We start from the raw sequence: 288,358 nt of genomic DNA, 5'->3' as shown, positions 1-288,358 counted from the left end.
TTAGTCGACTCCTCGATGCTCGCTATGCTGCCTCTTAACCGTTGCCGCTGTTGTTGTTGCTGCTACTAATGCTGTTACTGCTGCTGCTACTGCAGTTGCTGCTTCTGCTGCTGCTGCTGCTGCTAGCACACACCCACGCAAGTTCGCAATGTCAATTCGCACGAACGAGAAACTCACGAGAAAACTCGGGAAGGTTGGAGGTTAGATCGGCCGGCGACCAGACTGAGTGGCACAGTCATACTGCCGGTCGGACCCTCCCCTCCCGGTCATTGCCCCTACGCTCTCTCTCTCTCTCGCGAACCGAGCGCGGCTACTCTCGTTTAGCCGCTCATTACCTCGCGCGAGTCTTACGATTTTCGGTAATCGTTGCATAATACCATATTTCAATAATTAGAATGATTCTAAAAAAAGTCTGAACTTCATACTAGAAATCTCAATCTGATTTATTGTAATAAAACCTTATCTATTTCTGTGTATAAACTAAGGATTATCGCGAATTATTTTACTTATAATTGTAAATTTTCAAATGACTTTGTTAATTTATCTATTTTATTTGCTAAAGCCCTTTTTGAAATCGTATTCCAATTAATTAGTTTGTTATTAATTTTTACTTGCTTCCTAAGATTTTTAACTTGTTTCTTTAGGGCAGTATTTGTTTTGATTAAGTCTACACAAATATTTCCCAAACTAGCTATTTGTTCAATTCTATGCTTATTCTCTAATTCAAGTTTCGCGACACGTGCGCTAAGACTACGACCGTTATTGTTTATTCTTGTGATATCGGAACTATGATTATTAACCCTATTAATTACGGATATTTGACTGTCCTTTAAATGTGTAATGTCTTCGATTAATTCATCTACCGTGTCGACTATTTCGTTAGAAAAAGTATTAAAACTTACGAACGGTGGCATTACAACTAAAAGAAAGACCAAAAATCTTATCTATCTAACAACAAAATTTTATTGAAACTTATTCGTTAATCTTTCCCTATTTCTGAGTAAAATAAATGTATACTTTTAGTCAATAATTTTTAAATTCAAATTCAATAAGCACAATTTTATAATTTTTCAAAACTTACTTTGAGCAGTAGTTTTAAATATATCTTTCATTAATCGATTCTTTTTCTATATTAAACTCAAGACGGATTTTATTCTATCTATATTGATTGTTTTATTCGTTTAATCAATTTTCTAAAAATTCCTCAAAATTAATTTTTATTACTAATATATTCCTTTCTGGTTAGCGTCTCAGACAATTTTTGTAATTAAAATACTTTTTCAAATTTTTCTCTTCAAGACCAAAAGACTTTTTTTTTTTTCTGACAATTTTCCTATTCTAATTTATAATTTTATTTTCATAAAAAATGATTCTTCTCTAAAAACTTTTTTTCAAATTTCAAATACTTTTCAAACCCTTTTCTTAAACAACTTAATTTTCTTTATTTTTCTCTAACTCTTCTATTAATTTACTCATTCAAATTTCAATAATTTTCTAAATTATTTCACTATTCTTTATTACAAAATAAATTCCCATTAATTTTCCCAAAATTTTCCTAAGTTCAATCCAAATAAACTCCAATTAATTTTCACTTTCAATTTAAGCTATCTCCTTGTTTAACACAAAACTTATTTTCTATTTTCTCAATTAAATCAGTGATTTTCTGACTAATAAATTTGTATTCTTATTCAAAAAAATTTTATTTCTTTACTTTATTTTATTCTTCACAGATTTCAAATTCAACAAAATACTTTAAGTAGCATCTATGCTTAATTTTCTTTTACTCTAACTGATCACTGATATAATTTAAGAAAGGAAAACCCTAACAGTTTTCTTTGCAACAATTTAATCCATCCGGGGCCTCCAAAATTTTTATGTGACGTCGGGGTCACTCTCAGGTACGCTTGGAGTAAGCGTAAACTCAGGGTTGCTCTGATTTGGCTATCGTGTAACACATAAGCCGGGACGAGCAATATTGTTGCGTTGAGAAAATTGTTTGTTAGCGCGGAATGTAATAACCAAATGTTATTACGAACACACCAGACTCACGCTTAATGTGTTCTTAAGGGACTTTAATGGAAATTCACCAGACTCACGCTTAATGAATTTCCAAAAGAAAGGCGGATTACTTAAAGAAAGAAAAGGATAGCCAGATATAAGATTTTACTTACTTTTATTTTATCAAATCACTTATTATTAAAGTTGCGTTCTCTCTGCTCTTTGGCCTCTTTCTCTCTCTATATACTCTGAATATACTTGGGTGACTTCTTAATTGAATTTTGGCTCACTTTTCTTCTTTGATGCTTCCTCCGGGACTCACTCACTGGTAAACACTTCTTGTTAGGGACTTCCTGGTGCTCACTCCACTTCCAATTAACTCTTCCAGTCTTGTACAGAGCTTTTTATAAGCCGTGGGTGGTTGGGTGGAAATCCCTTTCCTCAGACCCATGAAGCGATAACGGCCAAATTTTGTATTGGTGGGAAATTTTCTAATCATATCCAGAATTTCTTTAATGGTCTGTGGGCGTGAATTTTTAGAGAGAGAAAGGGCGGTCCCTTTTTAACTTGGGCCCTTTTCTCCAGAGATGGCTCTCGGAGTGCCACTTTTAAGAGCAAGAGTAACGCTATAGTTTATAATTACTTATTGTAACAGGCTGCCGTTTAACCTATAATATCCCTTGAACGTACCTGTATGATGGCCAAACGACGCCTAGTTATCTATGTGCTCGAAGCACATCAACCTACCTTGCCCGGGAGTGCGCCTGCGCAGCGTCTCCTCGCCAATCCGAGTTGGGTTTCCCAACTAGCCACTTAGCGGCGCTGTCGCCCCTGCTTAGTAGCGCTCCTACGGCTGCTGCTTGAAACTAGGTTGACGATTCGCCTCTACCGATCTCTGCGTGATCCTTGCTACGCTACCGGCTTATTTGAATCGAACGTCAACAAACGCGAACTCCGGACAAAGGAATGACAAAGCAATGACTCGATTTAGAAATAACGATTGATCGCTTTATTCGAATTAACCAAGTACACGGGGGATTTGCCGAGAGTCTTACGCATGCAAACGCGAATGACAATACACGCTAGATGGGAGAGAGAGAGAAAACCGCGATCGCCGCGAACTAACCGCTCGCGCGCAACAAACAATTTCTTCGCGCACGCTGCGCGGGATCGCACGCTGACAACAATAAAAAGGGAAGGTGCACCTACCGCGAGAACGATGAGGATACGGTGGCCAACCGTATCCGATGCACGCGTCGCTAATTTGCTGCTCCGCCACTCGCTGCACTCCGCTGTTATTGCTGTTGTTGTTGTTGCTGCTACGGTTGTTGCTGTTGCTGCTGCTGCTGTTGCTGCTGCTGCTGTTGCTGCTGTTGCTGCTGTTGCTGCTGCTCTCGCCGCATTCGGCACACCGCACTCAAGTTCTCGACGCTAATCTCGCACCACCAAAAGAAACGCGATGACGGCACGAGAGAACAGGTTAGCTCGATGCAGATGGACTGAGTGACACAGTTATACTACTTGTTGAACTCTCCCCTCCCGGTCATTGCCCTTACGCGCCCTCTCTCTCTCGCGAACCGATCGCGGCTCTTCTCGTTCAGCCGCTTATTAACCTCGTGCGAGTCGAACGATTTTCGGTAATCGTTGCATTATACATAATTGTACTAAACTTAATTAATTATAACGATACATAGTGATTATTATAAACATTCAGAAAAATCCAAACCTTTTACGATTTATTATACAATACATTACTGTTCTATTTATTGGTTATTCGGTGACAAAAAGATGCGCATTATAATAGCTTACAAAATTGATGAAAATCTATTTAATATTACGGATATTTTCTTAAAAATCGGTGGGAAAAAAAGATAGATTGCATTTTTATGGTCCCCTTCCATTATCAGCGTGATAACACTTCACGATGTATACGCGATGATCGTAGGCACCTGTCAACACATGCGTGTGGGACAAAGCAGGATAGAGCGTTGGTTGTAAGCTTGAGTACGCAGGCTCGGGCCACTATCAAAGTTTATATTTCGAATGCGTTTTCATCGTGGGAAATTAGGAAGGTTCCCAATCCGTTCGTCATATTTAATAATTAAATTAATAGAGGAAAAAAAAAACTAAGTTATGGCTGGCCGTCACATCTACAACAAAAATGAGTACCAGTTTACACAAACATTTCAAACTTTCGAAACATGATCTGTAAAAATTATAAATTCCAAAATGTACCTCTCAAAATGGCGGTGAAGTAGAAATTTCTTTTTTTACTTCAGAAGCGTTTTTCTCGAAAACCAAAGACTTTTACGAAAAATTTCTAGGAACAAAAAGTCTTAAAAATGGCCAAGAAATACTCTCAAATATTTTCAGATTTTTTTGAGACAATTTTCGAAAATCTCGAAAATCAAAATTTTAGAAAATCCGAAAAATCCAATTTTCCGAAAAATGTCTCTAAAAATTCTGAAAAAATTTTATAGTGTTCCTTGACTGATTTTAAGACTTTTTTGTTCTTTTTTTTTTTCGTTCAAGTTTTTTGTTTTTGAGAACAAAAATATTGAAATCTTCAACGAATTAATTTCGGATTTTCCAAAAAGTCGAAAATTGTCTCAAAAAAATCTGAACAAATTTGAGAGTATTTCTTGGTTAATTTAAAGACTTTTCTGTTCCTAGAAATTTTTCGCGAAAGACTTTAGTTTTTACCCATTTAGGTTTGGATATCTAGAAGACCTGACGTGATGGACAAATTCTTACTACAAATTCGAATTCTACACAAAAAATTACTTCGGAAATGACTTTTCGTTGGTCAACAACAAAACCATGCAAATTTGTATAATCAGTACATACATAAATACATGTATAAATGCATACGTTATGATTAATTGTGCATACAATACGAGGTGTGATCAAAAAGTAAGGTGAATTTTTATTTTTCTCAAAAAATATTTATTTATTCATCAATTTTTATTTTATCTCCTTCAAAGTAATCCCCCTCGGATATAATGCACTTGTGCCAACGTTTTTTCCAATCCTCAAAGCATTTCAAAAAATCATTTTTTGTGATCTTGTTTAGTTCATCCTTCGATGCCGTCTTTATCTCCTCAATTGTGGCAAAACGTCGTCCTTTCATGGGCCTCTTCAGTTTTGGGAACAAGAAGAAGTCACAGGGGGCCAGATCTGTGGAAAACGGTGCCTGTGGTATCGTTACTGTGTTGGTTTTAGCCAAAAATTCGCGCACAAGCAACGATGTGTGAGCAGGGGCGTTATCATGGTGCAAAAGCCAATTTTTATTTTTCCACAAATTCGGACGTTTCTGGCGGATTGCTTCGCGCAAATTGCGCATAACTTGCAGGTAATATTCCTTATTTACTGTTCTACCCTGTGGCAAGAACTCATGATGCACCATGCCCCTGCAGTCAAAGAAAACTGTAAGCAAAACCTTTACATTTGATCGAACTTGGCGTGCTTTTTTTGGTCTTGGTGATCCAGAATGCCACCACTGGGACGATTGAGTCTTAGTCTCGACGTCATAACCGTATACCCATGTTTCGTCACCTGTTATAACCCTGTTGAGTAAATCTGGATCATCGTTGACGTCATTCAGTAGCTCTTGGGCGATGCTCATGCGACGTTTCTTTTGGTCGAAATTGAGCAATTTCGGAACAAACTTCGCTGACACACGTCTCATGTCTAAAACACTCGTCAAAATTGATTGGCACGAACCAAATGAGATGCCAATATCATCAGCAATTTCTCTAATGGTAATTCGACGATTTCCCAATACTATTTTCTTCACTTCTTCAACATTCTCATCAGTTGTTGATATGCTGGGGCGTCCAGAACGAGGTTCGTCGTCGGTGTCTTCTCGGCCTTCTTGGAAGAGTTTATACCACTTGTAAACATTTTTTTGGCTTAAAGTAGACTCACCGTATGCCACTTTCAGCATTTCAAGTGTTTTGGAACATTTGATTCCATTTTTCACACAAAATTTAATGCAAACTCTTTGATCCATGTTTTTAGACAGCAGCAAATCGTGGAGCACGCAATACACTTCTAACCTTGATGCCTCTCACAAACAAACCAAACATACTACAAAGCTGAAATTTGGAACGTATGTTCTAGACGAGTGTACCGACATAACCAAATAAAAAAGTCGAAGATCGAATGGACGTAGCCCGCTAAATTTCAAAATTCACCTTACTTTTTTATCACACCTCGTACACACACACACACATATTCAGATACGCAGTATCAAATTTATTGGATTTATTGAATTTACTGGACTTATGGGACTTATTGAACTATAATAAATTGAAACTATTACGTTGAATACATACGCAGTACTAGAATAAAATACATTGGACCTATATGTTATATACCACCAAAATATTTACTAAAAGGAGTGAGTACTCACATGATTTCTCTTTGTGATAGATATTACTAGGAGAAATTATGCGTTTCTTTCTTTGTCTTTAACTATTATATTGCATATAGCTATAAGCATGAGTTATATCCATGTGTTTGTGTGCACGAACTTGGTGATTATTAGTTAATGCGGACTACGTACTTTTAAGATTATTAAATCGATAAACTTCCTATTTCTATATATTAATGTCGAGTAATAAAACGACAGTTCAGATATATCTAAGTTTATATCCCCTACCAACAAAATATTCTACAATAAAAGCGCGAGCGGGCCGGGGTGTCGTAAAACTTGGCAACCACTCGAGTCCTAGACCGCTCGGCTGTTAAAAAGAGCCTATATTTTACGGAGTCAATTCGCTTTACGCGAATGAGCACCTAACAAAATGTTAAAACCTAATAAAATGTTAAAATATTAAATTTCAATGTTAAACAAAATAATACGTTCTATTAATTCTAAGTAAATATTAAATCTTAATTCAATACAATTGTACAAAATATAAGTAAATAACTTAGTTTAGAAAATGTAAATAAATCACATAGTATAGAGAAATATAAATAAATAAATTTAATATTCAATAAAATGGCTCCTTTTATTTCTAGATTTTTTTATGCAAGCGTTAATGTCCTCGGTTATACAATTATTTTTCTTGTTTATCATCGGTTTTGCATTACTTATATTTTTTTTTAACTTTCTGGCAATAATAGCTTAAACATTCTAAAAATATAACAAATATACGAGGTGTGATCAAAAAGTAAGGTGAATTTTGAAATTTAGCGGGCTACGTCCGTTCGATCTTCGACTTTTTTATTTGGTTATGTCGGTACACTCGTCTAGAACATACGTTCCCAATTTGAGCTTTGTAGTATGTTTGGTTTGTTTGTGAGAGGCATCAAGGTTAGAAGTGTTTTGCGTGCTCCACGATTTGCTGCTGTCTAAAAACATGGATCAAAGAGTTTGCATTAAATTTTGTGTGAAAAATGGAATCAAATGTTCCAAAACACTTGAAATGCTGAAAGTGGCATACGGTGAGTCTACTTTAAGCCAAAAAAATGTTTACAAGTGATATAAACTCTTCCAAGAAGGCCGAGAAGACACCGACGACGAACCTCGTTCTGGACGCCCCAGCACATCAACAACTGATGAGAATGTTGAAGAAGTGAAGAAAATAGTGTTGGGAAATCGTCGAATTACTATTAGAGAAATTGCTGATGATATTGGCATCTCATTTGGTTCGTGCCAATCAATTTTGACGAGTGTTTTAGACATGAGACGTGTGTCAGCGAAGTTTGTTCCGAAATTGCTCAATTTCGACCAAAAGAAACGTCGCATGAGCATCGCCCAAGAGCTACTGAATGACGTCAACGATGATCCAGATTTATTCAACAGGGTTATAACAGGTGATGAAACATGGGTATACGGTTATGACTTCGAGACTAAGACTCAATCGTCCCAGTGGAGGCATTCTGGATCACCAAGACCAAAAAAAGCACGCCAAGTTTGATCAAATGTAAAGGTTTTGCTTACAGTTTTCTTTGACTGCAGGGGCGTGGTGCATCATGAGTTCTTGCCACAGGGTAGAACAGTAAATAAGGAATATTACCTGCAAGTTATGCGCAATTTACGCGAAGCAATCCGCCAGAAACGTCCGAATTTGTGGAAAAATAAAAATTGGTTTTTGCACCATGATAACGCCCCTGCTCACACATCGTTGCTTGTGCGCGTATTTTTGGCTAAAACCAACACAGTTACGATGCCACAGGCACCCCAGATCTGGCCCCCTGTGACTTCTTCTTGTTCCCAAAACTAAAGAGGCCCATGAAAGGTCGGCGTTTTGCCACGATTGAGGAGATAAAGACGGCATCGAAGGATGAACTAAACAAGATCACAAAAAATGATTTTTTGAAATGCTTTGAGGATTGGAAAAAGCGTTGGCACAAGTGCATTATATACGAGGGGGATTACTCTGAAGGAGATAAAATAAAAATTGATGAATAAATAAATATTTTTTGAGAAAAATAAAAATTCACCTTACTTTTTGATCACACCTCGTATATAATAAGATATGTGTATGAAAAAGTTATATGTATATATATATTATATATATATATATACATATGTGTGTGTGTGTGTGTGTGTGTGTGTGTGTGTGTGTGTGTGTGTGTGTGTGTGTGTGTGTGTGTGTGTGTGTGTGTGTGTGTGTGTGTGTGTGTGTGTGTGTGTGTGTGTGTGTGTGTGTGTGTGTGTGTGTGTGTGTGTGTGAACATATAAGTAAATAAGTAACTGTTAGGAATAAAATTAGTGTGGGAGAAAATAAATGCAGCCTGACTATTTGGGCGCTCACTTCTGACAAACTACTCTGGTCCTCGCTTTTACTCCGTACACTTTGTTTCCTGCTCCCTCTTCTTCAAACTTTCTCATCTTTCGGGTTTATTATATTTCTTCTTCATTGCGATTGTCTTCATCGATGTCTGTTCCGTTATTCTCGGACCAGTCTCCGGAGGTATATAAGTAGAATTTCATTACTGCTGCAAGGTACATGACTTCGGAGAGGTAGTCGATGGTTACCTCCCCTTGATTTGTCGTAGTTGTTGATAACGGTATAGTTTCCGTTGAATGGATGTTTCCTGCAGTTTTAAAAATACGAATGACCATGATTTTCTGTTGAGGATCATCGAATCTCATGCGTAAAGCAGTAGGGCGGTCCTATTCCACTAACTTCTTTTATCCTAGGTGAAATATGGTCAAGTTAATAGAAATTCCAAGAGAGAAACAACTTCATAAGAGCAAGATTAGATAGAAAAGAGAGTGAGAAAGTAAAGGAAAATTCAGTAAATCTGATAGCAGAGTATTTTAACTACAAGCAAAGCTTTCGGGCTGGATTAACTAAGTAATTAACCTAAGTATCAATTATGTAGTAAAGAGGAAAGAATGAAAAAAAAAATCAAATATATTTATTTTAACTAATGAAAATGTGAGTTAAAAAATCAACCTAAATAATTTCTTTTCTATACTAGAATTCTAAATTATACGGTGGACTCCAGATATCTTCTATCTTCAGGATCGATTCCGGGTAGAAGAACATCATTTTTCGTGATGTCGACCCGTCGTGGTTTTTGCACAGTCGGCCATGGATTTAGGGTCGAATCCAATAGTTTATTTCTCTTCAGTTTAACGAGGTCCGTCGATTTATTTGAGTCTGTTCCCGTACCATACGGTTCATTTTGCCAAATCTTATATTGTTTACTCTCTTTACTTCCAACTTAGAGTACCATCTCTTAATCTTTTCTTCCCTAATTTTCTTTTGATGTTGCCACATGCAGGTAATACCGAGGTTCTCGTAAATTGATTCATCTATTCATTCACCACATGGCCAGTGGTGCCGTATTGTTTTGCCGTATTTTCTGTATTTTAGCATATCTAGCGTCATATATAGAGTCATATTCCTTTCACGCTTTTGCCGCATCGGCAGCTTTATAATATTGAACGTATTTAATAGAAAAAGCTCTTTTATTGACTCGTACCACTTTGTGATATAAAGTAAAGGTTCAAATTGTACGAAATGTTGAAAAAAGGATACATTTTCATAGTCCTCTCCTATCGTCCAAGGTACGTAGTCAACAAAAGAGTCTGATTTTCTCAGTAGGTCTCGTGGCGTATATTCTAGGTGTCCTCGGTTTTTCGATACGGAATCGGTCTTTAGTTGTGTTTTGTTTCCAATGTTTTATTCTCTTTGCTTCGATTGCATATTCAATTCAAGCAAATTTATATAAAATAACTCTTTTCTGCTATTAGTGAGGTTTTGCAATAAGTGAAATTCTCCTATTGGTCCTATATTTTCTAAGGGTGTTACGATTTACTCAGCGATTTAAGGTATTAAGTATCAAATTTTGATACACGTCGGGTCTACGATCGAGTGATCGGATGCTTCACTCATGATGTTACTAAGTACTGAAACAAACGGTTAATACATCATTAGTTATTTTCATACGGACTCCGCCGTTTGAGTTTGTAAGCCCGTGGAATTCTTTGGTCCTATCAATAGGTTAAGTTTAGTCGCGAAAGATTTTGATTTATTCAAATTTCGATCAAGTAAAGCCTCAGTTTGAATTTGCTTGGAAAATTGTTCTCCGGTCATCCGGGTAAGTATTCGTTTACTCGTGATTAATCGAAGACTATGGAAAATTGATCTGTTTCTAAGATTCGATTAATTGTCCTGGTACAGCTCTGATGTGTGCATATGCGACGATTCATACGGCGCAGCATGAGATTAGGTACATTAATAACACAGGCCTGCAAAATAGAGAGTCGTCACTGTTCTTTTACAACTTACGGTCATTTCCGAAGTAATTTTTGGCGTAGAATTCGAATCCGTCGTCAGAATTTCTCCATCACGTCAGGTTTTTGAGTAATCGTCCCCTAAAGGTCGAAAAAACACGTTTTTTGGCCATATTCAAGGCTTGATTACATCGTGAGTTTATATTCTTTTCAAAAACGGTTGACGGCATCTTAAAGAAGCACTCTTACCCTTCAAAACCCATTTTTCAAATTTAAGATATCATTTTTTTTCATCAAGATATCATCAATGGAAATTTGCCATTTTTGAGGTCTCACCATGAGCTTAAAAATTCGGCCAATTGTCCTGGAATCATTATCCAAAAAATACTAAGAAATATATCATATTCTTCCAGGATAATTGGCCGAATTTTTAAGCTCATGGTGAGACCTCCAAAATGGCAAATTTCCATTGATGATATCTTGATGAAAAAAAATGATATCTTAAATTTGAAAAATGGGTTTTGAAGGGTAAGAGTGCTTCTTTAAGATGCCGTCAACCGTTTTTGAAAAGAATATAAACTCACGATGTAATCAAGCCTTGAATATGGCCAAAAAAACGTGTTTTTTCGACCTTTAGGGGACGATTACTCAAAAACCTGACGTGATGGAGAAATTCTGATGACGGATTCGAATTCTACGCCAAAAATTACTTCGGAAATGACCCTCAGTTGCAAAAGAACAAAACCTTGCAGGCCTGTGTAATTTATTAATTATTAAATAAATTAATATTACTTATAAAATACGTCAATTATTTTCACTAATAGCATTAAATAAGTTTTACGTACGTGTAATGCAGCACTTATAAATTATATCGATTTTTATTATTACTATATTAATACTCAGTCCTCCATAAATTATTTCTGCATGGTATGCCATAATTTTTTTTTTTGTCTTGTCATCTCTGCTTTTTCTGTAATGTCATTCAGTGCCTTCTTTTGACTGGACTAAGTTTCAGTTTGCGAAGTCCACTTTTCTAATTTTATATCCGTTTCAGACAAATATGTTAAGGTCGGGTAAAGATTTGTCAGATTGAGGTCAAGTTTCCTTTGTATAGGTAATTGTGTATTATCTTTATTTGCTTCTGTAAGCAAGATTACATTTTTGGTATATCTGATGATACCCGGGTCAATTCTCAGAATTCCCATATCTTGAATTTGAATCATTTGATCAAACGATTCGAATCGTATCTTGCCGATGAGCTGAAAATATCCAAATAATTGCTGAATCTCCACGGGTTATTCATCCCATTTATCATCGTACAGCTCTTATGAGTCATGATGGATCTTGTACCAAGTTTTTATTAAAGCCACGTAAGAGAGTCGCCCATCTATTAGAATTCGGCTCAATGTGCCTTTCCCTCAATTTATTTCTAGTCTCTATGCGAAGCACTTCTTTATACGCTTTCTCTAGGGTCTTGGGTTGCTTGATATCTACTAGATTCTCGATGAAAGTTTTTATGGTTAAGTTCTGCATTGGAGTCATCATTGCGTCAGTGAAGATATCACCAAGCTCTCCATCCAAAGCATACTGCGCACAATTTAACAAAATGTTTTTCCTGCCATGGAAATCTCCAACCGAATCTCCTTTCTTCATGCGTAAACTATGAATTTTTAGTTTTCATTAAGTCGTTAACAGTCTTAATGGATTTGCCGTAAATATAGTTTCGTGCTAGTCCCCGTAGCTTAGCAGTGTTTGGGCAAACAAAATTTTATTCCTTTCCGTCCGATATTAGCGTCTTTTCATTACGGATATCTTGGATAAAATCCTACAAAGGCACATTCTTTCCATTGAATTTTGTAATTCCTTGCACTATATTCTGAAGGGTAAAGCTGGGTGACGTGCTAGTCAGCAGCTGTAAGGTGGCCGCTTCGGTTGCCATCTTATTTATAGTCTGTGTACACTCGTCTGGTTAATTCAGAGATAGTCGAGGAAAAAAAATAGATCCTATTACGTCTCGCTAAATTCCCTCCTAGTCTACAAACAATTTATAATCCCAGGGTCTTTCGCAGCTTGTTATGCTCAGAAAGTGAAAGCGAAGGGACGCGCAACAATGTAAGGGTTTGTAGCTGGTAAACATTCGTTTTTGAGCTATGGTAGCTTTCTATTTTTATGGTTCTATAGGCTTTGAAAATATTGTTCGGTAACCTTCACACTAAATGAAGTGAAATAATAATAAAAAAATACTAAACAGAATTACAAATAGAAAATTAGAAACATTAATTGTCTAATAATCAAACGAAGAAGGAGGGAGAAAAAAGTATTCCTATTTCCACGCGAAAGAACGCCTCTAAGAGCGCAAATTAAATTTCAAATGCGTGTATGGTATCTGGAATAAAATTCGACTTTTATTAGATCTTATTTAGTTTTGAATGGCCTAAAGTCACATTGCCGGTTCTACTTTCAGCCAAGTAAGCAGAAAATGTGGTAACGTAAGGAAATAAAAGTCGGTCCGATAAGTAAGGGGTTCGATTACGTCTGTGAGCCCGTCACCGAAAAATAAAACTCTGTTAAGTTTCTATGCGTTCGACAGTACGAGTGAGAAAAAACAATTTTTTTCCTTCATCGGAACTATAAACCGCTTACAGATAAGCGTCTCGATCAGCAGTGTCGCATGAAATACATGAAACAGTTGTGAGAGGGAACAGCTATCGTACGTCTGAAGTAAGCTCTGCTAATTTTTAACGGGTTCAATCACGATAAAGAAAGCCGGCGCTGACTTGCACAGGCCGACGTTCGCTCTGGTTGGGTGAGGATTAAATGAATAAACTCGTCGATGATAAATTAATACACTTGGCGATCCCATTTATTGACGCCTTTTATATACGTACGCTACAAAGTTTACTTCGCCGTGGCAAGCGCGCTTGCTGATCCCTTTCCGCGACCAGAGTTCGCGGGATCACACGAGCGAAATCGCTCAGCATGCGCAATAAAGTTCACTTAGAATCCACGGATCTTTAACTAAGCGAAAGCTGGCGCGAGAGAGACAAGATTAGGTTTTGACCCACCGGGCCCCGACGGTCCGTCGGTGGAGAGACGACGCCGGCGGAAACGTAGTCCGGCTGGAAACGGCGCCCTGGTGATGATAGGCAGATCGCTGCTCGAGGTTAGTAGATAAACTATAAAAGCCACAGATCAGGGGTGCCTCAGATCAGGGGGGGCCTCAGATCAGTGATCTGAAGTGAACGAACTATGAGATCAACACTCTTAGATAAAACGTCCCCCTCTCCTTCTGAGATCAATGAGATCAGCACTCTTAGATCAGGCTCCCCCACCGCCACCCCCTCCTCCTTCAGTGATCTGAAGCGTATGAGCTATCAGATCTGCACTGTTAGATCATGCGCAAGAGTCCACCCCCCCCCCCTCGCCCGACCAATGTGAAATGCACTTTAAATATTAAAATAAATTTATGTATTAATTGAGTTTAATTAATTTGACGCAATTGATTTACGTGTAATGCACAGATTTAGCTCAGTGAAAAAAATGAGCTGACACCACGGGGAATCGATCTCGCGTCTTATGGATCGATAGACCGTAGCCTCTAGCTAGTGGATTTCACATAAATGGTAAAAGCAATCGTTTCCGCGGTCTACGAGAGCGCTTCTTGTCTTCAACACTGCCGCTACTTTTAAATTTATTTACATTGTAGTCTACGGTTCGACGAGGAATATTGAGAATTCTAGCAATCTGACGATTGCTTTTACCATTTATGTGAAATCCAATAACTTGATAACGTTTACTAAAATCTCTCGGTGCCATACTTCAATAATATGTTATTATGGTAAACAATTTTTTAGAAGATTAGAACAACATTAAAAAAAAATTTTTTTCACTAATCATTAGTTATGTCAGTTTTGGTAGATTAGATTAATTTTTCTACTTAGATTTTTCGTTGATCGAGATTTGCATACAATTAAAATTTGTCTACAATTAATAGAATAGCTTCGAGTATAAATGATCTGTTTTATTATTCCAAAGTGAAATATTGAAAAAATTAGACTACTTGATATTACGACTGAAAAAAAAATGTTTTCATATGATTATGAAATTTCGTTCACGTATTCTACTTACAAAATAGAGCATTTTCTTCCAAGAAAATTTTTTTCTACAATTCGAATTTTCCGAGATACAGAGCAATGAATATAGATGCTGTTTTTGAATGAAATGCTCATACAATCGCTGAATTTAGACGAAAATTATTTTTGAATGAGTGTTTTGGATAGTGCAGAAAAAGAGCTAAAAAATGCTATGTTTAGAATTTTTCTACGATTTTTTTTCTCGAAATGGCAAGCGGTTAAAGAAAAAGCAAAAATTTCGTAATTTTTGTTTTGATATTCGCCGTCCTATCTGCAAGGGAAATATCTAAGCATGATTTTAATATACACCATTGAAAAGTGCTCGAAAAACCCTTTCAAATGAGCCCCCGCAGAGCTCTGTAGGTATATTTCCAGCCGAGATATGGAGTTTCAAAGTTATAGTCGTTTTGTGCTCAGGTGGGCAAAGATTATTGGGCGGGAGTGTATATATTGTAACAGGCTATTGCTGTTGGGCTGCGCTGCGAATGCTGCTGCAGGGTTGTTGTTGCAGCCGTTGATGCTGTGCAGAACACGTACTCAACTCACAACAATCTGCGCAGAATATCTTTTAATCGCTCCTATAAGTCCCTTGACACTGCTGTGCAACAAAGTAACTCGGCAAAAGACAACGATGCAGCTGGGGTGACGAACTCCGCTATACTGACTAGCCAGCCTTCCCCTTCCGGACGTTGCCCCTAACGCGCTCCCTCTCTCTCTCTCTCTCTCTAATCTTAGTCGATCACGGCTATTTCGTATAGCCACGCTTGACTGTACACGCGAGTAGTTACGATTTTCGGTAATCGTTGCAGCCCCCTCCTAGATCGGACCACCGGGCGAGCTATTCCCTCGACTCGCAACCTCAAGGACAGGAGAAGGATGGGGAGAAATCACCACGCGTCGCTTTCATAAAAAAACACTTTATTGACCCACCCGGGCCGCTACATATCCGGAGTCACCGGTCGGCGCCCCCCTGGCCCTTTGCTGCAGGGATAGCGCCAATGTGTCCTTTTGTTCGGGCACTTTGATGTGGTGGTGATTCCGGGGTGGCCGCAGATGAAATAACCCCTCCGCTGCGAATGGGAGAAACCTGGCGTCGAACCCGGTCCTTGGCTCCCCGCAGACGGAGGAGGCTGAGGGGTCGAGGTTCCCGGGGCGGCGGTGAATGTCACGCCGCCCACCGTGGCGGAGGTGCGTCCACCGTGCGTCCTCACCACCACGGTAGGTTCTGAAACCTTCGACTCGTCCACGTGGACCGTGAACACCTGGCAGACGTCGGGTGCCCCCGTGGTTCTCTTCGGCTGAACCTGCACCGGCGGCTTGGCAGGAGTCTTGGTCGCGGCGTTGCCTCCAGGCACTGTCGGCTGTACCGCTGCCGGCGGGTCCGCGACATTTAGGGACTCCTGCCCCCGGTCAATACGCACAGCAGGGCTTCTCCATAGGCCTTCTGCCACTGGACTATTGGAGTCCACTCCTCGAGGAACTCCCGGGCTCCCCGGTAGTCGAGGAACAGGTACAGGTGCGTATGCACCTGGCGCTGAAGGTCCCCGACGAACTGCCAGGCATTTTCCAGCTCCTGGATGCCCAATCTCACATGCCTCCAGGAGTTCTCGAGCCCCTGTTGCTCGGGAACGCGGGGGTGGTTGCATACCCATTGTAGCGGGCCACAGGCCTCCCTTGGCCTGGGGCACTGGGTCGACCTATCGGCCATCTCCGGCTTGCTCGACCCCGGGGTCTGCACCCCCTGGTCCACGGTGGATTGAGACCGACGACTCTCTTCAAACGGGCCATCGGTCTGGCTGGACGCTTCCCGGGTTGGCGCATTCCTAGGCGGCGCCCTCAACCCCTCTTGGAGGAAGTCGTCCACCCGCCGGCGCGGGCGATCCTCTCGGATGGCCACCCCTACCTGGGCCCGGACGAAACTCCTCACCTCGCTGATCAGCCGATCTGCATCCGCACCCAGCTTCAAATCCAGGAGCATTCGAGTGACCACCTCGAAAGTCTTCTCCCCGATCACCAGCTTTCTCTCCATCTGTAAAAGAGAAGAGTGCGATCAAGGGAGGTCTCAGGTTTGCCGTTAACCTAACCGGCATTATGTCACGCTTGACCCTACGCTTCACGAGGACGTCCCGGCCCTTCGCTCCTCACTCGCGCGTTTGGCTTATTTGCGAGAGGAATTGGCAGGACAGTCTTTCGCACGTGCTTGATGGTTTTACGGGGCCTGCCTCTTCCCTTTGGTTTCCTGCCATCCGGGTCACTGCTACCCCACGCCTGGGGCTCACTCACGGGGTTCTTGCGTGGTCTACCGCGGCCTCGCTTGGCCGGCGCCTCGGTCGGCATCTTTGAAGCCGCTACGGACTCGTCGCACGCGATCGCGGGGGCTGCTGTCGCGGCGCGCTCGCATAGAGGATCCCCGCTGGGACCCTCGACCTTCGCGGGCGGGTCACCTGTACCCTCCTCCTCATCCAGCGGTGTTGAGTCCCCGTGTTCCGGCTCCTCGTCGTCTTGGTCCGAGAATAGACCGAAATAGGGCTTGAGGTCCTTAGCGTGGATCAGCTTGGGCAATACCTCCTGCTGGTTACCGAGGAGGTAGGTATTGGTCCCACATACCTCCTCGATTATGTACGGGCCAGCATACTTCGGCGCCAACTTCGCCGACACGCCCTGAACTGCGGAAAACAGGATACGGTTCCGTTTCCACACCCAGTCCCCATCCCTAAAGTCGGCCTGACGTCTCCTCTTGTTGCAATAGACCGCCTGACGATCTGCCTCCTCCCTGGACTTGGAGCCAGCGCGTTTCCATAAGTTGGGTAACAGGCGCATATGCTCACCCCATTCGGTTAGCTCTTAAAAGCTTCTCGGACTAGCTGATCCTGGGCCCTTTTAAAGGTCGAGGGAGGAGTGGGTTGTCGTCCGAAAACGAGCATAGCCGGGCTATAGCCTGTTGCGCTATGAGTTGCCGAGTTCAACGCGAAGTTGAACTCTGGCAGGTGCTCGTCCCAGCTCTTATGGTCATGCTCCACGTATGACATGAACATGGTCTTGAGGGTTTTGTTCACTCTCTCCATAGGGTTGGCCTGTGGGTGGTATACTGGAGTTAGGGCGCGCCGGATGCCGTTCCTCAGCAAGTAGGCATCGACATCCTGATTCTTATATTCGGTTCCATTGTCCGAAAGGAATATCTCGGGCGCACCAAACCTGGTTACCAGCCTCTCGTGCAATTCATGCACAATGGTCCTTCCATTGGCCTTGCGTATGGGTACGCACTCAACCCACCGAGTGAACAGGTCTACGAAGACCAAGATATACTCAAACCCTCTCGAGCTCTTTGGGAATGGGTCAGTAATATCACTGGCCACCACCTGCCAGGGTCGCGAGACCTCTCGACGACCCATTAGCCCGCAAGGCGGCCTTTGCTCCGCCTTGCATTGTTGACAAACCGGGCAACTCCTAACGTACTCTCTGACCTGCTCATACATCTTAGGCCAGAAGTATAGGCGCCTAGCCCTGGAGAACGTCTGTTCTCTCCCCTGATGCCCCGCTGCCGGAGCATCACGGACCTCCTCGAGCACTTGGTGCCTTTTCTCGGCAGGAACTGCAAGCTTCCAGACTTCCTCGTTGTCGATGGATCCTTCGCTGTCTTCCGTCGGATTATAATGGTACAGCCTCTCTCCAACTACCTTCTTAGTAGGAAGAGAATGCGGATCCTGGCATACTTCTCGGTACTTCTGTAGATACCAGGCATCGGCAGTTTCCGGCTGATGGGTCATGGCACCCACTTCCACCACTCCCTCTTCATAGGCCCTAGACAAAGCGTCTGGCACCACGTTGAGGTCTCCCTTTCGATACTCTATATCAAAAACGTGTCCTTGCAGTGCTAGCGCCCAACGCGCTAGCCTGCCTGTAGGATTCCTCATACTGCGGAGCCACCTAAGGCAACTATGATCGGTAATGACTTTGAAGTGGTGCCCTTCGACGTAAGGTCGGAACTTCTCAATAGCCCATACCACAGCCAGACACTCTCGTTCGGAGACTGTGTGATTCCTTTCCGCACTATTTAAGGACCGACTAGCGTACTCAATGACACGCTCCTGTCCATCGATTTCTTGCGTCAGTACGGCGCCGATCCCGCTATCACTCGCGTCCGTTTGTAAAACAAACTGTCCGCTGGGATCCGGCGACTGCAGGATTGGTGCAGAGACCATAGCGTCTCGCAGCATTTCGAAAGCTTGCTCTTGCTCCTGCTGCCAAGCGAACGGAACGCTTTTCCTCGTCAGGCGGTTTATCGGCTCAGCGATTGTCGCGAAGTCGGGTATAAAGCGACGATACCACGACATCAGCCTCATGAATCGCTTCACCTGCTTGATAGTCCGTGGTGTTGGATATTCCATGAGCGGCTTGATCTTCTCCGGATCCCGCCTTACTCCCTTATGGTTCACAAGGACCCCTAGGTACTTGACTTCCGATTTACAGAAGTGGCTTTTGGTCTTGTTTATGGTGAGGCCCGCCCCCCGAATTCGTTGTAAAACCAACTCCAGATGTCGCTTATGCTCCTCAAAGGACGACGAAATAATGATCACGTCGTCGAGGTAAGCAAACGCGAAAGGATCTAAGTCCGGGCCGATCACTTTGTCCATCAACCTCTGAAAGGTCGCACCTGCATATGCCAATCCGAGGGGTATTCTCTTAAATTAAAAATGCCCCAGGCCGGGGACAGTAAACGCCGTGATGGGGCGCGACTCTTTTTTGAGAGGGATCTGGTGGTACGCGCTACTCAAATCTAGTGTAGAGATGAACTTGGCATCCCTGATTCTTCGCAGGATGTCGTTCATGAAGGGCAATGGATAGGCGTTAGGCTTGGTTATCGCATTCACCTTCTGGTAATTTAGGCAGAACCGATACTTGCCATCTGCCTTTTTTACCATCACCACTGGGCTTGACCACCCGCTGGTTGCTGGTTCAATGACGTCGTTGTCCAGCATGGCCTTGACCAGCGCGTGCATCTCGTCTCGCACCCTGTCGGAGACCGGGTAGTATTTTTGTTTACAGGATCGAGCGTCTCCGATATCTATCTCATGCTCGACCCCTACAGCACAGCCTAAACTCTCACCTGCGTCTGGAATCAATCCATCGACGAGGCTAGTCACTTATTGGCGCTGTTCTTCCGTGGCTTCTACCAGGCACACAGGTGCGAGGTACGACGTACCAGTGACACTTGCCACCTCCAACGGTACCGCCACTTTGGCTTTCGCCAAGTACAGCTAGTCCGTGTCAGGATTTAGGTTGGCGCTGAATTCTCTTACAAAATTCGCGCCCACATAGCAGTCATCAGACAGCAGTGGCGTTATGGCGACTCTAACACCCTTTGTGATTCCCCCTACAGTGAAGGAGAAGATCACATGACCCAGTATGGGGCATGGACGACCGTCAGCGAGCTTAGCTTCACCCGCACGCGTCACATCGAGGCCCAGCCCCATGTCCGATGCCAACCTTAGCCCGAGCTGACCCATTACTGTCGATGAGGCTCCGGTATCAGAGTGCCCTCAATTTGTAGGCATCTATGTCTACCTGAAGCCACCATCTGGTCTCATCCTCGGGCGCATAACTACGGGGAGTTTCCTCCGCCCCACTCTTCTCTGTGGTCCTGAGGCTTTCGCAGCTCCTCTTGCCTTGGGCAGCCGCTACTCGCGTCAACGTGCTCTCACCCGCTACTTCTTGGGTTCTAGGCGTATCTTCTGGAGCGTCGGGTGGTCTCCTGGAGCTTCTGGGGTCGTCGGTCTCTTCCTCGACCCATTCGTACCCATGCTCCACCACTTGAATCCGACCTCCATACCCTTCGAGGATACAGAACGCCCTGTTACCCAGGTTAGGCACCGTCACGGTCGTTGTCGCCTCGTACATCACCGCGCTGCTAGGTCTCATAGGACTCAATGGCCTTTCCGAGACCTGCCTGAACCCTGGGGTCGCCGACAAGCCATTGCCGCGTTTGAGCGACCCGCGGCGAGAGGTCACCTCTATTGGGAACGCGGAGGAGACCTCCGTTCTCCGTTTCCCTGCCCGTTTCCCTTGTTGCAATCCGGGCAGTACTTCCTAGTGAAGCCCAGCTTGCCACAGGACGAGCACTTGATAGGTTGGGAGAAATCTATACTTCTCCTCTGACCCTCTCGCCGCTGGCCAGGAGACCCAGGGGGGGGGGTTTAATCCTCCCCTTACCTTGCGATCGACCCCTTGGCCGCTTCGGAGAGTTGGCTTTCGTCTCCCTGAAGTACCGGTCCATGTCGCGTCGCAGGGTCGCTACCTGTGACGACAGATCTTCAATGCGGTCTATCGCCTGCATTGCAGAGATCGAAGACTGGTCTTCGGGTTTCCTGGCCGGGCTCTTCACTGGTGACTCGGTTTGCAGCTGCTCCGTACCCCGAGGTTTGTTAGACATTGCCGCTGTTCGGGATCCTCCCCTGGGCGGTGGTGCCTTCGTTGGCACAGCCATGTGCTCGGGGTATAATGTGAACGTGGGCTCTAGCCTGGTCCTCGGGCGCTCATCGTCCCGCATAGCGGTCTCGATTTCGGTTGCCCGGGCGTGAATCTCGTCCACATTGGAGAACGCATTTCTCCGCAGCTGCATTCGGATGGCGGGTAGAAGATTTGCATAAAGCAAATCTAGTTGCCGCTGCTCCGGCAATGGCGGGCGTAATTGGGCAAGCATAAAGAGGAGGTGGCAGGCGTATTCTCTTACCAACTCTCCCTTTTCTTTATACCGAGCTTGGGCCTCTTGCAGTAGTCTCTGTTGCTGCAATTCGCTTGACCCAAACCAACGGCGAGCGCCGGCTACAAAGTCGGCATAACTCCTCCACTTGAGCTTATTGAGCTCGTACCAGGTCCTCGCAACGCCTTCGAGGAGCTCTGATACGGAGCACAAGACTTCGCCGTCGGTAGCCCAGAGCCGGCTCGTAGATCCTCCAGCCTTGACAGGAAGGTGTCCACGCACTCCGAAGTAGTACCCAAATATCGCAGCTTCCATATTCGGACTATTCTATCCGCATCCCGAGTCGTGTAAAACCCCGACGCCGCGTTAGTATCGTACCAGATCGATCCGTTCGGGATCGCCTGTCCTTCACCAACGCTGGCGTCCCTTGGCCCTCTCCGCGGCGGCTGCTCCTCTCGAGGCTCCCCAGGGGTCGGTCCCATGGGCTCCGGGGTACTTCCCAGTAGCCTCGGGTCGTAGTGGCACGTGTACGTGGACTGAAAGTCCACGGTTCTCCTGGGCCGCTCCTGTACGACACTGTATTGATTTGTGGGGTCCGTGCTCCTTAATTGCTGGACCTATACTTGCAGGGCGGTCACCTGGTCACTTCACCGTGCGCATACTTGGTCGTGCCTCTCCAGCATATCAAGTATGCGGTTGATCCCGACACGGTTGCGCTCGATTTCTTCTTTCAACCACTCGGTCACGCATCGTTCTTCCTCGTCTTCTTGAGCAGCTCTTCGTCCTCAAAACGACGAGCTCTTCGTCTGACCGACAATCCGGTGGAAACCTTACCTCCACTACTAACCCTTTCCGGGTACCCGCTGGCTACGCCGGCCCCAGTGTCCGCGACGGGCTCTCGCTCCCCAATATCGCTCCGACTATCCTCATCGAGGTTGTCGAAGACCGCGAGCGTCCGCGTCAGGTTCGCCTCCACCGTCTCGTCGCTGTATAACAGCATCCTCGGCGTCAGCTGCCTCTAGCTCTTGGCGTCTGATGTCGAGCCATCTCTCTCGACTTCTTCTTCTATGTTGCGCCGCATCCCTGTCCAACGCAGCTCCTTGGAAGTCTTGGTCGATGTATTCGCCCAATAGCCAATATGCCAGCCGGACCGCTTGCATCAGCTTGGGACCATCTGTGCCCAACTCCAGCTGCGTCAGGTACCTGTCGAGCTGTGTGGAAGGCAGTTCCGATGCCCATCGGGTTATCGCATCGGCGGTATCTTCCATACCGCCTACATACGGGCGTAGGTGACGGTTGAGGTTACTTTATCTATTCGACCACCACAGTGTCCTATCGCCCAAGGTGTGAGCGGGGTGTTGCTACTTTTACTAGCAACTACCTTCATATGCCTTTAATTGCAAGGCAGCAATCTACGAGGCTTGTGGGTGTGTTCAGGTGACGTGTAAACGAAGGAAGTGAGAACTTCAACTCGCAATTACCTACCTATAGGTGGAGACTAACTGTTTGCTAGCTCCACCGGGTTAGTTAAACTAACCCCGCACACACCCGAATTGCGTGCTCTGCACTTATTGTCGCTCTGTGACTAACACCCCCCTGAATTCGTTCTAAAGTATGGATAAAAACCCAAAAAAAAAAACAAATTTGTCACCTTTTTTAGAGCGACACTAGATGTCTCTTCGACCTCTGGTGTTATTATGCTCTCGGCTTACAAAAGCAATCGCTATTAGGTCGGAGCGACGTCTTTTCCCCACTGCAGAGCACGCGCTGAACGAGCCACGTGTTCTTCACCCGCTCACACCTTAACACGCATGCGCGCAAACGTCTCTCTCTCCCGTGCGTCACTCACTCTTTACAAGCAAACCAAATCCCTTTGTGTGAGTCCTAAAAATGTTGGGCGCCATGTAACAGGCTACTGTTGTTGGGCTGCGCTGCGAATGCTGCTGCAGGGTTGTTGTTGCAGCCGTTGTTGCTGTGCACGAGGTGCAGGATACCCACTCAACTCACAACACTCTGCACAGGATATCTTTTAATCGCTCCTATAAGTCCCTTGACACTGCTGTACAACAAAGTAACTCGGCGAAAGACAACGATGCAGCTGGTGTGACGAACTCCGCTATACTAACTAGCCAGCCTTCCCCTCCCGGTCGTTGCCCCTAACGCGCTCCCGCTCTCTCTCTCTAACCTTAGCCGATCACGGCTATTTCGCATAGCCACGCTTGACTGTACACGCGAATCGTTACGATTTTCGGTAATCGTTGCAATATATATATATATGTGTGTGCGTGATTTAATATATATGTCGAGAGAGCACGTAAAAGACAACAGAGGTTATACACTAATTAAGAGGTTTCGAAGATGAAAGAGGGTTTTACTAAATAGCATTTGCTTGATTCCCTACCGGAACCGGAGAGACCACTGCTACAACACATTGATACTTATTGCCAACCCGAATGCCCGTGCTTGTATAAGAGATATACCGTCGCCGTGCCTGCCTGTCTTAGTGAGTGCATTTTTATGTATTATTAATTTATTTATTATTAATTAATTTATTATGGATTTATTATTATTAATTAATTTATTATGAATTTCTTATTATTAATTTATTATTATTTATTATTTTTAAGTATTATTAATTCATGAAATAGTAGAGTAGGGAGGGGGGGGGGGGGTAATCGCAAATATATACATTGTTTTTCTTAAATAAAATTGTTTTATTGATAAAAATAAATTGATAAAATTAAATTTTATTGATAAAAATTAAATTATATAATTTATATATATATTTATAATGATTCTTCGTTGTCGTCGTCGAACAGCATCGCCATTGTTTCATCCAGCTCTCATATAATTTTCCTTCTCTTAGGGGAAGCGAGTAGTGGCGATGTGTTGCTTCTTTTCGGAGGGCTGTCGTTGTCAAATAGCCGCCTCACTATACCTGCTGGAAAAAAATATTGAAATTAATTTCAATTAATAAATAAAATAAAATAATTATTATATACTTATCTTTGAATAATTCTTCCCGCTTTATGCCGTACCTCCTTCGACTACCGGCACACGTAGGCGATTCTATACACGGCACAGCTTTGTTCTGTATCGTGGTAATTGGCCTTGGGTTGACAAGGTCGATGCATGGTACTGGTGGAGTGACTAGGTTGATATGTACGATCCGCCTAGGTTTTGGTTGGTGCACCTCGCACACAATCTCGCAATCAGATCTGTAAAAAAGTAAAATATAAAGTATTATATATATTGTGACGGGGTATAAATTCCTTATATATCCTTTGTTTCGCCTAATGCGCAGTTGTACCGGAATGCGCACAACGAGATCGAAATAATCAATTTTTGTTAACTAACTGAGGAGTGGGGAAGGGCAGGTATCAGTCAAACAATTTATTAATAGCAAAAGACAAAAGTAAATTAATGTTTCAATAACACACAGACTGGTTTGTTTACTATGTAATCTACAACGTATTTGGCCCGTGCATTTACATTTATTCGATATGCGCGACAATCTCACGCGCCGCCATTTCTTTTACAGTGGCTCGTTCGAATTACTCGCTTGCATACTCGCTCGCTACCGATTTCTTTACGTTCGCAGACGTGAAGGGAGAATTAAAATATCACGCGCGGTCATTTAGCAAAAATCATAACGCGAAGCTGGCCAGCTTACCTTAATTGACTAGTCGCGCTATCAAGGGGAGCAATTCGTTGTCGCCTCTTAACACGTGGCTCAAGTTGCCGCTTTTCTCAATTAAAACACGAGGCTTCCTCTGTCGCCCTGCTGCTTCCGTCAGACCAGCCCGTGGATTTCATAGTTCGCCTACGATGGCGTGTTAGCTAGGTAACACGAGTTCTCAGGTCAAGACGCGATGGTCAACTGAGGCCAACATGGTGGCCAGCTGAAAAAAAAGGGCGCGCGTGGCAAGACATGCGCAGGGAAGTGCCTCCTTTCGTTCTCGGCGAAGCGCCCTCGCGCGTGACTTCCGCCAAACATCCCGCCTGCCTCGTTCCAGGAATGAACTTATGATGCATCGCGCTCTGGGTTGGGCGGGACGTCAACGTCGGAGATGGGAAGTCTGGCGGGCTTGACAGCGGGGCGAACGTACTCTCCGGAGGCGATCTTGACGGTGGCGGTAGGAACGGCGCCATCCAGGCCTGAAAGTGTGGCAAAGATCCTGCCAAGAGGCCATCGGCCATCTGGACGAAGCAATGAGTGGTCGGTGGTGACTACGAATTTGCCGACTTGTAGATTTGGCTGCGGCTTCTTCCACTTGGGCCTCTAGATGAGAGTGTTCAGGTACTCTCAGCTCCAGCTGACCCAGAAGTGGCCTCGCATGGACTGGACGAGCTCCCAGTGGCTGGCACGATCCAGCCTGCCACCGGCAGTGAGTGGCTACGGGTAGGAGGTCGTAGAGATCCCGGTGAGAAAATGGCTGGTCGTGAGCGTTTCGAGGTCGCACAGGTCACCGGATAGTGGTACGAGAGGCCGGCTATTCAGAGTAGCCTCCACAACAACGAAGAAAGTCGTGAATTCCTTGTAGATGAGCCGGCGGGGCGAAGTGACTTGTTATAGATGTCGCTTCATGGAGTTCACTCCTGCCTCCCATAGACCGCTGAAATATGGGGCGGACGGTCTCAATTTCGGCCTCCCGTAGTAGTCGGTTTAGCTCTAGTGCGGCACCGCGAAAGTTGGTGCCGTTGTCGTTCCACATCTCGGCCGGCTTGCTTCGCCGCCCAACGAACCGCGCCGAGTAAGCTGTTTGTGGTAAGGTCGCTGATGAGCTCGAGGTGGACCGCCTTGGTGCAGGTACGAACGAAGAGCGCGACGTAGCTCTTCACGGTAGGCGCTCCTCTTCCTTTGTTGCGATACAGATGGAAACGTCCGGCGTAGTCGACTCCGCATATGGAGAACGGTCGGACAGGCGTCATCCGGGCAGATAGGAGAGGGCGTGGGGCAGATGTACGTAATTGCTCATACGTGCTGCGAGGCGCACGTAGACGGCGCAACGGTGGAGGTACCGCCTTACGCGCACTTTAGCTCCCGTGATCCAGGCCCTCTGCAGTGCGCGAGCATAGGTCGCCCTAAAGCCGCCGTGAAGGCTCCGCTTGTGGGCCCACCTGATAACTATGTGTGCAAGGTGTGACCGTCCAGACAGCAAGATGGGGTGTCGCTCGTCGTAAGGCATAATGGAGCAGTCGAGTCGTCCACCGACTTTGATCACTCCTTCGTCGCCGATGAACGGTTCGAGCGATTTGACCTGGTTGTAGTCCTTGAGTTGATCTCCCTGGCTCAACAGAGCGAGCTCCGTGGCGAAGGCGTGACGTTGCACAAGCCTGGAGCAGGCGATGAAAGCCAGGCGAAGCTCGGTTGCAGTGATGGGGGCAGCAGCGGCGTGGCCTCACGTCTTCTCAGAAATCGGATAGCTCGCGCAGTGGCCCGCAACAGAGTGTTCAGGATGGAGAACCGATTGATGAAGGTTGCCTCCGGTTGGAGTGGCTCTCCTCGACCCAGGTCGCTGCACAGGCGACGGGCCGCATGGCGGGCTCCCCAGTCGACCGGCATCCCCACTTTCGGGAGGCCACTCACTCGCCGGCTACGCAAGCCAACCCGATCCGTGCCACCAGAGTGGGTTGGGTGTCGAGCTTAGCAGCGTCGGTGTATCGGGACGCAACGTCGGCGGGGTATCAGCTCGTTGGAACGTGGCGCAGCGAGACGCCGACAGTGAGCTCCTGAACGTGGGACACATAGTTATCGATGATGTCGTGGCCCACAGTTTCGTTCGAGCGGAGCCAATGGAGAGCGACTTGTGAATCGCTCTACAGGTGGCAGCTTGTCAGCGGGACTGAAAGCGCTTCGAAGGCAGCCCTCAGCAACTGCGCGGCGATCAGTGTGGCGCGGAGTTCTAGCCTTGGGATGGTCATCCGGGTTCGCCTCTCGGTGGTGGGAAGGAGGCTCTTGACTGACACCAACTTTGACTTCGCGCCGACGATAGTGGTGGTGATCTCTCCTTTGCCGTCGATGATTCTGGCGTAAACCACTGCCGCAAATGCTCATTGACTGGCGTCAGCGAAGGCATGCAATCGCAGTTCCTGGCCGGGAGAGCTGCCCAGCCAGCGATCAATAGAGAGTTCGGCAGCTTCTCGGATGCTAACTCGAAAGGCCAGCTATCGATTGAGCTAGCTGACGGGAAAGTCCTCATCCCAGTCGTCCTTCGCTCTCCAGAGATCCTGAATGATTATCTTGACCACTAACGTCAGTGGAGTCAGCCATCCTGCGGGATCGAAGATGCCGGTGAGCTCCGCGAGTGCCGTCCTTTTGGTTACACGAAAGGGCGAGTCGGCCGATCCAGGGCGAAACTTGAAGCGGTCCGTCACTGGATCCCACGCGATGACCAGTTCACACACTGGCCCGTCGGTGGAGAGCCGAACCCAATCTGGTCTTAGGCGGTCCTCGGCGGGGATGTTTTCGAGGAGGCTAGGCACGTTGTCTACCCACTTATGAAAATGAAAGCCGCCTGCCCTGAGCAGGCCGATGAGCTCGAAAGTACCTCGAGGTTTCGAGGTCAAGCCTGCCGCTGAGGAGGTCGTCCATATAGTGGTTCGTCTGAAGCAGCTTGCGCGCTAGCGGGAACCTATCTCCTTCGTCCTCGCAGAGTTGCTGCATGGTGCGCAGCGCGAGGTAAGGCGCGCAGGCCGTGTCGTAGGTCACTGTATTGAGGATGAAGTGCTGAGCGGGTAGGTCGGGCGAGGGAATCCAGACGATGCGCTGGAAATTGACATCCTTCTCGTCGATTGAGATTTGGCGGAACATCTGCTGGACGTCTGCGCAGAAGACGAAACGGTGTCTCCGCCAGCGGGTGATGATTATGCCATTGCAGCTTCAGGCCAGAGTGAAGCGCGTAGTTAAGGCTGAGGTCAGTAGAACTGGTACGGAAAGCGTTAAATACCAATCGGAGCTTGGGTCCACCGTTGCTCCCCTGTCAGATGCCGTGATGAGCAATGTAGAACGCCACCTCCGGGACGGCGCAGGCTTCCTCGGTGGTCAGTCGGTGATCTCATGTGGCCAAGCTGCTCGTATTCCTGCATGAAGTGGCAATACCTCTCGCGCGGGGTGGGGTCTGAGCGCATTCGTCGCTGCATGGAAGCGAGCGCCGACCGTGCTTGAAGCAGACCACCATCCAAGAGCACCTTACTTTCTGGCTTCAGAGGGAGTCGGATGATGTATCCATTGGGAGCACGGCTAGTCAATCCGAACGATCGGCCCCGACTGGCTTTGCGCTGATTACTGCCGCCGGGAGCGTAGCTTGTTGAGTCTCGCGAGGCTGTGCGGGTTGCTGCTCCTTATCTATCGGGCGTCTAGCTTTACCGGCGCCCTCGTGGATCACTGTATGGTGGGCGCTAGCGCAACTCTTTATACCTGCATTCTGCTCGTTTGCGTATCCGGCTCGGAGGACCAAATGGATAATGGGCAGAAATGAAAGACAATGGGTAGTGGAAGTCAATATTTTATTTCCTTGTTTGTCTTACGATACCTGTACACTTGATGCGTGACGAGACCCGAGCTCTCAGGTCGAGCTGCGGCCAGCTGAAAAAAAAGGAGCGCACGCGGCAAAGCCCGTGCGCGGCAGTGCTCCCTCTCGTTCTCGGTGAAGCGCCGTCGCGCGTGACTTCCGCCAAACATGGATAAAGTAAAATCATCAGAGCTTAGTGAAAAATAGCTATTGTTTTTTACAAGTCTGACTGTTGATTAACTAGAAGGGCTGAGAAAATTATTAGTTACCATGAGATTATCAAATGTGAGGGATATTACACAAGTTCTGGTCATATTTCTATTTACGAGTAAATTACGAAGTGGATCATCAAATAATTTAATTTTATCTATTTTTGGAATAGAAAACGATATTCAAGTTTCAGATTTTTGTGAATCAGTAATCAATTCTTTTGAAAAAGATGTCTTACCAAAACACTTTGGAATAAAGAATATGATAAGAGAAGAACTAAATACGTGACCATACTTCTGTTTATGTCAAGAAACTTTTCAATTTAACGAACGAGCTTGTTTTGATTTTCGATGGGACTTATTTGCCTCACCAAAAAAGTAAAAATAATGAATATCAACAAAGATATATTCAGGGCAAAAAAATGTCCTGTAGTTAAGCCATTTACGATTTGCACTACAGACGGCTTTGTTGTAGATGTTTCTGGTCCTTTTTTAGCCACTGAGAATGATGCAAGCATTATGAAGAAAGTGATGGAAGATCCAAATGGTATAAGAACCATTATGAGAAAAGGTGACATTTGCGTTGTAGATAGAGATTTCAGAGATGTGGTTACTTATTTAGAAAATCTTGGTTTTACTCGTAGAATTTTCATGCCCGCCTTGAAAGGGAAAAGGCCTAACTTAACAGCGATTGAATCTAATGAATCTCGTTATGTTACGAAAGTGAGATGGGTAATAGAGGACATTGACGGGATTCTCGAATAAAAAATATAAGCTTTTCAATCAACAACTAGATAATAAACTTATCAAAAGTAGGCTCATATTGTAGAATTGCATGTTTTCTAAACAACCGTTTTGGAAAACGATTGAATAGTGATGTAGATGATGATGCTTTGCAAGACATTATTATTGAAAGAATGTTAAATTCCTATAAAATTGAAAATACTTTGGCATTAGAAGCTGAAACAGCCAGATGGTCAAGACGGCCCACTACAACGACTAAGGTATCATCTGAAGATATAACTGACTTTCCTGAACTGAGTGAGAGAGATCTCAAAATATTTTTTTTGGGTACCTATCAATTAGATCAAGCCATTTGTTATCAAGCTGAGTTAATGGATGATAGTGAAAATATCAATTTAGAGTATATAAAGATGAAACCCAATATTATTAAAGTCTTAGTAAGGTCAAGGCATGTAAACAGTGAAACCTACAAGTGTTACGTTGAATACAAACCTGATTCGATTGTATATTGCGGTATTTTACGACAAGTGTGCGACTGTGCCAATGGCTTATAAACAGTCGGCTCTTATTCTCATATTGCCACAGTCGTAGATTGTCTCAGTCATGCCAGATACAGATCAAAAATATTTAGACCAGCAAAAATACTTACTGATGCATTTTGTACTATGGATATTGATCTAGTTATAAATGAAAATAGTGATGAAGACTAATTGAAAGTATTGTGATTGGCCGTTGAAATAATCAAGAATTTTGATTGATATAATATTGTCTTTTATATGTCATAATACATAATTAGTTCTCTCTTTACATGAAAAATAAATTATATTTATAACTTTTCTTATAAAAATTATATTCGTTTCTATTAGACACTATAGCTTACTTTTAGCTTTTGATTCATTGTAATAATAAAGGATTAATCAAAAATACGAAGTTTTCCTTCACCTTTCAATCTGTATGTGTGTGGTACATCTGTATGTGTAAGTACCGGTCGGAAAATGGTCGTTGTGATGCCGGTATTCAAAAGAACGGGAAAAAATACATAAAAAAGGAATATTTAGAAGTTAGCCAAGTATATTATTCATAATTAAAAAATTTATCAACAAATTTTTCTGACTTCATTTTCAATCCAAAAAATCAGGTTCTTTTCGTACAATACGAGGGTCGTTTAAAAAATCCGTGCAAAAATAAAAACTACTTGATTTTTTTTAATAAATTTTTTTTTTTAAACAGTCTCCTTTCAGACTTATACAATTTGTCCAACGCTGCTCTAGTTTGTTAATCCCTTCCAAAGAATAGGATTCGTCCAAGTCTGTAAAATAGGCATTCGTTTCTGCAATCACCTCCTCGTTTAAATAAAATCTTTTCCCCGCCAGCCATTTTTTCATATTAGGGAACAAATAGTAGTCCGACGGAGTCAAGTCTGGAGAATAGGGGGAATGTAAAACGAGATGGAACCCTATCTTCATCAGTTTTACGGCCACAATTGCTGAGGTGTGAGCTGGCGCATTATCGTGGTGGAAGAGGACTTTTTTGTGGGCCAATCTTGGACGTTTCTCTAGCAACTCGGTTTTCAAACGATCCAATAACGATGAATAATATTCGCCTGTAATGGTTTTATTCTTTTCCAGATAGTCGATGAAGATTATTCCTTGCGAATCCCAAAAGGCAGTCGCCATAACCTTCCCGGCCGAAGGAATTGTTTTCGCCTTTTTCGGAGCAGATTCCCCCTTGGTAACCCATTGTTTAGACTATTCTTTGGTCTCAGGAGTGTAGTGATGTATCCGTGTTTCATCTACAGTGATGAAACAACGCTTAAAGTCTTGCGGATTTTGCTGGAACAGCTGCAAACCATTCTTGCAACACTTCACACGATCTCGTTTTTCGTCAATCGTGAGCAATCGCGGCACCCATCTAGCGTATAGCTTTTTCATGTCCAAATGTTGGTGCAAAATATTATGTACCCGTTCGCTCGAGATGCCTACAGTACTAGCACTCTCACGCACCTTCACTCTTCTGTCAGCCATCCCCATATTATGGATTTTATCAATGATTTCTGAAGTGGTAACCTTAACAGGACGTTCAGAACGTTCAGCGTCTTTTGTGCTCATATGACCACTCCGAAAATTTTGAAACCACTTATAAACCATTCTAATCGAAGGTGCATAATCAGCATAATGTTTATCAAGCTTCTGCTTAATCTCCTGAGGCGTTTTACCTTTGAAAAAGTAATGTTTAATCAATACACGAAATTCTTTTTCGTCCATGTTTTTACAACCATTCGATTTCTTTGATTGTGTGTGCTCTTCCAAGATATGCCACTAACTAAAAATAACCTTGATACGCACTAGTAGCGCCATCTCTCTGACTTTGCACGGACTTTTCAAACGATCCTCGTAGTATACACCATCATGAATTTTTTCATATTTTTTCGAGCAAAGAGTGAAGCAAAAAAAATAATTTTCCAAAAAACACCGAACTTGAAGAAGTCTTCAAGTATGTCCTTTCAAACAACTGATAGGCAAAATATTTATTTCCTAGAACAAAATACACCACTTTAATTTGTACCATCTACTAAATCTAAAAAAAATAATTTGTACCCCTGTAGAATTTGAAATATACGACGTTTATCATAGAAACACAGTAAAATAGAAAAAATTAATAAAATCTACAATCCTGGCATAAAAATGGTGAATTTTCTTCAAAAAATTTAAGTAAATAGCTTTATGTCTATTTATACTATTCAAAATTATCAACTTTACGCTGATGTCTTCCGGACTATCAGACAGATCAAGGTAAACCCAAAAACAGAGAAGGTAGATGTTCGGATAATTAGAAAAACCAAGGACGGTGCTGTATTGATGCGGCTGAAAAAGTTGCAAGGACAGGACTTCCAAAGGACACTTCAGAAAGTATTAGGACAGACTGCGACAGTAAAAGACTTAACTTCCAGGGTGACGCTGGAGTTTACTGACTTGGTCTGCGTCACGACGGTACAGGACATCGCGAACGCGATAAATCGTGAAGTAAATACGGACTCGGAACGGAAAGTGCATCTCTTTGCGCCAAATGCATATGGGAATGCGCGAGCCGTTTGCGAGTTCGACACGACGGAAGCAACGAGACTGATAGGCAAAGACCGCATTAAAATAGGATGGATGAATTGTCGAGTTCGACTCCGCATTCATCCTCAAAAATGCTTCAACTGCCTCGGGTACGAACATACGCGGAGAGAATGTAAAGGGCCGGTCAGAAAGAACTGCTGCATGAAATGCGAACAGACGGGTCACGTGGGCAAGGAGTGTAAAAACACTACTGACTGCTTCCTCTGTAAGGGGATAGAAGGACAGAACCTGGCCCACGTGCTTGGATCAGGCGGATGCGCCGTATACAGAGCAGCACTGATGGAACTGAAGAGGTAACAGAAAAAATGACCCTGACGATACTATAATGCAATGTGAATAGGAGTTGCGTAGCACACATGTTCCTCCCTCAAATTGCGACAGAGACGAACGAAGACCTGCTTGTTATAAGCGAACAATACAGGAACAGACCTGAGTCATCGTGGTTCGATAGCAAATCGAACACAACGGCGGTGTCCGGGGCGGACTATGTTTGGGTGAGGGTGGGCACTGTCGTTATCGTCAGTGTATACCTGTCACCGAACTATTCTGTGTTGGAGTGTACCAACAGACTCGCAGATATCGAAGACGCCATGAGGGATATACCCGGAAAATCGATCGTGGCGGGCGATTTTACCATGCGGGCGATTGAGTGGGGTATGCCCACGACAAACAGACGCGGACGACTACTACTAGAGGTGGCCGCGAGGCTGGAACTAGTAGTGGTGAACTAGAGAAAGACGGCGACATTTAGACGACTAGGGTGTGTCAATCTATACCACACGTGACCTTGGCCACTGACAAACTACTGACGCGAATAAGAGGATGGAAAGTGATCGAGGAATATACCAGTGATCACCAATACATCATCTTTGGAGTAACAGACGAAAATACGACTAGACGAAGAGGTAACGTGTTACCCCCTCTATGATGGGACACGAAACATTTGGACAGATAAGAACTCGACAGACTATTGCAAAACGCAGAGCCTTTTACGGAAACCACTCGAAGTGGTACGGACCGTGATTCGGCGGAGAAGTTAGCTGAGGAGGCGGAAAAATACCTCTGTCACCTATGCGAAGCTATGATGCCGGAAAAACGATACGGACGCGACGGGCGACAGATGTACTTGTGGACGCAAAAAATTGCAGATATCAGACGCGAATGTCACCGGCGACGTAGACAGGAACAAAGACAAAGAAACAGATATGACGAAGAAGCCTCAGAGGCATACAAATTTGCCAGAAAAAGGCTGAGACAAACTATAACGGACAGCAAACGACAATACTGAACACGACTGACAGACGAGGTGGACTCGGACCCGTGGGGGATGGGTTACAAAATTGTGACCCGGAAACTAGGCGTCCGAGCTCCACCGGAGACAAAAGACGCTAGGACAATGGAAAAGATAGTTGAGGGTCTTTTTCCAACGCATCCTGACAGAATCGATGACACGAACACGGACGAAGAAATAGAATGTCTTTGCTTCACAAGGGATGAGCTCATACGAGCGACAACCTTGCTGAAGATAAACAAGGCTCCTGGACCAGACGGTATACCGGGTGAACTGCTACGGTATGTAGCGACTCGATGGTCCGACATACTCTTGCAGTTGAACAGTGGGTGCTTGACAGCGGGTGTTTTCAATAAACTCTGGAAGAACACGAGATTGGTACTGATTGGCAAAGGCAAGGGAGACCCCGATAAACCGAATTCGTATAGGCCCTTGAGCCTCCTCAGCACGACCGGCAAATTATACGAACTGCTACTGAGACGAAGACTGAACGCGGCTGTGCAAGCCGCTGGCGACCTATCGGACCGACAACACGACTTCCGGAAAGGACGCTCAACGATAGGAGCAATCACAGACGTGAGACAGGTAGTTGACAGAATGAACGAGATTTGCTACGGAGTCAGACCAATACGCTCCTAGTAACATTAGATGTAAAGAACGCATTTAACTCTGCTAGGTGGGTGGATATTCTGAGAGCACTGACCAGACACGGATACTTCCGAAAGTACCTGCACAGAATGGGTAAGGTAACTTCCCCAGATTGTGTGTACTGTAGGAGGTCTTGGGACGACGCGGAGCACACGTTTTTCGTGTGCGACCGTTGGGCCGAGCAAAGATTGAGACTGGAGACAGAATTAGGGCCGATTACGCCAGAAAATGTGACGAACGTAATGTTGACAACAGTCGACGCATGGTGTAAGATCGCGCTGTACGTTACGAATGTGTTACGAAACAAAAAGACCGATGGATGCCTGGAAAATTGAATGAATCAGAAAATTTCAGAGTCTATTTGGGAATGAATGAGTATTAAAGGGATGAATGTGTGCTTGGACACGCAATGACAGCCGCCCAGTCTGAAGTAATGTGATAAACAGTCCCACACTTGGCGGGCTTCCGTCAGTTGTCCGTAAATGGATTCAGACTCTCCTAAAAAAAAAAAAAGTCAATTAAAACGTAAAAATTTTAGTTGGACAGCTAGTAAATCTAGCGGAATTTTAAGGCGATCATTGAGTCATTCCCTAATAAAGAAAAAAGTGAAGTCATATTCTTAACTGACCTTAGTTCAAGCACTGATTTACCGAATCCTATTAGTATTTTAGTTCAGTCTAACGATGATAAAATGTCGTCAAAATTAGATAATTGTAATGATACCAAGGCAGGTGCATACGGCAAAATGAAAGTAATAGCAGGACATGTGTAGTATCGCTAAAAGATACTCTAAGCGTAGTACCTACGTTTAATAGAAAACCAAGCCAATGGACCCAATTTGTAGAAGGATGCAAAGAGGGTCTAAGCATAATACCTCCTGGTATTGAAGAAAATTTAACCAAATTATTAAGATCAAAATTAGAAGGAGAAACATGTGCTACAACGTAAAATATTTATGAAAGTGTAATATCGGTATCATACCTATATAGATTGTCGAGTTTGAATTGTACCAGGTGTGTAAATATGAAACCGGAATTTTTCAAGAGAAAAGAAACATTTATTGTGCGAAAATGGTACACAAATATTTTATTCGAAGTACTTTCCTTCGCTAGCTACACATTTTTCCCATCTCTCTGTCAATTTGTGGATTCCTCGCCAAAAAAATTGTTCGTTTTTTGAAGCAAACCAATCATCAAGCCATTTTCGTACATCTTCGTAAGAAGTAAACCGCTGCTCAGCTAGTACGTGTCCCATGGATGCGAACAAGTAAAAATCGGATGGAGCTAGGTCTGGGGAATAAGCCGCATGCGAAAGAATTTCCCAACGAAACGCCCCAATCGTTTCCTTGACTGCTTTCGCCGTGTGTGATGGTGCATTGTCATGAAGTAAAATCACTTTGTGTTGTCTTGATTTATATTCTGGACGTTTTTCAAGTACAGCTTGGTTTAAATTGATCATTTGTTGTCGGTAGCGTGCAATATTAACTGTTTCCCCTGGTTTTAGCAGCTCGAAGTAGATCACACCCTTCTGATCCCACCAAACACAGAGCATTGTCTTCCGTCCAAAGCGATTTGGCTTTGCAGTGGATATCGATGGTTCGCCTGGAGTTACCCATGATTTTTTACGCTTAGGATTCTCGAAATATATCCACTTTTCATCCCCAGTCACAATTCGATGGAGAAATGACTTTCTTTTGAACCTGTCAAGCAACATTTCGCAGGATGTTCTTCGGTTTTCCTGCTGTCTTTCGTTCAGTTGATGTGGGACCCATTTTCCTACCTTTTGAATCTTTCTCATAGCTTTCAAACGTATGGAGATCGCTTCCCGTGTGACATTTAGTTGATCTGCAAGTTGCTGTTGCGTTTGAGAGTCATCTTTGTCCAACAATGCTTGCAAATCGTTGTTTCAAATTTCTTCGGTGGTCTTCCACGTTCTTCATTTTTCACATCAAAATTGCCATTTTTAAACTTTTTAAACCACTCAAAGCACTGTGATTTACCAAGAGCATGCTCACCGTAAGCTTCTACAAGCATTCGATGTGACTCCGCAGCAGTTTTCTTTAAATGGAAACAGAAAACCAACGCTGTCCACAAATCGTAGCTTCGCGGCACAAGACTCGACATCTTGGACGCTACGATAACCATGCAGTTGTATGCAACTGGTGACTTCTGTAGCGGCAAAAGGTTTGCGAGATGTCAACACAAGTAAATGACGCCACTGACGAGTTGTGTCGATGGCTTAATTGACTAGTAACGCCATCTATTGAAAAATTCCGGTTTCATATTTACACACCTGGTATGTAAGATAGGAAAAGCAACGACATTTCTTTTATACGGTATAATAAAAATTTTTGCAGTTATTTTATTCACATCCCAATATTCACATGTCGAGTTTTGTGATTCCTTCTTGTAAATATTTATTCCTATTATACTCGACAAGCAAGGACGTTCATATAATGGTCCTACTAATTTTAACTTTTGACCAACAACGTACACGTCACTCATGCCCTTAATTATGTTCGAAACCTCAACTACATATTCATTATCTACGAAGACATAATTATTTTTTCCATCATCACAATTGAGTTTGGAAGAATCAAATTCTTTGATTTTGTATTGCAGGACGTTGTTTATGTCACTTAGTAAGGGTCCATTATTATGCAGTTGCCTTAAATCATTATTACCAGTTACGAGCGCAGAATTTTCTTGCAAAATTTCTATTTCAGAGCATCTGTTTATTAATTGTTCACTTATTTGGTTTCCACTTCTCAGTAGTCTTTTAATGTAAGCTATGAAATTTTCGAAACGAAAAGCTGAAAAGTTTTCAAACTCTCCGTACCTTCTCACACAGTCTGCTAAGTGTTCAATATTATGTATGTTATGCGACACGTACTTAGATCCATATAATTTTTGAAACCCCCTAACAAAAATTCTTCCGATCTTTTCTGCGTAATTGACCCACTTAAGAATAGCATATAATAAAGGATTATTATATATACTGATGACTACGTGCAGAGTCACAAAATTGTCATACACGTTATCATCGACATTGCCTTTTAAAGCGACAACCCCTGTATATAATTCAATCTATCTTAACTCAGTGACTTTAAATATTTGATGTTTTGTAAACTCCGCGGCTTGCGAGAAAACTCATAAGGAACAAATGATCCTATATTAATCAAAACATCTGATATAATGTTCATTTTAGCAATGGTTAATCTTCTTTTCGTAGAAGAAAACCGCCAAATCATAAAGAATTTTCTTGTACACTCAAGATAAACAAGATGTATGGGATCCAAGGGAACTTGAGAAACAAGTCCGAGTTTGGGTATATCTGTTAAAATCGTTTTTTTCAAGTGATACCCTTGTTGTATATAGTTATAAGCTTCAAACTGTTCATCAGTAAGGAACGTTGTAATTCCGCCTGGAAAACAAATACAAACGCGGTAAATGCCCTTTATCTCGCATTTAGTGCAACTAAAATAACCACTGTGACATTTAACATTTAATATGTAGGCTTTGGCTGGTGCGTCAAAAATCAATCCATCAATTAAAACATTATAATAGCAGTCGGCTATTCGAATACCATTGTTCACATAATATTTGGCTTCTTGAACAAAAAAAGTAAAAAATTCATCTACGTCTTAAGGCTTAGATTTCCCACAAAACACACCGATGATATATACGTTTTTGGTAACTGTGTCTGAAGACAAAATTGGCCACAAGCTCTTCACAGAATCATTGCCTACTGGCGCGCCATCGATGTTGATGAGTATATCTATATCATACTTTTTGATATTCAATAGGTTTCGTTTGTCAATAATCTTTTTCAAAACTGTTTTCAAGTCACAATGGTAATACTCTCCACCTTTAATTTGATGAATCTTGCCATGTTTTTAAACTTTGATAATAGTTCTTGGATCGAGTGGTAAGTTCAATAATGGGATATCATTACGAATTTTTGTTAACAATTTTTTTAGAGCTGCTTTCGGGATGAAACATTGCACACTCCAATAAGCTAATAAATATTTTAGTTGCGACGAAATTGGAGCAGCAATATTGTAGCAGACTCATCAATTTTCAAAATATTATCGATGTCAATACCTGATTCATCATCGGTATCACTAGTAACGGAATCTTCACAATCACTATATCTGTACTCCATTTCGTCATATTTCATTATAATATCGTTATTGACTTCATCGTATTCTAATGATTCTTCATTTTTTGTACTATTTTCTACCGGGTCTTCTTTATCGTTTAGTATGTGAAGCAGTACTGTGGTTATTCACTTGAAGTTTCTTTTGAATTATCATTTTGAACTAAAATCTTAACATTTGGCTCTTCTTCGATAACAACAATTGACGAAACAGTATCGAGATGTTCACTCTGCTTACTTGTTCTCTTACTAATTATCTCATCAATTAATAATCCACAGCGTTTAGCATCTTTTTCATTCTTTAATTGCACAAGGCATCTTTTATGTCTTGTCGAGTAACAACAGTTACTCGAACTTTGGATCTTGAACTTTTGGAACTCATCTGGAAAAATAAAATAATTTATATTAACTACAACCATTATTAAATAGATATTTGAAAAAGTGTGAGAATGACAGTATACTGAAAAACGGGTTTTTACGTCAATTTTTTACGTCAATCGACCAAACTAACAATGAGAATATTTAAAATATTCTAATTCTAGTAATAAACAATATTATGCTCAAACTTGTGCACATATTCGATTAATTTTTTAAATAAAATATTTTGTGCATTTTTGATAAAATCCATGATAGAATCTACATCTAAAGCACTGCAAGCGAGGAATTAATGAAAAATTTGTTTTTATTTCTTGTAGAGCTTCTTGGATGAGTATTCTGATAAAACTCGTTATTCTATCGTATTTTACGTAGAATATACAATTTCAGTCATTATCAAGTGTCGCGGTAGCGGCACGCTTGCGAATAGGTTATGAAGTAACTATGAAGCTGCAGGCGCACTGCCCCTGCTAAAAATGTGATATTGAAAATTATACAAGTTTATTGAATTTCAATAAAATCCAATCGATCTCAATAATATCAATGATTTTCACTAAACATGCCAATTTAACTCGAATCAGTTCCAATAAAACTCAATTGTAAGAACATTCAATGTGAAAATATATGATTGATTTCAATAATTTTTAATTATTTCGAATATAATTTTGAAAAATATCCATCCTATTAATTTTAATCCAATTTTATTCCATAAATTTCGATATTTTTCCACAACCTATACAACTGAATAACTTTTATTTGACTTGATTCAGATTTTGTTCGATAGTTTTTAATAGTTGACCTGGTGAATGAGGTTTCGAATATCGTTACGTTTCATAGTTTTTAATGTATTTCAATATTCTTTGATAGAATAAGTATTTGATAATTTAAACTTGAATATTTAAGAAATTTTAATATTTTTCTATAACATACACAATTGACTATCATTTGAATGAATTGACACAAGTTAAAATTTATCGAATAACATTTGATAAAAGCTGATTAGATAGATATTCTTAAAAATTATGTTCCATTGAAAATTATCGAATTCAATCCTATATTTTTACATTAAATTTTATTGTAATCGAAGTTTATTGAAAATGATTCAAGTTCAAATAATCGAATATTTATTCTATCAAGGAATTTTGTAATATATTAAAAATTTGAATAATTTAAATAATCTTGTTTCTTCATACATACACCGTCGAAGAGAGAGAGAGAGAGAGAGAGAGAGAGAGAGAGGGCGCGCGAGAGTTTGAAAATAGGCCGTTAAGCCGTAGCTGCTTTCGTGAAAGTACCGCCGAAGTTTTTTTGCACTGTGTTTCGCCGTTAAATTGGAAGTTTCCCTGGACTATTTGATACGTGCGTGAGTTACGAGGAAGCAGTAGCAGCGGCAGCAGCATTGCAGTAACAGCAAGTAGCAGCATATTTAAGAGCGAGGCAGCACAGCTGATTGACCGAAGAGCATCTTTCAATTTCGCTTCAACAATTACGGCTGCAACAATCACCGTAATTGCACCGCAGGGTAGGTGCACCTCCCTTTATTGTTGCACGACAAAATACTTTCGAAATTATTTTGTCAATTGCGATCTTAAATTTTTGTATTCGCGCCGAGCGTTAGTTTTCGCGGCAATTTTCGAATTCTCTCTCTCTCTCTCACCGAATTATAATTTAATCCTATCGCGTGCATTAGTTTTTCGGTCCATAAAAGACTGTAGTTTTTTTTATTGATTAAACGTTGTTAATTTTATTCACCGTTTACATCATTTCGTTTCCTAATAGCTTAATAGATCTATAAAGGCTTAAGTCTTAATCCGATTTCGTCTAGGGGATTAGGCGGATTAGGCATTAAGTCAGTCATACTGAAGATAGATCGAGTGTCACAAGTCAAGTCACTTAAGGTGAGTTCAACTCGGTTGGAAAGAAGACACTGAAACGAAATCATTAGACGTAAAGGTGAATACACGTATAACTATACGTGTTTAACGGAGCGGCGGTTAGCTCTGCATCTTGGGAGTTTGTGCTTAAATAAATTTCTCATTTTTGCTAGATAATCACCCCGTTACAGCACTTATCTTTGTAAATAATAGAACATTTTTGGCAGTTAAATGTATTTACTCATTGGTGGTGATTTAAACAAAAAATTATTTCACATTATCAAGCGATGGCATATGTGCTTTTATATATTAATATGCAGCATCAGATTAATCAACTTAAGTGTGATAATCTTTACCCTCATTACGATAATTGCATTGCATAAGATAGTTGATTAGGTTTAATACAAAATTTTCTGAATTCACTTTTAGTATGTGTTCATAAGTAGCCTAACAGATTTTTTCACGTCAACAACTGATGAAAACGTTTAAGCAGTGAAGAAAATTGTTCTGGAAAATCGTCGAATCACTATCAGAGAAGTTGCTGAGGATGTTGGTATATAGCTTGACTCGTGCCATGAAATTTTTTCTAACGTTTTGGGCATGAGACGTGTGTCAGCGAAGTTTGTTCCGAAATTGCTAAATTCTGACCAAAAGAACCGTCGCATGAGCATTGCTCAAGAACTGTTGACTGACGTCAACGACGACCCAGATTTACTCAAAAGGGTCATAACTGGTGACGAATCATGGGTATATGGTTATGATATCAAAACCAAAGTCCATTCGTCCCAATGGAAGAGCCTAGATGAGCCAAGACCGAAAAAAGCACGCCAAGTTCGATCAAATGTCAAAGTTTCGCTCACTGTTTTCTTCGATTACCATGGCGTGTTGCATCAGGAGTTTTTACCATATGAACGTACGGTCAATAAAATATTATCTTGAAGTTATGCGCCGTTTGCGAGAAGCAATACGAAGAAAACGCCCAGAATTGTGGAAAAACAATTCATGGCTTTTGCATCACGATAATGCCCCTGCTCACTCATCTTTGCTTGTGAGAGATTTTTTGGCCAAAAACAACACCACAATCATGCCCCAGCCACCATATTCACCGGATTTGGCCCCATGTGACTTTTTCTTGTTCTCAAAACTAAAGAGACCTATGAAAGGACGGAGATTTACAACGATTGAAGAGATAAAGACTGCATCGCTGGAAGAGCTCAAGGCTATACCGAAAAGTGCTTATGAGAAGTGCTTTGAGGATTGGAAAAACCGTTGGCATAAGTGTATTGTATCTGAGGGGGATTACTTTGAAGGGGACAACATAAATATTGATAAATAAATAAATATTTTTTCTTAAAAATACAAAGTCACCTTACTTTTTAAACACACCTCGTATGTACACTAAGCTAAACCATTCTCTGGATTCGGTTTCCACATCCGAAATCGACAATGACGACTCGTCGTTGATTCCAGTCAACAGCAAGCGTGCAAGAATAACTTTGGCCGAGAGTTTACCAACAAAGCGACTCAAACGTGATAAGTATGAGAGTCATTTCGCATCTACTCTGTAAGTAAACATTTTTATTTCATTATTTTTTTTGTTTCATGACGTTTTTTTATCCATCTTAGAATATGTGTGATTTTTTTTCAGATTTTGGATTGGACTTTGAGTTTGAAAATCTGAAATAATTACACATACTTTAGATCGGATAAGAAACTTTTTCATGTAAAAAAAAATGAAATAAAAATTTTGACTTGAAGAGTTGACGTAAAATGATATATAAATAGTGGCCATTAGACAAATTATTCAATACAAATAAAAATTATCTATTTTAGTCATTCTATATGATTTTGATTAAGTAAAGATAATTAATTTTTCAAAAAAAACTGATGAAGTGACTGTTGGATCTAATCATGCCGCGGACAGGAACGTTCATGAAAGTTATTCAGAAAAAGACGTCGTTATGGAATGTTTAGGCCATGACCCCCAAGGTAAATTGAGGAAAATCACTTTTTCCTGTGTTTGCTTGTAACATTGGCTTTTAAGAGAGTGAAGTAGCACATTGCAGGAATCTTATTATTCTCGTTCAATTTGGAATTTTTTGTAAATATCTCACCCAGTTCCCCTTCGGAATAAGTTACGGAAGGGGGCTGGATCACATATTTATTGTACAAAAAGTTTAAAACTGTATTAGAATAACGAAAACTATCAAAATGTCCGTAACCTTAATGTATTTCATATGGGTTATGTCGGGCTCCGTTATTCTCTTAACTTTTCCACTTGAAATAATGTAAAATGAAACAAACAGCGTTCAAAATATAAAATGATATATTTTTATTGAAACGAATTTTTGAGTTAAAACAATTAGTTTCTATTAAAATCTGTATTTATATCTGTTCTGTGGTAAGAATAATAAATTGTTTTTCAGATGCTGAAGGGTTTGGCGTAGTTTTAGAAAAGGAGCTTGATCGTATTGTTATCACACCCATTAAGTGGATCACCGTAGACATGAATTACTGTTACTATCCTCCTGAATGAACTCCCAACATCGTAACCGATTTCATTATCACAAGGCAGCCACCCAAATCCAATTGGAGTAAATTATCAATCATTGAATCTCATGGTTTGACTGGTGTTTATTAATTTGATTATATTACACAGAAATTCCACATGAATAAGAATCATAAGAAATTTGTTTTATTATTTTAGAGACATACGAGACAGCTCTTAAAAAAGTAGCAGCGCATGAAAGACTCAGAGAAAGAGAAAATAAATTTAAAGTAAAAATCACAGATTTTTCAGTTAACCATCGGAAAACTACTTTAACGAAAAAACCCGTATTTTCGTCTACCGAGACTGAAAACTTAACCGACCGCGAAATGATAAACCTCATGTATGGTACAACAACAAGAATAAAAACTAAAAGCAATACTATTTGGTAATAAGATTCTGATTCGTGTATAATAAATTTACATGTACTATTCCAGCTGAGACAATTTCATATCATTGGAGTCATCAAAACAACTCTTGGCTCCCCATTTCCATACTTTGTCAGCGACAATCTAAACATGTGTTATGCTGCTTTATTAAATCGACATCCATCTGTATCTAACCACAATTTTAAATCCATTTCAACAATGCAGACCGTACAAACTAAATTACATACGTTTCCCTTTCTACAATGACCGTTTGAGATATTAAAAAAGCCTTACCATGGATACATCAACTGGCCAAAGTCTCGAAGCAGTCTCGTCAATAATGTTAAAGCTAGTTTTCTATGAAGTTGCCTCGTATCTGACTAATAATTTTAGCATTCGTACGGGAAGTTTTTCTTCTTCCTTCTTCCATTATTGAAGGTCCATAACCCTTCCCCGCCATCTAAGACTCCCCTGAGAACTAATCGCTGCACTGTCACAAAAATATTAGAACTCCTGGCGTATGCCTAGCTTTCAACTTTGTCAAATTTAATAATATTTTGAACCCTTCTCAGATTGGTTTTCGTTGTAGACACAGTTCTAGAAAGGCCTTAGTACCACTGACCGGCGATATCACACACGTTATAGACGATAAGAAACTTACAATCTTTATTTTATTTGATTTTTCTGAAGAATTTAACCATAATCCATACGATATACTAATGCGTAAACTCAGCTTCCTGAACTCTTCTGACATTACTTTGCAATGAATTTTGTCTTACTTAGTGTATTGGGTGCAAGCAATTGTTGAGGATGGTGAGGTAATTTCTGAATAGCGCCATATATTCTTTGCTGTTCCCCAGGCACGGTACGTCTTAAGTATGTCCAAGGACGACTAAAATGTCTACAAAAATAGTCTCGTATGTTCTATTTGACATATTTTTAACAGTCAAACCCCGTTAAAATAAAAAACTTATCGGCGCCAATTAAATTAAATTAAATTAGGACAATAGACCAAAAAATAATTTTGAGCCGAGGTTAAAAAATCGATTATACAAAATTGTATGGAATATATTTAAATAATGTAATCGTAAAATTTTGTACCGCTTTTAGCTTTTAAACCAGAACTAACGATAAGGACGTGGTGATACCTATGATTCCTTCTATTTTGTGATTTGTAAGTCAATAACGTGTGACGGGGCCTTGGCTAGAATATCTGGCCCTGTCTGGCTCTCTCTCTCTCTCTCTCTCTCTCTCTCTCTCTCTCTCTCTCTCTCTCTCTCTCGTAGCTCGCTTCTTCACTGTTGTCCTGGCGAGCGTGGTGGAAATTACGAACCGATACCGATGCTCGCACCGCTTTATTTCAGGACAATTACCTGAGCCGAGCAACATCATTGGGAGCCAATTAGGAGCGAGAACAGCTGCGACAAAAAGAAGAGAGAGAGATTGACAAGTCGTGCGTAACGAGTAAGCGAGCGTGAGCGACCCACGGCGATCCGCTCGCGAAAGCGAAGCCGCCGGCTTTGCTCGAGCCGATGCGCGAATGGTTGGGGAGAGAGTTCGAACCGAGATCTTGAGGGAGAAAGATCGAATTGTGACGGTCGAGCGTACGTACGCTATAAACCCGAATATTTAAGCACAGACAAAGAAGCGAAACGACGCCGAGCAGATTACAGCCAGAAGAGAATTCCCAGCGACGTCTAAGGCATCGTGGACTTCACCTGGACCTGCCGCTAACCTGCTTGCAGCACCAGCAACATTTCCTGACACCAGTACCAGCAACATTTCCTGCCACTAGCCTTCACCAGGTCAGGGCGTCTCTCTCTCTTTCTCTCTCTCTATTCGCGAGTGCGCGACGCGTCGGCGAGGTGCTCGCGATCTTCCGGGAGCATAGCAAAAACGGCGAAATCGGCGAATAAAAGAGTTCCTCCTTTGTAGTCCTCTCAAATTATTGTAACGTGCCTCTTTGCATAATAAATAAATATTGTTAATGAATATAGGGAGTGATCAGTGTGTGCGCCCGTCATTCCCTTCCTCTCAATCCAAAGCCCAAAACGCCAATTTAGTGACGAAGCCCATCGTCACCGTTCAGAGAAGCGAAAGAGCCTCCCTTACCTTCCCCTTTTTAATAATTTGTGACACGGCGCTTGAGCACGGGCCCTTACATGGCTCGTGGGAATTATATTTCCCCAAAATGCGTTAAATTAGAGGAATAGTGTTACAAACGTATAGAAAAGGTTTGAAAAAATCCTGAAAAGGCGTAAAAAAATCTTAAAAAGTACAATAAAAAAATTCAGTGAGAAGTCCTCAAAAGAGTCATTGAATAAGTCCTCGGAAAAGTCAAAATAGTTGTTTAGTCGAAACCGACTAAATTTCAATTCATTTTCAAACGTATCGTTATTCCTTAATAACACTATCATGCCAATCAACACTATGAGCTAGCGCGCCACGTCATTTCAAAACAAACTCTTATCTAATCTTTGATCTCTCCTATGACTCTATCTCTATCTCTCTCTCTCTCTATTTCTCGCTCTCTGCTTTCTCTGCTTTTCTCACAAGAGGTCGCGTGTCGAAGAAGAAAAAGGTTTAGTTCAGATTCAGCATTGAACATTTTCGGACGTACTAATCGCTCGCGAGAGAATTAAAAATTACAAGCAGTAGTCATTCAATAGTATCGCATAAAGAGTTTCTGTTCGCGAGTCCTCCGTGTGCGCGGTCGCGACACGCATCCTTTCATCTTACAATTTTAATCCTTTTTTTCAATTCTATTTCTCTATCATCATTCCCCCCATTCCAATTATTTCTATTCTCGATTTCTGACGTGACGTGCACTCATAAAATTTACGCATTCAACCGCTGCTTCGCAGTCCATTCAAACAAAAAAATCAATCGCTCAACCGCTGCTTCGCAGCTTATACAATTCACAATCAATTGATCAACCGCTGCTTCGCAGCCTACTCGACTAGACGAATAACCAACGACTTACACACACACACATACACCACAATATCGCACATTATTATTTATAAATTTAATTTAGTTTCCGATCGAGGGAGTTTTGCCTGGCAACAGGCTTTCTTCCTTGGAGCCAAAATTATATATCATTTGGCTCCTAAGTGTTTCTTTTAATTTGACACCTTTCCCATATCACAATTTCTTATCAAGTCTAAAATACGAATGAGATATCAATTTCAAAAGAGGGAGAGAAGTAAATAGTTTTTTTTCTTCGCGTTGAAGTAAAGGAACAACGGCTAGAGCTTTACGTTTTAAGCATACAGAAATTGGTGCCTCCTGTGAGGTACGAAGATCAGCATAATACGACTAAGTGGATCGACCAAACTACAAAGATAAGTAACGATATATTAACTCTATAAGTGTAAAAAATTATATCAAAATTTATCGCGTAAAAAAAAGGGCGCGAGTTTTTTATTTCGATTTACATCGTAGTTTCCTTTGTTTCTGTAGTTCGAGAAATTTCAGATTTGTTAGTGTTAGGACTAGAGAAAGCATTGATAAGCATTGGTAGCTCAAGTAGACATATTCGACTCGGCATTTCACAAAGCACGTATTTTTTTTTGTCGTTGGTATTGAAACACGTGGTCATAAATACACATAAAGGCGGCAAGTTTTTTCTTTGTTAATATTCGTTCTTATTTTCTCGTGCGCATTACAACTACTAATCAGTCCAGTTCTCTGTAGAATCTTGCAAGTGAATTTGCATTAAACATGACTTCACATATCAAGGTTTACAATCAAAAATGAAATGCTTTGAATCGGCAAATCAAGGCTCTTTCTGACGCGATAGAGCAGGGTACCGTAGATCGTACAAACGCTGTCCTCCGTTTGCAGAGAGTGACCGATCTTTTTCATGCGCATGAAGAGTTACACGACGTGGTAGAAATGGAAGATCCCACAAACAAAGCACTAGAACGTATGACAGCTTTATTAAACGATTATTACGCGCTCGCGTCTCGAGTTGCATCGATACCCAATCCTAAAAGGGTCAGTACCCGACGCTTCAACGGGACGAGATATACCTACGGCATCTTCCACTTTTTTAGAAAAACAGCGTCAACTAAAGTTGCCAGTGGCTGATATTCCGAAATTCGATGGAAACTGTGATCAATGGATTACTTTCAAAAATTCATTCGAATCGATGGTAGCTACGCGCACGGATATTGACGATTTAGTTAAGTTTTTATACTTACGTGATGCATTACAAAAGGAAGCCGCGAGAAAGATAGCTATTTTTAGCGCTACGGCTGAGAATTATAAAAAGGCGTGGAAGTCGCTCATAGACGCTTATGATCGCAAGCGTATTCTTATCGCAAGGCATGTAGATGCTCTTCTTGATACACCGACCATAGGCATCGCAACCGCAACTAGTTTGTCGCGGCTCGTGGACGACACACGTCAGCGTTTATCCGTTTTGAAATCCATAAATTTCGAACCGGATGAAAAAATCGTGGTTCGAATCTTAGAGCGCGCCCTACCGATAGATATACGTGCAAAATAGGAGGAATCTCTTCAGCTCGACGAGTTTCCGACTCTGGACGAATTCTTCAAGTTTATCGATTTAACTATTTATCGTCTTTCAACAATGGAAACCGAAATTACGCGTATTAAAAGGGAAATAGAACAGAAGCGCGCAGGAGAATCAGACACGGGCAATACAAAAAGGCTCAAGAAGGACAGTGCGCGCCTTTTGATGACTGCTGCCATAACGAAGCCCTGTTTACGATGTGGAGATTCACATTATTTATACCGCTGCCCTGAATACAACAAGGATAGCATCGGTGATCGATGGGCATTTATAGAAGAGAAAAGGCTTTGTCGCAACTGCCTGGGCAAACATGAAGGCACATGTAATTCAGGCAAATGCAAAAAATGCAATCAAACCCATCACACATCTCTGCACCGTAACGAGCAGCCTGCGCCTACCACTTCGCAGGCATGACTAGACGTCAATATATTTCAAACACTTTCGCGGTCATCGAGATCTCAGCTTATGATGAGCGCATTGATTCATTGTAAAAACGCAAAGGGGAATGCCATTGAAGCACGTGTGTTATTAGATACCTGTGCAACCGCACATTTTGTCACTGATAAGTTTGCTCACAACTTGGGCCTTTCTATGAAATCTTGCAATGTCTTTGTAGGCGCGATTAATTCTTTAAGTACAATCGCAAAAAACAGGATGGACATTCAAATCCATTCGCGTTACAACGATTTTACAAAGTCATTAAATTTTCTCGTAATTCCAAAAATCGCAGATTTCATACCGGACGAACCGTTTGCTCGAGAAGGGCTGAATATTCCAGCAAACATCAAACTCGCAGACCCTAAATTTCATATACCACGCGGTGTGGATATGTTAATAGGCTCGGGCGCTACGTTATCCCTTTTTTCCGTGGGACAAATCAATCTGTCGCGCGGAGGGAACGATTTGATTTTACAGAAAACATTGTTAGGATGGGTCATCGCGGGAGGTGCGATTAACGACGAGCTCAGGTCTACGGCTTCTTGTAATGTAATAGGATTGAGCCATCAGTTGCAAAGGTTTTGGGAGATTGAGGAAGTCGGAATTCACGCGGCCAAAATCAATGTCGAAGCAAAATGCGAGAAATATTTTCAAGATACTACTACTCGCGAAGTAAATGGTAGGTATGTCGTTTGCCTACCCTTTAAGGAAAGCCGAACCGAATTAGGTAACTCGCGCTCTATCGCGTTGCGTCGTTTTTTCGCACTGCAACGTAGATTTCGGAGCGACGAGATATTCAAAGTTGAGTATAGCAAGGTGTTGAATGAGTATATTGAATTAGGACACATGTCGTTGGTGCAGAACGAAACTTCCGATGGCTACTATATGCCTCATCACGCTGTGATAAAACCGACGAGCAACACTACGAAGGTTTGAGTCGTTTTCGATGCATCGGCGAAAACAGATCGAGGAGTTTCTTTGAACAACCTACTACTCATCGGGCAACCTATCCAAGATAAGTTGTTTGTAATTCTCACCCGTTTCAGAACACACACTTTTGTGTTGACAGCCGATATCGAGAAAATGTACCGACAGGTGCTCGTAAAACCGGAAGATAGAAAATTTCAACGAATTTTTTGGTACCATCAACGACAGATTGCAGTCTACGAATTAAACACAGTAACGTTTGGGGTAGCCTCTGCACCTTATTTAGCTATCCGCTTCATTCATCAACTTGCGAACGACGAAGAGACCAAGTTTCCACGCGCCTCACAAATCTTGAAACGAGATTTATACGTCGACGACTTGCTTACGGGGGCCAATTCTTTGGACGAGATTCGCCAAATACGTGACGAAATTATAGAGTTATTACGCCGCGGAGGATTCAACATTAGACAGTGGGCTTCTAATCATCAACACGCGCTTGATTCTCTCGATGAAAAATTTTTCAAATTCGATGCATCAGAAGGAGAAACGATTTCAAAAACGCTTGGGGTCATTTGGAATGCAAAGACCGATGAATTTGTGTACACAGTTAAAGACATCGACACATCAAACAGAATCACAAAACGTGTCATTCTTTCCGAGATCGCAAAGATTTTCGATCTGCCCGGGTTCTTAGGACCGGTAATTTTGTACGCGAAAGGGATAATGCAGGATTGCTGGAAGGTGAAATGCGAATGGGACGAATCAGTTCCGCAGGAACTACATTCGCGTTGGTTAGAATTCGCTTCGCAGTTAGGATTGATTCGCGATTTTACTATTCAACGTAGACTCTTGATAGACGACCCGGTACAGATCGATCTTCATGGGTTCTGTGACGCGAGTCAGCGAGGATTCGGCGCGTGTATATATGTACGGTCGGTGAACAGGAACGGATGCGTAACAGTCAGACTTGCGTGTGCCAAGTCGCGTGTAGCTCCTCTTAAGATTAAAACTATTCCCCAACTTGAACTTTGTGGCGCGTTGATATTGGCCGAGCTGTTGCATGAAGTGCAACCGGCTTTTAATTTCTCAGCAGACAAAATTATTCTTTGGTCAGATTCAACTATTGTGCTTCACTGGTTGCAGAAACCGCCAAATATTCTCAAGGTTTTTGAAGGTAACAGAGTCATGAAAATTCAGTCGCTCAGCGCGGGGAGTGAATGGCGACATGTTCGAACCAACGATAACCCAGCCGACGCTCTTTCTCGTGGGCAATTGCCAGTCGATTTTCTTGGCAATAGATCGTGGTTAGAGGGCCCTATATGGCTGACGAACTCTGAGGCTATGTGGCCCGTCGATAAGATGGAACTACTGAAATCTTTGCCAGGGCTGAGAGCCGTTGTAAGTCTTGCTAGCGGTACGAGAAACGACATATTCAGTCGATTTTCCTCATATACGACGTTGTTGAAGGTCATCGCATTTTGTTTGCGTTTCAGACCAACTAATAAATACAAATGCCGAGCTATCGGAGTACAAGAAAAACGCGAAACTGAGCGCATCGTTCTAAAAATCATTCAAGGAGAGCAATTCTCAAGTGAAATTTCTCTTCTTTCTCAAGCTAAGCCTGCAAAAACTCAGCGAATTGCAGCATTCGACCCTTTTCTCGACGAACACGGACTCTTACGCGTGGGAGGCCGCTTAAAAAACGCAACCATCGCTTTCGATCAAAAACACCCCCTCTCATTACCTTCTCGTCACCATGTGACCGACTTAATAATTCGAGAAACACATCTGCGAAATTTTCATGCAGGTTGCCTTTCGACATTGTCAGCTATACGACAACGCTTTTGGATATTCGATGCTAGGAATCAAGTTCGTAAAATCGTACGTGATTGTGTGGAATGCGTACGACATCGACCTACTATGTTACACAGCAAGATGAGCGATTTACCTTCGAGTCGGGTTAACGAAAGTGCGGCATTTTCTCACGTAGGAGTAGATTTCTTTGGGCCGATTTTCATTAAGGAAAAGAAGTTTCGGAACCGGAATAAGGTAAAGGCGTACGGATGCGTGTTCGTGTGCATGTTTTCAAAGGTCGCACATGTCGAAATCGTAAGTGACCTAACCACCGAGGGATTTTTAGGAGCTTTTAAACGTTTTATATCGCGACGCGGTATTCCTTCACACGTCTTTTCAGACAACGGTACAAATTTTGTCGGAGCTAATAGTCAGCTAATCGAGATGTATGCGCTTTTGAATTCAGAGTCATTCCGCTCCGATATCGATACTTTCGCAGTAAATAAAAATATCAATTGGCACTTCAATCCACCGCTTTCACCGCATTTCGGAGGCTTGTGGGAAGCATGTGTCAAATCATTCAAACACCATTTTAAACGTGTTGTAGGAGATCAATTGCTAACGTTTGAACAAATGAATACTTTCGCAATAGAAATTGAGGCGATTTTAAACTCTCGTCCACTGTATTCTATCTCTACCGATCCTAATGATTTAACAGCTATCACTCCGGACCATTTGTTGATAGGAAGACCATTGAATTTTTTACCGGATGATGACTTATTATCTATTCCAGGCAATCGTCTATCTACATGGCGTTTCATAACTCGAGCACGCCAAGACTTTTGGAAGAGATGGCACCTTGAATATCTGAACGAGTTACAGAAACGCCAGCGTTGGCTTAATTCAAATCACAAGATCGAAATCAATTCGATTGTTCTTCTCATCGACAAAAATCAACCTTGTAGACATTGGCGTTTGGGTGTCGTTACCGAAGTCCATACAGGCAGCGATGGAATTGTGAGAGTGGTCACAGTAAAAACGACTCACGGTGTTTACAAACGGAACGTCACGCAGCTGTGCAGATTACCTGTTGCTACAAACAATTGCGATTAGTTGATTATATTGCTTGTATAATATTTATATGTAAAACACGATTCACATGACTTTGGACTGACTAAATACTGAACATTGCTCACCGATTTGCAACGCGGGGAGCATGTTTAGTCGAAACCGACTAAATTTCAATTCATTTTCAAACGTATCGTTATTCCTTAATAACACTATCATGCCAATCAACACTATGAGCTAGCGCGCCACGTCATTTCAAAACAAACTCTTATCTAATCTTTGATCTCTCCTATGACTCTATCTCTCTCTCTCTCTATTTCTCGCTCTCCGCTTTCTCTGCTTTTCTCACAAGAGGTCGCGTGTCGAAGAAGAAAAAGGTTTAGTTCAGATTCAGCATTGAACATTTTCGGACGTACTAATCGCTCGCGAGAGAATTAAAAATTACAAGCAGTAGTCATTCAATAGTATCGCATAAAGAGTTTCTGTTCGCGAGTCCTCCGTGTGCGCGGTCGCGACACGCATCCTTTCATCTTACAATTTTAATCCTTTTTTTCAATTCTATTTCTCTATCATCATTCCCCCCATTCCAATTATTTCTATTCTCGATTTCTGACGTGACGTGCACTCATAAAATTTACGCATTCAACCGCTGCTTCGCAGTCCATTCAAACAAAAAAATCAATCGCTCAACCGCTGCTTCGCAGCTTATACAATTCACAATCAATTGATCAACCGCTGCTTCGCAGCCTACTCGACTAGACGAACAACCAACGACTTACACACACACACATACACCACAATATCGCACATTATTATTTATAAATTTAATTTAGTTTCCGATCGAGGGAGTTTTGCCTGGCAACAGGCTTTCTTCCTTGGAGCCAAAATTATATATCATTTGGCTCCTAAGTGTTTCTTTTAATTTGACACCTTTCCCATATCACAATTTCTTATCAAGTCTAAAATACGAATGAGATATCAATTTCAAAAGAGGGAGAGAAGTAAAGAGTTTTTTTTCTTCGCGTTGAAGTAAAGGAACAACGGCTAGAGCTTTACGTTTTAAGCATACAATAGTTCTCAAGAAAGCTCTCAATATAGTCCTAAGACAAGCCCTCGAAGTAGTCCTAAAAGTCATCAAAATAGTCGTAAAAGAAGACTTGAAGAGAGAGAGAGAGAGAACTCTGTTGCTGCTGCTGTACTATTTTTTTACTGCTGTATTGTCCTCGTCACACAAGGATTATAATTAGCTTGTCTAGTTAAAAATCAATTAATAATTTTGAATCATATTAATCGTTGCATTTTATGAAATTATGCAATCTATTATATTTCGAGTTCAAACATTGCGTATCTACATTGTGTTGTCTCAGAATGAAATACTGTATGGTTGTCAGAAAAAATGACTAACGTAGGAAAGTGTCAAATTGTTTAATACTTTACAATTTGAATAAGACTTTTGTACTTTTAAAGATACATCATTCCGACGTCGAAATTGGTTTCAATACATTTTTTCAGCTCCAACCTAAAAGGTATTTATTAGTGAGCCAACGCAAAAGATTGTACAATATTTGCACCTGTATTAATCACCAAAATATAAAGTTAAGAATAGATGGAGCGTCATCAAATATAAAAGGTAATGCATATATTAAACTCCTAAAACAGTTAGCGTTTAAACCTTGAGGTGAGTAGATATGTTAAAACTGCGCTCTACCGGAAAAGTCTTAGTTATAGCAATAGCATAAGTGACAGTTAAAGGTGAAACTCGTTTAATAGAATTACAAAACGAGACGGACGAAATGGCCACAAAAGTAAGTGATGATTCGTCATCCAACAATAAAGATAAACCTGGAGAATGAAAAATCGCTTCTAATAAAAGAAGCCCAAGCAGTTGCAGTACTCCAGGCAATGAAACACAAATTATTCAAACTGTCAAACAAGCAAAATTAGACTTATAAATAGATTCGAAATACTACAAGTTGATAAACTAAATAATCATTGTGAAGATGAAAAATCAGGAAGTAACGAAGCAAACAAAACGATAAACAAATCCCCTCCGATCCTTGTTTATAACGTAGAAGATATCCAACCGTTAGAAAAATTATTAAACACAAATACCAAAAATAATTTTACACTAAAAGTAATAGGGCAAGATAAAATTAAAATTCAACCAACAGCATCGGAAAAGTATCTCCCGATAATAAATGCGCTGAAAGGAAAAAAGACACAATTCTACACCTACCAGCGTAAAGAAGAAAACGGTTTCAAAGTAATTCTAAGAAGCATGCATCCGTCAGTTGACACCGAAAAATTAAAAGCTGCCATAGAAAATCACGGACACAAAGTACTAACAAGGGAAGGCAGGGAGGTGTCCGTTACCGATTGTCTTCAAACTTTGCATTCGATTAGAGTATCGAAAAATATTGGACACATATTTTTTTGTAGTGGCCCATACGGTAATTTAGGTGGTAAAAACAGGGTTGCCAATTATAATTATCTACATACGCTTGAAGTGCATAAGTTGGCGAGACGCTAAATTCAAATTATCATATCTCGGTGAAAGAAAAAGATATCTGAACGCTTCAAAATTCATTTTGAAGGGAAAGACTCATACTTTAAGATATATTAATTAGTTTGACCGAAAAAAATTATCTTATGATCTTACATAACCTCAAATATGTGTAAAAGTCGTGTTTTTTGCACTTGAAAAGATTTATAGTGTTTCTTTTGTAATATTTTTCGTTCTTTCAAATAGGAAACTCAGTTTTTTGGGTCCAATTCAAAAAATTGGCCCAAATCTGGCTCAACTTGAAAATTTCAAATGGAAACTACTGTTGCTTATGGGAGATTCGAATTATGGGGAAAATTACACGCTCAAACGTGATATCAAATTTTACCGAAAAAATTTGTATTTTGAGTCCCAAAGTGGCAATAAAAAAACATTTCATTATATATTTTGTTTATTATAAATATTATTTATTTATTTTTTTTAATAATTACATTCATATACATATTAACATATATAAAATACAACTTTCTATTTATCCCGTACATATGTTTGATATTTTTGAGAATTATTTTATATAATTATAGTGTATAATTCTTACAATAATGATACTCTGGAAAAAAATGATTGAAGCATAACTTTTTTTTACACCAACTACAAATTATAATTGCAATGTTATCTTCGTAGGTACATACAGGTTTTTCTTTTATGGCAAAGCAAAATTCATCAGGATTATCAAATTTTGGAGGTCTATCAATATAACCACTTTTAAACCATGCATACTTAAAAGTATTACGATACCTCGAAGAAGATAACTGATTATGTACGAGGGATTGCATTTTTATGATAAAATTGCTGTCTGCAGCAGCGTTCGCCCGCGTAAGTCTCCTTCGTTGTAACAGTATTACGTGCGAGAATTCCGGGAAGCAAGCGTATGTAAACAGCGTCGGCAGCGTGCCATTCGTAATCGTATTTTCCGTGTCTCTCTCACGCGTACGTGTAATTAGGCTGTGCGTCGCGAATTTCTCGGTCAATGTGAAATGTGCGCTAATATGAAAATAAGTAGTGAATAAATTCGCTGGAAATATGCTAAGCAAGTCGGCAAATTCATTCGATAGTCCCGAATTTTCTCTACGTTCCTCTCCTTCGCAACGTTTTCTAAGAACCTTCGACCATCGCTTTTCTTTGTTGTTCCGTGCTTTCGCGCTAATTTTCAGGTTGCGCGTCCAGCACAGAGCTAGCCAAAAGAGGAAAACAGCGGTGACATATAGATTTTGCTAACGGACGATGATTTACTTTTGAAGAAATCAACAACCGTTACAGTATACAATACGATAAGGAACATAAGAAAATCAATAACAATTCATAATAATACATCTCCTAATAATAACAATATAATAATAATAATAATAACAGAAATCATAATAAACTGTTAACTGGTTGATAATAGTTTTTTCAGAAAAATTTTTAACTAAAATTAAATTTTTTTTTGAGCCAGAAAAACTGCGTAAAAATCATTTTTCACAAAAATTTGCATAATATTTATAATAAACAATAGAAAAAAATTAAGAAACAAAAACAAGCGAACAAACAAATTGTGAAATTCAAAAAGTCCCAAAAACCACAGGTTTTTATTTTTGGTGCCACTTTGGTACTCAAAATACAAATTTTTTCGGTAAAATTTGATATCACGTTTGAACGTGTACTTTCCCCCATAATTCGAATCTGCCATAAGCAACAGTAGTTTCCATTTGAAATTTTCAAGTTGAGCCAGATTTGGGCCAGTTTTTGGAATTGGACCCAAAAAACTGAGTTTCCCATTTGAAAGAACGAAAAACATTACAAAAGAAACACTGTAAATCTTTTCAAGTGCAAAAAACACGACTTTTACACATATTTGAGGTTATGTAAGATCATAAGATAATTTATTTCGGTCAAACTAATTAATATATCTTAAAGTATGAGTCTTTCCTTTCAAAATGAATTTTGAATCGTTCAGATATCTTTTTCTTTCACTGAGATATGATAATTTGAATTTAGCGTCTCGCCAACTTATGCACTTCAAGCGTATGTACGAGTAGATAATTATAATTGGCAACCCTGTTTTTACCACCTAAATTACCATATAGGCCGCTAAAAAAAATACGTAACTAATATTTTTTGATACTCTAATCGTATGCAAAGTTTAAAGAAAATCGGTGACAGACACCTCCCTGCCTTCCCTTGTAAGTATTCATAAGATAATGCATTGCATCACAAAAGCATCATTACCGCTTTTCATAGTTGAAATCGAACATGATTATAAAAGTCAGGACATCTACAAAATAACCAAATATCTTCACACAATAATCAAATTCGAACCATCAAACATAAAAAGAGAAATTCCTCAGTGTCAAAACTGCCAAGAGTACGGACATACGAAAAATTACTGTTTCAAAAGAGCAGTGTGTGTTAAATGTGCTGAATATCATCAAACCAAGGAGTGTCCAATCAAACAAAAAATTAAAGATGTAATATGTGCAAACTGTAAAGGAAATCATGCAGCTAAAGAAAATGCTACAAGAAAAAAATATCCAAACAGAAAATAATCTTAGAACACTGAGTCCAGTAGAAGCAACAGACTATTCACTATGGAAAGCCACAAAACGACTTAAAAGACCAACAACATATATACCGCCTATCAGAAAACGGGATGGTGAATGGGCGAGATCGAACGAGGAAAAAGTTGAAACCTGCGCAATCCACCTTAGCACTGTATTCCAGCCACACCAAAGAATAATTACCGAACGGGAAGAAAGAATTTTACTAGAAGTATTTGATGCACAAGATAGTACTCAGATCAAATTGATAAAAATGAAGGAAGTATTACTCATTATTAACAATATTAAAAACAGAAAAGCTCCCGGATTTGATAATAGTACCGGAAAAATGATTAAAATGCTACCCAAAATTGCGATAAGATACATAACGATTGTTTTTAATGCATACTTGCGTCTCTGCTATTTTCCTTCCCAGTGGAAAGTAGCTGAGATTGTATTAATACCTAAACCTGGAAAACAACCAGAACTGTTAACGTCTTATAGACCGATCAGCCTTCTATCTTCACTATCAAAAATTTTTCAGAAACTAATAATAGCTAGAATCACTCCAATAATAGCAAACAGGAAAATTATCCCCGAGTATCAATTCGGATTCAGGAATAGTCACTCCAAGATTGTGTGTGTGTGTGTGTGTGTGTGTGTGTGTGTGTGTGTGTGTGTGTGTGAGCAGGTTAACCGAATAGTGGCTGTGGCTAGGAAGGCGTTAGAGGACAGAAAGTATTGCACTGGAATATTTTTCGATGTTTCACAAGCATTCGACAGAGTGTGGCACGAAGGATTGTTATGCAAGCTCAAGAGATTTCTCCCTGTGCGCCACTACGAGCTACTTCAGTCATACCTACAAAATAGAACATTTCAAGTCAAAATAAAGTAAGTCAAAAAGCCATCTAATAAAGGCAGGAGTACCAGAAGGCAGTGTTCTTGGCCCAACGCTATATTTGTTATACACCTCAGACCAACCAATATAAAATAACATCGTGACAGCAACATATGCAGATGACACAGCAATTCTATCTGTACAACCAGAGGCAACAACAGCATCCAAAACAATTCAAAATTAGATAGATAATCACCTCCAAAATTGGCTTAACTCGTGGAGAATAATAGTTAACGAAAGTAAATCAGTTCACACAACATTCACCCTCCGTAAAAATACGTGTCCATCTATTACACTAAATGATAAATACATACCGCAAAAAGACCATGTCGAATACTTAGGCATTAATAGGTAATTAATACTGTAAACAACCACACTAAAGTTAACTGGAAAACATATATATGTTTCATCGAGTAACGTTTCTCTTAATAACATAGAAAGCAGTATCGATTCACTCAACTTAATTCTGACTGAATCTATTCACAAATTTTCTACTAATACAAATAACAATAAAACACAGCAAACCAATTCCAATGTAATAGTCCAAAAAATCCAAGAAAAGAGATTACTACTTAAAATGTACCAGAAAACCGGATTGATTCAAGATAAGACAAAAATAAATAAAGTATCCAAAGAACGGAAGAAAATGTTATATGAAGAAAAAAATGTAAAAATGCAGGAATATCTTAAAACTCCGAATCCGACAGAAGCAACAGATTATTCACTATAGAAAGCTACCAAATGAATCAGAAGATCAGTTATATTTATGCCACCTATCAGAAGGCCTTCAAGAAACTGGGCAAAATCCAACGAGGAAAAAGCTGAATCGTTCTCAGACCATCTTTGTACAGTATTCATACTTCACCAAAGATTAATCACCGAACAAGAAAAAGAATCTCTACTCGAAACTCCGGAGGGTTAACATAGTATAAGTACCAAATCAATTAAAATTAAGGAAGTTTTACAAATGATTAATAATATATATAATATATATAATATTTATTTGCTCAATGTATAGCCTTCACGGCCTTTTACATAATGTTCCACTTTTACATCTATACTTACAACTAACACTTAACACTACGTCTGCTACTTCTATAATAATATAATGTTATTGTTATAATCTCCAAATTCGCGCTCGCATACTTTCCCTCTCTCCTACCCTACCTTTCAAAAGCTCGCTTCTACTCTTACTCAGGATACCCCTCATCCCCCCTCGATTTAGCCAACTTCTCGAACATGTAAATATAGTTGCATATTGCTCTATTCGGGCTTCCCTTTAGCGCTCTAATTAGTTTATTCTCTTTCTCTTCTCTCCTGCCAGTAATTTTCTGATTTTCTAACTCCCTCACCCACCTTCCCCCTATTTCCTCTTTTGCCTTACTACATTCAATCATATGCTCTAGGTTTTCTTCCTTTTCTCCGCAGATTCTACACTTACTATCTTTATACCCTTTCGCCTGCCCTCTGCCCACATTCCCACACCTTATTCTCGCCCATTGCTCTTTTACCCCCTCTGGAACCTTCCTCTCTTCCCAATACGCCTCTTCTCCCACCGTCTCTTTTAATTTACTGTAAAGCCCGTTGTATTTTGACCCATCTATTTTACCCCACAAGCTTTGAAGTTCCTGCTCTGCTTTTCTCTCCAGTCCCCTCTCTATTTTACCTTTTACTTCTTCTGTCTCTCTTTTGTCTCATATCATTTTTAAAATTTCCCCATCCCCTACTCCTTCTAAACACCTCTGTACTCTCCTTTCCCACTTCGTCGGATTTTTGTTTAGTATGCCTCTCACTTCCTCTCTCAGACATATTTTTGGCCATCTTCCTTCCTCCATTTGTACTATCTCTTCCAAGTATCCCATTGCTCTCCTTGCTCTCTGTAATTCCATCGACGTTCTTCCTGCTTCCATGGCTCCAATATAATTTGGTGTGTTACTATTTAATCCCATAGCCATTTTTAAAAATTTTCTCTGAACCCTCTCAAGATTTTCCCATTTTTGTCACCCCCAGATCTCTACCCCATATAAACACCCCGCTTTTATTAAGCTGTCAAAAAGATAAAGCCTTTATTTTAGGTTTTCAATTTTTGCTCTTTTTACGATTCCCCATGTCGCGTTGATTGCTCTAGTTATTTTCCCTGTTATTTTGTTTATATGTGTTGAATTTCCGTTTTTCTGCGTAAACCAGTACCCCAGATATTTAAATTCTTTAACTATCTCCACTTTTTTGCCCTTGTAAGTAAATTCCCTCTCCCTACCTAATCTTCCTTCACTGCAAATCATCAACTTGGTTTTCTCTGTGTTAACCTCCATCCCTATCTCGTCACTGAAAATCTCCGTTTTCCTCAACATTTCCCTCAGTCCCTCCTCGTTATCTGCCAATATCACTATGTCGTCCGCGAACTTTAAACAGTAGAATTCCCCCCCCCCCCCACTACCGTTCCTCCTACTTTTTTCTCTTCCCAGATATTGTCTATATCGTCGATAAATAAACAAAATAGGCTAGGGCTCAGGGGGCATCCCTGCCTAACCCCTTGGGACGTCTCGAAGCGCTCTGATAGTCCCTCTTTAGCTATTATCTCATTCAAAGTATTTTTGTATATCTTTTTTAACATCTGCAGCATTTTTCCTCTTACCCCCTTCTTTTGTATTTTTTCTACCATTTTTGCTCTGTTTATTCTGTCGAACGCGGTTTTGAAATCTATAAAACCTAGATATAATTTCCCCCCCTTCTGCTTTAGCTTATTGCCTATAATCGCGTTCATTACAAAGATATGCTCTCTCGTCCCCCTTTTCCCTCTGAATCCTGATTGGCTTTCCCTATATATATTTTTACTCTCTGCCCACTCCCTAATTCTTCCTGCCATTATTTTTGTTAATATTTTGTAGCTCACGTCAAGAAGTGACACCCCTCTGTAGTTTTTAGTCTCTTCCTCGTTTCCACTTTTGAATATCGGATATATTCGCGCTATCTCCCAACCTTTTAAAATTTCGCCCCTGTTCCATAGCTCATTAAAAATTTCTATTATTGTTTCTGTCCAAATATCCGGTAGCCCCTTTATAAATTCGATCGTTAGTCCGTCCTGCCCCGCTGCTTTCCCGTTTTTCATTTGTTTTAAGGTTTCCCTAAATTCCATTTCCTTTATTCTTCTGTTTAAAATATTCTCTGTTTCCCCTTCTTCCACCTTTTCGTTCGCGTCTCCCCCCTCGTTCGCGTTTCTCTCCTCGTTCGCGTTTTCCTCCCTACTCGTACTATTATTTCTCTCTCTTGTTGCTCCAAGTAAATTTTTGAAGTGTTCCGCCCACTGTTCTTTTTTAATGGTTCCCCTCCTTCTGATCCTCCTCGGTCTTTCTTTATTCATTACCTTCCAAAATTCCCCCATGTCCCTGCATGCTGCCATAGTTTCGATTTTTTCCTCGTTTGTATTTCTTATCTTTCTTGCTATCATCTCTTTCAATTTGATCTTCTCGCTTCTCCACCCCTCTCTCTTCTCCTCTGTTCTTTCTTCTCTCCACTTATCCAAACATTTCCAAACTTTCTTTTTCTGTTCCCCTATTTCACTTTTTTTGTTTCTGCTCGCCCTCCCTCCCCCTCCGTTCCATTTCAATTTTAATTCCTCGGCTGTTGTTTTTATATTCTCTTCCAATAAGTTCCATTTTTCCTGTGCTGTTTTTCCCTTAAGCTCTTCCGCCCTCCATTTTTTCCCCATCAAATCCTCATATTCTTCTACTTTTTCTTTCCTCCATATGAATCTTTCTGTGACTTTTCCTGTCCTTCCCTCCCTTTCCCCCTCCCTTTGGTCTTCTTTCCCTATCTCGAAAATTACGGGCAGGTGATCTCATTCTATCCTTGTTACTATTTCCATCCTCGTTACTAGTTCTGTTAATCCTGTTCCCCCTTCCACCACCAAATCGAGGACCGATGAGCCCGCATCCCCAATAAAAGTATATCTTCCCCCTTTATCCCCCTCCGTGCATCCGTTTTTTATCTCCGCATTACAATATCTCAAGCTTTCTAGTAATTTTGTTCCCTCTCTGTTCATTTTTCTATCTTCCGAATTTCTCGTTTTACCCTTACTTATTTGCTCGTTCCCCACCCTTACATTAAAATCCCCTGCTATAATGAATTTTTTCTTGTCAAATAGACTCACCTCTATCAATTCTTTCGGCTTCTTAATCATTTTGTTAATTTTCGCATGATTATAAATCGTCATTACATCAATTTTTTCAATACCTAACGGAATATTTCTTATTACTACCCCGCATTCCCATTCCTTAAACTCCGCGTTTTTGCCTAGCCCTTCTTAATCCCCACCGAAACCCCCCCGCTGGCCCGGCCTCTCGTTTTTACCCTAACGGCTGCTTTCGTTTCCCATCTACACTTTTTGTTCAATTTTTTGATTAAATTTTGTTCTTTACTTCCTTCTACCCACGTTTCCTGTAACAAAATAATATCGAATTTACTCAGAAAGTCTCTGCACTTTAATATATTTTTGCTCCCTGCTATATTCCACGCTACGCGCTTACAACCTACCCCTCGTTGCTCGCTGGTCTCTTCGTCCGCCGTTGCTCCACTCGCTGGTCCCTCCTTCTCCTTGCCATCTTCCTGTACTGCCAAACTGCCGGTTTCATCTTCTGGAATTGTTGTTTCTATACTCGTTCTGTTCTCTGCCGTGGTACTGCTCCCTGTTTCCCTGCTGTGGCCTCCCTCTCCTCTCCAGTTGCTCCTCTCCCTCTCTCCTGATCGGAAAAAACATCCTTTCTGTTGTCTCCACTATATTTCCTCTTCTTTCGTCCCATATGCTCATCCTCCCGTTTATTATTATTTTTAAGTAACCCACTTGCACTTGGTTATGTTTCTTCCTTTTCTGCTCTGCTATCGTTTCAATCCATTCCTGTACTTCTATTTCTATAGGTGTTCTCTCTTCTTCTACTCTTATTCCTATTTTTTCAAAGTCTTCCGCTTGCTCCATAAATTCAATTTTATCTCTAAAGTGTTCGAAGGTCAGTAGTAATCCTCCCCTTAAGAGTTTCATCTTTTCTATATTGTACTGTTTCCTTGTAGTTCCTAATATTATTCCTTCTATTTCTTCTTTTAATCTTTTTCCCGAAGTCCTTACTCCTCTAATAAATACATTGTTTTTTCTGCTCCTTCTCTCCTTCATTTCACATTCGTACTCTCCTAATTTCATTGCGTCCGGTTTGTTTACTTTTGGCTCTTCTCCTCCTTCCGCGTTGCTCCTATCCCTAGTTCCTTGCTGATCGTCGTCTGGTCGCTGTGTCTCTTCCCTTTCTTGTTCCACGTTGCTCTCGTGTTCTGCGCTCTCGTTCTCCTTTTCTTCTTCCTCCCTCCTACATCTACCGTTTCTCTTCGGTTTGTTCATTTTCGCCTCTAACCTCTCTTCTTGCTCTCTCATCCTTTCTTCCATTCGTTTTTCCATCTCTGCCAATTTTCCGTCAAACTTCTCAACTACCCTTCTCACCGTTTCCTTTGCTTGTTCCACTGCTTGCTCATCTATCCTCCTCTGCTCTTCCATTTTCCTTATTCTTCTTTGTAGTTCCTTTAATTCTTCTCCTTCGCTGTTGCTGCCATCGTCTCTCGTGTTCGTGCTCTTGTTGTTGCTCTTTCTCCCTCCTTTCCCATCCTTGTTCTTCTCTATCTTTTCTCCGTTTTATTCCTTATCGACCTCGCCTGTTTAACCTTCCGGTTCCTTCGCCTCTTCCACGTCTTTCCCGTTATCCTCTTCTTGCTCGGTTTCCTCATCTTCATCGTCGCTGACCTCCCTTTTATCCTCTGTCCTCTGCACTATCTCACAATGCTTCTTTTTCTTTTTGTTGCTGACCCTTACGTCAGCCTTCCTCGGTGGTGAACGCGTGATTTTGTCGCTTTTCGCGAACCCAGCTTCGTTGCTCTCCTCTTCTTTCTGCAAGTACGCTCTTATATCAATTTTCTCGTTGCCTTTCTTCTCGTTTTCCTGTTTTTTGGGCCTGCCTCTGCCCCTTCTTAGCGTCCCCTGCTCTCCCGCACCCGCCTCCGCATCCATGTTTGCTGCTTCCATAACCTCACTTTTGCTGCTCCTCTTATTTTCACTCTTCTTCTTATCTTCTCTCTTTCTTCACTTTCTTTTAACTAGGTCGATAAATCCACTCTTTCTCGGTATACCACTTCACTTTTCAACTATTTTTGCTCAGTTTTGCCTTATTTTCGCTACTCAGATTGCCAGCTCACGTCTCACATGCCTCTTTCCCGCTCGAGCTCGAGACCGGAAGTCTCTGATTAATAATATTAAAAATATGATAGCCCCCGGATATGATAATATTACTGGCAAAATGATTAAAATGTTAGCCGTAATAGCAATGAAGTTCATAAAAATTATTTTTAATGCATGCTTACATCTACGCTATTTTCCTACACAACACACTCCGAACCAACAATTGCATCAGAAGCATTACAATAATACACAAATAATCATCTTCAAAGATGGTTAAATTCCTGGAGAATAACGGTAAGTGAAAGTAAATCAATACATATAACGTTTACACTTTGAAAAGGTACTTATCCACCTATTACACTAAATAACAAATACATCCCAAAAAGTAACCAACTAAAATACTTAGGTATTCACCTAGACCGAATACTTATATGGAAAGAAGACATCTTCGCTAAATTAAAATATTCTACGAAAAATATAATTCCAGACTTCAAAATCACCCGAATAAACTTGTCAACAAGCTACTCGAGATATCCATTACAAATACCAGATTGAAGAAACATAAGATACTGAATACATAAATAAATAAATAAATTGTAATTTTATAAGCACCTTGTAAAAAAAAGATAGAATACTTAATGGAGTATTCTATTAAACATCATGTATATTTTTTCGCTAAACTGTAATCAAATTACTTATTGCCTCAATATACGAGGCAGATTGTAAATAAACGTAGATATAATAATAAAAATAAATATTGTTAAATTTAATTGTTTGTTTAAAAAAAATCTTATAGACTTATATACTTTTGAATTATTTTGCGGAAAAAAAGTCTTTATATTAATTTATTTTTCTGACAACATAAAAAATAATTATGCATATCATATTTTTTTAAATTCATATGTGTCAAATTATATGAAAATTACATTTCTTAAATGTACCATTATCTTTTTTTTTTCATCAAATTTGTGGAATCACTCATGTACCAGGCAAATGTTTAAATAAAATGGATCGATATTAACTGAGCGTTACAGTTTTTTTTCGATCTATCTGATTATTCATCCTAACCTTATTATTGCGTTCGATTAGTGTGTATACTATTTAGCCGTCGGCATGGAAACAAGGAATGACTCTGGTGCTTGCTACATTCATTGATCGATGAAGGTAGTCCTTCGAACTACTTTCGGATTCGCTAGCTTGTGCCAATAAAAACTATAGGCGGCCCTGAAGGTCGCTGACAGAAAATTTAGTACTTACCATTCTATCTTTCAGGAAGAAAGACGGAGTCAGCAGTTGATAACTGCTCGCACTATCCTCTACAAACATGACGGTAGAAATATCCCCCTCCACTGTGAGCTTTAATGCTGTTCCAATTTCGTTTGATCCATACTGGGCTGTTTATATCGTTCACGATATTTTTTTCCGGATTCACGACATGCTCTCGTCTGTTAGTGCGACAGTCAAGGCTTGTATTTATTTTTCGCTTCCTCCTACCGGTGGCGCTTATTCTATGGAGGAATCACACTTGCGGCTCTCAGAGAGGAAAAGGGTAACAGAGGTATTTTTGGCCACTAACTTAAATGTGTTGTTACGTCTCGTGCATCAACTACGAATAGCTAATGAATGAGACGTTCTAATATGTTGACTAGTGGTTGGATATGTCTCACTTATAATAAATGTATGTGGAAATGTATGTCTGATAATTGTACTACCTTGATAATCGTAGCTTTTAATTGTTGATAAAATGTAGCAGGCTCTAACTGCTTGTTGAATTGTATGAGTGTAGCAGGCTCTAACTGCTTGTTGAATTGTATGAGTGTAGCAGGCTCGAACTGCTTGTTGAATTGAATAGGATAGGTTGTTGAATAATACTTGCACGATATTACTTTGTAACAGTCGCGAGTTTATTAAGTAAAATGATCACCAATTGTCGGACCGAGTGTGTACGGAGTTGAGTCTTACAGGTACTTATTGACTGACTGACGGACTACTGATCAACTGACTGAGTAATTTGTTCATTGCTTTTTATATCTTTTATAGCTCTTTTCAGGTCAGTATTGCGATATTGTGTGACATTTTTGTTTTCGCTTATTATAAATTCTTGCGTTTTGGTGACTTAGTTTCGGAGTGTGTTTCGACAGCTTTTAGCTGTCGTGTGAATAGTTTAGCAGTTTTGAATGTGCATATGTTACAAAAAGGATGCGTCGTAAGGCTTAATTTCGGAGAGTCATTTACCTCGCGTTTAGTTAGCTTTTGCTGACGTGCGAATAGTTTAGTAGCTTTGAATTTCGCGAATGTGCATTTTATAAAAAGGATGCGTCGTAAGACGTAACAGTATAATCACGCGGGGGAAGAGACTTTGACTTCTGTTGTAGTTACGGAAAATGTTCCACCTGGATTATTTCTTCTTCACTCAGCGCAATTCCTTTAGGGGATTAGGCCCGAGAATAAATTGCGCAATTGTGAACTGTAACATCTTGCTAGTCAAGAATATTCCACGTCGTTTATCACGATGGAAATGTTCCTCATCTGCTAATTAGAATCTATCGTTTCATACGTCTGTGGCTCATCTATATGAACGGGTGCCATCATGCATGGTACATGTTTATATAGAATTAGCAGGAGGCACATACAATCAACGGAAGTATTTAGAGTCTTCCAGGCGATGGAATACTGAGTTAGGTGCTAGGGATCATTGGTACAATGGTGTCATTTAACTTTTGTCAGCCTTTGTCTGTCAAATCATTGAACTTTACATGAAGCTTAGGTGCATGTCGTTACCATATATGAGAATTTTAATAATAATTTTTTATAATCATAATTGACTAGAATTAATGAGTTAATTAGGAAAAATAATAATTTAATACATGATTTTGAAGGACAAGGGTTTATTTGTTGTAAAACTATAAATAATTAAAACCACCATTTAATTGGATTTATTAAGAAGAATTATTTAATGTATGATTTTGAAGGTTAACGATTAATTTATTGCAATTTATTGGTTACTTATGTTTAATAATTTATAGAAGTTAGCTGAAGGTAGTAGCTATATAAAAAAAGTGGTCTGCAGTAATGTAATGGATATATTCTCTCGCGTACATTTTTCTAAATTGAACTATATATTTATCGTTAACAAAATCACTAAATTTTTTAATCCAATTTACCTTTTGTATTATGTAACCAATACAGCTTTGGTATTTTACGATTCACGTAAAATACTTTAATCATTTATGTAAAAAAGTTAATTTTAATCCACTACATTCTTTATCAATTTCTGCTACTTCGCAAATATTGCAAATTTGACCTTTGAACAGCACTTGGTAGGATGCATGGCAAAATGGGCATTTCACTCCAGTTTTTCCTTTATAAATAGGTTTGTAAGATGCTGCGCATAGTGTGAATGGATTATGTTCATCGTATTCCAATTGATTTTCATCGGTTGGATTATTATCACAAACCTGTAAATGAATAATGTCATATTAATAAATACTGAAATAGATAGATTTGAATGATTCAGTATGTCATCTGATATCTGATTAAAGTGGTTATACTTTTTAAATCTGATTAGTCATTGTAATAATTTATCCTAGAACATAAATATTAATTATTGTAGGTATTTTTCCAATTTTCTTCCAAATATATTTATCTACATTAATTTAGGTGACTAAATTTATTTCTATTATATTATGTGTAACAGTGGAGGGATTTTTAGTGCATAGAGAGGGCATAAGCGCACAAAGTCCCTCGTTGTAAAGATACCCGCCCCCCTGTTAAGTACTGTAACGAGGATAAATAATAAATGATAGTGGAAAGAAATTAGATGTATCAGGGCTTGCTCAGGCAGGATGGCTCGGCTTGTCTCCTACCTGGAACTTCAGTCCATCAGGTGTTGTCGGGGCGTCGTGGCTCCAATGCCAGGTCGAGGCGCTAGACCCGCATACCTAAACGCGAAACTAGAGGGATCGACAGGATAAGTGGATTAATGAATTAAAAACAAATCGCGCGAGAACAGTAGATGAGGTATTTATTCGCAATAACACGGGTGTTACAACAAACAAGAAAAGAAATATGTATACGTATGTACGGCAAAGCAAAGAGAGTGAGAGAGAAAGCAAGAAGCCAATAAGAGAGAGATAAGATGCGCGACGGTACTTACAAATCGCTGCCCCGGCAGGCGCCGTTGGCAGAAGGCCGTCACACGCACACAAATACTCACTCTCTTCCTTCATCCTTCTACTCTCCGAGCTCTCTTCTCCTGGATATCGTTGTCGATCTGGTTGCCGAAAGCTTGAGTATACTAAACAAAGGGGATGAGATCGCTAGCCGGCGCACGTCTGTTCACGTCAAAGCCTCAAGCTGAATCTCTCGCGCCGAGAAACCGAGCGCTTTTCTCGTGGTCCGCGCGTTCGATAATCGAACCCGTCTCTCTCTCTCTCTATTTCTGTATGACTCTCTTTCTCTCACCTACCTCACTTCAGCCCACTGAAACTTAGTGATACATACGAGGAGGGGGGGTCAACAAGTCTTTACAAAATCCAAGAGATGGCGCTCGTAACGCTTAAATTATGATGATTTTGGCAAGCAATACTACTAACTAGATATCGTACAAAGTTTCAGCTCGATTCACTAATTGTAAGTCATTTTTTTGTGAGCGTTGGTTGAACAAAAAGTTATTGGTTTATTTGAAAAATGGAAAAAAAAGAGTTTTGCGCGGTGATAAAACATTTTCATTTGAAAGGCCTTACACCAAAAGAAGTCACAGTTGAGTTGAACGCCGTTCATAGCAAGTCTGACCCTGTGTTTAAGACTGTTTATAACTGGGTAAATGAATTCAAACGCGACCGTACAACAACAAAAGATGAACCTCATTCAGGACGCCCCGTAGAAATGAGTACGCTCGAAATGGTCAACAAAATCCACTATGGTTTTGAGTGATAGAAGATTAAAATTGTGAGTATTAGTTGAGACCACAGGGGTATCAAAGGGTACAATCATTTCAATTTTGCATGAAAAATTAGGGATGAAAAAAATATCAGCAAGATGGGTGCCGCGTTTGCTTACTGATGAAAACAAACGAATCCCCGTAGTCACTTCTGAGGCTCTTTTGACACGCATACGTCGTAATTCGGAAGACTTTTGGCGTCGACTCGTAACTGTAGACGAAACATGGGTACACCACTACACTCCTGAAACCAAAGAACAGTCCAAACAATGGATTACCGCAAGAGAACCAGCCCCAAAGAAAGTAAAGACAGTAAAGTCAGCTGGCAAGATTATGGCCACGGTTTTCTGGGATGCGTATGGAATCATCTACATCGTCTATTTGGAAAAGGGCCAGACGATCACTGGACAATATTATGCGTCATTACTAGGTCAGCGAAAGAAAAAATCAGAGAAAAACGTCCTCACTTGAACAAAAACAATGCCTCTTTCTTCAAAACAATGCTCGAGTTCACACGTGTGCAGTTTCGATGGCAAAAATTAACGATTTAAAGTTCGAATTAATTGATCATCTACCATATTCGTCTGATTTGGCTCCCAGTAACTTTGTCTTCTTTCCTAACCTTAAAAAATGGCTTGCCGGACAACGATTCATTCGAATGAAGAAGTCATCGCCGAAATAAATGCCTATTTTTAGGATTTTCAGAAATCATATTTTTCTGATGGTTTAAAAAAACTGGAAGGCTATTTAATAAAATGTATCGACCTTCAAGGAGATTATGTTGAAAAATAAAAAAAAATTACATACGCAAAACTTTCTTTTCCTTCTTTTTGTAAAGACTTATTGACCCCCCTCCTATTAACACATATTTAATTTACAAAGGTATATTATAATATGAGAGAGAGAGAGACATAACGAACAGCAGTTGAGTACGTATATATATGCGTGTATTTGCCTTTACTACTGATACTTCTGTCCAATTTCACGTTGCTCCCTGGGGTCAACTCACCTTAAACCATCTGATCAATAATGCTTGTCTTTTATATTTGGTGTGGAGGTTAATTTTTAACTTCTTCCCGCACGCAACGATCATTCGCCTACAATGAATTTACATCTGCGCGCAATTATCATTACTCGCTTTGAGAGCTCGCGTGAGATCGACCGGCGATTTAACTTCTAACATGCAAGCATATTACGCGGAGCTGGCCAGCTTACCTAGCGAATTCTGCTCTCGTTTGTATGTTACTTAGGCTATCTATCCGATTGCCGGTGAAGTCAGCTGATCCTGGTTTTCGAGTTCTGTTGAAACGCTCTCTTAAAATGCCTTTTTCCGATACTGTCGGGAATATAGCTCACTGAACAGTCTTGCGATAATCTGTATGGGAATTCGGTATCCGAAAAAAGGCATGCGTGTTGCGGTGTAGTTTCTCGTCAAATTTTCACAGACGGGTCTCGATTTTATCACCACACGTGAATCTGTAAGAGTTCTCTCTTAGACTGACTCTTTCTATCTCACTCCGCGTATGCGGCGCGTACCCTCCCTGCATGTCCGGTAGGTGCAACCGGTCAGTGTCCCGCTGAATGGTTCGGCTTCCCAGAACGGCCGACAGCCTTTACCGACTATTGACCCTTTAGATTGGTTAACACCAAATACCCATCTTATAATTAAATTAAAATAATTTTTACACTAGTAATTAAGAAATTTGAAAAATGTGGTTTTTGATGCAATTAGTATGTAGCAAGTGTTTGCTATTATCTTATTATTCATTACATGATAAGTAATCTTATACGTACGAGTATAATATATTTTTTTCAGATTTCTACGCGGTGTCTACGTTATTGATTTTCTATGTTAATATGTATGATATTGATGTTTGTTGTTTACTAGATGAAAGAACGGAATAAACAACTTAAAATAGATTAGAATAAATTATTTGTAGCCATCTCGTTTATTTGAAAAATAAAAATTGTGTTCTATATTTGCAGAAAAAAATTATTTTATCTTGAAATAAACGACAAAACTGTTACAGGAAATATATTAATTACAAAATAGCAATTGACTTATAAGCAAAAATATTTTATAGCAGTAAAATTTTAACGATAACAAATATGAAGAAAAATATTTGATCTTCTAACCCTTGACCATTTTTGTATATTTTTCTTGTTCAGAACAATCCTAACGTCGGTTTGTGTTCACAACTGCTTGTTTTGTCATACGCATATTCTCACAGAAGATATATCCTTCGACATATCATATTGTCCTAACAATAAAATCTACTCTGTTACAATATATTTGGTAGCCATGACTTTATATGTAAAATTTAACTATAAACTTTCTTATATGTTAGATAGTTTTTAAATGTACTATCTCTAAGAAATTCATGCATCAAATCTATCCACAGTTTTACCATCGAACAATATACGTATACTATTGTTATTCATCTTTTATTCTCCATCGAATCTATTCGTTTGTATTTTTTTAGAGGCTTGCATCAAAATTGTGATAGTCTGATTTGCATTATACACATTATCCAGAATTTTTATATACCATTCACGTGATTTATTCTAAATTGATAATAATTTTATTTATACTATTTAATTGATATACAATTCTAGGTAAATATTTTCCTAGCAACGACTTATAAATGCCATACTATTTTTCAGGAAAAAACGACTACTAAAAAGTTATTTATAGTTGAAGATAGAGTTCATCAATTGTTCAGCAGTATGTACGAGATGTGATCAAAAAGTAAGGATATATTTGTCGTCGAAAATACACTTCTCGAATATTTCAGCCTCAACGACTCATTTTTCTAAAAGCTATTTTTCTCTCAAAGCTTAGTCGTCGGATTAATGTATGACAAATTTCGGTTTTAATAAAAGAAGTGTCAGTCTAAAGTTTCCTAGAGAACTAAATTAAAAAAAATCATAATTTTTGAAGCATGCCTTTAACCCACAAATAATGCACTCTGCAGACCATAATCCCAGACAGCTACAACCAATTTCCTTAACATACAAAACATGTTTCCCGACAAGCAAGAAACCTGGAACGTTATATTAATTTTTAATTAACCCAATACCCCTCGTAAAGGTACAGGGTTTACGGGCTCAGAAAATTCAGCTGGCTAGCGTTAAAACCTCGCAGGATTTGTGGATTAAGTCAAAAGAATTTAAGTAATTTAGAGCCATTGCCCCATAGGGTACACGGTTTGTCGGTTAAACTAATTGGGATGTAATAATCTGGCGATATTGTTATACATGATACAGGGTTTGAGGGCTGAGCAAAACCGAATATAATGAACTAGAGTTAAACTTCGTAGAGTACAGAAATGGTGGATTGATAAAATCAAAATATAGGGTCCCCAGTAATTATCTTACCGTTTACAGGGTTTGTAGGATATAAAAAACAAAATCTAGCGTTCGAGGATTATTGTTTCACAGGGATCAGGGATATTAAGAAAATTGGATTGTATTGGTCTAGCGTTATTACTTCGCAGGGTATAAAGATTAAAGATCAAACAAATTAAAATTTAGTAGTTTACAGTTATATGGTGCAAGAAACATCGATTTTAGGTTAAAAAAATTAAAATACAAGGTGTGTTCAAAAGGTAAGGTGAATTTTTAAATTGAGCGGGCTATGTAGATTCGATCATGGATATTTATTTTTTATTATGTTGGTATACATGTCCCTTACATATACTCACAATTTCAGCTAGTTTGTATGATTACTTCTCTTTTGCGAGACAGAAACGTTAGACGTATTTTTTGTGCTCGGCGATTTTCTGCTGTCGAAATCAATGGATCTAAGAGTTTGGGTAAAATTTTGTGTAAAAAATGGAATTAAGTGCTCCAAAACACGTGAAATGTGGCATACGGTGAGTCTACTTTGAGTTAAAGAAATGTTTACAAGTGGTATAAGCTCTTTCAAGATGGCCGAGAAGACACCGACGACGAACCTCGCTCTGGACGCCCCAGCACTTCAATAACACAGGCCGACAGAATTTGACAAAAATATTTTACCAAGAACCCGAGTATAGTTTTCCGAAGGTTTTTTGCGCGCTGAATCCGAATCCGAGGTCAGAATTACTCTGGTGGCTCCGGTTTTCGAGATATCCTAACCTTAAGGTGCAAAAAACGCGATTTTTGCCTATATTTGAGGTTATGTAGCAAAGAAAAGAAATTTTTTTTCAAAAAACTGTATACATCAAATTAAAGTATGAGTTTTCTTCTTTCAAATGCCGTTGAGTATGCTCGGATATCTTTTTTTTTCACGAAGTTACACAAATTTGAAAATTTCAAATTTTATGAATTTAAAAAGCACCACATCATTCAGCCCAAGCTATCTAACAAGTAACCATATTAAAGATCCACTCACCAATTTAAACCAAACTTGGAAATATGACAAAACACTAAAAAATATTGTGAGCATCGTGCTTCTATTTACAAAATGCTCTCTTACGGGTAGAAACCACCCCTGCCAACCCCTAAACAGGCTCACCCACATAACCCTGGGTAGAGCAAGTTTAATTAACTGCTTTTTGATAAAAAAACTCATTTTCTAATCACAGGTATGCGTACTAATATGATCTAGATAGGCCTCATCCCCAAATACCTCCTCAACCCTTTAAAACCAGCCCTCCCAACCCCTAAGCAGGCATACCCACATGACGCTGGGTAGAGCAAGTTAGCCAAGTGCTTTTTATTTCAAATTTGTGTAACTTCGTGAAAAAAAAAGATATCCGAGCATACTCAACGGCATTTGAAAGAAGAAAACTCATACTTTAATTTGATGTATACAGTTTTTTGAAAAAAAATTTCTTTTCTTTGCTACATAACCTCAAATATAGGCAAAAATCGCGTTTTTTGCACTTTAAGGTTAGGATATCTCGAAAACCGGAGCCACCAGAGTAATTCTGACCTCGGATTCGGATTCAGCGCGCAAAAAACCTTCGGAAAACTATACTCGGGTTCTTGGTAAAATTTTTTGTCGGCCTGTGTAATTGATGAAAGTGTTGAAGAAGTGAAACAAATGGTGTTGAAAAATCATCGAATCACTATTAGAGAAGTGGCTGAAAACGTATGCATCTCTGTTGACTCGTGCCATGCAATTTTTTCTGATGTTTTGGGCATGAAACGTGTAGCAGTAAAATTTGTTCTGAAACTGCTTAATTTTGAACAAAAGGACCGTCGAAGGAGCACCACTCAAGAGTTATTAAACGACGTTAATGATGATCCTGATATGCTTAAAAGAGTCATAACTGGTGATGAATCATGGGTTAATGGGTTATAACGTCGAAACTAAAGCCCAATTGTCCCATTGAAAGACTCCAGAAGACCAAAAAAAGCACGTCAAGTTCAATCAAATGTCAAGGTTTTGATCGCTGTTTTCTTTGATTATCGTGGCATAGTACATCAAGAGTTCTTACCACAAGGACCTACGGTCAATAAAGAGTAGTAATTTGAAGTTATGCGCCATTTGCGAGAAGCAATACGAGAAAAACTTCAGGAATTGTGGAAAAATAATTTATGAATTTTGAATCACGATAATGCACCTGCTCACTTATCGATGCTTGTAGTGAACTTTTTGGTCAAAAACAAAACCACAATCATACCTCACGGACCATATTTATCGGATATGGTCTTTTGCGACTTTTTCCTGTTCCCAGACTCAAGAAACCCGTGAAAAAACGGAAGTTTAGAACGATTGAGGAGATAAAGAAAAAATCGCTGGAAAAACTCAAGGCTATACCAGAAAGTACTTACCAGAAGTGCTTCGAGGATTGGAAAAAACGTTGGCACAAATGTATTATATCTGAGGGGGTTTTATTTTGAAGGGGACAACATAAATATTGATGAATAAATAAATATTTTTTTATGAAAGTAAAAATTCACCTTACTTCTTGACACACCTAGTATAAAGATATGATATTAATGTCTTTCAGGATACATCATTTGTGGATTCTAAAAATCAGAATACAGCATCCTTGGATTATTGTTCCGCAGAGCAGGGTTGGGTTTATGGGATAAGTAAAAATCGATCTAGGGTTACTGTATGACAGGGTAGGGAGTTTGTGAATTAAAAAAAATTGGGTAGAAACAATCTGAGCTTACTGCCTCGTGAGGTAGAGGATTTGTGAGTTAAGAAAATATAGCGAACTGGGGATGCTACCTCGTAGGTATCATCGTAGATACTGCCTTTGCAGGTTAAGGAAATCGGGATGTAGCGGTGTGAGATTACTCGCAAGGTGTATACGAGGGTCATTCAATAAGTCCATGAATTTAAATTAAAAAACACTATTTATTTAAATAAGTACAATTAAATTTACAACATAGTCCTCTTAACTCTTTACATTTATTATAGCGGTGCTGAAGGTATTTTATACGAGGTGTGATCAAAAAGTAAGGTGAATTTTTATTTTTCTCAAAAAATATTTATTTATTCATCAATTTTTATTTTATCTCCTTCAAAGTAATCCCCCTCGGATATAATGCACTTGTGCCAACGCTTTTTCCAATCCTCAAAGCATTTCAAAAAATCATTTTTTGTGATCTTGTTTAGTTCATCCTTCGATGCCGTCTTTATCTCCTCAATCGTGGCTAAACGCCGTCCTTTCATGGGCCTCTTCAGTTTTGGGAACAAGAAGAAGTCACAGGGGGCCAGATCTGGGGAATACGGTGCCTTTGGCATCGTTACTGTGTTGGTTTTAGCCAAAAATTCGCGCACAAGCAACGATGTGTGAGCAGGGGCGTTATCATGGTGCAAAAGCCAATTTTTATTTTTCCACAAATTCGGACGTTTCTGGCGGATTGCTTCGCGCAAATTGCGCATAACTTGCAGGTAATATTCCTTATTTACTGTTCTACCCTGTGGCAAGAACTCATGATGCACCATGCCCCTGCAGTCAAAGAAAACTGTAAGCAAAACCTTTACATTTGATCGAACTTGGCGTGCTTTTTTTGGTCTTGGTGATCCAGAATGCCTCCACTGGGACGATTGAGTCTTAGTCTCGAAGTCATAACCGTATACCCATGTTTCATCACCTGTTATAACCCTGTTGAGTAAATCTGGATCATCGTTGACGTCATTCAGTAGCTCTTGGGCGATGCTCATGCGACGTTTCTTTTGGTCGAAATTGAGCAATTTCGGAACAAACTTCGCTGACACACGTCTCATGTCTAAAACACTCGTCAAAATTGATTGGCACGAACCAAATGAGATGCCAATATCATCAGTAATTTCTCTAATGGTAATTCGACGATTTCCCAACACTATTTTCTTCACTTCTTCAACATTCTCATCAGTTGTTGATGTGCTGGGGCGTCCAGAACGAGGTTCGTCGTCGGTGTCTTCTCGGCCTTCTTGGAAGAGTTTATACCACTTGTAAACGTTCTTTTGGCTTAAAGTAGACTCACCGTATGCCACTTTCAGCATTTCAAGTGTTTTGGAACATTTGATTCCATTTTTCACACAAAATTTAATGCAAACTCTTTGATCCATGTTTTTAGACAGCAGCAAATCGTGGAGCACGCAAAACACTTCTAACCTTGATGCCTCTCACAAACAAACCAAACATACTACAAAGCTGAAATTTGGAACGTATGTTCTAGACGAGTGTACCGACATAACCAAATAAAAAAGTCGAAGATCGAACGGACGTAGCCCGCTAAATTTCAAAATTCACCTTACTTTTTGATCACACCTCGTATAGTATATTTTGTTGGAATTCTAAATTCTACATGGCACCTTTATCATCTGTTTGCCTTTCATATAGAAAAATATAACTCTTAACTTGTGCAAATTGTTTGTTTAACAAAACTTGTTATAACACTCTTTTTTGATTTCTGACCGAAATATTATTCTCCGTATTGAATGTTCATTTTTTTGCATGCTTGAATAACAAAGATGTGTTTCAAATATGAATGGATTTCGTTATTAATTCACAAAAGAATATTCGTTCTTACGAAACGTTTTTAGAGAATCAAGATATTTTTTTACTATTCTAGAGACATTTTCTTTTATTATAATATTCAATTGGTAACTTAATATTTGATTCAATATATCGATAAAGCTATCTACATGTTCCACAACCTTAATAAACTATATTTATTGTGACGTCGGGGTCACTCTCAGGTACGCTTGGAGTAAGCGTAAACTCAGGGTTGCTCTGATTTGGCTATCGTGTAACATATAAGCCGGGATGAGCAATATTGTGGCGTTGAGAAAACTGTTTGTTAGCGTGGAATGTAATAACCAAATGTTATTACGAACACACCAGACTCACGCTTAATGTGTTCTTGAGGGACTTTAATGGAAATTCACCAGACTCACGCTTAATGAATTTCCAAAAGAAAGGCGGATTACTTAAAGAAAGAAAAGGATAGCCAAATATAAGATTTTACTTACTTTTATTTTATCAAATCACTTATTATTAAAGTTGCGTTCTCTCTGCTCTTTGGCCTCTTTCTCTCTCTATATACTCTGAATATACTTGGGTGACTTCTTGATTGAATTTTGGCTGACTTTTCTTCTTTGATGCTTCCTCCGTGACTCACTCACTGGTAAACACTTCTTGTTAGGGACTTCCTGGTGCTCACTCCACTTCCAACTAACTCTCCCTTTCCAGCCTTGTACAGAGCTTTTTATAAGCCGTGGGTGGTTGGGTGGAAATCCCTTTCCTCAGGTCCATGAAGCGATAACGGCCAAATTTTGTATTGGTGGGAAATTTTCTAATCATATCCAGAATTTCTTTATTGGTCTGTGGGCGTGAATTTTCAGAGAGAGAAAGGGCGGTCCCTTTTTAACTTGGGCCCTTTTCTCCAGAGATGGCTCTCGGAGTGCCACTTTTAAGAGCAAGAGTAACGCTATAGTTTATAATTACTTATATATAATTATACTAAACTTAATTAATTATAACGATACATAGTGATTATTATAAACATTCAGAAAAATCCAAACCTTTTACGATTTATTATAAAATACATTACTGTTCTATTTATTGGTTATTCGGTGACAAAAAGATGCGCATTATAATAGCTTACAAAATTGATGAAAATCTATTCAATATTACAGATATTTTCTTAAAAATCGGTGGGAAAAAAAGATAGATTGCATTTTTATGGTCCCCTTCCATTATCAGCGTGATAACACTTCACGATGTATACGCGATGATCGTAGGCCCCTGTCAACACATGTGTGTGGGACAAAGCAGGATAGAGCGTTGATTGTAAGCTTGAGTACGCAGGCTCGGGCCACTATCAAAGTTTATATTTCGAATGCGTTTTCATCGTGGGAAATTAGGAAGGTTCCCACTTCGTTCGTCATATTTAATAATTAAATTAATAGAGGAAAAAAAAACTAAGTTACGGCTGGCCGTCACATTATCAACGATAAATTGGAGTCAAGGATATGAATTTTAATCTAAAACACAGTAGTCAATAAAATTACTGGAAGTTTATCTTTTAAAGAGTGAAATAATTTTTGTAATCAGTACTTCATAATTTATTTGAATGATACCTAATTATTGATTTGCATATCGTAATTCAAATATGATAGAAAAATTTATTTAAGCAAAAATTAGTTGTATTAATAAAAAATGAAATAATATATTGTTTCAGAAATAGTTTTTATGTATTCATTAGTTTTTCAATCAATTAACAGATCAACAAAATTTTACTTTTTTTAGAGCCTCAGTAAGACATATCATTTCTCGTAGATTTTTCGATGGTGAATCCAAATCTAGCCACAGAATTGCTCTAGCACGTCAGGTTTTTAAGATATCGTAACCTAAATGTCTAAAAAGCGATGTTTTAGCCTATATTTGAGATTATGTAGCATCGTCATATTGTTTGTTCACAAAAAACTACAAACGACATCTCAAAGTAGAAGTCTTGTCCTTTCAAATGCCTTTGAGTTTGTTGAAATAGCTCTTTTTTTCTTTGAGATACTTTATTTTCAAATGTTCCATTTCCATGAATTTTCTTCCTCTTAAAATCTATATTTGCATTTTTCACCCCTTTTTCGCCCCTTTCAAGATATACAGGGGATGACGAAAGTTGACTAGTTTTCGGCCGCAACAATTGTATTGTTGTAAAAGATACTTGAAAAATAAGTTGAAAATAAAAAGATAACATAAGTATCAAATTTCGACAACGAAATATTAAGAACCTTATAGATTTTAAGAGGCAGAGAATTCATGGAAATGGAACATTTTTAAATTAAGTATCTCAAAGTAAAAATGAGCTATTTGAGCAAACTCAATAGCATTTGAAAGAGCAAGACTTCTTTTTTAAGATGCTGTTTGTAGTTTTTTGTGAAAAAATATAGGCTAAAACGTCGATTTTTGGACTTTTAGGTTAGGATATCTCAAAAACCTGACGTGCTAGAGCAATTCTGTGGCTAGATTTGGATTCACCATCGAAAAATCTACAAGAAACGATATGTCTTATTCAGGTTCAAAATTTTGTTGAACTGTATTATTACAGATCATATAGATGCTGAATTGGATAAGGTTCTTTCTATTGGTCCAAAGTATGGTGAATATTGAAAAATTTATATAACAAAAAAATAGATTTTAGATTTATAGAATTCATGGTATCGTATTAAAATTTATAGACTCAAGTCTGCAAATTATCATGTTGAAAAACTAGTCATTTTCAATTTCAGCACTTAATGACATTATAACCTCAATCAGTTTATGATCTGCACTAGTCAATATTTGTTAAAAAGCGTGAAAGATAATATAATAAGATATATGAATAGGAAAATAGCATGCCATAACCTATTTTTAATGGATTTATCAAACCTTACAGGTTTTTAATAAAAAAACGATTGAATAAGTTGCACAATGTACTAAACAACCGCAGTATAAACTTTAAATTTCTTGTGGCCGACCCAAGTTCTTTTGAAGATGTTAAATATTTATTTCATGAAGGTAAAATGACATTCTAAAATTTTTATTAATTCAATTTACATCTATTTTTTTCATGTAATATTTTTGTTTTGTCTCGGTCGGGTATATCATGGCCAATCGTTTCCGACTCTCTAGCGGGATTAGTAGCGTGCGTTCAATAGCGCTTTCTCTCCCTTTCCTTTTATTTTTTTTTTCTCGCGATACTGTCCATGATATGGCGCGGTAACATTGTATAGTAACCTTGAGAAATAAATTCGACTTATTCGTGAGTAGATCGTATCTTAACAATCATCAACAGATTAAAAATAGCAAAGGCTCTCATCATAGCTTGCCTAGTTGCTCCGAAGCCAAATTACTCTTTTAATATCACAACAAAATTTCTTAACTGCACTTTATAAGAATTGGAGTGTAAACTCTTACAATTGGAGCGTTATACAAAATAAATCAATTTTTTTATTAAGCGAACATAGCTTACTTTCCGGTTAAAACCCATCCAATAACTTCATATTTACAGTAAAATATCGATTGATATAAAATTTAATCTGTGTGACGGTAAACGTCAAATTAGCGCTAATTTTCTAACCTAATTGCTGTCTGCGGGAGGCAGCACTTGCCGGGAGACGAAAAATGTAACGACGGAATTCGGCACACGAGCAGACGGAACGCGCGCAATTGAAAATGAACCAGTGAGGGACTAACCATCATCACGTTCGCCCGTGTTTACAACGCCAGCTATTGATACGTGAGCCGCCAAGATCGAAATCCGCATTTAAAGTGTCCAAACCAGAGCCGATTACCAGTGACAGCTGTCACCGAGTTGTCCGGAGTGCTGACCTGAGCCAGTGGAAGCGTTGCCATCGCCTGCAAAGCCGAACGTCAGCGTGTGAGGTGTTTCGCCATCGAGGGTGAAACCACGTGCGTGCGCGTTCGCTATCCGCGAGTAACGAAAGACAGACTTTTTCCGCAGTGAGCGTGTGAATTATACTTCTTGTCTCCGTACGTCTGCTAAATAAAGGTAAGCTGGCCAGCTTAATTTCGCGGTCGCGATACAATTGTTACTCGGCTAATCAATCGAAGCGAAGCGTGCATGTAATAGCTCTACGGACAAAGAGCAGCGAGCGTCCCGACACTGCATGTTGTTGTCGAGCGAGCGCCGATGTAAACATATACACGCGGGCCAATTCTAGTGTAGCATTTGAAAGATAATAAAAGTTTTCGTATATGATATTCACAGTAATTTCGAAGCGTTCTTTCCGTATTTGTAGTTAGTTGGTAGACTGACACCCGTTTTCCCTTGCTCTCCGACTCCCGTATTAAACATAGATAATTACGTGCGCTCTTCAATACGATTACGCGAATAGAAATTAATTAAACGGTAACTCACCCCGTTACATCTGATAATATTTATCAGATTACAATATTCAAAAATCGAAAACTTTTTTCAGAATCAGAAGACTACTTATAAAAATTTAATAAATAATATATGGATGAATTCTATATAACTTTTTTTATCTTATTTTATTTATTATATTTATCGTCTTAATTTATAATTTATGTTTTTGAGAAAATAATGAATGAAACGAACACTTGTTTAAATTCATTTTTATTGGAGAATTCCTTAAAAGAAAAAGAACACTAGTTTATTTTTTTATATTATTAACGTCCGAGAAATAGAGCTTTATAGTTGAACCAGGCCGTCTTTTTACTTCAGAATATTTTCAAAGAACTTCATACGACGGCACCACACAACGATTTATACAAAGAAAGAAATCATCTTTAATGTGATAAGTTAGTGTCTTTGAATTGGTGTCATAGTGTCGAATCTCAGGATACTACCGAAACTAGCGATTTTTTGCGGTTCGATGTCAAGCGTAAAGGCGAAAAATAGCAATTAGGTACAGAGATTAATTTCAAGAGTCGGTAAAATATAACATGCACAAGGAATGGGCTGGATAAAATATGACCAGAAAAGTTGACCAAACAAGTTAAACATGAGTTTTTTCTTTTTCTTACATATTTTACCGACATATAAGTAACTATGAGATTTTTATGACTTTGTCAAATTAATAAACTTTACGATTCACCGATGTCTTCATAATATTTCAGTATCTCAATATACTGTGATATTACTTTCTTAGTGTTAATACAGAAGATTTAAGAGTTTTTCTTCTACGCGAGTAAGCTATCGTGGTTATCATGACTCACAGTATACTACGAAAGTTCATTGTATTTATGGGTTCCTGTATTACGTTTTTGTATTTACGCTATGCGCGCTCATGAAGTGCTATAAGTAGAGCTTTCGAGGCTACATGTGCAATCCTTTTTTTAACTATAAATCAAGTAAATTAAGCTTTTATTCAGTATTTATTGTTAATTATAGCATTTTTCCAACAATTTATTGTTATTTTAATAAATTATTTACTTGGCTTAATGAACAATCCAAAACTTGAAAGGTTTAATCTTCTATTTATCTCAAAATTCTTCAGCTAATTTTGATAGAGTTCTTGTTTTTTATTCTAAATATATGCCAATTTTCAGCTTCTATTTATACCGCTAGGTGGCGCATGCTAATCTGTAAGAGGAAAATTCATGTTGAAGTAACATATATACCGAAGAAAAATCCACAAAACCTCTTTGAGTTGCATTTTTGAAACTTATGTTTTAAAAATGACTCGGCCGTGTTCTCATCAGGATAATAGAAAAAAAGTATGTGGCCCCTGTGGTCGAAAAATTATCTTTCGAAAAATTAAGCCAGACAAATTTTTAATAAGTCAATCTATTGAAAAACTTATAAAAAAGTTTATATCTAAAGAATTTGATTTAAATCATGAAAAATATCCTTTGTGCATATCCAGGTCTTGTTATTTGACACTGTTTGATTTTGAAAAAGAAATTTTCAATCGGCAATTACCAACTATGCCTCATTATGAGGAATTATTATTATTGAAACAAACTCGCTTGAATAACGATTGTAATTGTTATGTGTGCTTGAATGCCAAGTCCAAAGGGCACATTAAAGTTGAGAAAGGCAGAGGGAAATTTAGAGATATAAATAAAGAAATTGATATTTCTACTGGCTTTTATGAATTACACAAACTAGAGAAGCTTTCATTGAATAAAAGTAGTGATTCTGTTGAACTTATTAAATATTGCAGTAAGTGTTATCAAGAAATAAAAAGAGGTAAAACTCATACTTGCAATAATCTTAGAGATAATATAATAAGCTTCGTTGAGAAACTCCCAGAAAAAGTACAACAGCAAATTGCAACGTATGTTATTAAAAACTATCTAGAATCTCAACCTGATTTAAATGGCAGACGAGTCAATGTCGACTTGAACTTAGTACTGCTGGGCGAAGTACAAGGATCACAGTAAATAAGATTGATAAGACAGTGTTCTTCGATGAAGATAAATTAGATAATTTTCGAGTCCAACTAACAGCTTCACAAAGAGAAATGAAAAAAATTACAAATTTTATAAGGTGTAATGTGTGTAGAATGTCTATTCCAAAAAACTACAGAGAGCATATGTCAAAAAAGTCTAAAGAATTAAAAGATGTTTACAAATCAGGTGTACATGAATTTGATTGTGAAAGCGGAACAGACGCAGAAAAGCAATCACGCACTGTTGTCTATGTCAACGCAGAAGAACTTTTAGACAAAGTTATCGAAAGTAGAGGATTATTGGGCAATTTTTGTATCAAAGCTATGGCTGATGGTGGACAAAATTTTTTCAAAATTAATTTATGTATTATGCCTGCTAGTTATTCACCTAAAAATGAAGAAAGTTCCATGCAAGAAAATTGTTATGATGAAAGTGATCCAGAAGAAACGGGTTTTCGACGCAATTATAGCAAATTTACGTACGACGTACATGTGGCTATTGATAGAAAGAGGATGACACTATTTATATTATTTGACTTGTGTAAGACTTTGTTTTTTTTATCTATATGTACATACTTTATCTATATGGCATCACAACTTTCCAAATGCAAGGTCTCAATTGAGAAAATATATAATGAATGCTCTTGTTTTTATTGCAAAGTGTACTGCGACCAGTCTTTAATCAAAAATATTGAATTTTTAATGATGTATCATTTGCGAAAATTTGTTAAATGTATTGAATTTTACCTAAGGCAAAAAAAGGACAATCAATCCCTGCCATGACAAAAAATCGAGCGGTCTACTTATTTTTAATAACGTTTTTTATACATTTACCAAATTTCCACAAACATAAGATTTTAACACGTGATAATATTTAGACTAGTAGTTTTCACTGTATTTTTCATTGAGTAGAAGCCTCATTTGTTTAATAACACAGGTATTCAAACAATAGGTTATTTTCTGTATCATAAACGAGCCATAGTATTCCTAAAGAATTTTAATAAAAGTGGAAAAATCACTTTTTTTTGTCATATTTAAGGTTATGTTATATCGTAAATAATTTTTTATCTAATAGATACAATTTAATGATTTAAGTATATTTTTGTAGAATATTTGAAGACAAAGAAAAAGTACTTTTTTTTCTAGTGGAATAAAGTGGAAAAATAATATATGGGGAAAACGCAAATTTACGTGAAAATTTTGCAATAAAGCAACGTTCAATAAAGCAATGTTCAACCCCTTTTCATGAGTATTGAAAATTAATGTAATTATAATAATGTACAACATACTTAGGACCTATACTTAACAGTTTAACGTGCCGGAACAAAGAGTCATGTAAAAATTTCTATACCTTGGACTAAATAAAAACAAATATATGAAAGATTGAGAAATATTCTTTAAGCATAAAACAAATTTTCACATCTGAATTTCTAATGTATCACTACAAAGAGTTCTAGGATATTTTGATACAATTACATAAAATAATTAGAAACAAAAGCATATTCCGAAAAACTGACTGAAAATTAGTATTAAAAACAATGACATCTGTACATATGTTTGTATGTATATGTATGTTGTATTCTGATCATCACAATAAATTAAATACATTCAAGCGTTCTACGTTGTTCCGAATCTTTTAAAAAAGGATTATCAAATTGTGCTATAATTTTCACAGTTCTTAAATGATAGTACAGATTGTAAAAGTTGGTTAAATAAATTATTATTTAACGCCGTTAAGATATGAATTGGTCCTTTCTGCGAGACTAACCGCCACCTTAATCCACTGTTTTTATGTCCAGTTTTTATCAGCATTAATTTTAAGAGGTTGAAAATGAGTGCAAAACATAGCACGAGATATTTGAATATTATTACGAGTTTTTACTGCGAGTCAAGATTACTGGAGTAGTAACATAGGAAAATATAAAACATGATTAAAAATGGTAGATGAAGAGTTTAATATATCTTATAGCAACAAATCTAAAAAAAAGTATATCGGGCGAGAGATTTAATTGTAAATAATATCATAAACAAAAGAAGTGATCGTACTTTTTGATCATATAGAGAGAGAAAGAGAGAGAGAAACAGAGAGAGGGAGAGAAACATAGAGAGAGAGAGAGAGAGAGAGAAAGAAATTGTGATGATGCGTCAACCTTGAATTATTATTGAGCTCACACGAGATCCGTTCCCGACAAGAGGATGCGATCGAACAGCTGATGCCGCATAGCCCACTCGCGCACATCCGAGACCTCGCGATTTAACACTCCTCAGGGTCTACCAAGCTGATGCGCATGATCCTTACGCCCGCGTACAACCATTCGCGCACTCACGATCTGAACCGATACTCCCCCAGGAAGCTAGACGACAAGGAAGATTGTAGCTGAGATCAGCTGATCATAGCAACTGCTGTTAAGTTAGAGTAGACCTGGCTAGACCAAGGGAGGGACAACCGAACGCGTGAGAGCGAGCAAGACGATACGAGACCGATCGGACGCTAGCGAGGGGAAATCGGTAGGGCTAACGAGCGCATGTTAGAAAGAGATAGCCGATAACGACACGAAACTGACCGACGCACACGACTTGACTAGCCAATCGGTAATAGGATAGGGGTAGATCGCCGAATGAGTTAAGACGACGCTACTTAACCAACCAATCGGTAACAGGCTAGGGATGGTTTAGCAAATAGAATAAAACTGACGCTATCTGCTTAACAAATAGGGAAATTAGGCGCCAAGAACTGACCAGTCGTAAAATTGTGCTGGCCAACTTAGTAAAATAGACGGCGCTGACATCCGACCTAGCAACCAAACCGACCAATTAGGTAAAATCTTGCGACTTTAAGGGGAAGCAAGTTAGGAGAAGCGACGCAACGCCGCAGAATGCCGCGCCAGTAGCCGTTCAGTAGCTGAGTAGTAACCGTTTAGTAGCCGAGTAGTAGTCGTTCAGTAGCCGAGTAGTAGCCGTTCAGTAGCCGTGTAGTAGCCGTACAGTAGCTGCCCAAACCCGAGCCGCGCAGTAGCCGCCGAGTAGCCACTAGAGCAACCGCCAGTCTCTGGAGCCGCGCGGACATCCGGAACACGCGAGTGAGAGTGAGCGCCGACCAAAGAAGCAACAGTATAACACAGAAGCAGCAGCATAACACAGAAGCAGCAGCATAACACGGAAGCAACAGCATCAGAATATTCAGCCGCAGCAGCAGCAGCAGAAAATCAAACGGGAAACAGCAAGATAACGAAAATTGAGTACTTCTCTTTCACCCTCTGATTATGCGTGACCGTCTAGACCTCATGTGTTACCGGGAGTCCCGTCTGACCTTCGCGCGATCGACGAATTCCTCGTGTGCGACCCGTTAGATTGACACGAATTTCCTTTACGTGATCGTTAAGCCCCTGTATAAATATAAATATCGCCTGAGCTTCCTGATCGCCAAGTTCCTCGCAATAGCATTAGATTGCCATTGATGCTTTTACGCCGTCGTAAATGTTCGCGTATCAATAGGACCCTATATGATCGCCACGCAATCCCCGAAACTGCCCGCGTATTAGTCTAGGTCACCTAACCTCCGCTCGATTGTCACGAAAGCGGGTCGAAGTCATGTCACAGAGCGCCATCCGCGCCGTCAATAAATTTAGGCGAAACTGACCGTCGCGAACAGCTGATTACGAGTGGGCATGAAAAGAGACGCGAGATAATTGACTTTGGGCTGACCCGGGTAAAACAAGTTTGATTACTAATAAAGATGAATCCTAGCTTAAACCATTATTGTCATTGACTTCACCCCGTTTGATTTTACTATATCCCCCGTAGCTACCGCGATCGGGTGCGCGAAACTAGCAAACGCGTTGACACCTCGACGCCGCTTCAATCCACGTGACCGGTTGATCTGAACTCTCTACTGCTCTTGGATCGTTAACGTGGCGTCCTGAGATGCCGCTCCGATTACCCGCTGCTGAGACAAGAGCCTTTGCCCCGACATAATGACTAGCCGTCGAGCCACAGCCGTGGGTGGTTAATATTCCCCCCTCCCCCGTTTGATTCTCTTCGTACGTTCGATTTAGGACTTCGCACTCTCTTTTCTTTCTGACACCCTATAGGTAGCCAACGAAGCCAGCGTACGGGGAAGACAACGGGACCGCCCAAATCACAGCGACCAGAACGATTGATCATTGATAATAAATAAAAGCTGCGATTATCGGCTGACTGCGTCGCTGGCGGCAGTTGAAGCCGGAAAAATCGACTATTTAATTTTCCCCCGCCCTCTTCCCCGTCGCAAAATCTAACCGCGAGCTGACGAACGAACATCAAAACGCGATATAAACAAAAACGCTCATGAGTCAAAAGAATTATTTTATCGAGACATTGCTGCTGCAGATAGGGATATTTGAATGGGAGGAGCGTACATAAGTGGGCGACTGCAACAGGTGCAGGATCGAGTTGGAAGTAAAAGTGTTATCCGGAGAAAACAGTTTGGTCAGCAATCTCATTCCTTTCTATTTCGCCAAGCAATCTAACTCTCCACAACTTGCACTCCTGCGTGCGCGTCCTAGTTTCTCTCCTAGAACTTTGCGCATAGCACCAAAACTAACTAGCCGTAAAGAGCAAGAGTAATTCGTACGATTCTTACGCGAAATCAAATAAATACGCTTCTTGACCATTAATGTTTTACTGACTACTAGACTGAGTCTCCCTCTTCTACTTCGTGCATGCATACCTTTCATGTATACTTCCGAATATTAAGCCGATCTGTCTATCACATTCATGCTCCCTATTCTCTGTCATGGCTGCTTCTCAATATACTTACGCGCTTTAATTCGATTGTTATAAGACATTTAAATGCACATTCATAAAAAAGTTTATATTAATAGAGATACTAGTAAGACAAATTATATGGTAGTATATTTGTGAAATAATTATTAATGAATTATATTTCATATTGTTTTCAATGACTAACCTGTAAAATTTTCCTGATTTGTTGAGCTATTTCTGGTCTTGGTCCAAGTTCTAGTAGTCTTCGAGCAAATGATCGCGCTGTTTTATAGTATTTGAATTTAAAAAATGTGTTTACTGCTGTCCGTAAAGTTAAAACTTGATGAACTGGCTGTAAATTACAATGTGTAAAATAAGCGATCATTTCACAAATTCTTTGCTGATCTCGTAATGAAATTTTTGGAATATTTTTTCTTTCCGTTTCCATTTTAAGACCCAAGATATATTCTCGACAAATTTCAATAAGCTGCTGTGCTTCAGCAATACTTTGTTTTGAATCTAAATACAATAAAGGAATCATAAGTAATATTGATTGTAATTTTTCAACAGCTTCTACAAACTTTCCAGCCGTTGTCAACTGATAACTGACTTGTAATTTGTCTACAAGATCAGGTAGTTGCAATATACCGACTGGTAATTGCAGTTTTGAGTGTTTTTCTTTCCAGTTGCGTAATGGATAGTTATATATCGTAATGGTACTAGGAAATAAGGTTAAAGATGTTTTAGAACTTAAAAATATACTCAAAAACAGTTTTTTAAATTTCTTAAATTGAACTATGCCAATTTGTTCATTTAGTAGTTTAAAAGCTGTTTCAAATGATCCTGCCAAAATATGGTCAACAGAAAGTTGAGATTCAGCTGTCCAAATTTCGGCAATTGATATACCTTTTGAAGGTGGCGAAAAATAATTTTCATCTAATTGTAGAGCTTCAGTTGAGACTATTTCTATTGGAAGATCTATTTCTTCAACGTCCCAACCTACTGATAAATTTGAAACGTTAGTGAAATTTTTATCCACTCTAAAATTCGACGTTACAGACTCGTGTATTTCAGTTTCGTCTTCATCACTTCCCCAACCTTCAGAATTTGAATTGTTTTCATGTGGAGCCAATAATGAATTGACTTGATTTTGATTTTTGGAATTAAGAGATCCATCAAAAAATCCACGAGATACTGTTAGTAGAGGCCAATTACTTTCGACATAACATACGGGAAGGAGTGGCCGTAAGCAAAATGAAAATATTTGAGAGTTTTCCTTGCTTCCGCCATCATTGACGATATTCGGCAAATACTGTGTACACTCAACGTTATATATACGTTTTGTTATATGAGCTAACGCCTCTTGACTCGACTGCTGAAACACACACACACATATATATATATATATATAAACATATATAAAAATGATTTATTTGAATTAAATAAATTTATCAATACGCAGTAAATTACATAAAATATAATTTGGAAAATAGCAGTTTTATTTGAAATTGTACGCGTGTGCTTACACTAAATATGCAGTTATGAATAAAAGTTAAACTACATACACATATACACATATATGCATACTTTGTGACAGGGCTGATAGCGATGTTCGCTAGCCCTGTGCGCGGCACTCTCCTTGCACGGATGTAGCGGCCGAGCGTGGCTATGGTTGACATAGCATTCACGCGCTCGTGTCATTGCAGGACCTGGAGAAGGGAGAGCGCGGCCGGCGGAGAAGACGGCGTGAGAAGGAGCGAGAGCGCGAAGAGCGTGAGGGAGAGCGAGAGAGGAAGAGGAATAAGCGAGAACGCGGAAAGCATGGCTTGCGCCGCGAGAATTAGGAGAGCGGAGAGAAATATTGAGGGCAGTTGAGGAGAGACCGAATGAGAGAGAGAGTCTTTGTGTGGCGAATCTCCGGCTGCTGTTTGAGCAGCTCCACGATCACGATTAGACGATCGAGGAGCCGATCCCGGCCGCCAGCTGTCAACCAGCCGCCGCTAGTGGTCCAGCGCTTACCCCACTGCCAGCAGGACTGCGATTTCGCCGACGCTGTCTCTCCACCAGCGAGCCGCGGGAGGAGCTACCCGGTGGGTTCGATTCTGTTTGTTCCGCGATCTCTCTCTCACTAACCAGTTCTTGCCCGATACGACGCCGCGAACTGAAATGTCGCGTGTGATAGTTGAGCGAATCTGCTCCTATTTGCCGCCTACTGTCGCGTTTCGTGGATTGAGCGAGCGCGCTTACTATCGTGATTTTGTAAGAATCCGTAGATGTAATTTTCGATGGCGTAAATATTGTTAAGGGATCGCCTTTCTATATTTATTTCAATTTCTTCCATTCACCTTTCCCGTCATCGCTGTAGATTCGCGCTCGTGGAAGTCAGCGCCGGCTTCCTTCACCGGAATAGGACCCTTCAATAAATCGCAGGGGGCACAGTAGTGGCGCACTTGGCTGTGTCTTTGAGAATATTTCTCCCTCCCTTTGCAACTTAAGGAATCAGGTAAATAAGACTACGAACTACTAGTAAAGAAAATATTTCTAACAAGGGAACCACCGCAACTGGACCCACCGATTTTTATGATTTTTGGTTATGTTATAATATTTATATATGTGACACGGATTTTTTATATGGACTGACATCCACTTTTAAGAAGTGAAATCCACCCCTGAAAACCACTCCGAAAAATGGTTTTTTAAATATATCTCTGCATTTGATGCTAAAGTTATATCAGTAGAAGCACCTACTCATAAGAAATATTTTGGTATTGATTTTATTTAAAAATATTCATTAGATGCAGAGATATATTTAAAAATCATTTTTCGGGTTGGTTTTCAGGGGTGAATATCACTTCTTAAAAGTAGATGTCAGCCGATAAAAAAAATCCGTGTCGAATATTTTTTGGAATATTACAATATATCCAAAAAATCATTAAATGAGTGGAGTCAGGTTGCGGTGGTTCCCTTGTAAGTAAGAAAAAACTGAACTTTTGATTTTTTATATATGATATTTGAAACTAAGAAATAACATGAACTATCGAGATGGACAATAGACAATTAACTCATTAACCTATAAAGTTGCATCACTACATCAACAAATTTAACGTTCCGTCCATTTTAATGCAAAAATGAATCAAAGATGTCTTTGACCAAGTTAAGATTTTTAAAAATTTTTAAATGTGTACTTTAAAATTTTTTAAATTTATCTATATCATTTCATAGGTAGGGTAAGAGGTTCGGTTGTGAGTTCAGTTGTGGGTAGAGTTCAGTTGTGGATACCCATTCATTTCTGTTAACAGAAAGCAGATGAAGTTTTTCTAACAAATGTCATTTAAGTATTATGGCAACACTTTCTTTCATACCAAATATCGAAGCGAACAAACGTACCTGCTTTATGCTGTGAGCATATTAATTTTTCTGTTTGAAAAAAAGTCACAAAAATTTACTTAAACTTTTTCAATAGTATTACAAATCCAAGTGAATCAATGGCGGTAAGTGTAATGCATATTTATTCAGTAGGAATATACTCCTACTTTGTGATGCAATATGGATAGCAACTAATATGTTGACACTAAAAATTTTTTTTACCACTTCTTAAGATATTTAACAAGTTCGGTTATGAGCACCGAAATTAGTTCGGTTGTGAGCACCCGTTTTGTTTTTTTGAAAAATGGTTAAATCAAAAATATAAATATATAATATAAATTAAAAATATAATATAAATTAAAAATATGATATAAATTAAAAATATAATATAAATTAAAAATATAATATAAATTAAAAATATAATATAAATTAAAAATATCGTCGTTGATTGAACCTAACTACTTAGTTCACAATACCTAATGAAATATACGTATGTTGATAATTTTTTATGTTCCCATGCATTTCTTTTACATTAAAATATTAATGGAGTATTCATATACTTTTCGATTTTTTTAGGCATGTCAACCAAAGATAAATCGAAAAAATCGTCTGATATAGATTTTAATATACTGTTAGATGCCATTAAACGTTGTTCTGTGGATAAGCTGTCCATAAAATCGACTGCCGCAATGTATGCAATTTCCCGAACCATTCTTCAATGCTACGTGAAGAAATTGGAAGAATATTTCGAAAACATCGAAACCATCGAAGGTGATGCTTTATTGGATTTTCTTCGAGCATGTAACAAGCACGTGCCATCGAATCAGATCTTCTGGACAGACCAGGAGAACGACTGATCATCTTGACGGGCACACGGCGAGTTGGTAAGGTGGAAGCTGCTGAACGAGGCACCATGATTACCATGGCGTTGACAGTCAACGCTAATGAAAATGGTTTGCCGCCGTTTCTCTTTTATTCAAGGAAAAACATGCAAAGCTGCTAATTTGATAAAGCCTTTTCGGGTACGGATGCTTTGACAAACTGCTCTGGATGGATGGATCAGCCGGCATTCGTTCGCTACATGCGGTATTTCACTGCGTTTGTCAAGTCAACGCCAGCTTCTCCTATTTTACTGCTTCTAGATAAGCACTCTAGCCATTTGTCGGTAGAAGCGTAAGACTTGGCCGTCGAGAATGACGTGCACATTCTTTCGTTTCCACCGCATTACAGTCACTAGCTTCAGCCTTTGGATGTTTCTGTATTTGGACCGGTGAAGACTTTTTTCCAGTGTCAGTGTTCGGCTTGGTAAAAGAGCAATGCCAATAAGGGCTTGGAAATACGTCACCTAGCCAGATTGATCTGCAAAGCGCTTGATCTGGCGTTGACACCAAAGACAATCAAATCTGGTTTCCGCGAAAACAGGCATCATGCCATTTGATTCAGACATTTTCAGTGAAGCTGATTATGTTGAAGCCGTCGGACAAACTCCAGATCCATCTACTTCGATTTTGAATGACGTCGATCCATTGCACGGTGTGACGCTGAACAAGCCATTGAATCGCGGCCACAATTCAATAGAGAGTTCGATATTGACTTCTCTGGACGTTCTTTGTAGTCTAAAGAAGAAAGCAGCTGAGCGGAATGCTAAACAAGCGGCCAAGGAAGCGACAGTAGCTAAGCGCGTCAAACTAACTTCAGTCAAGGGCACCAATCCAACTTCATCTAAACCATCAGCTAAGCGCGCCAATCCACCTCTAGCCAAACCATCGGCTAAACGCACCAAGCCAAACGATTCTCCGCTATCTGACGATGAAATAGACTTCTGCCTGATTTGATTGAAGCTTTTGCCACGTAAATTGACGGATACCAACTCCATTAACTGTAGGGAATGCGATCGGTTCTTCCACCTGAAATGTGCAGGTATGCGTGTCAACTATTTCACATGCAAACATTGCGTTTCAGACAAAGACTAATGTCATAAATTTTTAAAATGTTATAAAATAGTTTGTTCTAAAATGTTAAATAGTTGTTCTAAATTATAAAATAGTTATTCTAAAATACTGTTCTAAAAAAGTTGTATTATAAAATAAATAAACTTTCATTTTCTCTATATTCTTGGTGATTTCTCTAGTTATTTCCCATCGTCAGCAGAATTTGCAAGGGTGCCTACAACCGAACCAATAAAAGATTTTAGCCAAAAATGACTACTTCACTCATTCATTCTATTTGACGGAATCAATTTTGTCTTTTCGTTGGTAGTTAGCTAAGGTCTCTTAGCTTTCCATAGATACCCATATGTTCAAAAAATATGCACTTGGTGAAAAGTTATGAGCTAAAAACAAAGTGATGTCCACAACCGAACCCTTTCCCCTACACATAACACACCAATGTGTGTATGCGTATGTGTGCATATATATACATACACGCATACAAACATTTGATTCGCCGACTAATAATCAGAGATAATGATTGGCTTATTCTCATCATTGAATATCTTAAGATTTATTTCAAGATATTTAATGGTGCTATAAAATTGTTAATTTTTCTTTCACTAAAAGTAGAGAATATACGTATTTCATATATGAAAACTTTTTTTTTGCCAAATGGACCAACTTCGCTAATTAGTATTACATATTCTTCAAAGCCGTTGGATTCATTGTGTTCACAATACTCAAAAACAAAATTTTAGGATAAATAAAAATTGTAAAAAGAGCTATATTTCATCCGTAATAACGCACCAGAAAAAAAAATTAAAATAGTTACGAAGAGAGGTCAATAAGTCTTTACAAAAAGAAGCAAAAAAAAGTTTTGCGTATGTAATGTTTCTTTATTTTTCAACATAATCTCCTTGAAGGTTGATACATTTTATTAAACGGCCTTCCAGTTTTTTTAAGCCATCAGAAAAATATGATTTCTGAATACCCTCAAACAGGCATTTGTTTCGGCGATGACTTCATCATTCGACGTGAATCGTTGTCCGGCAAGCCATTTTTTGAGGATAAATTAAATTAAATCATTAATTTTTGCCATCTAAACTGCACACGTGTGAACTCGAGCATTGTCTTGAAGAAAGAGGCATTTTTTTTGTTCAAGTGAGAACGTTTTTCTCTGATTTTTTCTTTCAGCTAACCTAATAATGACGCATAATATTGTCCAGTGATCATTTGGCCCTTTTCCAAGTAGTTGACGTAGATGATTCCATACGCATTCCAGAAAACCGTAGCCATAATCTTGCCAGCTGACTTTACTGTCTTTGCCTTCTTTGGGGCTGGTTCTCCTGCGGTAATACATTGTTTGGGCTGTTCTTTGGTTTCCGGAGTGTAGTGGTGTATCTATGTTTCGTTTATAGTTACGAGTTGACGCCAAAAGTCTTCCGGATTAGGACGTATGCGTGCCAAAAGAGCCTCAGAGGTTACCACGCGGGTTTGTTTGTTTTCAACAGTGAGCAAACGCGGCACTCATCTTGCTGATATTTTTTTCATCCCCAATTTTTCATGTAAAATTGAAATGACTGTACCCTTTGATACCCCTGTGCCCTCAACTGATTCTCGCAATTTCAATCTTCTATCACTCAACACCATATCCTCGATTTTGTTGACCATTTCGGGCGTACTCACTTCTACGGGGCGTCCTGAATGAGGTTCATCTTTTGTTGTTGTACGATCGCGTTTGCATTTAATTACCTAGTTTTAACCGGTGTTAAACACAAGGGCAGACTTGCCATGAAAGGCGTTCAACTCAACTGTGATTTCTTTTGTTGTAAGGCCTTTCAAATGAAAATGTTTTATTACCGCTCGAAACTCTGTTTTTTCCATTTTTCAAATAAATCAATAACTTTTTATTCAACTAATGCTCACAACACAAAAAAACGATTAAATGAATCGAGCTGAAACTTTGTACGATATCTAGTTAGTAGAATTGCTTGCCAAAAACATCATAATTTAAGCGTGACGAGCGCCATCTCTTGGATTTTGTGAAGACTTATTGACCCTCCCTCGTAGCTACAATCCAAGAAAAACAAGAGTAGATGGCTTATCGGGTTGACTAAGAAAACAAGCTATCGTTCAAAAAAAAGATGAAATTTGCATATTGCATATGCGTATATTGATAGCAAAGTTAGAAAAATAGTATTGTCGAAGATAGAATAGTCATCAGATAAGGTAAATAAACGAGCAGTATATCATATAGCCAAGGATATCCCAGACTACCAAGATAAGGACTTCATCACACAGTCGAGATAGGATGACAGAAAATAGTTAGAAAGAAAAAAAAAACAATCTCATCAGATGTCGAATTGAAGTGTAAAGGGACACAATCTTAGAAGATGTGGTAGTGGAGCGATTTGTTAGGTTGTGCAAGTTCGAATACTTGATGTGCCACTGGTACTAATAACACAGGCCGGCAAAAATTTTCCCAAAGTGGAGAACCTAAAACTAGAGCTAGTATATTCTAAGTATTTTGATGCACTTAATTTGGATGCGATCTCTAAATTTCGCTTATATCTCTTAAGTTTGGGATATATTTGTCGTCGAAAATACACTTCTCGAATATTTCAGCCTCAACGACTCATTTTTCTAAAAGCTATTTTCCTCTCAAAGCTTAGTCGTCGGATTAATGTATGACAAATTTCGGTTTTAATAAAAGAAGTGTCAGTCTAAAGTTTCCTAGAGAACTAAATTAAAAAAAATCATAATTTTTGAAGCATGCCTTTAACCCACAAATAATGCACTCTGCAGACCATAATCCCAGACAGCTACAACCAATTTCCTTAACATACAAAACATGTTTCCCGACAAGCAAGAAACCTGGAACGTTATATTAATTTTTAATTAACCCAATACCCCTCGTAAAGGTACAGGGTTTACGGGCTCAGAAAATTCAGCTGGCTAGCGTTATAACCTCGCAGGATTTGTGGATTAAGTCAAAAGAATTTAAGTAATTTAGAGCCATTGCCCCATAGGGTACACGGTTTGTCGGTTAAACTAATTGGGATGTAACAATCTGGCGATATTGTTATACATGATACAGGGTTTGAGGGCTGAGGCAAAACCGAATATAATGAACTAGAGTTAAACTTCGTAGAGTACAGAAATGGTGGATTGATAAAATCAAAATATAGGGTCCCCAGTAATTATCTTACCGTTTACAGGGTTTGTAGGATATAAAAAACAAAATCTAGCGTTCGAGGATTATTGTTTCACAGGGATCAGGGATATTAAGAAAATTGGATTGTATTGGTCTAGCGTTATTACTTCGCAGGGTATAAAGATTAAAGATCAAAAAAATTAAAATTTAGTAGTTTACAGTTATATGGTGCAAGAAACATCGATTTTAGGTTAAAAAAATTAAAATACAAGGTGTGTTCAAAAGGTAAGGTGAATTTTTAAATTGAGCGGGCTATGTAGATTCGATCATGGATATTTATTTTTTATTATGTTGGTATACATGTCCCTTACATATACTCACAATTTCAGCTAGTTTGTATGATTACTTCTCTTTTGCGAGACAGAAACGTTAGACGTATTTTTTGTGCTCGGCGATTTTCTGCTGTCGAAATCAATGGATCTAAGAGTTTGGGTAAAATTTTGTGTAAAAAATGGAATTAAGTGCTCCAAAACACTTGAAATGTGGCATACGGTGAGTCTACTTTGAGTTAAAGAAATGTTTACAAGTGGTATAAGCTCTTTCAAGATGGCCGAGAAGACACCGACGACGAACCTCGCTCTGGACGCCCCAGCACTTCAATAATTGATGAAAGTGTTGAAGAAGTGAAACATATGGTGTTGAAAAATCATCGAATCACTATAAGAGAAGTGGCTGAAAACGTATGCATCTCTGTTGACTCGTGCCATGCAATTTTTTCTGATGTTTTGGGCATGAAACGTGTAGCAGTAAAATTTGTTCTGAAACTGCTTAATTTTGAACAAAAGGACCGTCGAAGGAGCACCACTCAAGAGTTATTAAACGACGTTAATGATGATCCTGATATGCTTAAAAGAGTCATAACTGGTGATGAATCATGGGTTAATGGGTTATAACGTCGAAACTAAAGCCCAATTGTCCCATTGAAAGACTCCAGAAGACCAAAATAGCACGTCAAGTTCAATCAAATGTCAAGGTTTTGATCACTGTTTTCTTTGATTATCGTGGCATAGTACATCAAGAGTTCTTACCACAAGGACCTACGGTCAATAAAGAGTAGTAATTTGAAGTTATGCGCCATTTACGAAAAGCAATACGAGAAAAACTTCAGGAATTGTGGAAAAATAATTTATGAATTTTGAATCACGATAATGCACCTGCTCACTTATAGATGCTTGTAGTGAACTTTTTGGTCAAAAACAAAACCACAATCATACCTCACGGACTATATTTATCGGATATGGTCTTTTGCGACTTTTTCCTGTTCCCAGACTCAAGAAACCCGTGAAAAAACGGAAGTTTAGAACGATTGAGGAGATAAAGAAAAAATCGCTGGAAAAACTCAAGGCAATACCAGAAAGTACTTACCAGAAGTGCTTCGAGGATTGGAAAAAACGTTGGCACAAATGTATTATATCTGAGGGGGTTTTACTTTGAAGGGGACAACATAAATATTGATGAATAAATAAATATTTTTTTATGAAAGTAAAAATTCACCTTACTTCTTGACACACCTAGTATAAAGATATGATATTAATGTCTTTCAGGATACATCATTTGTGGATTCTAAAAATCAGAATACAGCATCCTTGGATTATTGTTCCGCAGAGCAGGGTTGGGTTTATGGGATAAGTAAAAATCGATCTAGGGTTACTGTATGACAGGGTAGGGAGTTTGTGAATTAAAAAAAATTGGGTAGAAACAATCTGAGCTTACTGCCTCGTGAGGTAGAGGATTTGTGAGTTAAGAAAATATAGCGAACTGGGGATGCTACCTCGTAGGTATCATCGTAGATACTGCCTTTGCAGGTTAAGGAAATCGGGATGTAGCGGTGTGAGGATACTCGCAAGGTGTATACGAGGGTCATTCAATAAGACCATGAATTTAAATTAAAAAACAATATTTATTTAAATAAGTACAATTAAATTTACAACATAGTCCTCTTAACTCTTTACATTTATTATAGCGGTGCTGAAGGTATTTTATACGAGGTGTGATCAAAAAGTAAGGTGAATTTTTATTTTTCTCAAAAAATATTTATTTATTCCTCAATTTTTATTTTATCTCCTTCAAAGTAATCCCTCTCGGATATAATGCACTTGTGCCAACGCTTTTTCCAATCCTCAAAGCATTTCAAAAAATCATTTTTTGTGATCTTGTTTAGTTCATCCTTCGATGCCGTCTTTATCTCCTCAATCGTGGCAAAACGCCGTCCTTTCATGGGCCTCTTCAGTTTTGAGAACAAGAAGAAGTCACAGGGGGCCAGATTGGGGAATACGGTGCCTGTGGCATCGTAACTGTGTTGGTTTTAGCCAAAAATTCGCGCACAAGTAACGATGTGTGAGAAGGAGCGTTATCATGGTGCAAAAGCCAATTTTTATTTTTCCACAAATTCGGACGTTTCTGGCGGATTGCTTCGCGCAAATTGCGCATAACTTGCAGGTAATATTCCTTATTTACTGTTCTACCCTGTGGCAAGAACTCATGATGCACCACGCCCCTGCAGTCAAAGAAAACTGTAAGCAAAACCTTTACATTTGATCGAACTTGGCGTGCTTTTTTTGGTCTTGGTGATCCAGAATGCCTCCACTGGGACGACTGAGTCTTAGTCTCGACGTCATAACCGTATACCCATGTTTCGTCACCTGTTATAACCCTGTTGAGTAAATCTGGATCATCGTTGACGTCATTCAGTAGCTCTTAGGCGATGCTCATGCGACGTTTCTTTTGGTCGAAATTGAGCAATTTCGGAACAAACTTCGCTGACACACGTCTCATGTCTAAAACATTCGTCAAAATTGATTGGCACGAACCAAATGAGATGCCAATATCATCAGCAATTTCTCTAATGGTAATTCGACGATTTCCCAACACTATTTTCTTCACTTCTTCAACATTCTCATCAGTTGTTGATGTGCTGGGGCGCCCAGAACGAGGTTCGTCGTCGGTGTCTTCTCGGCCTTCTTGGAAGAGTTTATACCACTTGTAAACATTTTTTTGGCTTAAAGTAGACTCACCGTATGCCACTTTCAGCATTTCAAGTGTTGTAGAACATTTGATTCCATTTTTCACACAAAATTTAATGCAAACTCTTTGATCCATGTTTTTAGACAGCAGCAAATTGTGGAGCACGCAAAACACTTCTAACCTTGATGCCTCTCACAAACAAACCAAACATACTACAAAGCTGAAATTTGGAACGTATGTTCTAAACGAGTGTACCGACATAACCAAATAAAAAAGTCGAAGATCGAACGGACGTAGCCCGCTAAATTTCAAAATTCACCTTACTTTTTGATCACACCTCGAATACCATAGACAGGCTAACCTACCTTTAATCTAAATTATATCATTCCCACAAATCCTTACAACCCTTAAAAACCACCCCTGCCAACCCTCAAACAGGCTAACCTACCTACGATAAATCTGGGTAGAGCGAGTTTAATCGACTGCTTTTCTATGAGGAACCTAAGATCTCAACCACTGATAGGCTTATCTGTTTTCTCCTTGACGTACTTTATCTCCAGATACCCTTACAACCCTCAGAAACCGCCCTACCAACCCCCAAGCAGGCTAACCTACCTAACGCTGGTTAGAACGAGTTTAATCAATTGCTTTTCTATGAGGAACGTAAAATCTCAACCAGATAGGCTTACCTGTTGTCTCCTTGATGTACTCTATCCTCAGAAAACCCTACAACCCTCAGAAACTACCTCTACCAACCCCTAAGCAAACTAACCCATGTAACCCTTGGTAGAGCGAGTTTAATCAACTGCTTTTCTGTAAAAAAATGAATATCTCATTGACATTGTCTCTGATATACCCCTTCTCACGTAGGGGTGGTTTATAAGGGCTGTAAGCGTTCATGGGGATGACGTAATTTAGGTTGAAGTTGGGTTAGCCTATCCATGGTATATATCTTAATTTTGTTGTAGAACAGTAATTGATTGAAGACGCTTGACACAAAATTCGACGTAGAAACGTTCAAAGCTATATGTTCTGAAAGGTACAATATTTATGAAATGAAGAACTTTGAGAATTAATATCTCAAAGAAAAAATAAGCAAACTGAGCAAACTCAACGGCATTTAAAAGGACTAGACTGCTTCTTTAATATGTCGTTTGTAGTTTTTTACGTGTAGATAATGTCGTGGTGCTATAAACCTCAAATATAGGTAAAAATCGATATTTTCACACTTTTAGATTAAGATATCTCAAAATCCTGACGTGCTGGAGCAATTATGAGGCCGGATTTGGTTTCAGCGCCAAAAATTCTTTGGGAAAACATATATGGTTTGCTTGTGCAAAAAATTAAGGTATTTTTGTACGACTGTGTTATCAGTCAAAAAATCTGAATGTTATTACAATGTTGGATTTACCTACTTCAAAATTACATCCATGTCACAGTACACACGAGTCATTAAAACTTAATGGTTGCATGAGTATAAAATTTATTTTCGATTCATAAGTGACCTAATGTAATGAAAATCTTTTATAATGTTTTTATCTGAATTTCAAAATTGTATTGAAATTTAAATTCAAATTGAATTTCTATAGTTCGAGATAGTCGAATGTTCATAAATCAATTTTATTTTGTAGAAATTTGAGCTCTTTCACTCTTTGTTTATTATACTGTAAGTGTACTACGTATTAGTGTTTATATTTTACATTTTCAATTAGCTTTTCAAGCTTGAAAATTGTGATGACTCCAAAACGTCCTAGAAGTGTAATATCTGGGTCAGAGTCTGAAAAATAGTATTCTTATGATATAATGATGACCATAATAATTTAATTTCTAATTCAGATGATTCAAGCAGTTTTAAATTACCTTTCTCAACGTTCGATAAAAAATTACCTTTCTCAACGTTAGTGTAATAGAAATTGGATTTAAAAAAAAAGAAGCAACGACATTTTGCACTTTTTTTATAAATATCACCATATTACATTTTTGGGTAGAAAATTTGCAATTCTAAGATCGGAAATGGAAAGTAGGCAAAAGAAGCCTTATAAAAAGTTTCTTTGATTTTAATATGTCCGCGGATTATGTCATAGATTTACGGTTGAAAACAGTTACGATTTCTTTATTTCGGATGTTAATGGCTTAAGCTTTGAATGTGATTCTTATCGCGTTTTAGTTGTTATAGTCGTCTTCATTGATAAAGATACGGTCGATCATTCCTCTTATGCTATCGAATTTATTCTCAGTGAGTATCTTTCAATGGAACCAGTGGAATACACACCACCTGCAGTAAACCATACTAAGGCTGGTTTAGAATCCATCATTGTAATATAATTAATACCGCTGTTCTTATTGTGCTTTACTGAAGAGGAAACCCTAAATCGCTTAAATTTTTCCTCATGTTATTTATAAAAGTCCTGACCCACCAAACTTTGACTTCTTTATTTTCATCATCAGGATGATGTAATTTTAATTTAGATTTGATCATGTTAAATTGTTTGATGGCCATACATGATACCACTAGATCCGATCTCAAAAACTCATTTTTTGATGAATAAACTCTTTGAGATAATCTCTTATCGAAGCAACTAAAAATTGTTATTTCAATAAATTTATTCAAGTCTTCCAAAGAAAGTTCATAGTCATTTGCTTAGATACAATCAATAATATGTTTTTTTACTTCAACTGAAAAAAAAAAAATACTCAAAAATTTCTGTCAAAGAACTATATAAAATTTGTTTGCGATCATACTTTCTCAGTTTTATTTCATTTCCTAAACTTTTATTGTACTGTATTATGCCTTCAACCCAGTAATAAATGTCATTTTTTTCTAACTTTGTTTGAGAATTAGCGTAGGATTCTACAACTGTTTTAAAAATTTTCAAAGAGCCAATCTCTATTGTTTCCTCTGAATCGCTCTCATTATCACCCTCAGATTCGCTATGCGACTTGTTATCAGATTCTCCAGAGTCTTCGTTATCTGGTATTATAGACATCGTAATGTCCTTCACATTCTGTTATCTTTTGTACTACTTTTCCTTTTGGACATTGTAATGTTCTTTAGCTATACTTTATAAATTGATCAAAAGAAAAACTAAAATATTGGACAATTTTTTTCAGTACGATAATATTAGTTATAGCGCATCTCTCTACAACCTAAATTACAGAAAAGGCCAAATAATACATACGACTTACTAAGGTTTACCTTAATTTAATAGCATTATTTATTCATTTTAAGAGAAGACTATTGGTATTTTTGAAACCATTATGTATTTTAGAAAAGAATGATTTCGAACATCGTAAATGAAAGTATGGAAAAAATTTGAGGATTTTTTTACTTGAAAAGAATGAACTAAACAGAAAAATTTTATTCTAGAAAATATGCTTAGAATTAGTTAAAAAAATTCATGAGAATTTTGTCATGAATTTCATGAGAACTTTTAGGCAAATTTTTTTTTCAAAATATGGTCTACGATGTCGAGGTATAATTTTATTCAATTTAAAAGAATTCTTTTTTTTTTACTAAAATCAAATTATTAGAATGAGAATCTTTGCTTGCCACTGAAAAAAACAAGGATGAGAGTCACAGTTACGATTTTTTTCCCATTCCTACATAAAATAAAAAAAAAAGTAACACTAGCCTAGGCCCATGGCCCTTTTTTCAGCTACTCTCTGATCCTGCTCTTTTTCGCTCTCATCCATTAAAACATTATGGTGATTGTGCACCTTCGATTAGAATGGTTTGTAAGTGGTTTCAAAATTTTCGGAGTGGCCATATAAGCACAAAAGACACTGAACCTTCTGGACGCCCTGTTGAGATTGCCACTTCAGAAATCATTGATAAAATCCATGATATGGTGATGGCTGACAGAAGAGTGAAGGTGCATGAAATTGCTAGTACTGTAGACATCTCGAGCGAACGGGTACATAATATTTTGCACCAACATTTGGACATGAAAAAGCTATACGCTAGATGGTAGCCGCGATTGCTCACGATTGACCAAAAACGGGATCGTATGAAGTGTTGCAAGAATGGTTTGCAGCTGTTCCAGCAAAATCCGCAAGACTTTAAGCATCGTTTCATCACTGTAGATGAAACATGGATTATCACTACACTCCTGACACCAAAGAACAGTCTAAACAATGGGTTACCAAGGGGAAATCTGCTCCGAAAAAGGCGAAGACAATTCCTTCGGCCGGGAAGGTTATGGCGACTGCCTTTTGGAATTCGCAAGGAATAATCTTCATCGACTATCTGAAAAAGGGTAAAGCCATTACAGGCGAATATTATTCATCGTTATTGGATCGTTTGACAACTGAGTTGCTAGAAAAACGTCCACGATTGGCCCACAAAAAAGTCCTCTTCCACCATGACAATGCGCCAGCTCACGCCTCAGCAGTTATGGCCATAAAACTGATGAAGATAGGGTTTCAACTCGTTACACATCCCCCCTATTCTCCAGACTTGGCTCCGTCGGACTACTATTTGTTCCCTAATATGAAAAAATGGCTGGTGGGGAAAAGATTTTATGCAAACGAGGAGGTGATTGTAGAAACGAATGCCTATTTTACAGACTTGGACAAATCCTATTATTTGGAAGAGGTTAACAAACTAGAGCAGAGTTGGATGAAGTGTATAAGCCTAAAAGGACACTACGTTGAAAAATAAAAGATTTAATAAAAAAAATCAAGTAGTTTTTATTTTTGCACGAACTTTTCAAACGACGCTCGTATTGTGTAGTTAAATATGGACTATTGTTACTTACTATCTTATTGTTTAATTTAAATTGTATATTTCTAAATATTCAGATGAGCTTGCAAATTTTTTTAAATAATTTATAATAATTAATAATAGAATTAGTATATTTTAGCGTTATCAAAATTTATTATTGATTCCCTAGCATTAAGTAATCCCCTTATAAAAAAGTGATAGAAGCCATGTTAAAGCATTTTATTCGTAATCTAATTGGTCGAGGCAGAAAAAAGCGCGAAAATTCATATAAATTTTAATTGAATTTGAAATACTAGTGTTATTTAGCGCGCTTTTTTTTTGATGTTTCACTATTATTTATTAGATTATTTGAACCTTTTACATGTCAACTTCAAGATTTCAATGGATATGAATAAGTCATGCTGCTTAAAATAGACTACATACGTCAATATTTATTGATGAATAAAAATAGAACATGCACCCATTTTTTCTCAAAAATCGATGAACTTTTCCTCATTTCAAGTTATATCGGACAAATTATTCAAAAGATTAATTCGACCTAAGATCAATAATGCTATTATACTATTATGCTATTATACAACACTAAACTTACATATTCAATAGTAGTGATTATGGCTCCAATCTTATATTAGTATGAGTAATACATTTAACATCGTGTACTTTTTGCTGCCACTATGAAAACACCCGTGAATATTCTTCTAATTTATCGGGTTTAATATTTTGATAATTAATTTTCTTTCTTCGCATACGTTTTAATTTAAAACATACAAAAGATAAATATGTAGTCTCTATTTTATTTTTATTCATTCTCTTTTTCTTTCTACCAAATTTTAACACATAGATATTGATTGTAGTATCGGAGATGGTTATAAAATTAACAATTTGTACAAATAATTTCAAAACATAACGTATTATGTTCTTAAACCAATTTACTAACATGTTTCCATTCTTACAGTTTATTATCCATGTTAATTATTCATAAATTGAATTTATCGGTAAAATAGAAATCTCACACTCTTTGATATATAATAATAATAATATTTCAAAGTATAGGAAAATTCAAAATTTCGCGTTCTATTTTTGTATCAACAAATCACAACGTTGGATGTCAGCGACTTATCTTTTTTTAAAGATAAGATAGTAATAAAATGTGTAAAAAGTATAAAAATAAAAAATAAAAATAAATATAAGGCAAGGATAAGGATAGGATAGAACCATCAGCTGCGCCTAACAATTTAATTTTGTTTCTGTTTTAACATATTGGTTCATGCTATCCAGCTTTCCATAGGATTTCTCCATATCAACAGATATGTTATTTTAATTTAACTGTTTTTTCCATTGTTCATCTCAAAACCATTTGGAGAGTTTGTTTACATTTATAAATTAAATTTCAAAATTTATTTAAAATAAATTAACGGTGCCGACTGCACCGAAATAAATTCGCAGAATTTCAGATAAAATATCAATTTACCATTCTTTTCAATATTGATCATATTTAATCGAAGCTAAACTTTACAATAAAGATATATTGAGTTAATTTATATGTCCAATAAATAAATGCAATTGAAGTGCATTAAGATAACTTTATCGTATTTTTTTAAGGTTAGGCCATTGAGAGAATGTGGAAGTCATTTACTGTTTAATGCCTACAAATTATTATACTTATTTGTATTGATAGATGTAAAGTACTTCGATTTATTATTATGATTTACTCATAATTGTGACACACGTGACGAAATTTAGTCAATCAGGTCATAAATAAAATTACTTCACTCAACATCACTTTTTCATGTAGGAAAATAAAAATATATAGGCTTAGATAAACTTTACGCGTTTTTACCTTCTTTTTTATTTCTTATTGTTATATCAATATTAACATATTTAACAAATTACTTTTTTCAAAGGTAGATTTTTCAATTTTTTTTAAAAACCCATATCACAGCGGAAAATGTGTATTAGTGATGAAAGACGTTTTCAAATTTATGATTTATTATATCAAAAACTGCAATAAATATAAGCTTATACTATTTTTTATTAAACTTTTATTATTTTTATACTATTTATTATTAAACTTTTATTCTACTTTTTCAATAAAGATTGCAACATTATAACTTTTATTTTACACATTCAAAAACCAAATTTTCGATTATTAATAGAAAATATTTAGAGCAATTTCAACCTATATTATTTGTATGAAACGATTTCTTCGTTGTTAGTTTCATATTCTGAGTGTATAAACAATATTACAGTCTACTTTTTTACTTTCCTATCTTCAAAATTATCCGTATGATAAATTATGATGATTTGAATTTTTATTAGTAAAATCTCAACTCAAAACCACACCTACATGCTTATTTTCCGCCACATAAGTATATCACGCAATTATATCTCAGCCATCAGATCACTATATGCTTCAACGTGGCATGCATCACTTTCTTATAAGGGATGAAACTGATAAACAATGAACTACATTATTATTATAAATGATGAATGAAAGATTATATTTTTTATATTTTATTTTTTTGCTAAAAACAAATTAAATTAAATTAAAACTAAACCCAATTTAAATTCTCGCGGTTTTTTTCATTTGGGCCAATCAGGTCACGAATAAAATGCTTCAATATGGCTTCCATCACTTTTTTATAAGGGGATGGTCTGTTATAGTAACTAACTTTAAATGATTGACACCATAATTGCATGAATTAATCTTAAAAAAAGTGTGGTAATATAATTTAAACGTTAATTTCGGACTAAAATTATAAAAATCCTCTTTATTTACTTTAAATTTTCAAATCGAAATTACGAACTCAAACAATTTTAATAAACAATGTATTCTGAATAGAATTATTTATTTGTTGACCGTACGATGTCTATTAAACTTTTGTATTTACAATATAATCTTAAAATAATGTTTAACAATTTTTGTGTGTATTAAAAATTATTAAATAAATTTTATACTTATGAATAATCTATTTTTAAACTTATTCCAAATTGAGTTGATTATTTGCTTATTTTATAATCAAAAATTAGTAATTTTAGTACAGTGCCGCTCACGCACTTTTACCCCCCCACGGGCAAAATCAGTCTAACTTCAAAGTTTTATATCTCTGGTAGAAATTAACGTACAGAGACGCGCGTGGGTGCGTTTGAAAGGTCTTTCGGAGAGCTTTCAAATGATATGACTCACGGTTGCCATCGATTGTTTTTTTAAATTTTGCAACAATTATGCAAAATTGAAAATTCTGAAATTTTTTTATTATTTTTGACAATTAGCCAATTTTGGAAAAAAAATCGTACGAAAATTTGAAGTACACCATTTTTTAGCTATTACCAAGCCCTATCTGAATCACTCATCAAAAATTTATTTTCGTCAAATATGACGCGCGCACGGGCATTTTTTCCTGGAAGTGACAGTTTTTTTCAACATTTTTTATCTCCGTCAAATTGTAACAATCGAAAAAAATTTATAGGAGAAAAAATGTTTGTTGTTTCACGTAGAATACTGCAATAATTTTTTTTTTGGTTTTTCGAAAAATTTTTTTTTTTCGGTTTAAATTATTTTTCAAGGTCGAAAAAAAAAAAAAATTTTTTTTTTATGTAATTTACGATACTTGTTATGTAGTATTATTGAATGGATGGAAAAAAATTTTTTTTTGTGGTTTCTCATCTTTTTAGCGTACCGACTGTGAGAAAAAAAAATTGAAAAAAACCGAAAAAAAAAATTTTTCGAAAAACAAAAAAAAAATTATTGCAGTATTCTACGTGAAAAAACAAACATTTTTTCTCCTATAAATTTTTTTCGATTGTTACAATTTGACGGAGATAAAAAATGTTGAAAAATACTGTCACTTCCAGGAAAAAATGCCCGTGCGCGCGTCATATTTGACGAAAATAAATTTTTGATGAGTGATTCAGATAGGGCGTGGTAATAGCTAAAAAATGGTGTACTTCAAATTTTCGTACTATTTTTTTTCCAAAATTGGCTAATTGTCAAAAATAATAAAAAATTTCAGAATTTTCAATTTTGCATAATTGTTGCAAAATTTAAAAAAACAATCGATGGCAACCGTGAGTCATATCATTTGAAAGCTCTCCGAAAGACCTTTCAAACGCACCCACGCGCGTCTCTGTACGTTAATTTCTACCAGAGATATAAAACTTTGAAGTTAGACTGATTTTGCCCGTGGGGGGGTAAAAGTGCGTGAGCGGCACTGTATATATTTCAATTTCTCGGTCATGTATCAAAGTTTTAGAATATACTTTTTTATTTTAATCAAATTTGTTTGCATGGTCGAAATTGGTTTATAAAGCCTCCGTGCTTATAGCTGATTAGTGTCGTGAGTTCAACGTCTTAATGCGCATGATTAAAAATGGCTTGATTTGCACTTCCTTTTGTTCTTTTTCTTTTCAAATTTCCGCCCATTCTTTCTCCACCTTTCGCCGAAGTGTGTGCACGGTTTTCAAAGGACACTTGAAAAACTTGGATTTTTAGTAAAAAGTAAGTAAATTTTTATGTATTTTAGAATATAATTGTTCCCGTGATAATCGTTCGTTACTTTTTCCGAAAAGCAACGAATGATGAAAAATAAAACCGTCCTTTGTTGAATCGAAATCTTTCAAATTTTTTAACCTTAATATGTCCACGTGGTGTATTACTTCAAAGATTGCAAAAAGTCTAATTTCAAATAAATTAACAGGCCAATTTTTTGCTTTTTATGATATATATAATCATTCGTTGCTTTTCAGAAAAAGTGAAAAAAGTTCAAATTTTTTAACCTTAAATATGTCCACGTAGTGTGACCAAATAAGGAGCAAATCTTTTGCTTTTTATTATATAATATAAAGAAAAAGATAGTTTTCTTTATTTTATCGTATGTGTAAATTAGTACAGCAATAATTACTATATAGTGATTGCTAAATTTGTATATACTTTTTTGTATTAATAATTAGTATAATGCATTGGTTCTCATTAAAAATATTAATTATATATGCGTCTGATTAGATTCATCTTCATGGCTGAAGACCTGATGTCACCCGATGATGTGTTTGATAGTCTCATAGACAGGGACAAAACAACGTAAGGATCATTATTTTTTTACCTAATATAGCTTTCAAATTATGACAATATAATGCTTTTTATTAATAATGAATCTTTGATTTTATTTGTTATAGAGAAACTGTAGGCTACGAGGATGAGTTGCATGCAACCAAAGAAGTTGTCAAAAACTTTAAAGTTAAGATTTTCAAGTTTGTTTTTACTAATGGAAATAGAAAAGTTTCATGTGTAATTTTGAATGAAGTCATCGCCAGACATGAAAATGATATTCAAATGAAAAGAGTAAGTAAATACAAAATTACTTGAATAAATTAGAATGATAAGTGACAAATTTATATATTATTCTTGCAGATCCTTCATATTACTGGTGGGATGTCCAAAAAATGTTACAGAAAAGATGAAATATTGGTACCTATGAAAATAACTATTATAGAGATTGCGAGAATCGATTACCTAGGCTTTCGTGTTGTCAGTGCTTCTGAAGTATCACCTCCTATAGAGCCAATAGTAGTTGACTTTGAGAGTACGAGGTCTGTCCGGAAAGTATCAGGCCTACCTTTATATTTTCGTGCTAGCGTTATTCTTTATCATCTGGTGGCTGGCATCCTTCAAAGTAATCCCCACTTGATTGAATAACATGGTACCATCGATGTTTCCACTTTTCAAAACAGTCCTCACTTTTAGTACACTCGTCGCATTGTTTTCAACCGTTGTTTTGTCATCAAATCGGTGTCCTTTGAGAGGTTTTTTTAGTTTTGGATATAGCCAAAAGTCACAAGGGGCTATGTCGCTACTGTATGGAGGTTGTCGAAGCAACGCGATATTGTGTTTGCTCAAAATCTGCTGCATAAGATTGGATGAATGCGCTGGCGCATTATCGTGATGGAGAAGCCAGTCACCACTTTCCCAAAAGTGCAGCCGTTTTCTTCTTACTGCATCACGCAAACGTTTCAAAATTTGAACGTAGTATTCTTTATTGATTGTCTGATCTGTTGGTGCATCTTCGTGATGTATAACACCTTCACAATCGAAAAAAACAATCAACATTGACTTAACCCATTTGCATCATCGCTCTACTTAGGCCGCCGCGCCTGAACATCAGAGCCGAACGACAGACGACTATCGCGTATCACCGCGCGTTGTTGGGTATATGGGTGTGAAACCGACGTTGAGAAAATTTTTATGAATTTTGTCAAAAATAGTGTCTAAAACAACTAATACGCAATAACTAATACATCAAACATTTTATTTTATTTTTTTTACACAAACTGAGAAACAAATATTTTTTTTATAAATGAAATAAAATTATTTATAATACAACGAAAATTTAATTAAATTACTTTTCGTGGTATTCTTTGAAATGATCAATACATAATGCTACCTTACAAATATGGCATTGAAAGATTGTCTCTTCGAATAGACTTAGATAAGCATGCTACGCATCGTTTTGACGTTTTATTACCCTTTGCCAAGGTTTGTCGTATCTGTATAGGAAAATGCCTGCCAGTATATCGCGATATAGAATCATTGATAGGTGCGTTATTTATTTTAATATTAGGAAAATATTTTTCAATAATTTCTTCAGCTAATAGCTGTTTATAAACATGAAATGACCGATCTTTTTTATGACTTTTAAAAATGATATAACTGTTTAGCAACATCATGTCGACAAAATAAAAAAATATTTTCTTATAGGCTTTTTTATTTGTTCGCATGGTGTGAAATTTACTTAGCATTTGGTCGCCTACATCAACTCCACTCATATACTGATTATAATCTTGTACTGCGGTTGGTTTTAAACTTTTTTGTCCGGTATATCGGTTTATTTTTCCAGTTTCAGCAAATTCTAAGCCATGCATAGTCGTCAGTAAAACGACATCTTTCTTATCCTTCCATTTTATTGCCGCCATCTCTCTTGTAGAAAACACAATAGCTTCTCCCCTTTGCAATTTTTGTGATTTGAATTCCTGAGGCATTTCTTTCCTATTAATTCTCGCGGTTCCACATACATTCGTTTTTATACTGTATAATTCTCGATATAAGATCGGTGAACTGTACCAATTATCTATAAATAAGCAGTATCCTTTGTTCAATAACTGACTTTCTTTCAATAAATTCATTACAACGTTTCTACTAGCAGATCCAGTAACGGTTTTATCTTTTCCTACATATATTTTAAAATTATGTATGTATCTCGATTGCGAATCACACAGTTTGTAAAATTTTATGCCAAATCTCGCTCGTTTCGTTCTAATAAATTGTATGTAATGCAAGCGACTTCTACATGACATTAATGACTCATCAATCGAAATGTTTTTATTTGGTACATACATGCGGATGAAAGTATTTTTTACTATTTCAGAAACTTCTCGAATTTTTACAAGTGGGTCCTTAGATTTAATAATACTAGAAAAATGTAAATTGTTGGCGATTGATGTAAATCGGGTACGGGTCATAATATTTTTAAAATATGGTGTTTCTAAGCTTTTATCGGTACTTCAATAGCTCTGAATCGTGGGCTTACAAACTAAACTCATTAGAATGTTTACAGCAATAAATATTTTTAGTTCATCGTCTACAAGAGGTATAAAATTTTCATCGGTTGCACCATATTTATTTGTTTCTGTAATTACTTTTGCAACTAATTCTTGGTTAAAGAATAATTCTAAGATTTCCCTTCTTGACCGATTTTGTTTATCTACGGTTGCACCAACAACACTAGAAAAACCGTGTATAATGGGCGTATGATTCTCGGCTTTCCACACGAAACCTTCATTAGTAAAATTGTCGCACTGTTCAACTTCATCACTTGAGCTGTCATCACTTGATGAAATCATACGGACACGTTTTCGAGTAGGTCCAATCTCAGTACTTGTATCCGAATCAAGACTTTTAAAATCCATTGGGGCAACTATATTTTAGTTTAAATAATAAAATTAGATGGGTTTTTAAACCTGGACTTGTTAAACTTAAATACTCACGAAAGATTCTCAGGAATCAACAGATTATCGCGAAAAAGGAAAACTTGTTTACAATAAACTGATGTACGTATAGAATAAACCTATAAAATGCTATCATAAGCGATTAATATGGTCTGCCACATCTAAAGAGTACTTAGCAACTGACAATAAGAAACAGTCGCGGGTTCGCGGATTATTCCGCGCTTGGTGATAGTAGACAGTCGCAGGTATGCGGAATATTCCGCGCTTGGTGATAGTAGACAGTCGCAGTTCGCGGAATATTCCGCGCTTGGTGATAAAAGACAGTCGCAGTTCGCGGAATATTCCGCGCATTGATGCAAATGGGTTAATGTTGCTCCGACTTTGACGTGCTTTTTTTGGTCTTGGCGATTCAGAATGCTTCTACCGTGAAGATTGTTGATTTGTTTCTGGATCATAACCATAAACCCATGATTCATCACCTGTAATAACTTTTCTAAACACATTGTTATCATTATCGACCATTTCCAGATTGTCCAGAGCGATTTCTAAGCGAATGTTCTTCTACTCTTCTGTGAGCAATTTTGGGATGAATTTCGCACACACGCGTTTTATTCCTAAATTTTCGGTTAAAATTTCTGAAATGATAGTTTTTGGTAACCCAAGGCCTTCTTCTAGTTCTCGCACAGTCATACGACGATCTTGTTCGATTGCAAGTCGCACCCGCTCAATATTATCTGCGGTTTTTGTCGTCAAAGGTCGGCCGGAACGAGAACCACTACTGACAGAAGTGCAACCATCCTTGAACCCTTTATACCACTCTTTTATTCGTGTTTTGCTCATACACTCGCTTCAGAAGGCCTTTTGCATTATTTCAATAGTTTCCGAACTCGTTTTTCCGAGTTGAAAGCAAAATTTGATGCAAATTCGTTGATCTTGTTTTTCAGTCATTTTTGACAATATCAAAATCCGACGAACGCGAAAAAGGCACTGTAAATAAAGACACGCTGCGCATTGACTATACGTCCAGCAGGTGTCAGTAAGTAACCAATAGATTCGTGAGGCTTTACTGTTGACGTTTCTGTCCGGTAGAGATCGCTCGAACACTATGGCGCGAAGATATAAACGTAGGCCCGATACTTTCCGGACACACCTCGTACATTGAACCATGACCGTGAACTTATATGTAAGTATTATATGTTCCTATTAACTTAAAAATTTTTGAAATTATATTTTTATTTTCAATATGTTGCAGCTATTCTGTAAAAAGCCTGTGCATTTTAAAGCAAACATTTAGGGTTATTCATAGTCGTTTTGGGAATATGAGTTTTGAAAGTGCTGCCATAACTAATGGTATCGTAAAACTCAACGTTGAAATTGCCAATTACAGCGACCTGGAATATAAAGTTGGTTCAAGAGTAATCGTAATTGGTGTGTTCCATTAATCAGGTATGTTTAAAATATTGAATCATTGATTAATCCAATGATTTTGGTAAATATTATTGAGTTTATAATTCAAGCTCCAAAATAAAATAAATATGTTGTGTTTTAGACGGCTTGGCCACAATTAAGTGCAAAAATGTGACTGATATTATTTTGGATGAGCCTAGCATAACTTTCAAATGCAAAGAAGTTCCCAAAGAGACAAGTGGTCGAAGAATAATTACGGTAACAGTTTTCATTTTTTTGTAAAAGTAAATGTTTTCAGTTCATCAATTGTAGTTTTGGAAAGAAGTTTTTTGTAATTGTCCATCGATATAAAATATTCGATTATACGTTTTCTGTTGTATTTTATAATGTCTACTGTCTTTTTTATTATCGATATAATATAAGTTCTAGCTAAAGGTATAATATTTCATACTTTAAAAATGTGATGTAATGACCTAATACATATTTTTTTAAAGTTTAAAAAAAAATAATATAATACTATTTTGCAAGTTAATTTATTGTGATACTATCAAGACATAATATGCTAATGTTAACATATTCAACAATCTTCAAGTCCTAAAAGACTGTGTTTCTATAAGAAATGGTAGACTGTAAACTGTTGAATACAAAATATTAACTTTAATAAGAATATTATTCACAGTTTTATTACTTACAATACAACTGTAGTCGATTCAATTAATTGATCCGTCCGCGATTCTGTAACTCGCGCGTTAGTACGAACAATTGAGAGAGAGAGGGGGCGCGCGAGCATTTAAATTAAGCAGTTACGCCTCAGCTGTTTACGCGACAATACCACCGAGATTATTTTGCACTGTGTTTCGCCGATTATACAATATTACGTGCGTGGGTGCAACAAAGATTGCAACAAGCAGCAGCACAGAAGCAGCAGATTGCGGCAGATTAAAGGAGAGCGAGGCAACGCAGCTGATAAACAGGAGGAGCAACGGCAGTTCATTTATCTCATCAACAATTACGGCTGATCACCGTAATTGCACCACAGGGTAGGTGCATCTCCCGTTATTATTACGTGACAAAATACATTCGGTATTTTGTCAACCGTGATAGCGATTTTTTTGTATTCGCGCCGAGCATTAGTTTCGCGGTAATTTTTGAATCTTCTCTCTCTCTCTCTCTCACCGAATAATAATTCATTGTATATCCTATTGACGTGCTTTATTCTTTCGCCCCATAAAAGACTGTAGTTTTTTTTCTAATTAAAGTTAGTTAATTTCATTCGCCGATTACGTCATTTAATTCCCCATTAGCTTAAGCGATTTGTAAAGGCTTAGGTTTTAATCCGATTACATCTAGGGGATTTAGTGGATTAGGCGTAAAGTCGCCCACACCTAAGATACATCGAGTGTCAAAAGTCACGTGACTTATGGTGAGTTCAACTCCGTTGGATAGAAGACACTTAAGCGAAATCATCTGACGTAAAGGCGAATACACGTACAACTATAGGTGTTTAACGGAGCGGCGGTTAGCTCTGCATCGTGGGAGTTTGTGCTGCAATAAATTTTCCATTTTTTCAAATAACCTCCCCCGTTACAACAAATATAACATTTAATTATTCTTAACTGTTGATTGTTGAATAAGATAAAAGATTAAATTTAATGACGTATATATGTAATAGATTGAATTAAACATGTGTTACTTACATTGTAATATTTATTATAAATATGCTGAGATGTAATTTTTAAAACATATGCTATGTATAATGTAAATATCAATACCAATTATCAGTAATGAGTATTAATATTAATTGGACTGAATAGATATATGTAGTCGACAGCTAATAATTATATGAAACGAGTACTAATAGTTTTAACAAACCATGATCAATAAGTACGCTTTACTGATATTTAGATTGATATTACGTTAAAAGATATTATTTTATGATGAGATAGTTTAATATTTTTCAACAAAAAAAACCCTTTCCCATAAATATTTTCAATAAAAAAATTTGAATAAATACATTTTTGTTTAATTTAGATTGAAAATCTATTGTGAATTTTAGTTGTTTAACATAACAAAACGTTTTTACGCATTTTTAATAATGTTATAGATTTACTAACATAATTAACACTATAGTATAACATCTACTTTAATAGTTTGTTATAGTAGTTTAATATAGCTCATACTCATATTATAAAAATATAGACATGCTGAACATACAACATACAAACACAGGTACATGCCTACTCAATCAATTTTGCGCATGCGTGTTGTGATCGAATCTATTACACATAGTGCACTGCATATGTGTAGACATATGCAGTATGCACATATTGCTCTAGCCACTTGCAAAGTGCATCTTTCAGGTAATCTTTACTTTGAGTATTGTGCATTACCAATACAGTTATATAAAAGAATACCATTTATTGGATTTAGTCTATAACTATTTACAAATAAAAGCGTTATGCAAACTTGAAAGTGTAAGTATATAAGTACATTTTATATTGTAACACGCTCGTTTAATTTTCCAGTTTTCGCGTCGAAATTAAGCCCAAATAACGTCGCGTCACAGATTATTTTAAGGGGATAGGTTCGGAAGGTATAATAGCTTAGTCGCGAAAAATTAATGAGGGCTTTAGTCACCCGCCAATATCAATAGTCGTGATTTATTCAACTACAAGAGGGAGACAGGTTATATAAAATCATTTCTTGAATGGTCAATTACACTTTTATTCGCATTTCATTATGTACACCCAGCGCGTTTGACTTGTGCATCAGGCAAAGTCCGGGTTAGTCTGTACCGTGCGAATTAACGCACAGGAGACAAAGCGTCGCCTTACGAGGGTGGTCTGATAAGTACTTCGCCTACAAAAGAAAAACGAAAATTTTGGAAAAGTGGCGTTTTATTTTTCGACACAGTCTCCTTTTAGTTCGATACACTTGACCCAGCGATGCTCCAACTTCTTTAACCCGTCTAAAAAATACGTTTCCTCGAGGTCTGAAAAGTAGGCTTCCGTGGCAGCGATTACCTCCTCATTCGACTCAAATTTCTGCCCGTCGAGTGACTTTTTCAAGTTCGAAAACAAAAAGAAGTCGCACGGGGCTAAATCTGGAGAATACGGTGGATGGGGCAGCAGTTCGTAGCATAATTCGACCAATTTTGCCATGGCGACGGCAGAGGTGTGAACCGGTGCGTTGTCATGGTGGAAGAGCACTTTTTTCTTCGCCAAATGGGGCCGTTTTTTCTACAATTCGACGTCTAATCGGCCCAATAATTTGGCATAGTACAGCCCTGTGACCGTTTTGCCCCTCTCTAGGGAGTCGATGTAGATCATACCTTGTGAATCCCACAAAACGGTGGCCAATACCTTTCCGGCCGATGGAGCAGTCTTCGCCTTCTTCGGAGCACTTTCGCCGGTTAAAGTCCACTGTTTCGACTGTTCCTTGGTCTCTGGTGTATACCAGTGGATCCATGTTTCGTCGACTGTCACGAAACGACACAGAAACTTCTTCGGATTGCGCTTAAACAGCGTCAGACATTGCTCTGAAGTAGTCTCACGGTTACGCTTGTTGTCCGGAGTGGGCAAACGCGGCACCCATCGCGCCGACAGCTTTCTCATTCCCAAAATTTCATGCAGGACATGACCACGCGGTCTTTTGAGATGCCTACGATCTTAGCTGTCTCGCGCACCTTCAATCGTCGATCTCCCAATACGAGATCGTGAATTTTTGTCATGTTATCCTTCGTGGTAGCCGTATTCGGAGCACCTAGACGTTACTCTTCATAAATCGACGTGTGATCACGTTAAAACTCGTTAAACCAATTTTTGACAGTCGCCATCGAAGGAGAAGAGTCACCATACACAGCATCCAAGCGCTTTTTGATTTCGCTGCGCGATTTCCCTTCCAAAAACAAGAATCGAATCACCGACCGATACTGCTCTTTTTCTATTTTTCAAAAATCAACGGACACACTTGCTTTCACACGCTCTCAAAAATAAACTACAACTCCGATCCGGCTAAAATCTTGACAGTATACATCGAGAAGGTTGTACTACGTGATAGAATATTTCTTTTGCGAGAGTAGCGCCATCGGGCGGTGAGGCTAAGTACTTATCGGACCACTCTCGTACAATATTGTCCCGCGAGTTCCCATGGATGCGATGCGAATTCTACGTACGCAACCACTCATCTGCGTCCGGCCGATACAATGCCCAGAGAGAGATAGAGAGAGAAATCGAAGCGTGCACCAAGAAAATAAACAAGGGTACCTGACCTTAGGAGGGAGCGCCATAGTGGAAACCTACGTCCATCAGCTCGACTGCTGTCCTCGAAGAAGGTGGACTGATTGGTCACGGCGCAGTTGGTCCTCTCCTCCAATGTCTGGTGTAGTTCTTATAAAAGCTAGTAATCACGCTTCACACACTTTCACTTTGTCGCGAGGCTATTCCAGCTAATAATCACGTAGCTGGTCAAAGCCGTACTGCCCTCGCGATCTCGCGCTTTCCGCGGCGTCTTCCGCGCCCTTCCCTACAGGTACCTAAACGGCTGAGCGCCGCCGGCTACGCACACATATGCGACTCATGCTGGCGACACTACATCTCCCTCTCTTCTTCTTTCGTTTTCCCGCTCTTCCGCTCCTTCCGTCCCTCTCGTGTCAAACATCCATGCCGATCAGGAACCAGACCTGAAACAGAGCCTAACTAAATCAAATAATTTCTTTCAAATTATTCGATATTATAACAATTTACTTTCATTCGCTTCTTTTAATGCTAATTTAGTCAATTTTCAATCACGTCGTTCTGGACCATACTGTTTTCATGGACAAATATATTATCAAGTTAATACAGTACTGTATCCTTGTGATAATGAAAATCCTGCATACGGACAACTCTTTTTTGTTGATCATGAAGAAGCTCTTAATATTAGAAATAGTCAAAATCCTCAGCTTGATCGAGAGACACTATCTATGTTAGATAAACTAATAAGAGAAAGTTATATTTTTGCACAATCTTATGCAATGATGAAGCAAGAAATAAATGATCAAAGATTGCGGATCATTGATGGCAATGAGCCTGAACTACAATTATTGTTTTCCTTAAAATCGGGCTTTGATAAGCGAAGATTTAACTTTCAACGAACTAATTAGGTGGCTGCTATTTTTTCAACAACAGCTGATGGTGAAATCCCAGATTCTTACGTTACTATTAGAAATAAAAATACAAAAGTGCTACAATGCGTTAGTACTATGGATCCAAACGTGGAACCATAGATTTATCCATTATTTTATCCTTAGGGCTTACGGGGATGGCATAGAAATTTAGAACGTAACGAAGTAACTTATAATAATGCAACTCGACGAATAACACGATGGCCTATACTAAATATAAAATGGCTATAAGGCCGAATGAATTTAATCCCCTTTAGCTAAGGTCGTCAATTATTACAACAATGGGTAGTAGATACTTATATTAAAGTTGAAAAAGATAGGATTCAAAAGTGCAAAAATCATCAAAAAGAAATAAAAGCAGATACATATCAAGGGTTACACGATTATTTACAAAATTTTGCTAATGATATTGATGGCCAAGTAGGAAAAACTATAATTTTACCATCGACCTTCTTAGGTTGGCCTCACCATATGCAACAATGTTATCAAGATGCGATGGCCTTAGTCGGCAAAACTGGCAAACCAGATATTTTTTTAACGATGACTTGCAACCCGAAGTGGAAAGAAATTCAAGAAAATCTTTTACCAGATCAACAGGCTTTGATAGACCTGACATTGTAGCTCGTGTATTTCATTTGAAAAAAAAGTCATTTACTTGATGTAGTCATAAAAAACAAGTTTTTTGGAGAAGTAGCATCATATGTTTATGTTATTGAATTTCAAAAACGTGGTTTGCCACATATGCACTTACTAATAACTTTAAAGCATGCTTACAAAATAACGAGACCTGAAACGGTAAACAAATTTATTTCAGCTGAACTTCCAAATAAAGAATATGATCCTATTTTATATGACATTGTTGTAAAAAACATGACTCATGGACCTTGCGGTGACTGGTGTATGGTAAATAACAAATTTTCAAAAAAATTTCCTAAAAACTATCAAAATGAAACAACTATGGGTGAAAATGGCTATCTTAATTATCAAAGAAAAAATGATGGTGTTACTCATGAACTATCGAATGGTCATGTCATTGATAATCGATGAGTTGTACCACATTGCCGCGAATTGTTAAAAAGGTTCAACTATCATATAAATATGGAAATTGTTTCAAGTATTAGAGCTGTCAAATATTTATATAAATATATTTACAAAGGACATGATGCAGCCACTGTAACTATTGGAAATGAGAATTATGTACGAGTATCTAAAACGGTTATCAACCACGATGAAGTAACTGATTTTATAGAAACTCGATATGTCGGACCCGTTAAAGCTTGCTATCGCATTTTTAGCAAACCATTACAATGTTATGTCGCGACTACCTAGCCGTGACGTGTAGTTTTAGAATAAGTATGATCATTTATTTATTAGAAATTATTATAGTGACAGGAACTTACCTGGGTTATTATTTCGAGTTAAATTGGCTACTTAGTTCTATGTCGATGAAGTATATATGAGGTCGGTCGGAAATTTTGCACTAACACTCTTCAAGTAATTATTTATTTATTCAAAGACAGAAATGATTTCTTAAAAAAAATAACAATAGGTAAATTGTACCTTATTCGGCCGTCGCGATTCGCGAATCAGCTCGTAAGAACTTTAACAAATTTTAATGCTATTGAGTAGTCGCGCGTCGCGAATCCGCTGCCGAAAAGTCGAGTCTCTGTTTTTATATTGACTCTTTAGCCCGTATTAATGTGTTGAGTAATTAAAAAATCAAAATGTCGGGCGCCCCAAATTTTCGGACTACTTATCTTTTCATTTCGCTCAGTTTGTATTTCGTAAAAATGCCGTTCGTCGTTTATACATTATTTCGTTTTCAATCGATTGCTGATGAAATCAAAATGAAGAAATATTTACGTCTCAGGACGTAACACCTCCGTGGCTAGATCGTTGTATATCGGTGTGATATCAACGCAAAACAAAACAGAATAAATAAATAAATGTACATTACTTTTGGTTATTCGGCAATCAATTGAATACGCTTTAATTTTGCCTTAATAATACTTTTAATGCTAGGCGAACAATAATACTCCGTATCGTGGTATAGTAGAGCTTAATTTCAGTATATATATAACGGATTTGTGTTTTTAACTAATGTGATTCTAATGTGAAAATTGGAATATGTTGCTTCTTTCTGGTGGAAATTTCTTTAGGAGTAGGGACGGGAGGTGTGGTGTTTGAGGTCTGATTCGTGAATGGGGTTATTGCTTGTGGGTTCTCATTTTTTTTTTGTCTATTACTATTTCATCCAATGCATATTTTTCATCTTTTGATGGAGTTTGGTTTCTCTGTTTGAGCAGTGGTTTGTTCAGTGCCACCAGTAATTGTGTTATTGAACTAAATATGGCTACTAGCAAATATGCTGGAATTCCATATATAGAGTGTAGAGTGTAGCCTCTGATTATTACATTGATTAAACTTTTACCGTATTGAAATATAATAGCGATCATTATGATGGCAGAACTTATAGAACCAAATTTAGTTAGTTTGGGGATGAACTTGTTCCATGTGCTTCCAGCGATGTTGGTTAGTGTTTGTTCTGTCAGTTTTAGGTTTGATATTAATCCTCCCTCTATACTTTTGTCGCCTCGCATACTTCTCGCGATTACGTTGAGGAGTGATGCTTTCTCCATGGGAAAGAGGATGTGATTTTGTAGTTTTTGTAGGTCTTCTTGGGAGTAGATCCCACTGGTCGCCAATGATTCTAGTTCCGTCGGTTTCCATGTTATTTTGGTGGTCGGTTTCAAGGTTAGAACTGCGTTGGTTGTTCTTCTCGGTGTTGGTGTCAAATTTATCCATTCGTTTCCTATTTTGTAGTATTGGGGAATGATTGTGTTACAGTTTATTTCTGTTCCTGTTTTCATTAAGATGTGTGTTTTTGGTGTGAGGTAAAATGTTTCGTTTCTTGAAATGACTGGAAGTTGCGAGAAACATTTGTCTGTATGAAGTAGTTGAACTTCTGTAGGCGTACATTGCATAATATGTACGGCTTCCCCTGCCAGGCGAACTATGTACCCGGGCTTCTCCATGATGTTGTACGCAAATTCATCTGGTGAGAGGGACGCCAGGGATAAGGAGTTATATAGGACTTTCCTTTCCAATTCACATTTTTGTTGCAATATATCTATATTGAGATTTTTTATTTCGACCCTCAAATGTTTCTCTACATACACAAATTTGCTATTGAAATACGTGAATAGATCATAGCTAAGTATCCCTTGCTTCGTTTGAATATCATTGTCGTACAAAATATTGAATTGTTCGCCTTATTTCTATTTTACATTGTATGATTTTCATTGATTTGAATTCCGTTTTTTGTAATAGTTCGATAGTGGTTTGTGTGCTATTTACTTGAATTTCTTGAAAGTTGCATTCCCCTGCATCCAAGAGTGAATATGTTGTAATGGTAGGGTTCGTTGAGCCGCAATTGAAGCCAATAAGTCCTTTGCTTGTTGAAAAGGAGGTGATTATGATTAAGATAGTCATTGATTTTTGCGCCATTGTGTTTCCTGGAAATAGAATAAAATTACTATGCTTGTTTTGCTACGCTTAATTTATTGGCATGAATTGTTTTTGGTTTTCCATTGTAATCGATTACAACACTGCCTTTTTCAGTTATTTTTAATACTTCAAAAGGTCCTAAATATTTATTTTTCTCTAATTTCCCCGATCTTGGTTCTTTCATGAACCATACTTTATCTCCAATTTTTAAATTTACTGGATTTGTAAATCGGTCATAATAATTTTTTGATTTTTGTTTTGAGGTTATTAGATTTTCTCTAGCCATGTGTTATATTATATTCATGTTTTTTATTAAATTCTCTAGGTATCCATTAAAAGTTGGCAATTGTTCGGATTTTTTTAATGGTACACTAGATGGTAGTTTAGCTGGAAAAGCAAAAACTAATTCATGTGGTGTGAAATTGTGACTAGTGTGTTCGCTGGTGTTGTAGTTGAATTGGGCCAACTCTAGGAGTTCGTCCCAATCACATTTTTTTGATGTAAATTGTTTGATGTATTCACAAAGCGGATGGTTAGCTCTTTCGACAGATCCATTAGATTGAGGTGAAAATGACGTTGTTTCAATTTTTTCGAAATGAAATCTTTTGGCAATTTGTTTTAATATTTTGCTTCTGAAGTTTTGTGCTCTGTCCGTTAGTACTATTTTTGGAGTTCCGAAAGTACAAATAAACCTTTTTATAAAAGCTTCGCTTACAGCTTCCGCTGTTTGGTCTTTTAATGCTACTAATGTGATAAATTTTGAAAGTTGGTCTTGAATTGAAAGTATGTACCGATTATCAATTTTTGTAATATCAAATGGCCCCATTATATCCATGGCAACTTCATCAAAAGTTTTGAAAGGTGTATCTGTTATAATCATTGGTTGTCGTGTAGGTTTACGTTTTAATTTGTTTCTTTGACATTCTATACACATGGAAATTCTTTTTTGTATGTCGTTCTTTAGGTTTTCTCAACAGTATTTATCTTTAATTCTATTGTAAGTTCGATTCACTCCCGAATGACCTCCTAATCTCGAAGAATGATATATTTCAAAAATTTTATTTCTCTGGTCTAACTCACATATATATTCAACATGATTCATACAAACAATAGTCTTGATGTTAGTTCCTATGAAAGTATCATTTATGATTTCTTCTATTTCTGACCATTGTATGTTTCTTATGTCAATGTTTTTTGAAATACCCAGCATAGAGATCTTATTTTGTAATAGAAGTCTTTTCAAATTTTTGAACAATTCGGCTAAATTTTGTTTTACTGTTTCTGTCGCTGCGGCAGTGTTCAGGCACAAGATAAATATTTTTCGTTTACCGTAGTTTAATGTTTCCAAATTATTACTGGATAAATTTTTGTTTATTTTCAAATTTTTCTCTGCAAGTATGTTACTCGTATTTTTGTCTAGCCCTTCATGTTTTTCAGAGATTAAATGGATAATGTTATCATTACGAAGTTGTATAGAACTTTTGCTATAAATGACATGACCTCTATTATAATCATTATTAACCCATTAAAGCCCACGCTAAGACTGGTTGAGATAGCGACAAACAAACTGTGCTATCTTTTGCATAAGTGAAAAATAAAATATACGTATTTTTTTTTATGTTATTTTCAATTGTTTATAACAAATTATTTAAACAAATTACAAAAAAATTCATAATTATCAAAATCTAAATGCGGGAATCGATTCTGGAGGTGAAATCAAGACGAAAACCTATATAACACTTTTTTGTCAGAATTCAATTTGTTAGTGTAACGTAGGAATAAACAATTGCATGTTGGGGAGAAAAAGTGACCATGTCAAGTCCCAAGCAAAATCTATCTGGAATAGCAAAAAATAAACTGTGCTATCCTTTGCATAAGTGAAAAATAAAATATATATATTTTTTCTTATGTCATTTGCAATTGTTTATAACAAATTATTTAAACAAATTACAAAAAAATTCATAATTTTCAAAATCTGAATGCGGAAATCGATTCGGGGGATAAAATTGAGATGAAAACCTATATAACACTTTTTTGTCAGAGTTCAATTTGATATCTTTATGTAGAAATAAACTATTGACAAATAAGTGTTTTCATTCTCACACATGGTATCTGGAATCATATCAGTATTTTTTACTGATAAATTTTGAGATCTTATACTGTAATTGGATAAGTTTATTTCATTTCGTAAATCCTTCCGTGTTAGAGATCACGTTTGAGTGGCGGGCTAACGGTTGAAAACATTTATACATTGGATCTATTCTTTGAAATAATAATTTCGGAAAACTTTTAGTTTTTATTTTGTTCTAAATTGGTAACGTTACTGATAATGCCGAGACGGAGAATTAGCGATCTACCAAATTTAGTTGAAGATTCTGATAGTGATGAAGGTCAACATATTGATATAGCATTCATTCCTAATGAATATGAAAGTTCAGATGGAGATTCGGACGGTGATCCAAATGAAGATACATTATCAAATGAATTACCATCAGGTTCTTACGAACATGTTAAAAGTACATACACAAGTACTCAGAAATTGTTGGAACCGAATCATAAGTACAGTTGGAAAAATGATGCTTTGAATGATATTTCTCCGCATGTCGAGAGCAACTTCAATATTTCACCTATTTCATCATTGCAATCCAAAAATGCTTTTGAGTTGTTTGAGGTTTTCTTTTCGAAATCAATGAAAAACCATATCATTGAAGCCACTTCTGAAAATCATTTTGATTTATGTATGGATGATCTAGAAAAATTTATTACAATCATAATGATTACTATCTTCAATTCTAGAAAAAGTATTCGTGATTACTGGTCAAAAAAGCGAATACTTCAGTGTCCAGTAATTGCGGAACTTATGTCTAGAAATAATTTCGTTGCCATAAAAAAGAACATACGATTCTATAAACTTCAAGAAACTGATCAAAATGATAAAGTCTGGAAGGTTAGAACTCTGTATGATATATTTCGTGAGAATTGTATGCAATTTGGTTTCTTTGACTATAATTTATCAATAGATGAGATAATGGTAAAATACTTTGGTAGGTTTGGTATCAAGCAATGTATAAGGAATAAACCCATTAGATTTGGAATAAAAGAATGGGCAGTCTGTTCTTCTGATGGGTATATATATGATCTTGATATTTACACTGGTAAATCAGGAATCGATGAACGAAATCCTTTAGTTGCCGTTGGTTTAGGGTCTAGAGTGGTGATAAAGTTACTTTCGAATTTATTAGAAAAAACACAGAGAGAAGAACTGAAAAAGTATCATATTTATTTTGACAACTTTTTCACAAACCCAGATCTTATGATTCATTTGAAAAAAAATGGTTTATCGGCGACAGGAACTGTTCGGCATAATCGTGTGAAAGTGAAAGTCGAAATGCCAAAAAAAGCTAAAAGAGGATACACTATTTCAATGCATGAAGTGAATTCAAAATTGAATTATATTACAGTTATGGACTCAAAGCCAGTATCGATTCTCTCTTCGAAATATGGAAATGAACCAAAAGTTGAAATGCAGAGATGGCAGGAATCATCGAAAAAATCTATTCTTTTTCCTCATTGTTTCTCTATGTATAATGAACACATGGGTGGCGTCGATCTACATGATCAACACTGTAATGCTTTGATGCCTACAATGCGAAGTAAGAAATGGACATGGTGCCTTGTATTACGGCTCATCCAAGCATCCTTAGCAAACGCTACAGTGATTTACAATAAGTTACATCCAGACGAAAGAAAAGGTTCCAAAGATATTGTTCAAGAAGTTTGTGAATATTATATTGACAAGTTATCTTCCAAACGTCCCCCCAAACGACAGAAACAGAGTGAAACTTCATCCCAAGAACACGTGATGAAACATGGGAGTCTTAGGAAATGTGGAATTTCAACATGTCGGACAAGAACGGAATGGTATTGTGAGAAATGTTCTATGCCTGTTTGCAAAAGTCATAAAGAAGGACATGGCAATGAACAATAATTCAATCCCACCGATTATATTTACAATAATTCATGCCAATATTGATGGATAAATACAATAATTAGCTTCATTTTATACGATTTTTTGAAACACTCTCAGGAGGCCGAATGTTTCTTCCTTCATTACAATAACTAATTGGCCTCTGACAGAAAAGTGTTATATAGGTTTTCGTCTAAACTTTACCCCCAGAATCGATTTCCGCATTCAGATTTTGAAAATTATAAATTTTTTTATAATTTGTTTAAATAGTTTGTTATAAACAATTGCAAATGACATAAGAAAAAATATATATATTTTATTTTTCACTTATGCAAAGGATAGCACAGTTTATTTTTTGCTATTCCAGATAGATTTTGCTTGGGACTTGACATGGTCACTTTTTCTCCCCAACATGCAATTGTTTATTCCTACGTTACACTAACAAATTGAATTCTGACAAAAAAGTGTTATATAGGTTTTCGTCTTGATTTCACCTCCAGAATCGATTCCCGCATTTAGATTTTGATAATTATGAATTTTTTTGTAATTTGTTTAAATAATTTGTTATAAACAATTGAAAATAACATAAAAAAAAATACGTATATTTTATTTTTCACTTATGCAAAAGATAGCACAGTTTGTTTCTCGCTATCTCAACCAGTCTTAGCATGGGCTTTAATGGGTTAATGCTACTATTTTTGATACATTTTTTATCTATATTGTTGGGTTTGTATGTATGTTTCCTTTTGCTCTTTTCCTGAATGCATGCGTGATTTATAATTTGTCCCTTTTTGTCAATATTTAATGATTTTGTTTGTACTACCTCTTCTAAGGTTCTTTTTCTTTGTGCTCGTGTCATAACACAAATTTTTGGTTCTACCGCAATCCGCGATATACAGTCAGCTGGACCGTTTTCTTTGCCTGGGCGATAAATTATGTCAAAATCGTAATCAACTAGTTTTAGTCGCCATTTTTGTACTCTACTATTATTATCAGCCGATTTTAATGAAAGTAGAGGTTTGTGGTCCGTTACTACCGTAAATTTATTTCCGAATAAGTATGTTCTAAATGTTTTAATAGCGAAAATTATTGCAAGAGCCTCTCTTTCATAAGTCATATAATTCTGTTCTGTTTTGTTCAAAACCCTTGAAGCGTATGCGATGGGTCTATCGTACCCTAATTCTCCCTGGGAAAGGACCGCGCCCAAACTATGATTCGATGCGTCTGTTCTAACGATGTAAGGTTTGTTAAATTGTGGATATTGTAGGATAGATGCTTCGCATAGTAGTTTTTTAAATTTATTTAAAGCTTCCTGTTGTTCATTGTTCCAGAAAAATTTTGTGTTTTTATGTAAGAGTATAGTTAATGGTTTTGTTACTTCTGCAAAATTTGGAATAAAACGTCTATAATAGTTGCATAGCCCTAAGAACTCTCTAACGTTTTTCGTAATTGTTGGTGTTGGAAAAGCTTCAACAGCTTGTACTTTTTTTTTATCTGGTTTAATCCCATGTTCACTGATAATATGTCCCAAAAAGGATACTTCTGTTTTGAGCCAATCGCATTTTTGAGGTTCAAGTTTTAGGTTAGCTTCTCTTAGTTTTTGAGCTATTTCAGAAAAACGTTTATTGACCTCATCCACTGTGTCTCCAAAGATGATTATAACGTCAATAAAAACAAAGCATGTATTGGCGATTAAGTCCCCCAAAATTGTATTAAGAATTCTTTGAAATGTTCTAGGCGAGTTTACTAATTCGAATGGTAAAACGAGAAATTCAAATCTTCCTAATGGATGTATGCTAAACGCTGTTTTGAAAATATCTTTCGGGTGCATTGCTACCTGATGGAAGCCGGATTTTAGATCGACAACATGATAAAATTTTGCTTTCCCGAGTTGATCAAATATTTCTGTTATGTTTGGAATTAGATATGGGTCAGGAACGGTTTTTTCATTCAATTTCCTGTAGTCAATTACTAATCGCCATCTAGCTTTCCCGTCTGCTAAGCTCTTTTTCTTCACTACCCATGTTGGTGCATTGAAAGCACTTTTCGATTTCCTTATTAAATTATTAGATATTAATGATTTTACTTCTTCAATAGCAATATCTCGTAATTTGTCTGGCAAGGGAAATTGTTTGACGTAAACCGGATTGTTGTCTGTTAAATTAATTTCATGTTGTTCTATATTACATGTACCTAATCTGTCGTCATCGACCCAAAATACATCTTCGTTTTCCTCAATAAGTTCTTTTATTATCTTATAGTTGTTTCCGATTAAATCTCTCAAATTTATTTTTTCTAATACTCTTTCCTTGTGGCTTAATTGATTTCCTTCAATTTTATTTTGTTCCTCTCCTAAAAAGTTTATGCTACCCGCGTATACAATTTCATTTTCATTGACATTGAAATCTATATTTTCCGTTAGTTCAATACTGCTTAGAAAGTCGAAAGATAAATATTGATATGTTTGATTTCTTCTGAAACAGTATTTTCCGAAGGGAATTCTATTCCTATATTTTTTTTTATAACCAATATAAATTGTTTATAATCATAATTGTCTGCATAATCATCCTTTGTGTTAGTCATTTCATCAGTACTCATTGCTACATTTATATCGGTAATCATGTGTTCTATTTTGGAAGGGTCTTTCTCTAATTCAGCTTCCAAGTTCGTTATTCCCTTGGAAGAAAATAGGTATTAGTAATGAGTTTTTACAACTTTCGATCTCGCGTTCTACTGTTAAATCCTTTACAGTCATTGTTTCGTTATTTATTTTATCCGTTGTTGTTGTGCAAGGAAATGTAACAGATTCGGGGTCTTCTAGTATATTTTCTCTTTCTAGTGGATGAAATTTGTTATTCCTCAAAGATTTTCGATTCTTCGTAGTGTTTTTCTTTTTCGTTTTTTGTTTTATTTTCCTTATTAATGCCATGTAAAATTTGACTTAAAAATCCCTTTTATTCTTTTGTTATCCTTGATTCCTCTTTCTTTTTGTTTTCGGTAAAAACGATTGAGTTCATTTGAGTCAACGGTATTGATACAAGTTTTATTTTCTTACTATTTATTTCCAAATAACCTTCATCTAATCTTAACTTATTTTCTTTCAGAACAGGTATGCCAAGAATGCCGTCATAAGGGTATGAAAATTCTCTTGGTACAATATGAAAATCAATTAACAACCCATTAATTGTTATTTTTATCAGACCTAATGTTTGATTGTTTTATCAGTAATACCGGATAATGAAATTTTTTCTGAGTCCAAAATAGCGTTTGATGGTATACAATCGCTTTTTATGATATTGATTTGAGCTCCGCTATCTATAAGTAAATTAAAATTAACACCCGAAAACGGATTCGGTACCTGTATGTATTGTAACAAATTTTTTAATTTTAGGAAATACATTTTAGTTTCAATAATATTTGTAAGTTCTATATTGTCATTATATTTATTATAAAGTTTCTTTTGTTTATCATTTTGGAGGCATACTTTATTATTTTTTTCCGTTTTGATTTGCGACTCATATTGTCCTATTAAATTTAATGCGTGAGTTTCATTTTGGTCATTAATGTCCATGTTTCGTGTTGTCGTTTTTTCGTCTCCTAATTCTGCAGTGAGTGACTTTTTATTTATTTCCTCCGTGCACTCATGTTCGGAAGAATCTATTCGTTTCCCTGATTATTACGTCTGAAACAAGTCGACTCTGTATGATCGGTACGTTTACAAATTGTACAAAATTTTTCTTGGTTATTTTCTAGTGATTTTATAATTGGACATGATTCGACTTTATGACCTGATTCCTTGCAATAAGTACAAATACTAGTAGTTTTCGCGTTTCTTTCTAAAGCTCTTAATTTCAAACAATTGTCAATTATATGATTATTCATGTGGCAATAATCATACTTAGTGTTATTATTTCTTTTCCCAAAATTATTGAATCGTGAAGGTCCGTTATCGTGATTAAAATTTCCATTTCTGCGTTTATCGTCACTAGAATTTGTATTTGAACTGATTTTATTATCGTTAATTCTATTGTTCTTACTATAGCTTACCAGGATTCTTGCCAATTCACAATTATTGGCTTCATGATCTTTTTCTTTACAGATTGTACACATTGCAAATCTACATTCTTTTGTTTCGTCCGCGTTTGGGCAATATTTTACTGAGTGACCGATTTCATTGCAACGCCTGCATGTCACATTCGGGCAATTGCGTATCGTATGGTCGCTGCTGTCGCAAGCAGCGCAAAAGTTCGTTGATTTAAAAGAGTTTGAATAGTTGTGCGGGGCGTGTCCGCTTTCCTTACATTTCCAACATACTTCAAATTCTATAATAAATGGGCATTGTGTAACCGTATGACCCATCACCTGACAATATTGACAATGATTTCCTTTGACTCTGTTAAATTTACAACTATAGAATGCCCTTGAGCATTACAGAATTTACATATCAATTCGATTTTTTTATTTACAATTTTACAATTGTTTGACAGGTGATCTTTGTTTTTACAATATACACAAGCTCCTTTGTAACAAAATAAGGCTTCATGGTTATAGTCCTGACAAATTTGACAATTATATATGTGAGTAACATTTGCTGAAGCAGTAACCGAGTCTACATTACTATGAAAAGGACTAGCGATATCACCCCTCAATAATCTTTGTTTTTTTAAGTTTGTTTCAATTTCAATAGCGTCTTGTAAAGCAGTACCCAAATTAATGTGATTTCCTAATTCTAAACGAATGTCTTGTTGTAAACCTTGTTTAAAAATTTTTAACGCGTCAGCATTTAATACTGTTTCGTACGTTTTGAAATCTTCGTCAGTTACGTCTGCTTCTAACTTTTTCATTTCTTTAATTTGCAAAACTATTTCCTGTAAACGGTTTGCATATGCTAAGACGGGTTCATTTGGTTTTTGGATGATTTCCGTAAATTTTCCATATAAACTATGAATGTTGTCAAAGGAGGGAAATAGCTGCCTTATCACTTTGATATAATCATTTATCTTATCTATTTTGATGTTTACTAATACTTTGTAAACTTCTCCGCCCAATTTAATTTTCAGAATTGATATTAAACTTGGTTCATCTAACTCAGAAACAATTGTTTTTACGTGTTTCAATTTTTCAATATATTCATTAGTTGTCATATTTTTTCCATCGAACTTTGGAACTAAATCTGCAACGTATTTAAGCGGTAAACGTAACGGTTGCGTCATTTTGTTTCTTGTTTCTACACCGTCGTTATTGACTTGTTCAAATTTATTTGTTTGAATGATTGGATTATAGAGTACTACTTGTCTGTCCATTCCGTTCGTACTTATTGTACGTTTCGCGTCTTTGCAAATAGTCTCTTCGTTACAAATACCACCAATATCTGTGTATTCATTATTATTAAATGAAAATTCGTAATTCTGATCAAGAGTAAAGTCCAAATCTAATAATGAGTTTGAGTGTTCAAAATTTTGTGTTAATCGTTTAAGTGGATTTTCTACAGAGTTGTTTACGTCCAACGTATTAAATACTTGAACTTCTTGTACCGTGTTTTCGTTAGGTGTTACTATATTATTTAATGTTTTTTTCGTATTTTCCCTGCTAATTCCTTTAGGAGGAGAGTGTACCAATTTCCTTGATCGTTTGAAAGGATCTATAACGGATGTGCTCGGTTGCACTATATCACATTCCAACTCTGGTTTATTTTTTACCTGAAGCCGCGTGAGTCGTTTTGCTTCAATAGGGCTAGAGAGGTTTTTGTTACTCATGAAAATGTGATTTCATCTAGGATGTTATTTTATATAAAACAAACACCCATTTAGTAGCGGAACCAATTGTTATGTCGCGACTACGTAGCCGTGACGTGTAGTTTTAAAATAAGTATGATTATTTATTTATTAGAAATTATTATAGTGACAGGAACTTACCTGGGTTATTATTTCGAGTTAAATTGGCTACTTAGTTCTATCTCGATGAAGTATATGTGAGGTCGGTCGGAAATGATGCACTAACACTCGATTCAAGTAATTATTTATTTATTCAAAGACAGAAATGATTTCTCAAAAAAAATAACAATAGGTAAATTGTACGTTATTCGGCCGTCGCGATTCGCGAATCAGCTCGTAAGAACTTTAACAAATTTTAATGCTATTGAGTAGTCGCGCGTCGCGAATCCGCTGCCGAAAAGTCGAGTCTCTGTTTTTATATTGACTCTTCAGCCCGTATTAATGTGTTGAGTAATCAAAAAATCAAAATGTCGGGCGCCCCAAATTTTCGGACTACTTATCTTTTAATTTCGCTGAGTTTGTATTTCGTAAAAATGCCGTTCGTCGTTTATACATTATTTCGTTTTCAATCGATTGTTGATGAAATCAAAATGAAGAAATATTTACGTCTCAGGACGTAACAACAAGATAAAAGTCATACTATAGAAAGATTACCAATTTATTTACCAAATCAACAGTACGTTATAATTTCCAATAATACAAACAACTCTATAGGAAATCTGAATCAAGTAAGTAGTAAATTAATTGATTTTTTTAAATTAAATATTGAAAATGGAAAAGCACGTCAGTTTTTATACAGTCATATTCCATCTAATTTTACTTATAAAAAAGAAAAAATTAATGGGGTCATGGTATCTAAACGGACAACACATAAAAAACATTTTAACTGCATCGGACGAATGTTTTCTGTTAGTCCTACACAAGTCGAGCTTTTCCACTTACGATTATTTTGTTACGTTCAAAAGGAGCTACAAGTTTTGATTCATTAAAGACAGTTAATGACATACTACAACCTACATTTACAGCAGCCTGCTTAGAACTAGGACTAATAGAAGATGATCAAGAATGGGATAAAGCAATGCAAGAAGCAACAATGTGGATGATGCCACGCAGACTTCGACAATTATTTGTTAGCATTTTAATAAACTGCCAACCGATACACCCTGAAGAATTATGGGATAAATTTAAAGATGCATTATCTGAGGATTTTTGACGCACAACTGATACTGTTGCAAGTCATTAAATGGCATACGCTGAAATAAATAAATTGTTAAATTATGATGGTAAAAGTTTGTCTGATTTCCCTTCTATGGATCAAACAGTAATTACTCACATATTATCTAACAAAAATGATGAAATATCACAAACGGTGTTTGCAGAAATCGGTAAAAAACAGTATGAATTATTAAATGAACAACAAAAAGAAATTGTTGACATTGTTTTGAATAGAGCTACAAGTGATACTAATAATGATTGTAATGATTGTAATCAGCAACAGAACAATCTTACAGTAAAAAATTATGTTTTTAAAGACCTGTATTTATAAAAAAAATTATTTTGGCTGTCATTTGACAAGTATAATTTTATATAATTATATATAATAATATATTTGTACAATATGACAATAGTCATAGGCGCGCGAAGCGCGCTACTTAAATCTAGTAATGTAAAATTACAATTAAGTATTTCGACTAACATTTATTTGTGATAATTAATTATAAATTATAGCATCACTTTTGCTCTCAAAAATTACTTTCTAAGAATCATCTCTGGAGAAAAGGGCCCGAGTTAGAAAGGACCGCCCTCTTTCTCTTTCTCTAGAAACTCAAGTCCTCTGACCAATTATATTTTCCAATTATATATTATAGTTCGGTTAAATTCTTCGATCGATGCAGAAAACCTTGCCTTTGTGATCTCATGGGCCTGAAGAAGGGGAATGAAATCTAACCCAATCACGTCCTGGTTATAAAAAGCTCTGCACAAAACCGCGGGGGCAGTTCAAAAGAAGTCAAGAAGTAAGAGTGAAAAGAGAAAGAAGAAAAGTCAGTTTATATAAAACCAGCCCAACTGAAACCAGCCAAGTAAAATCAGAATATATATCGAAAGGTAGAGAAAGAGAAAGCAAGAGTGACACTATAGTCTTTTCAGGTGATTGGAATAAAAGTAAGTTATAAGTCTTTTGTGTCTATCTTTTATCTTTTTTTAGTGTTCCGTTCTGAAAAATCTATTAAGCTTGACTCTGGTGGATTTTCATTGAGTTCCTATTAAGAGCACATTAAGCGTGAACTCCTGTGAAATGATAATAACATTTAGTTATTATTGTCACCAAAATTGGGAGCTTTCCGGCGCAACAATATTGCACGTCCCGGCTAATGTGTTACACGCAAGCTACATCAGAGCAATCCTGAGTCCACGCTTACTCCAAGCATACCTGAGAGTGACTCCGACATCACAAATCAAAATCCAAAAATGTTCGGAACAGTTCGGAAAAAATTCACCCGCATTCATTAAGTAATTTATAGTATTTTTTATAGTATTAACTTTTTTTGGTAAATTGATTCTTTATGAGTAAAAAAAAATTATAAACTTTCATAAAACACTATCATACAAATCCGCCATTTTGTAAAAATACTGGCAGAAAAAGCATTTTCCTCAACGATTTCTGAAAGCTCAAACATCGGGACCGCGATTCCTGTTGATAGAATATTAGTTTGAATACTCCAAGAGGAAAATAATTGAGAAAATTACAAAATTCCTTAAAAAATAAGTATTTTTTTTTATTTAAACGCAAATTTAATAAGGTTGTTGACAATTTAAGGTAAAACTGATACCGGATTCTGAAAGAGCACCCTCGAAAAATCTCTGGATAAGATTTTCGGAAGAAGTTACCGTCGTTGTCTGTAGGAATTGAACGCTTGAAATTGTGTGCACAAAAATGCGATTTTGCGCGTTAATGGATTAATTACAAATTAATCAATATCGTCTTCTAAACGCCTAGCTACATTTTTCATTTTTATTTTTTTAGCTACTTCAATTTTGAAGAAAGTCACCGTCGATAAAAATATACGTGACACCTCTGATTTCAAATTACTACAGTAAGACTCTAGGAAAATAATTTTCGGTATACTATGAGCCTTCAAGAACGAATAAAAAAAAAGGCAGAAACTACACCGAACACCGTAATGCATCTTTCAACATTCAAGACCGCGAGCGAGTGTATTACTCGTACTTTGCGCAACCTCGAAACTATACTCGTACATACGAGGATCATTTGACAAGTATCTATCCTACAAATTATAACGAGTTGAGCCTCGTTACGTCTCTCTCCCCCCCTTAAGCCAATTATAATCTATTAACAACTTATGTATTTTTCTTATGTAATTTTTCTATCTGGCCACAGCTGCTGATGCTGCACGAGGTAAGTGAGAGAGCACCGAGTAGAGAGAGATCCGCGTGTATGCGTGAGTGCGTGGACGCTCGAGTGTCGCACGCGTTAGCCTAATTGGCTGGGACGCGCTGCTGCCGAATAGCCAGCAAGAGAGAGGGGGACCTCTTCTGCGTGCGAGCGACAATTAGCTGCCCGCCTTCGCGACGAACACAAGCCCGGCTGTCACCGTGCGACGAATAGGTGCCCCGCGTTACGTAGCCAGTGTTTTCCGTCGACAAAGAACGAGAGTGCAGAGTGCGTGCAAGTGGGTGAGAAGCCAAGGCACCGAGAATTTACTGCAGACTGCGTGTGCGAGCGTGCGTACGTGCGGACAATCGTCGACCAGGCCGAGAGAGCTGCCTCGTGGCCGAACACCTGCGCGTGTCAGAAGCGAGTTCGAGGCTGCTGCGAAACCGACGTGTAAGTGCCTGCTCGATCATAAGTCTCTCTCTCGCTCGCTTCTTGCTTGTCTCTCTCACGGCGCATGCCTCCTGTATGCTTTGGCTATTACCTTCGTTTTAGTTGTCACGAGAGCAAGCAGTACGCTTGCTCCTCGTCTGCCCTCCTTCTCTCTCTCGCTCTTATCACTCGGCATGGCGACGTGCCGAGTGATAAGAGCAAGTGATAACCACTGGCCTTTATGTTTTTCCAGCCGCCGAAGATTGCCGAGCAAGATTGAGAGCGCCCGAAGAAGCAAGAGCGCAGCGACTATGAGGGAGAGTGAGAAAGAGAGAGAGAGAGAGAGAGAGAAAGTTAGCGAGCATGCTAGAGTGTGCGTCTATGCACGCACTATGCAGGTTTGGGCCGGCGTGTGACGCGCGACCAATTAGCGCTTTTGTCGCACGCCGCCTAATGAGTGGGCTTGGTGGGAGAGCCCGGCGAGAGCGCGAACGCTGACCATGCGTCAAGTCGCGTGAGGCAGTTCCCGGAAGAAAGTTGAGGAGAGAAGTTGGAAGTAGCAGCGCAATGAGAGAAGAAGAAACACACGTGCAGGAGTGACCAGACCAGGGCGAGCCGAGGCAACGTGTGGCGGCAACACCTGCAGCAGGGCATTCAGTGTCGCCCTCGCCGCCGTGCACGGCATGACTTCCAGGGGGTTCACCACGGGCTACGCCGAGGAAGACGTCCAGCCAGCGGCCAGGTCAACTCCCCGTTGCCGGCTCATCGCCAAGGACAAAGGTCAGGTTATCTCTCTCTCCCGGTATTTCTCTCTCTCATGGTGATGCGCGGCCGCATAGGAACGATAGGTAGCCAGGCGATCACTTGCCGGCTACGCTCATCGTAATGTGGTGGAGAGGTTTCGACGTATTCTTTCCTTTGTGAGGAGGCAAATGGCCAAGGCGATTTAGTCGCCGGGCCATTCGTCCTCCCGCGTTAGTTTAAGTTGTTCTGTATATGTGCGCATGATGTAAACTTTATTGTAACCGATTTTGTATTTGTTTGTCTGAATAGATTTAAGTTGTATGTTCCAAGTAAAGAAAATTATTTATTCGTTCGACCTATCCTCTCGTTCCCCGATTGTTAAAGAGCGAAAGTGCCTCTCTTACTCTCCCCTTAATAAATTAGTGACGTCAGTGCCGAATAAGGCGCTGCCCCCGTTACATAGTAAACACTCTTTCTGCTAACCACTGTGTCTTTCCTTTCGGCATTCCCCCTCTCCCGTGCTACACGTGCGCTGACTCGCATCGCCAGCTGCTACCTGACCTGCGACGCTCTCCGCGGGCCGAAGGCAAGGTAGTCTTCCGGTAGCATGACTGAGCCACTGGGCTGATTCCCGCATGACCCCAAAACGAGCTACCAACAAGCTGAGTAGCCACCTAGCACCACCCTCCACGGGGAAGTCCGAATCCCCGTTACAAAATGAAAACACCAAAATTTTGCAAAAAATAAAATTTATTTTTCAGTGTAGTAATCTTTTAGTTGAATACACTTGGTCCAGTGGTGTTCCAATTTTTTTAACCCCGTCGAAAAAAATGTTTTCTCTTGGTCTGCAAAATAGGCGTCTATGGTGGCGATTACTTCGTTGTTGGAGTGGAATCTCTTCCTAGCGAGTAAATTTTGTTAAGTTCAGAAGCCAAAAATAGTCGCACGGAGCAAAATCTAGAGAATCCGGGAGATGGAGCAGCAGTTTATAGTGTAATTCGACCGGCGGTTGCAATCACGACGCTCTCAGGAAGCTCGATTATGGTCCGCTTAGCAAAAACATAGATTATGCACATAGTGCACCATATGGCCAGCCTCGCGGCTGGCCAGGTCACTTTGTGCAAAAATCTTTTGTCAAAGCGGCGGATAGTAATTGTCTTCCTCAACAGAGAATGGAGACTTCTCAAATAAACAACTCGTTGTTTTGGGAGAGGATGTCGTAAACTTCTCTTTCCTGTACGGGCATATGCAAATGCAAATGCTGAAGTACAAAATGCGTCACCGATTGCCCTCAACCTGCAACTAATGCTAGTCGACCCGAAGTGAATGTAATGTGTATTTCAACGAAGACTTGCAATCACAAGCGCGGATGTGTCTACCTTCACGTGGTGGGGCTGAAAACGCTGTCTCTGTAAAGAAACATAAGATGCAAAACACACAACTCTTGCCCCCAGGGCAAAAGGCCAACCGGCCAAACAAAAATAAATAACACGGACCATGACAACACGTGTTGAGGTGCGGCCTGTAGACGCCCAAACATTTAACGCGTAGTCTACCACACCCCAAGAGCTCAACTCGAGCCCAGAAAAGCCAAAATCCGGGATTCACTTGAGGGGAAATCTCTCGGGACTGTGGTACCGCGCGCCCTCTTAGAGGACGGGAGACCGCTCCGGAAGCTAGTTACAGAGGACCAATGGTCCCGGCAATCCGAATTTAATTCGGGTAGATAATAAATTACTTCCTATCGACTGGCAATCGGTAGGTGCCAATACTGTGGGTAAAGAGTCGCGGCCGTGGCCATAGCAGCCACCCAAAGTTCTTTGCCTCGAGCTCCTGGAGTAAGGCCCGACACCATTGTGCGAGAGAACAGTCCATTAGGCCGAGTAACTCTCGATGACTAGAACGCACTACGGATGCCGAAACCCTTAGGAAAAATCTTTCCACAGAAGGGCAGCATCCTTCCTGCTAAGGAATTGTTCAAGCCCTAATAGCTAAAGTAATTTTACAATTGAAAGCGAAATTAGTGGCTGTCAGCTCTCTTTGAAAGCGAAAACCATGCACTAAATGTCCATCAAATCCAGTGCTGCTAAAGGTGAACACTGGCTAAGACGATAGAAAAGGTGAAAACCCGACATGCTCACTCAAGTGCTACTTTGGTTGCAATTCGTCAAACACCTAACCCTGACCAAGACGAGGTTTGATTAATATCAAACCTAGCGTGAAATTAAACACGCCGGTACATTCGTAAGTAGTATTAAGTTATATTATAATCAAATTAGTTTTAAGCAGTTAATTATAATATAAGCAGTAAGCTAAGCAGTAGTATTAAGAATAAGATTAAGAATAATATTAAGAAAAGTTACCAATCAAAAATCAGAATTTAAAAATTAAAAATAAGAAAGAATCATAGATTTAAAAATTATCAAATCAAATCAAATCAAATAAATAAAATCAAAATAATTAAATGATCTAACAAAAGTTAGAAAGCTAGGAAAATACCTAGCTCAATCAATTGTAAATATAATAGCCATGGAAAACCATGGGGAAACTCGACAAGGTAACAATCGAAGCTCAAGTCAACACGCACAAACATACTCACTGCTTGCACTCGAACGCCACTCGCTTAATTTGAGCGCGCACGTTAACGCTGAAACTAATAATCGAAAGCCACACTCCAGAATCGCCAGCAGCGATCCCAAAGGAGGAAATATATAACTACACATTGCATTGTACCTCGAAAGCGATATGGTCAACCATTATAGGTATAGAAAGGCGAGGAAACGTAAGCAGGAGGCGACCGTTGAGAAATCAGAGCACTGCTCTAATACTCCGGCGTCAACTCAGTTTCCTTCGCAACCAAAAAATTTAGACGAAAGCAAAGACGATTACCCACCAGTTAAGAGGTTTAACTTGAACGCACCACAAAACCCTGAACTGGGCCCGAAACTGAGGATCACACAATTGAACCTCAACAAAAGGTAAGTAGCCAACGATGAGCTCGGAGAAATCATGACAGACAGAAATCTTGATATACAAGTGGCACTGGTGCAAGAACCATATCACTGGAATAACGCGATTTCAGGTATGGGCAGTGTCGCAGCCATTCACGGAGCCAAAAAAGGCGAAATGATTCAAGCTGCGATACTCTATAACCCGCACAAGGTCACTGCTACCAAGATTTCTAATCTGTGTGACTCCCACTGTGTTTGTGCACAAGTAGTCGAAGCCTTTGGCGAAATTTATTTCATAAGCGTCTATTTCCAGTTCAGCCACAGCAGGAAGACCTATCTTGATAAACTAGCTGAGACTCTGAAGCAATTGAAAGGCAAAAGAGTCTTACTTGGAATGGATGCAAATGCCAAGTCAAAGATCTGGTCTAACACACAGGACAAGAATGGAATAGTCATTGAAGAATTCATAGACCAATTCTACAGGGTAAACACACAGGGGAGGGGACCTCAGGGACCGCGCGTCGTTCCAGCTACCACGAGAGACCTTTAGCATAACGGAACACAAAATTATGAAAATGCACAATGAAAACACTAATGTACCTCACGTGGTAACTCCTTCTCAGGAGGAATCCACCTCGGGTTCCGATCGGGTGAAAGCCCCGGAGGCCACGGGCAGCAACACGGATTTTGAGGGCCGTACTTTGTGCACGGGAATGGGGAGAACGACACGAAAAAATGACACGAACCTACTAAACTTACCGAGACGACAGAGGACTGACAGTGTATCAAGCGGCGGCAGCGGGGTGAGCTACGTCTCTGTCACTGACAGCAAAGAACCGACAACAGGACGAACACCGACAATAACAAACGATACACGAGATGTGACGGAACTGCTGCGGCTCATACAAGAGACGGCGACGAAGATGGCCAAGGCAGCAAACATACAAAAGAACATGAACATGACAGTGAAGACGGGAATTAAGACAATTCTCGAGATTGTGGACATCGCGCTGCACAAGCGATCGGACACAGTTTCGGAAAGACGTTCCTAAGACAACAACAATACAGACAGGACAGCGGCAAATAACGAAGAAACGCCACGGACGAAACGAAAACGTTTACCGGCCGGAACCACGCCGGAGCCCTCACAAAAGAGGCCACCGACGACGGAATCGACCAAGGACTGGCAGACGGTAACACGAAAACGATCAGACAAGACAAAAAAGAAAACGGACGTAATGAATCGGTCTGACAGAGGCGGACCGGCCCACCGGAAAAGGGGTCTGGCTGTCCTGATCAGGCCGGGCACGGACACGACGTACTCTGATATAGTATGGACAATACGGACGACGATCAACGCGAAGGAGAGCCACGTGCAGGTGACAATCCTGAGGAAGACGAAGAACGGCTTATGTCTTCTGAAGCTACAGGTAGACGGACAATCGTGAGATGTTTGGACGACAGATCCAAAATACGATCGGGGAAGCGGGCAGTGTCAGGGCCGTGACCTCCAAGGTCCAATTGGAGATCATAGACCTGGATTGCGTTGCGACTCCGAAAGACATGATGGACGCGCTCAGATGAGAGACGGGACGAGTCACGGACTTTCGAGTCCACATTTTCGGTCCAAACCGCGCTGAGCAGTATATGGCAGTCTGCGAATAAGAATCGCAAGAAGCCGATGTATTACTTCGGCGTGGTCGGATCGGAATTGGCTGGGTGCATTGCCGCGTTCGGAAATGACTGACGGTGACAAAATGTTACAGATGCCTGGGCTTCGGCCATGTGAAAGCTGAATGCACAGGTAAGGATAGGACGAAATGCTGCCGCAAGTGTGGCACATCCGGACACTACGCGACGGAATGCCAAAGCCGGTCTGCCCACTGTGCTCCGAGGCCGAGCACAGGGACGTCGCCCACCTCGCCGAAGGCGGTAGGTGCGCCGTGTTCCGGGTCGCGCTGGAGGAGTGCAGGGGACGGGCTAGAGGACGGGCTGAATAATTCAGGGAAACCTGAATCGAAGTAGGCTGCAGACATGCTGCTACTTTAGATAGCCGACGAATATGACGCGGACATCCTGATTCTGAGTGAACCATACAGGAGAAGGACGACCCAGACATACATTATAAACGAGACAGAGACCACTGCTATATGGGTATGGGGTGGCACCCAATCTAGAGTCTTCAATCGCCGTGTCGGGGACGACTACGTCTGGGTCACAGTTGGCGCTGTTACTTATCTCAGCGTCTACCTAACACCCAACTACACCGCGATAGAGTTCGAAAGAAAGGTGGCACTTCTAGAAGACGGGATCAGGGACCTGCCCGGGGATGTCACTGTTGCGGGGAATTGTAATGCGAGGGCGACCGAGTAGGGAAGGAACGAAACGAATCGACGCGGACGACTACTGATGGAAATGGCCGCAAGGCTCGATCTAGCAGTAGTAAATACGGGATATACGCCGACGTATAGACGGCCAGGTGTCGGTGACTCTATCTCCGACGTCACGATGACATCGGACAGAATTCTGCCACGGCTGAGGGGATGGCGGGTGATCTAAGACTACACAACCAGCGATCACCAGTACATCGCCTTTGAAGTGGTGGGACGGACGGGAACGAGACGAACGAGAACCCATCAATCCCCGAGGTGGAATCTACGGAAACTCGACGGACGAAAATTTTCGGAAGAGCTAATGGCAGCACCAGCTCCAGGGGAGAGAATTCCCGCGGAACTGATGGGCCGGCAAAGAGCGGAAAGACTGACAGACGAGACGGCCAAATTAATAAGCTTGTGCAGAGGCACAATGCCGAAACGTCGACAGATACAACAAAGACAACAACAATATTGGTGGACGAACGAAATAGCCGAGTTACGCAGGACATGCCTGACAAATCGGCGACGAATGACAAGGGCAGGGGGCGGACCCGGAAGGGAAAACCTCCAAGCCATATACAAAACAGCACGGAAAATGCTGACGAAAGCAATACGGGACAGCAAGACGCGATGCTGGAGGAAGCTCTGCGAGGAGGTGAACGAGGATCCCTGGGGAACCGCCTACAAGATTGTGACCGGGAAACTAGGGGCCTGAGTCTCACTGGAACTTAAAGATGCCGAAACAGCAGGACGGATTGTTGATGGATTGTTTCCGACGCACCCGATTAGGACAAACGTGATGGATGACGTGGAGGCACAAATGCCCCCCACCTTTGCCGCTGAGGAGCTCATCAGAGCAACGAATGCGATGAAGACGGGTAAGGCACCGGGACCGGACGGAGTACCACCCGAGATCCTCCGGCTTGTGGCTCGTCTACGGCCGGAGATACTCCTCGACCTGTACAACACGTGTTTGACGACAGGAACGTTCAGCGACCGGTGGAAGGTGGCAAGGCTCGTTCTTATCCAAAAAGGTAGGAACGATCCTGGCACACCTTCGGCTTACAGACCGTTGAGTTTACTTGACACGACTGGTAAACTCTTTGAACAACTATTGAGACCGAGCCTAATGGATGCGATACAGACCGGAGGAGGTTTATCAGATTTGTAGTTCGTTTTCAGGAGGGGTCGATCCACGATTGGAGCGATCCAAAAGGTGGTCGACTCTTTCCTGGCACTAGACAGACACTGCCACGTAAAGCGACCTATAGTGTTGCTGGCAACGCTCGACATTAGGAATGCTTTTAATGCGGCTAATTGGAAGGATATCTTGGAGGCGCTGAAAATCAATTTCGGGATCCAGCCATACCTGCTTCGAGTTGTGGTGGAATACCTAACAAACAGACGGATAACGTACGAGACGATAGAGGGACAAGTAACGAGACAGGTCACCGCTGGGGTGGCACAGGGGTCGATACTGGGACCTGACTTCTGGAATGGCTTATAGGCTAGCTTGCTTCGGCTTGGGATGCCGCTCGGAGTGACCCCCGTCGCCTACACTGATGACGTGGCGGCGGTGGTTACGGAGAGGTCCCCCGAGCTGGCGCAGCTGGCATTGAACCAGGCCATGAGACGAGTCGGACGATGGATGACAGACCACGGACTACAACTCGCAACGGAAAAAACGGAACTGATGTTTCTCACGAGAAGAAGCATACAGACGATACTGCACATGAGGGTGGGGACATGCGAAATAGAGACCAAGAGAGAAGACACGTACCTTGGGGTAACCTTCGATACGAAGATGACCTTCCGGCGTCATATACAGAAAACAACCCGGAAAGTGGCAGAGAGGATAGCATCCTTGAGTCGCCTAATCGCAAATACGACGGGACCGAGATCGGGAAAACGACGACTGTTAATGGCGACAGCTCACTCGATCCTTCTATACGGCGCGGAAATATGGGCAGACTCCCTGAAGACAAAAAAATACTGTAAGACGATGATGATGGTACAGAGACAGGGCGCTCTGCGAATCGCTTGCTCCTACCGAACAGTCTCTGTGCAGGCTGTTTTGGTGGTAGCTGGCGTAATACCCGTGGATCTTCTGGCCTTTGAACACAAAAGGATCTACGGGAGCAGCGCGGACATAGGACGAAAGAGCGCGGCAATCGCTGAGCGCGACAGGACAATTGACATTTGGCAAGGCCGATGGACAGAGGAATGAGGTGGTAACTGGACGAGACGATTGATATGGCACTTGAGGCTGTGGCTCGGAAGGAAATTTGGTGATGTAAATTTCTACGTCACCCAGCTCTTGACGGGCCACGGGTACTTCCGACGGTACCTGTACAATATGAACAGACTACGAACACCCGATTGTAAGTAATGTGGACACGAACGAGACGACGCGGAACACATGTTTTTCGCGTGCGGCCGCTGGACAAGACTCAGACGAGAACTAGAGACAACAGTTGGCAACATCACCCCCGATAACATTGTAGAGGTGATGCTGCATAAATCCGAATGGTAGCGTTTAGTCGCTACCTATACGGAAACCATACTAAGACGTAAGAACGCGGACGACTGTCTGAAGGACGACTGAGCAGACGGATTGATGCGACGTAACGACGCACGGTGAAACGATACGAACGAACGAACACAGACAGAACCCCCAGTCAGAAGTAATATCAACATAGTCCCTGGCTGGGGGAAGGACAACAAGAAGATGGCGGTTTAGTGGGTAGGCCTGTCTTTTTTTTGGGGAGTCCCACATACCTCCTTAGATATCAAGACTAAGGGGAATCCGCAAAAAGGATTCCGCAACTCCTTGTAAAAAAAAAACCCTAATACTAATAATAATAATAATAATGATAATAACCTAATACTAATAATAATAATAATAATAATGATAATAACCTAATACTAATAATAATAATAATAATGATAATAGCCTAATACTAATAATAATGATAATAACCCAATACTAATAATAATAATAATAATGATAATAACCCAAGATAAATAAAAGTTCGATTATCAAGGTCGTTTTTGATTTAATAATTATGTGTGTTCGTACCACATTTAGTAACGTGAACCAATCTAACCAATGTATGCAAAGAGGGAGTGTCCAGTCTATCTAGGCAAGGTGAGAATGCTGAGCCGATCAAGACAAGACGTTGGCCGCCCACCCAATGAAGGCAAGGTATTAAACACCCAGCCAATATTGCGTGATGGGAATGCCCAGCCAATGAAGGCGAGGTATTGATTACCCAGTTAACTAAGGCAAGGTGGGAATGCCCAATCAATGAAAGCGAGGTACTGATTACCCAGCCAATTAAGGCAAGGTGGAAATGCTCAGTGAATGAAGGCGAGGTATTGATTACGCAGCCAATTAAGGCAAAGTGGGAATGCCCAGCGAATGAAGACAAGAAGATGACTATAGATAGAGTTATGGTTAAGGTTGTAACACAAATATTTATCTCATAAAATGTTCAAAAATATCGCTGTTCAAATTTATGCAGTGTGGACTCCTACGTTCGAAGTTTTCAACTGTGGACAACAAAACGTGACGCGGAATAGCTCTACAAGCTTGTATGATACGTTGCATCATATCTTGCCGTGTTGTTGGTTGCTGTGCATAAACAACATTTTTCAAATAGCCCCATAAAAAGAAATCTGGACTTGTTAGATCTGATGATCTTGGACACCATTCAGTAATGTCACTACTAATGCCTATCGATAGGCATCAGGAAGACGATGGATCTTCGGTATCGTTGGTTCAAGAAGTGACGAACTATTAGTGAACCATGACATGGTGCACCGTTCTGTTGAAGCCATAATCGTCGTCTTGTTTTCAAGTTCACATCTTCCAGTAATTTTGGTAATTCATTCTGCAGGAAATTAAGATATGCTACGCCGCTGACATTCCCATCGAAAAAATAAGGTTCGATCAGATAAACATTTATTATACCGCACCAAACTACGAGGCTCCATCTATGCTGATTATTAACATGACGTATCCAAATAAGGGTTCTGGATAGACCAATAATGACTATTATGGCGGTTGAGTTACCCATTACTATGAAATGTAGCTTCGTCCGAAAACATGACGTATCTGAAAAATTCTGGATCTTCACGAATCCTTGCTTGTGCCCAATTACAGCATTCATGTATTTAGAAGTCTGCGGCGGAGATCATCTGGCATCAAAGCTAGAGTCAAAGTTATGTGATACGGATGAAATCTATGAAGCCGCAAAATTCTACCTGCTGTTGTTCTTGAAATTCCAATACGTCTCTGAATTTCACGCAAAGAGATATGATGATCCAAATTAACCATTGCCAAAACAACGAGAATTCGTGAATCATCGTTGTTCTGTCTCATAATGCGACGACGATTTCTGCGTATTCGTTGTCGACGTCTCTCTCTTCCTTCAATAATTTGGATTCTCACGTGGTTTGGGTACCAAAGCTTCCCTGGGTAATTTTGATGATAATATCTTGCTGCAGCACGATATCGGCCTTGCAATGCCACGAGAGATAATAGAATGTCAACAATTTCGTTTCTCGAATAATCTGGCATATTTGGCCCTTTTGAGTCACTTGACACTAAGAAATTTCCACGTGAACTATCCTGAGAAGGACTGTTTACGTGTCACCTCTTTCATAAACAATACTAAAGAAGTGTTATTTTACTATTTTGTTGAAACTCTTTAAGGCTTGTCCGGAATCACACCAGAAAAGAGAATAAAAATCATTTGTTTTCCTACAAAATCATTTTCGAAAAATTGATTCTACGGGAAAAAATATGAAAGAAACGTATGTAACGTTTTTTTGTCAGACTTCAAATGATTATCTTTCGATAATAACTTTAGATAAATAATTGTAAATGGCAAAAGTAAAAACACGGGTATTTTTTTTTCGATTTACCTACGATTGGCATAGTTAGTTTGGCGCTATCTGTCCCAGGTTTGGCAAGGGCCTTAATGGAGTAAGACAATGTGGGAGTGACCAGTTTAACTTTCTTTCGAAATCCGAAATAAAAAAATGAGGTGTTTTGAGTAGCCGACTTGGTAGCCAGCCAAGTTAGGCAAACTTGTTAATAATAACGGAAGCGTATTTTCCATTTTTTAGCCATTTTTCAAGGCTTTATTCAAGGATTCATTCAAGATTTATTGAAGATTACGTACAATTTTATTTTATTTAATTAACGAAAGCTTATTTTCCATTTTATAGCTTAGACACCGTGTAAACTTCCTAATTGTTTACATTCTATTATCTCTCGCGGCGTATTCGTGATCGACGTCTCTCTCTTCCTTCAATGATTCGGATTCTCACGTGGCTTGGGTACCGAAGCCTCCCTGGGTAATTTTGACGGTCAAGGTCGATATCGTGCTGCAGCAAGATATTACCGTCCAGTTATTGGGTTGGAGGGGCAAGCTATTACCAGCAAGTTATTAAGTTATTACAATTAATCTTACCTTTGCCCGATCATCCCACACACGGTTCACCGCATCCCACACATAATACCTTATTTGAACGTAGAATTTCTCGCTCTTTCCGATTCCGGGAATAAAATTATAGGTTCCTATTGAAAAATAACTTTGACCTTCAATTGACCTTGAAAATAAATCTCAAGGTCAAAACCGATTTTTGGGAAAGGAGTCCCTCATTGTCCCAAACAACTTTTATCTGAACAATTTTTTTGTAGAACGCCAATCGTAGAAAATTTCGGGGTGGTTCCTTTAAAATGGGACACCCCGTATAGGCGTGAGATCGCCGTCTTGTAGTCGATTGTTGACGATTAAAGGATTAGTGTTTTAATCCGGTGTTGTGTTTATTCGCCGCTGTATCACTCCTCATCCCGACTTCGAATCTGTGCATTTAACGTGGTTGTGCTCGACGCGTTATTCAGTCATGGGAACGTCTTTTACTTTCCGAATCCCCAAATAAATAATTTGTGCGAACGGCCGCGAGCTAGCCAGGCGGGAACGGCCACATTTTCTCCGTTATAAGGTAAAAAAAGAATTATTTATGATTTATATCGTGAATTCGTAATATAAATTCTTTAAACGCATTTATCTCGAAACCATGCTTTTTCAAACTATTACGACGTTTTTCTCAAAATCTATTTGATCGATTTGTACGAACCAAAATTCTTTAGATCCTACAGAAAAAATACTAAACAATTAACTTCTGGAAAATCATAAAATACATTCCCTTCCTTTGCTAAATTCGGGTAAATTACACAAAAAATGATGATGAAAAAAATGTGATTCTTTTACTTTTTTGGAAAAAGTTTTATAAAATAAGGAAAATACGTAAATTAAAATATTTTTAAGGTTTATTGTCTAGTTTTGAGTCTGAGAATTAGAACATCGTTTGAATTTTAACTTTATCTATAACAGGAAGCCCAGAAAGTATCGTACCAGTTAAACTGAGCCTTTTACAAGACGCTTTCTTCAGTTATGGTGTTGAACTAAAATGGCCAATAACATTTTTTTTATATACTTCAAGCTATTCTCTACAGTATACAAAAAAAATTATATATCTAAATAAAGTAGTTTTTTCACAAAAATAAAATTAAAAATGAGTAATTATTTCAATTTAGCACGAGAAGGTCCCCTTAAAAATCACCCATCCCCCTTCAATTCTCACTCTTCACATTCTTATCAAAATTGAAATGTTACGGTCGAGTTTCTTATAATCAACTGATGCAAATATCTATGCCAAATTCTCAAATTGGATGAACTATTTTAAGTATAAATATGCACCGCCACAGCAACTAGCAATAAAATGAAAACAATTTAGTGGACTAACGAAATACAATCACGAATGTGCAAAGCTCGAAAAGAAAGAAAAATCAATTTAATCATAAAAGGAAAATCAGAGAAGATTCAATCCGTTTTCATAAAATATAAATTCGTTTCCTAGTTTTCAAGGATGCAAAAAATTATAAATTTACTCTATGTCTAATACATAACGTCGATTGACCTTTTTCAGGGCCATCAAATATTTTGAACGTATCACGAACTAATAGTTGAGCATATACGAGGGTGGTCCGATAAGTACTTAGCCTCACCGCTCGATGGCGCCACTCTCGCAAAAGAAATATTCTATCACGTAGTACAACCTTCTCGATGGTTACTGTCACGATTTTAGCCGGATCGGAGTTGTAGTTTATTTTTGAGAGTGTGTGAAAGCAAGTGTGTCCGTTGATTTTTGAAAAATGGAAAAAGAGCAGTATCGGTCGGTGATTCGATTCTTGTTTTTGGAAGGGAAATTGCGCAACGAAATCAAAAAGCGCTTGGATGCTGTGTACGGTGACTCTTCTCCTTTGATGGCGACCGTCAAAAATTGGTTTAACGAGTTTCAACGTGGTCGCACGTCGATTTTTGAAGAGCAACGTCCAGGTGCTCCGAAAACGGCTACCACGGAGGATAGCGTGACAAAAATTCACGATCTCATCTTGGCAGATCGACGATTGAAGGTGCGCGAGATAGCTAATATCGTAGGCATCTCAAAAGACCGCGTGGGTCATGTCCTGCATGAAATTTTGGGCATGAGAAAGCTGTCGGCGCGATGAGTGCCGCATTTGCTCACTCTGGACAACAAGCGCAACCGTGAGACAATTTCAGAGCAATGTCTGAAGCTGTTTAAGCGCAATCCGAAGGAGTTTCTGCGTCGTTTCGTGACAGTTTACGAAACATGGATCCACTGGTATACACCAGAAACCAAGGAACAGTCGAAACAGTGGACTTTACCCGGCGAAAGTGCTTCGAAGAAGGCGAAGACTGCCCCAACCCATCGGTCGGAAAGGTGATGGCCACCGATTTTCTAGGATTCACAAGGTGTGATCTACATTGACTACCTGGAAAGGGGCAAAACGGTCACAGGTCTGTACTATGCCGAATTATTGGGCCGATTCGACGTCGAATTGCAGAAAAAACGGTCCCATTTGGCGAAGAAAAAAATGCTCTACCACCATGACAACGTACCGGCTCACACCTCCGCCGTCGCCATGGCCAAATTGGTCGAATTAGGCTACGAACTGCTGCCCCATCCACCGTATTCTCCAGATTTAGCCCCGTGAGACTTCTTTTTGTTTCCAAACTTGAAAAAGTCACTAGCCGGGCAGAAATTGGAGTCGAATGAGGCGGTAATCGCTGCCACGGAAGCCTACTTTTTAGACCTCTAGGAAACGTATTTTTCAGACGGGTTAAAGAAGTTGGAGCATCGCTGGGCCAAGTGTATCGAACTAAAAGGAGACTATGTTGAAAAATAAAACGCCACTTTTCCAAAATTTTCGTTTTTCTTTTGTAGGCTAAGTACTTATCGGACTACCCTCGTATATGTACGAACAATCAGAAACTCTTTTAATGTTCTTTCAAGGTTGTATCGAAACAGTATTGCGGGTAGCCAAACCACATGTCTCACGTTACTCGCATTCCTCGATAAAGCATAGGTAATTGTTTTATTTCTTGTTGTGACTCTCACTACTCTCCTTCAATTTAACTTCAAAAAATATATAAATTTTCTTTACTTTTTTGCGATGTTATAAAGACTGGATAGTACAGCTACAGCGTTAGTAAAATGCGACACTATAGAATGAAAAAGATGCATGCATTGGCGTCAAAAGTATCCACCGTTATGGACTAGTATAAATAATTTAAGGCCAAGTTTAGGTCAGCCAGCAATGAATTGGATTGCATAAACAATAAAATACGCAAACGTAAGAAAGTAATCAACAAATTATTAACAAAACTCGACAAGCTCAAGACTGTGCAGAGAGAGCTACAAAACTGATTTAATTCGGTTTTTCGTCGAGAAAGAGATGTTTAATGAAAAGATGCAGGATGTGATAATGCCAAAAGGTGTTCTGTGTGATAAGTGCAAGATGTCCCATGTTCGTACGAAAAGGACTGGATATTGTAGGCGATACATCATGTATCATGTAAGCTGTCGCTGCAAGTCTTGTTTCTATCGTGAAATATTTTACTCAATAAAGTATGCTCCGAGCTATCATCAAGTTTCCCTTACATTAAACTAATTTATTACAAGTTAAAAACATCAAATATAGAACCGAATTATAACGAGACGGAAAAATGAAAGTAGGTAAACATTAATCAGTAAGCCTAGCACGTTCGTAGATAACATGTATTTTTGTTATAGCAAGTTCATATTAATAAACTGACGAAAATATTTCCTAAAAATGATAAAAATCCGTGTACGCATGAAAATAATCGGTATAAAATACATTTATTGTCTTTGAAGAAATTAAAAATAATGTATGAAATATAAGGTGCTATTTTAGAAAGAACAAATAAGTTTATTCTGACTATACTCGTAATTCAGATGATGAGAGATTACCAGCAGTTATTTGTATAAGTTGTAAATTACCGTTACATCATGTAATTTCCTGTAATAGTGGGAGTTTTGCTGCGAACATCCGTATAAAGAGGAGACGAGGACGAACAGCCGCGCAAAGAAGAAAAGGAGAGCCGGCCAAAACGTGGTTAATCTTCTGTAGTAGTGGGGGCTGCACAAAGATGAGACGAAGAATCGGCAGAGTTATGTATCTAAGAGAATGATGTCGATTATAAATGCTTGCTGTACGATGAAATTTTCCAACCTACAAAAATGCAGATTCTCAGAGAAAGAGGCATCGAATGTCACATTCAAGCAAGTATAAAGCGCAAAGCCGGAAAGCATGAATATGTATGTAAGTTGCAAGAAATTACAGTTCACAGCACTTGTGAAAGTATGTACGCGAAGAATACGAATATAAAAATAGTGTTACAGTGGTGTAAGGAAACGTGAGGATACAACAGTAAGCGATACCATGAAAATCGAGTTTTTATTGTTCAAATGTCGTTAATAGATTTAGCCCAGGTATTCAAATATCGAAACAGGTGACTATTGATGATGTCTTAGTGCAACTGGACGTACACTGCCCGTCAATCACTTTTGCCATGCTTACCTCAAAATTAGGCAAACTTGAAAGTTTTGTATCTCGGTCGGAAATCATCGTATCACAAAAAACAGCAAGGTATTTTAAAGGTAATTGCAAAAGCTTCCATTTAAGACGTGCGGAGACTTAAAAATGAAAATATGTGTTTTTTACAGTAAAAAAACTGATAAGAAAATTTCATTTTTTTTAACCTCGACTTAAATCAATGCCAATTTAGAACCAGGCGGTGGAGGGCAAATCGACCGGAGGGGTTGGGAGGGTAATATCTTTCCCTTTAAAATTAGCCCCCCGCGGGGTTCTATCCGATGTTTTTTAACCGAGTTACGGCGTTTTTTGTAAAAAAATAACCTTTTTTTTCAATCCTCAATTACTTCGACTTGCGTACGTTTTGGAAAAAAATGCCAAGAAGAAAAGTTTCATTTTGTGCCCAAGAATACGAAAATAAAGTCAAAATAAAGAAATAGAGATAAAAATTTTTTTCGGTTTTTTAGCGCATTAAAAAAATAAAGGAATTTAACTTTTTTTTTACGCTTCGTTTTAAAATGTCTAGGGACGTAGTAAATCACAAAAAAACTAAAACTAAGCGTAAAAAAAAATTAAATTTCTTTATTTTTTTAATGCGCTAAAAAACCGAAAAAAAATTCTTTTCTCTATTTCTTTATTTTAACTTTATTCTCGTATTCTTGGGCACAAAATGAAACTTTTATCTCCTTGGCATTTTTTTCCAAAACGTACGCAAGTCGAAGTAATTGAGGATTGAAAAAAAAAAGGTTATATTTTTACAAAAAACGCCGTAACTCGGTTAAAAAACATCGGATAGAACCCCGCGGGGGCTAATTTTAAAGGAAAAGACATTACCCTCCGAACCCCTCCGGTCGATTTGCCCTCCACCGCCTGGTTCTAAATTGGCATTGATTTAAGTCGAGGTTAAAAAAATTGAAATTTTTTTAATCAGTTTTTTTACTGTAAAAAACACATACTTTCATTTTTAAGCCTCTGCGCGTCTTAAATGGAAGCTTTTGCAATTACCTTTAAAATGCCCTGCGGTTTTTTGTGATACGATGATTTCCGACCGAGATACAAAACTTTCAAGTTTGCCTAATTTTGAGGTAAGCATGGCAAAAGTGATTGACGGGCAGTGTATATAAAAAAAATGAAATGAACAAAATTATCGCTTTTCGCTTGAAACAATAAAAAAGTAATGATAATCAATCTTACCTAGACAAAATTATCAACTATCATGCAAAATGCTTAAGTAAATTTTATTTACACGGTACAAATTTATTCTGATTTATTACAAGTAGCTTACATTATTAATTACATCTTCGAAAATAGTGACCAATGTCAATTTTCATTAAAGGAAATTGTACAAACATTAAAAAAAAAAAAAAACATGGGCCTGTTGAAATATATCGACTAGACAGGATTTAATCGAAACGTTAACAACGAGATATTAATCCATGCTACAAAAAATGACAGACAAATATGTTTTAAACAAACGTTGGAACGATGATTTGTATAAAGTTGGTGTACTGTATGTCACAATAATCAACAAGAAGAAAGAATACGCTTAGCTGAATTAGCTGCACATATTATACTGCTAAATATTTGGGCAGCAAAGCTTACAACTGATAATTATAACTCGCCATAGGAATTTTCGAATAATGTTACCAAAGATATTCCGCCTGTATTAAACCTCTTTCATAGAAATATATTTTAACCTAATAAGGTCCATACTATACCATTCATAGCATAAGTGAAAAAAAGGTACCCGTATTTTTTTCTTTTGCCATTTGCAATTGTTTATAACAAATTACTTAAACAAATTACTTAAGAAGTTAATATTTTTAAATATTGATTACGGCAATCGATTCTACGGGAAAAAATATGAAAATAATGGTTATAACGTTTTTTAGTCTAAAATTTAACAAATTTAACACTAGGAGATTACTATAATATCTGTACATCCGAGACTTTGATAGCGATGGTTATGAATATACTACAACCTAATGGTTAGGTGGATGATTTGAAAAAATTCTTATTTTATTATAAAAGTGTGAAAATCGTGTTAGAGATCACGTTTCAGTGGCAGGCTAACGGTTCAATCAAAATTTATAGAATCGTTTTCTTTTAAGGAAATTTTAAAGTGTAGGTTTCGGGTGTATGAGGCTGCGGAGACTTTCATTTTAGAGCTTCTATCGAACTTACGCAGTACGTTCTATATTATCCATTAAATTTTTATCATTTTGTATTCTTGAAAAATGTCCAAGCCAACAATATCAAGGGCAGAATTGCTGATATAACAAATTTTGTTGAAGTTTGTTAAGTGACAACTTTTAAAATTCACTTAATCCTGATATATGTAATGTAAAACTTATATGTACTAGTATTATGTATAATCGCGCCGCGCGTATTAATTGTACACGTTAAGCACGCGTAGGCGGTTCGGCGGCCGCGTAGTATTGCGGTGACGGCGTAGTAACACTCTCGCGTGGGATGACTGTATCGCCCACGCCTGACAAAGGCAGTCTAGCGCCAGAGCTAATCACGAGCAGTCGTATTCCGTTCAGATTTACATACAGTTTTATTCAGTTGCTTTCATATAGTTTTGATCTCAGTTTTTTTTTGTCAATCAGTTTTTATTTATTGTTAAATTCATCAAATCAGTATATTCATATCCTTGCTATCAGCTATTAACGCATTATTATAAAATACACACACACACACACACACACACACACACACACACACACACACACACACACACACACACACACACACACACACACATATATATATATATATATATATATATATATACATATATACGTATACGGCGTACGTTCAGATCGATTACAGCATAATTACTTGTACAAGGATAACAGTTATTATAAGGACCAGCAAAAATAAAAGGATTATATTTCATTGGACGAATATTTTGACAATATATACAATTATAACTATATAACTTCGAGGACAAACCTACTAATAATAATAATAAATAAACTTCTAACAAGTAAGTAACTCAAGGTTCATTAGTGTAAACTTATTTTCTTCTTACCTATTTTTCTATAATAATAATAATATTTGGATTAATTACCATTTGGCAAATTTCCGCATATTCATTTTGTGTATAACTACATATATATACATATATATATATATATATATATATATATGTAGACGTGTATGCGTTCGTTAAATTTTTAATTATTTTGGTTTTGGTATTTTGCTTTCGCGACTCTTTCCATTTATTATCATAAATACCGGTCGCGCCAGTGTAACGCGATCTTCTCAATTACATAGCATTATAACCTACGCTGACTAAGTATTTAAAAATTAAGCACGTCCCCGGATAACATGATATGCATGTGTACGGGATAAATCGTACGTCTACGATATTTCGACAAGCTCGGTTTCAAAGCTGCTAAAATTCCCGAGTAAGCTTTAATTCGAACTTTATAAAGAACCCCTATATACATATATATATATTCCAGTTATTTGATTTTTTCCATAAATATACTTATACGTTAAAATATATTTAATAATTAACTAGCGAGCGTTAAGTGAGCGGGGCCTCATGTATGCAGCAATACACCACATCGAGTTATAGTGTCGCTCGTTTGCTAGAAAGACACTAACGACATGAGTGTCTATTAGAACACACAAAATAAAGTTGATGATGTTTAGATCGATTGTCTAGCTAATTCTCGATCTGTCAATATAGTATTTATTCCATGAGACTACGAAAGCTTTGATGGAAATTCTGATTGTTATCTGAATGAACATATATCATCTCGACCAATTCCTACTAGTTTTCATGAACATGTCAAAAGCTCAGTACCAGTACTTAAAAATTATTAGAATCTAAATGTTTTCGATTAGCAAGTAAAGACTCATGAATCATAACGCCACTGTCAAGAATGACTGTCATTTCAATATTGAACTGATTTCTTTTTTGTTCTATAAGAATTCTTTAGAGTTGTTTGAAATATATTTTTCCAATTCCATGAAAAATTATATCGTCAAAATTACATCAGAAAACAATTTTGATTGAAGTATTATTGCTATTTTATACCAACAATTTGAAGTCTGATCAGAAAACATTAGATACAGTTTTTTCATATTTTTTCCCTTAAAATCCATTTCCGCAATCAAATTTTTAAAATATTAACTTTTTAGGTAATTTTTAAATAATTTTTTATACACAAATGCACATGGCAAAAAAAAACATCGGTACCTTTTTTCACTTATGCTATGAATGGTATGGTTTGTTTAGGTCTGTCCTAGGCTATTTTAGCATGAGACTTAATGTTACAAAAAGAAATAAGAATAATCTAAAAAATGAATCTCTGAATAAGTGGGACAGTAAAATTATACAGCAGTTTACATTCTTATGTCTGCGGTTTAGTCTAGATCTTTTTATTCGCCTATTGGTTTACTATTATATGGTACTACTATTTGCTTAATTGACTGTATCTTCGTCAATATTGGGGGAAATACCTAGATTGGAAGGAAATTTTACAGCCTATTGTACCCAAAAGGTTCCCCTAAATTAGTAGATCCATCGGTTCAGCGGTTTTCCTGGACTGATTGATTGAAATTTTGAAAAATTATAGGAACAAGGCTTCTATTCCTTAAACTCAACCTAATTTTGTTACAAAATCAATAATTTCATTTTTTTTACTTTTTACGCAATTTTATATTTTTTAAAGATTAATTATCAAGAAAAAATCCAAATAAAAATTTTCAAAAATTATGAAAATTTCCAAAAAATTCTTTTTGCTAATTAAAATAAAATTTGAAAAGAAAATTTCTTTTTTACGATTGAAATGATTTCGCAAAATTTTTTTCTGAAAATATCGGAAAATTAAAAAAAATAAATCAATAAGCCATTTTTGACTCACCTCCGCTGAAGCTATGAACACATTTAAACATTTATTTTCCTTAAAAAAAATTTTATTGAATTTTAAAGTTGATACCCCAAAAGTGCCCGCGGTACTCGTGCGAAATTCTGAGCGATAATATTTTTACGTTTTCTGCAGAGCCACCACGTGTTAAAAAACAGTTTTTTAAAAAGCTTTTCGACTTATTCGGTAAAAAAACCAATAACCAGTTTTTTTCAAAACTAGCCTTTTTTCGTTAATTTCAAAAAAGAAATTACTGACAGCAACTTTTGAAATTCAATTTGTGTCATAATGCCCCTTAGGCGACATTTATCTCTCCCAGAAGTGGCTCGGCTAGTGACTCTTTCAGGAGGGGTACTGATATCGACAGGTTGATGAACGACTCGTTATAACTGCTTCGGTTATTTCTCGTGCGTACGACCGATTCCTGGAAACAGATATATATGAACAACGTGCTGGACAAGGCAATCAACGAGTAATGACTCGTCTAGACGAACGGGCAATTATTTGACATGCTATTCAAGACCCTTTTGCTCCAGCAAATGCAGCATCGCTCGGAACTTATCAAACCGTCAACAACAACGAAAGCAACAACCACAATGATAGCAACAACGGCAACGACGATAGCAGCGAAACATTTCTCGATCGACAGTAAGACATTGTATTCGCGAATCTGAACTCCGTATTAGAATTGCTGTTCGTGGACCATTGTTGATCATTGCACATCACAGAGCTCGTCTGCAGTACACTCGCGACCCTACAAACTAGCCAATGAAAAATTGGAACGTTTTTTTTTCTCTGACGAGTTTCAGTTTTGCCTGTATGGTAACGACCGAAGACCTCAAGCTTGGCGTTGTACAGGTTAATGTTATAAACAACGACTTATTCGTCCCGTAGCAGCTTACGGTGGAGGATCGGTGAAGGTTTGGGCTGCAGTTTCGAGGAATTCTCGAACTCCTTTAGTGATTGTTCGAGACACTCTCAATGCTACGCGTTATATAGACCGAATCTTGCGCCCTGGGGTGTTACTTTTAGCAGGAAACAGGAGAAGATTTATTTTTATGCAGGATGATGCTAGGCTTCATACCGCGAATATCAACTGTCAATTCTTTCAGAGAAACAACATTAGATTGTTGAGGCATCCAGCAATGAGTCCTGATCTGATTCCTATAGAGCATGTCTGGAACATATTGGGCCGTTGATTGCGTCAAAATTATCCGAACTTGAACAATTTAGCAGCATTAGAGAACGCTTTGATAAGAGTTTAGTGTCAGATCCCTCAACGGATGATTCGAAATTACATTTCGAATATGTGACAAACAAAGATTGCAAGTTGTGATTAGGAGTAACGGAGGGAACACTCAATACTGTCACACACACGCGCGCGCGCACGCGCTTACACACTTTAGAAAATGAGTTTGGAGTCATAAAATACTGTGGAGCTGACAAACCGTGGGGTCTCACTTCTTCTAAAAATTAGTCACACAACACTGACACACATACGTATCAGAAAAAGGGTTTGGAGTCGCTAAATAATGTAAAGCTGACGAGCCACAGGGTCTCATTTTTTCTGAAGAATCATAGAAAACACAAAAGAAACATAAATCCGATCTTATAACCTCCACGTATTATACTCTGAATAAGGCTAATGCCAGCGGTAAATCAATCATCAATCAAAATTTTTGTCAACAATTTTCTTAAAAACAAAAAAAAATGTTGTAGAATGTTTTTTGATAATTAATCTTTCAAAAATACGAAATTAAATGAAAATTTAAAAAAATGATATTGATTTTTGTAAAAAATTAGGTTGAGTACAAGGAACAAAAACCTTGTTCCCTTAATTTTTTCAAAATACGGAGATACGTTACAGTCGATTAAACAAAAAAAGGCAAAATGGCATTTTTTCTACTCTTTTTTCACGTTAATGTTACAGGTGGAAAATTTGAATTAGCAGGAAACAGGAGAAGATTTATTTTTATTATTAATGAATGTTAATAATCGTTAATGTTACAGGTGGAATGTTTGAAATTAACCATGACAGATTTTTGTAGGAAATTTTCTGCTGAAAAAAACATCCCCTGTCCGCTCGCTAGACGATCAGTAGTTCCAGAGATCGGTAGTTGAATTAAAAAGAATCCTTTTGCATTCAAAATTCTATATCTCGAAAACAAATCGTCGTATCCGAGTCCCATAAAAAGCAAATTGAAGCCGAATAAACAGGCTATGCGACTTATATCTAGCTCGGAAAAATTTTTCCATGCCCATAGAGCGAAAAAAGTGTAAAAAATTTTTTCTTCGCGTTTTTTCCAAGGATGATTACCGGTGCTCTGAAAAATTTTCAAAACAAGAAATTCAAAAACTAGAGTCTTGAAGCTCCAAAAGCTTTATTTTTTTATATTTCCTATACGACTATTTTTCACCGAAATACAGCCTATTTAAAATCATTTTTTTGTTCCTTTAATTTTTACAAGAAGTGTATATAGTTTCAACAACGATTATTATACTACCAAAGTCCTTTGCCGTTTATCTAAGCATCACCAAATAAATATACGATCATTATACAGCATTAATTAATGTCTTCATATTTTTCGCAGTTCAAATATCTCGAACACGTGCGCCGTTTCAAAAAATCCTTAAGCCCTTCAAATAGTTCTGCGTTTACGATACCTTCGATTCGATGGCAACAGATAACTTGCTGTTATATTCAATTTCGGAAAATATCGTGTGTACCAAAAGACTATTGGTATAGTACGTATGTAAATTTATTGCCTTATCAATTTTTTCAATGAATTATTTTTCAGTAAAATATAGATTGAATAAAAATTATAACTTTCTAAAAAAAGTACGTACCTTTAAAATTTTTATTAGCTCTTCTATATCACCAAGTAGAAGGCAACCCTGATATTGACCAGAAAAATCTCTTCTAATTTCGGCTATTTTTGTCATTTTTTTGAGTTTTTCCAAATTTCCTGTTATTAAATACAAGAAGGCTAACTTTTCAAAGTTTTTTATCCTTTGATAACACATTTCAACCACTTGATGGTTTCCTTGCAGTAACGCTGCTTGAGCTAGATTTTCCCAACATTTTTTGTCATCTAAAACTCTTGCTGCTTCCAGAGCTACTTCAGTATTGCCACATTCTAAAGCTAAACTAAATCTTGTTTTTTCATCTTTTACAAAATGCAAAGCAACTTCTGGATAACCTTTCTGCTGCAAATAGGCAATTATCGATTGGCCAACCAAATTCGCAGACCGTACCATAAGTAAAACTTCTTCATATTTACGATTAATTAAAGACAATTTAAATTTATATTCCGTTGAATCAATTCTTAAAATGCGAGGTTTACATTCTCGATCTAAACAATAAACTTGATCTCCTTTTACTCGTGTAATGTAAATAGGAAGGTCTAATGTCCGAATGATACCATGGTCTCCATTATTAACTGTATATTTAATATGGTTACTAGTTGTATAAATAAATACATTAGACTCATCCCATGAACCTGATTTAATTCGTGTATTTTCATGAATTGAACACAACTGTTCCAATAAGCGATTGCAAATTGTTACGGAATGTTTCGATAATAAAGCAACAGAATTCATATCGCTAGACCACACAACATATCTGCATTTAGAAATCTTAATTTCAGCTACAACTTTCTTTTGTTGAATATCAAATAATATAACTTGGTCTGTATCTCGTAAGAAAATCATACCTGTTCCAGCATAAAAAATTTCATCGCAGTTGGGGATTGCGATTTTTTTTAATACCTCGTTTTTTAAATTTTTTATCACCAACTGAAAAAAAAATTATAAGTGTATATATATTTTTACGTATCAAGAATAAACAAGGAAAGCAAAAGATTAATTCGAGAAGTTATTTAAATATAAAGTATTTTTCAAAATTTATTCACAAGGAAAATAAAATTAATTAAAGTAACAATTTTTTAAAAACAAAAGATCAACGCTTTTATAATAATTTTTTATAATTAATTGACTTATATTTTATTATTAGTTGACCTTCAACTGGGATATCTTATTTGAAGATAGCTAAAGCTCATTCCAAAGTACTAGGATGAGACATCCGATGTCAAATTTCAAGATTTAAAATTTTCGATTTTTACTAGAAATTAATTGCAATAATAAAAGGAGACGACTATCAGATCCGTAAAATGAGACAGATTAGATAATTTGCTATGGAGTCAATTAATCGGATAAGAATAATAAGAGTAAGCCTCTAAATACTCATTGAAGGACTGATATAATTTTGGCTGAATGTCGGATTTTCCGCGATGTATAACTGAAAATCTTGAAACAGTTCAAAACGCTAAAACAATAGAATTTAGCTAATGCTTTCATAAGACACGGTGGGTCTGAACGAAGTTAAATTAAGGTGATAACGGGTTGGGTTGGGTTCTGATTTCATTTCATATTTCGATAAAAATATAAATAACTAAGAGATTGTAGGAAAAATTGAATTTTAGGCCTTTTTGAAACAATTTGAGTCGCGATGTCGCCGTCAAGCGGTGCGGAAGTGCAACCGCCTGACGCATCATCGCTACATAAGCATTTCAAGTGTCATCCAAATACAAAAGTAGGAGCAGTTGTGTGTTTAGTATGTGGAAATTTCTATCATACGAGTGAAATAGTAGCAAAAATCAATGCAGGAAATGCAATCAAACTAATAAACAGCTCATTTTGCTTCATCCAAATTTTGCACTAACATCAAACTTGCCATATGGGGACTTAAGTGAACAAGCTAGAGCTTTCATAACACAATTCAAACTTGTAAGTAGAGAACAAATAAAACAGGAAATATTAAATGAGCTTGTGCATGAAAAGCAAATTTTAAATGAAAAAGATGATCATATGGATGTAACATAGATGAATGATTTGGATGAATTACAACAATTAAAAGCCGAAAATAACCTATTGAAAGAACTGTACAAAGAAACAAAAGAAAAAAATGAATTGCTCAATGAACTACTAATTAAAGAAAAACAAAATAAAAATGCAAATACTAACATTATGAGAAAAACATATGCTGAAACAATTGCACTACCAAAACCTAAACCCAAAAGAATACCAAGATTAATAATAAAGAATAAGAGTAATGATAACATAAACTTAGAAAATCAAGTAGCACATTACTTAATTAAAGACAAAAACATACAAACAAAAAGTGTACAAGATAAAAATACTGACACAATAATTATCAACTGCATGACCGAAGAAAATGTCACAGTGTTAGAAAAAACTTTACAAAAAAACTACCGGCACTTACTGTTCTAAAAGAAGAAATACGTAAACCGATAGTTAAAGTAGTAGGAATTTCTAAAGCTTTCACAACAAATGTAAAAGATATAGAAACTGATATTAATGCAAGAAATTTTAGTCAATACGAAGAAAAATGCAAAGTAAATCATGTATTTACAAATGAAAAAAATAAAACAGTAACTGCAATAATAGAAGTTCCATCTATTCTATATAAACATATAAAAAACAATAGTAACAAATTATTTATTGGATGTCAAAACTGCAGAGTCTTTGACGTCATCAACACATATCCGTGTTACAACTGCTCAGGTTTTGGCCACGGTGGCGGAAAGTGTGAAAAAGCAAAAAAAGAGCCAACGTGTTATAAATGTGCTGGCAAGCACTAAGCAAAAATGTGTAGTAGCAGCATACTCCAGTCCAAACTGCATTTTCCACAATGAAACATATAGTAAAAACTACAACGTAAACCATAGTGCAATCGATAGCGAAATGTGTGAAGTTTTAAAAATGAAAATAAAAAGGTATATTGAAATGACAGATTATCCAATTCAACCAACTCATCAAAGATATTTTGGTAGAATAAACTTTGAAACAAACATCCGCAAGATATATAACCGTCCGAGAATAAATAACAGTTTATCGTTATCATCATTATCTACTCCAAGTCCAACAGGTAATAAAACCAGCAAAACTAAATAGTTTTCTGCAATATTACAATATGGATAACAGCTTATATGATATTATATTTGAAAATGAACTGCAACGGTAGTCGATTCAATTAATCGAACCGTTCGCTATTCTGATTTTCGCGCGTTAGTTCTAAGTATTGAGAGAGAGAGGGGGCGCGCGATCTTTTGAATTAGCAGTTACGTCTCAGCTGTTACTTGTGTAGTACCGCCAAAATAGTTTAGCACAGTGTTTCACCGATTTGCCAATAAATAGTTTACTTGGATTTTGGATACGTGTGCAAGGGTGAGCGAGGAAGCAGCGACAGTAGCAGCATCACGGAAGCAGCAGCGTAAGCAACAGCTATTATACAGCAGATTTGCGATCGAGACAGCACAGCTGATTCTGATCTGAGGAGCACCTTTAATTTGCTTCAACAATTACGGCTGATCATCGTAATTGCACCGCAGGGTAGGTGCACCTTCCTTAATTATCGCGTGACAAAATACATTTGGTATTTTGTCCAACAGTGTTAGCGTTAATTTTATGTATTCGCGTCGAGCGTTAGATCGCGCCAATTTTCGTATCTTCTCTCTCTCTCTTTCTCACCGAAAGTTATTTAATTGTAAATCCTATTCGCGTGCGTCAGTCTTTCGGCCCGACAAAGACTGTAGAGATTTTTTTTTAATAAAATCTATTAAACTTATTCGCCGATTTCGTCATATAATTTTTCCTAATAGTTTAAACAATTGAAAAAGGCTTAGGTTTTAATCCGATTATAGCTAGGGGATTAAGTGGATTAGGAGCAAAGTCGATTACACTTAAAATTCATCGAGTATCACAAGGCACGTGACTTAAGGTGAGTTCAACTCTGCTTGATCGAAGACAACTAAGTTAAGTCAGCTGACGTTAAGGCGAATACACGTATTAACATACGTGTTAACGGAGCGGCGGTTTGCTCTGCATCGTGGGAGTTTGCTCTTAAATAAATTTCTAATTTTGCAGATTTATCCCCCCGTTACAGAACATAAAACAGATAATATTGATGATCTAAACAAATATATATGTAAAGAAAATAATATCATTCTTTGTATAAACATCAGAAGCCTAAAAAAAAATTACAATAAATTACTAGTATTTCTGAAGAACCTCGAAAAAAAACCACGTATAATAGTATGCACAGAAACATGGAATTTAGACAATCATGAAATGTTCAATATTCCAGACTATAAAATAAAGGAAGTAATTTATAATAATAAAGTAAATAATTTCATTTCTTTGTACTTTGAAGGATGCCACCCACCAGATGATAAAGAATAACGCTAGCACGAAAATATAAAGGTAGGCCCGATACTTTCCGGACAGACCTCGTATACCTAGATATTTTACGTTATTGTTGTACGAAATATATTTTTCATTGAGTTTAATCGATGGGCAAGTGTATTTTCAAAGTGATAACGTCGTGAGAATTGATATTCTTTCTTTAACTTTGGTTCTCCATAAGTTAAATACACTTTGAAGATGATTAATTATATAATTTTATAATATTTCGAACATTATAGTTTCCTTTAAATGTGATGTTAACATAGCTCTATCATCTGCGAATTTTGCTGTCATGATAGTAGGAGACTTCGGTAGGTCTGAGATGACTAGCAGGTAAAGTGTTGACCCTAATATAATACCATGCAGTACTTTTGCTTTTATTAAAAGGCGTTTCGATAATATTTTATTTATTTTAACTTAAAAAGTTCTCTTTTATAAGTAAGACTTCAGAAGCACTTTGTAGTAGCACTTTGGAAAAATTTTTTTAAGTTTGTGCAGAAGCCCAATACGCCAAACTTTGTTTTGCAATACTATTTTTCTTCAATAGATTTTCTTACAGCAGACACTATTCTATTTACTTGTTCAATCATGGAGTGGTTGCACCTGAAACTAAACTTATGGTCTAAGATAAGTCTTCTACTCAGTACTATTGGGTTGATTCTAACTAGGATTAATGATTCAGAAATTTTTGAAAGTTCTGGTAATAGACTAGTCGGTCTGTATAAGAACACCGGTTCAGATTATTTACCTAACTTAAGTATTAAAATGACCTCTGCTACTTTCCACTGAGTGGGAATATAGAAAAATCGTAAGCATGCAATAAAAATAATTGCTTTTTGCTATTGTAGGTAGTTTTTTCATTATTCTTGTAATATTATCAAATCTGGGGCCTTTTTTGTAATTAATATCATTAATTATTTGAAATAGTTTCTTTATTTTAAACGACGTCATTTGTCTACTGTCTTAGTCGTCAATAAAGATTTTTTTTCTTATTCTATGATTATTCATTTGTGAGATTTAAAATCTGTTATTAGGTAATTGGTGAACGTTATAGTTTTTTTCCGTCTGATATATCCCATTTACAGCAAGATTTTCTAATCTACTCTTCTGTCGGACTCAATGTTCTAAGACAACTCTGCATTCGTGTGTTATATTCTTCATGCAACATTTTATTCAAGCCTTTGCATACTTTGTTTAATTTAGTTTTATCTTTACTTAATCTAGTTATCTGGTATCGTTACTAAGTAATCTCTTTTCTTTAATTTTTTGGGGTAGTTTATTGAAAGTAATTTGCCATCTTTTCTTACTATCTATAATATCTGTGCATTTGTTAATGGACTCAGTTAGGAGTAAATCGAGTGTTTGAATACTGCTTTCTACATACATAGCTGATTTGAAAAGAACATTACGTGTTATGCGTTCTTTAATGAAAAGAAAATATCTCATCTAATTAACTTTTGTATAGTTATTTACCGTTTTGAATATTTAATCACGCAGTAATTTAGAGTAATTTATATTGGTAAATAGTCTGATATTAGAATAACGAATAATGATAGAATATAATATTGTTTGTTTCTACCTTTTACAATTGTAAAGCTAATTAGATCAGGTAGTTTGTTTATATTTATTGGTTAGTATGTTGGTTCTCAATTGGATATTGTAAAGCAGTTATTTTGCTGTAATATATATTCATATAGTACTTTGATTCGGAACGTTGGAGTTGTTGATCTTAATTCCTATAATGGATGCTACGTATCCCTTCAGTTTTTGTTGTAGTTATTGTTTATTTCAGAGGGCAGTAAACAGCTAATACTATTATCGGTCCGTTACTATCGTCTATTATAACATTATTTACTTAGAGTTAATTTCACTAATCTGTGTATGAATGTAGATATTATTTTTTATTTTATTATAATCGCGGTACCTTTATATGCTTTATCGAGTGGGTGCTTTGATTTGTAAAGTGTATCTCTGATATTAACATGATCTTAATGTATTGGTTGATTAAACTTTAGAGGGCTGGGATTTCAAGGGGCATATTGCCCTTAGAGAATTGATAGAAAAGATATCTAATATTAAGAATTGACGATAGGTGAAGTATCGAACCAGGCTTGCGCCACGATCGTGGCTTTCCGGCCGTTTAGAGGTTAAAAATGTTTTTACTGCAAGGTATTTTTGCAAAATTCCATTTGCTTTCCAAATAGCTATTCGCTGGATCATTTTATTTACTAGTACAGTTAATAGGTTTAACATAGTATCTATCCTTTGCCTTAGATGCTTGATCATATTTTTACGTTTATTTGTGTTTACGTTATTGGTGAGTTTATTTGATTCTGCCTGTACATTTATTTGTTATGATTTAAAATCTTTCTCGCTCTGATCATTTTGTTTTGCCGTTATTTGAGCGAATTATTTGTTTGATCTGACTCTGTTTGTATTTATAATTGAGTTAAGGTTGATTCTTGTTTTAAGTTAAAGTTTTTTTCTCTTAATCTAGAGAATAATTTTTGTCACAACTATTTTTGAACTAGGCATTCTTTGTAATTTGCTGTATGGTTCCCCCGCAAATAGCGCACTTTAATTTTTTCTATAATTAGATAGTTTTTGGTTGCGTATTATTTTGTGTACATTACAAAAATTAGACTTTTATTGCAATAACACAGGCCTGCAAGGTTTTGTTCTTTTACAACTTACGGTCATTTCCGAAGTAATTTTTGGCGTAGAATTAGAATCCGTCGTCAGAATTGCTTCATCACGTCAGGTTTTTGAGTAATCGTCCCCTAAAGGTCGAAAAAACACGTTTTTTGGCCATATTCAAGGCTTGATTATATCGTGAGTTTATATTCTTTTCAAAACCGGTTGACGGCATCTTAAAGAAGCACTTACCCTTCAAAACCCATTTTTCAAATTTAAGATATCATTTTTTTTCATCAAGATATCATCAATTGAAGTTTGCCATTTTTGAGGTTTCACCATGAGCTTAAAAGTTCGGCCAATTTTCCTGGAAGAATACGATATATTTCTTAGTTTTTTTTTATATTCTAGAATCATTATAAAAAAAGAACTAAGAAATATATCGTATTCTTCCAGGAAAATTGGCCGAACTTTTAAGCTCATGGTGAAACCTCAAAAATGGCAAACTTCAATTGATGATATCTTGATGAAAAAAAATGATATCTTAAATTTGAAAAATGGGTTTTGAAGGGTAAGTGCTTCTTTAAGATGCCATCAACCGTTTTTGAAAAGAATATAAACTCATAATGTAATCAAGCCTTGAATATGGCCAAAAAACGTGTTTTTTCGACCTTTAGGGGACGATTACTCAAAAACCTGACGTGATGGAGAAATTCTGATGACGGATTCTAATTCTACGCCAAAAATTACTTCGGAAATGACCGTAAGTTGTAAAAGAACAGTGACGACTCTCTATTTTGCAGGCCTGTGTAATTTATAGAATATCCGAATTCTTGACAGTTATAACAAAGAAGCGTGTCTCATTTAAAATGCAGTGGTTCAAATTTAATTCCAATATTCAATAATCTGTTTACTTTATATATTTGTTTTGGCTACTACAATTGTGTTCTATTTTTATGGAAAATTGTGTTTGCGCCATATGTGCTCTGCATGTTTTTTCCGTCTGCCCAATATGGAACACTGTTAGCACACGAGACACGTGTAGCGCACATTGTCTCCAGCTGCTCACTCAGTTGGGAAACACTCAGAAAAAACCGCGCCATTAAAAGAATAGGGAAGAGAAAACGCAGCGATAAGGTCTAAGACTAGTTGAGACCTTGACCTTAATGGGCCAGTGCTTCGTTGGAGCAGCTATGACATCTATCAAATTTGGAAGTGCTGAGTAGTCCTGGTAAGGAATTCGTTGCGAACGGTCGTCCGTCGAATTCAAGAGCTCCCCGTATAACTATTCTGTGCGCTATCGAATGATAGACCATTTCTGTGTACAGCCCGAAGATTGATTGTTTTGTACGCTATTGGACAGTGTGTGTATGTGTGTATCCACGCGCGTGTCTCCGTCAATTGTCGCTGTTAGCCGAGTACGACGTCGCTAGGGGCTGAGGGCCGAAGTGCTGTCTTCTCAAGCGGAGAATATGCTATATTCTCCAGGGTGACCTCCAATCCCGCGGCCTTCCGGCCTATTATTTAGGTGACGGTGTGGCAAAGGCTGTACCCGTTCCCGAGACGTTGGGGCTGCGTGCCTTTCCTCTGGAGGCACCCTCTCCAATAGTCGGAATGTGTTTGGCGGGAGAACGGTAAGATAAAGAATGGCCACTTGTTTCTGTATGACGGGTTATAAGTGTCGTACAACATTTATTCATCACGCGCTAATTTCAATTTCGTGTTTTTTGCTCTGTTTGTAGTTGGATTAATTGTAGTACCATTGTAAGTTCAAATGGCTTTTTACCCACTGGGGTTTTTTATGCCGGCTGAATAATTAAATACGCCTAATTTGTTAGAATAAAACTTTGTTGTCATTATTGCCTTTAGAGCGCACCGGTCTGCAATAGCCTTATCCCTCTCCTTCATTGTCTAATTTATTAAATTCTGTATTTGGAGATAACATATTTGAACATATAGCATAATGGTATTTTTGTCACACAATGCTGAATATTAGGTCTGCTTATTAATTTGTGTCCGTGTTCCTCTCTGGCAAATCTAAAATTATTAATGTCCACTTATGGGCGCATTCTTCTCAATACACTTTAAATCTCTTATCTTTTTTTTCACTAAAACGTATAAAATTAAGTGTTTTTTTCTTTTAGATGTTACGTCTCGTAGCGATTTGTTCTAAAGTTTTAAAATTGAAACATTATATGGGTAACTCTGAAATTCAAAGTCCTAAAGACACCAAATTTATGTATGCACTCGTAAGAATCAAAAACTTGCATAAATTCATGTCATGACAGAAACATAATGAAATAAGCACGCACTATTTTCCACATATTATCAGAACACAAAGATGATATGCTGCAATACAGACAACATATAAAGCCCAACATACTCTTCAGCAGATTAGGTCAATTTGAGAATCCTGTACTATTACCAGTTCGACAATTGATTGATACACTCGAATTGCTGAATAGCCATACTTTACTTATCTGTCAAATGATATTTTTCTATCTCTAAAATTGTTATCAATCTCATACACTCAGCATTATACTAGTAAATTGTATAGTCAACTCATCTGTTTGTAAAATAACTATATGGAATAAATTTTTCATAATCGTATTTGTACGTATTCACATGATATTCACTATCTCAGTTTTTCTCCTTCAAAATTTCACGAGATTATAATCAACTAAATGTACTATAATTTATTTACTATATTAACATAATTAAAAAAAAAGATATTAATCAAAATTAAGTGTCTTACTAAATTTCCTACTAAGTCTTGAATGTTAACTTAACACTAATGATTAAGACATATGATAGTGCAGTGACTATTGGTCGATATATTTCTACCCTTGTCAATTGTATTTTAAATTTATTTTACCCTACCACATTGTGTGCATTATTATCTTCAGCTACTACCTTTAATAAATTTTGTACCTCCAAAATTGCAAATCTCCAACCTCCCAAAATTGAAGTATCTCGTATTTGTTGGTAGATTGACTTTGTCAGTAATTTAATAACTAGACTTTCCATTTATTATTTGATATTCGGTTGTCTGAACTAATTTGTTGTCTTTTTCTATTTGTATCTACCTATTCTTCGGTGTTGTTTTTAGTAGGAGTAGATATTATATCCCTTGTTTAGATGGCCATTTTGGTCGTTACTTTGTTTTTGTTATGTTGATTAAAAGATAAATTTATATTAACTTGGTTAGTCAGTTCACTGGATTGGCTGATACCTTAGCTTTATGAGTAGAGCGCAATGAAAACACGTTCACTCTCAGTGATTAAACAATAACTGCCGAAATTTTAATAGGTTTAATATTCCAGATTTAATTTAATCAACATATTACTGAAATTTTAAAAGTATTGAAAACTAGTACATTTTTATTTTAGCATACCTCAAAAAAATAGATATTCAACAATATTAAGGAATGTAATTTGTTACTTCACGTACTACGTTCATACAGAACACTGCAGAGGTACACTAGCTACTTGTAAATTACGTAGTCAGAGTTGGCACGATATAGATCGAAATCAGGAATTTATTGATTAATTGAGAAATGTATATTCGTCATATGCAAAAGATATTATTAATTACACATGTATACATTTATCTTTTTCCTTATTCAATCAAGGTATCTATTATAAAATATATAAATTGCAAGGGTAGTCGATTCCATCAATCGATACGTTCGCGATTCGGTAGCACTCGTGATGCTAGAGCAAACGTCTAAGAGAGAAAGGGAGCGCGCGAGAGTTCAATTTTTCAGTTAAGCCTCAGCTGTTGTCAATAGAATCGCCAAATTTTCCTGTTGTTGCCGTTTTGCCGATCAAAAGTTGTTTTTCTGGTTTTTTGATACGTGCGGGAGTGATCGCCAGTAGACAATAAAAACAGCAGCAAACCTCAGCAGCAGTAAACAGCAGCATTAGGTGCAGCAGTCACCGATCTTCGTGACCAAGACAGCGCAACCAGTTCCACAAGAGCACCAGTAATTTTGCTGAAGGACAATTACGGCTGATCACTTACGATAGTATTTTGTCAATCGCGACCGTTTTTTTATTCGTGTCGAGCGTTAGTTTTCGCGGTAGAATTTTGAATTCTCTCTCTCTCTCTCTCCCCGTATTATTGTAAAATTTGTAAATCTTATTCGCGTGCGGAAGTCTTTCAGTCCAACGAAGTCTGTAGTTTTTTTGTGATAAACGATCTTGATTTTATTCGCCGCATTACGTTATTTCGCTTCCTTTTAGTTTAACGGATCCGTCATCATATATTTTTTCAAATCGATTCCATCTACGGAATAGTTGGAGTAAACATTAGGTCACTCACACCTAAGTAAGCAAGTGTCACAAGTCAATGTGACTTAAGGTGAGTTCAATTCTGAAAAAGGAGACAGTGGAACGAAAGTATCAAACGTAAAGGCGAATACACGTATACCTATACAGAGCGGCGGCTTTATCTGGTGAAACAACTGTCTCATGCTCGCTGAATGCATGATACTGTATACCATCGAACAGTTTTAATAAATCTTTCAAAAATTTATACTTTGGTTTATTAAGAGACTTTGAATAAACATAAACCATATCTAAGTCCATTAAGATGTGTGATTAGTGTTAGCAAATAGTTAGTTTTTCCACAGTTACTACGACGAAAACTGCACGTATATTGTGGAGCGAGAACTGAATTAAAAAAACGACTTGCTAGGGGTGATCCTGGAAAAAATACACTAGATGCTGCTTGTAAAGATCACAATATTGCTTATTCTCAGAATCGAGAAAACATTGACGCGACAAACGAAGCCGACAAAATTCTAACTAACAGGCTTGAGATAGAGTGCGAGCGGATGATAGTAGTTTTGGTCAGAAAGTTGCTACGTTTGCTGTAGCTAACATAATTAAAGTTAAAAGTAAATTTAGTCTGGGTGTTAAAATTTTAAAGCGTGAAGAGAAACGAGGTAAAGGATTAAAAAATCATCAACAACAACAACGACGACTACGACGATAAAAGACATCTGTAAAAAGTAAAAATCTATCAATTACACGAAAAAAATTATTAATGTTGCCTCGAGAAGTGTTGTGCGTAGTCTTTGTCATTCGTTCGGCTATAAAAGGCACCAAAGAAGATGTGAAGAAGCCTGGAGGTAGAAGAAAAATAAATATGCTTCGTATTCTACCGATTCCTAGTAAACTAGGTGGAGCTCTCCCTTTTTCAATTCCATTATTTGCCGCTTTGAACATCACTGGAACTCTAGCTGGAGGAGCTCCTTCAATAACAAAAGCCGTTAACATTACTAAGGTCGCTCAAAATTAATTGAAAGAAGTTCATAGACACAATAAAACTATGGAAACTATTGCTATTGGTAAAGGACTTCATTTGAAACCGCATTGTAAAGGTTATGGCCTTCATCTAAAACCATATTCAAGTGAAAAAGCTTTACAAAAAAAGTTCGAAGTAACCTAATCGAGCACTGAAAGATCACAATACGAGGGTCGTTTGAAAAGTCCGAGCAAAGTCAGAGAGATGGCGCTACTAGTGCGTATCAAGGTTATTTTCAGTTAGTGGCATATCTTGGAAGAGCACACACCAAGTTTCAGCCAGATCGGCCAATTATTTTGCGTTTTACATTCGTTTCAATCAAAGAAATCGAGTGGTTGTAAAAAAAATAGACGAAAAAGAATTTCGTGTATTGATTAAACATGACTTTTTCAAAGGCAAAACGCCATCTTTGTCTCAAATTTCTTTTGAACAAACTATACTAGTAGTCAATTAGTATAAAAAATACTCATTCAAAAAATGACTATCATTTGATATGAATCTGTCATGGAGAATACTCTGACATTGAGTCGGTGAACATCATCCATACTCGAAACGCATTAATTTCCGCAGATCGAACTGATACCAAACGAAAAATACGTTCTTGGTCTAGTTGAGCTATTAAGATTTAATTCAATACCAAACATTGACGTTGGTTATAACAAATTTTACTTTGAAGGTTAAGAAGCTGTCACGTCATTGACTGGTAGTTACGAAAGAGAAGATATTGAAAACTTTGTCAAAGAAGCATTGGCACCCAAACCTATATCGTTTAGCCTGAAACCAAATAATAACACTTTACGTAGTGTCATTCAAGGCAATCACAGAATACATTTTGAATCAGAGGATTCTATTGGATCAATTTTAAGCTTCACTAGACGCACGCTCGTTGAAAACCAAACACATAGTTCTGACTTACCCGTAACTATTCTCAAAGTCAACGCTTTACGTGTAGAGTGTAATATTACTACAGGCTCTTACATGAACGATCGCAAAGTACATACTACGAAGTCTGCCCGGAAAGTATCGGGCCTACGTTTATATCTTCGCGCCATAGTGTTCGAGCGACCTCTACCGGACAGAAACGTCAACAGTAAAGCCTTACGAATCTATTGGTTACTTACTGACATATGCCGGACGTATAGTTCATGCGTAGCGTGTCTTTGTTTACAGTGCCTTTTTCGCGTTCGTCGGATTTTGATATTGTCAAAAATGACTGAAAAACAAGATCAACGAATTTGCATCAAATTTTGCTTTCAACTCGGAAAAACGAGTTCGGAAACTATTGAAATGATGCAAAAGGCCTTCGGAAGCGAGTTTATGAGCAAAACACAAATAAAAGAGTGGTATAAACGGTTCAAGGATGGTCGCACTTCTGTCGATAGTGATTCTCATTCCGGCCGACCTTCGACGACAAAAACCGCAGATAATATTGAGCGGGTGCGACTTACAATCGAACAAGATTGTCGTATGACTGTGCGAGAACTAGAAGAAGACCTTGGGATACCAAAACCTATCATTTCAGAAATTTTAACCGAAAAATTAGGAATGAAACGCGAGTGTGCGAAATTCATCCCAATATTGCTCACAGTAGAGCAGAAGAACATTCGCTTAGAAAACGGTCTGGACAATCTGGAAATGGTCAATAATGATGATAATGTGCTTAGAAAAGTTATTACAGTTGATGAATCATGGGTTTATAGTTACGATCCTGAAACAAAACAACAATCTTCACAGTGGAAGCATTCTGAATCGCCAAGACCAAAAAAAGCACGTCAAAGTCGGAGCAATGTTAAGTCAATGTTGATTGGTTTCTTCGATTGTGAAGGTGTTGTACATCACGAATATGCACCAACAGGTCAAACAATCAATAAAGAATACTACGTTCAAATTTTTAAACGTTTGCATGATGCAGTAAGAAGAAAACGGCCGCACTTTTGGGAAAGTGGTGACTGGCTTCTCCATCACGATAATGCGCCAGCGCATTCATCCAATCTTGTGCAGCAGTTTTTGAGCAAACACAATATCGCATTGCTTCGACAACCTCCATACAGTCCCGACATAGCCCCTTGTGACTTTTGGCTGTTTCCAAAACTAAAAAAAACACTCAAAGGACATCGATTCGATGACAAAACAACGGTTGAAAACAATGCGACGAGTGTACTTAAGGCTATCCCTACAAGTGAGTTCCAGGACTGTTTTGAAAAGTGGAAACATCGATGGAACCGTGTTATTAAATCAAGTGGAGATTACTTCGATGGATGCTACCCACCAGACGATAAAGAATAACGCTAGCACAAAAATATAAAGGTAGGCCCGATACTTTCCGGACAGACCTCGTATATATGAATTTTTTCCAGCAGTGCCATCTCGATATAAGATTATAGAAGTACCCTCTCACATCATTTACCTTCCAGTTACTGTGAGGAGCATTGATCATTTTCAAAGTCGTATAGTTGATTAAGACAGAAATCTAGTTAACTTTCAAGGAGAAGTCATCACAGTGCGAGTACATATAAAAGCTATATATTAATGGGTATCATTTACAATATCAAGAGGTTGATTCTCTGTTGTTCGAGGTGTGACGACGGCTACGGCGTGCTGGAGGGAGAGCCGACGAGCTAGACAGTGAGAGAGAAAGACGCAAGATAGAGGGGAGAGAGAGAGAGAGAGAGAGAGAGAGAGAGACGGAAGATTGAAGAGAGAAGAGAGAGATACAGCCGTTGGCAGACCTGCGCGCGCATTCGATATTGAGAGAGAGGAAGAAAATTGGCAGTAGATAGAGAGCTGTTGGAAAGACCGCCGCGCGCGCAAAGCTTTTTCTTTTAGTTTGTTTGTTTAGCTGAGTTTTCCCGCGCCCTCACTGTGAAGAGTGAAAGGATACATGCCCGGTGCGCGGGAGTAAATATTGTTAGTGCAGCGACAGAAAAAAGTGAAATCGCGAGTGCAGCGAAGCCGGCACCGGTCCATGTAGGTTAACCGGCGAGGTGACGCGTTTTGTACAGTCATTTTGGTGGTGAGCGACACAATAGACACAGAGGCTACAACATTAATAAACAATCATCCCACTCCACAACGACAACAATAGATATAAAAACACACACACTTACACGCAATAACAAACATCAGGACAACAGATACACTCAAAATTTAACAACAATATTAACAACAACATCAACAACAACAATTAATAGTAATAATAAATAACAACGGATAACAAGAATAATAGCATTAACTTTAAAAATAGAATCGACAACAGAAACAAGGAAATAAAGAGGAAATTTAGGAGAGGAGAATTGAAGGACGGCAGAATGAGTATCAACAGCGCGGAGCAGGTCGGTGTCGTGATCTCTCTCTTTTTCTCTCTCTCTCTCTCTGTCCGAGATGCCGGGTGAAACGAGGTCAAACGATCGAGTTTGTTACGGACGAGAATTTTTTTTTTTAGATATGTATATTTCGCAATTATTGTCAAATAAGTAAACATCGGATCCGCTGCGCGTTGCGCGGTCCGTGTGATTTTGTTATATAGCGGCGTTGTTTGATTTTTGTTTAGATTAACTGGTTTAAAATAGAATGTAGACTATTAAAGTTGTTATTAAATGAAAGTTTATTGTTGTGATATCGTTACCTAAATCACTCCTGATCCCGCATTAGCTTTCTCGCGTACGTTTAGTCCGTTTGCTCGACGCATTATTCGGTCGTGGGAATGTCTTTTGTTTCCCGAATTGCTTTTAATTAAACAATTTTGTACAGAGAGTTGAGAGCTACCCGAACGGGAACGGCTGGATTTCTCCGTTACAGCTGTTTTAAGCATTTCATTAGGGAATCCTACTGCTTCAGAAAAATCAAAAATTACTTTAACTAAGGTAGAATGGTTGATGCCATATGTGATGGTTGCCGACAAAGAAAACATCAAATTACTCAATCAGATTGGACAGAATCGTGCAATAACAATGAGTTATCATATATGGGACATGTATGAGTATCTAAAATTACCTCGTACATCAAAGCATGTTTGGAGTGTTAAAACTTCCAATCAATTGGAAAAGACTTACTTTGTTATTTTAGCTTTTCAAACTAAACATAAAAGTTCAGCAAGCGTTAATTCAAATAATTTTGATCATTGTGACATAAGCAATATGAAGCTATTTCTCAATTCACAATGCTATCGATATGGAAATCTCAATTTGAACAATGATCAAAATCAGTATGCTGTTCTATACGATACGTATGCTGATTTTCAAAAGGCTTACTATAGTTAATAAAAGGAGCCGTTACTCAATAAAAAAGATTTCATTAATAAAATAGCGCTAATAGTTATAGACTGTTCCAAGCAAAATGAAACATTAAAAAGCGCACCAGTCGATGTTCGCCTAGAATTTGAAACTTGGACCGAGTTTCCTGAAGATACTGCTGCCTACTGCTTAATATTACACGATCGCCTTGTACAATATAATCCCATTAGTGATGATGTTAAAAAATTAGTTTAAAATTAACAAGATATTATGTAATTAATGTACACAATGCTTTGCATACGAGGTGTGTTCAAAAAGTAAGGTGACTTTTCAAATTTCACAGGCAACGTACTTTCGATTATCGATTTTTTTGTTTTGTTATGTTGGTACACTCTTCCCGAACATCTGTACCAAGTTTCAAGTGTATAACATTTTTTGTTTGGTTGTGAGAGGCGTAAAGGCTATAAGTGTTTTGCGTGCTCGGCGATTTCTTGCTATCGAAAAATATGGATCAAAGGATTTGCATCAAATTTTGTGTAAAAAATAAAATAAAGTGCTCCGAAACACTTGAAATGTTGACGGTGGCATACGGTGAAACTGTTCTGAGTAAAAAAAATGTTTACAAGTGGTACAAACTCTTCCAAGATGGCCGGGAAGATGCCAATGACGAACCTCGCTCTGGACGCCCAAGCACGTTAACAACTGATGAAAACGTTCAAGCAGTGAAGAAAATTGTTCTGGAAAATCGTCGAATCACTATCAGAGAAGTTGCTGAGGATGTTGGTATATCGCTTGGCTCGTGCCATGAAATTTTTTCTAACGTTTTGGGCATGAGACGTGTGTCAGGGAAGTTTGTTCCGAAATTGCTAAATTTTGACCAAAAGAACCGTCGCATGAGCATCGCTCAAGAACTGTTGAATAACGTCAACGACGACCCAGATTTACTCAAAAGGGTCATAACTGGTGACGAATCATGGGTATATGGTTATGATATCGAAACCAAAGTCCAATCGTCCCAATGGAAGAGCCCAGATGAGCCAAGACCGAAAAAAGCACTCCAAGTTCGATCAAATGTCAAAGATTTGCTCACTGTTTTCTTCGATTACCATGGCGTGGTGCATCAGGAGTTCTTACCATATGGACGTACGGTCAATAAACAGTATTATTTTGAAGATATGCGCCGTTTGCGAGAAGCAATACGAAGAAAACGCCCAGAATTGTGGAAAAATAATTCATGGCTTTTGCATCACGATAATGCCCCTGCTCACTCATCTTTGCTTGTGAGAGATTTTTTGGCCAAAAACAACACCACAATCATGCCTCAGCTACCATATTCACCGAATTTGGCCCCATGTGTCTTTTTCTTGTTCCCAAAACTAAAGAGATCTATGAAAGGACGGAGATTTGCAACGATTGAAGAGATAAAGACTGCATCGCTGGAAGATCTGAAGGCTATTCCGAAAAGTGCTTATGAGAAATTCTTTGAGGATTGGAAAAACCGTTGGCATAAGTGTATTGTATCTGAGGGGGGTTACTTTGAAGGGAACAACATAAATATTGATAAATAAATAAATATTTTTTCTTAAAAATACAAAATCACCTTACTTTTTGAACACACCTCGTATGCTTACTGAGCACCCTCCTATCGAAGGAAAGCGAGAAAGAGAGAGAGCAAGAGAGAGAGCGAGAGAGAGAGCAGCATCTACGTTATACGACGTACGCACCTAGCAAACTAGAGATACTACCCCCTCTCCGAGCCTAGCTAGCATATAACTTAATAAAGTTATTATTTTATTATTTACTATTGGGGGGGAGGATCACGACTAGGTCAAGAAACGACTACGGGAGGGGGGGGGTCGTCGGGACGTACTATCCACTCCCTAATCACCCACGATGCGTGCGCAGCGCACACGGGCATGCGCTAACCCCCATGTATTTTTCAAGCCACCTGGACCCCCCACAAAATGGTTTGAAACATACATTGCTTAACTACTACCTAGCTACAATACAAAGAATATGGCTTCAGCAAGATAAATTTTGTATTAATGGAAAGAAGGGAAATATCGAGAGATGGAAATTCACTTCACGTTTCGTCAGTAAATGTGCTGACGAAACGTCGCTGAATATAATTAAAATTAAGTGAATTTCCATCTCTCACTATTTCCTTTCTTTCCATTATTACAAAATTTATCATTTAAGAAAACTATAAAGGAATCAAGATAGTATGTTACGTGGTAACCTTGAACATCTATTTTATGAAAAGAAAATATCAACCGCAGTAATGAAGTTGAGAGTTAAGGGAACTCACGTTAAACGTTCGCGTCGTTGTTTCTGGGTAACGCTAAAAGTAAGAACTCGGTATTATCAAAAAGAGTTTCAAGCCAATAGAGCATCATTTTTTAACAATTTTAATAGAAATTAAAAATTTAACCCTACTTAAAGCGATTCAGCCTTTATGCGGTATCATCGCGTCGTACCCCATAAAAATTAAATTCATAATTCGTGACCACAAACATTTTTTAATTGATTGGTTGGGTTGAGCTTGAGACACCTATGACATTTCGTATACACACCATTTTTTAAGCATTTTACCTTGATTGAATCTTGTGGAGGTCACGAAAAGAATGTTTGAAGAACGGTTTTGGACATAAAATTTTCCGCTCTATCCGATTCAAACGTCAAAAATAGGGATTAAAAAAAAATGATCTTAATTTCAAAATGACCTTGAAAAATTACCTTGAAGTTAAAGGTGACCAAATGTTGACTGGCATCAGCATGAACAATTTTCATACAAACCATTTTATTGTATCTGGCTTATATTCGAAAATATTTGGCTGCATAGATTAAAATGAGACTGTATATACATCAGACGAAATATTTCAAACTTTTTACTGTCTTAACTAATTTTCTCAATTAATATGATTGATTTTTATTATCTATTTTAATTAAATATTTATCAGAAAGTATTGAAAGACTATTTATTTAGTAATAATATATATATATTTTTTTTTTAAGAATGGGTTTTGACTCGTGGAGGGATGTGGACGTGTCTTGGTTGTGAGTGAAAGTTTTGGTGAGAAAGTTAGAGAGGAAAAGTGTTTGAGGAGAGAGATAGAGGTGAAAAGAGGGTGGAAGCGGAAGAGAAATGGAATAGAGAGAGAGAGAGGTTTGAAGAAGAGCAGGAAAAAGAAGAGAGAGAAGAATAATGAAAAAAGAAAATTTGAGGTTAAGAGAGAAAAATAGGAAGCGGGAAAGGCAGGCAGAGAGAAGGGGCGTTAAAAAGTAAAGGCGGAGACAGAAAAGGTAAGACAGGGAATAAAGGTGGGATCGCGAGCAGAACTAGAGAGATGAATTAAGGCGTCCGAGTTAGAGATGGAAAGATTTGAGACAACAGAACAATTAAGAGAAAAATGGAAGGATGGATAAGAAAGGCCCAGAGGAGGAAAAGAAGAAAAGAGAAAAGGGAATGAGGGAGAGAGATAGCGGAGAAGGGCTGAGGAAGAATTCTAGAGGAGAAATGAGACAAGTAAAAAGATGCAAGAGGGATAGTGAGGGGAGTGAAGCGGGGGGGGGGGGGAAGAGAAAGATCCGACAACATGATAAGAGAAATAGAAAAAAATAGTGGGACAGCAAATATAATGGAAAAGATACTGGCAGGGATAAGGGAATTAAGAGAAGCAAGGGAGGAAGAACGGAAAGAAAGGACAGACGTTTAAAAAACTAATGGAAAAAATGGAAAGAATGGAGACAGAGGGGAAAAGAAGAGAGGAAAGATGGGAAAAAGAAGTAGGAAAAGTCCGGAGAGAACAAGAGAGGAAGAGAGAAGAAAGAGATGAAGGAAGAAAGAGAAAAAGCAGAAATTAGAAAAGAAACTGCAGGAAAAATGAGAAAAGAGGATGAATCAGTTGGAAGAAAAGTGCGTGAAACTAAAAGAAAGTATGGAAGGAGGAAACGAGGAGCAAAGAGGAAAAGAAATAAGCAATGAGGTTGAAATAGAGTATATGAGAGAAAAAATGGATTGAGAAACAGGATAAATAACTTAGAGGGGGGGGGGGGTAAGATGGGAAAGGAAGGGAGAGACAGAAGATTGGTTAAGGGAGGAGCTAGAAATGAAAGAGAAGAATAAGACAGCGGGCAGGGAGGATCGGGGAGAAAGAGGAAACAAGATGTGACAAATTAGATGCGCATCATGGAAACAAAAAGAAGGAATTATGAAGAGGAAAAAGAAGCTAGAACAGAAAAAGATCTACATTGATCAGGAGTGGACATGAAAGTAGAGGAAGATCAGAGAAGAAGTAAGAAGGAAAGCGAGAGAAATAAAAAGTAAGGATAAAGAGGTAAAGGTGTGGCATAACGGGGTGAAGTCAAAGGAAGAAGAATGATGGTGAAGCGAGAGGGAGGAAAAAACAATAGGAAAAAGAGCGGAAGGGTCTCGAAAACAATAGGGAAAAAAGAGAGATAGAGAGGGGGAGGGAAAGAAAGGGAAGAGAGGCATTAAAGATACTATTCTGGAACATGGCTGGGATTAGGAGCATGGAGGAAGACGAATGGAAATATGTTAGGGAATTCGATATAATAGGGCTAACGGAAACTTGGGTGAAGAGGAAAGGGGTAGAAACTGAGGTAGAGAAGTAATTGAAAGGGTATAACATAGATTGGTGAGATTCAAGAAGGGATGGAAGAAGGGGGAGAGAAATAAGGGGAGCAATAATGGCGGTATGAGAGAGGAAAGGGATGAGTAGGGTTGAATGGAAGAAAGAAAGAATAAGTGAGGTAATAGCAAGCGAAATAAAGATCGGAGGGAGGAAATATATGATAGCAACGGTGTTAAGCAACACGAGAATAAGCAACATGAGAAAAAGGGAAACTATGAATACCTAAGCGAAGAGATTAAGCAAATCAAAGGAAAAACAGTAATTATAGGAGGAGACTTCAATGCAAGAACAGGAAATGAAGGGAGAGAATGGGAGACAGAAGAAAACCTAGAAGAAATAAAAGCCAAGGATAAAGTGTTAAACGCAGAGGGAGAAGAAATGATAAAATGGTTAGGAGAAATGGGTTTAGTGTTAAGGAATGGGAGAAGAGAAGGAGATGAAGAGGGAGAAATAACATATATAGGTGCGAGAGGAATGTCAACGATAGATTATGTAGTACGTATCGAGGAAGTTGATGAGGCGATAAAAAGGGTTCAAATAAAAGAGATGGTAAAGTCGGACAACTTACCAGTAGAAGTGGACTTGGGACACAAAATAGCAGAAGAAAGACAAGAAAAGGAAAGAAAAGAAGAGGAAGAAAGAATGGTAGACGACTGGAGAGAAGAAGGCATAAGAGATTATCAGAGATGGATAGACGCAATAGAGGGAACAGAAAAATGGAAAGAGATAAAAAATAGAGTGAGGAATGCAGTCGTAAAAAATTAGATAAGAAAAAAAAAGGATCGGAAAAAAGCTGGTGGAGAGAAGAATGTAATATAAAAAGGGCTAGGGTGATGGCAGAGTTAAATAAGGTAAGAAAAGAGGAAGGAGGCAGAGGCAAATACCTAGAAGCAAAGAGAGAATACAGAGAGAAAATAAGAAAAGCGAAAAAAGCTGAAGGGAAAAGACTAGCAGAAGAAATAAGAAAAGATAAGACGAGAAGAAAATTCTGGGATAAAGTGAATTGCAATAGGAAGAAAAGAATTGGATTAGATGCAAATACAAGAAAAGAAGAATGGTTAAAGCACTTCAAGGGACAACTGGGAAAGGAAGAAAAGGAAGAAAGCAAAGGAGAAGAAACCGAAGACAGCGAAGGAGAGGAAGGTGAAGAAATCAAATTAAAAGAAGTAGAAGAGGTAATAACAAGAATAAAAAAGAAAAAGACGACACGAGAAGATGGTATAGCAAATGAAGCATGGATGGAAGGCACGGAAGGCTTGTTAAAAGATATTACAAAATGCTTAAATGGAATATGGAACGGATAAGGATACCCGGGAGAATGACGGAAGGGGAGAATAGTACCAATATATAAGAACGGGAGGAAAGAAGAAGTAGAAAACTATAGAGGAATAACGCTGATGGACACGGGATATAAAATATATGCGGAAATACTGAGGAAAAAGCTGGAAAGAGAACTAGAAATTAAAGAAACGCTAAGCGATATGCAGATGGGATTCAGGAAGAAAAGAGGAACAATGGACGCAACATATATATTAAAAACAATAATAGAGAAGAAAATAAGGAAAAAAGGAGGAAAACTGTTTGTATTCTTTGCCGACATGAAGGCCACTTTTGACAAGATAAAGAAGAAGAAAATATAGGAAACAATGAAAGAGAAAGGGATAAATAGAAAAATTAGGAAAAGAATAGAAGAAATATATAAGAAAACAGGGAGTAAGGTAAAAGTTGGAGGAGAAATAAATGGGGAGTTTGAGACTTACAAAGGCGTAACGCAAGGGTGCCCTTTGAGCACCACGCTATTTAATCTTGCCTTCGCCGACCTGTCAGTGAAGATTAAACAGGTGCAAGAAGGAAGGGTAGTGATAGGAAGGAAGAAAATATGGACATTAGCATATGCAGATGATATAGTGATGATGGCAAAGAGTGAAAGTGGAATGAAAGCAATGCTGAAAAAATTAAAAATATACCTGGAAGAAAGGGGATTAGAGTTCAATGTAGGAAAATCAAAGATGATGAAATGTAGGAGAGGAGGAGGAAGGAGGAAGGAAGAAGAATTCGAATGGAAAGGTGAGAAGATAGAGATGGTTAAAGAGTACAACTACTTGGGATATGTATTAAGCAGAAATAACGGAAAGAAAAAGCAGATAAAGAAGGTAGAAGGAAAAATGAATATCTGATTCGGAAGACTATGGGGGCTAGGAGAAAAGCTATTTAGAGAAAATTGGGAGCTAAGGATGAACCTGTTCGACGCACTGGCGAAAAGCGTAATTATGTATCAAGCAGAAATCTGGGGATAGAAGAGATATGAAGAAATAGAGAGATTACAACTAAAATGCTTAAACTGGGTATTTGGATTAGATAGAAACACGTCAAGTTATTTAATACGATGGGAAACAGGAAGACAAGAAATGAAAGAAACAGCATTAGAAAGAATAATGAGGTATAAAAACAAAATAAGACAAGAAAGACATGGGTCAATAAAAAAAAAAGCATGCAGAGAACTAAAGAAAAGAGAAAGAAATGAAAAAGATGAAAAGAGTAAGGAGGAGAGAGAGGAAAGGCTGGAAAAAAGTAAAATATACAGAGAGAGGGAAGAGGGAGATGAAATGAGGGAAGAGTTTTGGGAAGAAATAAGAGATGAGCTGAAGAAACAAGATGAAAAAGAACTAAAAGAAAAACTAGAAAAATCAAGATACATAAACGAGTGGAAAGAGCTGAAAGAAGAAATGAAAAGGTATAGGTTAAAGGAAATTCAAGGAGAGGAAAGAATAAAAGGCCTGCAAATAAGGGAAAGGTTTAGGTTCGGTAATGAAACGAGAGGAAGCAGGTATTGGGAAAAAGAAGAAAATAAGAGATGCAGAATGTGTATGAAAGAGGAAGAAAATTGGAAGCACATAGTCGAAAAATGTGAAGAAATTAGAAAGGAAGGGGAAGAATGGGAAAAAATAATAATAGGAAGCAAAGAAAAGATAGCGTGGATGATGGAGATAAAATGGAAAAGAAGAAGAAACGAAGAGAAGAAAAAGAAAAACAAGAAGATCAAATTTCAAGATCCTAAGGACAGAAGGAAACAGAAGACAGAGACGCAAGACTCGCAGACACATCTACATACGCAAACATACACACAAAATACACACACATACACAAAACACAAGTACTAGCAACTACACAAGCGAGAGGAAGCAGGTATTGGATGCAGGAGCAAAAATGGAAAAGAAGAAGAATCGAAGTAGAGAAAGAAAAAGGAAAACAAGAAGACATATTATAAGATAATAAAGAAAATAAGTGAGGTTTAGGAAATGAAAGGCAGAGGGAGCGATAGGAAATGGTCAAAAGGTGTCAAAGCCCTAATAAGGAGAAAGACAGATGAAATGATTAGCAAGAACGAGAGCAAAAGCAAAGGTGAAATGGCAAAAGAAAGTAACAAAGGAAGAAGTTGAAAAGAAAATAAGCAAGAAGGAGAAAAACAGAAGAGCGAAAAAGGCAGATCTCGGAGAGAGAGAGGAAGAGATGATTAATCAACAGAAAAATAGGAAGAAAAGCTGAACAGACTGGCGCAGACGACGGAGATGCAAGAGTTGCAGACACACCTACATACGAACACATATACACAAACCACATACACACACATATACACACACAAAACACATACATTATCAACTACACAAACTGGACAATACGTACAAATAATAATGTAAGAAATGAAAACCAAATGTAACATATAAGTTGTAATTAAATAAACTATAAGTTAATAAGTGTCCTGACTTAAAAAAATTTTGGTCACCATGAAACATTTTCATTGAGAAACTCTGGACTTATCTTTTGACCTTCGTATTAGCAAAACAACATACAAAAATAGGAGTTACGTTATTGCTATTAAAATATTCTATAGATTATCCAAAGACTTACAATTTACGTGATTTAAAAAAAATATAAAACTAAAACTATAAAATAGATGGCAAATAATGTCTAATAGTCTTTATGATGCATGATGTAATATAGCTTTGTTACTAATTATTATATTTTTAAGATTAAGTTTACAGTATTTGAGTATAATAAAGACGAAATGAGAAAAGATTTCCCAACTAATCAAGAAGAAATTCCTCTTCTGTAAGCTGGTGGTGAACTATTTCGTACTAATTAACCACTTGTACATTATAAGATAAATAAATAAATATTTATAGTAAATAAATTATAGTAAATAAATAAATATTTACTTACTGAGTATGTACTGACGTGCTTATCCAGAACGACAAAGCGGTTTCTAGCTACCCAAATAGCGGTTATCCCAGAGGCTCGTTTAGCATCAGGTTCTGTATTATCATTATCAGATGGTAAAATGTATAAGTCATAAGTGCTATTTTCAATATTTGATACCCTAGTGCATACTAGTATTGAATTTTCGGCTGGGTTGTATGACATACTATGAGCGGGAATTTTTCCGCTTCCTCTAATTTGTATAATAGAACTGTCTTTAGCTGAGCTAAAATCTAATTTGCGTAAAAACCGTTCTTTAATGTAATATAGTACATTTCCATATACTGTAAATGCAGGTCGTTCTCTCTCTAATTTAAAAATTATCATGCCAGAATCATGTCCAGCAGCAAATAAATTCAATGTTGGATGAGCTGCAAGTACCCAAAATCTTTCATGTTCTCGACGAAAAGTATGTAAACATGTTCGTTTTGTCATATCCCAAATGCGAATACTCTTGTCCTCTGAATCTGACAGTATTATATCTTGACGAGGATGAAATAATACACAAGACACATTATTATAATGACCGCGACATGTATCAACTTCCCACGCTTTAGAGTCATTCATTCGCCACATTTTAATCTGTCTATCGTCTGCACCAGAAACAATTAATGGTAATGTTGGATGAAAACTAGCCCAGTTTACGCCACGATCATGTCCTTCTAAAACATGTTTAACTAAAGCATCAGCTTGTCCGAACAAATCTGTTGCACCAGGATTCTTCAAATGTTCATCTAAACCCGCAGGTCCAGGTGCGACATTTTTTTTGCGTAATCCTGAAATATCCCATACTCTAACTGTTTGGTCAAGTGATGCCGACACTATGATATCTTCAAAGGGATGAAACTGAGCACACATTACATAGTGGTTGTGCCCTGTCAGAACACAAATACATGCTCGACTTTGCCAATTCCAAACTCGAATCGTTTGATCATCTGACGCGCTTAATATCCAAGGATATTCATGATGGAAAACAGTTGTTCTTATATAATCTAAATGTCCCAGGAGAGTAAATATGCATTTTCGTTGCTTATAATTCCAAATTTTTATTTTGTAATCATCTCCTCCCGAAACAAAAAGAGGTTGTTGATTGTGGAAACAAATTCCTCGCACTGGCCCATCATGTTCATCGAATTTATCGAGCAAGGTGCACATACGGTAGTCATATAACTGTATTATACCGTTATGTAAGCTAGAAAAAAATTTAGATAAAGGTAAATAAAATAATTAATTAAACTAAATATATATTAATGTACCACATTTCAATTTAACTCAGAATTAATTCAATATATAAATATATTATTTTCATTAGTATTCTTAATTTTGCATAGTGTAATAACAAAAGAATGTGAAAATTCTTGCCGTTATACAAACAAAAGTTTCGCTCTTATGTCTATAATTTAAATAGTACAAAGAAAGTATCTAAATACCTTTAGATATCATCAACGATTCTTAACTCTTTAACTAACAATGGATCATATATGTACATATGTGAATAACTTTTATAATTTGTATTGGATGTGAACTAAATTTGGTATATAACTATTTTTGAGGTTACTAAATTCTAATCTGACATGAGCATTGCAACATTTTTCTCTAAATCTGGTATCCGCCAATATCATATATAATTATGCATGTAGTTATAACTAATGTTTTTAAGGGTTTTTGAGTGTACGAGTACTGATCATATTTCTATCATTATATTCGACTACAAAATCAGCAAAAGGGAAGTAGAATTTGAAGCGAGGAAATTGTTTTTGTAATCATAAAATGGTTTTTTCTAATCATTCTTCTGCAAATGAAAATATATTTATTATGAAATACTGAAGCATGAGCAACAAATATAAATAGTATATTTTAAATATATTTTACAAGTAAAAAAAACAAAACAAATTTATATTTATAAAAAAAAATTTATTTTGACTCTTGCTTTTAACCCTTATTTTCAATTCCAAAAAAACTAATAGCTGTCTCTAAAAAGCGTAAAATTCAAGAAAAAGAAACACAATCAAAATTTCCCCCCTAATCCCTATTTTTAATCCTTTAGGTAGGTTGTTGGTTAAAAATAACTATGGAAATGAATTCAGCGGGTCCGAAAATCCTTAGGAATCATATTCACATACATCTAGAAGTATGAACTTTGGCTGCCAGTTTTAGCACTAAAAGTGAGAAAAGTTTTACCATTTAAGGGGTTAAAGTTGTTTCCGTTATAATAGAGATAATGCGTATGAAATTATATTATATTTGTTATTTAAGAAAGTTATAATACAAAAGATACCTATTATAGCTTTGCTTTTACAAGGAAACGTAGTTGTGAAATAGAGAAAATAATGAACTTGACTCTTGTTTGAGCAACCGGAGAGGTAAGAGTTATTTACCTACGTAATTAAGCGCGAGTATTTATTATCATATGTTCTACTATTTTTATTAATTACGAGTATATACGAGGTGTGTTCAAAAAGTAAGGTGACTTTGTATTTTTAAGAAAAAATATTTATTTATTTATCAATATTTATGTTGTTCCCTTCAAAGTAATCCCCCTCAGATACAATACACTTATGCCAACGGTTTTTCCAATCCTCAAAGAACTTCTCATAAGCACTTTTCGGAATAGCCTTCAGCTCTTCCAGCGATGCAGTCTTTATCTCTTCAATCGTTGCAAATCTCCGTCCTTTCATAGATCTCTTTAGTTTTGGGAACAAGAAAAAGACACATGGGGCCAAATCCGGTGAATATGGTAGCTGAGGCATGATTGTGGTGTTGTTTTTGGCCAAAAAATCTCTCACAAGCAAAGATGAGTGAGCAGGGGCATTATCGTGAGGCAAAAGCCATGAATTATTTTTCCACAATTCTGGGCGTTTTCTTCGTATTGCTTCTCGCAAACGGCGCATATCTTCAAGATAATACTGTTTATTGACCGTACGTCCATATGGTAAGAACTCCTGATGCACCACGCCATGGTAATCGAAGAAAACAGTGAGCAAATCTTTGACATTTGATCGAACTTGGCGTGCTTTTTTCGGTCTTGGCTCATCTGGGCTCTTCCATTGAGACGATTGTACTTTGGTTTCGATATCATAACCATATACCCATGATTCGTCACCAGTTATGACCCTTTTGAGTAAATCTGGGTCGTCGTTGACGTTATTCAACAGTTCTTGAGCGATGCTCATGCGACGGTTCTTTTGGTCAAAATTTAGCAATTTCGGAACAAACTTCGCTGACACACGTCTCATGCCCAAAACGTTAGAAAAAATTTCATGGCACGAGCCAAGCGATATACCAACATCCTCAGCAACTTCTCTGATAGTGATTCGACGATTTTTCAGAACAATTTTCTTCACTGCTTGAACGTTTTCATCAGTTGTTAACGTGCTTGGGCGTCCAGAGCGAGGTTCGTCATTGGCATCTTCCCGGCCATCTTGGAAGAGTTTGTACCACTTGTAAACATTTTTTTTACTCAGAACAGTTTCACCGTATGCCACCGTCAACATTTCAAGTGTTTCGGAGCACTTTATTTTATTTTTTACACAAAATTTGATGCAAATCCTTTGATCCATATTTTTCGATAGCAAGAAATCACCGAGCACGCAAAACACTTATAACCTTTACGCCTCTCACAACCAAACAAAAAATGCTATACACTTGAAACTTGGTACAGATGTTTGGGCAGAGTGTACCAACATAACAAAACAAAAAAATCGATAATCGAAAGTACGTTTCCCGTGAAATTTGAAAAGTCATCTTACTTTTTGAACACGCTTCGTATACACACACGTATTTTTTTCTGCTGTGTAGATAAAAAATAATCTGGATTTCAAGATTTGAAGGAGAAAATCTAAATAAAAGTGGTTTTCAAGACAGCGTTCTTAAGTAAATAAAATTATGATCTCTGAGTACAAAGATATTTATCAATTGATCGTCTCTGTACTGAGAGATCATTATAATAATCGTTATAATTATATTTTAGTAAGTATTGTAATGAGGGAGGTTATCTAACAAAATGGAAAATTTATTTAAGAACAAACTCCTATGATGCAGAGCTAACCGCCGCTCCGTTAAACACGTATAGTTGAACTTGTATTCACCTTTACGTCAGATGATTTCGTTTTGGTGTCTTCTTTCTAACTGAGTTGAACTCACCTTAAGTCACTTGACTTGTGACACTCGATGTATCTTAGGTGTGAGTGACTTTATGCCTAATCGGCTTAATCCCTTAGATGAAATCGGATTAAAACCTAAGCCTTTATAAATCGCTTAAGCTAATAGGAAATGAAATGACGTAATCGGTGAATAAAATTAACTAACTGTAATTAATAAAAACTACAGTCTTTTATGGGTCGAAAGACTAACGCACGCGATTAGGATTTACAATGAATTATTAATATTCGGTGAGAGAGAGAGAGAAGATTCGAAAATTACCGCGAAACTAACGTTCGGCGCGAATACAAAAAGATTCGATATGGCGTTTGACAAAATACCTTCGACTGTATTTTGTCACGCAATAATAAAGGGAGGTGCACCTACCCTGCGGTGCAATTACGGTGATTAGCCGTAATTATTAACGAAAGAAAATTAACCGCCGACACTCCTCCAATAAATCTGCTGCGCTGCCTCGCTCTCTTATCCGCTACAATTTGCTACTTCTGCACTGCTGCTGCTTGTTGCCGCGGTAATGCCGTTGCACTCACGCACGTAAAATCGTCTCAGAAAATTTTATAATCGGCAAAACACAATGCGAAATAATTTGGCGGTATTGTCGCGAAAACAGCTGAGACGTAACTGCCTATTTCAAACGCTCGCGACTCCTCTCTCTCTCTCTCTTAATCGTTAGAACTAATGCGCGAGTAACAGAATCGCGAACAGATCGATTAATTGAATCGACTACCGTTGCAGTATTAACATTTTTTTCAATTTCGATGTGAGAAATTTTCTACAAACAAATACAAACACTATCTAATTTATAAAAACCAGCGTTTCATTGATTACATATGTTAGTCTAATTTGAGTTCCTTTTTCCCAGACGGGTTGCATTCCCCACAGAACGCCCAAAAGTAAAAATGCCGATGAGACGTGATTCCAAACATGTAAAAAAATCAAAGTCTGTAAACATTTTTATTAATTTTTTTTTTAACTCTAAAAAACGGAAAAAAGTTAGTTAAAAAAAACTATAAAAAATCAACTTTCTGCGCAGAAAGTAACAAAATCGTTTACATAAAGAAATCGCATGAATACCGTAGGTCCAATAATGGGTGCAGATCAGACGTATACATTTTTTTAAGTTATTGAAATTTTTTTTAGGTAATAAAGTTAAGGTATACCAAGACCGATAAATAATAAACATAATGTAATATTGTTTTTTAAAAACAATATTTGGACAAACAAAAATTTTTTTAATCATTATTATCATTTATTGATCTTTAAGGAACAAAAACGTGTTCCTTTTATTCTTTTTAAACGATTCGATCTGGAAAATCGGCTTGATTGAACGCTTTGAAAATCGACAGGGCTTTTGAGTATGTATTGTGCTAAAAAATATCTACAAACATACAAACGTGAAAATCTCCTTATCTCCTAGCCTTTCAATAGATACACGCATGCCTCCAGCTCACTAAGTTTAATAATAACCTCTTATTTTATGATAAATTTTGTAATGATGGATCGAAGGGAAATAGTAATCGATGGAAAATCACTTGATTTTAATTATATTCAGCAACGTTTCGTCATCACATTTGTTGACCTCTTCAGGCTTTATTAATAAAAAAAACACAACAAATTATTAACAATAGAGTTTTCACAAGTAATTTTAAAAATATATAGTTACAAGTATATGAGTATACCTGATTTCTCCCGTAGTCAAATAATTATAGGCTAAAACGAAAAAATCGTAGCACAGTCAAAATTAAAGTGAGAAATCAAGTATTTCAACTCATATATACGAGGGTCGTTTGAAAAGTCCGTGCAAAAATAAAAGCTGCTTGATTTTTTTTAATGAATCTTTTTTATTTTTCAACATAGTCTCCTTTTAGGCTTAAACACTTCATCCAACGCTGCTCTAGTTTGTTAATCCCTTCCAAATAATAGGATTTTTCCAAGTCTGTAAAATAGGCATTCGTTTCTGCAATCACCTCCTCGTTTGAATAAAATCTTTTCCCCGCAAGCCATTTTTTCATATTAGGGAACAAATAGTAGTCCGACGGAGCCAAGTCTGAAGAATAGGGGGGATGTGAAACGAGTTAGAACCCTATCTCTATCAGTTTTGCGGCCACAACTGCTGAGGCGTGAGCTGGCGCATTATCGTGGTGGAAGAGGACTTTTTTGTGGGCCAATCGTGGACGTTTCTCTAGCAACTCGGTTTTCGAACGATCTAATAACGATGAATAATATTCGCCTGTAATGATTTTACCCTTTTCCAGATAGTCGATGAAGATTATTTCTTCCGAATCCCAAAAGACAGTCGCCATAACCTTCCCGGCCGAAGGAATTGTCTTCGCCTTTTTCGGAGCAGATTCCCCCTTGGTGACCCATTGTTTAGACTGTTCTTTGGTCTCAGGAGTGTAGTGATGTATCCATGTTTCATCTACAGTGATGAAACGACGCTTAAAGTCTTGCAGATTTTGCTGGAAGAGCTGCAAACCATTCTTGCAACACTTCACATGATCTCGTTTTTGGTTAATCGTGAGCAATCGCGGCACCCATCTAACGGATAGCTTTTTCATGTCCAAATGTTGATACAAAATATTATGTACCCGTTCGCTCGAGATGCCTACAGTACTAGCAATCTCACGCACCTTCACTCTTCTGTCAGCCATCACCATATCATGGATTTTATCAATGATTCCTGAAGTGGTAACCTCAACAGGGCGTCCAGAACGTTCAGCGTCTTTTGTGCTCATATGGCTCCTCCGAAAATTTTGAAACCACTTATAAACCATTCTAATCCAAGATGCACAATCACCATAATGTCTATCAAGCTTCTGTTTAATCTCCTGAGGCCTTTGGCCTTTGAAAAAGTAATGTTTAATCAATACACGAAATTCTTTTTCGTTCATTTTTTTACAACCACTCGATTTCTTAGATTGAAACGAATGTAAAATGCAAAGTAATTGGCCGATCTGGCTGAAACTTGGTGTATGCTCTTCCAAGATATGCCATTAACTGAAAATAACCTTGATACGCACTAGTAGAGTCATCTCTCTGACTTTGCACGGACTTTTCAAACGACCCTCGTATACTCTTCATCTATTGTCCCTTCCTCATCAATCTTAATAAAGGCTTATAGGTGCGACTAAGATATTGTATATCCTCTTTTCTATTTAACGTATTTTAATGTAAGCCAATGTGTAACACTTCGGATATTCATCGTTTCTTATAATTCTTTTCATAATCCAATATCTTAGCTTTTTTCCAGTCAAATTCGTGTGAGAACGTTTTTCTATGTGTAGCTACTACTGTATCTGAATCAATGTTTTTTTTATGTTCGTTTAATTTAATTTTTAATGAACGTTTACTTTCACCTATATAGATCGCTGAACATTGTATGCAGTTAAAACTGTAGACAATTCCAGTTTTGTCTAATAAATCAGATTTTTCTTTTCCTAAACGGATAAACTCCTGTAATGGTTTTTGTAATAACGGGATAGGCATAACGCTATGTTTTTCTAACACAGATGAACATTTTCTGAACATGTTGCAATTATTAGGAATAGCGACTCTAGGTAATTTTTGATTTTCTAATTTTTTCGAATTATTATTCCCTTTTTTGTATTTATTGATACGTTTTAGTATATTTTTTTGATAAATAAAGATGGATAATTATTCTTTGTCAGAATATTAGTAATAATTTTTAAATTGATGGAATGAAATTTTTTTTCAGCAAGTAAAAACACTCGGTCAACTAAATTTGAAACTATATTAACTTTTTGATAAATTGTATGTTCTGAGTTAAAATTCAAAATTCTGTCAGTTTGTGTTGTTTTCCTAAACCAGTCAAATTCTAATTTATTATTATTTCTGATTAAATTTAAGTCAAGAAATGGAATAAAATTATTCTTTTCAATTTAAAACGTAAATTGTAGTCTATTATGATAAGAATTGAACGTCTCGATAACTAAATCAATTTTATCATTCGGAACGCACATCAAAGTATCATCAAGGTATCTGTATTAGAAAACGGATTAATTTGATATTCATTCCGCAACACGCTCAAGCAATGTTTCTCTAAGTCTTCCATAACAATATCAGCAAGTAAAGGAGAGATAGGTAAGCCCATTGGGCTTCCAAATATTTGTTTATAATAAATTTTGTTGAACACAAAATATGTGTTATTATATAAAAATTGTATACCTTTCCGAATCTCTTCTATCGGAAACTCACAATTTATAATTTGTTCATAACGTTTGTCCAATCCTTCTAAGACTAAATCACACGATATGTATGTGAATAAGGAACTTAAATCCAATGATATTAAAACATGATCGTTTGGAATAAAAATATCTTTCAATTTCTGTTTTAACTGTCCACTGTTTAAAATGTGAGAGTTAGGTTTTATATAACTGTTTTAAGTGTACTATATAATAATTTTGCTAATTTGTGAGTAGGGCTATTAATTGACGAAATTATTGGACGTAGCGGCACGTTTTCTTTATGAATTTTTGGTAATCCATAGCATTTTGCTATAGTTGTGTCCGTTTGATGTGCGTTCCGAATGATAAAATTGATTTAGTTATCGAGACGTTCAATTCTTATCATAATAGACTACAATTTACGTTTTAAATTGAAAAGAATAATTTTATTCCGTTTCTTGACTTAAATTTAATCAGAAATAATAATAAATTAGAATTTGACTGGTTTAGGAAAACAACACAAACTGACAGAATTTTGAATTTTAACTCAGAACATACAATTTATCAAAAAGTTAATATAGTTTCAAATTTAGTTGACCGAGTGTTTTTACTTGCTGAAAAAAAATTTCATTCCATCAATTTAAAAATTATTACTAATATTCTGACAAAGAATAATTATCCATCTTTATTTATCAAAAAACATATACTAAAACGTATCAATAAATACAAAAAAGGGAATAATAATTCGAAAAAATTAGAAAATCAAAAATTACCTAGAGTCGCTATTCCTAATAATTGCAACATGTTCAGAAAATGTTCATCTGTGTTAAAAAAACATAGCGTTATGCCTATCCCGTTATTACAAAAACCATTACAGGAGTTTATCCATTTAGGAGAAGACAAATCTGATTTATTAGACAAAACTGGAATTGTCTACAGTTTTAATTGCATACAATGTTCAGCGATCTATATAGGTGAAAGTAAACGTTCATTAAAAATTAGATTAAACGAACACAAACAAAACATTGATTCAGATACAGTAGTAGCTACACATAGAAGAACGTTCTCACCCGAATTTGACTGGAAAAAAGCTAACATATTGGATTATGAAAAGAATTATAAGAAACGATGAATATCCGAAGTGTTACACATTGGCTTACATAAAAATACGTTAAATAGAAAAGAGGATATACAATATCTTAGTCGCACCTATAAGCCTTTATTAAGATCGATGAGGAAGGGACAATAGATGAAGAGTATATATATGAGTTGAAATACTTGATTTTTCGCTCTAATTTTGACTGTGCTACGAGTTATTCGTTTTAGCTTATAATAATTTGACTAGGAGAGAAATCAGGTATACTCATATACTTATAACTATATACTTTTAAAATTACTTGTGAAATCTTTATTGTTAATAATTTGTTGTTTTTTTATTAATCAAGCCTGAAGAGGTCAGCAAATGTACTGACGAAACGTTCATGAATATAATTAAAATCAAGTGATTTTCCATCTATCACTTTTTCCCTTTGATCCATCATTACAAAATTTATCATTTAATCAAATCATAAGGGAATCAAGACAGTATGTTACGTTTAACATCTTATTTTGTATAGCGGGAGCCTTCTTGGCTCATAACTTTTTGATATAAAAGGTAGGCAAAGCAAATAAAAAAAAAATAACCGTAAAAAAATCTATTGCGTAAGATTGACAAAAACGTCCGAATAATTCTAGGTCCGGTAAGCAGTGAGTAATCAACATCAAAATCAGTCTGCACAGTAAAACGGTTCACATGTGTATTTATAATCAAAGTCTTGACAATTATTTATTACATATGTATTTTTGGTTAGTGAATCCAAGTTAGTTGGTCCTAATTATTCATCAATGAATGAGCACGTGCATTACCGTGATACAAAATCCACGAACTGTTTTTCCAAAGTTCTGGACGTTTTTTGCGTATTGCTTCTCGCAAACGACGCATAACTTTAAGATAATAATACTCCTTATTGACCGTACGACCTTGTGATAAGAATTCCTGATGAACTATGCCACGATAATCAAAGAAGACAGTGAGCAAAACGTTGGCATGTGATCGAACTTGGCGTGCTTTTTTGGGTGTTGGCTATTCTGGAGTCTTGCATTGGGACGATTGGACTTTAGTTTCAACATCATAACCATATACCCGCGATTCATCATCAGTTAATACCCTTTTGAGAAAATCAGGATCTTTATTGACTTCATTTAGCATCTCTTGAGCGATAGTCATGTGACGGTTCTTTTAATCAAAATTAAGCAATTTTGGAACGAATTTCGCTGACACATGTCTCATGTATAACGTCAGACCGTTTAATTAAGCGAAAATGTTTTTTTTGTGTATGTCTAACGTGCAACTTAGGTTTTAATCTAGGAGTGAGCATAAGGAGAGCATTTCAAGCTGAAATAAAGAAAGGCAAAAAATTCAAAGTCGAAACATGCTCTTTTTGTCGCGCACGTTCCGATTTTCCTCCGAAAAGTCGTAAAGTATTTTTTTGTAGGTTTGAATATAGAGTAAGGAGGCTGCGGAATTTTATCTTCATCCTGTTATACGGTTTCCCCCAAGAGTTTCCACTTTTAGAAGACAAAAAAATTTACTATAGGAAAGAAAATCAGACAATATTTTTAAATAAATAAATAAAATAACAAAATGATAGGAAAAATTCGCAGCTCTCCAAAACTTTCCGCATGTTTTTTGTTCAGAGACATAATTTCAGCACAATTAATGAAAATATCCGGGAGTTTTGAAACTATTTTTTATAAATAATTTAGAAAACTTAATAAATATTCAAGAGATAATTACATTAATGAACAGAAATATATTAGTCCATTATGCGACACAAATTAAAATTGTGTATGTAATAAATAAAATTGATTTCAATAGTTAAAATAACAAATATAACTTTTTAACGACTTTTGTCCAACTTTTAAAATTAATTATGTAAAAATTAAGTAAATCAAAGGGCCAACAAAAATCGAAAACACAATTTCCGAACAATAAATTAATTGGATAGTTTTCACTCGATAACTAATTTAAGTTAGGAATATACCAAGTTTTATGTAAACAACACTGGTACAACCCATGAATAATGCAAAAATTTTCCTTTTTCATTACATATTATTTAAAACAACAAATTGAGTCAATTAATTAAGTTACAACTTACAAACAGCTGGAATTTAAAATTTTTGCATAAAATATATTTAAATATCATGTAAGTCGCGCTATTATTAAGAATAATTTATAAAAATTTATGTAATAGATAAACTATTAATTATGAGATAAAGTGTAACGAAAATGGTACTTGGAGAGTCATCTAACGAGGTAGGGTCCTTGGATGCACGCCCCCGATTCCCACCACGCCCTCGAACCAATTAGGGCAAGAAAGCTGAGACGAAAAAGTGGAAAGATCTCACTAGTGAACCACCCCAACCCTCCGCCTCGAATTTTTCTGCAATTGAGATATGTTATAGTTCGTAAAAAAATAAAAGACCCGTATTTTTTGTAATCGTCGGAAAAAGCTATCTAAGGGATGAAACCCAGCCCCAAATAACAGCCCCAAAAGCAGTTCTATAGAAATATCTTTAGTTGTAATGAATATTTTTTTATGAAACTAAAAAACACAAGAAACTTATAAAAAATGTAAAAGATACACATCAATTTGGTCCCCGGGGGTTGCAACCCCCATGTTGTATAGAGGATAAACTTTAAGTGTATTTTTACCTTACAAAATCAAAAAATTATGTTAAAAAAATTTTAAAAATGATATTCTGGTACAAAATGATAAAACAAAATTGAGGTGTTTCGGGGTTTTCCTATTATCTATTATTTCGAGGGTGGACTACCCCTTAATGTTAATAATACAATATAAGAAGTTATTACTCGCAGATTATGCTGGTTATTTCATGTTCTATGACGCTCAAAAAGCCAAACACATGTATAGTTTTGATCTGCCGAATAAACTAATTAGAGGGTGAAAGCTACTCCCGAAAGTTATCCCTCAACACCATTTTACAGCGAAATTTTCGTATTTTGTGCACAGTTGTGACGAGAGTAGGCCGTGTGCCGGTCTCTCGTCTGCGTTTCTCCCTTCCCCACTCGGCAAGGCGTGTTGGCCAACGTTAGGCGCATTAAAGTATGCGCGTAACACTTGGTCTTTTTGTTTCAGCGCCAAGAACGGGCCAGCGCAGTTGAGCGCAAAAGAAAAGTTGAGGAGCGCGGAGAGAGAGTGAGAAAGAGAGAGAGAGAGAGAGAGAGAGAGAGAGAGAGAGTATTAGGCCCACGCAGGGATTGGCAGGCGCGCAACGCGTGACCGATAAGCGGCGCGTCGCGTGCCGTCTAACTAATAGGTCAAGGTAGGGAGAGGAGCGAGCGCCGCTGAGCGGCTGCAAGACGAGCGCAAGAATTAGTGCGTGAGAGAGTCAAAGCCTAGTCCTATTAGAGAGGGAGTCGAAGCTCAGTCCTGCTAGAGTGCAGTAGTCCTACAGAGAGTGCAGTTTGGGATAGCTGGAAGATCAACCCTACCGGCAACGGCTTTGTCCGCGACTGCAGCCAACCCACCTGCTAGGAGAGTCAACGTCGCCTGCGGATACCTGGTCAGCGATAGCAGCCAGCAGCTACCAGCGATCTGACCAGCGACGACGCCCGGTACTTCTTGCGGCAGCGCATCGCTCAGGATTCTCGACGTTGCGAGGAACAGGAGATAAAAGGTCAAGCCTTCCTTTTTTTCTTCTTTCTCTCTACACTCTCTCTCTCTGTTGATGCGACGACCGGTGCGCGTTGAAAGAGATAGCCTGGCACTCACGTGCCGGCTATCTGAAGGTTCGCGCTAAGTTTAATTTATAGTGATGTAAGTTGCGACCGGTGAATTGTCCAGGCGCCCACGTGCCGGGTAATTTACCCGGTATTAGTTCGCATAGTTTTTAAGTAAGTTTGTAATAGGTTAAGTACGCGATTAGGTATTAGGATGAAATGCGAAATATTTATTTGTGATTATCTTAAGTAGTTTATTGTTCTATTTGTAGTTTGTTGGTCGGTAATTTAGATTATGTTATGCGCGCGTATGTTTAGTTTGAATAATGATTAATAATAATAGGTTGTAAGTGAGATTTGATTTCTGTCTTTCTATAATTCATTTATCAGCCTCTCCTCGTTCTTCTCCCTCAATTACCTTGAGCGAAAGTGCCTCACTTACCCCGCAAAGAATTGGTAACAAAGGAACGAGTTTTGTTACACAGTTTTCGACGAAACAAACTCTCAAAAATTCTTTTAACAAATTTCAGATAAATATATGGATTTCGTCTACAGGGGTTGCAACCCCCTAAGTCGCCTGAAAGAAAAGCTATGTTTTCAAATATTATCTTGCAAAATTTTTTCAGAAGAAATGAAGTTTATGAAATTCCGGTTAAAATCTAGCACAAAAATATACAGTATCCGTCACCAGGGGCTCCTACCCCTTCATTGGCGAGTGAACAGAGCATTCATTTGTTACCCTGATCCCCTACCACCCCGAACCCGTTTTCTTTGAACCTCGAGATAGTAGCCCTGCCACCCTTTAAACTGTAAATCCTACACCCAAATCTCATCAACCCACGAGCTGGTTACCCTGCCAAGCTGTAACCCCAAACTCTTAACCCCAAATTCCTTAACCCTCGAGATGGTTACCCTTCCATGCTCAAACCCCGAACTCCTACACCCGAATTCCTTTAACCCTTGAGATGGCTACCCTTTCACGCTCTAACCCCGTATTCCTACACTTGAACTTCGTCAATCCTCGAGCTGGTTACCCTGCCATGCTGTAACCCCAAACTCTTCACCTCAAATTCATTAACTCTCGACCCGGTTAACCTGCCACGCTTTAACCCCGTACTCCTACACTTGAACTTCATCAATCCCCGAACTGGTTACCCTGCCACGTTGTAATCCCGGAATCCTACACCCGAATTTCATCAATCCCCGAGCTGGTTACCCTGCCACGCTGTAACCCGTAACTCTTACACCCCATATTCATTATCCCTCGAGCTGGTTACCCTGCCACACTGTAACCCCAAACTCTTAACCCCAATTTCCTTAACCCTCGAGCTGGTAACCCTGCAACGCTTTAACGCCGAACTCTTAACCCCAATTTTCTGGACACTCGAGATTGTTGTATATATGTAAATGCGCCAATCTTGAATACATGTATGTGTGAGTATGCGTGAGTGATACAAGCGCCACTGAGAGAGACTCAAAAAAAAAGGTAGTATGAACACAATAGCCATGTAGTCTAGACGTGCTCTGAAGCACATTGTATATAGTCATAGTCATAGTCAATATATTATATTTAAACAAATTCACTTTACCAAATTATTGATCTAACCTCTCAATAATTCAACATGGTAGCAGAGCGTGGTTAGACTGAAAAAGTTTAAAGTGAATAAGAATGAGTCTAGAATCTTGATAAGTGAAAAATATGTATTGAAATAAAAAGTAAAAGCACTCGACTAATGAAAAAGTACAATATTTTTGTAAAAATAAGTGATTAAATGACTGATGTTGATAGGAAAAGTCACGACTATAACAAAGTGAAAAATGTGCTTAACAGACTATGAAAAGTAAAAATATATAGATAAACATAAAGAAAGTGATAAACAAAGACTAATGAACAAAGTTTTACAGAAATAAATTGTTGAAAAAGTGCAATGTTTCGAGATAAAAAATTTGAAAATCGAGCACGCGGTAGAGAGAATATAGAGAGCACGTGGCAAATTTTTAGGTTAAACATATGGCTATATGGGAAACGAGAAAAGTTTAGACACTGATAAAGACTATGTAATTGAAAAGGAATTGAGGAATAATATCAGAAAAGTATTTTTGAAAGAAGTTAAATAAGTTATTATTTTGAAAAATGAGATTTATAAAAATATAGAGTTGAAAGAAATTAAAATGGCTACTCAAGCAAAAGTTGAGGATATTGCTATGCCCATCTTTGATGGTGTAAATTTCTCAAGTTGGAAATTAAGATTATTAACATTATTAGAATATAAAGAATGTTTAGAACCAGCAAAAAGAGTAAAAGGAAACACTGATAAAGATGAAGAGTGGAAAAGTAAAGATTTAAAAGCAAAAACTATATTAATTATTACAATGTCAGATAAACAGTTAGAGTAAATTTCAGAATGCAAAACAACGAAATAAATGTTAGACAAATTTGATAAAATGTATACTGCAAAATCAACAGCTGTGCAGATATTACGCAGAAATAAAATAGAAGATATCAAACTGACAAATTATGAAACAGTTGAAGAATTTTTTATAGAGCTTGAAAAAGCAGTTAATGAATTTAAAGAAGCTGATGGAAAAATAGAAGATAAAGAAAAAATGAGATATCTAATTAAAGCATTACCATAGAATTACAGTTATATTGGAGATTTTATTGATGTAATACCCGAAGAACAACAAACTGTCGATTATGTCAAATCAAAAATCAAAGAAAAAAACATGAATAGAAATCAATTCGACAACAAAAGAAACAACGTGAGTACATTTGCAACAAAAACAAGAGGTACATGCCACATATGCGGCAAACCCGGACATTACAAGACTGCTGGCATGCAGAGCCAAATACCAACACCCGGCAAGACAACAGGAACCAAGGAGGAAATCAACGTGGACACCGAGGCAGAGGTTACCAGCCAAATCAACAAAGAGGCGACTACAAAAGATCCCAACGCAGCAACGACCAAGGCGAGGCGAATGCCTGGTCCGTACAAGTGTGTAGTGAAAAAAAGGTCATTCAGTGTAATCAAAGTGCAAGTGAAAAGTGTTGCGAAATTAAATGGTTACTCGATAGCGGTTGTACAGATCACATTGCAAACGATTGTAAATATTTTGAAAATTATGTAAATTTGAAAATACCTATTGATGTAAAAGTACCGGATCGAAAAATTTTAAAAGCGACAAAATTGGAAATGTTAAAGCTTATTTTAAAACATATTATAATGAGAATGAAATTGATATTCAAAATGTTTATTATGTTAAAGGTATAAAACAAAATATTTTAAGTTCGTCAAAAATTACAGACAAAGATTGTACTATTATAGTAAAAAATAATAATGCAAAAATTTATGATAAAAATAGAAATTTCCAAGCAGTTGCAAATAAAATAGAAAACTTATACTATCTCAAAGGCTTTGTACAAAACAATTATAAAGATATATATTCGAATGTAACTATATTAACTGAAAAAGAAAAATGGCACAGAGCTTTAGGTCATGTAAATTTTCAATATTTGAATAATCTTGTAAAGAATAAATTATTAGATGAACTGCCCGATAAAATTGAAAATATTGATATGAAATGTGCTACTTGTATAGAGAGTAAAATGCCAAATCAGCCTTTTGAAAATAATAGAACTAGAGCAAAAGAAATTTTAGAGTTGATTCATACAGATTTAAATGGACCACATAATACCACTGGGTATTGTGGAGAGAAATATTTTTTATTTTTTATAGATGATTACAGTAAATGTGCTCAAATCTATTGCATTAAAAGTAAAGCAGAAACTGCTAGTTGTTTTATTAAATATGTAAATTTAGTCGAGAATCAATTTAATAAAAGAGTAAAAAAATTCCAATGTGATAATGGCAAAGAGTATTTGAACAAAGAAATTTTCAATTTTATAAAATTCAAGGGAATTGAATTATTACCATGTCCACCATATGTACATGAGTTAAACGGCGTTGCCGAAAGATATAATAGATCTGCAATGGATATAGGTAGATGTTTAATAAAAGAAGCCAGAATTCATAGACGTTATTGGCCAGAAATCATGACTACGGTAGCATATTTAAAAAATCGTACAATTGCCAACACAGTCGAAAATAAAACACCCTATGAAATTTTGTTTGGTAAAAAGCCTAATGTAGCAAATTTAAAAATCTATGGAAGTAGAGTTTTTATTAGAACGCCTGAAGTTTTGAGAAAAAGTAAATTTGATAATAAAGCTGAATTAGGAGTATTAGTAGGGTAAAATACAAACGGTTATAGAGTTTTGATTAATGGTAGAGTGACAAATGCAAGACATGTAAAAGTAGTCGAAGAAATTAATTAATTTGTTTAGAAAAGATTGATGATAAAAAAGATAGAGAGTATGAAAGTGAGACTGAAAATGAGACTGAGGAAAATGCAAAATGTGAGAGTGATTTAAATGATAATATTGATGAATATAAAAATGATATTGAAAATAATGAAAATTATGTAAATGAAAATTCAAATAAGCCTCAAAATAGCACAGAAAATTTGACAGTACCTAGAAAATCAAGTAGAAAGAAAAGTCCTGTAAATAGATTTGGAAATCCTGTAACTCATTGTATCTATGTCAACTACACAAATGCAAATATTCCCGATAAATTCGAAGAGGCGATAACATGTAATGAATCAGAGAAATAGAAAATTGCAATGGATAAAGAAATTGAAAGCTTAGAGAAAAACGGTACATGGGAATTAGTTGAAAAACCCAAAGATAAGAAAATAACACAGGACCACAAATGGGAACCGGAAAAAGTCCTTCGGCAAAATTGATACCCTATATATATTTCGACGCGCTGATTCCAAATCCGAGGTCCACATAACCCCAGCACGTCGTGTTCAAGGACATTTGAAGGTCAAACGCATTTACTACGGGAAAACATAAAATCTGACCACGGATTCGGAAAGAGCGGAAAATTTTACGTCCAAATATGTATTTTCTATTTTTTCCAACATGACCCTCCAAGGTCATCTGAGGGTCAAATGACTCACCGATAGATCAAATTCGTATTTCCCACATACATCATCACAACTAAAGACATGCGTACAAATGAGTCAGGTATCTTTAGGTTTCTCGATGCGCTGAATCCAAATCCGAGGTCCACATAACCCCAGCACGTCGTGTTCTAGGACATTTGAAGGTCAAACGCATTTACTACGGAAAAACATAAAATCTGACCACGGATTCGGAAAGAGCGGGAAATTTTACGTCCAAATATGTATTTTCTATTTTTTCCAACATGACCCTCCAAGGTCATCTGAGGGTCAAATGACTCACCGATCGATAAAATTCATGTATTCCATATACATCATTACACTACAGATTTTTAACTATAATTTGGTCACGTATCTTTAGGTATTTCGACGCGCTAAATCAAAATCTGAGGATCCTCGGTCTCAAATTCAAATATGAGTTACGGTGAGAACTTAGTTCATGGTTGTGTTAGCTCTCTTTATGGTTTTCTCGCGCGGATATTGCCAATCGATTCCAGCAATTAAAATTCACCTAGCTTGATATATAGACTTGATTTCAGATAATGATGTCGATCAAAAAGATTTACGAATGACGCGTTCTTTTATTAGCAAACGATCTGCGGAGCGCTTTTCTTTTGTGTGGAGTAGTAGTGTCTCTTTTAAGAGACCAACAATAGTCTGACATCATGTTCACATCCCAATAGCCTTGATATCTTCTTTCGATGTCTTTGAAGTCTTGGTGGAATCTCTCTCCTTGCTCCTCGCTAAAGTCTCCTAAATTTTCAGGAAAGTAATCAAGATGAGAATGAAGAAAATGAATTTTCAAATTCATCAAGCAACCCATTATTTTGTAATTACCCAACATCTCATTTACTATATCTTCGTAATCGTCGTCTTTATTATTTCCTAAAAATTTATGCTGAACTTCTCTAAAGCTTTGCCACGCGTTGCGTTCCTTTATCGTCATTCTTCTTTCAAATTCTTCATCTCGTAATAGTTCTCTTATTTGTGGACCATCAAAGACTCCTTCGTTGATCTTTGCTTCCGAAAGTTTTGGAAATTTCTCGAAGAGATACATAAAAGCGTTGCTTTCGTCTTGTGAATTTTTCATTGCTTTAATGAACTGTTTGACCAAACCAAGCTTAATATGCAAGGGTGGGAGGATGACTTTATTTGCAGGTATAAGACTTTCGTGTAAAACATTTTTATTACCTGGGGTCAAATTTTGTCGAAGTGGCCATTCTTTTCTCACATAGTGTTGATCTCGGGCACGGCTATCCCATTCACAAATGAAACATGGATATTTCGTGAAGCCACTTTGTTGACCCAACAAAATTGTTGTTATTTTCAAATCTCCAACCAACTGCCACCCGTGAGTATCATAATGCAATTTCTGTAGCAGTAAATCGAGATTACTATATTCCTCTTTCAAGACAATGGAATGACCAATTGGTATAGGGGCGTATATGTTACCGTTATGGAGTAAAACTGCTTTCAAGCTTCTCGTAGAAGAATCAATAAACAGACGCCAATCAATAGCTTCATACTCTACGTTTCCAAATTCATTTATCAGTCCTGCAACGTCGTTGCAATAAACTAAATCGCATTCTTTCGAAAAAAATTTTCTAAATTGTTGATCACGATTTCGGTAAAATGTGATGGAAGTACCAGGTGCCAGACAATTTTTTTCTTTCAATCTAGATGCTCATAGTTCCGAAAGTTCTTTTGAAAGTCCCGTGTCTCGAACTAAATCACTCAGCTCTTCTTGATTAAACCCATTAAATGTCTGGTCTTGCTCATCATCTTCTGTATCTTCCATTTTATTCACATTTTACCGAAATCGTGATCAACAATTTAGAAAATTTTTTTCGAAAGAATGCGATTTAGTTTATTGCAACGACGTTGCAGGACTGATAAATGAATTTGGAAACGTAGAGTATGAAGCTATTGATTGGCGTCTGTTTATTGATTCTTCTACGAGAAGCTTGAAAGCAGTTTTACTCCATAACGGTAACATATACGCCCCTATACCAATTGGTCATTCCATTGTCTTGAAAGAGGAATATAGTAATCTCGATTTACTGCTACAGAAATTGCATTATGATACTCACGGGTGGCAGTTGGTTGGAGATTTGAAAATAACAACAATTTTGTTGGGTCAACAAAGTGGCTTCACGAAATATCCATGTTTCATTTGTGAATGGGATAGCCGTGCCCGAGATCAACACTATGTGAGAAAAGAATGGCCACTTCGACAAAATTTGACCCCAGGTAATAAAAATGTTTTACACGAAAGTCTTATACCTGCAAATAAAGTCATCCTCCCACCCTTGCATATTAAGCTTGGTTTGGTCAAACAGTTCATTAAAGCAATGAAAAATTCACAAGACGAAAGCAACGCTTTTATGTATCTCTTCGAGAAATTTCCAAAACTTTCGGAAGCAAAGATCAACGAAGGGTATCAATTTTGCCGAAGGACTTTTTCCGGTTCCCATTTGTGGTCCTGTGTAATTGATGTTAAATGGATATATAAAAAGAAAAGCGATAATATGTATAATGCTAGATTAGTTGTAAGGGGTTTTCAACAAAAAGAATATTTAGAAAATGTTTATTCACCTGTAGGCAAAATGCAGACTCTGAAAATATTGTTATCATACTGTTGTAAAAACAATTTATATATAGACCAAATGGACGTCGAGACGGCATTTTTAAATGGCCAAATAAAATCAGAAGTTTACGTAAAACAACCAAAAGGTTACGAAATAAGTGAAAATAAAGTTTTTAGATTAAAAAAGGCACTATATGGTTTAAGAGAGAGCCCAAGGGCCTGGTATAATTGTTTTAATAATCATATTAAAAAACTTAATTTTGTTAGAAGTAATTATGATTATTGTTTGTATGTAAATAATGAAGGCAAAGATCTAATATATATTTTAGTATTTGTAGACGATTTGTTGATTTGTTGTAAAGATAAAAACATGATAAATGAAGTAAAGGCTAGTTTAATGAATGAATTTGTAATGAAAGATCTAGGTAAAGTTAAAAACTATATTGGAATAGATATAGATTACAGTAATGATAGAAAGAAAATGATATTGAGTCAAACAAAATATATTGAATCTTTAGCCGAAAATTATAAGTTAGAAAATTCAAAATTATATGATACCCCGATGGAAACCAAGTTAAAATTAGAAAAAGCTAGCGAATGCGATGAAACTATAAAATATAGAAATTTGATAGGAGAATTAATATACATTAGTACAGGTACAAGACCTGATATTACTTATAGCGTAAATTATTTAAGTCGTTATCAGAATTGCTATAATTCCACTCATTATAAGTATGCTATGAGAGTATTGAAATATTTATATAAGACAAAAGATTTTAAACTAACCTATTACGATAATATAATAACAGAGACTCTAGATTGTATGGTAGACTCAGATCACGCAGGTGATAATACTGATAGAAGATCGACGACAGGATATGTAATTAGATTATTTGGAAATTTAATTTATTGGAAAACACATAAACAAAGTAACGTAACAAAGTGTTCTACATTTGCCGAATATATAGCTATGTCTGAAGCTGTAACTGAAATTTTATTTATAAGAAATTTATTAATTGATTCTTTTAATTTAGATTTTGATAAACCAGTAAATTTGTATGAGGATAACGTAGGTGCGTTATTAATTGCGAAATTTGGTAATTTTACAAAAACTCAAAACACATTGAAATTCAATATCACTATATTAACGAAAATCATAAAAATAGAATCATAGACATAGTACAAATTGATTCAAAATATAATCTAGCAGATATGCTAACCAAGAGCCTAGATAAAGCAAAATTTTTGAAAAATAGAGAAGCATTAAAATTAATCTAAGATTCGAATGAACTTGATAAAAAATGTATTGAACTTGAATGAACTTGAATGAAATAGAATTAATTTAAATCAACCTGATTGAACTTGAATGATAACATAAATAATTATAATAAACGGAACAATTATTTAAATAAAAAAAAAAAAACGGCAGTATAGATTTCAAGATTGTCAATTTAAAGAGGCGTGTTGGAATATATGTAAATGCGCCAATCTCGAATACATGTATATGTGAGTATGTGTGAGTCATACAAGCGCCACTGAGAGAGACTCAAAAAAAAAGGTAGTACGAACACAATAGCCATGTAGTCTAGACGTGCTCTGAAGCACATTGTAAATAGTCATAGTCATAGTCAATATATTATATTTAAACAAATTCACTTTACCAAATTATTGATCCAACCTCTCAATAATTCAACAGAGATGATAACCTTCCACGCACTAAACCCGAATTCCTACATTTAAACTTCATCAATCCTAGAGCTGGTTATCCTGCCACGCTGTAACCCGTAACTCCTACACCCCATATTCATTATCCCTCGAGCTGGTTACCCTGCCACACTGTAACCCCAAACTCTTAACCCCAATTTCCTTAACCCTCGAGCTGGTAAGCCTGCAACGCTTTAACCCCAAACTCTTAACCCCAAATTCCTTAACCCTCGAGATGGTTACCCTTCCATGCTCAAACCCCGAACTCCTACACTGGAATTTCATTCATCCTCCAGATGATTACCTTGCCACGCTCTAACGCCGAACTGCTACACCCGAATTTCATCAACCCTAGAGCTGGTTACCTTGACACGCTGTAACCCCAAACTCTTAACCCCAATTTCCTTAACCCTCGAGCTGGTTACCCTGCAACGCTTTAACGCCGAACTCTTAACCCCAATTTTCTTGACACTCGAGATGATAACGTTCCACGCACTAAACCGGAATTCCTACATTTGAACTTCATCAATCCTTGAGCTGTTTACCCTGCTACGCTCTAAGCCCGAACTCCTACTCCCGAATTTCATCAATCCTCGAGCTGGTTACCTTGCCACACTGTAACGCCAAAATATTAAACCCAAATTCCTTAACCCTCGAGATGGTTACCCTTCCATGCTCAAACACCGAACTCCTACACTGGAATTTCATCTATCCTCCAGCTGGTTACCTTGCCACGCTCTAACCCCGAACTCCTACACACGAATTTCATCAACCCTCGAGCTGGTTACCCTGCCCTTTCCAATTTTCGAGTCCGTATCCCGGTTCTCGGTTATTCATAATCCCAATTTCGACATATTTGTAATATCTCTGAAGAAAAGGACATAGGCGAAATAATTGTAGAATATAACGTTAAATTTATTTTATTTTTATGTTATATTTACGTTATATTAATTCGTCAATTCATCTGATATTGAGATTACATTTTTTTAATATAAAAAGACCATCCGCGCTCATTATCACTGTACATACGAGGTGTGTTCAAAAAGTAATATGACTTTTCAAATTTCACGGGCAACGTACTTTAGATTATCGATTTTTTGAGGATGTTGGTATATCGCTTGGCTCGTGTCATGAAATTTTTTTTAACGTTTTGGGCATGAGACGTATGTCACCGAAGTTTGTTCCGAAATTGCTAAATTTTGACCAAAGAACCGTCGCATGAGCATCGCTCAAGAACTGTTGAATGACGTCAACGACGACCCAGATTTACTCAAAAGGGTCATAACTGGTGACGAATCATGGGTATATGGTTATGATATCGAAACAAAAGTCCAATCGTCCCAATGGAAGAGCCCAGATGAGCCAAGACCGAAAAAAGCACGCCAAGTTCGATCAAATGTCAAAGTTTTGCTCACTGTTTTCTTCGATTACCATGGCGTGGTGCATCAGGAGTTTTTACCATATGGACGTACGGTCAATAAACAGTATTATCTTGAAGTTATGCGCCGTTTACGAGAAGCAATACAAAGAAAATGCCCAGAATTGTGGAAAAATAATTCATGGCTTTTGCATCACGATAATGCCCCTGCTCACTCATCTTTGCTTGTGAGAGATTTTTTGGCCAAAAACAACACCACAATCATGCCTCAGCTACCATATTCACCGGATTTGGCCCCATGTGTCTTTTTCTTGTTCCCAAAACTAAAGAGATCTATGAAAGGACGGAGATTTGCAACGATTGAAGAGATAAAGACCCCATCGCTGGAAGATCTGAAGGCTATTCCGAAAAGTGCTTATGAGAAGTGCTTTAAGGATCGGAAAAACCGTTGGCAGAAGTGTATTGTATCTGAGGGGGATTACTTTGAAGGGGACAACATAAATATTGATAAATAAATAAATATTTTTTCTTAAAAATACAAAGTCACCTTACTTTTTGAACACACCTCGTATTGTGAACAATAATGATACTCTATAAATAAATGCTGTAGACATATAAGTTTCTTACACCATGCACATTTTATAATTGCCATTTTCTCACAAATCTCGCAGATGGGCTATTCTGAAATTTTGAAGCAATATTCAACAGGATTGCCGAACGAATCAGGTTTTTTATCCAAGTACCCACTTTTGTACCAAGCATATTTAAATACGCTTTTGAATCTAGGTGAAGATAATTGATGTGCGATAGACTGTAATTTTATAATATTATTTCTCTCGTGTAAACTGATGTCTGATCCGAATAAAATAATGGTATTAGATATTTTTCTTACGAAGTTTTACCAAAATCGAAAACCGAATACATCCAGTGGTTGAATTTTGCCTGTCGTACCATTAGGAATTGTCATTAATAGAAAATTTGTATCAGCTGGTGTAACTTCTCTTACAGTTCTTTCACACTCTCCACTCCATTAGTCTAGTAATAAAACTACTGTTTTCCCACATTTAGGAAAAAATACATGTTGCAACCATGTTTGACGTAATTCACTCGACAGCTTTCCTGATGCACTTACTCGCAAAAATATATTAGGTGCATTGAATAGTTTTTTTGAAACAATTCTTTTAATACCATAAAAAGGGGTGATAGCAATGTACCTTCTGCAGATATTGTCGGTTAAATCGTATAACTATACGTAGTCGATGATACTGATTGTACGACCGATTCGACTGTCTTCTTACCTTTTTCGCTCAATGTTCTGCCAGTATGCATTTCTAAATTGAATCCACTTTGATCGGAATTACATACGAGGTGTGATCAAAAAGTAAGGTGAATTTTTATTTGTCTCAAAAAATATTTATTTATTCATCAATTTTTATTTTATCTTCTTCAAAGTAATCCCCCTCGGATATAATGCACTTGTGCCAACGCTTTTTCCAATCCTCAAAGCATTTCAAAAAATCATTTTTTGTGATCTTGTTTAGTTCATCCTTCGATGCCGTCTTTATCTCCTCAATCGTGGCAAAACGCCGTCCTTTCATGGGCCTCTTCAGTTTTGGGAACAAGATGAAGTCACAGGGGGTCAGATCTGGGGAATACGTTGCCTGTGGCATCGTTACTGTGTTGGTTTTAGCCAAAAATTCGCGCACAAGCAACGATGTGTGAGCAGGGGCGTTATCATGGTGCAAAAGCCAATTTTTATTTTTCCACAAATTCGGACGTTTCTGGCGGATTGCTTCGCGCAAATTGCGCATAACTTGCAGGTAATATTCCTTATTTACTGTTCTACCCTGTGGCAAGAACTCATGATGCACCACGCCCCTGCAGTCAAAGAAAACTGTAAGCAAAACCTTTACATTTGATCGAACTTGGCGTGCTTTTTTTGGTCTTGGTGATCCAGAATGCCTCCACTGGGACGATTGAGTCTTAGTCTCGACGTCATAACCGTATACCCATGTTTCGTCACCTGTTATAACCCTGTTGAGTAAATCTGGATCATCATTGACGTCAATCAGTAGCTCTTGGGCGATGCTCATGCGACGTTTCTTTTGGTCGAAATTGAGCAATTTCGGAACAAACTTCGCTGACACACGTCTCATGTCTAAAACATTCGTCAAAATTGATTGGCTCGAACCAAATGAGATGCCAATATCATCAGCAATTTCTCTAATGGTAATTCGACGATTTCCCAACACTATTTTCTTCACTTCTTCAACATTCTCATCAGTTGTTGATGTGCTGGGGCGTCCAGAACGAGGTTCGTCGTCGGTGTCTTCTCGGCCTTCTTGGAAGAGTTTATACCACTTGTAAACATTTTTTTGGCTTAAAGTAGACTCACCGTATGCCACTTTCAGCATTTCAAGTGTTTTGGAACATTTGATTCCATTTTTCACACAAAATTTAATGCAAACTCTTTGATCCATGTTTTTAGACAGCAGCAAATCGTGGAGCACGCAAAACACTTCTAACCTTGATGCCTCTGTTACGTCCCGAGACGTAACTATTTCTTCATTTTTATTTCATCAGCAATCAATTGAAAAACGAAATAATGTATAAACAACGAACGACATTTTTACAAAATAAAAACTCAGCGAAATTAAAAGATGAGTAGTCCGAAAATTTGGGGCGCCCGACATTTTGATTTTTTGATTACTCAACACATTAATATGGGCCGAAGAGTCAATATAAAAACAGAAGGCTCGACTATTCGGCAGTTGATTCGCGACGCGCGACTACTCAATAACATTAAAATTTGTTAAAGTTCTTACGGGCTGATTCGCGACGCGCGACAGCCGAACAACGTATAATTCACCTACTGTTATTTTTGAGAAACCATTTCTGTCATTGAATAAATAAATAATTACTTGAATCGAGTGTTCGTGCATCATTACCGACCGACCTCATATATACTTTATCAAGATAAAGCTAAACAGCCAACTTAACTCGAAATAATAACCCAGGAAACACAATGGCGCAACAATCAATGACTATCTTAATCATAATCACCTTCTTTTCAACAAGCAAAGGACTTATTGGCTTCAATTGCGGCTCAACGAACCCTACCATTACAACATACTCACTCTTGGATGCAGGGGAATGCAATTTTCAAGAAATTCAAGTAAATAACACACAAGCCACTATCGAACTATTACAAAAAACGGAATTCAAATCAATGAAAATCATACAATGTAAAATAGAAATAAGGCGAACAATTTTTCATTGCGGTATGTTTAGTCATTTAGGCCCAACCGAAAATGCAATCCAAGAATACATTTACGAAATATCACACGACAACTATAAAGCTATACATGATACGGGTATTTTTAAATATGATAACGCACACACAATAGCCGACCTAAGGATTAACTCGACAAAAAGTGTAGGTTTAGATCTAGCAGGAAACGTTAAGGGTAAAACTTGTTCAGGGGCAACCTACGCCGACCGATTTGGTACGTGGAGCGATGTTCTCGTACAGGGACTTATAATAATAACCTTGTTAGAAAGCTATGCAGCAGTCGAATTAAATAATGATAGATTAAGATTAAATTCGGGTACAGTATGTAAGTTTTCGGACCAACATTGTATCGATATGGAAGGAGGTTACACCTTTTGGTCATTACTACCGCACGAAGACTGTTTCAAAAATCAATACGATATACTGTATAGGGGAACGGTCACTAAAATAAGCTCACCCGATCATGAAACCATTTTTAGCATAAGTACGAACGAAGTATCCTTTGCATTGTCAACTAGAGGGAACATGAGTTTTTGCAACAGAATCTTAATAACAACTGAACATCCAAAACTTTTTATATATGAACGAACCCAATTCAATATTTTGTACGACAATGATATTCAAACGAAGCAAGGGATCTATTCACGTACTTCAATAGCAAATTTGTGTATGTAGAAAAGCATTTCAGGGTCGAAATAAAAAGCCTCTATATAGATATATTGCAACAAAAATGTGAATTGGAAAGGAAAGTCCTATATAACTCCTTATCCCTGGCATCCCTCTCACCAGATGAATTTGCGTACAACATCATGGAGAAGCCCGGGAACATAGCTCGCCTGGCAGGGGAAGCCGTACATATTATACAATGTACGCCTACAGAAGTTTAACTACTTCATACAGACAAATGTTTCTCGCAACTTCCAGTCATTTCAAGAAACGAAACATTTTACCTCACACCAAAAACACACATCTTAATGAAAACAGGAACAGAAATAAACTGCAACACAATCATTCCCCAATACTACAAAATAGGAAACAAATGGATAAATTTGACACCAACTCCGAGAAGAACGACCAACGCAGTTCTAACCTTGAAACCGACCACCAAAATAACATGGAAACCGACGGAACTAGAATCATTGGCGACCAGTGGGATCTACTCCCAAGAAGACCTACAAAAACTACAAAATCACATCCTCTTTCCCATGGAGAAAGCATCACTCCTCAACGTAATCGCGAGAAGTATGCGAGGCAACGAAAGTGTAGAGGGAGGATTAGTATCAAACCTAATACTGACAGAACAAACATTAACCAACATCGCTGGAAGCACATGGAATAAGTTCATCACCAAACTAACTAAATTTGGTTCTATAAGTTCTGCCATCATAATGACCGCCATTATATTTCAATGCGGTAAAAGTCTAATCAATGTAATAATCAGAGGCTATACTCTACACTCTATATATGGAATTTCTGCATACTTGCTAGGAGCCATATTTAGTTCAATAACACAATTACTGGTGGCACTGAACAAACCGCTGCTCAAACAGAGAAACCAAACTCCGTCAAAAGAGGAAGAATATGCATTGGATGAAATAGTAATAGACAAACAAAAAAATGAGAACCCACAAGCAATAACCCCATTCACGAATCAGACCTTAAACACCACACCCCCCGTCCCTACTCCTAAAGAAATTTCCACCAGAAAGAAGCAACACATCCCAATTTTCACATTAGAATCACATTAGTTAAAAACACAAATCTGTTATATATATATACATATCGAACCCTGAAATGAAGCTCTACTATACCGTGATACGGAGTATTATTGTCCGCGTAACATTAAAAGTACTATTAAGGTAAAATTAAAGCGTATTCAATCGATTGCCGAATAACTAAGAGTAACGCACATTTATTTATTTATTTATTTATTATTTTTTTCTCTCTCTGTTTATTTTGCGTTGATATCACACCGATATACAACGATCTAGCCACGGAGGTGTTACGTCCCGAGACGTAACTATTTCTTCATTTTTATTTCATCAGCAATCAATTGAAAAACGAAATAATGTATAAACAACGAACGGCATTTTTACAAAATACAAACTCAGCGAAATTAAAAGATGAGTAGTCCGAAAATTTGGGGCGCCCGACATTTTGATTTTTTGATTACTCAACATATTAATATGGGCCGAAGAGTCAATATAAAAACAGAAGGCTCGACTATTCGGCAGTTGATTCGCGACGCGCGACTACTCAATAACATTAAAATTTGTTAAAGTTCTTACGGGCTGATTCGCGACGCGCGACAGCCGAACAACGTATAATTCACCTACTGTTATTTTTGAGAAACCATTTCTGTCATTGAATAAATAAATAATTACTTGAATCGAGTGTTCGTGCATCATTACCGACCGACCTCATATATACTTTATCAAGATAAAGCTAAACAGCCAACTTAACTCGAAATAATAACCCAGGTAAGTTCCTGTCACTATAATATTTACTGAAAATGAATGATCATACATATTTTAAAAATACACGTCACGGCTACGTAGTCGCGACATAACACCTCTCACAAACAAACCAAACATACTACAAAGCTGAAATTTGGAACGTATGTTCTAGACGAGTGTACCGACATAACCAAATAAAAAAGTCGAAGATCGAACGGACGTAGCCCGCTAAATTTCAAAATTCACCTTACTTTTTGATCACACCTCGTACATATGGCATTAACCATTCAATTTTATTCAGAGTAATTTAAATTTTTTCATAAATAATTACTCCATTTGTAATGGTAGGTGTAGTTATGGTAGCATTCAAATCATTTCTCGATATTGTAATAATAAGCTCATGATTAACATTTACTACAATTTTTCGATAATCTTCAGCAAATCCAAGCAGCATACTGAGAGGTATAGTAACATCGAAATAACCTTCGTCATTTGAAAGTGATACTTTTTTGTCACTAGTCCAACCAGCATTTTCAGCTATTAAACTTTGACTCGGATTGAGCGATAGCCAATTCTTGATAAGACTTGTCAAGCCAACATTTTTTACTTTATCTATTTCAATAGCATTTATCTCGAATCGTATCTCCTCGAACAAATGACATAGAGCATATGCAGAGCGCATATGTCGCGAACAACTCTTTTGACTTTGAGATAGAGTAATAAATCTATAGGAGGTTGAAGATCACCAAATATAAAAGATACCAAATATTTTTATCTTTCCAGAACTATCAAAGTATATAACTTCATCACCTTTCTTTTTATATGCTACCCAGTGCTTACCTGGTCCATTTTTATCATCTAAATTGAAACAGCTGATTGTTGATAGTGAGGTTCATCAGATGGTAAATCGTTACGCACGAAAACACCTCGAAAATTTGCAATTTTTAGTATTTTAGCATATTTTTTTATATCTAAATCAGTCAGAGCGCGTTTAGATAAAACTATATCAAAGTTTTTTTTTTCTTAAACCTTGTCCGCTCACATATGGTTTGAAATGCAGACCATAACCTTTACTATGTGGCTTCAGATAAAGACCTTTACTATAACAATAGCCTCCATAGTTTTGTTATGTCGTGGAGACTCTTTCAGCTCATTTTGAAGTTTAGTGCCGTTCACAGCTTTCGCTATTGAAGCAACTCCTCTAGCTAGAGCTCCAGTAGCGCTGAAAGCATCAAATAATGGAATTAAAAAAGGAAGTGCTCCACCAACTTTACTGGGAATAGGTAAAATACGTGGTTTATTTATTTTACTTCTATCGCCAGCTTTTTCACAGCTTCTTTGGCTCCTTTTATAGCCAAACGAATAACTACAAGAGCTCGATTGTTAGGCACACTACTTTTCGAGGCTACGGGGTAGGATCGCTTGAAATCGACATGCAAAATACCATTTCCGAAGCAAAAAGTCTTGCTCTTTCCGAATCTGCAAACAGATTTTCAAAATTTTGCGATCGAAAAACAATATGGCGGCTCAAACTTAGTGAAAATTTCATTTTTTATTTTAACTGAATTTCCTTTTTTTTCGAGTAAAGTATGTAACGTATACCTACTAAACAATTTTATTTCACTATCAGTATGGTTGTAGAACTTCTGTTATCGATTATTGATATTTTTGAAAATGCAAAATTTTAAATGGCGAATGAAAAATTGAAAAATTCTGAAAAATGAAGGAAAATGAGAAAATATATATTTCTTGTGTTTTTGAGGGTGCTGATTTGATATCTGGTGTTACTTTTTGAAAATTCTTGCATCGAAAATCAATATCGAGCATTCGAAATGGCTGATAAACTTAATTTTTTTTTTCTTGAGTTTTTTTCTTATAAAGTACACATTTTTATATGCTTTTGAAGCTAATAAATTGATATTTCATTATATAGTTATAAATCATTTTCAGTGTAAAAATTATGTTTAGTGAATAGTAGTAGTAAATAATTGAGTTACTGAGATGTTGAAAAAGTATGATCATAACTGTCAAAACATTTACAACATATGTATTTATCGCATTTTTCGCAAAAGTTGTTAGTACGTTAGTTATCACACTTTTCTCCTGATTTACATGTTTGTTGTGTATATCTTTGAGAACTTTGATGCAAACCATGGTAGGATCTGAAACATTGAACACAATAATGTTCTTTACAATCATAACAAGGAGTTCGATCTTTACATACCTTACATACTTTGCGTGCCGTAGGAATCATGACGAGTGAATGTTGAGATAGTGATTCTTCGCTTCGTTTCAAGTATACTCTTATGACATTCAAGACAAACTCTTTAGCTGATATTTTCTTACTATACACTAAATTATATAAGACCATACCATTAGTTAGTGATGATTGTATAAACCTACAAAACATAGGCCATGTCCACTTTTTACCATGAATAGTTGGTCGAAAATCACTGCAATGTTGATCATGAAGATCAACACCTCCCATAAACATATTATAAATTATAAAAACCAAAGAAAACTCTAGTGGAATTTTTTTTTTATACTTTTATCAGTTCTTTCCACTTCAGATCGTGGTGTAACACAGCTTGCAGTTGAAATGATAGAAACATTTTTAGAATCCTTTACTGTAACATAGTTTATGCCACTATTTACTTCGTGAGTTACAACATAAGTACCACGCTCAGATTTTTTATCGATGGTATGTTTTTTTTTAAAGTATCAAGTTCGGAAACTACTTCTTGTTTGTTAGCTTTCTGTTTTGTCTGCTTGCCTGCTTTCAAAGTTGATTTTTTCTTTGTTAGATTATTTATTTCGTTTTTTGCATTATTTTTTTTCGTTGCTTTCGTATATTTTTCTTTTACTTTTTTAGCTGCTTGTTTTTTAGCTGTTTGTTTGTTAGTCAATCTTTTAACAGTTTTAACTTTATTTGAAATTAGAGACTTTGTTTTTCTTTTATTTTTCTCTTGATTAGAAGCTAATAATTCTTTGAACATATCTTTAGTAAAAACTCGCTCGTCTCTTACTGTCCCAGTTGCTCTGAGACCATGTTTTTTCATTCGTATGAGTAAATCAGGTGAACTAAAATAATTGTCAAAACTAACGTGGTATTTCAAAATTTCATCTGCCGACTTTCTCTGAAAAAATTCTTTTAACATTTTTATCACTACTCTAGAACCCAAAGCACATTTTTCTTCGCTACTTGAATCGTGACCACAGTAAACATCAAAATCTAATAAATATGCCTGAATTGTACAAAGCGCCCAAAGCTTTATTCCAAATCGTACAGGTTTATTTCTTATAAATTGTTTGAGTATGGTACGACCAAAAAATTTAACCATCATCTCATCGATCGAAAGGGTAGAACAAAAAAAATGAAATTGCTGAATATTTTTTCGAAAAAATGTTTATTATTTTTCTGACTCTCCATACTCTATCTACATCATTTCTATCTTCTTTTTTATTCATTTTAAATTTATTTTTTATATTTTCAAATTTATTACGCGACATGGTTTCAGAAACTGTATCGGAATGGTACAAAGAATCGTTAGACCAATAATCCCTATAACATTTATGACTGTTAATAATAGAAAACATAACTATCCCAATGAATTTATTCAAATCATCAGTATCAATATCTAAATCATTTTCAGCACTTGCTTCAATTATATGATCTTTTATTTCATCTGAAAAAAATAAATCAAACAACTCATCGCATGTTTTTTCACGTAAATTATTTTTTATCTCCTCATCCAAAAATATTTCTGATTTTGGTATCGAATCATAAAATTTTTCTCCATCTTTCCATACATACTCATGTGAAGGTTCTAGTTTTTTATTTGAAGAAATGAGGGATTCGTCAACTATTTGATACCCTTCTAGACAATTGCGTCCTTCAATAATCTGAACACTGTCAGCTGAATCGTTTTCATTGTTTGATTCATCTCCACTTCCAATATCATCAGGAATCACAGCAACGTTTCTAAATAAACTTTCGGGTAAATTATATAACGTTTTATCTGTTCCGTCAATATGATCGGAATCTAAATCCATAAGCTCAGTAGTTTGAACAGTAATGCTACTGTCGGATTGCTTTGCGTTTTTCTTTGGCATACTTTACACCAGATGTTATTATGTAAAGTTATTCAAAATTATAATATTATGAGGTTCAAAAATATTATAATAAATCAATCGCAGTAGTAGTCGAAGTTTTTATATAAATTATTATTATTGTAATACAATAGTAATATAAATTTTGTAGTTTATTTTCTTAAATATACAAATTTGCGGAAAATATCGGGTACCTATATGGATTTAGGATTGCAGATTTTACTGTGTGACGTCGGGGTCACTCTCAGGTACGCTTGGAGCAAGCGTAAACTCAGGGTTGCTCTGATTTGGCTATCGTGTAACACACAAGCCGGGACGAGCAATATTGTTGCGTTGAGAAAACTGTATGCTAACGCGGAATGTAATAACCAAATGTTATTACGAACACACCAGACTCACGCTTAATGTGTTCTTAAGGGACTTTAATGGAAATTCACCAGACTCACGCTTAATGAATTTCCAAAAGAAAGGCGGATTACTTAAAGAAAGAAAAGGATAGCCAGGTTTAAGATTTTACTTACTTTTATTTTATCAATTTAGTTATTATTAAAGTTGCGTTCTCTCTCTGCTCTTTGGCCTCTTTCTCTCTCTATATGCTCTGAATATACTTGGGTGATTTTTCTTCTTTGATGCTTCCTCCGGGACTCACTCACTGGTAAAAACTTCTTATTAGGGACTTCCTGGTGCTCACTCCGCACTTACTCTATCTGAACTTGACTTCCTCTAACTTAACTGACTGAACTTAACTTACTCTCCAGCCTTGTACAGAGCTTTTTATAAGCCGTGGGTGGTTGGGTGGAAATCCCTTTCCTCAGGCCCATGAAGCGATAACGGCTAAATTTTGTATTGGTCGGAAATTTTCTAATCATATCCAGAATTTCTTTATTGGTTTGTGGGCGTGAATTTTCAGAGAGAGAAAGGGCGGTCCCTTTTTAACTTGGGCCCTTTTCTCCAGAGATGGCTCTCGGAGTGCCACTTTTAAGAGCAAGAGTAACGCTATAGCTTATAATTACTTATACATAATTGTACTAAACTTAATTAATTATGACGATACATAGTGACTATTATGAACATTCAGAAAAATTCAAACCTTTTACGATTTATTATAAAATACATTATTGTTCTATTTATTGGTTATTCGGTGACAAAAAGGTGCGCATTATAATGGCTTACAAAATTGATGAAAATCTATTTAATATTACGGATATTTCCTTAAAAATCGGTGGGAAAAAAAAGATAGATTGCATTTTTATGGTCCCCTTCCATTATCAGCGTGATAACACTTCACGATGTATACGCGATGATCGTAGGCCCCTGTCAACACATACGTGTGGGACAAAGCAGGATAGAGCGTTGATTGTAAGCTTGAGTACGCAGGCTCGGGCCACTATCAAAGTTTATATTTCGAATGCGTTTTCATCGTAGGAAATCAGGAAGGTTCCCACTCCGTTCGTCATATTTAATAATTAAATATAAAAAAAACTAAGTTACGGCTAGCCGTCACACCCCCACACTTAAACGATTGCTAGAGGAGTGCAACGAGGAAGAGCAATCGAAATTTTTATTCTAATTATAAAGATCTTGTCGTATCATGCTGTAATCAAGGTTTTATCATTATTTTTATTATTTTATTAATCTCGAAGATCTTACCCTAACATGGGAGGAACCCAAACGATGGTTTAACTGCTTGAGATTGTGATGCTGGAATCGAATTACTCTGGTTGTGTTGTGTTATTTCATTTTCTGTTGTATGTAGAGTCGGATATAACTCCTGTCCAGGAGCGGTGGCAATATTTGCTGGTGATTCTACATCCCTTTTCGCTTCTGTGGGTTTTGGTGCTAAATGTATCAGAAACGTAGTTAAACTGTTCCATATGGCCCCAATCAGATGAAAAGACCATCCATAAATGCTATGTAGAGTTATTCCATTGATGAGGACTTCTATTAATTTTTTTGTAGTTTGGACAATTAGTATAATTGCAAGTATACCGGCACTGAAAGTACCAAAGGTCATAAATTTCATCCACATTTTGCTCCAGGTATTGACTATTAACTGCTCCATTACATTCTCGTTCATTAACCTTCCAATTATTCCATTACTGTCTCTTATGGTGTGTCCACGAATTTCTCTGGTTACATCATTTATTACTGCAGGTTGCTCCAAGGGGAACAGGATTCTGTTCATTAAATCTTGTAGATCCTTTTCTGTATATATTCCGCTGGTGGCTAGTGAGGGAATATTCTGGTACCTCCAAGTTAATCCAGAAAAAGGCTTAAGAGTGGTGGGAGTTTTTGCTCTTGGTAAAAACTTATACCAGTCATCATTAAAGTAAAAGAATGTGGGTAGGAGAGCATTACAATCAACTACTGTCCCATAAGCCTTCAAAATATGTGTTTTTGGAGATAAAAATTTGGTATGGTTGTTATGGATTACTTTTAGTTCAGCATAACATTCGTCTCCTTGCGATACCTTCACATCAACGGGTATACACTTAACGATGTGTACTACCTCTCCTGCTGTCACAGCCATGTATCCGGGTCCTTTCATGAGATTATAGGCAAACTGATCGGGAGATTGACTAGCAATTGCAAGTGCATTTTTCATAATTTCTCTTTCTTGCTTACAGCGATGTACGACAACATCCTTGTACATACGACTTAATTGTACTTTTATGTGACGTTCTACATATACAAATTTAGAATTTACATACGCAAATATATCTAGGTTGTTCATTGATATTTTCTTACTTAGAAAAAATGCATTATTTTCGACAATATAAACAAATAATTTTGGGTGTTCAGTAACTATAATTTCGTAACCACATAGATTACGTTTAGATTTGGATATTAACGCAAAAGCAATGTCTTGTGTTACTAACGAGTATAATGTTTGTTCTATTTCACCTTCAATTTGATTAGCTGTTCCTTCATACAATATTTGATACCGATTAAATTTGCATACATCTTTAGGTACACTTTCCCAAAAAGTGTATCCTCCTTCAGAATCTATACAATGTTCACTACCTAAAATACATCTAACGCCACTACGTAATATTATTTGGTTATTATCTAAATCGACAGAAGCGGTATATTCCTGTAAAGTTACTTTTATTTTAGCTTGGACAACTACGGAATTCCAGCTTCCATAAGCATCGGAATAACTACCATAGGTACATTCTCCATTATGATCTACACTTCCTGCAAGTATAGCGGGTCTAACCGTGGTTTGATTAACTTTAATATCTCGAAATACATGTGAATTGTCAAAATAAAATGTACCGCTTTTGTGTAAATCATAACACGTTTGTTGGCTTACATCCATTAAATATTCTATTGCGCCATTCTCTATTATGGAATTATGTGAATGCATTCCACAATAATAAACAGTTCGGTCTACTTGGACTTTACATTGAATCACTTGAGCAGTTTCATAGTTATTTAACTGTAACAATTGAATGTACTTTCTTGTTACGTTTATTTTTGTAGAAGGCATTTCACATTCTTCCACGCTTAATAAAGATATAGTGGTTATATTAAGAGATCTTGCTCCGCAGTCGTATCCTATGATGGCTGTAACTGGATTAGTTATTGTTAAAAATATCAGTGATAATAGAGAAGAATGCATCATGTTTTCGGTTCTGTAATCAGAAAATATTTCATTATGTGTTCCTTTTGTTCATTTATCTATTGTTTGTTTCATAATATATATATATTTTGTTTTATGATTTATCTCATTTTATTTTATATTATATTATATTTTTCCTCTCTACCCCTTTTTCTATTTCGACTTATTTTCTTTGGTTGATTTGTTTATATGTGAAATTCGGAGTCTATTTGAATGAACTATTTTTGTGCCCTTTTTAGTCTCTATTTTGACATTATGTTTTGGAAGAATACCAACTATTTTATAAGGCCCTGAGTAATGATCCCCGAATTTCCCTGGTTTAGGTCCTGATTTTAAGAAAACGTAATCACCTAAACTAAAGTCTTTTGGATTTATATGTCTATCGTAATATTTTTTTGATTTTTCTTTAGAGCTAACTAAATTTTCGTAAGCTAATTTTCGTATACTACATAAACGCGCAACTAAATCTATTATATATCCTTTATATGTAGGTAACGTATCGCTTTCACGAAGGGGATTATTTGAGGGCATTCGAGCTAAGCGGCCAAATACAACTTCATACGGCGTATGTTTGGTACTTTCTTGTACACAGGTATTGTAGTTTAGGATAGCTAGGTCGAGCCAATCATCCCAATCGTTGTCAAGATCGGTGTATTGCTTTAAGTACTGAATTAACACGTGATGAGATCTTTCTAGGGAACCGTTCGACTGAGGCATAAATGCTGTGGTTTTTAATTTCTTTATTTTGAATCGCTTGGAAATACGCGTCATTAGCGAACTCAAAAAATTTCTGCCTTGATCAGTAAGCACAGCTTTCGGACATCCAAAAACACAAATGAATTTCTTAAGAAATGCGTCCGCTATTGTTGATGATAAGGTGTCTGCTAATGGGACAGCTAGACAAAATTTACTTAATTGATCCTGTAAGGTTAAAATGTATTCGTTTCCTTTTATTGTTCTTTTTAGAGGGCCTACAATATCCATAGCAATTTTATCAAACACTGTAGCACATGTATCAGTTATTATCATAGGTTGTTTGGTTTGTAAACGAGTTAATTTCTTTAATTGACATTCTAGACACTGTTGGATTCGCCTTTGTATATCGTCTTTTAGATTTTCCCAATAATATTCTTGTCTAATCCGGTGAAAGGTTTTTGAAACGCCACGATGTCCTCCAATTGGGGATTTATGGAATTCATAAAAGATTCCGTCGCGTTGTTCTAAGGGTACATACTTTAACTTATCTGTACAAATTATTAATTTTATTCCACTATTTCTAAAGACACTATCTAATAAATACTCTATTTCTATCCAACTTAAATTTTCTACATGTTTACTCTGAGCAATACAGACTTCAGTTTGATTAGTATTAATTAGTAAGTCTCTTAATATTTTTAAAGTAATGTGTATATAATCCTTAATATAAGTTAACGATTCTGGGCGGTCTCCTCGTATGCAGAGTCCAAATTGATGATAATTCTTCTTCTTCTTTTCTTTTGAGACTTCACCCACTTGTAAGATTACCTTAGTATTAATTTTCTTATTTTCTATTAATTTTCGAGCGCCTTCATCACAAGGTTGTCCATTGCTGCTTATAAAATAAGCAACATTGTCGTTGCGCACATGTATGGCTTCTTTAACCTTAACTATATTAGCGGTATTGTTGTCGTTATTTACGGACTCATCCGAACTATTATTCATTGAGTCCTCTTCGGAATCGGGATCTTGTATATTATGAGGTAGATTCTGATTGGGTTGCACAGGTATTTTGGGTATAACTCGTGCCTCACCTTCAAGTTCACTATCGTCTAGATCACTTTCTACGTAATCAAGTATCTCATTTCGAGTTCTTTCGGGGTAACGTTTTGAAACAACTTCGACAGATTCAGGTATAGGCAACATCTCTACGGGAGGTGTTCTTGGGTGTGGGATAATATTTTTATTATCATTATTAATAGGAATTTTCCGGGGTCGTCCGCGTGGACGTTTTATTGGTTTGATTTCTTCAGTTTCCTTTTGAACTACCAACGGGTCAGATGACTGTTCCAATCGTTGTGTTTGCCTTCTAGTAACTACATTTATTTCAGGAATTTGATGTGTTTTGTCTGCTTCGGTGATTACAGATATGTAACTATCATTTTCTTGTGTTGGTATTTTCCGTCTTCTAAAAGGAACGTAAGTGTCTCCTATTTTTATTGTCTTTGTGTCAAAATTAACACTTGCTTTACTAGAAAAAAGGAAATCAGATCCTATTATACCTTCGCAATTTACAGGAAAGTCATTTTGTACAATATGGAATTTCATTGGTATCTCAAATAATTTCAGTGTTATTGATCCTAAAGTTCTATGGGTTAAACCATTAAAATCTATTAGGTCAATTTGATCGGTCTCATCACGAATTCCTAAAGCATACTTTTCCTTTATTAGACTCTGTTCAGATAAACTATTAATCATATACTGTGTCCATCCGTATTTTGGATTATATATATTCAATAAAGGAGGTTCTTCGTCAACGAGTGGCGTATATAAATTATAAATTTTTCTATATTTTTTCATGTTACTATCACTAACAACAGGTTTTATTGCGTTACTTTCGTTTATGCTATTGTTATTATAGTTTATCTTCGTACTGGTGTTGTATAAAAAATTTTTACCTATGATTCCGTGATATGGCATTTGACAATTTGCAACAACATAAAATACTATTTCATTTCCGGCTATTGTTAACTTGACAAATCCACATTCTTGGTAATCATCTTCAGCAAAAATACTCTGCATGGGTAAGATATTGGACATTTGGATAGGTATATCGTCCGGTACACAACTGGATTTAATGATATTGGTAGTGGAAGTAGAATCAATTAAGAATTGAACCTCTTCACTTGTCTGTTTGCTAATATAAGAGTAAACTAGATTTTTAATTTCTCTATCATTCTGACGTATATGTTTTACATTAATTGGTTCTATCGGATTCCGTGATAATGCATCGGCTGTCGCATTGGCTTTACCTGGGCGATAAATTATCTCATAGTCATATTCAGAAATTTGGAAACGCCATTTCAAAACCCTGGTATTGAGGTCGGCTGACTTAAACCAAACTAAAGGTTGGTGATCAGTAATAATGGTGATTTTCCTTCCGAAGACATATGATTTGAATGCTTTGATACTGTGAATAATTGCGAGTGCTTCTTTTTCGTAAACCTCGTAATTCAACTCCGGACCACGTAGTACTCGAGAGGTGTATGCGATAGGTTGGTCTGATCCAATAGTGCCTTGCGAAAGTATTCCTGCTATTGCAATTCCAGAGGCATCCGTACGGATTATGTAATCTTTATCAAGATTTGGGAATTGTAATAATGGAGCGCTACACAGCAACTCTTTAAGTTCACAAAATGAACTTTCAATTTTATCTGTCCATTCAAACACCGTATCTTTTTGCAAAAGTCTGGTCAAAGGTTTAGCAATTTTCGCAAAATCTTTAATGAATCTACGATAATAGCCACATAACCCTAAAAATTGACGTACAGCTTTAACCGACTTTGGTCTTGGGAATTCCTTAACTGCTTCAATTTTTTTCGGATCTGGTTCTAGACCATTTTCACTTATTATATGACCTAAGTAATTAACTCGTCGCATTAAAAATTTGCATTTTCCAATCTGCAATTTCAATCCTGCTTTTCGTAATCTTTCTACTAACATTCGGAATTTGCGATCATGTTCTTCAAGTGTATTTGCATATATAACTATATCGTCTAAATACACGAACAGATCTAACCCTTGAAGTCCGCGGAGCAACGTATCCATTAAACGTTGAAAAGTCGCGGGTGCATTCTTCAATCCGAATGGCATACGCACAAACTCATAGTGACCGAAAGGAGTACTGAAAGCCGTTTTATGCGCATCTTTTGGGTGCATCTTGATTTGGTAAAATTCCATGGCGAGATCAAGTACGGAATAGAATCTAGCACCTCCTACTTGGTCAAAAATTTGTGTAATGTTAGGTATTGGATACGAATCAGCGATTGTTTTTTCGTTCAATCCTCTCATGTCCAACACCATTCTTCCATTACTGTCTGTTGCCTTAGGTACGATCCATATGGGGATGTTGTATGGTGAAGTAGATTCTTGTATTATACCAGCTTTTAGTAATTTTTCGACATGATAGTTAATCTTATCCTTCATCGCGTGAGGAAATTGATACTGTCTACTATTTACTGGTACATCATCGATTGTTCTTATCTCATGCAAGACAAGATCGGTTCCCGGTAACTTGTCGCTAGGAAGATAGAACACATCTCGTACTTCCTTAATGAGATTAACAATGTAACATTTTTCAGTATCGTTCAGGTGACCTAAATCTAAATAATCTTCTATGTTTTTATTACTATCTTCGTTGGTTTCATCTAAGATTACGTCGGCTATCCCTAAATCATTATCTACATCTTCTATATCTAATTCTTCGTTAACGCTGTCTTGTGCAATACTATAAACGTGTCTGACGGCCGAATTAAACGGTACTCCAAAATCTAAGGGTATCAATTCGTTTAATATTCTGTCAAACTCATCAGGACTAAGCTGCACTTTATTGACTTGTGGTCTTGGCATGATTTTTCCGAGATCTCGTTCTAATAATAGAGGTACAACAAAGTTTTCTCCTCTAAAATTATTAAATCCAAAGTCTATGATGGCTTTAGCTTCTTCGAGAAATAAAGCACCTAATATTCCTTCGTAAGTCATTCCAAAAGCATCATCGACTACATGAAAGATAGTGTAAGTGTCAAATATCCTTATTTCGGTTGTACCAAGAGTTGATATTATTTCTTTTCCTATTCCTCGGACTTGTGTTTTTTGCGTGGTATCAATTTCATTTCCAGGTGACAGAAGACGTTTCTTTATTAGATTGACTTCGGACCCGGTGTCTATTAGGAAATATTCTTTGGTACTAGTTGCTGGATTTAAAACTTTGACTTTTGGAGAAATCTTTTGTATTGCATTTATACTAACTTCTTCTATTCCTTCTGTACTATGTAAATAACAAAAATTGCTACATTGAACATTATTTTCTTGAAATCGTATGACATGATCTCCTACAATAAATTGTCGTGTTGCGAAATTTATTACAGAATTGCTTTCTGAAAAATATGTAGCCCCTAAAACTACTTCACAAGGTATTGGAAAATCATCTGGTACTAATTGAAATTCCGTCGGTAAACCAAATATTGATAGTGTAATTGTTCCTAATGTGATAAACACCTCTGACCCTATTCCCTTTAACTGTTTGCATCTAGTACTATTTATGTGTTCTGTGTAACTTTGAATCATTCCTATTTTCATTATGTTAGCTTCTGAGCCTGTATCAATCATAATTTGAAATTTAATATCACCTAAGAAGTTTGCGTTAATTATTGGGACTTTGGCTGAAATTTTTGGTTCATTTGTTACGGTATAAGACTGAGCGATACTTCCGTCTCTTGTAATTGATGCGCTTGATTCGAATTGGTCCTCTGCATCGCGCTCTGATGAGAGGACTGCTGCCCGTTTCCCTGAAACTGATGGCGATGTGGTTGTCTTTTTGGACAATTAGCAATATAATGGCCTGGTTGCTTGCAATAAAAACAATTAGTGTTTGGAGTAACACTATTACTATTATAGCATTCTTTTGCTGAATGGCCTGACTTGCGACAAACTTGGCAAATAACTTCTGTATCACGGTTGATGCTTAAGTTTTTGCGACACTCTTTCGCTGAGTGGCCAGGTTTATCACAAATTTGACAAATAACCTGATTTATCATTCTTATTTGTGTTCGAGTTCGGCAGTCTGCAGCTATATGGCCGTTTCTATTGCATATTTGACATTTGAGATGTGTTCGACAATCACCAGCAACGTGACCTTTCCTATTGCAAATTTGACATATTGTAATATTATTCCTTAACTTGGAGAAGCATGAATTTTCTTCGTGACCGACCTTTTTGCAGAAATTACATCGTTTACTTTCTCTAATTATACTATTGCAATTTAGGGCATTGTGGCCTTCTTTATTGCAATTTTGACAGAGGGTTATTGATCTGAAAGAACGAGAATTATTAGAGGCTCGTGCTCGCAATGTTGATTGTAATTCCAGGTCCTTTTCGACTTTTATGGCATTCTTTAGCGCATTCAGGATAGTGGTGTCACTAGGTAAATTTAGCCGAATTTCGGGCTTTAGTCCTCTTCTAAAGCATTCAAATATGTTTTCTTCAATTATCTGTTTTTGTGTAGGCGTTAAAGATTCTAGATTCTCTTCTTTCTTTTTGGCTTCAATAATTTTACTACTTAACAGTCGTAACCTATTTCCAAAAGTTAATACCTTTTCTTCATTCCTTTGGAACTCATTGCCTAATTCACCTAATAATTGATTTAGTATTTGGATAGGACCGAATATGTCAGCTAAATGATTTAATAATTCGTCTACACTAGAAAATGTTTGTCCTACTACTGTAGCACGTGCTTCTCCTTCTAATTTCGATCTTAAGCGTTTGGTTAAATTTTCTTCTATGTTTGGCGGTATTATACTTAATGCCTCTTTGCATCCTTCTACAAATTGGGTCCATTGGTTTGGTCTTCCATCAAATGTTGGCACTACACTTAATGCATCATTTAACGATACTACATGTCCTGGTAATGCTTTGGTTTCGGCGTATATTTCTGCTTCGCTATTGATTTTCGGCGGCATTTTGTTATAATTAATAAAAGGGATCGGTAAATCAATAATAGAGTCGCTTAAGGTATGTGAAGTGGACGCAGTTTCGACTTGGTGTAAAGATCTGTTTCGATTAAAATCTGGATCTAAAGCAGGACTGTCTTGAATATCATTTAAGTCAGGGAGTGATTCTGTTGATCGCTTTAGATTTCCGCCAACTTTACTAATTATCCAGCTGACACTCGAGGTTCTCGACTGGCTGCGTGTAAGTCGCTTATCCTTGCTTTCGCTCATTAATAAATATACTTATATAACTTATATACTTAAATATGCATTTATATATGTCAGACAAAGGGAGAAGAGAAAAAAAAAAATGAAATTTGTACTAGAAGGTATAAATTTATTTGGTGTTTTATTTTGCTAAATATTACAAGTATTTATATATTTTTACATAATTTTATGTTGACAAATTGTTAAGTAATTACAGCTTAATTAAGGAATTCTTATAATCTTTTATTAATCCGAAAAATTTGTCTATTCTAGATATCGGCTCACTAGCAGAGGATAAATTGGGAGAAGCCTTACAATTTACATTCTTTTTTGTTATAAGTGGTAAAGGCGGACTCAAAAGAGCTTTGGGGATAGAAGGAGGCTCTGAAGATTTCTTTTGTATCTTAATTTTTTTAATCGCGCGCAAGGATCTTTGTAAAACTTCGTAAACCTCCGGGTTTACTTTTGTACCATCCTTCAGTATTTTAAGTTTCTCGTCACTTTTTGCAATTTTAATAACAGCGTCTTTAATATTATGCTTTTTTTTTAATTTTTGATTTTCGCAAAACGGTATTTTGTATTCCCTCCTAAATGTTTGTTGACAACGAACACACTTTTCCGGGATAACAAAATGTCGACATAAACATCTTCGAAATTGGGCGACCTTTTCTTTCAATGTTGTAGGCGAGTTACTTGATGAAGGTGCAGATTGTTTGGGTGGACCCTGTACCTCGTCTTTTGGTGTTGACCAAATCTCTATCGGACGAGCTAACTCTATTTTATTCTGCTTAGATATCTCTTTTAATCCATTTTCATACTTGTCCTTTGGCAATCCTAACTCGTGTTTTCGAATCTCTCTCCCGAGAGCTCTTCGTTGTGTTTTAGTTAGCCGTTTTCTAGTTGTTCTATATCCTAGTTCCACTAGAATAATATCGAAACAAAGACACCAAACTTATATTAATACTATATTTCAATAATTAGAATGATTTTTAAAAAAGTCTGAACTTCATATACTTTTACTAGAAATCTCAATCTAATTTATTGTAATAAAACCTTATCTATTTCTGTGTATAAACTAAGGATTATCGCGAATTATTTTACTTATAATTGTAAATTTTCAAATGACTTTGCTAATTTATCTACTTTATTTGCTAAAGCCCTTTTTGAAATCGTATTCCTATTAATTAGTTTGTTATTAATTTGTACTTGCTTCCTAAGATTTTTAACTTGTTTCTTTAGGGCAGTATTTGTTTTGATTAAATCTACACAAATATTTCCTAAACTAGCTATTTGTTCAATTCTATGCTTATTCTCTAATTCAAGTTTCCCGACACGTGCGCTAAGACTACGACCGTTATTGTTTATTCTTGTGATATCGGAGCTATGATTATTAACCCTATTAATTACGGATATTTGACTGTCTTTTAAATGTGTAATGTCTTCGATTAATTCATCTACCGTGTCGACTATGTCGTTAGAAAAAGTATTAAAACTTACGAACGGTGGCATTACAACTAAAAGAAAGACCAAAAATCTTATCTATCTAAACAACAAAATGTTATTAAAACTTATTCGTTTGTAGAATTATGAAAACTGTATGTGAACGTTTTATTAAAATCTTATTTTTACAGATATATTGCGGCAATTCATTCCTTTGATATAAATTTTGAAAAAGATATTTATCTTTATTTTTACTTAAACTTCCTTAATTAAATCCTTCATTCTTTGATACTATTTATTTTAAAATTATTTATTTTACTTATAACAGGCAATTTTCTTATTTAAATTTTTCTAATTTGCAAAATTATTTCTTTCAAAATTTCTACTTTTATATTATTTTTCTCAGCAAGATTTCCTAAATTTCTTTTAAACACAATACTCTTTTATTTTTACTCCGAGTTTTATTTATTTATTTATTTTTAAGTTTTCTTCCGCAGGATTTCTAATTTCTGTAATTAATTTTTATTGCTAATGTATTTCTTTCCGACTCAGAGAAGATTCGTAATATTATCTCAAAAAATTTTCCTGTATGTTATTTTCAATCTTTCTAAATTAACCTTTTTATTTCTAAATACAATTTTTAGAACAAAACATAAATTCAAAACCCTCTTTTTTCTGTAATAAACATTTATTCTTATTTCTCTCTTCAAGGCACAAAAGAAGACTTTTCTTTGGACAAATTTTCTATTCTGATTTATAATTTTAAAAAATGATTCTTCTCTGAAAACTTTTTTTTCAAATTTCAAATACTTTTCAAACTCTTTTCTTAAACAACTTAATTTTCTTTATTTTTCTCTAACTCTTCTATTAATTTACTCATTCAAATTTCAATATTTTCTAAATTATTTCACTATTCTTTATTATAAAATAAATTCCCATTAATTTTCCCAAAATTTTCCTAAGTTCAATCCAAATAAACTCCAATTAATTTTCACTTTCAATTTAATCTATCTCCTTGTTTAACACAAAACTTATTTTCTATTTTCTCAATTAAATCAGTGATTTTCTGACTAATAAATTTGTATTCTTATTAAAAAAAAAAATTTTATTACTTTATTTTATTCTTCACAGATTTCAAATTCAACAAAATACTTTAAGTAGTATCTATTCTTAATTTTCTTTTACTCTAACTGATCACTGATATAATTTAAGAAAGGAAAACCCTAACAGTTTTCTTTGCAACAATTTAATCCCTCCGGGGCCTCCAAAATTTTTATGTGACGTCGGGGTCACTCTCAGGTACGCTTGGAGCAAGCGTAAACTCAGGGTTGCTCTGATTTGGCTATCGTGTAACACACAAGCCGGGACGAGCAATATTGTTGCGTTGAGAAAACTGTATGCTAACGCGGAATGTAATAACCAAATGTTATTACGAACACACCAGACTCACGCTTAATGTGTTCTTAAGGGACTTTAATGGAAATTCACCAGACTCACGCTTAATGAATTTCCAAAAGAAAGGCGGATTACTTAAAGAAAGAAAAGGATAGCCAGGTTTAAGATTTTACTTACTTTTATTTTATCAATTTAGTTATTATTAAAGTTGCGTTCTCTCTCTGCTCTTTGGCCTCTTTCTCTCTCTATATGCTCTGAATATACTTGGGTGATTTTTCTTCTTTGATGCTTCCTCCGGGACTCACTCACTGGTAAAAACTTCTTATTAGGGACTTCCTGGTGCTCACTCCACACTTACTCTATCTGAACTTGACTTCCTCTAACTTAACTGACTGAACTTAACTTACTCTCCAGCCTTGTACAGAGCTTTTTATAAGCCGTGGGTGGTTGGGTGGAAATCCCTTTCCTCAGGCCCATGAAGCGATAACGACTAAATTTTGTATTGGTCGGAAATTTTCTAATCATATCCAGAATTTCTTTATTGGTTTGTGGGCGTGAATTTTCAGAGAGAGAAAGGGCGGTCCCTTTTTAACTTGGGCCCTTTTCTCCAGAGATGGCTCTCGGAGTGCCACTTTTAAGAGCAAGAGTAACGCTATAGCTTATAATTACTTATACATAATTGTACTAAACTTAATTAATTATGACGATACATAGTGACTATTATGAACATTCAGAAAAATTCAAACCTTTTACGATTTATTATAAAATACATTATTGTTCTATTTATTGGTTATTCGGTGACAAAAAGGTGCGCATTATAATGGCTTACAAAATTGATGAAAATCTATTTAATATTACGGATATTTTCTTAAAAATCGGTGGGAAAAAAAAGATAGATTGCATTTTTATGGTCCCCTTCCATTATCAGCGTGATAACACTTCACGATGTATACGCGATGATCGTATGCCCCTGTCAACACATACGTGTGGGACAAAGCAGGATAGAGCGTTGATTGTAAGCTTGAGTACGCAGGCTCGGGCCACTATCAAAGTTTATATTTCGAATGCGTTTTCATCGTAGGAAATCAGGAAGGTTCCCACTCCGTTCGTCATATTTAATAATTAAATATAAAAAAAACTAAGTTACGGCTAGCCGTCACAACTGCAAGTACAAAAAAATGACTGTTCGCCACCTTGCGGCCGTTTTATAAGTGAAATATGATTTGAAATAATTTTATTGTAACTTTTATTATTTAGAAAATTAATGAATGCTAAACCTGTGGATTTTCGCTAGAAAAAATATATTTATAAAATAAATTAAGTTTATCAGCCATTTCGAATGCTCGATATTGATTTTCGATGCAAGAATTTTCAAAAATCAACACCAGATATCAAATCAGCACCCTCAAAAACACAAGAAATATATATTTTCTCATTTTCCTTCATTTTTCAGAATTTTTCAATTTTTCGTCAGCTATTTTGAATTTTGGATTTTCAAAAATATCAATAATCGATAACAGAAGTCCTACAACCATACTAATAGTGAAATAAAATTGTTTAGTAGGTATACGTTACATACTTTACTCGAAAAAAAAGGAAATTCAGTTAAAATAAAAAATGAAATTTTCACTAAGTTTGAGCAGCCATATTGTTTTTGGATCGCAAAATTTTGAAAATCTGTTTGCAGATTCGGAAAGAGCAAGTCTTTTTGCTTCGGAAATGGTATTTTGCATGTCGATTTCAAGCGATTTTATCCATTTTTTAAGACGATAAACCAATCGGTAGTCTCATGGTCGATTGGGAAGAAATGGGTTTAATCAGCCCAAGTATAAATTTTTGAAAGATTTATTAGAGCCTATTAATGGTATAAAGTTTCATGCTTTCAGCGAGCATGAGACAGTTGTTTCACCAGATAAAACACGACCAAATTCTATCATGATTTTTGACGATATAACCACTGAGAAGCAAGATAACGTAAGAGCATTCTTCTGTATGTGAAGACATAAAAAAGTAGATAGTTTCTATCTCTGTCAATCGTACGCTCGTATTCCGAAGCATCTCATTCGAGATAATGTAAATTTATTAGTTTTGTTTCAACAAGATCACATGAATATTAAACACATTTACAATAATCACGTTAACTCGGATATGACTTTTGAGAAGTTTAAAGCAATTTGTTTAAAATTTTGGAGAGACGATAATCATGGATTTTTGGTTATCGACAGAGACAGACCAATAAATCATGGACGATATAGAAAGGAATTTGATTCTTTTGCTATAAATATAGCGAAGTAAGCGGATGAAGATTATTTAACTTTAGAAATTACGAGCGTAAACATGGCTGACTTTGAAAGAGAAAAGAAAGTGCTCGCACAATTATCTGAAGCTTGTGATGCCATGAGACGCAAGTATCAACTAATATAACGCGGCAAAGCTGATTTAGAAAAGACACTGCACGAAACTTTTAAACCTATGGTTGATCCATTGAAGAAACTCGTAGATGTAACTACTGATACTACTACTATTACTACTACTGCTACTATTACTATTACTGAACAGCCAATGAAAAAGGAAAAGAAATTCGCGTTCTATAAAGTTTTCAAGTGAACAGTAACAGCTGACACTTCCTATTAATCTAGATATTTCAAGAGTACTGCTAATGAATTAAATTATGATTAAATGATAATTAAATGATGATGATGATGATGATGATGACACGATCTCGTATTGGCAGATCGACGATTGAAGGTGCGCGAGATAGCTAGGCTCGTAGGCATCTCAAAATACCACCTGGGTCATGTCCTGCATGAAATTTTGGGCATGAGAAAGCTGTCGGCGCGATGAGTACCGCGTTTGCTCACTCCGGACAACAAGCGCAACCGTGAGACAACTTCAGAGCAATATCTGACGCTGTTTAAGCGTAATCTGAAGGAGTTTCTGGACCAAGGAACAGTCGAAACAGTGGACTTTACCTGGCAAAAGTGCTCCGAAGAAGGCGAAGACTGCCCCATCGGCCGGAAAGGTGATGGCCACCGTTTTCTGGGATTCACAAGGTGTGATCTACATCAACTACCTGGAGATGGGCAAAACAGTCACAGGGCTGTAGTATGCCGAATTATTGGGCCGATTCGACGTCGAATTGCAGACAAAACGGCCCCATTTGGCGAAGAAAAAAGTGCTCTTCCACCATGACAACGCACCGGCTCACACCTCCGACGTCGCCATGGCCAAATTAGTCGAATTAGGCTATGAACTGCTGCCTCATCCACCGTATTCTCCAGATTTAGCCCCATGCGACTTCTTTTTGTTTCTAAACTTGAAAAAGTCATTCGCCAGGCAGAAATTTGAGTCGAATGAGGGGGTAATCGCTGGCACGGAAGCCTACTTTTCAGACCTCGAGGAAACGTATTTTTCAGACGGGTTAAAGAAGTTGGAGCATCGCTGGGCCAAGTGTATCGAACTAAAAGGAGACTATGTTGAAAAATAAAACGCGACTTTTCCAAAATTTTCGTTTTTCTTTTGTAGGCTAAGTACTTATCGGACCACCCTCGTAGGTTTTCTAATACTGATAGTTGTCCAGGATAATTGAATAGCATCTAAATTTTCATAAAAGATGGAACTACTATGGAAATTTGATTGGGAAATTCGAGCTTCAGTGCCATATCTACCACCCCATTGATTGATCAGTTTGACATCTTTTCTTTTTCTTTCGTCTTCCATCGTTTTTCCATATACAGCATTAATCATGAGCTTGTAAAATAATTTTTCAAACTCATTTTTAGCTTGTTTTTTTCAGTATTTAAATCAATAGTCGTTTCAGCCATAGTTTTAGTTTGAATTCTAGCTCTCTGTATATCTTTTTGAGTTTTAGTCCATATTTTAGAGCTTGTTTTAACGCTTTATAATGAATAACGTATCGTTCTTTATCATAAAGCGTTGTCAAAAGTTTTTTCTGTTTTGATCCAGGTGGTTTAGTATGTTCGGGATAAAGAGGGAGTTGCTTGTAGGATACTGTTTCAATACTAATGGATATTGAAGATTATGACAGTAGTTACGAGGAGGATTTCACTAATTTGTTACTTGATAAGAATGCAACCGTTACAAGGAAATTTTAAAAATTAGATGAAATCATTTATAATGAAGAATATATAGACTGTCTCCATTCACATATAAACATTAGTAAGCTTGAAATAATATTAGCTATAATGAAATTTTTCTTGAAATATCATATATCAGTTAAAGGAATAATAGATATGTTTAAGATGCAGAATATGTTCCTAAATAAATAAATTTTTCCGGAAAATTCTTATCAGCTAATAAGTTATTTAATTCGAGTTGGAGGTAAAGATTATCACGCTACATGCCCAGAATATAAAGTCTAACTTGAAACATTTGGAAAGGAACAGCGGACAATATTCTGTGAATTGCGCAATAATGATCCAAATTTAAAAAATTCATCATTCAGTTCATTTAGTGATTATTTTGTCGTTATTGATGTTATAAGTCAAAAACAAAATCTAATAGAAGCAAATAAGGATTTCTATATTGTTGTTGTGTATCGAAGAAATAAAGAAGATATTGCTGGTTATCGAGATATTTATGGTCAAATATATAAGGAATTGTTGCATCATTGCCAGATGATCACAAAGAGTCTTATGCGGCTGTTACATTCAATAGTGACGGAAGTCCAACTTTTAATAGTCCAAACTATTCCAGATAGCCAATTAAATAATGAAATCCCGCTAGTATACGTTCAAAGAAAAAAATTACTTTTGCGCTATGATTTGGCCGTAATAAAACAATCATGAAATATTTTCTACATCTTTTTGTCGACCGCAAAAATGAACTTTCCGAAAATGGAATAAGATACACAAGTATACAAATAATAGATCATTTTATGTATCACAAGCCAGCTATGGTATTTCCGAAGGATTTTGATGCGCTGAATCCAAATCTGGCCTCAGAATTGTTCCACAACGACAGGTTTCTGAGATATCCTAACATAAAAGTGCAAAAAGCACTGTTTTTTAACGTATTTGAGGTTATGCAGCATCGTAAATAAGTTTTATCACAGAAAACTATTTAAAGTACCTTAAAGTACAAATCTTCCCCTTTAAAATACGGTTGAGTTTGCCTAAATATTTTTGTTTATCGCCATGATATCGCATTTTGAAACTTTCATATTTATGAATTTCTCAAAATTCGAAAATCTATTAACCTATTAAGTCCTAAGTGGACGATTTTCTTTCACTCTTTTCAGTTGATCTTTTATCAGGAATAGAAATCAAGAATAGACATTTCTGACGTAAAATTGTCTGAACTTTCGATCTATGCTGTTAGAATATTGAAAAAATGCATGCTTGTGCGTTTGTATATACGTGCGTGTGCATTGACTTCAGATTCGTGATCAGCAAACCTTCCCCCCTCCCCTCCTCGAGTAACAATGTTCGTTGTAAGTTCATTGAACAGAAAAATTTGTACAACAAAGGGTTAATGGATTTTCGAATTTTGTGAAATTTTATAAATACAAAAAGATATTTGAGCAAACTCAACAGTATTTACAGGAGGATGATTTGTACTTTAAGATGCTTTGAATAGTTTTTAATGAAGAAACTTATTTACGATGCTACATAACCTCAAATATGTCAAAAAACAGTGTTTTATACACTTTCAGGGTTAGAATACCTCAAAAACCTGACCTGATAGAACAATTCTGAGGCAAATTTGGTACGCTGGATTCAGCGCACCAAAAGCCTTCGGGAATACTATAGCTCGCTTGTAATATAAAATCTTATATACCTGTGATATTAGTTGAAATATGAAAAAAGACATTTACATGTGTATGCAGTAAGTTGTTGCGTATATGCTATTATACGTGCGCTTATGCGGGGCAGTGTTCAATTCAATGCTTATTATGGGTGTAATTAGTTTCTGCATTCAGATGTTAGACTTCGTCATAATACTAACTACAGTATAAAATATCCCATACTAGATCATCATCCTGAAAGACGAACAGTCGATGTAAAATTTTAATTAATGTAGAGAGCAATACAATCAAATGCTTTTCGGTATAAAAAACGTAACTTCTTTGACACTTTTCAATATTTTCAATATAATTGATAGATTTATACCATGCTCGTTACACTGTGTTGATCTTGGCACAGGAAAACAATTTTCCAGTTATTGGTTTGTTTTGTCAAACGAGCCATATTCAATTCCTAAAAGTAAAATAAAGATAATAAATCATTATATGAAAAACATCCAAGTTCCTCCTCAAAAAGTACCACTGTCTTGTTCTTTGAATGATCCATCGCATTAGAAAGGATCAGAGTGGTTAAATTGGATTATTTTTTACAGTATACCGATACTCAAAATAGTATCTCAAGAGATTCCAGCATTTGAATCGTATTTAAATCACTGGCCGTTGTTAGTAGAAGCGTATTATATATTATTACAAACTGAAATAACTATAACAGAATTACAAAGAGCAATTTTTTTGAACGCTTACAATATTAGATATGATGTTCCAAAGACTGTGGTTTATATATACACGAATGGCGTTTTGGACCTAAACAGGTTGTTTACATACACACTGCAGATATGTCTAACGTGAATATTCTGATAGATAGGTTAAAAAAAGAATTATAATTCAGGGAGTAATATTATAACAAAAATAAGAAAAACAAATCACTGAGAGGGTGGAGATCAGGACTTGAAAGTTAGACCAAACTCTAATTGACACCTGAATGGATTACAAAGATAAAAGCTTCTTAGGCAAAAAATACTTGACAAGGGTCTCCTCTTTCCTCAATCTAGGCAGGCTAAAAACCAGAGAAAAAAGAAGGAAAGGCATGCAATTCTTAGTCCTTTCAATACCTTTAGTAAAACCAATGGAACGTGTACCAAGACAGCCTTTAGTAGCCTGGAATCTACTGTAAGGAGTTTACGATTGGTGAAAAAAAACAAAGAGTATAGCATCTATGCTGTGATGGTTTCTTCTCTTCCCTGAGAGTACTTATAGGGAGACTTGGAAAGGGAAGTGCTTGTGGAATTTTATGAGTTGCTTAGGAAAATGGTTGTCGAATGTACTACTGCAATAGAATAAAGGAGAATGCATACTTTGCTTCACTGAATCTTGTATCTATATTTAATTTAATCTGGAAAAAATTATTAGTTCAAATATTAATGTTCAAGCGCCATTATTTATCTTGTAAAAGTGCAAGTCAACTGCTAATTCTGAAGCAAATTCTAAAACATGAATGTAAGATCATAATCCGAGATTTTTATTAGAATTGTTCAGAAATATCATGCAAATGACAGTCGATCACCTCCACTAGTTTTCAGGCTATGAATTTTGTGTGATAATTGTTTAAATTGGAAATATGTCTTAATATACCCTTTTATCATTACATTCTCTCTTTTTACTCACAAAATATCACTTCTACGACAATTGACAATAACACAAGGGAAAAAACCTTGTTCACCTTGAAATTTCCAGCTTGTATATTTTAATCATATATTTAAGAAGCCCTGTACTCCGTGTGTGTGAAAATAAAAAAAATTAAATTTCTGTATATTATTCCATTCATCACCGATTTCAAAATTTTCTTTTTGAAAATTAAAAAAAAATCCTAATTCTAGAAATAAAAATTTTTTTCAAGATTACAAGGTTCTTGGTGATCACAGGACTCAGATCTGTACGCCCTGCTATAGCCAATAGTTAATCTAACACTAAAAACAGTCTATAGAATATTCTACTTTAATAACTATCAGTTAAAAGCTTATGAAATTATCATAAAATAGTATGGCTCGAAATCATGCTTGTGGAAAAATTAATTGAAATAATTACAGTTCCATAACACAAAATCTTTTAAATTTATTCAAAGTGTTTAAAGATTATGCTAAATTATGTGAAAACAATACAAAAAAAACTGCTAAATAACTTACTTATAATAAATATGCTTCTAACTTATTTATGTTTATCTCGTAGATATCAAATTTGTAAATATTAACTATTGTATTAAAAATATGATTTCAGTTAGTACGTACTTTCATAAAAAATCATTCAAAAATTTAATATTTATTCCAAGACTCAATTTTTTTTATTCTTTCAATTTACATAATTAATGTTCAATTGAACAAAAGTTTAACAAATTATTTCTATTCTTTTTGGGCGAATAAAACAGTACTCATCATCTGTAGGTGTCTTTAGGATTTCTTCTCTTTGTTAAAAAAATTTCTTTTTTCATCATTGAAATCACTTGAATATATCATGACAAAGTGCATCTTTAAAATAAAATTACCATATGTCCATTAACCCTTTAACCCTTGGATATAGTATTTGAATACACTTATATTTATTTAAAAATTTATATTTTCTTTTGTGCATATATTAATAAAAAGAGGACAACATATTCATTTGGATTCTAAACAATGAAATTCAATTATTGATTATGAAAATACATATATAATAGAAAAAGTCTATAACTACCTGCTGCCACTTACCCATCACTCACCTGTACCCTTACTTCCCTGTCCATACTATGTATTCCTTTTCAAACTCAGCTCAGAGAAAAAAGTGAAAATAACAATTGTTTGTGAATAATTATTGCCAATAATCGTATTATTAGCTGTCTATTTCATTACATGATATTTCATTTGAAAAGAACTTACTCTAGTATTAAAATAAACTATCAGATGTTACAAAATTTATACTTCACCAAAAATAAGAATAGTTTACAATAAGCGATTCCACATACTTTAATTATTTGTTATAATCAATGTTATTTCATATACATTTAAAAATTTTTATATTGAAGTATTAACTATTGAATACTTCCATAAATTCTTCTATATAAAAGTATCTTATAAATTGAAGATAAAAATATATTATCAATGATTTGAAAATACAGAAATTTTTCTAAATATAATACACAATTATTTTTCTTAAATTTTTAAATTCATAATTACAAAAAAAATCATACCAACCTTGCTAAAATCCATGGTCGTTTTGAATGAAATGACAAACCTTTTACTCTAGCAGATTTAGTTTCAAATTTGGTAAGCATTTTCAGAAATACATCTACTATTTGTTCAAAAAAGAAACAACATTACACTATACCAAGATTTTTTAAGTTCTCCATGTTTTCAAAAACATACACGTCAACAGTAATTGTAGACACTGGAAGATCCATTAACCTATCAACAAAAATTTTAATAAAAATATATAAACAATTGTATTCGAAAGGATTTTCAATGCTCGATCAAAAAATATAATACAAAAGTATTTTCGTTTACTTGTTCAAAAAATATGCAATGAAAACGTACTTGATTAAGATTGATTTACCTTTTTCTTCATATGAAACCGTTTCCTTGTTTTTTAAAATATTATTGAAATACTATTAATTTTCTGGTGTTAAAAATGTAGTTCTTTATTGAATATCTATTAAGAAAAGCAATAAAACCATACATGAAATTCTTCCATATACATATACTCCCGGTAAAATACTTTTACCTCCCCCCCCGCTGGGAAAAATTGTTTAAACTTTGAAATTGTCCATCTTTGAGGCAAATTAATGCACAGGGTCAAATAGGAATGCATTAAGAAAGCCTTTTTAAGAGCTTTCAAATAGCGTGTATCATGAATACAATCAAATGTTTTTTCTTTTTTTTCAAACAATAATTCAAGATTGAAAATTCTAAAAATTCTTGGCCATCTTTCATCTCCTGCCAAGCTTTTGAAAACAAATCACACATAAATTTGAAGCATGGTATTTTGTAACTCTTTTCAAACTCTATTGAAATCACTTTAATATAAAATTATTTTCATCAAATATTACGCCGGTATCAGCTGTTTCCCTAAAATTTTACACTTTATTTTAATTTTTTATATCTGTATATTCAAATGATAAAAAAACGTATATGAAAGCAAATCTTTCTTTTTCCACGTAGAATACCATGAAATTTCATTTTAGATTTTTTCGAAAAATAAAATTTTTTCGACCCTAAGCTGAAGCGCTAATACACAAAAAATATTTTCTAAATCATAACAATGTTCTTTTTTACTCTTAGAATAAGTTGCATGAAATTAAAATTACAATTTGTGTGAAAAATTTTTTTTAAATATTTTTCGGTGATAAAAATTATATAAGCGACTGTGCACCTATCAACGTTCAACTATTTTGCAATGGCCCGATACTCATTTCAAGTCCGAGAAGTGCAATAATCTCATTACGCTCATGGACACCTAAACTGCATATCTTACGTAAATTTATGGTTAGTTTTTTACATAAACTAAACCCTCCTGACAAAATTATTATATTTAATAACAAATTAATTTTTATCTCTAAAAAAAGATGAAAAAACTTTTTTTGCATAAATTGTAAATTTTTTTCCGCACATTATTTTAAGAGAGAAAAAGAATATTTATATGACGTCTTCCAGCGTATCAATTTATGGCGAAAAATGTTGAAAAATCTTTTTTCGAATAAAATCGAAAATGAAATTCCACAGTATTCTACGTGAAAAACGGAACATTTTCTTTTATATGCGTTCTTTCTTATCGTTTGAATATACGGAGGTATAAAAAGTTTAAGTAAAGTGTAAAATTTTAGGGAAACAGCTGATACCGGCGTAATATTTGGTGAAAATAATTTTTTAATAAGTGATTTTAATAAAGTTTGGAATGAGTTACAAAATGTCATGTTCTAAATTTTTGTGTAATTTTTTTTAAAAGCTGGGCAGGGGATCAAAGATGGACAACAATTTTTTTAATTTTTAATCGTGAACTAACATTTAAAAAAATAGAAAAACATTTAAATATATTTGTTTTATTATATTATATTATATTCCGTAAAAATGATGACTTATCTTATTGTTCCCCTTGTAGCGGTGACTAACTGGGTGTTGAGGTTATCCAAATGGCTAGCGACAGCGTTGCTTGGCGTATGCAGGTTGATGACGTCACTGCGTCGACTTGACGAACAAAGACTTTCGGCGCGCTCGCCGCACTAATTAACTAACACTACATGACAGCCTAGTGGGTGGCCATAAGGGTATTAACCAGACATACCAAAAAATTCGAGCAAGATATTATTGGCCAGGACTACGAAAGGACATATTAAATTACGTACGGAAATGTCCGAGTTGTCTTGAGAAGAAAATCGATCGTCACAAGACTAAGGAACCGATGCTGATTACGGACACACCAATCGAGGCGTTCGACAAGGTATCGATAGACACCGTAGGAAAATTACGAACCACTCCTAGTGGAAATTCTCACCTGCTGACCATGCAATGCAATCTGACCAAATACTTAATTGTAGTGCCAATAAAGGACCTTAGAGCAACCACTATCGCTGACGTGTTAACCAGACACTTAATATGCCAATTCGGTGCCCCTAGAGCAATATTGTCAGATCGCGGGACAAGCTTTCTTTCGAAGATTGTAGAATCATTATTACACTTATTCAAAATTCATCATTTAACAACTTCCGGATATAGACCTCAGACTAATGGGTCTCTTGAGAGAAGCCATGCGCCATTAATCGATTTCTTACGGATATATTCGGAGCGTTTTGACGATTGCGATCGGTTAACCCCCTTTGCGGTTTTTACATATAATACAAGTATACATAATGGAACTAGTTACACCCCATTTGAACTAGTTTACGGACGAATCGCTCGTTTCCCCATGAAGATACCTAGGGAGATGTTAAGCTTCTTGCGCGCATGTGCGCGCACGCATACCACGCCACCTTCGCTGAGTTCAACTGCCGCGGAAACTAGCGCGGCATTCCAACAGTGAGCGCCTTTGGTGTTAGAGCTCTCGCAATAATTAGAGGAATTAGAATATTATCATTATTATTAGAACATCATTAGAGTATAACTATTGTAATAGACTTTGAAAATAAAATAACTTTGTATTTTCTATTTTAACCTAAAGCTAGTGTTTAATTAATTCATTTCGATCCAAAATTCCAACAGGTTATCGACCCTACAACGCTTCCGCTGCGCAACAAATAAAACTTATAGAGGTATGTCAATTGAATTATTAAAGTGTTACAAAATAAAGAAAATCATTCGCCTAAGCTACATGAGCTCGCGACAAAGAACAACGAAACATTCTCCTTTGTATAGTAGTTGGAAGCTCTACAAACAAAACAAAGTAGAGAAACAATAGTAAAACATAATTAACACTGCAACGAAAAAGAGAATATAAGTTGCCGGAATCGCGATAGAGATAGAGATAGTAACAGTGAGTCAGTATTACAGAACAAATAAAAATAATTAGAGAATAAACAGAAAAGTGCAGTTTTTCTGTCGCGTTCGCTTTTAAGAAATTAAGTGATAGAGAAAGTGAATAAAATTATATGTTAATTAATTAAGATTAGAAAAATAAAAATTAGATGCATTCCGTGAGTGACACAACATATTTCGCGAATTATAGGTGAATCAAATGTCGATGTCATGTGTGACAGTTGAACAAAGGATTCGACGCCATGACACCCGGCTAAACGTGAGCGAACAAGAAAGCACGCGACAAATATACCATTCCGCGCACGCGCCAAATAGAAAGAGAGAGAGAGAGAGAGAGTGCGCGCGCAACGAAACGTTAGGAGAAAATATAGAGAGCGCGCACTACTAAGGTGTGTTCACAACGGTAATTGTGACACAACCTAAGACTTACAATTCTGGAGCGACTTGTCAGACACCAGGTAGAGACCCGGTATGGGACTGCCTGCACGTATGACATACGTGCATTACAATTAAAATAAAAGGGATACTATATAGTGAAATATATAAACTCAATATCTATACTTCTGAACATAACATTAATATATATAATAATAATATAAACATATATGTACATATAATTATAATTATAAATCTAGTTAAACCTTTTAGCAGAACGATATTTTTTTTAGAGATACCTAGAGTCTAAACTAAAATTTATATACAGGGTGTCCCATTTTAAGTTTCGGATGAAGATTACTCGGAGATTTCATGGGTATCGAAAAAAATGTTTCAGACAACCCTATTGCAAAAATCCAGCTAGAAACCCAGGCTGGATTTCCAGGTGGATATCCAGCTGGATTTCTAGTATGATCCACGTGGTTTTTTCAGTAAATCCAGGTGAATTTACTGGTTAATCCAGCTGGATTTCTAGGATGATCCACGTGGTTTTTTCAGTAAATCTACGTGAATTTACTGATTAATCCAGCTGGATTTCTAGGACAATCCACGTTGATTTTTAGTAAATCCAGGTGGATTTACTGGCCGAGCCAGCTGGATTTCTAGGATGATTTACGATATGTGTATTTTGTAATAAATCGAGGTGAATTGAGTTACCTAGACAATCCAACTGGATTTTTAGGACGTTCCACCAGAATTTTTTTAATAAATCTTAGTGGATTACTTGGTTCATCCAGCTCGATTTTTTAGTAAATCCAGGTGGATCTACTGGTAAATTTTAATGTATTTCTTTGTCAAACAAGATAATTTGAATGTCGATGCTGGTCTATCCGGATGAATTTTATCGTCGATGCAGTTGTTTTTAAAATAAATTTCGTTGTAATTCTAGTATGATACACGTGGATTTTGTAATAGTTTCAAGGATTTCTACGATTACCATATGGATTTTCTAACAAATTCTAGGTAGATTCATGTGCAATTCAAATGAATTTTTTTTACTCATTCTTTGATTTTTTTATTATTTGAAGGTTAACTTACAAAATTTGTTTCAGTATCTAGAAAGTATGTAGATATCTATTTTAACTGTATTACAAGATAGCTCAATAAAATTTGCTGGTTACAAATTATAATTAATATTGATAATTTGATTATATGCTAAAAAAATGATATGTACGTACATATGCCTGTCAAATTTACTTGTCTAATTGAAATTAAAATGATATTTATTGATTCATTACTTACAGTACATAAAATTACAGTTTATTTATCAAACTACATTCAATAAATTACATTTTAAATAGTATAAACTCATGAAAGTGTTATTTTTTTAATAACATTATAAATTTGAAAATGTTGCAATATGATTAAATTTGAATATATTATATCAAGTCTCTGTAAATAAATACTCTGATATAGTTTATATCAATCTTTACAAATATCTTAAAAGAAAACATACAATGTGTTTAAATAAATTTTAACATATAACTAATTATCGCCCAACTCATGTCTCAATCTGTTGTTCTTTTTTTATTCTTTTTATTGCAGAATTAATATCTTCTGTAATGAAGCTATTCTTATTTGCCAGAATTTTATTTGTTTCTTGCGTGTCAAGTTTTAATGACTTTAAGCAGAAATAGTTTAAACACTCTAAAATTTTAATAAAATAATGATGTATATATATATTTATATATAAAGTAGAATGTACTAGTTGTACAGTTTTATTAATGAGAATAGTAAAAATTCATACTTGCTATAGTTGCTTGCTTTAGTTCAGAAAGAGGAATCCACCGATTTCTTCCTCTTGGAGTATACGCCGCTTTATCAGACCTAACGCCCCTTTTAACCAATTGTTTTTCATACAACCCATCTTCATCAGAATGCAAGACTCTTAAAATACTTTTTGTGAATTTACTAGGATTTTTTTCTTTTAAGAACAACTTCCAATCATGATAAAGATTCTTGTTCTTTTTATTTAACCACAAATATATCGTCTGAAAATAATAAGATATTTTATTAATTATACTTTTCTAAAAGTAGGTTGCTTGGCCAGCCAGTACAGTTCATTTGTTGCTAATATTAGTATAAGCATTAGAATAATAACTAGTATATACTGACCGTAATGCCATCATCATTAATTACGGTTTCCTTTTGCCCGAAGTTGGAAAAATACTCAGACATATCGTCAGAAACATTAACTTCATCGTTTTCATTTTTTTTTCTAACAGTTTCTGATTTTTTTGTATTTTCCGAAGTTTTGCTTGTATTTTTGAACATATTTCTTGTAATCATAGCAAATTTTTTATTATGTAATGAAATTCGAGAAATACCCGATTTTTCGACATTATTATCTCCGATTCCTGAATCTGCAGTTTCATCTGAACATAAAGATGTATTTACATACGAGAATGGTTTCCTATATCTATGTAATAACGATGGAGTATAACTTTTATAATCTCCTTTCCCTAAAATTATAGTAATAAAATGATATTACAATGATATAAATTTAATCAAGCAAGTTTTACATATTACTTTTTCTTGACGACGACGATGTTTTCAGTGCAATATTGGTATTGTTATCAAGCATATCAATACAGCTATCAATTTGAGTTTCTGTGATGACTTTCGAACTTTTCGGTGTAATTAAATGATTCGATTTTTCTTTATGCAAATCTTCCTTCATTTTATCAGATACAATAGATTCAAGAGGACTGATGTTAAAATTTTCTTTATTTATACCCTTTCCAGTACTTTTTGGAGTGGATGTATGCTCCAATAAAATCTTAAAAATATAAACTTAATATGAAACAACATAGAATTGCTAAGAACTCTGTATTGTGCACTATTACATAGCATTATTTCATATGGAATAACTGCATGGGGAGGGGCATACCTTTGCGGAGAATAAAAGGACTACAAAACATTCCGACTAAACTACTCAAAATAATTAATAAAAACCAATTTATAAAAGATAAAAATCCATTAAACATAAAACAAACTATTAGCTTTTAATCTCTCTTCTATCATTATAATGACCAATAAGAAAATAGCAAAAACTATTGAAAAAAATGACGTCACAAAAAGACGTCTTTAAATAACGTCTTTAAATGACGTCATTTAATGACGTCATCGGTCATGTCATGGATTGGAACAAAAATGACGTCTTTTGAAATCTTTTTGGACCATCGACAAAAATGAAATGACGTCATTTTCCCAACAAATAACGTTATTTTATTACGAAATGACGTCTTTTGAAATTTTTTTGGACCATCGACAAAAATAGAAAGACGTCATTTTTTCCAACAAATAACGTTATTTTACTACGAAATGACGTCTTTTGAAATCTTTTTAGACCGTCGACAAAAATTAAATCACGTCACTTTCCCAATAAATAACGTAATTTTCAAAATAAAATGACGTCTTTTGAAATCTTTTTGGTCCATTGACAAAATGAAATTACGTCATTTTTTTAACAAATCACGTCATTTGAAATGTTTTCAAAGTAGGATCAAACGCATGTAACGTAATTTCTCGAAAACAAAATTTACGTCATTTGTAAATAAAATCATTAAAAAAAAGATTAAAAACTCAAGTGACGTTATTGAAAGTCTCAAATAACATAAGCTTTTGCTGTTAAAATGTTACGATCTTGTTTATAATAAATGAAACACATATGATAAATGACAAACATATTTATGAATTAATAATTTTATATTCTAGGCTGCTACAAAAATGATACTTATAGTCCATTTTGATTGATAAATAATTTAGAACGGTCAATACAAATTATTTTTAATAAATATTAAAGTTATTGGAAGAGTTATTTTGTCAAAATAAAAAACATTTTAGCAATATATTAAATACTTTGCATCTTTAAGTTGTGCTTAATCATAAAAATGTAGAAGAAATTGTTATCGTAATCAAATACTCAATAAAACTCGTAATCTCATCGAATAATTCTTGATCCACACCTCTTGCATCAATCGACGGAGAATAACGTTTATCAGGATCATCATCTGCATTTATCAAGTTGGCAGGAGCTTCCTCTTCATCGGTTTCTCGATTATCATTGGATATGTTTTTTGCCCTTTCCTGAGATACGATAATACCTAGCTCCCTGCCGTATTTATTAATCTTTCGTTCGACAACTTTTTCTTCTTCTGGTGTTTTTGGGTTGGGATCGATAAAGCCTTTCTCAGCCAGATATTGCGCATATCCACCTGCAAATATAAAACCTATTAATAAAATAATAAATTAACAAAAAAAATTTTGTTCTTACGCTTGAGAGCTTCAAATTTCTTTCGTTCAAACGGCTCTCGATCGTCGACACTTGTAGTTTTCTCGACTTGAACCGCCTTGTGCCAAAAATCTTCATACTGCCAAACGTATGAGGTTGCTACTTGACGTAAGAAAGCTGAAGAGGATTTCTGCTTCAAAGCTTTTTTCCATATACGATATGGAACTGAGACACCGAAATGCAAGTGAAACATTGGTACCTGAAAAAAAGATTTGAATTTATTAATTGTAATTTTAAATATTAGCACTTGCGAGATACGTACTTCGACCATCAATCCTGTCTGCTCACTTCTTTCCACTTTCATCCACTTAGTCAATCTTGGTTTCTTCAGATGTGCTGGTTCAGAATCTGAATTTTCCCAGTCGTCGGTGTCGTACAAGCAAGCTTTCTTTTTCTTCACATGAGTATGCTTTGCTTTTTTTTTGGATTTGTTTATTTCCACTCATCTTTCCTACTCTTGCTATTTTATTCGCATTTCCCTTGGAGGTAGCTGAGCGCTTCTTAGTTGGTAGTCGAGCAGTATTGTTTTGCAAAGTCATTGATGAAGAACTATTTTTATTTGTTGAATTTGAAATTTGAGCTGAAAGTGTTTCTAACGATCGTTCTTGAAGAGGTCCTGATGATTTACTACATGAAGATTTACTGTAAATTGAATTAACAGAGGGGACTGTTTTTGTTGTACCTGCTCGACATTAAAAAAAAAAGTTATTTTTGAATTACAGGTATAATATTATTTTGTCACACTAACACTTACGAAGAAAACTTGGTAAACGAGAAGTACTAGGTAAACGAGGAGTACTTGGTACAGCAGAAGTGCTGGCTACATCAGAAATATTCGGTATAGCTAGAGTGCTTGATGAACCAGCAATGTTTGGTAACGGCGGTTTTAAGATACCTGGAATACTCATTTGATTTCCTGTATGGATTACATCAATATGATATGATAGTATAACATTGAATACATAAACTTATTATCACAGATATTGTTTACTACGACTATCACTAACCTCGTTGCTGGAGTACAGTTGAATTTGTAGACTTTTGCTCATGAAATCTGGATGATTTTGGAGTACAACTTAATTCTATTTGGGATTCTACTACAATGGACTTTGTTGGCAAGCTTGCAGGCATCTCAACTTCACTATTGGCCTTCTTTTGCATCAGTAGCTCTTCTCTCAGTCTTGCTATTGTGGCATCTTTTTCAGATAACTGTTCTTTTAAGTTCTTGTGTTGACTAGCTTCATCGTTCACATCAAAACTCAAATTTTCCATACCAGCAACTGTGGCTTCAGCATTTTTCAAAACATCATCAATATTCACATGACTGACAGCTACGGGCAAGCCCTACATAAGAAAATAAAATAAAATTGTGTAATTGATAAACTGTTTATAATGATAATTAATAATGCTTGACACATATATCATACCTTCTTCAAAGCTCCATTTTTCTTAGCAAAATTTGAATTTATCACTTGAGGTTCAATTATCTCTGAAGGTTCAGCCGCCACTTCATCTGCATCTTTTTCCAAATGCTCAAGCTCTTTGCTTGCTAGTAAACTCACAACATCGCTTCTACGTTGTTTTTTTGTAATATATCTTTTGGGGGGATTTTTCAACTCATCTCGGTTGACTTGAAAATATAGATTAATTATTAGATAATCAAATAACTTAAACTGTATAATTATAAATCATACTTACATGATACATTATACACAACTCCAGGCTCAAAGACCATCTCTCCATCATTGTTCAATCCAGTACTGATGTAAGCGTAGTAAGGAAAATTCTTTCTTTCTGCATCAAAATTTTTGATTTCTTGCGATGACACAACTTTGACATCTCTATCGATAAGAAGTTTTGTTGCAGCCAACAAAACTGTTGAGTTCATTTCATCGCTGTCTTTTTCAGAATTCCTGCTTGGTTTGGATTGACTTGTATGGACAGAGGCAGATGTACTTTTTGATTTAGACTTTTTCTTATGGACAGATTTGTTTGTTTCTTGTGACTGATTTCTATGACCAGACTCACCCTCTGAATCTGATGAACTGTCCCTAGAAATAGTCTTTTTACTCCTGGTTCTGGGCATTTTATCAATTATCTACAACACATCATTTAAAATTAATAGTAAAATATCCAAAATGATAAGGTTTTCTATGTGAAATTTGATATTAAAATCTACTGAATATGTTATGAAATATCTTGTCATGATTTTATTTCAGTAACATCATATTTAAAAATAGTTTGAAATAACTCATTAGCTATCGAGTAATAATGGGTAATTTTACCACAACCCATTATTTTAGTCTCAAATATTATGATTCAACACCACTATCATTACAACTCAATCACTTCAATCTCACTACCACCTGCAGATTGATTCAAAGTAAATTTACTTAAATATTATCAGTGAGAATATTAAATTACCATGGAATTTACTATTACCTGTATAATACAAAAAGCTATGAAATGTTTATATATTTATTTACCAGTTTATCTAATATCAAAACTAATATTAACAGCATATTCAATAGGAAATACAACTATCAATAGCCTAATTCACAACTTAAATTGCAACACAAAAACTACTTGAATAGCAAATAGGTTATGAATTTGTCAATGTCAAAAATTCTAGCTAATAATATTTTCAAAGTCAATAATAATTTGTTATCTTTTATTTTATACAAAATTATATTTTTTTTATTTTAACTTACCAACACAATTCAGCGGAGAACTATACTGATATTAAACAAATTGTGAGGAGAAAGCGAAACGTGGCTGACGTATGACACTTACGATGCGAGTCGTAAGACAAGAGTTCCGCGAAATGCGATTTTCCTTTTGTTTCAGACTGACAGAATTCAGTTTCTTTGTTGGCGGTGAGCCCCCAAAACTTCGGATTCTCTTTGACAGATACGGGTTATGAATCTTGTCTGTGATTGGTTCCTCTATATACCAATACGAAGCATGCTATAAAGTTACAGCGGAAATAAATGCGCGGCGTGGCGAGCTGGAAGTGCCAAATCAGGCGGGAAAGAAAGTCGAAAAAAACATGCTTGCTACGTTCATTGATAACAGAAATGTTAACAATGTTTAACACAAAAAATAAACATAAAATTACATGTACGTGTAAATGTTAACGTATGTGTGTTGGAAAGGATGCGTGGAACTCTGATTCGTTCAGGTAAGCGATATTACAAACCATAAACTTTCATTTTATAACCTCCAAACTTTTATAAAATTTGTTCACAACAGATAAAAATATTTGTACTACATAAAAATTTTGATATATCATGCAATGCAGTCGAATTATTTGGGTAAAGTTAATTTTTTTCAAATAGATTTTATTAAAACCATTCATTCATTTAAATAGCTCACACCTACGCATTTCTATCAAAATTGACTGTTAAAATTTGCTATTATTTCATGTAAAAATATTCAGCTCTATACTGATTACAGAATAGTTTTGACATTCATATTTTTTCATTGATATTATTTGAGTATACTTAATGTACTTAATGATTATTTCTTTTGATTATTCAGCTTTTTGATATGGCCCATTACAATCGAAGCAGGATTGATCCTAATGCTACAACACCAAGAACCACACGCTACAATAGACAGAGACAGAGGGAAGATGGTGAATCTTCAGATTCTAGTGCTGACAATCAGAGAAGACGAGATATTTACCCAGTACGTAATAAGTTTTCTGTAATTACAATTACATTTGGCATTTATGTATTTAATTTTTTTATTACAGCAATTGTCTGCACTAATAAACTCAGTTAGAAACTTGAGAAACGATTCATCTGAATCAAGTTCTGGTACATCAGTCGCAGATTCTGATACCACAAATTCTCCTGAAGCTCGTAATCCAATATTGAATCACAATCAAGTACATGCAAATATTTCAAGTTCTGTAAGTAAATTACACAAAGTGCTGCAAATAATTATACATATCATTAAATATAAATGTAAATAATCATAAATACTTTTTGTAGGACTCAAATGCATCTCCTCGTGTTCTTGGACATAGAGTCAACATTGGGATGCCGAATGAGTCAGAGTCTGATTCAGATGATATTGTGGATGTAAGTGCGCATACATATATATTTTCAGTTTCAATAAGATATTATGTGATTATTAGGCAGTAGAAAATCCATTTTGTTAAATTGACACAGCAAATGACGTAATACAAAATAGCTTTTGCTGGTTGAAAAAATTTCAGTGATTTGAGTGCCCAGTAAACTATACATTGTGAAGGGGGATTTCGGGGGGCGTAGGCCTCACCAGCTAAATCGCCAACACCAATTTCCGTTGGACGTGATTTTCCGAACTTTGGTAGCAGGGCGTCAGGTCACCGCCCTTACCTACAGTGATCGTTGGAAAATCGTGTCAGCGGCGAATTCGTCGGTAGAATTGCCCGCCGTGCGACTGCGCAGAGCGGGCGATGAAATTTCAAAGTTTCAAAACTGTTCGAAACTTAAAAAAAAATCACTTAAAGCTCCAACGATGTTTGTCCTGATTTTCTCGTTCAAATCAATCCTTTGTCCAATATCCTGCTTCCAGCAGAATCACAGAAGATATCCGGTCGACTAGCTCTCACTCCTTTGTCTCAGATCGTGTTTCGTCGAATCATACGTTTCGTTACCGTTAATAGAAAATTAATTTAAATTTCACTTGTAATATCCCGTCCGCGGCTGAAAATAATTGGCAGAGGGAAAATATTGGGATCTAGGTGAAATTACCGGAACGCAATATCAAGTTATTTCATTTATTCGTAAGGCCATACATCGCGCACTGAGATGGCGGAAGGTCAACGCTTTTCGGTCAGAACTCGCAATCGCGACCGCGACGGATCCACGCGCCTCGGCGAATTACGGTCTACTCCTATCCTAGCGCCCTAATTATTCGCGAAGGTCAGTCACACTTCAATTACTTACTTGGAATTAATGCGGCGATAAATCCTGCACGAAGAAAAGGAATATGCTAGGTTACGCTCTCACTATCTAACGCTCGGAACTGTCCTTGGCGAGATCCAGTGGCAAAATGGAAGAGAAACGGTTCTCCGCGGTCAAAGATCTCTCATTCTCTCCTCTTTCCGAGAAGAAACACTATTATTGGCCGATATGCAAATTCGGATATCGGTAGCGCCCTCCGAATGTGTCGTCATTGGTCAATATATAAATTAAGAAGGTAACAGCGCCCCTCGTCTTATCTATTACGCATCAAATTTTACCCTCTCTCACCCCCCACTAGGTCGGTCAGCATTTAATCTAAGAGAGAGATTCATCCCTACTCTTGTCGGAATTTTGATGAGGACGGAAATCAAATATTCTAATGATTTGCCTATTGGTCGTGACGTCATCAACAAATTTCGTCCGAGTTTCAAATTTCATCGGCTAGCTATTAATTTCAATAAATGCGCGGCTTATCGCTTTCAAGTATATATAAGAGTTTGCGAAATTACATACATTATTTAATCCGTACGATACGGTTCAATTATAATTAATACATTATATTTAAGTCAGTTCTAAATTTAAAACAAGTTTCAAATCGCCTTACATTTAATTACAATTAATTCGCATACGCGTACAAATAAAATCGTAATTTTGAGTCAAGTATAGGCGCGCCTTTAGTAATCTATCTATCTCGCTCTCTCTTCCCCTTAATTAGTCTATCTCGCTCGCACTCCCGCTTAGTCTACCGCGCTGCCGCTCTAGCTAGCTTAGCGTTCTAAAATGGCCGCCTACTCTCTAACGCGTGCACCTCGTGTCTCGGTGCCGGTAGTCGTAGCGCCTCCTGGAGCGCTCCGTTTTTCGGTCGTGTGCGGTTTCGGAGTGTTGTGTGTGAGTGTCGGCAGTAGTTCATATCCAGTGTGTGTGTGTGGCGTTCAGGATGTCGTCGATGGTGCGCAGCAGCCCGACTCAGCTGATTGCCGGCTGCCGCTTCATCGGCGATTTTCTGTTCGCCCCAGGAATGTCAGCGTGCTCCGGGTGTCAGTGTCAGTGTCTGGGAGTGTAACGGGTCGGTACGTGTCGTTACGTGCACCTCCGTTGCACTTTTCAGTCAAGTTTTTCTTGTTTTTCTTGCCCGCCGGCAACACGTGGTCAGGAGTGTGTGTATGTGTTCTCTCTCTCGTGCGCTCTCTTTTTTTTTTTCATCCGTCGGATCGCGACAGCTCGTCTGTTTTTCTTGTTTGTTTAGTTGTGGTTGGCATGTAAGGGAAAATATGATTTTCGCATTAGGCGCGTTAATATTACGTATTTTCAGCTGGTTACGGGGCGGCAAGGGACAGGGATGGCCTTTTCTGAGGTGTTGCAAATAGCGCAACACTCTCTGAAAAGGCCTTGTAATGCACCGCATTATAACATTACAAAAAAATCCATCAAGTTATTTTAGTTAAATTTTCAATTACAAAATTGCATGCCTTTCCATTACGTACAGCAGTTTCAGCGTACAGTTTCTGACTTATTGCAACTCAAATTTTTGACTGTCGAATCTTATTTGGATATAAATTAACCAATTGGTCCATGCGTCAAATAAAGGTTTTTTGCATAAACCTCAAAATTTCAACGCTGTCTCAACTTTGTTCAACTAATTAGTTATTTTGGGATAATGCTATTTTATTTTACTAATTTATATATAAAAATTACAATTTTAATCAAAAAATCATCTCAACTCTCAAAATGGGAACCAAAGAAACAAATGAAAAGTTATTTCTTTGAAATCTTTTATGGCAACATCAAATTAATTTTTATTCCGTACAAAAAGTTTCAGTGCAAAGTATATGACTTGACTCTCAAATTGATAACTCAAATTTTCCACTACATAATCTTTATTAAGGGGACAAGCTGGTGTTTATCTTAAGGGGGCCAGACAGTGTTAAAGCTGAAAAATTAAAATTGATTAAATGTTGTAGTAACAAGTAAAATATTATTATTTTGAGCTTTTATCCTTATAATAGACTGTACAAACAACCATTCCAAGTCCCCACCGATGTGATTTTTCCTTACGTATACCTATTATTGTCTTATGGGCTCAGCATGACCAAAACCTCTTTGCCATAGCCTCCTGGGCTGAGTTTTCAACGGATCAGGCTGAAATTTGGTTTAGATACTCTTCATTACATTTGGATCCACTTAAGTGGAGCACTTTTTTGATAATAGTCTCACTTGCTTTGGTAAAACCCATAGAAACCCCATTGTTCACTATTTTACATTTTTTTTCTAAAAATAACTTATTTAAACAATTCCTATACACTTTTTCCAAATTCTGCTTCACTTAAGTGGATATAGCTTCCTCTTAACAACCCACACCACAAGTCCCTCATTACTGAATCAAAATTATATCACTACACATCACTCTAACATGTATTTTTGAATATAAACCACAATTACACATTCACTTGATTGACCTCGAGCAGCTGTCAAGTCCTAAGTACCATACAAGGCTTCTCCAGGTCCAATATAAAGTCCACAGTAACATGTAATTACCTCCTACTTTCATCACACTGCAGTGACTCTTATCTTGTCTATCAATTTCCACCTGCAAAAAAATAAAACACATACACAAAGCAACTAAATTTCTTTTTTATGATCTAACACAAGATTTGGACTTATCTGATGGATGCTAGATATCATACATTTCCCTCTGTGAATATAGAAAAACTTGTTGAACTTTTCAACAACTCATATTCAATAAATTAAATTAGAAATATCTCAACACTTAATACTCAACTGTAGAATACACAGTACCAAACTTAACCCAGACCAAGCAGAAGTAATTAGTAAACACATATGACAGGCATGGGAGAGACTGTAGGTGTGTAATAATGTGTTTGTAATTAGTGACAGTATCGTGACGTCCTCGACGGTAAAGTAACGCGGGATTTCGTCTTCGTTTGATTTTTATGTTCGAAATTTTAGGATTAAAATTTTTTAGATGCTTTAAAATTAACAATTAAGTATAAATGTATAAATGATAGAAATAACTTTTAAATTTGATATAGTATGATGGATATAAAGTTTAATTGTTTATAAAATCATCAAAAACCATGCAAATTTAAAATGTTTAAATCGTAGTCGGGATGAAAAAAATCATATTATTAATCTTAAAAGTTGGTTATTATGCTTGTCATTGTTTATAAAACTGACATTTACAAATTATTTTGTCAAATAATATGTTTAATAACAAGAAAAATGGCATTTCATCATTTTTTATCATATTACGTAAAAAAATTATAATACTATATAGCGTATATCACTAGAACGTAACGGAATTTTTCAAAACGGACAACGGCATCTTATTCTACGGAAAATTTGCAAAAAAAAGAGTAAGTAAAAAAAAATCGACTTTTTCGATCTGAAACACTGTCTGGCCCCCTTAAAATACTTCAAATCATGATTAAATACAAAAGTAACTGTATTTATGTAACTGTAGCTATTTTTCTGAAAGTATAAGTTTAAAATAAATAATTTTTGCACTCCCAGATACCAGAAGTCCACCCGGTTAGCCACAATCATGGTATTAGTTTAACATGCTCTTTTTGGCTTTACCACGGACTTTAAATAAAAGAGAGACGTTATTCATAAATTATAAAAAGGACATTAATTTTATTCAAAGAAAAAATATTTGTTTGGTCTTGTTTTGTCTCTTTTTTTTTCTTTCAAAAATTGACCGTTTTTTTATATGAAAAAATAGACTTCACGATTAAGCCAACCTTGATCAATCTTATATTCCCAGGATGCCCGTAGAAACCGCTTACGTGAACGATTGCTCTTTGAACAAGACGATGACGATGCCAGTGATGAGGACATTCATCGGTTCCGTAACATCCTTGAGAACGGAGAAATGAATGGCGCACCTATTCATAACAGGTTGGATGAAATATTAACAGGTGATGCAGCAAATGAAGTCTTGAACGCGAGAGTTAATGTAACTAAAGCTGAAATTTTTTTAGCAGTCCTTAAATATTCGATAGTTCATAATTTATCGCAATCTGCTATAGCTGACTTGTTTAAAATGTTGAATTTTTTTTTTCGACGTCTGCCTTGCCTGAATCACGATATTTGATTGATCAGATGTTCAACTTAAACGATAGCATCGATTATTATGCTCTTTGTCCGACTTGTAAAAATTTCGTCACTCAATTTAATCGCAATGAAGATCACCGTGCGTATTGTGAGCATTGTAATATAGATTTTTCTTTGAATGATCCGACTTACAGAGATTTTTTTTGTATAATCAATCCGGAACATGAAATATCGCAATTACTTGAAGATCATTGGGCACATTTTGAATCAGTTGCAGAGACTCGAGCGCAAAATGAAGATAATTTTGGTGAATTTTATCACGGTTTGTTGTATAAACGATTGAGAGATTCTTTGCCCGATAACAAAAAAGATACATTCGTAACAGTTACATTTAACAGCGACGGCTCACCAGTGTTTGAAAGCTCTACTTTTTCTGTATGGCCAATACAAGTTATAGTAAACGAATTACCCTTCAAATTGAGAACTTCAAAGCCAATATTATGTGGTTTATGGTTTGGCTAAAACAAACCTAATATGAACATCTTTTTTGAGCCTTTTGTCACAAGAATGAATCAGTTGGCGGATCAAGGTTTAACGTTTAATGTTAGAAACATACCGCGTACTGTCTACGTTTATGCTATCTGCTCTTGCGTTGATTCCGTGGCTCGAGCGCCCATGCAGGGTCTTACTCAATTCAATGGGTATTTTGGGTGTAACTGGTGTTTACATCCAGGATATTATATCGCAGTTGGTCGTGGGGGTAGCGTAAAGTATATTCTCTTAGATGAACCCATTGAGCAGCGAAATCCTGTTGATACTGTGCAGAATATGCGAGACGCTGTTCGTGTTGGACATTCTGTTAACGGGCTTCTGTATCTATCAATTTTAACGTTTTTAACCCACTTCAATATCGTCTTAGGATTTGTTGTTGATGGAATGCATTGTGGTGACGCAGGCATTGGCAAACAATTTCAAAATTACTGGCTTGAAGCAAAAAATATGCCATATTCACTAATTAATGCTGAAATCACTTTGATTGATAACGCATTGAAGGCTTTAAAGGTCCCCAGTAAGCTTATGCGCAATTGTCGTTCTATGAAAGATAGAAAATACTGGAAAGCAAAAGAATTCCAAAATTGGATTTTGTATTATAGCATAGTAGTGCTACTAATGATTCCGAGAATGAGAGGCTACGTTATACATTGGGCATACTTTGTTAAAGCTTATCATATCTTACTACAAGACAATATCAGCAGACGACAAATTATTCACGCACACTACCTATTGAGTATGTTTGTGTCGGTAACAGAAATGATTTATTCCAGAAGTGCGATGACTTTGAACGTGCATCAGCTGCTTCATTTAGCGCAAAGCGTTATCAACTGTGGACCTTTACATTATCATTCTGGGTATGGATTTGAAAACGGTAATGGGCAAATAGTTAAGCAAGTCCACGCTGCAAAAGGTGTGATACATCAAGTATGTAGAAATGTAGGTATTAAAAGAAGCGAATCAACACTATCCAAATTTGTTTTGCGTCATAACCCAGAATCAGAAGCGCTTGATTATATTGAATATTTAGAAACAAAACAATGTACCAAAGTACTAAAAACTGAGAACGGAAGATATTTTGGTACTTTTTCTCGACCACAGCCTCGTTGGATAAGAGAATTAAATTTGTCTAATGCATCCTATGTATATAAAAAATTAGTAAGAATGGAATGCACATATTTGTCTTGCGACGTAATAAGATTACGATCAAACAATTCTTTTGCAAAAACAGTTGACAATGCTTACATTCAAATTGTTTTTTTCATTGTTGATCAATTAAATAGACAGGAGTATACTGTATGCAAAAATGTAGATGTAGTTGAAATATTTAACGAGTTTCCTGATTTGAGATCATTTCCTATAAAAAGAATAGCGAATATTGGTCAAAACTTACGAGCAATCCCTACTAATACTATAGATAGAACTTGCGTCTACATGAACAGCGAGGATACCTGTTACATTTGTCCAGTTCCGAATCTGAACTCATATTGAGTACTTGTATATATAAGCATTGTACAAAGAAATTTCATTTATCACCAAAGTAACATAATGAATAAAAGAATGTCACTAATGTTTATTTACAGTAATATATTTTAAGCCACATATGATTATACCTTCATATTAATTACCGAAAATACTTGTAAGATAACAAATCGAATCAAATTTGTATTCATCAAATAATGTTATATTTTTTACAAATAAATTGGCTGAATGTGCTCATTTTCCCAAAATTTATCAATGACATTACATGCCTTTGATCCTACTTTGAGAACATTTCAAATGACGTGATTTATTAATAAAGGACGTGATTTCATTTTTGTCGATGGTCAAAAAAGATTTCAAAAGACGTCTTTTTGTACTCAAAATAACGTTATTTCTTAGAAAAATTACGTCTTTTCATTTTTGTCGATGGTCCAAAAAGATTTCAAAAGACGTCATTTCGTAATAAAATAACGTTACTTGTTGGGAAAATTACGTCTTTTCATTTTTGTCGATGGTCCAAAAAGATTTCAAAAGACGTCATTTCGTAATAAAATAACGTTACTTGTTGGGAAAATTACGTCATTTCATTTTTGTCGATGGTCCACAAAGATTTCAAAAGACATCATTTCGTAATAAAATAACGTTATTTGTTGGGAAAATGACGTCATTTCATTTTTGTCGATGGTCCACAAAGATTTCAAAAGACGTCATTTTTGTTCCAATCCATGACATGACCGATGACGTCATTAAATGATGTCATTTAAAGACGTCTTTTTGTGACGTCATTTTTTTCAATAGGGAAGAGAGCCAGATATAATAGCCTACAACTATCCAAAAGATCAAAACAAATAAGCATAAAAAATAGTTACATAAAAGCTATAATATTTTTCAACATAATGCCAACTGAACTGAAGATCATGGATAACAAAAAAGCAGACAAGTAAAACTCATAAAATGGATAAAAGAAAACCTCTCAAAATAGATACTACTCCAAATATGGAAAAAGAAATGTATATTATTATATGTATATTATTTTTATATTATTGTTACGTGCTAATTTTGATATCCTTTCAAAATGGGCACGTGCTAGACCGTTTTTAGCTCCGAGTGGTCCTGACTCGGCGGACTAGACCTTCGATACGGTACCCCGACCGTGTCACCGAATGGATAGCGTCTTTTCTGATAATATCCGAACTTCGAGCTCGCGAGGGGACAGCAGGAGTAATTGAGTAAGCAAAAGGGAAGGGGCTTCGGCGGTTTTCTTAAATGAACTTACACCGGCGTGTTATATAGGTTTATATATTTATATATATTTTAATACGTCTAATGACACTTCTAGTAATATTATTCCGTGCTTTACGGTTTATTAAATAAATATTCGCGCGGCGAGTGGCGCTTAAACACTTGGTCCCGGTACACAATCACGTGGATTCGCCCAAGAGGCAACCTTGATTATGCTTAGTAGTATAAGAGCGGAGAGAGAGAGAGATAATAAAGTAACGATAAGGAAGAGAATTCAACTTATCGGGGATAGAGCTCAAAAGTACTCACTCTGTTGTCTAGGTCCTTGGTATTGTTAGGTTCGTTTTAATAGTTTATCACTGGTTTCGAATTAATTCAATAAGCAGGTCCAATATATTTTCCTTATCCAATAGGATTCCAGTGGTATTCCAATATTATTCCAATAGTATTCCAATGAATAAAAGATCGTAAGAAATAACGATTCTCGGGACTTCGATATAATTTTTAATATTCTTAAACTCTTGCAGGGGCTCTTAGTCGAGCGCTGATTCCTGACTGACTAAGGATTGCTTTCTTTATTTACGCCGGTTCGTTTTATATCTTTTGTCCCTCGCTTTTCGTCTCTCTCCCGCACATATACTTTAAAACGTTTACGCTTCTCGTATCGGCTCGTCTTACCTAGCTAAGCACCCTGACCGAAGCATGCCGTCGCAGCATGCTGGCGCAGCGTGAATCAGCCTCTGCCGCACGTTCCCATCGAGTCGCGCACACGAATACTGCTGACTATACTATGTTAGAACGGAAATCTCGGGTTCGAAATATTATTTGACAAAATAAAATGAAAAAAAAATAATACAATGAAGCGTCACATAACATCCCTCCCCCCTTAGAATAGTTGCCGTCCTCGGCAATGTATCAAGAGTCACAGGGTCTGCAATGGGTCAGTAAGGAATAAATTAGTGACTAATTAGTAAATATACAAGGTCCTTTATTCCTATTCCATTAGTATAATCGATGATAGGGTGTGTACATGTACTTAACAAGGGAATAACCTGGTCCTAGATTATTATTTGTGCTAAATCATCCGAGATGTCCTGCGCCGTATTGTTGGTCCTTGCTGCTGATTCTGTAGGTTCAGCGAGGTCGACTAATGTCTGTTCCTTTACATTACTGACATAATCAAAATTCTTCATACTGCAGCCCTTTAGGTGCTGGTCCCATTCTCTCAATTCTATGGACCTGCCGCAGAAGTGGTGTTTTCTTAGGTTACTTCCAATCCGTATATCGCAGAGTAACACGTGCTTGCCACGTTCGCTAGAGGTAATCCAGTGGCCGCAGAGATCGTGCTTTTCGTAGAGATCCAATACGTTTTCGCCGTATTTTACGATTCTGGGACGAATAAGTCTGGCTTTCAAATGGTGACCAAGCTTATTCGCGATCACCCTTTCCGCGTCGGAGGTATGGATAAATGCGGCGAACCCCATTCAACCGTTGCCATTTCGCATCGGGACGTACTTTACGTAATCCATAGGGCCAAACTGTAGTAAGGCCTTATTTGCCATTACTTCGGTCCAGTTATACGGTAATAAGAAGTGAATCCTATTTAGGCGATTGTGTTTAGGACCAAGATTTTTTTGTTGGGGGACCAGGGCGGCACTACTCGCCCCGGTGTTTTGCCCATCCTCGTCATCAGATAACTCTGGTTCATTAGCGGCTTCCGAGAGGTCGTTGCTGTCAAATATTACCTTCTCAAGGTGATAATAGGTCGGTAAGTCCTCTTCCAGTCCCAGAATTTCCTTGGAAAACGGTTTCCGATTGTTAAATAAGTGCTCGATTGCTTCCAGGGCATGAGTGGGGTCCATGAAGTAAAAAATTGTGCATCCCATGCTTTCCCTGAATTTCTCAGGAATCGCCACGTCAATCATCTTTTCTAAGGGTCCATACTGGCAAGCGAGCCACATTGCTTCCGCTTTCCTGTTCGGGTCCATGTATATCATTGTAAGACCATAGTTTTCGTTAAGCATTGGCTCAACGTCATATCTGAGCCGTGGGTCCATAATAAAGGCCTTTCTGAAAATTTTAAGTATGGTCCTTTAGAGAGATAAATGATAAAATGTAGATAAATCGGAAGAGGGATGTACTACGAGAAGCGTTAAACGGGGTTTTACAATTAGTTCACAGGTAGTAGCTACAAACATGCAATTATTCAAGATATTATTTAATCGTCGCCGCTCGTATAACTAAGATTAACAAAAGTGACAAAGGTGATCACACTTGGTTTGATTTTTTTTTTTTTTTTTTTTTTTTTTTTTTTTTTTTTTTTTTTGTTAGGTTTATATGTATATATATATTTTAGTGTAATCAGCTTTCTCCCTTCTGCGCTATTTTATACATAAGTTTCTAAATATTCTCGCTCTTGGTCAATGTTTATGTTTATTTCATCCTCAGTTGGAGTATCAGCTTGGACATTGGATTTCTCGTGCTCGGATTCAGGATCAATCGTGGTATTGTTCGTGTTTATAACTATGAGGTTTGACAATGGTCTTCTAACTTCTGATTTTGGGTAACGTTCGTTAGCCTTTTTCTCTCTTATCTTTTTCTGATGTTGCCACATGCAAGTCTTGTCATGGTCCGCGTAAATCGTAACCTCTATTTGTTCGTCGCATAACCAATGGTGTTTGGTTTCGTAATCCTGATTCCAACGCCGTTTCTGTAATTGCGCGAATTCTGCGCCATATATATATATGGCACTTTTACTGCTCTGCCTGCGTCAGTCGCATTGTAGTATTGGGCATATCCCAGAGCCAATGATCCAGACTTATCCTTCAATACTTTATGATACAGTAAGGGTCCGAATTCTACGAAATGCTCGAAAAAGGCTACTTCTCTTCGATTTTCTTCGATACTCCACGGAAGTCTGCAGAATAAGCGTGTGTTATCAAGCGGTCTTGGTGAAGATTTTCTGAAAACTCTGGTCCTTTTTGTGTGCGGCGAATCTTTAGTTATTAGGTCAGGGGTCCATGATTTAGTCCTCATAGCTATTATAGCGTGTTCGACTTGGACGAATTTACATAACACAACCTTTACGCAGTTATTGGCCCTTTTTTTTTGTACATGAAACTCCTGAACTGGTCTGATCTGTTCCAATCTGCATAGAAGTCCATTTAATGGTAGATGGTCGGGATAAAGAATTTTTATAGTTTTAGGTTCTTGTACCGTATTATTGATTACTTCACTCATGTCGTGTTTTCTTCTCCTCTTTTTTTTTTTTCTGAAACAAATCGTGAGTCGGTCATATAGATATGTTAATAGTCATTAAATTAATTCTGCAATTTGGGTCTGCAGTGCAAGGGTATTGTCATGTCGTTTTTGGGGGTTAGGTTTCGGTGTAGACGATGCCTTTGATTTTGTTTCGTTTTGGTCCAATGAATCGTCGCTTAACGTACGAGCAGTAGATTGTCTTGGTTCATCCGTCCGTTTAGAATTCTTCCTGGTCCTAGTCATTTTTAGACTTTGGAAAATTGATGTGGTTCTCGCTATAGAGTCTCGGTCAGATTTACGAGTGTCGGGTGATTTGTGAGTTTTGGTGCTATGCGAGGCCCACGTGCAGTTAGTGCACCATCTATACGCAAATGCAATTAGTAAAATTATCATAATAATATTGATACTTAGTCCTCCGTAGATCAGTCCGGATTGATAGGTAGTAATTTTATTGTGTTGACTTATAGTTTCTGCCTTCTCCATAATATCATTTAAGGCTTTTTCCTGGCTAGTCCACATTCCGGATTGCGGGACCCATTTTTCTAATTTTATATCTTTTTGCTTCTGTTAACAGAGTCGCGTCACTCGAGTATCCAATACAGCCTGGGGCGATTTTAAGTATCCCTAGCCCTTGTATGTGAATCATCTGGTCCATTCGGTCCGGGCAAGCGATTCGTATAGTGTCCAGTTGATGAGCAGAGAAAATCCACGATCCGTCCATCGAAATATAATTCCATTGTGTCGTTTCCTGACTTTTCAGTACTATATCACAATGGTACAATTCATGGGCGGATGGTTGTATTAGCATTCCTAATTCACAGTTCTTATGCAGATTAACATCTAGAAGGGGTCCTTTTACTGAACATACAAAGGTGTAGTGAGTTCGAGTGCAATCTAACAGAGATTGATGGTCCATTTGCATATACTGTTTTTGATCTGAGCTCAAGGCTAAGTAAGGGTAATTATATTTTATGTATGCTGACCCCTTTTCAGAGATCGATAATTGTGGTACTAATATAGAATGCAATCTATATAAATTATAGTAATCTCTGTCCACGAGGGGCAAGTGCACTGCTATATAAGTCCTTCCTTCGCGATGCGATGCATCGATTTTCGAAATTCTAACTATTTCTTCCACTCTGAGATGCTCCGTTGGAATAGGAAAATCAAGGTCCGTTACAGTATGTTTGATATCATTAACTATTTGGTGCAGCACATCAGTGTTTATTAAATCTGGGTGCACTTTTCCTTCTTTTAATGCGCGGAGAATTTCTAGGAATTTTTCTGAGCCTTTAATGAAATAATCTAATCTAGATTCCAACATTCTTCCAAAAGATTGTACAGAAATCATATATTCTAACCGTGCGTTTTCATTTTCTAATTTTTCAAATTTTTTGCCGCATCTGGGTTCCAAGCTGGAAGATTTTGTCACCATGTATGTCTATCATTTTGAATAATCTGTTTATTCCCGTGGTAATAATGTGTGTCCTTTTGTTAAAGAGGTTGATTAACGATTTTTGGTCTTGGTATAATTGATCGATGTTCGCGTCTATTTTATTCGTTTCGTCCACAGTGACTAATCCAAACAAACTGTGGCTTAAACTTCCTATCCCTCCAAATGGTATTAATCTTTTGTTCCTGATGCTTCCGGGCCCCCGAACTCTGGGTGGCTGGATGTTTCCCATGTTTCCGATTGATTCAGTAATTTCCGTTTGTAGCTGTTGAAGCGTGAGCTCTTTTATGTCCAAAATATCTTTATTTAACAGGTTGTTACACGTAATTCCATCTAGGTGTTTGGTGCAATTCCCAAGCAATATATGAAAGTCATGTATTATGGTGGTCCTTGCCAAGAACTACTTCGTATCAACCGTAAGGTATACTTTCCAATCTGCTCTTTTTATCCTTATGGGGTCTAATCTTTCATAATATAATCCTGGATTTTGGCTCAAATTTTCTATCGTGTAGGCTTGGGGGTCCGTAACAGATAATGCGAGTAAAGAGCATAGGAGAAGAAGGAGAAAGTTTTGCATGCTGGAAAGGAAGAATCTTTTTTTTCTGTAAGGTACGAGATAGTAAATGTAGAATTTAAATAGCATATAGTCAATGTTTCAATTTTAGCTTATCCACGTGCTTGCGTACTTTCTTTCCATTCGGAAATTCTAATAAAACATTTTTGCGATTTAAAATTTCGATGATTTTCAAAGGTCGTTTGTAGTAACTATCGGCCTTTCCTATTCGCGGTTCATTTAGGACCCATGCATAGTCTCCCACCTTCCCATTGAATGCGTTAGAATGTCTGTCATACCGCCCTTTTGATTTGATTTTCTCATATATTTGATTTTCGCCGGCCGCTATCTTTAACTCGGTAAGACGTAAAATAAGGTCTTTCAAATATTGGTTATACGTTCGTAATTTTTCTTCTCGCGGTATTTTCATTGGGAATCTAGCAATTCGTCCATATACTAATTCGAACGGGGTATAACCGGTTGCCTTATGAATACTAGTATTATAAGTAAAAACCGCGAACGGCGTCAAACGGTCCCAATCGTCAAAGCGCTCTGAATATATACGTATAAAGTCTATCAAGGGCGCATGGCTCCTTTCGAGTGACCCATTGGTCTGAGGCCTATAACCGGAAGTGGTTAAATGATGGATTTTGAATAGGTGTAGAAGTGATTCTACAATTTCCGACAGGAAACTGGTACCTCGATCTGACAATATTGCTCTAGGGGCACCGAATTGGCATATTAGGTGTCTGGCGAGCGCGTCAGCAATAGTGGTTGCTTTAAGGTCCTTTATCGGTACTACAATTAAGTATTTAGTCAAATTACATTGCATCGTTAGCAGGTGAGAGTTTCCACCAGGGGTGGTTCGTAGCTTTCCTACAGTATCAATTGATACTTTATCAAACGCCTCTATCGGCGTATCTGTAATTAACATTGGTTCTTTTGTTTTATGCCGATCAATTTTTTTCTCGAGGCATTTCGGGCACCTTCTGACGTAATCCAGCACATCATTGCGTAGTCCACCCCAATGATACCGGGCCCTTATCTTTTGATAAGTTTGATTGACTCCCTTATGTCCTCCAATAAGACTATCATGTAAAGTTCGGATAATCTCTTTTCTTTCGTTCTCTGGGGGTATAATGGATTTACCATAGCAAATTGTAAGCTTTACAGGACTGTTTTCGAATATTCTTATTAATATTTCGGTTAATAGTCCGGGCCCTAAGTCATCAGTATAATCTCCTCTCCGAGCTATACGAAAACTGTTCAGTTTTTTCTGCAGGAGCAATTTTTTTAAGTTTATTAACCCTATTTTAATGGCTTCTATACTAGTGGAGTCGTGGTACTTGTCCTTAACGACAATTGAGAAGATATATTTGTTTTTGTATTCGGTTGTTAAAATCTGTCCAATTTTTGGCTTCTGATTCTTCATGTTCCGTAGATCTATCGCTCCGATTTCCTCTAATAGTTTGGAGACGGAGGTCTTATTGTCGCAATTCCGTGAAATAAAATGAACAATGTTATCCCTCTTATAAGTTAAGCACTGTTGACTCGTGCTGACATTATTTTGAAGGATATAATTCGCAGGTCCCAACGTTTGGTCACCGCTAGTTCCCTCGCTACTAGAACTCGGATTTCGATGATTTTCGGGTCTTTTATATTGATTTAATGGTCCCAAGGGTGGGGGTATCATGAGGAACAATTCATCCTCTATGGGTGCTTGCGAAAAGTGCAATTCTACCGGCGTTTCATCTTTCGCAGCCGATTCCTCAGTGATAGCGTTTAGTCCCTTAAATTTCACTACAGGACGTCGCCCCTGAACCGTGGGTGTACTTTTTGCAGTCGGCGCTCCTACCTTTATGTTTGGAGTCACTGAAATTTCTCTATGACGCGGTACTTCCGCCACCTCGTCACGGTTCTCTTCGTTGATTTCGTTCGGATACTCTTCATCGCTATCACTACCTTGTTCAATTTGCGAGGCAACGATCTTTTGAGATTTATCCACCAATTTTCTTATTCGTCCAGCCATTTCTTCATCAGTCTCGTTTTCGTCATCGTATGGGTCGAGTTCCCATAGTGTTTCCTGTATTTCCGGAAACGGTTCATCACCGTCTGAGAAATGCGAAGGCATCTCTATGGTTTTGTTATCTTGGGCTAGACCCAAATCGTCCCAAAAGTACGATGCGTTGTCCAAGCTTCTATGTCGACGTAGACTGGCTTCGAATTTCTCTGCCGATGTCCAGACTTCGTCTGGTGTTAGACTGGTCCTTGGCCCCCTCTCTGAACCGTCGCGGTTCCCTTGACCTGCGCTGTTTGCGTTTTCTTCGGAGATTTCATCCTCAGTTTCCTCAAAACTCGCGCTAGTTTGGGGTCCAGTGATCGGTATTTCAATTGACTCTTCGTTTGTTTCAGATAAAACTCCCTCAGTCGTCGTACCGCTAGCCTTATTTGTCTTCGGGCTCTTTATTTGGGATTCTTGATCCTCACTCGCTTCTATTTCCGTTTCTTTACCTCTTCTTAGTCCGCTATATCGCGGATCCTCTATGGGAGGCCGGTCGTCCGTACTGTCTCGAGTTTCTTTCGTGTCCCTACCCTCTACACCAGTAGAGGATAGCACAGAACGTCTCGAGGAACTGGGCAGTAGTTTGCTCATATCCGCCTCAGAGTCCGACATAATTGAGCTTTGACTCTCTCGGTCCAATCGATTTAAAATTTCTTGCACGCGCCAATGTAATTTAGGACGAGCCGACTTTCGTTTCTCGTCCTCATTTGCATTTTTGTTTACAACTATTTCTATTTCGGAAGTATTTGCCACGGACTCATAGTTTTGGTCGCCCAGTTGTTTTCTCTGTAGGGTCTCCTCGATGGCTTCTGTACTTGAGTCGTCCGTAGGAAGTTCTGCTTCGCAATTCTTTGGCTCTTGGACTCTTTTCGATCGCATCTTTTCTTTATCAGCTGACGCCCAGGTTTTCTTATGTATTCCAGTATTGGTGGCATCTGGACCAGCATTCTTAGTAGACTTTGAGGTCGTGGGTACAAGATTTTTACTTCTCGTTCTTTCCGCTACGGTGCTATGGTCCAACTGTGGTCTTCCTTTATTCGTTTTGGCCCCTACTGGTCTGCCTTTCGGTCTAGCCTCATTGGACGCGGTATGCGCTCTTCTTCGTATCTCTACCAGTTGTTCTGGATCTTCTTCGGACTGTTCTTTAGTGATTTTCCTTTTAGTCGCTTCGTTTTTCATCATCATTACTTGAATTTTCGGTATGTTTTCATTCAGTTCTTTCTCTTTTTGTTCCTTTTCATCCAAGTACTCTTGTAAGTTTACCGGGTTCCTTGACAGTGCGTCGGCATTACAATTCAACTTTCCCGCCTTATACTTGAAGGTATATTGGTAATCCGTAAACTTGAACATCCATCTCATAAGGCGTTGTCCAGGGTCCTTGCGCGTATGCATATAGTTTAGAGGTTCATGGTCACAGACTAGCGTGAATTTGTTGCATAAGAGATATGGCCGGAACTGATTCATCGCGTATAAAACTGAGATACACTCTTTCTCAGTGGTCGTATAATTTCTTTCGGGTTTACTTAGCAGTCTCGACAAATAAGCTACAGGCCTATCGACTCCATCTTCTTCTTGTGAAAGTACCGCTCCAATCGCGTAATCTGAGGCATCTGTAGTTAGCTTAAATGGTTTACTGAAGTCCGGAAATGTTAGGATCGGAGCTACACATAGGAGTTTCTTGAGTTTTTCAAAGGCTTCTTCCTGTGCAGGTCCCCAATCATATTCTTGTCCCTTTTTAGTAAGATCACTGAGGGGTTTGGCAATTTTTGAATAATCTTGAATAAATCGCCTATAGTATCCGGACAGTCCTAGAAAAGATCTAACACTTCTCACTCCTTTTGGTCTTGGGAACTTCATTACAGCTTCGACTAGTTTAGGGTCTGGCTCGACTCCTCGACCACTTACAATATGCCCAAGGAATTTTACTTCCCTACAAAGGAAATTCACCTTGTCGGGCTGTAGGACCAGTCCCGCGTCCGATAGTCTCTCAAAAAGTTTGCCAACCTTCACTTCATGTTCATGAAGGTTCTTAGCATAAACTATTACGTCGTCTAGGTACACTAGCATCTCTACATTTAGCAGCCCGCGCAGCAATATATTCATCATTCTCTGGAATGTTGCCGGCGCGTTCATTAATCCTTCCGGCATCCTTTTATATTGGAAGTGCCCATCAAATGACGAAAATGCTGTCTTGGGCCTGTCTTCTTTTCTTAAGGGTATTTGTTGAAATCCGTTTGCAAGGTCAAATGTTGAAAAATAAAGGGATCCCCCCAGTTGATCTAATATATCCCCTATATTCGGTAAGGGGTAAGCGTCACCGACAGTTTTTTTATTTAATTCTCGGAAATCGATGACCATTCTCCACCTCGGGGTTCCATCACTCGCCGGGCTTTTAGGTACTATCCAAAGTGGCGAGTTATATGGTGAATTCGATTCCTCTATTATTCCGTCTTCCAATCGTTTTCTTAACGTTTGAGAAATAAATTGTCTATGAACAGGAGGGTGCCTATACTGTTTGGTATTTACGGGAATTCTATTTTCAAGATGGATTTCGTGTTCTATTAAGTCCGTGCAGGGCAATGGTTCTCCGGGTAGTAGGAATACGTGTGGATACCTTTTTAGTAGTCGCTTAACGCTTTGGAGCTCGCTTGGACTAAGATGTCCGGTCCTAATCAATTGTAAGAGGTTCTCTCCCCTCTTCTTATATTGATCATTGACCTGCCTGCCTGCTTTAGATTCCGAAACGTCTTCGCCGCCAGAGCTGGAGAACTGCGATTTAAACTGCTCGAACGGCAAAATTTCTCTCGGGTCCACTTCAATGGTAACTTCCTCGTCATCATGTGTATTAATTGCCATGATTTTACAGGTATTATTTGCATTTGCAACTACTCCCTCTCCAAGAAATACCTTTTCGTCCTTCACATCAATCCTAGGCAGGTAGCCTTCTGTCAACTCGGTTTCGATCAAGTTGATTTGAATAATTTGACGAGATCTTGGTCCTATTGTGTATCTGACCGTACCGTGATTGACCTTGTTCTTCTCTCGACTGGGCTTAGACTTACTAATCCCTTCGTTTGCAAGTCGCTCTATCGCATAATCCAGGTCCGAATCAGTTTCAAGTTCTGATATTTCATCGTCTTTCGGTACTATGCGCATAGCTTTGATAAGATTGTCTTGTAAGTGTTCCATAGGCACATTAGTAGGTAGGAATGGTATCGGATTCATTAAGTCACTGTTTACCATTAGGGTTCCATTATAATACGATATAACTGCACTCGTGTCTATTAAATAGTCCCTTCCTAACATGCCATCTTCTTCAATGGGGAAATTATTCCACACTATATGGAATTTAGCAGGCTTGCCATTTATCGTTAGCAATACAGTGCCTAGGGTCGGAACAGTATGTGCAGTTATCCCGCTCAGCGTAGTCGACTCTCTTGGGTCGAACCTCGTAGTCCAATGTAAGGCATTAAATTTTATAAGATTTACAGCCGATCCATTATCGACCATAAATACAGTCCACCTTTTATCGGTCTCGGGTATTCGAAATCTTACTCTTGTAGGCGCATGGATTTTATTATCTCTTGCGCCAGGTCCCCGATCTGCGGCAACTGCGACGACTGACTCGGAAGCAACGTCTCCGAATTTTTCAGTATCATCATCACTTTCGCTGGCGGTACTCCCGGCTTCTCCGCTTCCGGCGTCTGTCGAATTTCCGTTATCAGAGTTTTCGCCTGTTGCTGCCGATAATTCTGAGCCGGGGATGTCTGAGATGGGCCCGCCGCGGTCACTCCAGGGCGAGCCCCATCGGAGTTTAAATTACCAGGATTTCCTCCAAAGTGTTGATACGGTGGGTTCGGTCTCAACTCATTGAATCTCTGTTGTTGATCGTAGGCAATTGCCCCGTATCTTCGTCCCGTAGGGTTTTGATACATGTCCGTATCAGGATTGTACAATCGTCCTGGGTGACTGCCGTTATCTTGAAAATTTCTATTCCGCTGGCGTCCCCTCCAATTTCTAAACATAAACTGCCTCTGCCCCTGGGTCTGATTTTCCTGTTGTCGAGCCTGGCTTTCCTGGTTCTGATTCTGGTATTGTTGTCGTTGATTATTCTGATAAAATCGTCCGTTCTGTCGTTGGATAATAAATTGTTGCACTTCCGCGGGTACCTCTTCCCATTCTTCATAGTATGGTTCCTCAGCTTCAACTTGCTGGTCCTGAATATACCCAACATTAAATCCACGGTTAATCGACAGCCACTTACTCATACTAAGGTCCTCATTTTTTGGCTTGTTCTTATTTCTAGTCTCTATGCGAAGGGCTTCCTTGTAAGCCTCCTCAAGAGATTTCGGCTGCTTAATATCGACTAAGTCCCCGATCTCTTTCGGCAGCCCGTCAATGAAGGTTTTAAGTGTGGAATTCTTTATCGGGGTCATCATGACATCACTATAATCAGTTCCAAGTTCTTCTTTCAGGGCGCTCTGCGCGCAGTTTAATAGAATATTGATACGGTCGTGAAAGTCTCCGACCGTGTCCCCATTTTTCATTCGCAAATTATGGATCTTTGAATCATAATAAGAGAAGTCCTTACACGGGGCAAATCGCTCCTTAAGTATTTTAACTAGTCCCTCGGTAGTATTTACGGTTTTACCGTAGATGCAATCTCTCGCTGGTCCCTTTAATTTCGCTATGATCAAGCGAATAAAATTTGCTTCTTGTGTATCAGCTATAAGTGCCTTTCCATTACGGATGTCCTGAATAAAGTCTTTTAGAGGAACATTCTTTCCGTCAAATTCCGTGATTCCTTGCACAATACTTTGCAAAGTGAAACTCGCTGACATACTAGTAAGAAGATTTAAGGTCGCTTGTTCAGTCGCCATTTTCTGTCGTTTCTTGGGGGCAGATGGTAAGATACAAAAATACGCGAATGGGAACAAACAGAAATAGAGGGGAGATAAAATAAAATAAAAAAAAAATAATATAACACGCGGTCACTAAATCGCGACCAAAATGATTATATAGGATAAGAGTAAATAGTAATTATTATTATAACTAAGGAAAAGCAAAATTCGATTAATAATGATAATAATACTCAAATAGGATCTACACCAGGTAAAAGTAAACTCAAATTTGAATCGTTATTCTGGATCTGACCTCCCTAACAGGAGAGAATAATTCAAATTTCCTAGTAAGGCGTAAGACAATAAAACGGTCTAAACTTGCAAATAGATTTCGATCGGTCGCTCCCCATTAGTTGAGACTGTTGGCGTGCTACTGATCCCATCTAAATTTTTCGCTGATCCTTATTATTTAAAAGAAATAAGAAAAAGGTGAAATTAATCATTACAAACTACTTATCAGCAAAAAAAAAGAAAAATAGATAGAAGGAAAAAAAAAACTTCACCTTCATAAAAGTATTAAAACAAAAGTACTTAGCGAAAGTAATTGTTTCAATTAAAATTGAACAATAGGCAGGTGACCGCAAAACCTCTAGCTAAATTTCGTTAATATTTGCAAACTAAAAAAAAAACGAGGAATTACTCGAACAAGAAAAATCGATAAAAAGAAAAAAAAAACAATAAAAAAAAAATAAATTCAGTCAGCAAAAGAAATTCGAGCGCGTTCAAATTTCCCGTTGGTTTCAGCAAAATCAAACACGTGAGAAAGAGCGAAAATTTCTTCCTCAATTATACGCCGGAAGAAACGCTTCGGGTTTCAACTCCGCGTGCCGCTCCAAAAAGATATTCCAGAGCCAATGCGTTAATTTATATATATATATATATATATATAAAGAAAATCAATAGAATTAAAAGTAGACACAATGATTTTACGGCATTTAATCGAAGGCACTAACCACGCTCTGCTACCATTTGTTACGTGCTAATTTTGATATCCTTTCAAAATGGGCACGTGCTAGACCGTTTTTAGCTCCGAGTGGTCCTGACTCGGCGGACTAGACCTTCGATACGGTACCCCGACCGTGTCACCGAATGGATAGCGTCTTTTCTGATAATATCCGAACTTCGAGCTCGCGAGGGGACAGCAGGAGTAATTGAGTAAGCAAAAGGGAAGGGGCTTCGGCGGTTTTCTTAAATGAACTTACACCGGCGTGTTATATAGGTTTATATATTTATATATATTTTAATACGTCTAATGACACTTCTAGTAATATTATTCCGTGCTTTACGGTTTATTAAATAAATATTCGCGCGGCGAGTGGCGCTTAAACACTTGGTCCCGGTACACAATCACGTGGATTCGCCCAAGAGGCAACCTTGATTATGCTTAGTAGTATAAGAGCGGAGAGAGAGAGAGATAATAAAGTAACGATAAGGAAGAGAATTCAACTTATCGGGGATAGAGCTCAAAAGTACTCACTCTGTTGTCTAGGTCCTTGGTATTGTTAGGTTCGTTTTAATAGTTTATCACTGGTTTCGAATTAATTCAATAAGCAGGTCCAATATATTTTCCTTATCCAATAGGATTCCAGTGGTATTCCAATATTATTCCAATAGTATTCCAATGAATAAAAGATCGTAAGAAATAACGATTCTCGGGACTTCGATATAATTTTTAATATTCTTAAACTCTTGCAGGGGCTCTTAGTCGAGCGCTGATTCCTGACTGACTAAGGATTGCTTTCTTTATTTACGCCGGTTCGTTTTATATCTTTTGTCCCTCGCTTTTCGTCTCTCTCCCGCACATATACTTTAAAACGTTTACGCTTCTCGTATCGGCTCGTCTTACCTAGCTAAGCACCCTGACCGAAGCATGCCGTCGCAGCATGCTGGCGCAGCGTGAATCAGCCTCTGCCGCACGTTCCCATCGAGTCGCGCACACGAATACTGCTGACTATACTATGTTAGAACGGAAATCTCGGGTTCGAAATATTATTTGACAAAATAAAATGAAAAAAAAATAATACAATGAAGCGTCACATAACAATTATATTAAGAATTATATTATATTATACATTTGCATATGTTAACCTCGAATGTATCAGTATTTGCTTTTTCTGCTTTCAGTGTACGTAGTTGCTGCCCTACTAAAAAAATCCTTTATGAATCTGCTCTGAAATCAGTTCTGATTTTTCTCTGATTATGTTCTGAATAAGTTCTGATAGTGTTCTGAAACTGCTCTGATGTTGTTCTGATTTTGTCCGAAATCGCAGCTCTGAATCAGAGCACAATCGGAGCAAAATCAGAGCAAAATCAGAGCAAAATCAGAGCACTATCGGAACTGATTCAGATCATAATCAGAGCTGAAAACAATATATGGAAACTATGAATAAGGTATCCAATTTATTATTTATAAAATAAACAATTATTTATTATTATTTCCATTGTTGTTAATCCAATCAACATTTTTTATTAATCATTATTATGTTTGAAAGAAATAAGAAAAAATAATTTGGGTACGAAATAAAATACACATTTTTTTATTTTATAATTTTTCATCGTGTAGAGATTTATTTAAATATGTAGAAGAAGCATATGTAGAAAATATATTCATTTATAACATTTAAAAAAAATTTTTAATATTTTATACATTGTTTGGTACGTAATATTTTCGACATGTACAATTTTTTTAAAGAAACCAAAAACATACATAGCATTTAACGCGGTGAGTACATATAATAAACATGATTCTACAAAATTTATTAAAACTAAATATTATTACAGTGACATTACGTTGAATAAGTGTATTTACATACTACCACAAATATCAATAAAAACTTTCATGTTTGTGTTGAACGTAGTTCTAATATACAATAATATAAATAATAGATGATAATCGACGAAAAAACATATGCATAATTAATCGCAAATCCACAAAGCAGTAAATTTTGATACATAATGAAAGTGTTACATAATACGATAATTCGCGATCTAAATAATACATTAATGGTATATTTTTGTTTCTTCATTTTCTTAAAAAAGTTACATTAATAATGAAGATCATTAGGCACTGCACTAAGATACATACCAGACGGCGTATTTACAAGTATAGCAATGCATATTATATGATTAGTTTCAATTACTTTTTCTGTTTTTTCAATATTAGTAATTTTCACAATGTTAAAACAATTCTCGAACGATATTTTTGTATGTATATGGTCATACAATGCAAATTCCATTTTTTTTTTCATCGACTACAAATTTTACCAATTTAATAAAATATCCATGTTTAGTCAACGCGAAACAGTTTTTCGAACGATTTGTTTTCAATTGGTCGGTCGTGAATACACAGTTGTTCTTAATCATTTTGTTAAAGGATTTCGTTTCATTTTCAGTGAGTTTGAGCATTTCAATTGTGGACTTGTCAGTAAAATTTGATTTACCGAAATACCTATTATCATTTACTGTAACAGAATTACCTGTACATTTATTGTTAAGTTTATTAACGAATTCTATCACTGGCGAATATTCATAATTTTTCAATACATGTTTTTCTAACTGTATAGCACTATTTTTATATTCAAGCCGTCGGCAAATTTGATTCAAAACTCCTTTAGCTGATTTAATCATGCGAATAATTTTTCCATTTCCAGATTCAAATGTGTATCCGCTATGTGCCCACAACGGACCCCAGTTTATCACACTCTGAACTAAATGTAAAAGCTGGTGTACGTTGTAGGTCATGGCTGATTCACCATAATATTCTTCTGTTTTAGATACGAAGTCTTTCAATAATTTTTCCGCGCGTATCAAATTTGATAAAGTAATACGAGTACCGAGTAAGATATGAAGGGCTTCCACAAGTAGAGCCCAATGATGCGCATACTTTTTAAAATCGGGAATCGACTCTAATATCGGTAAGCTGAAAAATAAAAGCCAGTTTTCCCAGTCTCTCCCGTTCCAATGCTTTCGATCTGCTATAGGCCGTGTTAACCGAGCTACCTGTTTTGGAACTTGTATATTCAATAGCATAGAATCTATCAATTTTATTTTGTTTTTTATATAAAAAGGCTTACAGCTCTCTTCAAACCAATGATGTGAAAATTGTCGGCATATTCCTAAAATTATATGTAAAATATCGGGAACGAACCCTTCTACTAAATCAAAAAACGGCATATGAATTAGCGCCGACGTTTTTTTTACACCAAATACTGGTGCCTTTGTTGTTAATTTCTGCTCCATGTGAGCTAACATTCCATCGGAAGTTCGCTTTTCGGGCACGATATCAAGCAGTGGATATTTTATAACTTTTTTTTTTCACTTTTTACTGATTTTCCGGGATGAAGGCACCAATTGCATCCAAACCGTCCATTAAACTGAATTAGGCCTTGCGCTGGGGCGCGAGCGATTGTATCGACACAGCAGCAAATTGGGTATATTTTTATGTTTTTCAAGATACCATTAATTTTACATGGAATGGTTCTTTCATTGATTTTATTAATATTTTGAACAAACGCTTTTAAAAATATTTCCATATTTGGCTTCGATCTACCGAACCAGAGGGCACAAGTAACGGGATTATCAAATCTTACTTGTTGCGGCAATTCGTTGGCAACTATTTGGATCGGCCAGATTGAATATGTGGAATAATCAAAAGGTGGTGACCCGTCGGTATTAAACGTACAAGTAAGAAATAAATCCCTTTCGCTCAAAGATAACGATTTGACGAATTCTTTGTATTTGATTCCGTCATATATATCACGGAAAACTTGCGATCGTTCGCTATTATTCACTATTGAAATGTAATACTCGCCATGTTTTTCAACTAGATTTTTTAATTCTTTATCTACATTTATAAGAACAAAAAAATTCTTTTCCTTGACGGATATGTTGTTGTTGCACTTTTTACATATAACCGTCTTCTCGTTCGGATAAAATTGACGGATATAAGCATCACATTCCACACAATAAGCATGATATTCTAAGCCGTCTTTAGACCGTAATAATTGATCAAGCCGGTAATGCGAACCGCGAAGAACGGGCGAGTTTACAAAATTATTTATCATTTTGCTCAAATCTTTAAGTGCCGAAATCGGCAAAAAATACTTTTCAGTAAACTTTACCATAGCAAACAAAATTTCGCTTTCAGTAACAACAAAACGTGCATTAATTACTTTATCTAGATTACCTTCACTTAATTTACTTTGAAGCTTGGAATCATCTTCTGGGGCTCCGCTTGACCAAAAATCTTCATATTCTGAATCATCGCTTTCGTTATCGTAACAATAAGTTTCCCCTAACCTATTAACCTGAAAAATAATTTGTTTGAAAAATTATTACAACTTAACAAGAAAAATCTTATTAAAAGTATGTGCACCTAGCTTTACCAATGAATGAATAAATTCTGTATTACATTGTATTGTATACAATAATGCAGAAATAATAGATAGAATCAAATAGTTATAGCCAACAACAAACATACTGATCAATAATTACTCACATCTTCTTCATTCCATCGCATAGCTGTAGAAAAAGGAGTTTCATAATTCTCAGTATCATATTCATCATCTACTAAATAATCTTTCAATAGACAATGCTCCTGGTCAAATTCCTGCAAAGTTTTGAGCATTTCTTCTTCCTTTGAGATTTGTTCACGTTTGTCCTTTGGTATAATAGGACTGCAGTGATTTGATTGACTACGATAATCAATTTTCCATTCAAAATGTTTTGCCAGTGAAGTGTTTGCCACAGGATTGATAATGTTATAAAATTCCTGTAATAGAAATAAAATATATAATAATTACAGTAGTAAATACAATAAAATCATATAATATTAATTATGTTATAACATAACATAATTGACATAGTATAATATTTTAATAGGTTATTACGAACAAGCTACATAAATAGTTCTATAAATACCTTTTCATCGTCGATACTCATATCGCTGTCAGAAATTTCATATTTGTGCTGATGTTTTGTAGATCTCGAAGGACTTATTCCTTTTTCTATGTATATTTTATACCTGCCTCTTTTCTTGCGCCTCGTTGTTTGCTTGCTTTGTCTTCTCTTACCATTCATTTTATTTATTTTATAAGTACAACTCTCCTTTTTCAAAATATTACAAATTACTAAACATAGATAACCTGAAAACAGGAAATATAGTAATAAATATCACAGGAAATGTATTAATTAATCTATTAGAACATAATTTTTACATGACTTACCATTACGTTTCCATGAATGAAAGGCTTATTCGAGATTGATTTGCAACCATATAAAGAATATAAGTAACAGGTACTTCAGTTTCCTACAGCGATTCTACATGTTTCATCTCAATTATTTAGTCCCTCTTTTTTTACATTTAGTGTAACGCACAGAGTTGTACTGCATTAATAAACCACAGTAGATGGTTCAATTTTCTGTGTCCATCTGCAATTAATAAATTACATTCAAAATTCAAGATCAATATGAATAGGTACAATATAGATAAAAAATATCTTATGAATGTTTTACTCTTGCCAAAACATGAATTAGAAAGAACTTTTTACATGACAATCATAAATACTTGGAGACAGGAATTACTAAAGAGTTATAATATTGATAACAAGGTTACTTGGTACAAAATTAACGTAGAATCTAATAAAAAGAATTTAATGTAGCAGTTAACAATACTTTTTCTCTCCTGTTGTATAAGACAACAGTCATCTTTTTCATTTTTTATAAAGCAAAAACGTGTATAAAGTTATATCTTACCTGGTTGATTATTTCAATAATAGCAATGCCATTGTAAACGATTTTATTTTATTTTGTTTTTACTTCAAACCGTTCCAACATCATTTTGTGTACAAAACAAAAACTTAACAAATGTGACATGTGACTGTGATGTATCAGCGTTAGTTTCGTTCCACCATCTTGCTTTACACACATATGCACGTATCCTCTCACGCGCGTCGGCACTCGGCTAAGCAACAGCTTATTTTGTAGTGGGAGCCTTGTAACCATTTTCACGGCGCAACAGCGACAACGACAAAATTGACGTTGTCTCTGCGCTTGTGATTAGCCAACTGTTTTGAAATCAACCAATCACAGGCATCATTCTGGTTCAAACGGACTGCACACTCGCTCAGTTTATGTGCATTCGGGTCTCAAGAATAAATGCTGCTGAACGCTGTGTACACACGCGGCGTTTGCCTTTGCTTGTGTGACTTTCTTAAAATGCGTAAAGTTTTGATCGAGTGCATTATTGCTTTTTACTTCCAGAAAGACAATTAATAAATATATGACTGTGCATCTCAATTTATGCTTGGAGTATATTGCTACACAATTGACTAAATAAAGGATCAACATTATCATGTAAGTAGTATAATCAGCAGTTGAAAACAATTTTTCCTTTTGATAAATTTTATCTATAAATAAGCATTAATTTATAATATACTGATGTTCAGTATCTGCCATAATGAAATTCACTACAAAATATCAAATTTGACATTTACAGTGGTATAATTGACCACAGCAAAATGTATGTCTTCATTGCTTGACATGAGGTTTTTAATTTTCATATATTTTTCAGTGAAAATTATTATAAAAATCATACGATGTGACTCGAGATGCTACCAAGTCGAGGGACTGAGTGCAATTGTTGCAAAATTTGGAAGAAGAACTGTTTCAACAAGTAGAATAAGGTTAGAATACAGCTTCATTTTTTTATTGAATTTGGTAAAAAATCATAATGATATTTAAATAATTTATAACAAGATTATTCAAATATAATATTTACTTATTTCAATACAAATGTTATCTGTAATGTACATATATTCATATACCTTGTATAGTCAGATACTTGGCTTTGCAAGTAAATTTTTTATCGAGCAAAAAAAAATATAAGATCTTTAATGATAATAAAATCAAAATAAATTGTGAAGAAGTAAAGTAAGATAGGCTTAAAGTCTGTCTAACATGGTAGATTTTTTTAAAAGAAGTATTCACTAATATATTATTTTTTCAACAGAATTTATATTTTATAGAATTATTAATAATGACTGAAATCACACATGCTTGTGTATTTAACATCGAGTCAGAGGAATTGGAGATTGCAAAAATCAGTGATATTAAGCATTTTACACCAAAGACTTACAGAGATTTTGATGTCTACACACCGTATATTATACAAAAAGGCAGAAAAATTGATGAAGTAGAGATTGTTGCTGTTGGAGGTACTCGATTCATATTTTGTTTACATGTATTTAAGTTAATATACTAAACTTGTACATTGTTTTTTTCAGATTATAAAATGATGAATGTTATTATGAATGTGACTGCTGGTTCTAAAGTAACTCATGCTGTGGTACAATGGATGTATAACCAAACGTTTGAAGTTATCAAAATCTGTGATATTGAAGAATTTAAATCTTTTGTGCCCTTATACCCTACGAGATTTGATTGTTCAAAATCGTATCATGTGAAATGTAGCAACAATAATTCTAGCAATAATAATTCTTTTGAGGAAGTGTACATACAGGCGTTTGGTGGTAAATATTTTTCATTCTACATTTCAATATTTTTTAGCTTCATAAACTAAGCTTATATAATACTTGAAATATTGACTGCTGTTTGGCACTCTTCTCAACATTTAAAAATTTTGTAAATTTCGTTTTTATCACGATTTTATAATTTTTGTAGATGAAGGCGAGATGGAGAGTCTGTATAGATCATTATTAGAGTCTCCCACACACGCCGTAATAAGATACATCGATACTGGGAGCATTGTTATTTTACCGTTGAATGATGTAAATAACCTATGGCCCTTTAATCACTCACTGGATTTTGACCAATACGCTATTTACGAATCTTACGATTCTGAGGGACTGTTAAGAGATATACAAATTTTTGCAGTAGGACGTATGTATATTTATATGTTCAATTCAAGAAATTTTTTTTTATTTTTCAATTTGATAGTTTTGTTTATTTTTCAATTTGATGAGAACATTTATTCATCAATTAATACTAACTTATATTTTTATAGTGTTAGATAATTGCAACCATTTGCTGCAACAGTTTCTGAATATGACTCATGCTCTTGTCAGGGATATTCGACATGAGAAACAATTGATTGTGCAAGTCGATCAGATTAGTGAATTTTTAGAATCTCCTCCAGAAAAAGAGGAAGACTTTGAACCAAAGAAACCATACACATTAATTGATCAACGTAACCATAAACGAACCGCCATTGAAATTTATGCAATTGGTCGTATGTATGCATTTCTTAAACATGAATTTTCGCATGATGGTATTTTATAATTCGTATTTATGAATTTTTCAGATGAAAAAACACTGATTTTTGAATGTCTACATAAATCCAAACGTTTTAATAAAACTAAATTTAATAATAGTGATTTGGAATCGAAAGAATCAACTTTACAAAACAGGAATAGTTCTCTGCATGGTGATAAGACCACCAATAAAAAGCAGGTACGTTTAATTACAACAGTAAGTTTTTTTCAATAATAGCTGACCTGTTAACGATGATGACTACATTGATTTTTTTTCTAGTCTTCTACAAATCGGAAAATTGTTAAAACTGCTCAAACTCGTAAACCTTTGGTTAAGCGAATTGACATTCTAAAAAAGAATAACACGCTAAATTTCAGCGTTGACAATGATGACACACAAAATTCTGAAATAGTTAATAACGATTCTGGCTATAATGGTGGGAGTGACATTGGTGAATCTGACAATGAAGGTGATAATGAATTGGATGAAGACACGGAAGCATTAAGAGCTCGAATCCAAAATGCACAAAAAAGTAATCAGAATAAATATATACCGGTGTCACCCAAACGTGCTCCTACAGTTTCTTGCTCGACTACTAGAAAAAATTTATTTGATATTGGTAATATTGATTGCAATATGGAAACAATATATGCACATTGTATTTTTTATTTCTAGTAATAATTAAATTATTACAGACGAACGAGAACCAAGTCATACTCACAAGCCCAAAATGAACAACAGCCGAATGGTAGGACGAAAATTTTCACATCAGTCTGCCAATGGACAAAACCAAGGAACCAGGACGCAATCACGAAAGAATCGCTTCTCCTTGAAACGTAAATATCCCGTGAATCGAGACAGACATCGAGTTCAGCGACCGGATGAAGAGGAATTTTACAGTAATTATTGGTCTGATTCTGACATAGGAGAAACAGAATTAAAAGTATTTGAAGAGTGGTCAGATTGTGACGAGGACGACAATGTAAGTGTGACAAAAATTATATTTCTACGTAATTTGAAATGAGGATATTCCTGTGTTTAGTCTTGTTTTATAATAATGTAAATACTTTTTACAGGTAACTGAAATGATCCACATTGGGTGGAATCATTCAATTGCCCGAAAGTCTTGGAGGAATATTAAAAAATCGAAAAATCCAAGTCTCTTTGCAAAAAATTTATCTCGAACTCTTTGGGGAGAGGAAATTATAGATAAGGCCATTGAAGTGAAGGATAATTTCATGAAATCTGTCACCGGTAGAAAAAGAACGCCAGTGACTCCCACGAAAATGAAATCTATTTATCGTAAGTATTTTCCAATATTTTAAAATGAATTACACAATTATTTCACAAAAGTCTACCTGGCTTCTATTGTACATAATTTTTTTTACTTGTAGAATGTTTAAAATATTGGATTTTAATTTTCCATGAAGATTGGTTGTACGAGCGAGATTTGGAGGGCATACTGTATAGCTTAGACCATTACATGGGGGAAGAAATTCAGTATCAAATTCGCCAATACGAGGAGCGGAATCAACTAAACAGAAAAGAAAAAAAAAAGAGAAAGACTTGGCAGGATGTTTAATTGATTTTTTTTATGCTTAATAAGAATTCGAAAAAATCCAGTCTTCTATTTTACAGAGAGCATGGTAAAGTTTATTTTTTTTAGTTTTTGCCAGTTAAACATTATTTATTTATTTATTTATTTCATAAACAAAACGGACAGTACGTCCAATTACAGTTATTGTAGTAATCTAAGTCTTGAATATAAATATTTAAATAAATTTCTACACGATGGAAAATAAAATAATGTGTATTTTATTTCGTACCCAAATTATTTTTTCTTATTTTTTTCAAACATAATAATGTTTAATAAAAAATGTTGATTGGATTAACAACAATGAAAATAATAATAAATAATTGTTTATTTTATAAATAATAAATTGGATACCTTATTCATAGTTTCCAAATATTGTTTTCAGCTCTGATTATGATCTGAATCAGTTCTGATAGTGCTCTGATTTTGCTCTGATTTTGCTCCGATTGTGCTCTGATTCAGAGCTGCGATTTCGGACAAAATCAGAACAACATCAGAGCAGTTTTAGAACACTATCAGAACTTATTCAGAACATAATCAGAGAAAAATCAGAACTGATTTCAGAGCAGATTCATAAAGGATTTTTTTAGTAGGGTGCTCATAACTGTAATTATCAAACTGTAACTTCTCATTTATATGACGATAAGTTTGCAATTGTTTATTTAATATTTCTATAGTATCTTTCAATTTTTTTTCTCCTTTGCGCAATGATGTACAATCTTGTTCTAACTGTTTATTTTTTTTATTTAAATAACTAAAATTTATGTCTTCCTCAATTGCACCACATTGACTCACTATTGAAATATTCTGTTCTTTTTCCTCTTTTTCATCTTTTTCCTCATTGTTCAATGATAAACTCTTCGCGTTCTCAAGAAATTGATTCATTTTTTCGTTTATCAATTGTTTTTGTACTTCTTTATCATGTACCTGTGCAAATAATGAAATTCAATAACTAGTTTACAGCAATTCATAAATATGTTTTCGTACCAGGTAAATATGAAATATATCAAGCTCAGCAAACTTTCCAAAATTTTGACTACGATTCAAACTTATTTGAGATAACATAATTTTACTTTTTTTTGGTTAAACACAATTTATGTATAAAAACAGCTGATTCAAATATAGTGATTGGCCACGAATATTGTAATCCAGAAACTATTTTCAATTAGGTTCCAAATTCTATACAGTATAATTTTTTAGCAAATTACTCACCAACTTACGCTTATTTATTTCTTTATCAATTTTTGAGATACACTCCCGCCCAATAATCTTTGCCCACCTGAGAACAAAACGACTATGACTTTGAAACTCCATATCTCGGCTGGAAATACACCTACAGAGCTCTGTGGAGGCTCATTTGAAAGGGTTTTTCGAGCACTTTTCAATGGTGCATATTAAAATCATGCTTAGATATTTCCCTTGCAGATAGGGCGGCAAATATCAAAACAAAAATTACGAAATTTTTGCTTTTTCTTTAACCGCTTGCCATTTTGAGAAAAAAAATCGTAGAAAAATTCTAAACATAGCATTTTTTAGCTCTTTTTCTGCACTATCCAAAACACTCATTCAAAAATAACTTTCGTCTAAATTCAGCGATAATATGAGCATTTCATTCAAAAATAGCATCTATATTCATTGCTCTGTATCTCGGAAAATTCGAATTGTAGAAAAAAATTTTCTTGGAAGAAATTGCTCTATTTTGTAAGTAGAATACGTGAACGAAATTTCATAATCATATGAAAACATTTTTTTTTCAGTCGTAATATCAAGTCTAATTTTTTCAATATTTCACTTTGGAATAATAAAACAGATCATTTACTATATACTCGAAGCTATTCTATTAATTGTAGACAAATTTTAATTGTATGCAAATCTCGATCAACGAAAAATCTAAGTAGAAAAATTAATCTAATCTACCAAAACTGACATAACTAATGATTAGTGAAAAAAAATTTTTTTTAATGTTGTTCTAATCTTCTAAAAAATTGTTTACCATAGTAACATATTATTGAAGTATGGCACCGAGAGATTTTAGTAAACGTTATCAAGTTATTGGATTTCACATAAATGGTAAAAGCAATCGTCAGATTGCTAGTATTCTCAATATTCCTCGTAGAACCGTAGACTACAATGTAAATAAATTTAAAAGTAGCGGCAGTGTTGAAGACAAGAAGCGCTCTGGTAGACCGCGGAAACGATTGCTTTTACCATTCTTTTCTGGCTTTTCTATTACTATATACAGGGTGTCCAAAAAGTAACGATACACCTGAGAAATTTTCTAAGCCAGTTATTTTTTTAACCGGGTGAAGGTTGTTCTTGAAGTAACTTTTTACGAGGAATCCGATGGTAACCTTGGATTTGACCTTGAACCTCATTTTCAAGGTTATTTTGAGGTCAACCTCATTTTTTTAAATG

The 288,358-nt window shown here is 36.7% G+C and overlaps 3 protein-coding genes across 4 annotated transcripts; 1 reads left to right on the top strand and 2 right to left on the bottom strand.

Annotated features, from left to right (window-relative positions):
• Window positions 1-50,444: 50,444 nt before the first annotated feature.
• Window positions 50,445-53,195, top strand: LOC131669162 (uncharacterized). Its single transcript, XM_058943861.1, has one exon. It carries the CDS (start codon window positions 50,445-50,447, stop codon window positions 53,193-53,195), a length of 2,751 nt encoding a protein of 916 aa, XP_058799844.1.
• A 10,559-nt stretch (window positions 53,196-63,754) lies between these two features.
• Window positions 63,755-64,663, bottom strand: LOC131669153 (golgin subfamily A member 6-like protein 25). Its single transcript, XM_058943848.1, has one exon. The coding sequence runs from the start codon at window positions 64,661-64,663 to the stop codon at window positions 63,755-63,757; it is 909 nt and encodes a 302-aa protein (XP_058799831.1).
• Window positions 64,664-68,288: 3,625 nt separating this feature from the next.
• On the bottom strand, window positions 68,289-243,016 carry LOC131669101 (coatomer subunit alpha). Of its 2 annotated transcripts, none has more exons than XM_058943736.1 (6): window positions 242,901-243,016; window positions 242,543-242,752; window positions 186,423-187,650; window positions 160,955-161,902; window positions 89,522-90,691; window positions 68,289-68,796 (listed from the first exon to the last, which is right to left on the bottom strand). In XM_058943736.1, exons 2-6 carry the CDS (start codon window positions 242,620-242,622, stop codon window positions 68,563-68,565), a joined length of 3,660 nt encoding a protein of 1,219 aa, XP_058799719.1. In that variant the 5' UTR covers window positions 242,623-242,752; window positions 242,901-243,016; the 3' UTR covers window positions 68,289-68,562. The 2 variants fall into 2 exon arrangements, with proteins under 2 accessions (XP_058799719.1, XP_058799728.1); XM_058943745.1 differs by having other exon boundaries at window positions 89,522-90,688.
• Between the last annotated feature and the right edge of the window lie 45,342 nt (window positions 243,017-288,358).

The sequence above is a fragment of the Phymastichus coffea genome, unplaced genomic scaffold, assembly GCF_024137745.1.
Source record: "Phymastichus coffea isolate CEN01 unplaced genomic scaffold, Cenicafe_Pcof_1.1 PCOF00007, whole genome shotgun sequence".
In the NCBI taxonomy this organism is placed as follows: domain Eukaryota; kingdom Metazoa; phylum Arthropoda; class Insecta; order Hymenoptera; family Eulophidae; genus Phymastichus; species Phymastichus coffea.
The sequence above is the reverse complement of the archived record's forward strand: the minus strand, read 5'-3'. Positions and strand labels throughout refer to the sequence as shown.

Coding starts and splice junctions, on each gene's coding strand:
- LOC131669101 (XM_058943736.1), bottom strand. CDS start 242,622: ATGCTTACCAAATTTGAAACTAAATCTGCTAGAGTAAAAGGTTTGTCA. Junction 187,651..242,542: donor CGACCATGGATTTTAGCAAG/GTTGGTATGATT, acceptor ATTTTTTTCTAG/CTTACATAACGGTATAATAC. Junction 68,797..89,521: donor AAATCAGGAAAATTTTACAG/GTTAGTCATTGA, acceptor ATTCATTTACAG/GTTTGTGATAATAATCCAAC.
- LOC131669153 (XM_058943848.1), bottom strand. CDS start 64,663: ATGGAAGAGCAGAGGAGGATAGATGAGCAAGCAGTGGAACAAGCAAAG.
- LOC131669162 (XM_058943861.1), top strand. CDS start 50,445: ATGTACCGACAGGTGCTCGTAAAACCGGAAGATAGAAAATTTCAACGA.